The sequence below is a fragment of the Chionomys nivalis genome, chromosome 25, assembly GCF_950005125.1.
Source record: "Chionomys nivalis chromosome 25, mChiNiv1.1, whole genome shotgun sequence".
Lineage (NCBI taxonomy): Eukaryota > Metazoa > Chordata > Mammalia > Rodentia > Cricetidae > Chionomys > Chionomys nivalis.
In genome coordinates this window covers 25,540,385-25,828,742 of record NC_080110.1, presented here as the reverse complement: position 1 = coordinate 25,828,742, position 288,358 = coordinate 25,540,385, and the positions used below count along the sequence as shown (strand labels likewise).

General features: G+C 41.0%; 1 protein-coding gene across 1 annotated transcript; it reads left to right on the top strand.

Annotated features, from left to right (window-relative positions):
- Positions 1 to 159,821: 159,821 nt before the first annotated feature.
- Lgr5 (leucine rich repeat containing G protein-coupled receptor 5) lies at positions 159,822 to 287,326 on the top strand. The gene is made up of 18 exons (XM_057757861.1): positions 159,822 to 160,175; positions 220,652 to 220,723; positions 237,617 to 237,688; positions 246,350 to 246,421; positions 259,747 to 259,962; positions 262,854 to 262,925; positions 265,898 to 265,966; positions 267,237 to 267,308; positions 270,890 to 270,961; positions 271,122 to 271,190; positions 271,330 to 271,401; positions 275,817 to 275,882; positions 277,581 to 277,652; positions 280,401 to 280,472; positions 281,286 to 281,411; positions 282,571 to 282,716; positions 284,674 to 284,757; positions 285,814 to 287,326. The coding sequence occupies exons 1-18, from the start codon at positions 159,961 to 159,963 to the stop codon at positions 286,899 to 286,901; spliced, it is 2,727 nt and encodes a 908-aa protein (XP_057613844.1). The 5' UTR covers positions 159,822 to 159,960; the 3' UTR covers positions 286,902 to 287,326.
- The last annotated feature ends 1,032 nt before the right edge of the window (positions 287,327 to 288,358 follow it).

Here is a 288,358-nt window from a genome sequence, read left to right as displayed (position 1 = left end):
AAAACAAAAAACAAAACCCCACAATGAATGGAAAAAAACTGAAAGCACTTTGGACATCAAGAGCAAGTATCTACCCTTTCTGCGCTTTCCCAACAATACGCTAGACATTTTAGCCAATACAATTAGGTACTAAAAAGGAACTTTAAAATGCAAATATATAGGAAATAACAAGGCCAAAATATTCCTGTCTTCTGACAATGTGGTTGTATATGTACAACAACCTAAAGACTGTGCCAGGGGGCTGTTAGGACAGATAGATTCAGTACCATAGAGAATACAAAGTCAACAAGCAAAAACACGGTGGATTCCTGGGTAACCTCAAATAAGTTTGCTGAGAAAAAAATTGGTAAAGTAAGACTATTCACAACAGATGCGAGGAATAAAGAAAATTCCTAAAAATAAGCCCATGATTCTGAAAATCCTCTATGATGAAAATGACTCAAAATGGAGAAATCAAGGAAGACGACAGAAGCCAAAAAGTCATATATTCACAGATTGAGAAAATTAATATTGTTAGGATGGAATACTCTCAAAGGTGAATGACAGATTCAATTCAATCCCCATCAAAATACCAATAGATTTCCTCACAGAACTAGAAAATCTCCTAAAATTTAAATGGAAGTACTAAACTCCTGAACAGTCAAATCTATCCTGAGGAAAATTAGCAATGCTGGTTAGTATAACACTGTCTAACTTCAAAACATGCTGTAAAACTATCAAAACAAAACAGTATGGTACTTGCATAAAAGCAGAGACATAGATGCATAAAACAAAATGGAAAGCTCAGGGGGAAAAATAGCTGTGTGTCTCTCTTCACCTGAACAAGGGGTTAAAATCACACACTGGAGAAAGCAGAGATTCTCCAATAAACGGCAATGGTAAGAAAAGAGACCAATGAGTCAAAGACAGAAGTTTAATCCCTGCCTCTCATGTTGTATAAAACTCAAATAAAAATGGATCCAAGGCCTTAATATAAGGCTTAAACTTCTGAGACTAATAGAAAAATTACAAGGGAAATAATTTAAAATATAGGCACAGGCAACACTTTCCTGTATAAGACTTTAAAAACAAGAATTTATAAATGATATTACATCAAATTCACAAGCTTCTACACAACAGAGAAAACCATCGACAGTGGCAAAGATACAACCTATAACATAATAAATTTATATAAATAAAGACTCAATGGAATTACTCTTAAACGCCCAAAATCTTACTCCCCTGGAGACTGAAACAGGAGGATTGTCATCAGTTCAAGGATAACTTGAGACATATAATGAGTTCTTGGTCAGCCAGGCCTAGGTAGCAAGACCCAGATTAAAAGCTTTATTTTTAATTTGTAGAGAATAGGCAAATTTTTCACGCAGAGAAAAGATAAATGTATTTACACTAAACAGAATAAACTTTAATTTAAAAATTAGACAAGGTCATTGTGTAATGATAAATGAGCAAATTCACAAAATAGAATCCTTATAACTATGCATCCAAGTTATAACACAAAAGTACATAAAGCAATCACGAGCAACTATGGAGAGATAAAGAAGCAATATTAAAACAGCAGGCGACTTCAATATTCCACTTTAAATAATGGACATAACATCTAGATCAGTGGTTCTCAGCCGTCCTGATGCTTCGACCCTTGAATACAGTTCCTCGTGTTGTATGACCCCAACCATAAAATTGTTCCATTGCTACTTCATAGCTGCAATTTTGCTACTGGTATGAATAGTAATGTAAATATATGATGCACATTGTCTGTTTGACCCCCCAAAGGAGCCGTGACCCCCCCAGGTTGAGAACTGCTGATCTAGATAAATTAGCCATGTGGAAGCAGAAGGTCTAACAGTATAGATCAAATAGGCCTAACATTACATAAGCGCCCAACAAAAGCAGCATACATGCACTTTTTGAGGGCACATGCGTATTTCTCCAAGATGGAAAACACAGTAGGTCAGAAGAGTGAATAATTCTGAACACATTTTAGAAAATGAAAACACAGCATATCAAATCCTAAGTAATGTAATTTATCACCTCTTGAAGCTACAGATTTAGATGACACTAAACTCAAAACTAGCAGAAAGAGAGAGTTCTTAAAGACAAGAACAGAAATAAAGCTAAGAATAGGAAAACCACAAAACTAGGTTTGTTATTTTGAAAGGTTAGCAAGTTGTCAAACAACTAGAAAAATATGAAAAACTAGAATATTTAAATAAATAAAACCAAGTGAAAGCTACATCACAACTGAAGCTAAATGATAGAAATGATGTTAGATACTGCTGTGGATACACCACCTGGACGATCTGGAAGAAATGGATAAAATTCCCAACAACATCCAACATGCCAACACTAAATCATGAAGGAATAGAAAGTCAGGCCTATAACTAACATGGAAATTCAATCAGTAATTAAAACCCTCCCAGCAAAGAAAGCCCAAGACCAGATGGTTTCTCTGCTGAATTCCACAAACATGCAAAGAATTAATGCCAAATTCTTCTCAAACTCTTCCAAAGTCTGGAAGAGGAGGGAGCATTCCCCAACTCGTTTTCTAAGGCCAGTGTTACACTGACACTAACTCCAGGAAAAGAAATGCCAACCGCAACAGAAATAATAACCTTTGATTTCTGGTGGCTATTAATGCAAAATATCTCTATCAAATACCAAGATTCCAGCAACACATTGAGAGGATCCTGCCTCTTAACAAAATGGGATTTATCAATGAAGTTTGCAGATGTGTCAGTATTAAAATGGCCCATTAATGTATTATGCCACATTACCAGAATAAAGAGCAATACAGTAAATAATTATCTCACTTCCTTAAGAAAAAAATTGATAATATTGAAAGCTCTTTAACAATAAAAGCATTCAGCAGATGAGGAAGAGGGAACTTACCCTAAGCATAGCAAAGGCTGTGTATGAAAACACCAAAGATAACATCCTGTACAAAAATAAAACATTTAAAGCTTTTTCTTTAAGATCAGGAGCAAGATAAGGATGTCTGCTTTCAGCACTACAGCTCACCCTGGTACTGGAAATCCTAGCCTGAGCAATTAAACAGGAAAAAGAAAAAAATAAACAACAACAACAAAAAAAAACATTCAAACTGCAAAGAAGGGAGAAAATTTACCCCTATTAACAGAGAGTTAAGTTTTTATCTTGGGCTTAGCAACCATTAGGCTGCTACAACAAAACACCAGACGCTCATAAACAAAATAAATTTATTCCTCACAGCTGTGAAGTTCTGCACCTCAATCTTGGTGGCACAAAAGCAACTGTCTGGTACAGACCTGCTCTCTCATTGATGGCACTTTCTCTGTCTTCTAAGGCTACACTTCATGACCTAGTTGCTTCTCAAGGTCCCCTTTCTTTTCATATAGTTGCCTTCAGATCTAAAATGTCAACCTATGGATTTTAAAGATGCATAATACTCAGACTATATCAGTTTCATATATAAAAAACACTAAGCACCCCTTTTTAAAAGAATCTATCAAAACTAGTATTTTGATATTTCAAAAATCACAAAACATCATTTGTGTTTCTATAAACTATATGAAAAGGAAATGACCAAAACCAATCTCATTTGCAAAGACACCATAAATAATAAAATATATGGGGATAAACAAAGAAGCAAAAATATATTTTATAATATGTAAAATATTAGTGAAAGAAAATAAATACCATACAAAGAGAAAGGTGTTCTGTGTTCCTGTGGAAGAGAAAATTTAATATTGTCGAAAAATTCATCCTCAGGTTAGAGAAGACAGCTCAGTTGGTAAGGTGCTTGCTGCACAAATGTAAGGACCAGAGGTCAGACTCATAGCAGGTGTAATACCTGGAGTGGTGGCACGTGCTTGCAATCCCAGCACAGAGGAGGTGGATGGAGGCCAAAGGATCCCTGAGCTTGCTGAGCATGGAGAAGTCATTGAGAAAGGCACCTGACATAGGTTTCTGATCACATGCATGCATACTCATACACATGAATATATACCCATACATATATATATTCTCTCTCTCTCTCTCTCTCTCTCTCTCTCTCTCTCTCTCTCTCTCTCTCTCTCACACACACACACACACACACACACACATCCACTCAGCATAGTCTATAGATTCGATGGAATTCCTATCAAATCACTGGAGAGTTTTAATAGAAATGAATAAAAATTCGAAAATTCATAAAGAACCACAAAAGACTACAAACAGCAAAATCAGTCTTTAAAATAATAATAAAAGCTGTGCGTGCCACATTTCATTATTTCAAAATGTGCTGAAAAGTCACAGTAACTAACACTAATATGTTGGCACGAAAACAACCAGTGGAATAAATAGAGGCCAAAACACATCCAAAGAGCAAGAGTCAAACGATCTTTGACAAAAATACCAAGACTATACAATAGGGGAAGGGTGAGTCTCTGCTTGTGATCTCCTGGACCTGCTCTCCCTGCCCCCTATTTCCCTTGGTCCCGGGCTCATTGGGGCCACCAGGAATCCCTGCATAGGTGCTGAGAAGTCCCATCTGGATGGGTGAGTGTGTGCTATCCTGGGGCGCACTGTCCCGGTAGAGAGCACAAACGCCCCCCCCCCAGCTCCTGCTGCAAGGCTTTCTTTCCTACACACCCGCCCCCCACCCCCACCCCCAAGCCTGCCTTGTCTGCAAGGTCCTTAGCTGTGGAACAGTTTCCTGCCCTTTCACTAAGGCTACCAACCCAGAGCAGTGAGGGCCTGACTAGAGGGCAGGCCTCAAGGTCCCCGCCAGGGAAAGCGGGCCCCCGCTGCTGGGGCTGCAGTCTCTGCTGTGATCTCCTGGACCTGCTCTGCCTGCGCCCTACTTCCCTTTGTCCCTGGCTCATTGGGGCATCCAGGAGTTCCTGTGTAGGTGCCGAGTAGTTTCATCAGGACGGGTGAGTGTGTGCTATCCTGGGGCGGACGGTCCCGGTAGAGAGCACAAACGCCCCTCCCCCAGCTCCTGCTGCAGGGCTTTCTCTCCTACACACCCGCCCCCACCCCCACCCCCAAGCCTGCCTTGTCTGCAAGGTCCTTAGCTGTGGAACAGTTTCCTGCCCTTTCACTAAGGCTACCAGCCCAGACCAGTGAGTGCCTGACTAGAGGGCAGGCCTCAAGGTCCCCACCAGGGGAAGCAGGCCCCTGCTGCTGGGGTTGCAGTCTCTGCTTGTGATCTCCTGGACCTGCTCTCCCTGCCCCCTATTTCCCTTGGTCCCGGGCTCATTGGGGCCACCAGGAATCCCTGCATAGGTGCTGAGAAGTCCCATCTGGATGGGTGAGTGTGTGCTATCCTGGGGCGCACTGTCCCGGTAGAGAGCACAAACGCCCCCCCCCCCAGCTCCTGCTGCAAGGCTTTCTTTCCTACACACCCGCCCCCCACCCCCACCCCCAAGCCTGCCTTGTCTGCAAGGTCCTTAGCTGTGGAACAGTTTCCTGCCCTTTCACTAAGGCTACCAGCCCAGAGCAGTGAGTGCCTGACTAGAGGGCAGGCCTCAAGGTCCCCGCCAGGGAAAGCGGGCCCCTGCTGCTGGGGCTGCAGCCTCTGCTGTGATCTCCTGGACCTGCTCTGCCTGCGCCCTACTTCCCTTTGTCCCTGGCTCATTGTGGCATCCAGGAGTTCCTGTGTAGGTGCCGAGAAGTTTCATCGGGACGGGTGAGTGTGTACTATCCTGGGGCGGACGGTCCCTGTAGAGAGCACAAACGCCCCTACACTAAGGCTGCCCAACCAGAGCAGTGAGTGCCTGCCTAGCGGGCAGGCCTCAGCCACCCCCGAAAGGGAGTGCAGGCACCTCCAGCTTGTACTGCAGTGTCGCCTGGCCTGTGTTCTACTCGACCCCGCCCGACCCCTTGCATTCGGCCTTCTTTACGCGGGTCATTGGAATACCACGCATCCATGTTTTGGTGTTGAGGAGTTCATCTGGAAGGGAACGGTTCCTGCCCCTACACTGAGGAGATACACCTAGAGAGTTAGTCACAGCAAAGACTGGTCCAAGACATCAGGCCTCTCCTGGCTCCATTTGAAGGAAAAGATGGGCAGGCGCCAATGCAAGAATTCCCCCAACAACTTGAAAGGCAACGTGACATCACCAGGATCCAGGAATACCGAAATGAGAAGTGTACACCCTAATCCAGAAGAATTAGAAGAATTCGACTCAAAAGTGAATTTTATGAAAATAATAGAGGACCTTAAACAGGAGGTGAAAAACTGCCACAACCAATTAGAGATTACAAACAAAAAGGTAGAGGAAATGAATAAATCTCTCAATGATACCCAAGAAAACCAAGAGAAACAAGAAAAAGTAATCAAACAGGTAAGGGAAACGGTTCAAGACTTGAAGAATGAAGTGGAAGTAATAAAGAAAACACAAACCGAGGGAAGGATGGAGATGGAAAATTTGAATAAACGAACAGGAACTACAGAGACAAGTACCACCAACAGATTACAAGAGATAGAAGAAAGAATCTCAGACACTGAAGATACCATAGAGAAAATAAACACTCTCATCAAAGAAAACAGCATAACCAACAAATTCTCATCACAAAACATTCAGGAAATCTGGGACACAATAAAAAGACCAAACCTAAGAATAATAGGGATAGAAGAAGGAGAAGAAGTACAGCTCAATGGTCCAGAAAATATATTTAATAAAATTATAGAAGAAAACTTTCCCAACCTTAACAAAGATATTCCTTTGAAGGTCCAAGAAGCATACAGAACACCAAATCGACTGGATCAAAAAAAAACATCTCCTCGTCATATAATAATCAAAACACAAAACATACAGAATAAAGAAAGAATATTAAGAGCTGCAAAGGAAAAAGGTCAAGTTACCTATAAAGGTAAACCTATCAGACTTACACCTGATTTCTCTATGGAAACCATGAAAGCCAGAAGGTCCTGGATAGATATACTGCAGAAACTACGAGACCATGGATGCAAGCCCAGACTACTATACCCAGCCAAGCTTTCATTCACTATAAATGGAGAAAACAAAATTTTCCAGGATAAAAACAAATTTAAACAATACGTAGCCACAAATCCAGCCCTTCAGAAAGTAATTGAAGGAAAATCACAAACCAAGGAGTCCAACAATGCCCACAATAACTCAGACATCTAATGACCCTTCACCAGCACAACTTGAAGAAGGGAAACACACAAACTCTACTACCAAAAGAAGGAAAGAAAGAAAGAAAGGAAAAATGACCGGAGTTAACAACCACTGGTCATTAATATCACTTAATATCAATGGACTCAACTCACCTATAAAGAGGCACAGGCTAAGAGATTGGATACGAAAACAGGATCCAACATTCTGTTGCTTACAAGAAACACACCTCAACCACAAAGACAGACATCTACTCAAAGTAAAGGGCTGGGAAAAGGTTTATCAAGCAAATGGACCTAAGAAACAAGCAGGTGTGGCCATACTAATTTCTAAGAAAGTTGACTTCAAACTAAAATCAATCAAAAGAGATGGAGATGGACATTTTTTACTCATAACAGGAACAATTCACCAGGATGAAGTCTCAATCCTGAATATCTATGCCCCTAATATAAAAGCACCCACTTATGTAAAAGAAACGTTACTAAAACTCAAGGCAGTCATCAAACCACACACACTAATAGTAGGAGATTTCAACACTCCTCTCTCACCAATGGACAGGTCAATCAGACAGAAACCTAACAGAGAAATAAGAGGATTAAGGGAGGTAATGAATCAAATGGACTTAACAGACATCTATAGAACATTCCACTCAAATAAGAAAGAATATACCTTCTTCTCTGCAGCTCATGGAACCTTCTCGAAAATAGACCACATACTCGGTAACAAAGCAAACTTACACAGTTACAAAAAAATATCGGTAACCACCTGTGTCTTATCAGATCACCATGGATTAAAGTTAGAATTCAACAACAATGCTATCCCCAGAAAGCCTATGAACTCATGGAAATTGGACAGTCAACTACTGAACCACACCTGGATCAAGGAAGAAATAAAGAAAGAAATTAAAGTCTTTCTTGAATTCAATGAAAACGAAGACTCAACATACTCAAACCTATGGGACACTATGAAAGCAGTGCTTAGAGGAAAGTTCATAGCATTAAGTGCCCACATAAAGAAAACGGAGAAAGCACACATTGGAGACCTAATAGCCCACCTTAAAGCTTTAGAAAGAAAAGAAGCAGACTCACCTAGGAGAAGTAGAAGACTGGAAATAATCAAATTGAGGGCTGAAATCAACAAAATAGAAACACAGAAAACAATCCAAAGAATCAATGAAACAAAAAGCTGGTTCTTGGAGAAAATCAATAAGATTGATAAACCCCTATCCAAACTAATCAAACGGCGGAGAGAGAATACGCAAATTAACAAAATCAGAAACGAAAAGGGAGACATAACCACAGACACAGACGAAATTCAGAGAATCATTAGATCTTACTACAAAAACCTGTATGCCACAAAATTGGAAAATGTAAAAGAAATGGACACTTTTTTAGATAAGTACCATATACCAAAGTTAAACCAGGACCAGGTGAACAATCTAAATAGACCTGTTAGTCGCGAAGAATTAGAAGTTGTTATAAAAAACCTTCCCACCAAAAAAAGCCCAGGTCCAGACGGCTTTAATGCAGAATTCTACCAGAACTTCCAAGAAGACCTAATACCTATACTCCTTAATGTATTTCACAATATTGAAACAGAGAAGTCATTGCCAAATTCCTTTTATGAAGCTGAAGTTACTCTGATACCAAAACCACACAAAGACACAACCAAGAAAGAGAACTACAGGCCAATCTCACTCATGAACATCGACGCAAAAATACTCAATAAAATACTGGCAAACCGAATCCAAGAACACATTAGAAAAATTATCCATTATGATCAAGTAGGCTTCATCCCAGAGATGCAGGGCTGGTTCAACATACGAAAATCTATCAATGTAATCCATCATATAAATAATCTGAAAGAAAAAAACCATATGATCATTTCATTAGATGCGGAAAAAGCATTTGACAAAATTCAACATCCCTTTATGATAAAGGTCTTAGAGAGATTAGGAATACAAGGGTCGTTCCTAAATATAATAAAAGCAATTTATAGCAAGCCGTCAGCTAACATCAAATTAAATGGAGAGAAACTCAAAGCTATTCCACTAAAATCAGGAACACGACAAGGTTGTCCACTCTCTCCATACCTCTTTAATATAGTGCTTGAAATTCTAGCAATAGCAATAAGACAACATAAGGGGATCAAAGGGATTCAAATCGGAAAGGAAGAAGTTAAACTTTCATTATTTGCAGACGATATGATAGTGTACATAAGCGACCCCAAAAACTCCAGCAAAGAACTCCTTCAGCTGATAAACACCTTTAGTAGCGTTGCAGGATACAAGATCAATTCCAAAAAATCAGTTGCCCTCCTATACACAAAGGATAAGGAAGCAGAGATGGAAATCAGAGAAGCATCACCCTTCACGATAGCCACAAATAGCATAAAATATCTTGGGGTAACCCTAACCAAGGAAGTAAAGGATCTATTTGACAAGAACTTTAAGTCAATGAAGAAAGAAATTGAGGAGGATACCAGAAAATGGAAGGATCTCCCTTGCTCTTGGATAGGGAGGATCAACATAGTAAAAATGGCAATTCTACCAAGGGCAATTTATAGATTCAATGCAATCCCCATTAAAATCCCATCAAAATTCTTCACAGATCTTGAGAGGACAATAATCAACTTTATATGGAGAAACAAAAAACCCAGGATAGCCAAAACAATCTTATATAATAAAGGATCGTCTGGAGGCATTACCATCCCTGACCTCAAACTCTATTACAGAGCCTCAGTATTGAAAACAGCTTGGTATTGGTATAAAAACAGAGAAGTTGATCAATGGAACCGAGTAGAAGACCCTGATTTCAACCCACAAACTTATGAACACCTAATTTTTGATAAAGGAGCTAAAAGTATTCAATGGAAAAAAGAGAGCATCTTCAACAAATGGTGCTGGCAGAACTGGTTGTCAACGTGTAGAAGAATGAAAATAGATCCATATCTATCACCATGCACAAAACTCAAGTCCAAATGGATTAAAGACCTCAATATTAGTCTGAACACACTGAACCTGATAGAAGAAAAAGTTGGAAGTACTCTACAACATATGGGTACAGGAGATCACTTCCTACGTTTATCCCCAGCAGCACAGACATTAAGGGCAACATTGAATAAATGGGACCTCCTGAAACTGAGTAGCTTCTGTAAAGCAAAGGACACTGTCACTAAGACAAAAAGGCAACCCACTGACTGGGAGAAGATCTTCACCAACCCTGCAACAGACAAAGGTCTGATCACCAAAATATATAAAGAACTCAAGAAACTAAACTTTAAAATGCTAATGAACCCAATAAAAAAATGGGGCACTGATCTGAACAGAGAATTCTCAACAGAAGAAATTCAAATGGCCAAAAGACACCTAAGGTCATGCTCAACCTCCTTAGCGATAAGGGAAATGCAAATTAAAACAACTTTGAGATACCATCTTACACCTGTCAGAATGGCTAAAATCAAGAACACCAATGATAGCCTTTGCTGGAGAGGTTGTGGAGAACGAGGCACACTCATTCATTGCTGGTGGGAATGCAAACTTGTGCAACCACTTTGGAAATCAGTGTGGCGATTTCTCAGGAAATTTGGGATCAACCTACCCCAAGATCCAGTAATACCACTATTGGGAATATACCCAAGAGATGCCACATCAAATGACAAAAGTATCTGTTCAACTATGTTCATAGCAGCATTGTTTGTAATAGCCAAAACCTGGAAACAACCTAGATGCCCTTCAATGGAGGAATGGATAAAGAAAGTGTGGAATATATACATATTAGAGTACTACTCAGCAGTAAAAAACAATGACTTCTCGAATTTTGCGTGCAAATGGATGGAAATAGAAAACACTATCCTGAGTGAGGTATCCCAGACCCAAAAAGAGGAACATGGGATGTACTCACTCATAATCGGTTTCTAGCCATAAATAAAAGACATTAAGCATATAATGTGTGATCCTATAGAAGTTAAATAAGAAAGTGAACCCAAAGAAAATCATATAGTCATCCGCATGGAGAGGGGGAAGTAGACAAGATTGCAGGGCAAAAACTGGGAACTTGCGGGTGAGGTGGCATGGGGCAAAGGGGAAATGGGATGAGAAATATGAGAAGGGGAGGATGGGAGGAGCTCGGGGGATTGGGATGGTTGGGATATAGGAAGGATGGATACGGGAGCAGCGAAGTATATATCCTATCTAAGGGAGCCATCTTAGGGCTGGCAAGAGACTTGACTCTAGAGGGGTTCGCAGGTGTCCAGGAATATGTCCCCAGCTGGTACCTTGGGCAACTAAGGAGAGGGAACCTGAAATGACCCTATCCTATACTGATGAATTTCTTGCATATCACCTTAGAACCTTCATCTGGCGATGGATCGAGGTAGAGACAGATTCTCAATTTGGAGCAACGGTCTGAGCTCTTAAGGTCCAAATGAGGAGCAGAAGGAGGGAGAACAAGAGCAAAAAATCAGGACCACGAGGGATGCACCCACCCACTGTGACAGTGGAACTGATTTATTAGGAGCACACCAAGGCCAGCTGGTCTGGGACTGAATAAGCATGGGTTGATTCCGGACTCTCTGAGCATGGCGGTCAATGAAGACTGATGAGAAGCCAAGGACAATGGCACTAGGTTTCAATCCTAATACATGAACTGGCTTTGTGGGAGCTTAGCCTGTTTAGAAGCTCACCTTCCTGGACGTAGATAGAAGACCTTCGTCTTCCCGCAGGGCAGAGAATTTGGACTGCTCTTCAGTATCGAGAGGGAGGGGGAATGGTGTGGGGGGAGGAGAAGAGGAGTGGGGATAGGGGGAGGGGAGTGGGGGGAGGGGAGTGGGGGGAGGGGGCAATATTTGGGAGGAGGGGAGGGAAATGGGAAACGGGGAGCAGGTGGAAATTTTAATTAAAAAAGAATAAAAAAATAAATAAAAGCAAAAAAAAAAAAAAAAAAAAAAAAAAAAAAAAAAAAAAAAAAGAACAATAGGGGAAGGGTAATCTCTTTTCAACAAACAGTCTTGGGGGAAACTGGCATCTTAACCTATTTTCTTTTTCTTACTATAATATAATACTTAAGATAGTAACTTATAAAGAAAGTTTATAAGGATTTATCTTGTCTTCTGTTTCAGAAATCCAAGATCATAACAATGGTAACTGCTTTACTTGTACTGAAGTCTTCATAGCTGAAGTCAAAAAGCCCACAGCCAAAGAAACAAAACGTAAGGGGAAACTTTGCTTTATAACAGCCCACACTCAGAGAAACTAGTCAAGCCATATAGACAGTAACTTACTTTAGCAAGAAACGGTTCTTCCTAAGACATACAAGTAGCATCGGCACTAACCAGAGCAAAACAAATCAAAGGAAACAACCAACAGGTAAGAATATGGAGAAAGGGGGAACTTTGCACACTCTCGGTGGACCATAAAAGGCTGTTCTGTGAGAAATAGTTGAGATGCTCCTCAAAGCACTGAATAGAGCCGCATATGCTGCAGAGGTTCCGTTCCAAACAGCTATCCAAAAGAAATCATCATCTCAAATACATACTCATAGTCTTGTGTTCACAAAGCATTTCTAGCAATAACAGCTATGGGGAGCAACTGTGAAGCCCACCACTAGACGAATGGATCAAGCAAACGTGTTTTGCATACAGTGGGGTCTTTAGCTTGATGTGTAAGAGCATCTCTTCTGTAAATAGGGATACTTTTGACTCCTTCTTTCCCCATTTGTATTCCTTTATTTCCTTCAAGGTCATTGTTCTAGTACACAGAATGATGCCTATAGTAGAATAATTCACTGTATACTTAATAGTTTATTGAGTGGTATGTCTCATATTAAGTTCTCTTCTTACAGTATTTTTTTAAAAAATAACAAACATAAATATCTTCCTACACTTAGGTTCTTAGCAGACTTTTTGATAACTTCTTCTTTGGTGTTTAATTTTACCGGTATAGTAGAGACGCTATAAGAGAAAGAGCATTGTGTCTGTCTTTGTTCAAGACTATCCACAGCTCCCTGTCATGTGCTTGATAGAATGGAGGGGCTACAAATGGTGGTTAAATGAATGAATATAGCAAAGAAAGAAACAAAAAGAGAATAGAGCTAAGTGTGTGGGGGGGTAATATTTGGCATCATATAGTAACCAGGAGTGATTTATTAGGTAGGTAAAAATTCACATATCAATAAATAAGGAAAACATTCAATAGATAAATAAATTAATCAGAAAGAAAATAGTTTACAAAGGCAGTGAATAGATTCACTAATAAGTATACAGAAGCTACCTCAATCAGATGCCTTCTTTGGGAAAAGTAGTTCAGAGCATCTAATTCATTTTCTTTTTTATTTTATTATTTTTAAATAATATCAATCAAAATTCCTACTTCCTCCCTTCCTCACACTTCCCTCCCACTCCCCTCACATACCCTCCCCCCACCCCCGGTCCAGTCCTAAGAGAGGGCAAGGCACCCTGCCCTGTGGGAAGTCCAAGGCCCTCCCCACTACATCCAGGCTTATGAAGGTATGCATCCAAAGAGAATAGGATCCCAAAAAGTCAGTACATGCAGTAGAGACAAATCCCAGTGCCATTATCATTGGCCCCTTCGTCTGTGCCAACTGTCAACCACATTCAGAGTCCAGCTGGGTTTGGTGAGCTCCCATTAGCTCACGCACACTGTTTCAGTGAACCAACCCCTTATGGCCCTGACTTCCTTGCTCATATTCTCCCTCCTTCTGCTCTTCAACTGGACGTTGGGAGCTCAGTCCAGTGCTCCAATGTGGTCTCTCTCTCTGTCTCCATTCATAGCCAGATGAAGGTTCTATGGTGATATTCAAGACAGTCATCAGTCCGACTACAGGACAAGGCCAGTTCAGGCACCCTCTCCTTCACTGCCCAGGGTTTTAGCTGGGGTCATCCCGGTGGACTCCTGGGATTCCCTCCAGAGCCAAACCTCTTGCCAACCCCAAAATGGTTCCCTCAATTAAGATATCTCCTTCCCTGCTCCCATATCCGTCCTTTCTCCATCTCAACCATCCCACTCCCCCAAGCTCTCCCCAACTCTCCCCTTCTCTCCTCTCTCTCCCCCAGCCCCTTCCCTCTATCCCCCCTCGACCCCCATGCTCCCAACTTTTGCCAGGTGATCTTGTCTGCTTCCAATTTCCTAATTCATTTTCTAAACCAGGACAATGCTCACTGGTCAAGAGTTGAGGTTAAGATGCAGTCTCATAAGATCTGTGGGAAATGCAAATCAACCTGAACATGGAAAATCCGGAAAGCCACACACAGACACATCATTTTCATCAACAGAAGTTATAAACAATCCAGATGTTCAATACAAAAGACCCAATGCATTTTCTAGTTAAAGTATTATGCAAATTTATGGGACTGATTTATATATAGGCCAAGAAAGTATGTTTCTGTGTGGAAAAGTAACATAAACTTGTAAGTGCCGCTTGATTAAATATATGAAAACTATAAATTAAAAAAAGGTCTATAAATAGTTTTCTTCTACCAGGAGTCATCACTATTCGGGTAGTGTAATCTAAACAGAGCTAACGTTTGAATTATCCCTAAATGTCCCATTTATTTTGTTATGTGGGCTGCTCTAATCATTGTACCTCTGCTGTAAAGGAAAAAAGAATACTTTCCATTAACCTTGGCTTTGATATTTTGATAGGTGTTCGGGGAGGATTCCGAAGGAAGAGTACTCACAGTGACTCAAGACCATGCTATGTAAGCAGGATGCTTGCTTGTGTATTATTGTTCTTAAGAGGGTACTAATTCACATTCTTTTGGAACAGACAGAATCATAAAAGCAGCATCAAATGTGTTTCTTAAAAACCATTCCTATTATTCATAAGGAAAAAGCGTCTGGGTTGCTACATGGTCTAAAGCGGGCTATGGTTCAGCATCAAGTTAATGACCGCTACAGGTTGATAGGAAACCCAGCTACCAAATTGCAAAACCATAGAAAAATCTCACGGTGCAGTTTCAAAGGGACCCACTGCACAAGAGCAGACGCCAAGATGGGATTGGTGGGGAATGAGATTTAATGGTGGGTTTCCTGTGAGGAAAGAAAGTGACAGAATCAAAGAAACAGGACGGCCATCCACGATGATGCACGTTCTAACCAGCATGAAGAAAAGGGAGGAACAGAAGGCTACAGGAAGCTTAGATAATGAGAAGAGGGTTTAACAAGGCTGCCAGGAGTCCTTGGCCCATGTCTACCACCAAGAGTCCTTTCACTCGAGAAGCAATTTGCCCTGGCATTTTTTCCATGCTCCGGAGAGATGGAATGACCTATGAAATTGTGGAAATGCATGCTGGGATTCAGGCTGCAGCGGCCGGGACCTTCACTTCCCTCAGCCCTCTGCAGCAAAACTTCCAAGAGCTTCTCGTAGCAGTCACGGGCACCCAGAGTTCCTAAACTCTATTTTATTTTACCCTGGAAAACCCTTTTAAAAAGTTGCTCAAAGTACTAACTGTCCTTTGGAGGGGTTTTTGTTGGCTTTTTAAAAGTCCAAGAGATGTTTGTCACAACCGTAATGTCTCATGACAGCATTCCCAGGCAGGGAGTGGTGAAGTTATATTTCTGTTTTCTTTGATAGAAAAATGGATAGAAAAATTAAAGAAGCTGAAAGAGGTGCTCAAGTCAATGCTACAGGACAGAACAAGGCCATTGTTTCAGTATAAGAAGGTTCCTTCTCTTTATGGTCCTGTACATAGAAACATAACGTAAATTCTGGGAGATTAACATAGATTAAATGCAAATTTCCAGGACCTAAAGCACTTTTGCAGATTCAAAGACAAGAAACTTCAACATACAAATGCATCTATTTAGGAATGAGACCTACAGACCTGGCTGGCCTACTTTCCTGTAAGACAATAAAATTTTCAACATGTATTTCACTTCCTCACCCTGAAGATTAGACAGAAATATTAAGGTTTGAGAAAAAAAAATCTGAGATTCAAACAAAGACTAGAACTTTAACATTTGCTTATGCCAAAAGATACAAAGATTATTGATGTCTTTAACATAACCCCTAACTCAATTACTCTGCTCTGACCTACATAGGAAACAGCTTCCTGCTTTGTTTTAAGCAAAATATTGTATATTTTGTTTAAAATTTATACAATAATGTAATATATGGTTTTGAGCACTTTATATTTTAAAGACAAATTTTTGTTCCACCCAGCCATTATGAGAATAGCTTCATGTATTTCATTAAGACTATTTTATTTTATTTGAAAATGTATCTTATTTTTACTTTTGTTTTATGTGTAGGAGCATTTCACCTGCATTGATGTCTATGTACCATGAGTGTGCATTGCCCACAGAGACCAGAAGAGGGCAGCAGATGTCCTGCAACTGGATTTACAGATGGCCAAGTTACCATGTAGGTACCGAGAGTCTAACCCAGCTACTCTGCAAAAGCAGAGGCCACAGTGGGCAAAAAGAAAAGGGTGGAGCAGAGCATGGGAAAGATGTGCGAGAAGAATCAACAAGAAACTTATCTTTGAAAATGCTGTAATGAAACTAAATACTCTCTGTGATATCTCGATTAGTTTTATTATGTTTTTAGAATATGTACGTACACCAAATTCTTAACATTTCCATCCCTTCTTCTTCCCCTCCAACTCCTCCCACGTCCACCCACAATAACCCATTTCAAATTCATTACCTCTTCTTCTATAATTATTATTGTCACACACACACACACACACACACATATATATTTAATACTCATAAAACCATGATGATACATATACACATATATGAAACCTGGTTGAGTTCAATTAGTGTTGCCCACGTGTGTTTAGGACTGACCACTTAGGATTGAAACACCTAACAGGGAGCTTGTCCCTAAAGAAAACAGAATCTCCCCCCGTCAGCAGCTGTTGGCAGCTTGTAGTTCATCTAGGACCGAAGGTTTGTGAAATTTCCCCATCCCTGTTGGCATGTGAGCTGGCCTGGTCATGTGCAGGTCTGGACAGTCAATCCTATTCTTGGGAGTCCATGCTTGCAATGCTCATGTCGTGTGCAGAAAGCACTGCCTGCAACAGTTGCTCCAGTTCTTCTCTCACACCCTTGCTGCTCCCGCTTCCACGACGTTCCCTGAGCCTTAGGTGTAAGAGCTGTGTTATAGATGTACCAGCTGGGGTTGAGCATGCCACAGTCACCTACTTGTTGCATTTTGACCAGCTGCACATACCTCTACTGCTGTCCATCGGCTGCAAAAAGAAGGAGACAGCCGCACTTATTTATGGGTCTATGGATGAGTATTTAGAAAGGAGTTTGAATCTATATTAGTTAAGCAAAATGATTAAAGTAGACTCTCCTCTCATGTCTGTTGTCTTCCCAGCATGGATTCCTGACTAGCTTTACAGAGTTAGCCATGACTTTCCTCCCACCAAGTGAAACTTATGTCCAACTAGGCAGCTGTTGGCTAACCCCAAAACAGAAGTGCCACTATGGCACTGGTGGGGCATCTTGCTGGGGTGGTAGTTGTTGTCATGGTTACCAAGCTCTACAGCTGGCTAGGGCATAGTACCTTCTGACACTCTGAAAGTTAGTTCTCAAGAAGTCTTCCAGGTCAGCAACAGCCTTATTTCTCCAAGTCCTGTGATCATAGTGTGTGGTGTCTTCATCAAGGAGATATTTTCTTCCAGTTTGGGCAGGCAACCAAGATCAATGGCAACAGCCTATGTCATCTGGGGGGAGTTTTGAATCCCCCTGACTAACAGTTTGAAAGGAGGTATCCCTTTCCTGGCACTGGAGTTTTTATTGAATGACTATAGTTCATGGAGGAAGAATCATCTGCTTAAACTAAATCTATATCTACATATCAATATCTATGTAGTGTTTGATTATTATATTTTATTCATAAGAAGAACTGGTAATATTTTTAAATTGTTGAAAAGTTATTGTTCCATAGTTACAACTTCATGATACTCTATTGGGGTAAAATAATTTGCTTCTGCTCCATGAGGGTTTTATCATAGTGAAATGCACATATCACATCAAATACGTCCCATACACAATAGGAAGAAAGAATTTTGTTTTCCAATGGTCATGCGCATGGCTGACCCAATGTGGGATTGTCATTCATCTCAACAGAACCAGTTGTAGCTTACCAGCTCTCCTCTTAGTTTCTGACTTTAGGATCTGAAATTTCCCCAGGAACTTGTAAAGTGACTACTGTAGGGAAAGTTTGAGAAGGGGAGAGGCAAATATTGAAATCACCAAAAACATCCTAAGGCATTTTTGAATGCTGTCCAAGATTGGTCTGTCTTGAGTATCTTTTATTATATTGAATAATCCATGATTTCTGTCAGTTAGCTGTAAGAATTTCAAACTGGTGCATTATAACAACAATCATCGCTTAGGTAGGTACGTTAATTTTTAAGAAAACGAAACAAAATGCATTGCTATTAAAGGCTGCTCTTTTCTCAGGCTTAAACTTGGAATCCTGTATTGATTTATAACGTTGTTGCAATCCAAGCCTTAGGGACCATCATCATCACATTCTAAATTGAGCCTGAAATAGCCTACCTCAAAGGCCTCTCTTGGGTGGCTCAGTCAGTAACTTTATCTTTTTCCGCTCCAGCCATCTCCATAGCTCAAGCAGAACAAACTCACATCCTTTCCTTTGCATGTCTGACTCCACTCTCTGGGGGTAAACTCGTTCTCTGAATGAAATGGAACTGAAATGGGTATTTGTGATACTTGACTTAAAGGGAAACAGAAGACATCCTCCCTGTTCCATGTATGCAGGCTTGCTGACATTTCTGTGTTAACGATTCCAGAAAAACACAAGCACATGAGTGAGTGAAAACAAAGTAAAGTGGTGTGCAAACTAAAATTTAAAAATAAAATTTAAAAAACATTCAATGAAGTTATTCCAAAAGTTTTAAGCACAGATTTGTCTTTTTTGGAAATTATTTTTAAATGGTCATGGAATTTTGGATGGAAAAGGGGATAAGTGGCTGTCATAACTCAGATAGTTGTACATGTGTATAATAATAAAGAGCCATATTAATATCAGCTTAAGTGAAGTGAAAGCTAAATTTTCTCTCGAGTATAGAAGTAGTTGCATTGCTAGTTGGAATCTTTGTGTATGGGACCGTGGTTCTGTCATCATTGGTATGACATTTTTCTTTCCATATGGCCCAAGATGGCTCAGGGACTCATCCCTAAGTGAAGCACATCCAAAAGAAGCACCTGTTACTTCTGCATAAGTCTTGTGACTGAACCTAGACACAGAGGAGGCTGAGAGATTGACACTTCCTGTTTTTATGGTTTTTTAAAAAAGAAAACAAACTACCTTTTTCATTTTACATACCAATTCTGGTTCCCACTCCTTCCCCTCCTCCTATTCTCTCCACCTTCTCCGGACCCCACCCCCAATCCACTCCACAGAGAGGGCAGGGTACATTGCTTTGGGGAAGGTCCAAGGCCCTCCCTACTATATCTAGGCTAAGTAAATTATCCATCCTAAGAGAATGGGTTCCCCAAAAGCCAGTACTCAAGTTCAAATAGATTAAAGACCTCAATATAAATCCAACCACACTGAATCCGACAGACAAGAAAGTGGGAAGCAGCCTTCAATGCAAGGGCACAGAAGACAACTTCCTAAATATAACACCAATAGCACAGGCACTAAGAGCAACAATAAATAAATGGGACCTCCTGAAACTGAGAGCAAATGATACAGTCAACAAAACAAAAAGGCAGCCTACTGAATGGGAAAAGATCTACCAACCCCACATCAGACAGAAGACTGATCTACAAAATAGAGAAAGAACTCAAGAAATTAGACATCAAAATTCCAAACAATCCAATTAAAATATGGGATACAGAACTAAACAGAGAATTCTCAACAGAAGAGTCTCAAATGGCCAAAAGACACTTAAGAAAATGTTTAACATCCTTAGCTATCAGGGAAATGTAAATCAAAATGACTCTGAGATACCATCTTATACCAGTCAGAAAGGCTAAGATCAAAATTACCAATGATAGCTTATGCTGGAGAGGATGTGGAGTAAGGGGAACACTCCTCCATTGCTGGTGGTAATGCAAACTTGTACAACCACTCTATAAATCAGTACGACAGTTTCTCAGAAAATTGGGAATCAACCTACCTCAGGACCCAGCAACACCATTCTTGGGCATTTACCCAAAGGATGCTCAATCATACTACATGGACATCTATTCAACTATGTTCACAGCAGCATTATTCATAATAAACAGAACCTGGAAACAACCTCGATGCCCCTCAAACAAAGAATGGATAAAGAAAATGTGGTACATTTATACAATGGAGTACTACTCAGTGGGGAAAAAAATGACATCTTGAAATTTGCATGCAAATGGATGGAACTAGAAAAATCATCCCGAGTGAGGTAGCCCAGACCCAGAAAGATGAACATGGTATGTACCTAGTCCTAAGTGGATACTATCTGTAAAGCAAAGGAAAGGAGCCTATAGTCCATGATCCTAGAGAAGCTAAGTAACAAGGTGAACCCAAAGACAAACGTATGTAGATACACCTGGAATGGGGAAATAGACAAGATCACCTGACAAAATTGATGTGTCCTTTTAAAATTCAACTGATTTGGGGATGAGAGATAGCTTATGGGTTAAGGGCACTGGCTGCTCTGACAGAGGACCCAGGCTTGGTGCCCAGCCTCCATGTGCTTCTCGATCCTTTTAACTCCTGTTCTAGGGTATCTGATGCCTTCTTCTGGCCTCCTTGGGAACTAGGTATGTATGCAGTACATATACATACATGCCAGAAACTCATTTATAACTATCTAATAAAAATAAAATTCTGTTGTTTTGTAAGAAATTTTAGAGGAAAACTTAAAATTGGTGTTCCACATATCATTTTGGATTCTGAAAAAGCAATTGGACTCTGAAGAAGGGAAATGGGAAGAGGGTAGATAGTCTATCCAGGCTCGGTTTACTTCCTATGAGGTTGCTTCAATAACTAGAACACTGAAAATCACAATTAGAGAACATGGGAAATTACGATGTCCAAAGGCACTCAGCAGGAGAAGTGAATAAATGCAGCATCTTGGGGCTGTTGACTGAAGTAGGCACAAGCTAAAGAAAACATTCCCAGTTTTTCACAGTCTGGGCCCTACTGGAAATTTTAGTTTTTCAAGAGAACCTAGAAATCTATATTTTGGTGAAATCTGCTTTATCGAGTGGGTTACTAGTTAACATGTTTTGTAATGTTACAACTGGCCAAAAACACATCTACAAACCAGATTTCCTTAAATCAATCTGTCATCTTCCAGAGAATTTACTTTAATCTCTAAACAAGGAGACTCCTGGTCACAGTAGCTGGCTACATCTCGGATTTTTTGGGTCTTTTTTTTTCTATACTACTTATACTGCACAGTCATAAAACAAAAGACAAAACAAACAAACAGAAACAAAACAACTGCCAAAAGCCATGCCTATAAGGGGTCAAATTCAGAAAACAATAGTTAAGGGAATGGTTCAGGTTGACTGTGAAAATTTAAATTTTTTTCCACTCTGTATTTCAGACTCAAATCATCTTATTAGTAGACTATTCTAGATTGTCTGCAGCAATTCCAGCTTCACTGATAGGAAGCCTTGGGTACCCAATCTGCTCTCTGACCATTTTACCAGCCTTTTCTCTTCATTCCTCATTTTCTTTCATTCCTCTGTATTTACACCATGATTCTTTTTGTGAATCTATAGCTAGTGTGTTGGGTGTGCATCTGTTTATTTATTTTGGTATGTATGCATGTGTGTGTACACGTGTGGGGGGCATGCATGTGCATGTGTGAGACATGCATTTGTGTGTGCATGTGTGTGGGGTATGCATTGTGTGTGCACATGTGTGGAGTGTGCATTTGTTTATTTATTTGGGTATACATGCATGTGTATGCATGTGTGGGTATGTTCACTTGTGTGTTCGTGTGTTTGTGCACGTGTGTGAGGCATGCATGTGTATGGAATCCAGAGGCTGATGTCATTGGGCATCTTCTTCTGTAATTTTTCATTTTATTTATATATTCTCCTAATCTTCATGGGGGTACTTTAAGATTTATTTTTATTTATGCATAGACTGTATGCCATTCATGTGCGCCCCAGGATACAGCTTCTGATCCATGAGAACTGGAGCTACAGATGGCAATGACATGAGTGCTGGGAATCAAACCTATATCCTCTGGAAAAGCAGCAAGTGTTCCTATCTGTTCCTATCTGTTGAACTCTAAGCTCAACCCCCAAGCCACCTCACACCTACAGTGTATATCATGACATGGCGTCTCTCACTGAAACTGTAGCTCTCTGACTGCTTAGGGTGGCTGGCCAATGAGCTCCAGCAGTAAACACACTCGCACACCCAGGGCTATGGTTACAGATGTGTGTTCACCCAAGCATATACACACTCGCACACCCAGGGCTATGGTTACAGATGTGTGTTCACCCAAGCATATACACACTCGCACACCCAGGGCTATGGTTACAGATGTGTGTTCACCCAAGCATATACACACTCGCACACCCAGGGCTATGGTTACAGATGCGTGTTGACCCACATACACTCACTCACACACACAGGGCTATGGTTCCAGATGTGTGCCAGGGTTTTGCAGGGATGACAGGGTTCTGAACTCAGGGCCTCAAGCTTGCTCAACAGCTACTTTACCAACCAGTCCATCTCTCCAGCTCTCCCTACAACCCAGTTTAAACCTTTAATTGGCTCTCAGCATTCTGAAAAGTCCTGCTTCCTCTTACTGTAGAGCCCTTCTGAAAGATCACTACAGATGGTCTGCAAACTCTATTCTCAAAGATTTACACAATGTCTGTGCAGATGTTCAACAGGAAAATGTTGACATAAATAAAATTTTAATGTGTATCTAAGGTAACGATAGACTTTTATAAATTATACATATTTTTAAAATAATTCAGTTTTATTTTATGTACATTGGTGTGTTGCCTGCAAGTATATCCATGGGAGGATGTCAGATCCCCTGGAACTGGAGTTACAGACAGTTGTGAGCTGCCATGTGGGTTTTGAATTGAATTTGGGTCCTCTGGAAGAGCAGCCTGTGCTCTTAACCACTGAGCCATCTCTCCGGTCCCACAAATTAAGTATGGTATAGTAAATAAATAAAACAACATAAGGAATATATTATTTCCACAATATAGCAAATAATATAATATATTATTTCTATAAACATAAGGAGGCTAAAATGAAACATGCGGGAAGGCCTATAGGAGTGGGCACAGCGTATTACCCGTCAAGAACATCTACTAGTTATGGCAGAGGTGAACAGAATGATTATTCCATGGACATCAGCAACCTTCAACCTCAGTCAGCCATTTTGGCATAATGTGCATGCAAGCATGCATCAGTGGTGGCAAGAAGGACGAGTATGAACATGTATTTCCATTTTTCGAGGCTCATCTAGAGACAGTTTCCACCCAAGGATTAAACCTGGGGTAACAGAAAGTTACACCAAACACCCAACACAGTGCCATCTCCTGAAGGAACCATTGCAGTGACTACTTGACTACTTTACAGTCTTTTTGCCCTTGAACATACAGTGGATTGTCCTTAACTAGAACCACCATGCATTTCTTATGTATTTCCTGACTATGGGACCTGAGTCAACTCTGCTTCCAGATGCCTGCAGAATGTTTGATTTGATTCATTGACATTGGATCCCACATGGTATCTGAGAGAGGAACCCACTCAAAAACAAAAGGAGTTAGGCAGTGGGTATATGACCATAAGCGTAGCACAAATAATAAAAACCCAGAGACAGATATTGGGGATCAAGCTGAAGATCAGAAAAGCAAAACAGCCAAGCCACTAGAAAAGCCTTGCCTCTACCAAGGCTGAGTGACTGCAGACTGAGCCTTGAGCCTTTGTCTCTTCCTATTTTATATTTCCCATTTATTGCTGGGATTAAAGGCATGTGACTCCCTAGGTATGGGATTAAAGATGTGAGCTGCCACCATCTGGATTTGTTTCTGCATTGATCTCGTGTAGCCCAGGGTGGCCTTGAACTCACAGAGACCCATCTGCCTCTGTCTCCCAAATCCTGGGATTAAAGATGTGTGACACCACTGCCTGGCCTCTAGTGGCTTAGTTTTACCCTCTGACCTTCAGGCAAGCTTTATTTATTAAAACATAAATAAAATATCACTCTACATAAGATCCTTCAATTTTATCACATATTAGAGCCACCAGCCTGACGGATAAGGACAAGAGCCTTTTGAACGAAAGCATGACAATAATGCCACACAAGGAAGAAGCAGCCAAAGATGAGAAGGAAATCCAACTGCAAAGCTCAAAATATTACTATCTGTCCTTCACAGAACTGACCTGAGGACCTGGTTAGCAGAGATGCTTTCACTAGGGGATACAGCATTGTTTCCAAAAATGCTGAGTTGCGGCTGTATCAGTACTTGGAGCAACTTGTAAAAAGAGACCAGTACACAATGAGAACAGTAACCACCCATTGCACCAAAGGAACACGGGGGGGGGGGGGGATCATCACCCAAGTCTTTTAGTAATGTGTCATTTGGGAATCTGTATCTTTATATGGACAGGATGTTGTATGTATGTATATGGACTGGATGCTGTATGTATATATATGGATAGGATGCTGTATATATGTATATATGGACAGGATGCTGTATGTATGTATATGGACAGGATGCTGTATGTATATATATATGGACAGGATGCTGTATGTATGTATATGGACAGGATGCTGTATGTATATATATACGGACAAGATGCTGTATGTATGTATATGGACAGGATGCTGTATGTATATATATATGGACAAGATGCTGTATGTATGTATATGGACAGGATGCTGTATGTATATATATGGATAGGATACTGTATGTATGTGTGTGTGTATATATATATGTATATATATATGGACAGGATGCTGTATGTATATATATATGGACAGGATGCTGTATGTATATATATATGGACAGGATACTATATGTGTATATATATGGACAGGATGATGTATGTATATATATGGATAGGATACTGTATGTATGTGTGTGTGTATATATGTGTATATATATATATATATATATATGGACAGGATGCTGTATGTATGTATATGGACTGGATGCTGTATGTATATATATGGACTGGATGCTGTATGTATATATATGGACAGGATGCTGAATGTATGTACACATACAGCAGCCAGGACCTAGACAGATCACTGTGACGAAGTCTCAAACACCCCCTTGAGATGAGGATCTAGGTTATACCACCTATGCCAGCAACTAAACAAAAAACTCCTGGCAGAGTCCAGAATGGATAATAGAAGAAAGAGATGATGACTGGGAGACTGACTTCAAGAGAAATGGCTGGGTTAGCATGCTGTTAATCTTCCTCTTACAGTCTATCTTGAGCCGGATGTGGTGGGGCGCACCTTTAATACCAGCACTTGGGAGGCAGAGGCAGGCAGAGCTCTGTGAGTCTGAGGTCAACTTGATCTATATAGTGAGTTCCGGGATAGTCATATAAATGCACAGTGAAACCCTGTCTCAAGAAAGAAAGAAAAGAAGAAAAGAAGGAAGGAAGGGAGGGAGGGGGGAGGGAGGGAGGGAGAGAGGGAAGGGAGAGAGGGAGGGAGGGAAAGGAGGGAGGGAGGGAGGGATGGAGGGAGGGAGGGAGGGAGGGAGGGAGGGAGGGAGGGAAGGAAGGAAGGAAGGAAGGAAGGAAGGAAGGAAGGAAGGAAGGAAGGAAGGAAGGAAGGAAGGAAGAAAAGTATGTAAGTATGTTCTGGAAATTATCCAGAACTAATTTCCCATTGGATACATTCATATGACAAAACACATACCAAGCACACAAAGACAGCATACTAGAGGGCATCACTACATACTGCTTACACATCAGGGTCAATGTTGTTATTGTCTTCGGAAATGTCCATTATCTAGATTTCCACAATGGCCTTACGGCTATCCCTTTTTAATTTCTTTTCTTTTCATTTTATTGCTGATGATTGAACCCAAGGCCTCCCGAATGCTAGACAGGTGCTGTATCACTGAGCTGTGTTCCCAGGCCTAATTTCCCAAAGATAAAAGGAAAGGAAACAACTTTATAGATTTTTACATTTTTTTCAGTATAATTACATCCAAAAATGCACCAATTTTGAGTGTATGATTTTATTTGTTTTAACAAATTTCTATAGCCCTATAAGATATGGGTTATAATCTACTTTAGGATATTCTGTTATAAATAAAAATTATATTTGAGTATTCTTTTAGGTTAGTAAGCACTTTGGGGGTTTCATGTTTGGCTTTTGGGTGTTTGATTAATCTATCAAATTAGAGCAATGCTGAGCAAATTCTTCTTCTCCTCATGATCTACTGCTGCATCAACAGAAACAGACAAAAAAGGGCTGAAAGAGCAGATCTTTCGATCATTTGTACCTAACACAGTAGCATTCCTTGTTATCAGAATGAGAGTTTCTTGGGCAGTCAATACATAACAGATATTTCCTTTCCTTTTTTATTTTGGGGTGTGCATGGATGAATCTGTGTGAGCATACGTGCAGCTATATGTGGGTGTGCATATAGCTCACCCACATGAGAGAGATGTTGTCAGATCATCAGAGATAGAGTCAAAGGCATCTGTGAGATTCCTGGATTGTTATGTGGGCCCTTACGATTGTGCAACAAGCCTTTGATCCACTGGGCCATCGCTCCAGCGCCAAGAGTCATACTTCAAAAAACAAAGATAATATGGTTTCAGCACAAATGCCAGAACTCTAACTGAAACTCCCTGGATCGAAATCTCAGATCCATCACCCACTTACTACCTGAGCGGCTGGAGTAAGTTACAGCTCCTCTCCTACTGTCTTCTCATATAAAGCGAGAAGTGGTAAGGTAGCACACTTTGACAGAGCGGCTGTAAGGAACGCGTGATCTGGTGAAGACATGATCATTTCCTGGAGGCTCCTGTAATACGGAGGATAATCAATGGCTAGCTTTAATGAAGAAATTGAGACTATCAAAGCATGTTTTACTTATGGCATTACACAAAAGTCTGTGTGTCCATGAGACACAAAAATATGCTGAGAACATAAGAGAAAGTAACAGAAACTTAATTGTTTTGATTAGTTGTCTCATGTTAACTCAGCTCCAGGAGGAAAAATAAATGGCTTTCTACTGTTAAAAATAGAAATGCCTAAAAATAAAGATGCTAAAATATTTTGCCAGGCATTGGACTGCAACACACCACTATATCAGACACAACTTTCCCCAGCATTTTCTCCCATTCTTCCAGCTTTCTAAATCTGATCGCCGAGTGTTTTTACCCGGGATTTTCATTCTCCTGTTTGGACAGTTCTCGCGTCTGTTTTTTGTTAATCGGTCCTCTTTTCTTTTCATATCTCAATCTGACTTTCACAAAACTTTTGTCTCATGATATAAACAATACAGTTTTAAGAGTCCATATCTCAACATGATGGTGCCCACTGAATTTAGTTAGAGGCCGTGCCTTTGGGGGCTGGCTCTGAGAGTAGCTGAAACTTTAAAAGAATCGAAAGCCTGCTAGGAGAGAGATAGTACCACCTAGCAAGTCGGCTGTTTCAAAGCAAAGCAGGTTGATCATACTTGAGATTCTCTGCCTGTGTTGTGTAAGTCCCCTGAACAACTCTTCTCTTTCATAAAAAGAAAATACTTTCCTTTGAAGAGATTTATATCTATTTTGGCAAAATATCAGCAAGATCAAATGTGGTTACCTTTGATTTTTTTTTCTGTCTTTCACTTATTCATTTTCTATTTGTGTGTGAAAAGTCTCCTCCTGAAGAGTAAGATTTTGATCCCTGGGTTGGATGCGATTTTCCTAATATTGTAACCATGTGAACACCAGTCAAGCAGCAACTCAGTGTCCCAAATTCGCTTATAAGGGCAGGTTCAGCGCTGACTTGTCTCTGCTCTGAGGAAAGAATTCTCTGCATCTGGTTTCTCCTAGAGGCCTCTCCTATGCCTTTTAACCATGTTTCCATTGCCATAATCTATTTTACTCAGCCAGCTTAGAAGATCACAGTGCCTCTTTCCCCGACCCTTCATCTCCTCATTTCTGTAACACACGCTTTTTTCTCTTAATAAAATCTTGGCATATTTGACTGTATTCCTGGAACATCAAGCCAGAAGTTCTTGTTATTTTTTCCAGTTATTTCTTCCAAAATATATCACACGTTACTTTATCCTTGGAGCTTACATCATCCTCTTTTATCTCTAGCAAGGAATGACTGCAAATATGTCTCTTGGACTAATTTTTAGTTATTTAATAATCAAAATTCCCACAGTGGAATTCCCAGGAACCTACGCTGATTTATCTTTTTCATCTTGTCTGACAATAGAACATTACTGAAACAATTATATGATGTCTGTATTTCATGGCTTCAAATAGAATTTCCCTTCCTTTCTTCCTTCAGACTTCTAGTCTTTACTTAGATCTCAGGTCTGAGGAAGGACTTGAAAGAACATAATACTTTGTATCCCCATAGCAGAAAACCATAAACTACTCTTCATCCATTCTTGGCCTTATTCTTTCCTTTGTTCTCTTTGTCCAAGCATCATTTTCTCTTCTCCCAGGTTGTTTCAGCTGAAGTGAAGTCTTCCCTAACTAAGGCCCCATGAGATCTCCCTGGACTTTGATGTTCTTCCCCATTTACATCTAAAACATGGAGAGTTTTGCTGTTTACTATAACAATATTGCTACATTTCTCTCTCCCTGTGTCTCTCTGTGTCTCTTTGTCTCTGCCACCATCTCTCCCTGACTGTGTCTATTTGCCTCTGTGTGTCGATCTCTGTGTGTCTCCATTAGATTACCAAGGTGAGTCTGTGGGTCATTAATCTTGATTAATGATTGGTGTAAGGAGGCCGAGATCATTGTGGGTAATACCACCTCAGGGCAGGTGGTTCTGAATTATATACAAAAGCAAGCTGATGAATACATGAGGAGCAAGACAGTAAGTAGCATTCTTCCAGGGTTCCTGCTCCAGTGCCTACCTCTGGTTTCCACCTGGAGTTCCTGCCTTGTCTCTCTTTGATGTGGACTGCGTTGTGGAAGTATAAACCAAATAAACCCCTTCTTCCCCAGCTTGCTTTTGGTTGTGGTGTTTATCACAGCAGCAGGTGGGGTAACTGCTAGACTAACTATGCTACCTGCTAGATATACAGAGATCAAACAAGTACCCCAGCTCCCTACAGTCTTCAGTTCAAGGAGGGAACAGATGAATCAAGGAAGCAGGTAGCTACCAGATGAAATATAGTGTCTTCCAGGTGTGGTAGCTCACACCTTTATCCCAGCACTCAAGAGGTAGAGGCGGGCAGATCTCTGTGAATTATGGCCAGCCTGGTCTACAGAGTGAGGTCCTCGACATCCAGGACTATCTAGTGAGACTCTATCTCAAAATAAATGCATAAAGTCCATAAGAGGGCATGCAGTTATAAAAGAAGAGACCCTAAATTAATAAAAAAAAAATGGGGGAGGAAGGAGAGCGTGGAAAAAGGAAGATCTGTAGAAGGAAACAGGGAGATGACAGGGAAGATGTAGCACCCTGGCAGGACACCAAGAGAAGAAAGAGTGGCAGGGGTACTGAGAGTTGATGGAAGGGTTGGATGGATGCCATTCCACAAGGTCAACAGAAGAGGGTGGGGAAAGGGTGAGGGCTGAAGCCACGAAGATGGCAAGAAACACACAGCACACACAGGACCATTTATCACCTGTTGAAGATGTGCCCTTTGTTCTGCCTCACGATCAGTCAATGGCTTGAGTCACTAGACCTGTGGGTAGCTCTGAGAAAGCGGTAAGAGCCCTTGTTTGCACATCAGCCTTCTGCTTCCCTCTGAGTTCAGAGTGTACTCTCGGGATCACATCCACCTCTTAAAACCATCCCGAGTACCACCACCAGATGCTTCCAATTCTAGGGTTTTCTCTCAACACATCTGTGCTTTTATACTATTCTGTGTTCAGTTACCTATTAAATCCAGAGGGAATTTGCATCGTCTAACCTCAATGAATCACTTTTCTCCCTTAGGCTACTGCTTATGTCCCCTGGCCTCTCCCTGTCCTTGCTTCAGTGATTCCTGTCACAATGTTCTAATCATGTCCCATCTGTCCCCATTCTTCCAGACGTGCCCCTAATGTTAACATAACTCCTTAGAACCAGCGATGTATTTTGTTTCCATTGCCTTTCACCTTAAATGTTCTCAACTCAGCAATTTTACATATTTATTACAATCAGCTGACAAAAAAATGCTTGCTTCTCATTGCTCAGAGCCCTGTCCTGACCACCTGCAGAAGTTCCACAGACACATTAAAACTGACACACTAAATTCATAACTATTAAAAAATAAAGCCCAACCAGTCACCTCCTTGCTTCCTGAATTATCATAGAACTTCCTTAACCACCTTAAGCTACTATGTTGCATTATTTTTAAGGAAAGCAAAGATTGATCATTTAGTTCTATTTTATAGGACTAGATGGTTGAGTATTAGTTTAAAGACAAACTCTTAGTTTTAGAGAACTTTTTTCTAAGATATTGATACCAATTAAGTGTTCTTTAAACTGTGCTGAAATCTAACCATCTTTTCCTTGAAGAGAATAGCAAGAAAGCTTAAATATATATTTTAAAAATTATCTTTAGTGATAATATCAATTCTTGTTAAAATGCCAATAAAGGTTTCTGTGGTTTTAAATTTTATAATTTAGAGAAACAAAGGCTTGAAGAGAAGTGACTCAGCCAGTTTGAAGTGGGCAAGGTTGCCTTGGGCTTCTTCGCATTTATTTCTTAAAAATTAACTTATTAAATGCCATTTTGCAACATAACAAATGCCCACCCACCCACCCTAAAAGAACATTTACAATATCACAAGGATATGCTAAGCTTTTCCTAGGTCTAAATAGGCATTGCATGCCCCGTTCTGATCCCATTCAAGTTGACTGAGAGTTTTCCTTTTCAAAAGTAGAAACTGGGAAAGAAAACATATATTATCCCTCCAAATCCAATCACTTTGTGGGGCTAGTTTTTATATAAAATAAACTTGACTTTGCAAGAGATTTCTGTGGTTGATAGCGTATACTTTCAGTAAGAATTTTAATCATTTTTAACCAGTTGTTCTTTTCATTTTGCAAGAACCCAAGGCTCAGCCAGAAACCAGAGCTTCTAAAGTTATACAGCAGGGCTTCTGGTCATCGTACTGTTTCTCAGATACCTCCCTGCAGATATGGTGACCCTAAGATGACCTGCTTTCCTGACCAGCAGGAAGGAACAGTCTTACCATGACTGATGTCTAAGATTCTTCTCCGATGTCAGAGGCCCTGGAGTACCCAACAATTCTCACCTGCATGAGTTGTTGTCAAGACAAGTCTCCATTCTGACCCAGGCTTATTCTGCTTTCTGGGACTTAATTGCTCATTATTAAGATTTTATGTGAAATCTGATTAATAATATTCTGTTTTATAAACAGCTTATTGTGCTATCACAGTCCTTTTTTCCCCATCTTATAGCTTTGCAAAGGGCAGATCTGACTTCTCTGCAAATTCCAAACATCCTTTCGGCCCTTGTCCTTCATAGGCCTCTCTACGTGAGGAAAATCCAGTCTTGAATATTAAACGTCTAGATTTTCAAACCCTCTAAAATGTAGTCTTAATGGAATTCTGAAACAGAAGTTCTGTGGAAATGAAAGAGACTTTGTGGTGGCTATCACTACGCCCCAGTTCCTACCGCTCTACCTGGCAACAGTCATCCCCAGTCTCAACCGTGTGTGTGGAGCAAAAGTTACTCCATTAAAGTGTGATGCTGGGGCCGAGAATCAGTTCAGTGGTAGAGTGCTTTTTAGCATGCATGAGGTCATAGGCCCAACCTTGAAATGCTGTCAGAGCAATGATTTTGTATGGGTTTTCTATTTCTGTTCATTATTCATATTGTCACATTCTCTTTAAGCCCTGGAGCACACAGTCTAGACCTTATATATGACAGTAGCATTTAAATTTTATTGTGACTTTTTTTTTCATTCATAGTAGTTTCAGGGAAAACAAATTTACTTGGGTATGTATGTGTTCTTGAGTTTAAGTTGTACAGTTCTGACTTTTCTGTTCCCTCCAAAAACTGCAGAACTCACAGGGAAACTCAAGCAGCTGTTGTGAACGTGAGGATTGTTTTGGGCTGCCTTCCATCTAAGCGTCTTTGGGATGATGTGAAGACTCAGCCCACACCACCCTCTAGAGGTTCCTTGAGTGTGCTGAATGGTCTAAGCTTCTTGACATGAAATGACCAGAGGCCCTGACCTTTGTGGGACTCTGAGGGACAGAATTTAAACCCAGACAGCAATTGAGATTCAGAACTACACAGAAAGATTCTGTAGACTCGGGGTTCCCTAAACAATACCAGACAGGAGGAAGAGACAGTCAATCAGTGAAAGAAAACATGCCTACATAGAGACAGACCCCGGTGGAGTAGACACAATGAGGGTATGTTCCATCAATGGGACAGAGCCTGGCTAGGTGGCTAGGTGGAGCGGACCAGAGGTTCCAGACACTGACAGCAACCATGTAGTAAGGTTAGCAGATCATCAATGGCACTCTTTGAGAAATGGTACATGGAGCAAAGTATACAAGAAGAGCGCATCTGATGAGAGGCAGCGGCTCTAGTTATGTGTGAGACCCTCCTGTGTCTTCTACAAACTCAAAGAGGTGATAGAGAACAATGCTCAGCACATTGATCCCCACCCTTGTCTTCTAGACACAATACAAGTTGCAGGAAGAAAGAGTGGGCCAATAAATGGGAAGCTCATTTAATTCATTTAATGGGCTTTTGAACTTTTAATACTGACATGCAATAGTTGTAGCTATCATAGATGCAATGTGGTATTCTGACATGTGTGGAAAGAAAGGGTCAAAACTTTCTGTGGGCACAAGGGATGAAAAATAATAACAACTATTGGATACAGTCTGCACAGCTTCTGCATTTGCTCATTACAAATTTGTTCTTCACAATAGTCCTATGGTTCATATTTCACTCCATTTTATAGATGAGAGAATTGAGGCACAAAGAAAAACCTCAATAATTTGCTCTTAGATATATAAGTTAGAAAAATCAGAGCAGAGACTTAACCCTCAATGGATGAACTTTGTCCTCACCCCTCTGAGATGAGGTTTCCCCAGTACTTCTCAGTCCCAAGTGTCCTGCCCAGCACTTTCCAATACGTGCAAAGTTGAAATTTAAAACAAGAACAAGAGAAGATAAACTTTGCCTATGTTCTTATGAAACTCAATTTAAAAATAATTGAGATTTACTAATCTCTAATCTTGTTCCATGAACTTGGTAAAGGAATCAGCTAGCATAAAAATGCCATGACTGCAATAAAGAATATGTTTTTTCTATAAATCAAGGGTTGTAATGTTAAAATAGTAAGTGGATTTGTATCATTAACTCATAGAATACTCTTTTTTTTATTATGTATACAATATTCTGTCTGTGTGTATGCCTGCAGGCCAGAAGAGGGCACCAGACCCCATTACAGATGGTTGTGAGCCACCATGTGGTTGCTGGGAATTGAACTCAGGACCTTTGGTAGAGCAGGCAATGCTCTTAACCTCTGAGCCATCTCTCCAGCCCCTCATAGAATACTCTATAGATGAAAAAGAAATAGAGCTAGATCAACCTGAGTATAACCTCATAAATGAAACTAAATACTAAAGAGATAAAGTAGCAAGAAATTTTGAAACAATCGTATCTAAGAATTTCTTCTAAATTAATTTCTTACACCAAACCATAGTTCCCAGGTGCTTGGCAAGCACTGGTCATAATAAATACTAAGACAAAAAAAAACTGCACTTCATCTGCACATATCTGTCAGTAATATTATCATATTCTAAGCCCGTTAACAACACAACAAAGTTGAAAGATGAGGATTCGATATCAAACAACGTCCATCCCCATTCCACAATGAAATCTAACTAGATATCAATAAAAAAAAAACAGTTTGAAATCTTAAACTACTATTTCTTCAATTTTTAATTTTGCAACATTTTAATTTTCCAACAATTTTAATCTATGCACCATTAGACTGGCCTAGAAGTTCCTGTGTAGTCAAAGATGACCATCAACTACTGATTCTCCTGCCTCTGCCTCCCAAGTGATGGAATTATGGGAATTATGCTGGCATGTCCAATTTCAAAATACTTATAAAGTTAAACAACACACTTCTAAGTAACACATAGAACAAAGAAAAATTCTTGGCAGAATTTTAAAATGATATAAAGGAAAAGGTGTAGTAGGGGCTGTGGGCCTCTTCCCACAGCCCGGCTCATGGCTGCCTGGCTAGCTTATGCCCCAAAATAATGACACACAAACTCTATTCTTTTAAACACTGCTTGGCCCATTTCTGTTCATGTATGTAGCACCCCAAGGTGCGCTTACCGGGAAGATTCTAGCCTACGTCCATCCTGGGTCAGAGCTTCATCGTGTCTGCTCTGGAGAGGAGAGCATGTCGTCTGTCTCTCAGAGGGGCTGCCCTGCATCTGAGCTCACTTCCTCTTCCTCCCAGCATTCTATTCTGTTTACTCCACCCACCTATGTTTTAACCTATGAGGGCCAAGCAGTTTCTTTATTACTTAACCAATGAAATCAACAGATTGATATGACACTCCCACATCACTTCCCCTTTTTCTGTTTAAACAAAAAAAAAAAAGGAAGGCTTTAACTTTAACATAGCAAAATTACATATAACACAACAGTTATATCTATTTTATCTTTTATCATAACAATGGAAAACTATAACTATCTATCTATTCTTCAACTCCATCAAAGACGCCAGAAGAATACAATATTACCTAAGCAAACAAAAAGTAAGCAATTTTCAAAACTCTAGAAATGACAGAGACATCTCGCTGCCTGGACAGTCACCCAAAGTTTCTCTGTACCGTTGGGGCATCCATCTTCGGCCTACAGGCCCATAGTATCTAGAGACTTTTCCATAAAGCAGGAAATTTCAAAGGCAGTTCAGTCACTATCATAAATCAGGAACCCTGAAAGATCATCTCACCTTTAGGCAAGTTCAGCAGTCCTCTCTCTGCGGGTTCTTTGTGTCCAGTTTATGCAACAGTCCAGGCAAGAGCAGTTTCTTGCCCAAATGGCTATCAAACTCCATAAGGAGCCTCTTTGATGCCCATCTTCCTCTTGAAGTAGATTGGTGCTGCCAGGAGCAGACGTGTCTCATTGTCATGAAAAACCCTAAGTTATCAAAACACTTAAAATGCCATATTTTATAATCTTTGAAAGATATGAAGAATGTCTATCTAAAATATATCCATGCACATCTAGAAAATCTAACTAACATGACTACAAACTTGACTATTATTAATAATTATCCATTAGCAACCTATATACATTACATTTTTAAATGAACTACACAATCACAATACCTTAATCAAGATCAGAAATACATATACATATAACAAAATTGACCTTAAATCTAAATCACTAAAGCAAAATCCATATCAATGCAAATTATTCACACCTATATCATAACCCCCTTTAAATGTAAAAGAACATTTATAAACAATATTTGGGAATATGGGCGCAGTTATTTCTCTCCAAACTGCTTCCTGCTGAATGGGGGCGCTGTTAATCAGGTCTTTCATGGTATAACCTGTGTGCTAGGTTCCTCTCAGTCGGCAGTTGAGCAAAGTAATTTTTTGAAGGTGTTCAAGCAACCCTTCAGGAGGGCGTGGTCTATCATGCCATATTGAAATAGAAGCAATCCAAAGAGTCTCATCCTCTGTGAAAACAAAAGAAGAAACTCTTTTCCAAAGTATTATATCTTTAGATCCAAATTCTGAAGTCAAGGTATTTTGAAAATATCTATCTTGGATTAGTTCAGCAGCATTTATAAACAAATATCTTTTAGCATCTGTTGCTCCTTCCTCAGCATTGAAACAATTCAAAGAGAGCATAATAGCATACAGTATCAAGATTCTCTGTGTATTTTCCATCTTTGTGCAGCTTTATTTTAACTCTATTTTGTTTACTTTTACTTTTGTTTTATATTCTCTGTATATATTTGTCCTGGAATAACTCTGTAGACCAGACTGTCCTTGAACTCTCAGAGATCCTTCTGTCTCTGCCTTCCAGGCATTGGGATTAAAGGCGTGTGCTACCACACCTTGAAGTCACAGAGGTAAATTTCTCTCTGCCTCCCAAGTGTTGGGATTAAAGGTGTGTACTACCACACCCAACTACTCTCTTTCTTCCTTATTTTACTTTTAAGAACTTTAATTTTCAGCCTGTATATATTTTTAAACACACAGTAAATCATTTAAAGTTTTCTTTGTCTTTGAATCTCTCTTTACTGTATATCTCTTTTTTTTCTGACCACATGAGTCTTTAATTTACCAAGCAATATCAGTAGGATGAAAGCCGTGGCTTTGACAGCTGGATCCAGCCATTCCTTAGCTTTCCAGCCTCATGGTGGAGATACCAGCTGTAGCCGTGTTTGTCACCACAACTCTGTGGCGTTTCAAGGTCTTTGCCAACAAGCAAACTGCAGCATTACGTCCACAGACAACAATCAAGTCCTCTCTCTGTAGTCAGCCCTCCTGCCTCAAACAGTCAGAGTTTGCCCTGGCAGGATGGACCAGAATGCCAGCATTTTAAAGCAGCACAACTTTTTTTTTTTTTTTTTTTTTTGCTACGGCCGAAAACAAACAAGCATTCAGTCAGCTTTTATCAATACCATTTAAGTGTTTCGTGGCAGGACCTCTTAATGAGCTGCAGGGTTTTGCAGCTAAAGCTGAGTCAGGAAGCCTCTCTTAGATGAGAGCGCTTGCTTGCCACTAGCAAGCAGAGCAGACCCGAGAAATTGTTGCTACCAAGAAAACATGCTTTACTCTATTCTTTCCCAAGCTTTCTCAGGCTTTCTGTAGATTTAGTGCCCCATGTCTGGGCGCCATCTGTAGTAGGGGCTGTGGGCCTCTTCCCACAGCCCGGCTCATGGCTGCCTGGCTAGCTTATGCCCCAAAATAATGACACACAAACTCTATTCTTTTAAACACTGCTTGGCCCATTTCTGTTCATGTATGTAGCACCCCAAGGTGCGCTTACCGGGAAGATTCTAGCCTACGTCCATCCTGGGTCAGAGCTTCATCGTGTCTGCTCTGGAGAGGAGAGCATGTCGTCTGTCTCTCAGAGGGGCTGCCCTGCATCTGAGCTCACTTCCTCTTCCTCCCAGCATTCTATTCTGTTTACTCCACCCACCTATGTTTTAACCTATGAGGGCCAAGCAGTTTCTTTATTACTTAACCAATGAAATCAACAGATTGATATGACACTCCCACATCAAAAAGGCACAACAAATCAAATTGTGAGACATACAGAAGAAACAGGATTTATGGGAAAATTTTGTCACTGCACTTACATCCTTAAAAGAAGGTAATATCTCAAATAAATCATCAAATCGTCTACCTTAGGGAACACATTTTTATCTCAACAGCCAACTCCACTATTTGGCCAACAGCAACACTCTCTGATTTATTGCTTGATGTTCATTAACTTTGTTCTCGGTGAACATCAGTTGGGCATCATTCTCCATGGGAAGAAACCTACTCCCAGGCTGCCCATAGAGAAAGATATTTAGGCCTCCATGTTAGGCCTGCATCAGTGTGACCAGAAACTGCATTTCCCACTTTGGTAAAATAATTCACTGGAAAGCATTAGTTTTACAAATGGACCAAGCTTACAAAGAAAAATCACACCAAACTGTTACCATTTACCAAAACTTGTCTGTACGTCAGGAAGTGTAGAAAGCACCAATACCCAACACTGATTTCTCTTAGACAAGATAGTTTCCAAAAACCCCAATATCTACTCTTCTGCATTTTATACAATGAAAATTCACTCTTTGTTTCTAGAGGATTCTTTTAAAAAGTCTAACTAATGGGACAACAGGCAAACATGGTGGTTGATAGTATAGTGTTTGGAACCAGACTTCCCAGATGTGTGATTGTATCAAAACATAGACTCATCTCAAAATGGTGGTGGAATTGATTTCCAATTCCATTGCATTGCTGCAAAGATTCTATGAGTAATATGTTAAGGACTGGGCATAGAGTTTTTTTTATCTTAAAAACCAAAATGTGGACTACCTTTCCATGAACAACAACTGTCTAGAGCAATGGTTCTCAAGCTTCCTGATGCTGTGACCCTTTAATACAGTTCCTCATGTTATGGTGATTCCCAAGTGTAAAACTGTCTTCGTTGCCACCTCATAACTGCAATTTCGTTTTCCGATGGTCTTAGGTTACCCCCCCCCCACACACACACACACCCATGAAGGGATCACAACTTACAAATTAGGAACCGCTGGTCCAGGGCATAGTAAGTTCTTCATATAGCTACTCATAGTATCACTCTTTACTCAGATGAAATTCATAATTACAGCTTATTACTAGTGTCGTTCAAAATCTAAAGTGCGTGCTCCACTCGTTGCAACTCAAATCTGTGGCAGAAGTTTACGCCCCAGCTACCTGTGAGCACCCTTCCTACTGCCGCTTAAAGGCAGACCCATGTCAGCTTCCATGTGTTCATCTAAGGGATGGTTTCAAGACAGCCTGACAGGAGATGAGCGAATTGTCCTCCAAAATGAAGTTTTCTTCTTTAAAGAATCAAACTTCTAATCTGCAACTCAGGGAAGAAATAATTGTTATCTCTGCAGTCATCAGTAAGCTTTATTTCTTTGGGCCCCAGTGGGTGTCCCGCTTGTCTTTCTGGACGCGTTTAAATGACAAAGTTGTAAAATTAAAATGAAGTAACAGTGATGGCAAAAGAAAGGAAAAGGGGGAAACTCTTGCCAGAGAGCGGAAAGAGCAAGAAAGTCATCAATTTAAAATGTCAAAACTGGGCAATCAAAGGAAAAGCAGTACCGCTGAATGTAATCCAGGCCCGAAGGAGCCTTGCAGGAAGGAGGGCAAAGATAAACCCACAGGCAGGCTCGGAGCATGTGTTAGCCCTTACCTCGGGCTGATGTGTTTACAAGAAACGCACGAGTCTGCATTAGTTCCTAATTAGGTTAGGATGGCTGCCAAAGCAAGTAGTAGTTTTTAAAATGCAAGGTTATGCTTACAAATGGATATCAAAGCCTTGACACTAAAGTGGCCATAGCAAGAGCTGCCAAACGAAGCTACGTAATTGGTCCCCTAAGATTGAAGCGGTGACTCGAATTTCCACTCTCTGGGGTTCCCTCTGTCCCTTCCCCACGGCATGTAGCAAGCGGTACAACGGCAACTCAAGAAATTTGTTGACACTGTTCATGTGGCTTGTAATGAAGGCTAAACGTAATGTTTTAAGAGAATTATGGATGTGATTATGCTGTTTACTTCTAGCGCTTACCTACTAAGAGTGTCCTTTGATAGGAGCCAATCTCCGTTGTTTACCTAGGAGAAAAAGCAATTCATTACAATTGCACAGAGTATAGCCCATTTCCCCCCACACAAGCTACTTCGAGAAATAAAATTATCGATTCGGTTCTCCGTATCAAATTGTTCTTTTCATATTGTTTGCTCTGATCAACTGGTTGAATAAACAATTCCAGAACAGTTGGTATTGTCATCAGTGGTGAACGGCACAGATGGAATCCTTACAGGTCACAAATCTAAAGTCAATGTGTTCTGTAGTCCAGCAGCATGTCATCGAAAGACTCAAAGAGTCCATTTTTACACGGTGCTGCCAAGGGGACAACAAGAAGGACTCAAAGTGTCTGGAAAATAGGAAAATCCTCTTGAAACACTGTGGCCAATTAGCACATTCATTTTATGTGAGTGTCGCTTTTCTAATAGTTGATTTTCATAGCACCGTGCTTTTTATTTAATGATCGCTAAGAATATTTGTTGAAAACGCCACTTACTATTCATGAAAATTCCTTCTCATCTGCAGAATGCTGAACTGGATCAAACAGAGCAACTATAATAGCACACAAATGTAGCCCGCCAAACTCAGTACCCCAGAATTCTCTCAAGGACCCACCTCACCGTACCTGTTTCCAAGGTCACCTTGTCAACTGCATAAAAACATTAACCTTGTGTCTAAGGAAGACATCTGTTTAAATTATACAAAGATCCAGCCAGAGCCAAGGCTTTGTCTCTGAGTTCAATTTCACAATTCCCAAGAAGAAAGAGAACTGTGTAGTGCTGGGAATGAAGAAAATGAATTATGATTGTTTTTCAGCCGAGAATAATGGTTGCCAGTTAGGGGTTATTTGCACCTCCAAGAAACATTTGACATTCTCTAAAGACATCATTAGTCGTCACAACTGGGGTAAAAGGTGCCACTGGCCCCGAGAATGTTGCTGAACTGTGCACTGCACAATCTGCCATCACCTCAAAGGAAAACACAAAAACAAAGATAAAAATGATTTGATCCAATAGGTGAGTAACAGACAGGCATGGTGAGAAACATCGTAGAACTAAGGCTATAGAATAGGAGACTCTGGTGGTTTCCACTTTATACACATCTCTACTGCCATCCAAATCTCTGAAGCATTAATCTAGCACTCATCATTAAGTAGTTCCCACATGCCAAAAAGGTCTTTCTATGGCCCCTTGTTCTGAGCATTTCCTGTATACTCCGTCATACCCCAGCTTTCCAGTCAGGAAGAAACTGGCATCACCCCTTCAGAGTCTGGGACACTGGTAAAAAGGAAGGTTAAGACACAAACATAGAAAGAGGGGTGCAAGCCTGAGTCATCAGACTTTAGAATGAGACCCACGATGCACCTCTTCTCCAGGTTTGCAACACCAGATGGGAAGCCGAAGAGAATATTTAGATGCCAAAGGTGGGGGACACGATTTTTCAATGAGCTATAAAAAGGAGCACATTTCCCCCTCATTTCTTCCTGGTTGAATTGGCCTATTTGGGGAGGGGGGGCACACCTTGTCTTGATCCTCAGAAAGAGATCAGCCTCTCTTGTTCTGAGCACATGCTCTAACTAGCAGCAACCCAAGCTGCATGGAGCGAACGAACCCAATCTCTATTTCTCCAACCTCATTTTACAGTACAAAACTCTGTTTTTAAATTAATTCAGAACTCACTCGTGGCTATGAAATAACTAATGCTTTCCATACAATCCCAAAGCAAGGGCTTGGGGGCCCCATTGATGATGAGTCGGTAGGGCAAGCGGAGACTAACCTGCTTCTTCAATCTTATGGCTTTGTGTGAAGGGTCAGACTTGAAGGATTCTAAACAAGCTTCGGCACTGTGACCCAGCATAGGCTGAGCAGGACCTTGGGGTGGGGTGACAGCAGCGCCGGCATCTGAAGAACACATACCAACGTGACTGCGATTTGAAACGAACACAGAGCTAATTGCTGCCATCTGTGACTGGAGTACCTTCACACATGGTTCGGAGGCAGAACGGGGCAAGTCGGAAACTGTAGATAATACGGGAGAAGAGGAAAGAGTCAGGGCTGGAGAAACGGTTCCGCGGTTAAAAACGCAGACTGCTCTTACAGAGGACCCGAGTTCAGTTCCCAGAACCCACTCCAGGCAACTTCAAACCACCTGTAACTCCAACTCCAGGGGATCTGATACTGTCTTCTAGCTTCTATGGACACTCACGCACACACACACATACCCACACATATACAAATAATTAAAAATGAAGCACATCTCTTTCTTTTTTATTGATTTTTATTGAGCTTTATATTTTTCTCTGCTGCCCCCTGCCTCTCCCCTCCCCTTTAAACCCTCCCCCAAGGTCCCCATGCTCCCAATTTACTCAGGAGATCTCTTTCTAAAGGGTAAAAGCTATTTTTCATGAAGAAGCAGTACCTCGATGTCCAGAGCAGGCTGGTAGAAAGATAAACAGTCCTATACCATAGCATGACCCACTCTTTAATGCTTTTTAATGAAGAGAGAGAGAGAGAGAGAGAGAGAGAGAGGGAGGGAGAGGGAGAGAACCACAGTGGTGGTAAATTTGGATGTTACATAAGAGTAATGTACAAAAAAAATACTTCTAAGATTGGAAATACATAAGAGAAGTGTTTCTAAACCATGACAGTCTGCCTGTGTTCAAACTGGTTCGCATCCTTCCATGTTATTTTGAAAAGCCTTGACCCCTCCATTGTCCCTCGTGCATTCTTCTAGGACAGCCTGCACTGCACAGGAGCACGTTTGTCTCTTAATTTGTTAGCCTTCTTCATTCGTGTCTGAATCCCTTGAGAGCGTGCTGGATGATGCTCACATTTTTATCCCCAGGGTATAGTGGTCCATTTGATACATAACAGGTGCCTTGGAGCTTGCAAAAAACAAATGGTTTGTTGTAACAAATGGCGTGATGTGCTGTTGAAAAGATATTCAAGGAAATACACACCTAACACTTCTATTACTTCCATTACTTCAAAATTGTCTAGTAATGGCTTAAATGGGAGTATATATAGGTTTGGTAATAGTTTTAAATGGCACCAAGATGAAAAAGTTAACCAAATAAGTTGTGTAATAACTAAAATTTCTGCTAGCCAAAACTAACAAACTTCAATTCACCAGAAATAAATACAAAACGCCCCATTTAAGTTCAAACACTCAGTGGCCTAAAATATGCCAAATTTTCTTAATTTGGTGGTATTTTATGTGATAAAATGTCAGAGATTTTATTGATAGAAAATTTAGTATGTGCCAAGGGCATGATTTGGCTACTAGGAAGCTAATGTGGTCTTAAGCTACCTCAGCTGGAGTTTCTGATGATATGCTACCCACCTAATTAGAAGATGATTTGAGGTAGTGGTCAAACCATAAAGCAATAGTAGAGGACCTGACGCAGTCCACGGCACCACGCCGTATCTGTACCTGGTGCATATCTCTGGATACTGTGTTTTAAGGTAGATATTGACAAACTAGAACATCTGAGCAAGTTGTCTTCCCACTGAAGAAGGCTCCAGAAACCAAATATGTGTTCCTATGCTGAACAGATTAAAACCCTAGGGATGGAGACTGAAAAAGAAAATAAAAAAAAAGACCCTCTTTGACTATTTTGATAACTGAATGAGGAAGCATCCACATCTGCCTCAAAATATCCATGCCTAGGACCACCCAGACACTACTTTTATCTGATCACCAAGTATTTCCGATAGCTACTATATAAAACCATGAATCCTATCCCCCAACTGAGAGAAAGAACCCTGATTTGGGAAGTCAGTGGTACAGAATAGATGGTGACCTCCCACTGGCATTGAGTACATTCCTGTGACTACCCACGCCCCACTCCAGCATGTTCTTGTTTAGCATGCTCTGTCCTCTCCCCTATGATGTTATCATCAACCTGTCCTCTGACCTAGATTCCTGTGTGTACATCCTTTGCAGGCTCCTCGTCACTACCCCAAGACAGACATCGCCTTGGGGCCTCCTCCCCGGGACATTGTTCATCCTACAGACTGTGTTCCAACTTGTTCTTTCTACCGTCTAAGCTCTCATGTCCCCTCCGTGCATTTCTCATTGTCTTCCTAATTGTGTGGTTCTGATGGTGTGAGAGATGGCACAGTTAGCAAAATGCTTGTCACATAAGCATGAGGACTTGAATGTGATCCACGGCACTCATGTCAAAACTCCAGGCATAGAGGTATATAAGTATATATGTATGTACATATATGTATATACATGTATATTTGTGTATGTGTATATGTACATGTATGTATATATGTGTGTGTGTGTAAGAGAGAGAGAGACAGGGAGATCCCTGGTGCTAAGCAAATTGATAACGTTCAGACCCAGTTGCGAGAAGGGGAGGGAGGAAGAGGAAAGGAAAGGAAAGGAAAGGAAAGGAAAGGAAAGGAAAGGAAAGGAAAGGAAAGGAAAGGAAAGGAAAGGAAAGGAAAGGAAAGGAAAGGAAAGGAAAGGATCTTGGAAAATCCAGTGAAGAAGCAATATAGGGAAGGAAACATCACATCACGTCAGCCTCAGATTCCACCGCTGCACAGATATGCATCAACATGCATACACTCACACATGCATGCGCACACACAATTAGCCAAAGATCATTTTGTCACTCAGTTACATGGAAGATGTTTCCAATCATCTCCATTTTAAAAGTAAACAGGCAATAAGCTGCCTTATAATAAGGGTCTTTCACATCCACCATTACCTCACAGGGAGCCTGGAAAGAAACTGCTTTAAAATGATGGGGGGGGGGGCAAAACTTCTGTGTTCTTAGTGAATTAGACTCGAATGATTCTAAGGTAGTTTTGGAAGACTAGAAGTTGGAGAGGGGCCATGACAAGGTAATAAGACGACCAGCTTCTTCCTCGCCCCTCCTGACCTGGAATGAGCCTGGAAGCTTAATACAAAGAGCTTTCATCTCATGCCAGCAGGCTCCCGCTGATGAACCAACTCAACAAGTTCAAGGCTGGATCAGGACACATTACACAACACTTGTGGGCAATCAACCATCTTCTTTCTCTTTCTTCAAACTGACCGACCCTAAATTAAGGGATGAAAACTCTTCAGAGATTTTAAAAAAGAAACAAACAAACAAAAACTCCCCGTGAGAAAAGTCTGGGTTTTTTATTTCAGAGTGCTGCTCCCTCTGCTTTTAGAGAGGGTCTTTTTCTCTGTGTGTCTGCTCTGTATGCTTCCTTGCCCCCAATAAACACCGTCCTTCAACTGCTGAGTCTGTCTGCTGCTGTTTGCGGTGTTCAAGATTTCTCCACTGCTACCTGTGGTGTCTGAGGCTTTTTCCTACCCTTTAATTCTTTAATTGGCACTGAAAACGAAGCCGATCAAGATCTCTAGATTGCATCAATTTTAGTGTGCCAATATTCAGCCAGGCTGTGTGGGGAGCTGAAGAAAACAAAGGCTGGGAAAGGGTAGTGACATTAACAAAAGCCCCCGCCCAGAAAGTGGAAGGGTCAAATGTGAACACAGCTTCTTTCTGTCCCTGAGCTAAGGTTCTTGCCATTACTCCACAGTATCTACCCTGTGGCTAAAACCTAGAATGACTTGCTGACCACATGGAAAATTTTCCTTATTCAAGTAAACATACATGATTTAGAAACAAAGGTAAAACAAGAACGGAATGCAAGATGGAATCGTTCTTGTATAAAGACCCGCCACCCACGAAGACGGAAAAAGTCTAGCTCTTACTAAACATTCATTTGCTTGTCACACAGCTATGGTCTGAGAGACCTACTTCGCAACTGACATCCCAAGAAAGACCAAAACAAAGCAAAAACAAAAACTGTAAAAGCAACTGGGCGGTGAGGAAAATGACTTTGATATAAGGCAAAATTTACTCGATTGGCATAGAAGGCTTTGGAGATAGGCAACCTTATGTTTGAGACTTGCCCTCACCACTTCATGTCAGTTCCTCCTTGACATCTCTGAAATTCCCCTTTTTTCCCCATTGATAGAATGGGGGGCGGGAAGTACCTACCATGCAGAGTATGAAGATCAAAATAATCTTCCTTAGCCCTAGCCCCGCTATCTTCACCTAAAAAGATGTTCAGGGACAGTGGCTGAGCCTCCAAACGTGCCTGAACAGGGAAACACCGTGTTCCTTCAAGTGAGCAGGTAATTTGTAAGCAAGGTACATTGGAGAAGAATTTTCAGGATGCTGGTATAAAGAGAAACGGTGGTGACAAGATGGTGCTCACAACTATCCAACAGCACGCCTTTTAGGGAGGAATTTGCATAGTTTATTATGATTCTGTCAAATAAGGAGATTTCTTTGTAAAAGTCCTTAGAATTACTGTCTTTCACTTAAGGAAATGCTCAACATCCTTAGTCATCAGAGAAATGCAAATCAAAACAACTCTGAGATTCCATCTTACACCTATAAGAATGGCTAAGATCAAAAACACTGATGACAACTTATGCTGGAGAGGATGTAGGTTGAAGGGAACACTTCTGCATTGCTGGTAGAAGTGCAAGCTGGTACAACCCCTTGGATTTCAGTATGGCAATTTCTCAGAAAATTAGGGAACAACCTACCTCGAGACCCTGCAATACCACTTTTGGTTATATATCCAAAGGATGCTCAATCATGCCACAAGGACATGTGCTCAACTATGTTCATAAGAGCATTATTTGTCATAGCCAGAACCTGGAAACAATCTAAATTCCCTCAACTGAAGAATGGATAAGGAAAATGTGGTACATTTACAAAATGGAGTACTTACTACACAGCAGAAAAAAATGATGACATCTTGAATTTTTCAGGCAAATAGATGGAGCTAAAAAAATCATAGTGAGTGAGGTAACTCAGACCCAGAAAGACAAATATCATATGTACTCACTCATAAATGGTCTTAAATATAAAACAATGGAAACCAGCCTACAATTCACAATCCCAAAGAACCCAGACAACAATGAGGATCCTAAGAGAGACATACATGGATCTAATCTACATGGGAAGTAGAAAAAGACAAGATCTTCTGAATAAATTGGGAGCATGAGGACCCTGGGAGAGGGCTACAGGGGAGGAGAGAGGCAGGGAGGGAAGCAAAGAAAAATGTAGAGCTCAATAAAATCAATTTTAAAAACAGAATTGCTGTCTTAATACCATTCAATCTTTTCATATAATATCCTATAGGAGAAAGAACTTGTATACATCTCTATCCCTAACCCTGGATCGATGTCATCACTTTATAATGGCTTTATTGAATACATCACTTCACAGGTGAATAAATGAACCAATGTTAAGAAGTACATTATGAAAAATAATACCTATACAACTCTTCATTGAAAATAGACTAAAAGACTTCTCTAGTCCAAGGGTCAGGGACCACTTTCCGTAAAGGGGGAGTAAATATTTTAGGTTTCAAGAGGTAGCAGTCTTGTGTCTAAAACACTCTTCCCACAAAATGGAAACAGCATATTTCCTGATAAATATTTATTTGCTATGACATAACCATAACCTAAGAGTCTTTTCTAAAAATTGACATCTCAGGAATAAACAAAACACAGCACTGTGAGGAGAATTTGGCTTTAAAGCAAGTACAAGACTATACACCCATGATATTATAATATTTGCCCATATATGTGTATTATGCATGCATGTGAGCTCAACTTGATCACTCCTGCAGGAAGGCAACCATGAACAAGCACATAGATGCGCAGACACCTGAGACTTAATAGGTCACTGTGACCTGAGAATGGAGAAATTCCGATTTCCTATCATTTCAATGTGTCATAAGTATTGGTTTTGTATGTTTTTTTCAACTATTTGAAAAGCATGGAAACTATTCTCTGCTTCCGATGCAAACAAAACAGACAGGTTATCGCTCGGGAACACCTAAACTGCAGGCCACACAGGCAGCCTCAAACGTGTTCCCATGCAAGGCCACTTCAAATTGCTTCTGTCCATAGTGCATGGAAAGCCAGGTCTCTAAAATCCCCAAGTCTCCTTTTGTACAGGGCTAATTACAATATATGTGGGAAGGGTAACTTGTTTTCAACCTCCCATAGTGATCCTGATAGGCCTGCAACATGGCACATGCGCAAAAGGCATTATTGCCGGTACGACTGGGAGAACGCCCTCTGTTTAAGTATCTATTTCCTTACACATTCTGTTTAGTCCTCTAAGTGGTCTTTGACTTGAAAAAAAATCAATGTTTATTCCATAAATATGAGTCATTATGTACATACGGGTACTTTCTTAAGAAAGACTGATGTTTAGCACATGCTATTGTTCTTGTTACATTCATGACTAGCACCAACGTGAACTGAGTTTATAATTTTCAGAGCTCAGATAAGCGTACAAGTTGTTGTTTACAGTTGCATCCTCTTTCCTCTGGCTCTGCTCCTATATAACTTCAGGGCAGGAATAAACAGCATAGGATTTTTGTGAGATACAAATCTCTCTAATCTAGCCAGTTTATCCAAACTGAAAACAAAACTACAAGAATGAGAAAAATATTTAAGTATAGTATTTTTAAAAGCAAAGGAACACAATCTTTATCACATGTTCAGTCTAATTTTGAAAACAGCATTGTTTCTGGCTTGCTACGGGGAAAGACACACTCACAGGGGCTAGCCTTGGGAAGGCACGTTCTCAGGGGCTAACCTCAGGAAGGTACACTCTCAGGGGCTAACCTCAGAAAGGCACATTTATCAAGGCTAGCCTCAGGAAGGCACACTCACAGGGGCTAGCCTTGGGAAGGCACGTTCTCAGGTACTAACCTCAGGAAGACACACTCTCAGGGGCTAGCTTCAGGAAGGCACACTCTCAGAGGCTAACCTCGGGAAAGCACATTCACCAGGGCTAGCCTCAGGAAGGCACACTCACAGGGGCTGTCCTCACTGCCTAAGATAAAGAAGCAACAGATGAAAAGTCCCAGAAATGGAGGTTGTCTGGGGCCCATCTCAGCATCGCCACTGACACACCTGAACTTGGACAAGTTAGAACTCCCTGAGTCGGTTTCCTCTCCTTTTGGCTCTGTACTGATAACTCAGAGAAGACCCCATTGTCACAATAGCATGCTGGATGAAAGCCAAGAAAAAAAAGTCTCGGTGGCCAGAAATTGTGTTGTTGACCTGGTTCGGTGCTTGCAATTAAATAAAGATCACTGTAGAACCCTAAGCACTGATTTATGAGGGCAGATGTGATGGTGAAGAACTGTTATTTTTGGGATATCTATTTTTCAGACACTGCATTTTTAATTAAAATACTAGAAGAAGCAGAATCAAAAGAGAAAAGAAAAAATACAATAAAGTTCTTCATCAGAAGTGCCAAAGTCTGGGGAGCTGAGTAATGTCCCGAGTTTGATTCTAGCACCCATTTAACACCTGGATGAACATCTGTATTCTTGTACTCCTACAGGAGATGGAAAGTGGAGACAGGAGAGCCGCCTGGAAGCTTGAGGACGGACTAACCTGGAGTGAGCACGACAGTGGCAGAAGCAAAAGACCCTGCTTCAAAAACAAAAGAGAGAAGACGTTTTGAGTTATCCTCAGATCCCCACCACCACGCTGTGCTTATGGTGTGTTAAAGCACACATGAGCAGACACACAATGTTTATTTTTAATATAATTTTATTTTTTAGATGAGATTGGGTGCATTCAGGGTGGTATGACTGCAGGTAAAATTTTATTTTCTATTGAGAATAAAGCTATTCTCATATACTACATTTTGATTACAGTTTCCCCTCCCTCATCTCCTCCTAGACCCTCCCTGTCTCCCCACCTTTCCGATTCCACCCCTTCTCTCTCTCTCTCTCTCTCTCTCTCTCTCTCTCTCTCTCTCTCTCTTGCTGTGCACCGTGCCCCTAGTCTACGCTCTATGCACTAGAATCCAGTTTGCCAGCTTCGGGCAAGGGGCTGGAGGTTGAGAATACACACGCAGAAACAGACCGACACATAGACCTTCCAACACTGGTATCAAAAAGCCCCTCTTTAATAGCACCATGGAGACTTAAAATACCCTGCAGTCAATGGCCAACAGGTGAAAATCCCATCCTCTGATACTCTAGGTAAGGCACAGCTTCTAGTAACTTCAATTAGAAGGCTCTAGACAGGGAAGAGCAGCTGAAGGCCAGGACTTAATTGGTCCCAACACTCTCTAAGAAAACAAACAGGCAAATAAAAAGGACTAACAAAGATACAACAAAATGAAAAACCTAACCAAAAAAAAAAAAAGAAGAAGAAGAAGAAATAAAGTACAAAAGAAACGCATTCATACAAAGACACACACCACAATCAAAATCGGAAACCTAGAAAAGACCAGTGAAGTAAAAATAAATAAATAAAATGCCAAAGCAAAACAAATAGGAAACCATAACTCTCCAAAAATACGTTGCAGTTCATTTTGTGCTGACCATCTCCTATTTGGTATGTGGCCTGCTCTGGAGTGGTTTGTATAGTCAGTGAGACCCCCTTGGTAAACATAATTTTCATCTGTGGGTTGTTGTTAGTTGGAGATAGCTTCTTAGTTGAGAGTGGGAACTCTTGTCTACTTACTTCTCCCAGCTCTGGGACTCTTTCTAATTTGCATCTATGTAGGCCTTATGCATGCATTTCGTTTGCATCTACGCAGGCCTTATGCATGCATCTCGTTTGCATCTACGCAGGCCTTATGCATGCTGCCATGCTTGCCTATGTGCATCTGCGCTGTGTGGACACACAATTTTCAAAAAGTTTTCAACTTCATGTTTCATAGTAAACAGCAAGAGACTGAAGTTATTTACACCAAAAGTGAAACGAAGCACAACATACCCAGGTATTGCATCAATAAACAATATTTTGAAGTTTCTTTATAAAAATAATACATTAAAAGTGGTGTAAATGTTAAAAAAGATAAATATCTTAACATATCATACATATAATACAACTGATTCAGTTAAAAGAACAAAGTTTAGAAAAGGAATAGCTATCAGTAAAAAAAAAATTGCTATTCTTTTCATTAGCAATCAGATTGGAAGTAATGTGCTTAGGAAAAAGTTTAAAGTTTCAGAATATTTAAAGACCAAGCTATGGGGCTACTGAGTTATTTCAGATTAATTAAGAGACATTCTCTATTCCCAGGCTGATAGTGTTACATTATGAGAGCATCAGTCATTCAAACGTAATAGAGATTATATAACTAGTAACAGTTATATACTACTTTATATGTAGCATATATATGCTACATTTATAATTACATATAAATTATATATAACTATATACTATATATAATATTCTACCAGAATGTTCATCTTCATTATGACTGTGTGTGTATAGAAAATCATACGCATGTAACGTAGGTATTCAGTTGTTAACACATTTTCATACATTTTAAATTGAAATAACTTCATTATAAGGACAATCCAAGCCAGAAATTGTTCTCCCACCATGTAGACAAGGCATGGACTTAACTACATTTTCCAGGACGAATCAGCTTGCAGCATTGTTTGGAAGCCACCCATCCATTCCTCCTCCCTGCTGCTTACTACCTGATATTAGGCAGCCATTGAAGATGCTTCCTTTCCCCACCTCTTGGATGGAAATAATCATTTCTCTCCACAGAGGGCAATTATTAAAATCGAGTAGGATCAAACAGAACAAAGTATGCAAAACTACTTTGTAAACCGTTGAAAGATATTTATAAACACATTTTTTTTCCAGCATACATACATCAAGAGTTCACAACATGCTTAAAAATAAGACCAAAAGAGATCAACAAAATATACAGTGAGGTTTGCTCTGAGGCAGCCTAGAAAATAAAATGCACAGCCACTCCATGCCAACAGTGAAATAAAATTAGCAGCATGGGTTCAAGAACTCCAAGACAATTCGCACCAGGACAGTTTGTTTCTCTAGATAGACAGGAACTATAAACTCATTTCATAAATCTCTTCAAGCAGGATTTTGGGTGCTGTTGTTTCCAGGTTTTTGTTTTGTTTTTTGTTTGTTTGTTTGTGTGTGTGTGTGCGTGCTTGGTTTGGTTTTGTTTTCTCATGTTTTTACTCCATCTCATTCTTTTCAAACTTATTATCATCAAATATACCATTATCTAACCCACTCTGCCAAATTCCACGATGTGTGTCTCGGTTTCCCCTGCATGTTTTTGTAGTTAGGTTTGTGTCTACATCAGCACTTCTTCATCCATTTGTATTTTAGGAGTTTAAAGCCCATCCATAAAAATTAACTAAGGCTGAAACTTGGCAGGCAGCTTACAAGCACATTTTGTTTTTACCAACCTTCAAGAAATTCCATATGGCTATTTCTAAATCCCTGAATACCAAGCTTAAATAAGAAAATTCCAGGCCAACATGAGACACTTATTTAAGCTAATTCCACTTGAACACAGAGACTTTGTTTAAGTTTGATGCCATTATTCCATGACCGGTCCTCATCTCTCCTCCAAGTCTCTTCAGCCGCCTTTGGGTGGATGCCTGGTCACTCTGGTGGCTGGCCTGGATGACACCTGCAGTCTGGAGCTTCTGGCTTTGAGATGCATACCTAATGCTTAATGCTGTCACTGGACTGTGGATGCTCTGAGAGCTGTCAATGGAATCTTCACACTAAAGGCCTCCAAGGCTCAGCCACACTCTTTCTCTTGACTCACCTGACAACACACCCTTTTCAGTCTGCTGGTTACATCCCTAAGGACCAGAAGAGACTTAGAGGAGAGCCGGTCCCTGCTCACCTGTGTTAGCAGAGCTGTCCCCACTTTAAAGTCTCAGACTACTGCTTCGAGCTGTTGCAAATGGATGCTCCACAGGTGGTCCATGCTCCTGCACATCTTACACTTGAAGCAATAACTGCTCGATATCCAAACTTCCTTTTGTACAGTCAATAGCCTCAGATGACAAAGATGGTGGCTCCTCCTGATGCGGGCCCCGGACCCTCACCAGGCATAATAAAGACCATCTCGTTTCCAAACAAAGGGTGGAATGCTTACTCCTCGCGTTAAAGACAGCAAAGTCTCCATCCTATGTATGAACTCATCGTCTGTCCCCTTCCCACTCATGCGGCAGGAAGTTGTCCATGCGGTAAGGCTGCCTCACTAACTGTCATCCTGTGAACAAACTACCCTTCATCCCTAATCCAGGGCTCTTGAATGTCATAGCCGCCTTCAGAATGCCATGGCAGGCTCTGCCATCAGGTGAAACCGTGGCAGGCTCTGCCATTGGGTGAAATGCCACCCTTCCCAGCTCCTGTCATGAATGTCAACTCCTTGGAAACTGATACTCTCTACTTTGTCATTTTTCTACTTTATTCAACGTTTGAACCCATGGTCCCCAGCACAAAGACCATTGTCCACTGAACCATGGCCAATAAACATTCTTAAAGAAGGTGTGGGGCGCAAACATGAATTCAGGGCAGGAAATGGCAGTTTCAGGGGCTCCCCGAGGATGAGGATAAAGGAAGGAAGTGAGATGCTAGCTGAACTCTAATTCCCCTGCATCCAATCTGCCCTTTGCTTTGCTGTGGGATTTCAAAATATCATCCACAGACAAAGGCTCTCCGATGACTGCTAGTGAAACCACACGGCTCGTCTTTACTGCTTTCTGTAAAAATGTGGGGAGCGGAAGAATGTGGCCACAGCGAGCCTGTGGCCTCTAAATTGGTTATGAGTGTGGGATTTTCCTTTTTCTAACAATCCACACTTCGTAAATGTGTCTTCTCTCTGGAAGAGAGATCAAAAGAGGGGCTAATCATTTACACCACACCTGAAAAACCTGTCTGTCACCTCCTCGTATTTAAAATCCTGAAAAGTATGCCTTCTGGGTTACTCTCCAATTTAGCGTGATTCTGTGGCCTACTTTCATGACTGCGTGTGATTTAGAACAGCACTTCAGAGGAAGATCTGAAATTCCTACAGAGAATTTAGGAGTTTTGGGGCTAATTTGGAGGCCCTTTCAAGATGAAATGGGCCATGTGCTGTGTTCAAGAGCTGTGGCCAAACTGGTCAGAGGCACGAGAGAATGAGGGGTTGATGATAGCCAAGTGAGAGAGGCCCAGCCTGGACTTGGTACCCTGCAGCAGTAGCTAAGCCCATGTGGAAACTATCTGCCTCAGATCTCCAACGGCGCTGGATCCAGGAGCCTTGAAGCACTAATGATGTAGAAAGATCAGAACTTGTCAACATGTTTCAGGCCCTCCTTCTGCTCTCAGATGGAAAATCTTAAACACCCACACCTCACGTCAAACTTACAGCAAAGATGACACTATATCTACATGCAGCTGGGGTCCCGTGAATACGCTCGCGAGATGGGGAAAAAAAAGTTTTCACCAATGGGCCCCATCCCATTCTGGAGTCAGGCTCATGTTTAAACCCTTTGCAGATTCTGACCTTTGAAGAGAAGATATCTCCTGAAGTGGTGCTAAGTTAAAACAGAGAAGCCTTGAGGATTTAGTGTTCATGACAGAAGGATTAATAGTGCTTGGCCTAAAGGAAACACAAGCCCAGGCAGGCGGTGGGCACACTCATCCCAGCAGAGACAACACACCTCAGCTAGGCCTGTTAGAGATGTTTCTAATGAGGCTAAGTAGGAACAAGAATGAATTAAGTCATTTTCTTTTCCTTGTGGACAAAGAAAATCTAAATTGTAAAGTTAGTTCTCCAGAGGCAAAGGGTGTTTATGCCCTTACCAGCTGCTACCTCTGTGACCTTCACAGGGCCTCATCATGCGGCCATACACGAAGCACCGTTAAAAGTGATGCCAGCAGTTCCCTTGAAAATGGTTTTTCATTCTGGGCCGTGGAGCAGTCTCTGGGTATGACATCATATCTGAGATTTAACAAGCTATGGCTGATGCGAAGGGGCCGCAGCGTTTGTTTAGCTTCCTTTGGTGTCCTAGAGCTCATTACATGGGTCCTAAAACTATTACTTGGCACACAATCACATTTACTCATGTGCGTCATTAAGAGTATTGATATAGACGGGTTCTTTTTAAAGCCTATGTGTTCATAACATGGAATTATTTCATTGTAATTAATATGAGGAAGCCTTTCTCTCTGCCCCAAAGCAGATATGTTCGAAAGGGCTACCTCTGGTGTTCCCAATGCCTTTAAAAGTCCATGCCTGTCTCACACGGAGCCAAGGTTGCAGGTCTGTGTGTTAGGTCCCCTAAAGACAACGCTTGAAGCACCCTTCAGCAGGAGGCTTCACCCATTCACTTCTCAGTTAAACACATTAGGGAGCACGCCAACCCTCCCATGGGGAGTCAGGGAACTCAATATTTTCTCAGGGGGTGAGGAGAGGGCGAGGATGAGGGAGCTGAGTCTTAGCATTAGTGTTCTGCTTAACGGAGGCAAAACCTTTCCCCTAGGACATTCGTCGTTCTGGTTGCCAAGACTTCAGCAGAGGCTGACCTGCTTCCTTATCATCCAGGTCTGTACCTCTGGCAAGAGATAAAGAGAGAACAAAAGAAAGAATAATGGGGGTGGGGGCTAGAGGAAGAGGGACACTAGACCGGGCAGAGCTGAGAACCAGTTTCAGAGTGCCTGCAGGGGCTGACGCATGCAACAGGCACGCTTGTTAAAGCCGAAGACCACACGGTGACGAAACTGAGCAGTCTATCTGCTAAAAACTAGAGATGCTCCCCGAGTCCTTTTGGTATTCACTTGTTGCTTTAATAGTAGTAAGAGGGACATTTGAGAAGTCATTGGGCTGAGCCCTCCTGGGACAAATCACTGCTGTTACAAAGAGCAAGTATGACCTTTATTGCTTCTTTGTCTTCCACCCTGTGCTACATAAAGTGAAGCCGGCTTCTCTCTACATGGTACAGCATTCAAGGCATTACCATGGAATCAGTCATCGGAGCTGCTGTGACCTTAGTATTGGCATCCTGCTCCACCAATGACTAGGTGAGCAATAGCATGGAAACACCAGAAATATGCTGAACCTGGTACAGTCTCTTGATGGAGGTGGGTCTTGTATCTATCTGTTGCTTTCATTGGTTAATTAATAAAGAAACTGCTTGGCCTTTAATAGGACAGAAAATTAGGTAGGCGGAGTAAACCGAACAAAATGCTAGAAAAAAAAAAAAAGCCGAGTCAGTCGCCATGATTCTCCCACTCCAGACAGACACAGGTTAAGATCTTTCCTGGTAAGCCAGCTCGTGGTGCTACACAGAATATTAGAAATGGGTTAGATCAATATGTAAGAGCTAGCCAATAAGAGGCTGGAACTAATGGGCCAGACAGTGTTCAAAAAAATACAGTTTCCATGTAATTATTCCGGGTAAAGCTAACCAGGTGGCGGGACACAGCCTCGCAGCTCCACCAACAGTCTCTCCAGACACAACTGTTCTCAGGAAAGGGCTGTGGCGATCTGAGGGATGAAGCAGGAAACTGTGGGGATGGGTGGATAGAGTCTACCCAGTGCAGATGTAAATGCAGAAGGACCTCAGAAAGTCTGACCCAGGCACAACAGACAGAAGGCTGGAGGCTTCATGGAAGGCTGTGTCTCATATGGAATCTCCTCTCAATCAAAGAGGACATGCTGATCTCACAAGTATTACTGAACACAGAAGATAGTTCTCTACCTGCAAAACAACAATGGGGTGGGGGAAGAGAGAGGGAGGAAGAAAGAGAGAGAGAGAGAGAGAGAGAGAGAGAGAGAGAGAGAGAGAGAACATTTATCCAAACTAGGAAAAAGCAGGAAGACATGTATGTTGTTTCATTAGCTTCCTGATTTATTTGCACTTTTGCATTTTACTTTAGCCCACATCTCACTGACTAAATGATTTCGACTGTTCTCTCTTTTCCTGTGGCGGCTTCTATGGCAGTCAGTGAGGAGGTCTCTAAGTCAACACACAACAGAGATACGTGTACATCTGTGTTCATTGCTGTCTTATTCACAACAGCTAGAAATGAAACTAGCCTAGAGAGGTCTGCCAGCCTGTGACTAGATAAAGAAAACATAGTCCATGTGCACAGTAGAATTCCATCCAGCTAGAAAGACAAAATGAACCAGACATCGCTATTGTTAGTGAAACAAACCAGACCCAGAAAGTAAGACTTTAATTGGGGAGGGGGATGCGATATTTTGAGACAGGATTTCTCTCTGTAGCCCTGGCTGCCCTGGAATTCACTCTGTAGACCAGGCTGGCCTCAAACTCAGGGATCCACATGACTCTGCCTCCTGAGTGCTGGGCTTAAAGGTGTGTGTCATCACTCCCAACCTAATGCTGCATTTTTTGTCACACTCAGAACTTAGATTTAATTCTGTGGTTATGATGATGATGATGGTGACAACGATGTTGATAAAATTGGAAAGGGAACCATAAGAGGGGAAGAAGAGAGCATAAGGAGGAAAGGAAAAGGGGAATGATGGAATATGTAGCGATGAAAGCCAAAGAGCTGGGTGGGTGGGGGAGGGGGGGAGGTCAATAGGAAGATAGCCCATGGCTGTGTAGAAGGGCAGGAGGCAAGGAGACCAATTCTGCATGCTAACTCGAAAATACTGAATAAAAGATGTGGAGCACGCACACAAAAGGACGTTTAAAGAAGAATCAAATCTTGAATTTTCAAAAAAAAATTGGATAAAACTGGAAATCATTATGGGATGCAAACTAAGCCAGACTCAGAAACATAAACACTCCATTTTTCTCCCACATGCGGAATCTCTCCTCTTAACTAGTTTCAAGCACGGATCAGAAGGCAATGTCAACATGGACGTGAGGCTGTAAAGGCAATCAATGAAGGGGCTACAGATTAGAACTGGAGAGGAGAGAATGAATAAGAAGCACAATGAAGCAGAATAAGCACAAATTAACTAAAAACAACAGCCAAATGAAGAAGCATATGGTTTGATGTGTTTGTGGGCAACAAACACAAAGCCAGACCCAAGAATGGTCCAAAGAGGTTTTTTTCCTGATGCGGAAAGACTCCAAATATGATGCAAGGCCCCAGACAAGGTCTTGATTATTTTCATAATATCTTTTAATTATTATGTGTACTCTTTTAATTCACACTTTGCCTTCTTCATACAATAGTGTTTTATAGAAGTTACCTGATGTGTGAAATATCTCCACAGATCACATACAGAGACATAAGTGATAATTTGCTGTCATGTATTAATTAATTCATAAATTCTGCTAAAGAGTTTTATTGTAAAAAATGAGGAATAGTGCCGGTCTTCGACCATTGAAATTTTTTAAAACTGATTTTCAACAATAACTTATTTTGACTTTTAAATTAATGAATACGAAAATGTATAATGTTTCAAGTTTAAATTTTAAAGTAATAAATGATGATAAATTAGGGAAAAAATCTTTAGGATCTTCAATAGCTTCTAAGAATGCTGAAGTTTCATTAGCAAGAAGACAGAATAAGGTGCTCCAGTCCATGCATCCACCTAGAACACTAATTCTGGTAACCACCCATGGGCAAGAAGACCCTTGTGGGAATTCTTGGGTTTACATAAGTGGTTCTAACAATCCAATAGAGGGAGGAAGTCCTAGAGAGTTCACTCTGAAGAAAACCAGAGTACTTTTGCCCATCCTAAGGCAACACGGCTTAGTGCTGAGAGACATTCCCAAAGCTGAGGTCTAGTTTCCGTAACCTTGCAAGACGCTGACTGATGGGCCCATTCTGTGGCATCATCCAGAGCCCTGAGGGGATGGAGACATCAGAAATATCTATATTTAAGTAAGCGGAGGAAGAAGGAGCTGACGTGTACAGGGATTAGGATATCATTCTCAGTATCCAGCAGCACATCCTGCTAAGTAGCTCATGGACTACTCAAAAGGCCGGTCAATGAAGAAACATTCAAATGTGCATTTAACTAGGTTTGGTAAATGCACAGCTGGAACCCCAGGAGGTTGAGACAGAAGGATCAGAAGTTCAGGCCAGACTACACTACATAGCAAGACCCTGTCTCCAAGAAACCAAAAGTACCTAAAAGTTAGATTCAAAAAAGAAAAGGCAACCTATAAGAAGTGATAAAATGTTTGCAGATCATAATTTAGGGAGTCTTAATATATAAGAAATTCAAAATAACATAAGAAACAAATAACCCAATTTAAATGATGACAGAGGCACTGGATGAATGCATCTCCCAAAGGATGTGCAGGGGCTGGAAGGATACTTGGTCAGTAAAGGCTGCTATGGAAACACAAGCCCCCAGAACCCATGAAAAACCTGGGCATGACACTTCATGCCTTTGGTTCCAGCCTTATGACAGGGGATGCTGACAGGGACGTAGAGCTCATTGGTTAGTGACATGCCCGGTCTTAAAAAAATAAAACTGGAGAACCACCAGAGAAAGAAACATGCTGTCAACTGTTGACCTTGACATACACCCACGAGTTCACATGCACACACCACACGCTAAACAGAGACGCACAAATAAAAAAACACGTGGCCAAAAAGGTACATTAAAAGGTACCCAGAATGATGAATCATCTGGAAAGATGGAATCAAAACCATCTGGAACATCACTTCAGGTATGTCAAGATGTCTGTAATCAAAAAGAAAAGATGTTGTGTGGTTATGGAGAAAGGGAACACTTGCATTTCTTTGGTGGAAAAGACACCGGTATTTACTTGGAAAACAGTAAGAAGGTCAGTCTGAAATATTTAAACTAGACCTAACATTGCCTTAGCAATCCCAACTTTGGGCGCTATAGATAAAGTAATTCAATGTGTATCTTAAGGAGATATTTGCATTTCCATATTCGTTGCAGCATCATTCATAAGAGCAAAGATATGAAAGTGACCTGAATGTCCATGGGTTGATGAATGGGTAAGCCCATTCTGAAATATACAGACAATAGAACATTATTCAGGCATTTGTCAAAACACGGATTACATGGAGGTTATGGTGGTCAGTGAAACAAGCCAGATAGAGAAAAACAACATTGAACGAGCCTACAAAGCCACACTCACAGTTTCAGAAGGTAGAAGGGTGAGTGTGAGGGCTGAAGGAGGGGAAATGAGGTGGGATGGCTAAAGGCTATAGTTTCAACCAGGCAAAATAGGTTTCTGTCAATATCATGATTATAATTAACAATACTGTGCTACACACTGAGAATCTGCTCAGAGGGCAGCGGTTGTGATAAGTACTTTTGCCAAAAAGGAAAACAAAACTAAGAGGAATAAGAAAAGGGAAACTCTGGGAATGGTGGATATGTTGTGGCCTTGATTCAGACGGTACCATGCTATGTGCTTATCTGCAAATGCACCTACATATATATACTGTATACACACAGCTACTCTTGTATGTCACATCTCCAAAGAGCAAACCAAGAAGTAAACAATAACTGCAACTTTAAGAGCTCCTGCGACCACAAGGATTTGTCTGAACAGCAGGTGAGAACAAAGAAAAGAAAATCTGCTTTCCCATCTGTCTGCATCTGTGTTATTTTTATAACAGTGACTTTTTAAACGCATATGCAAACAGGAAAGTGGACATTGTAATTTAGATAAGAGGACATCGTGAAAGGTGATGCTTCTCTGATTTCCCTCTCTGCTTCCTTAACCTTAGTGTATAGGAAGGCAACTGATTTTTTTGGAGTTGATCTTGTATCCTGCCACATTACCAAAGGTGTTTATCAGCTGTAGGAGTTCTTTGATAGAGTTTTTGGGGTCGCTTATGTATACTATCATATCATCTGCAAATAACGAAAGCTTAACTTCTTCCTTTCCGATACAAATCCCCTTGATCCCCTTATGTTGTCTTATTGCTATTGCTAGAACTTCAAGCACTGTATTGAAGAGGTATGGAGAGAGTGGACATCCTTGTCGTGTTCCTGATTTTAGTTGGATGGCTTTGAGTTTTTCTCCATTTAATTTAATGTTAGCTGTCGGCTTGCTGTAAATAGCTTTTATTATATTTAGGTATGACCCTTGTATCCCTAATCTCTCCAAGACCTTTATCATAAAGGGGTGTTGAATTTTGTCAAATGCTTTTTCAGCATCTAATGAAATGATCATATGGTTTTTTTTTTATTCAGTTTATTTATATGGTGGATTACATTGATAGATTTGCGTATGTTGAACCAGCCCTGCATCTCTGGGATGAAACCTATTTGATCATAATGGATAATTTTTCTAATGTGTTCTTGGATTCGGTTTGCCAGTATTTTATTGAGAATTTTTGCGTCGATGTTCATGAGTGATATAGGCCTGTAATTCTCTTTCTTGGTTGGGTCTGGAGGACACAAAACACAGTGACTGCAGAAACCGAGGACCAAAAGAGAGCTAGAGATTCCAGGAGAGAAAGCAACCTTCCCAGGTAAGGCTTTTGCACATGAGGTTAGGCAGCAGGTGGGGCCTGTGGAGGGCCTTTCCTGAAGCCAGATGAACAAGCTGTCTGTGTCCTTTGACGCCAAGGCTGACAGGGTTTAGCCAGGAACCTGGTGAATTTCATGGAAGCTCCAAGATATAGTGTTCTTCGGAGTGCAAACTCCTATCCCAACCTCATGCAGCGAATTCTTAAATTGTAAACTATTTTAGAGAATGCCGCTGATGATATATAAACGGACAGGAGTGGTGTGTTTGCAATGACAGCTTGCAGTCACAATGCTATGCCTGCCTGGTGGGCATCAGCTTGCAGTCACGATGCTCTAACTGCCTGGTGAACTCAGCTCATTCCAGTTTCTTACTCAAACATTACATTCATCCAGAGGCGCAATAAAGATAGTCTTCTTCCATGATTAATGCATTATCTCCCTCTCTCCCCTTCCCTCCTTTTCCCTCCCTCCTCTCTTTCCTGTTTTTCCCTCACTCCTTTTTTTCCCTCTCTTCACCTTCTCCCTAGAAGCTATAAAAAGAAAACCCTTGGTTCTCTTGAAAATGTCCAGATTTCCTGAGTAAGATCTATTATATCATTCATTGCCAAAATTGATTGCAGCTTTACCTCTGGCTTTAAGATAACCATAAAGTCAGTGCCATATTTTAGAGATTTACAATAATTTAGCTTTAATTGGTCAAAAAGAAAGTAAAAAGAGTTGGTCATGATGCTGCACACCATAAATTCCAGCACTTGGGAGGCAGATGCAGACAGATTTCTGCCACCCTATTCTACATATCAAGTTCCAGAACAGCCAGGGCTACACAGTGAGACCCTGTCTCAAACAAACAAACAAATAAAAACGAGAAAATTATTGGGGTCCAGCCTCAACAGGTTTGTATGTTTCAGGTTAGGGGCGTGTGGATCAGAAATGTTAGGTAGGGCCGGGCGATGGTGGCGCACACCTTTAATCCCAGCACTCGGGAGGCAGAGGCAGGCGGATCTCTGTAAGTTCGAGGCCAGCCTGGTCTACAAAGGGAGTTCCAGGAAAGGCTCCAAAGCTACAGAGAAACCCTGTCTCGAAAAACCAAAAAAAAAAAGAAATGTTAGGTAGGAAAAAAACAGAGATAAAAAGAAAAAGACATAGACATAGAATAGAGCTGGGAGGGCAACTCAGTGAATACTGAATTCGCCCACATTTATTTTCCATATGCTTTATATACCTTGATCCAAAGTGGGGGAAAGAAGGAAAAAAGACTGCTTTGCCATGATGTAAAGAACAAGCAGTGTAGTGACCTCTTCAACACCTGAACATCAAGTCTTTATAAATGATAACAGATTATGTAAGTTTTCTTATGGTGTCCTTGACCCCTCTGGCTCCTACAAACCTTCCTCTCTCTCTCTTGGACAGGATTCCCTGAGCCCTGCCTAATGTTTGGCTGTGGATCTGCATCTGCTTCCATCAGTAACTGGATGAAGCTTCTCTGTTGACAATTGGGTACATATCAATCTGTGAGTATAGCTAATTGTATGCCACTAATTATTTAGAATGGCAACTTTACTCTGACCCTAAGACATGCAATATGATCTCCTTCCAAGGAACATGTGTTGTCTCCTCCTGGAAGAACACTGTAGGAGGCGGAAGTTGTAGACAGGAAGTTGGTTATTCAGATTAGAGTTTGTAGTCTAGTGAAAGAAAAGTCATTCTAACACAAGGTGAAATTAAAAAAAGAAAAGGAGAAAGAAGCATGAGCTATTGCAGTTAAGAGGGACTCCATAGCAAACATTAAAATTGGAGCACAATATAATCTTAACTCTGATTTCAGTTAAGGCCCATTCCATGAGATAGAGCCCAATCCCTATCCAATTCATGGGTAGCCAAGAATCTGAAACTAGATAGTCCAGGGTCCTAGGGGAAAATCAAATACTACTGCTCTGCTACAGGAACATAGCAATAAAATGACTCCTAATAGCATTCTGCTACATCATAGATCAATGCCTTGTTCAGCCAGCATCAAAGAATCTTTCTTTCTCCACAGCAGATGAGAAGAAATACAGAGACCCACAGCCAGACACTATGTAGAGAGTAAGAGACCATAGAACACTCATGGTGTAGGAGGTCCTTCTTTCTATGTGTTTCTTGTATTGGTTAATGAATAAAGAAACTGCCTTGGCCTGTTGGTAGGGCAGAACTTAGGTAGGCAGGAAACTGAATGCTGGGAGAAAGAAGGATGCAGTGGGAGGAACGCCATGAGCCACTGCCAGATTAATAGAAATGGGTTAAATCAAGATGTGAGAGTTAACCAATAAGAGGCTTAGAGCTAATGGGCCAAGCAGTGATTTAATGAATACAATTTCTGTGTGGTTATTTCGGGGCTAAGCTAGCTGGGCAGCTGGGACTTATAATCCGGCCCTCTCCTTGCAACACACTCAGCCCTAAATAGAATTTCTCCATCAAATCCCTCCCACCAGGGCTCAAGTATTCCACACAAAAAAAGAGAGTAGAAAGAGTGTAAAAGCCATAAGCGATGGAGGACACCAAGATAAAAAAAAAAGGGGGAGTCCTTCTAAACACAAGAATGTTAGTACACATGAACTCACAGAGATTGTGGCAGCATGCACAGGGCCTGCACTGGTCTGCACCAGATGGAGCCCGAGAGGCAGAAGAGCAATGAACATACCCCCATCACTAGCCAGATGCTGTCTCCAGTCGATAGTCACGTTCTCCAAGCTAGTCTCACTGGAGAAACAAACCACTCTTAAGGGTGGGCCCTAGGCCAAGCAGTAGACAGCAATAGAAAATAATCTCAACAGCATCTTTGGAGTCTCTGTCTCATAATGTTATCAGGATGGATTTTTTTTTTTACCTTACAGGTCATTTGTGTATATATTATAGGTTCTGGTTTGGGGTTTGTTTTGTTTTTGTTTGGTTTTTGCTTTTGGTTTTTGGTTGTTTTGCCAAAACAACTTTATTCATCAACTTAAAAGCAACATATATACAGAAGGACATTCCCCCATTATCTCCCCTTTTCTGTCTAACTTAAAAGGAAGGTTTTAATTTTCACATAATAAAATTACATAAATAAAACAGTTATCAAACAAGAATTATAGTTACAATACTTAGTCCACTTACATTTAGCAAATTAAGGTAGTCTATCATCTCTCCTATCTTTGTGATTCTAAACTTTTATATTTAATTTATCTTTTATCATAACTAAGGAAAACTGTAACTATCTAGTCTTCTGCTCCATCAAAGAACCCAGAAGGATATAATATTACCTAAGTAAACAGAAAGTGCATTATAAGCAACTTCCAGAGTTCTAGAAATGACAGAGTCATCTCACTACCTGGGCAATTAGTTACCCAAAGTTCTTTTGTAATGTTGGGGCATTCATCTTCAGCCTGGGGGCCAAGAGTATCTAGCAGACTTTTCAGTGATGCTGGAAATGTGAAGATCTGTTCTGCCTTGAGCTGGCAAAGTTCATCAGTTGTTTTCTTCTGTGTCCTTCAGAATGTCTGGCAGTCTCTTCTGTGAAACAGGAACCCTGAAGGACCATTCTGTCTTTTGGAAAGTTCAGCAATCACTTTCCTGTGGGTCCTGCATGTCACACAGAATAACATCAAGCAATCCAGGCAAGAGCAATTTCTTGCCCAAATGGCTAGCCTTATCACATTGAAGGCAAATTCCATAAAATTGTTTGGGGTTTTTAATGGCATTCCTGAGTGTAGGAACATGTGTGTTTCTGCATCTCTATGGGGGTTTTGTGCTTTATCTTTGGCTCTTTTTCTTATTTGGTTGGGTTTTTTTCATCTCTTGATTTTTTTTTATTTATTTTCATTATTATTCCTTAGATGCCTGTTTGTTTTCTAAGGAGAGAAGGGGGATGGGTCTGGATGGGAGGGCAGCTGGAGAGGAACTGGGGGAGGAGAATACATAATCAGAATATATTGTATAAAAATATCTATTTAAAGAAACTAAAATGGTCAATAGGGTTTATTACTAGGAAGACTCAAGAAAATCTCATACACAGAAAGCATAGACTTATTCCAGGAACAGGGGAGAGGTGTGGGGAGGATCTATTGAAAAAAAAAAGTCTAATGGGGCTGGGGTGGAGAGACACCAACCAAAGAGAGAAAAGTACAAACTCCACTGAGGATAAAAATGCAGAGTGGACCTGGTTATTAAGATTCAGACACAGGAAAAAGAAGTACAGAAAGAATCAATTCAGAGAAAAAAGTTGGATGCAGCTGAATGTAGAAAGCAAGAGGGGCAATGAGCTACAAAATACTTGTAGGTTAGATTTCAGAACTTTTATACCTTCAAAGGAAATTCAAAATTTCTTCAGGTGAAAAAAAACAATATATTTTCAGTAGACAGAAATAAATCAATACAAACACAGAAAGAAGGCACTCCAGTTTTTCAAGTAGTCAATGAGGAAAATGATGAAAGTCTGAATTAGCAGTGATTGAAAGGATGGAGGGTAATCAGAAGGTAGCCTGTAAGGTATAGAATATAAGGTAAAAGATAATCCTGTAGATAGTTAGAAACTAAAAGGGGTAAAGACATTAGGAGAAATGATAGACTTGACTTAGTTTGAGAGGTGATACTTTTGAGGTGCTGATGGAAGGTGTATACTAAAAAGCCTAGTCACCCTTAGCAACTCAGGACTAAAAAATGGGAGAAAGGTCAGTGTTAAAAACATGTGCTAAAATATCACCATAAGCACAAAGACGAAAGTGGATTTGCCATATAGAAGATGAGTAAGAGCAAGGCAGAGAGTAGAATTCTAAGCGACTTTAGTTTCTAAGGGTGTGGCCAAGAGAAGCCAGCAAGGGAAACAGAGCAAATGAGTGAATGGCAAGAGATGCATTTAAAGAACAAGATGGTGAGATATTCTCAAGGATTAACACATTGAATGAGCCATGTGCTTTTAGATAATTAATAAGGTCAAAAAGATACTTCAACTGCACGCACTACCTCATGCTTCTTTGTTACTTGCTTGTACCCTCAAAGAAGAGGAGCGTTTCACTGAGTAGTAGTCATGTGTGCACCTGGAGACAAGGTTAAGGTTGATTCAGAAAAAGAAAAAACACCACTCTGTTTCTGACTGATCTCTTAGATTAGGATGGGACTTGCTTTTCTTATCCTCAGGACTTTATTCCCACAAAATTCACCGCCAAATGTCTCTTGTAAGCGTTGGTAATTTTTTCACTTGACATTGGCATATATTTTGAGAGGGAAGGAGGAGCTTTTCACTTAAATAATAAGTAACTCCTTATAATAAAAGTCCTATATAACAGCCTGTTCGGCTTGACTCTGACTTCTGTTGTTCATTCACCACCAGGCGTGTGTCAAATACCTGGTATATACGAAACCGTCATAAACTGGAAAAATTCCCCTACATGAACTTAAATTCTAGAGATGAGGACAAATGAAACATTAATGAATCAAAACCCATGTAGGATCTCCGACCTACGTGATAAGCGCTCTGCTGTGAACACCAAAGCAAATAGTGTGATCTGTAATAATAATAATTTTTAAAAAAATTAAAAAGTCTCTCAGAGGAAAAGACATCCGAGCTGGGGCTGGAATGAAGGACGGAAAGGAGGCAGGCTGGGCTTTGGGGAAGGAATAGTCCTGGCGGAAAGAGCTACAAATGTGAATCCTGGAGGCTTAGCACGGGATCTTGGCGATTTCAAAGAACAGCGAGTTCTCCCCTTACTTCAAAGATAAGGGGAAGTCATGAAGACATCAGGGTGCAGTCACAAAGCACAGCAACACTGCAACTCCTTCCCCGGTTAGTGTCTGTGAACTTCACAGGGAGGGCCAGTTCCTCAGATTCTCTTCCTCACCAGAAACTGGGGAAACTTGGGATGCTTAAGCTCCTCGTATTTGATTCACCCGCTGAATTAAGTATAATCAAAGGCTGGGGGTCCCCTCCTCTGGGAGCCATGGGGACCATGTATTTCTTTTGATTTAGTATTAAAGACTTGTACAAAACTGATACTGTTGCAATCTGCTTTCAAACAGTATGCTGGTGAAAATACCCTCAATCAGAGCGACGATATTAATGTATTGCCTCTTAGCCTTAGCCTACACTGGCCTAGCTTTAAAGTCTGATATCTCTGGAACTGAGCATTTGGTCGTGAGCACTTAGCTACCCAAATTTTATATTCACAACTTTCTAAACACTGACTGGACTTCTTGGGTGGTTCCATTTGAAAAATTTCAGACAGGTGGGAATGAATACTTTAACACAAATTGTGACTGAGACACAATTTGATGGAAATAAACTCTGAAGATGTACTATTTCTGAACAAAGATAATATGTGATTTCCATTGTTTAGAGTGTAGACAATGTGCTACTCGCTCTTTAGGGCTATAAACCATTTTAAAGAAAGCTAGTAACCATTTTAAAAATAAAATGTCTTAAGAACAATAGTTAGGAATTAAAATTCACTTTCCCTGATTTCCCTGTCACCGTCTGAGAAGGACACCGATAAATTTGCTCTTTCAAAGTTAAAAATATTTCTTGCATAGCTTTCAGGCATTTATTTTAAAGCCCAAGTGAGCTATTGAAGTAGAGAAACAAAGTTTATCCACTGCAGTCCTGTTGCATGAAACCGATTCTTTGGAACTTTAAAAGATGGACAACTCAACCAGTGTTTAGGAACTTGAGTGTTCGCCTAGGATTGATTATCCAAGCTCAAGGTCTTCAGGAATCCAATAGGTGTTCTTGCTCCACGTAATATATTTTGCTAAAACAAATGCTAAGACATGCAATGTTTGGATAGTCCAAGGTCTTGGGGCTTTGGAATACTGCATCTCATGAGAGGAAGTAAATCATTTCCAAGAGAAAGCCAATACGCATCATGCCTGTTTTACAAGCCACATCCCTGGGAAAATAAAAAGGGGTAAGACGTGTTGACAAGATATTTATTTTTCAAGGCATGTAAAACCTGGGCTTTGGATCCTCAGCAAAAGCTTGCATAGGGAACTTCAAAATCACTCTTCTCAAATTCACAGAAAAGTGGAAACATGTTTAGTGACCCCTAGAAGTAAGCATCACAACACAGAAAGCAAGCAAATGAAAAACAAACCATCTTAAAATGCATTTGTCCTGTTCTATTTACAAGGGATCAACTCCAGAATCCTTCAGAGATACCGACTTCTATGGATGCTCATGTGCCATCATAGTATCTACATATAGACAACACACATTCTCTTGCATGCTTTAAGTCTTCTCTATATTATTTATAATATCTAATACAATGGGAGTATTATAGAAATAGTTGTTATGATATACTGCTTACAAAATGAAAATTGTACATGCTCATTACAGACATAAAATTTTATTTATTATTTTATATTTTTACTCCAAAGCTGGTTAATTGGTTAATTACACAGATACGGCACCCTGGGGTATGAAAGGTCAAATGCATCCCTAAGTGAGATTCTTGATATGTAATGTCTTCAGTCTTGCTGAACTGTTGGGAGCAGTGAGACCCCAGATCCTGAATTTCTTGTAATCCCCTTATCTGAGTGCCTATAGCTGCTCTGAGCACGAGACCTTCAGGAGTTCCTGATGGCAGGAGAGTGGTTTCTGATGGGTTTGGCTGGGGTGTGGCTATCTCTATATAATCTGCCCCTGAACACAATAAAGGGGGCATTCTTGGGGAATTCAAGGATGACCCGTGTCGCTGTCTCTCTGTCTGTGTGTGTTTGTGTATTTTAACCTCCAGCCCCCTTGCCCGAAGCTCAGTAGATGGGTGCCAGCGCACACAGCGAAGTCACGGGGTCGCGGTGCGCAGCACTGAACCAAGACTACAATAAATTCTATGATTTAGAGGCAGTATAATCCACTATTATCTGCAATAAGTGGGTAATCTTTAACACCATTGTCTTTTGAAAGAAAGATCAATAACGAAATAGTCAATATTTCAATCAACAAACTCAGTCCTAACTACTAGAACTTTTAAGCTCTTCTAGGTGCATGCATTTAATAAGTTATGGTGTTGGTGGGCTAGGAATTTTCCATACAAGTTTAGTAAATTTTAGAGCCAACAGTATAATCAATTGTTCCAAACCCTTAATACTAGGCAAATAGGGGTGGTTGTTTACCTACAGCTAAAAAATCTGTCTTGTAGACTCCCTATATGATCTATGCAATAGCTTTCCTCAGACTCTATAAGACACAGTTAATGACTGAAATGTCCTCCTGGCAGATAAGTAGGCTGGAGGTGAGACTGAATAACAAACCGGTCTAGGTAGACAATAATTAAAGGTAGACTTGGAGAAGATGGAGAAAAAGAATGAACACAAAGGAAATCAAATGTCTACATAAGCATTCTTTCCATCTGCATTCATAAACTATATTTTAAACTAAGAGACTGTTAGCCCCAGATTCTCTAGTTCAGGAATCACTAGTTTTAATAGTATGCAAAAAATAATGAAAGCATGGAAATTTCCACAGAAATTCAGATTTTCCTGCATTATATTGATTTATTGAGATGCTTAACAATGGACTTCTAAAATCTATTCTAACCACAGGCTAGTCCCTAAAGGGAATTACTTAGAGATCAAGGTTATCCATTTTAAGTGAATTTGACAGTAATAAACTGTTTAGTAGTTTTATGGTTAACATCGAAAATAATTTCCAGAGAATTTTTGGACCCTATGCTAACAAGCATAGCCAATTTTTTTTGAGAAATCTAAATAATGAGCAGCCCCTTCAGTACCTGATGCCAGCAAATCTATTATTTTTCAGTTTAAAGTCTTTTCAGTATCTGCTTTTCATTTAAGCTCAGGCGAAAACATTTTGTTTCTGGAATACTTTCTTGGAAAAGGAAATCAGTCCCTTGACTGATCAGCGCATGACCAAACTCAGAAGACATCCCTCCCTCTTAGCTGCTGCACCATGTATTGCTACCTGGAAATACACAGATACATGACTCTGTTATTTGGCAATACAAGTATTCAATCCAGCTGTGATCAAAGATAAATGTTTGAAAGAAACCATCTATTTGATTTTACCACTAATACTTAGAGTCCAAATGAACTCAAACATGTACCGTATATATAATGTATGTAATATACTATAATATATTCTGTATTGTTTAGATATATTTATAATATATTATATAATGTATAATTTTATAGACATATAAGCACATTACATATACAATGTGGAGAGTATATAAACATGCACACACACATATAATTCTCAGCATTCAGAACACATGCTATTCAAGTACTTTTCCACATGAGAATGTTGTAGGGTATCTAACAGAGAAGACTACTCAGAAACAGGTTCGAGTCAATAGAAATTCAGGAACTACACTGGGTATTTGGGACCCCAGTATAACCCCAAGCCTTCCTGGAGGTGAGCTTTTCAGCACAAAAATCACATCCTGGTTTGACATACTTCAGTTAACAAGAGCAGTTAGCCAGAATCAGAACTACAGAAACCAAAAAGCAAGGCTAGTGCATTTAGAGAGTTTCTCAGAACTATGGATTTTGATGGATTAGGTCTTTGTTTTCATTTTGGCAAGGGGTACTGTCTACATGTTGAATTTTACGGCCTGAATGGTACTTCCATCATGGAGTCAGTTGTGCTAAGTCTGAGGATTATCTACTAATGTCTGGGGAGTTGTTGTAAGATGTTTATGCCACTGAAAGTAAGGAACCCTTTCTCATACAGGATGGGGATTAATGCAAAAGACACTAACCTGGTTTTGATAATCAATACATTGTTCATTCTAAGACAGACATGACAAAATTTGGAAAAGATGGAAAAAGACTTCTAAGTTTTAATACTGTTTTTCATGAATAATTGAAAATACTATCAAGTATTTCCAGGTGCTTCTGCAGTTCCTTATGTTCTTCTTTCAAATACTTAATGAACCTCTTTCAGTGTAGCTATTTGGGGAGCTAAGCAAGGATAAGGAGATAAAGTTTACTAAATGGCATCTTCTCATTTTCCAAGTAGAAGAAACACATGAATCAGTTTTATCACCTCTACAGAATATAAAGCCTGTACCAAACCCCAAAACTAAGGTTAATAAATATTTTTAAATATAGTCTATCAGTTACAAGTGTGGGCAAATACAAAAATCACAAGCTTAATTGAAATATTATGAGATTTTTTTCTTTAGTGATCCTTTTTTTTTCAGTTCAGTTGCGTAGTTCTCAAGTATAAACTTCATGGGTAAAAATGTTATGTATTAATATCAAGAGTTTGGCCATAGGAAAGGGTTACCCTTAATTGAGTTCTTGGCCAAAGAGGTCCCGTGGAAACCCCCAAACAACTCAGGCTGTTGCCAGGGCTATTGGTTGCTCATAACAAACTGAGGGCGTCCCGTGGGCAGCTGGTTCAATTCTGCAGCCGAGTCCACAGAGGGACCCCACAGCTGGCACCCAACGTGGGGCTGATCAGGACAGGGTAAGTGAAACCCTCAGTATGGGTAATGCAACTTCTAATAAAAGTGCCCCAGCCCTTTAGGCACATGCTTGCAGTCAAGGGGGCTAGAGATGCCCAACAGTAATGCTATTAAGACATGGGAGGCTATTGTGTTTCTTGCCCCCTGGGTACCCAGCGCTAACCTCTTTTCCCATATAACTTGGTAGAGGATCAAGCGTCTGGCAATGGAAAGGGAAAATTATTTTGGTGTACCTCTGCCTGTGGGTTTTCACTCCACCATCTCAGCACTCAAAGCATCCTTTCATCCTACGGCCCTGCCTGCCCCTGCTAAGGGGGAGGGTGAAGTGGGTAGATCCGAGAACCCTTAAAGGAAAGGGAGAAACTGTTGAGAGAGAAGAAAAAAAATTGATAAGAGTTTGATAGAGAAAGGGCAGAATGCATGGTTGAGCGCACAGTGGAGGTTAAAACCAAAGTAAAAGTCATTGATTCTGAGGACAATGAGAAAGAAGGCACCCGAGCTCCACCTTACTGCCTTAGCACCGGCATGGTTGAGGGATATAAGGGGTCAGAGGGAGTCTCTGAGCCCTATACTGCCCTGATAAGGCAGTTACGAGACCTGGACCAGCAGGGAGAGGCTGCTTATGCTGAGGCACACACAGTTAAGGTCATCCTGCCTAGGGGAGAGAGAGAGGTGGGGAGGAAGGACACTTGGGCTTTTCCAGTAAATCTTGTCCCCAGCCCTGGAAGAACACTAGAACGGTACCCCTGTGCTGTGGGAGAATGGTCTCTATTCTGTCAATTATATTTTAAATAAATGCTGATTTGCCAGTAGTCAGGCAGGAAGTAGAGGTGGGTCAGTGAGAACAGGAGAATTCTGGGAAGGAGGAAGCCCATTCCTCCCCAGTCCCAGCCCAGACACAGAAGAAGCAAGATGTAACTGCCTCACTGAAAAAGGTACCTAGCCATGTGGCTAACATATACTAGAATAATGGGCTAATATATGTTATAAGAGTTAATAAGAAGCCTGAGTTAATGGGCCAATCAGTTTATAATTAATGTAGACCTCTGTGTGATTTCTTTGGGACTTAACAATTGTGGAACCGGGCAAGGCAGAAACCCCAACAACACCTCTGGGAGGCTAAAGGACATCAAGAACCTGCGGAAAACAATAATGGAAGACAGGCCCAATTCTCCCTGGGCCCTAACTTTGCTGCAGGAGGTTACATACCACCCCTGTGTCCCAAAGGACTGAATGGATCTGGCCAAGACAGTACTGTCTAGCACTTTATACATTCAATGATGTGTATTCTACAAGGAGGAGTGCCATGTCTGGGCTGAGTCTTATCAGGGAGCCTGCCCCACCATTTTCATCATGTAGGTATGCTGGCAGGTATCACCGAGGCATTCTCCACTGGTATCCAACAGGCAGCAGCAATAGCTGACCCCTACCAGGACCAGGATAAAAATGCAGGTCTTACAGCCTGGTACAAGCTGGATGAGGGAACCCACCAAGTCCCCAATAGCAGGGGTGCAACAGAAACCTGCTAAGTCCTTGACTGAATTTATAGATGAAATCCGGTGGAGTATCAACCACAAATTAGGCACTGGGGCCTTGAGGGACCAGTTCGTCACATTGCCCACCGTGTGGTTCGCACAGGGTCAAAGGAAGTCTCCATGAGTAGGTGGATAATAGCTAGCCAGGACATTGGGATCATCCACAAACAGACACAGGCTCTGACCGTGGCACTACAGGCCCAGACTGAGTCAATCACTGAGGCTCTTTCCAGGGCCCTGATGGTTCCAGATTGGGATGATCCTACAACAGGAGGAAGAGGGGCCTGTTTCAGATGCATAAAGAAGGGTCCCTTTAAGAGGGACTGTCCTCAACAACCCTCCATGCCCTCAGTGGAGGGTAAAGCCAGAGCTCATGGGGAGAAATCCCCCACTACCCCTTGTCCCAGATGCAGGAAGAGATACCATTGGAGGAATGACTGTAGATCAAAATTCTATCAGGAAAGGAGGCATCTGGGCCCTTTAAACTAACTATGGGGCACCCTCCAGCCTGGTTAGTCCAAGGAGGAGATCCACTGAGAAGGGAGACATGCTCTAGGCATGCACCCTAAATATTCCAAAAAGAAAATTTTCAGTTTGATGAACTAGTTTGACAAAGTGGCAGGATTAAAAAAAAATTACCAGGGCTGGAGAGATGGCTCAGAGGTTAAGAGCACTGACTGCTCTTTCAGAGGTCCTGAGTTCAATTCCCAGCAACCACATGGTGGCTTACAGCCATCTATAATGAGACCTGGCGCCCCCTTCTGGCTTGCAGGCACACGTGGAAGGAATGCTATACACATAATATAATAAATAAATAAAAAAAATACCATACAGATATCACACTAACAGTGAGCATACTGAGAAAAAAGTCAAGAAAATAATCTTATTCACAATAGCCTCAAAAAAATAATGCCTAAAAATATACCAAGCCAAAGAAGAAATTAATAACTAGACACAAAATGCACAAACTTAAATACCAAAAATATGTAACCAATAAATGGACAAGTAAGTCGAGGAGAAAGTTCTAGAAAGAAATATAAGTGATTGATAAATACATAAAAAATGCTTAGCAGCTTTATCTTTAAAGGAAATTTAAACCAAATTTTTTGCTGAATGTGTCTCACGGCCATCAGAATGACTGTCATCAAGGAAATAACAAATGCTGTCAATGATGCAAAAGAAAAAAGTCAAGCCTCACACACTGTTTGAGAGAATAAAAGCTAGGACAGCCACTGTGGAAATCATTGCCTAGGTGTGGGCAGAATCGAGCAAGAGCATATAGGAGGCTGGAGAGGCCAAGTTAGCGCAAAAATGTGACGGAAAAATGCACAATTGGCCCCAAAAGTGTAAGAGCTCCACCAAAAGCATGACAGCTATGCCAAAAACTGTTAGAAAAGGGCGCAAAATTCAAAAATAGTAACATCAAAAAGCCCATGAAGAATACTCCCAGCCAAGATGGCACTGAAGGGGAGCAAGGGGGAAGGAGATCTGACTTATTTATAAGAAGATAGTTGGAGTTAGAGACGGGGTAAGATGACGTGAAATGCCTGATGCCCTCGTGATTCCCATTAGGGGCTATAGGAGCTGGGCGGCTCTTGCAGACATAACTGCTGATGTGATTGGTTAATTCCCTTCCGCTTCTTCTGGGATTCAAGCTTTATAAGTTGCTTGCTGTAAGGAAATAAACAAGCTCCTGCTTGACAGGACCCCAGGGACTCAGTGAACAGTGGAGTACTTCCCCTCCTCAGCCAGAACCAGTCATGGGCAGCTGGCTCAATTCTTTGGTGGGGGCTGGGACATGGGAGTGGGGGTCTACAGAGGGATCCTGCACTTAGGTTTCCTAAAACCCAAAATGAAACTGCCATATGATCCAGCTACACCTGTACACTGTGCTCATTGCATCTGTACTCACAAGTGCATTATGGGCCAACCCCAATGCCTGTCATCAGTAGATAAATGGGTTAAGAAAATGTGTCTACTTAGAGTTTCATAAGACAAAAATAAGAATGAAGTCATATCATTTGCAAGAAAATGGTTGGAACTGGGGATCATCACGTTAAGCAGAATAAGCCAGACGCAGAAAGACAAATGTGTGGGTTTTTTCTCATATAGAATCTAGGTTGTTGTTGTTTTTTTTTTTTTTTTAAGACATGAGCATAGACGGGGTAGGAAGCCAATACAAGGGGAGTAAGGAAGAGAGAGCAAGGTGTCTGAATATAATCAGAGATATAAATGTTTGAAAATGTCATAAAGACTCTCATTGTCTTGCACAATGAATATCTATTAACAAAAGAACAATACAACCCCATATAAAGTATGACATCTTAACACAGAAAAGATTCAATGTCTTTAAAAGCTTCATTTAAGAGCTAGGCAGTAATGGCACACTCCTTTAATCCCAGCATTTGGGAGGCAGAGGCAGGCAGATCTCTGTGAGTTCAAGGCCAGCCTGGTCTACAGAATGAGTACCAAGACAGTCTCCAAAGCTACACAGAGAAACCCTGTCTCAAAAACAAACAAACAAAAACAAAGCATCACTGAGAACTATCAAAACCACACCTGACAGTTTCAAGGGATTTGTAGTGAACACTGGTTTGTAGCTTTGTCATATATCAAGAAATTTGCTCGACTATTTCCCAAACTTCTTTCACAGTAAATAACACTATACCACTGCTAATGTTAATAAATATTAGTTTAAAAGGAAGATTTTCAAATTATAATGATAAAGTTTGAGTCTCAGTTCTTCCAGCATATTAAAGATAATAGAATGTAGGTACAACACGTTAGTCCCAAATTTTCAATATTTGCCTCTCACAGTCAATTGATAGATTAGAAGATTTGAAGGATACAAGTCAACTGTAGTCTATATAGTCATTTCTGCATTCAATTGCAGGTCAGCCACCTCCATCATGCGGTTCCCAGGATTTCCTGCATATCAGCATCCAGCTGGCCCATCTGGGAAAATAAAAGTAGGGAAAATTTAGTGGTTTTTATGGGTCCAGTGACCCATTCACATTCCATTGTCCAGAATTTTGTCTTATGCCAAATCTAATTATGAGGGAAATTGGACAATGTTGACCCAGCCATGCACAGAATGAATAAAAAGTTGATTTTCTCAGTAATTAACCATCAAATGTCATGACCAGTCTTTAGTTGCATGATCTACAAGAAACAAATCAAACTCCTCAGTTGTCTGCATATAATTGTAATGTTATCTCTCCTTGCACCAAAAAATCAGTTTTTGCACAGTGCTGTTATTTCAGGTACCATAGTACAGTCAATTAAATTTAATGCAATGCAACATCAATTGCAAGAGATATGTTAGTTCAGCAACATTAAAACATGTGTTGAGAGAAGGCTGTGACTTTGATTTTAAGAACTATGGAGCTATCTGCACCCTCATATTTAAGACTGAATAATATGCTAAATAATAGATCATACTGCAACATCCCCCATAACAGAAAAAAATAGTTACATACCAAGTGAAATTATATGACCACACACGAGAGAGAGAGAGAGAGAGAGAGAGAGAGAGAGAGAGAGAGAGAGAGAGAGAGAGAGAGCGTGTCTTGGCTTGGAAATGCAAAGAAGGTATTGAGACATTTTTGTATCTTTCAAGAAGATGACGACATCAGACGGCAATGTTTCCAAGTGATGACTGCAGAGAGACTCCCTGGAACTGACATGGATCTTCCAAAGTCCTGCTATGACGCTGGCCAGTAACTCTGCTTGCTTATGCAACGTTGGCACTGGTGAACGGAGAGCAAATATTTGAGGAAGTATCCTGTGAAGCTGTTACCCAAACAGAATTGCAGGTCCTCCAAATTATTTGACTTCCTGAATCCCCATCCTCATTTGTGGAACAAAGAAGGAGGTGGTACCCGTCTCCCGGTGTTATTGTAAAGGTTAAATGAGACAATGCTTGAGAGAGCTTGACGAATACAGCAGTTGTTAGGGTCGGTGTTTTTCTCCCTGTTCTCCTGTGCCTTTCAGTTCTATAATGTCTCTCACTGACCAGCAGGAATAACATTGGTTTGCGAAGAGCCATGAGAAACAAAGACTTTTCAAAAACTTTCCCTCTCACTTCTCTCTGAACCCAGAAACTAGAACCTAGCCACATGGTGGTTATTGGATCTAACATGGCCTTTCCCCTAGACTTTTAGGAAAGAGATTATCTTATCCCTATGATGTGAGATCCCCTTCTGTATGCTGTGAATACCATCGGTTAATAAAGAAACTGCTATGAGTCTATAGCAGTGCAGGGAAGAACAGAGCTGGGAGTGGTGGGAGAAAGAAGGCAGAGTCAGGGAGAAGTCATGGAGTCGCTGCCAGAGACAGACATACTGGAACCTTGCCGGTAGGCCACAAACCTCGTGGTAAAATACAAACTAATGGAAATAAGTTAAATTAAGATGTAAAAGCTAGCCAGTAGGAAATTAGACTAATAGGCTAAGCAGTGATTTAAGTAATACAGTTTCTGTGTGGTTATTTTGGGAGTCTTGGCAGCCAGCAAACAAACAAGCGGTTTCCTACTACATCCCTAGACTTTTAGGATGAAGACTGTCTTAGTCAGTGTTCTATTGTTGTGAAGAAACACCATGATCATGGACTCTTATAAAAGAAAGCCTTTAATTGGGACCGGCTTACAGCTTCAGAGCTTTGGTCCATTGTCATCATGGCAGGAAGCATGGCAGCATGCAGGCAGACATAGTGCCAGAAAAGTACTTTGAGAGTTCAATATCTAAACCCACAGGCAGCAGGAAGAGGGAGACACTGCCCCTGGCTTGAAGCCCACTGCCAGTGACACACTTCCTTCACCAAGGCCACACCCACTCCAGCCACGTTATATCTCCTAATCCCAGTCTTTAATGACCACACATTTAAAGACATTAACCCCTGGGGGTCATTTCTAGTCAAACCAACACAGAGATCTTGTGTTCCTTTTCCCCCCTTTCATTTATAGTCTAAAAAATCATTCCTAAGCTCAAAATAAAGGTAAAAACATAAAAATGGGGTTATGGGTAAATCAGAAGAATTGTATGGCTTTCCACTTCAAAACTATCATTGAAACCATTCATAAACAGGAGAAACAGATGCATAAACACATATTACACCTGGATGTCATATAAGGACACTACACTCGATCTAAAAAGACCATCATCCACCAACTAAAACCATAATTATATGTTCAGATTATATATATAATATGTGTATATACAATATGTGTGTAAATATATATATATATATATATATATATATATATATATATAGAGAGAGAGAGAGAGAGAGAGAGAGAGAGAGAGAGAGGTAGGAACCCACTGATCAGCAGGTGGAATTTAGGAAGAAAGAAATCATAGAAATATTAGTTCTGTTGACCAATATTGTCAAACACATACCCTCACAGAATACAAACAGTATTCTGTATACAAACAGTTCCTATATGGATTGCCTGATAAGACAAATTCTATACCTGAGGACACCAACTATTTGTTTACTGACTAATCTATCTGTGTCTTCCTTGTAATTAACCTCACAAATAATGTCATCTTTTTCCTAATTCATTAAAGGTGTGAATCTCCCTTTGGCTAAAGCAAAACACCACCAGAAATCCATTGATCAGTGATAATTCATATTCCTCTGGTGATTGTTCAATACACAAAAGTTTACTAATTTGGCACAAGCAATATAATGCTACAAAGGTATTTTCGTCTGAAGTGGACTACCTGGGCATCTTCTTTCCCTAAACAAAGTTACAACACCTGGGCATCTTCTTTCCCTAAACAAATTTGCAAAAAGTTGCCAGTAGTTCATTAATCGTGAACCTACCACCAAAGAAGTATTTCTTCAAAAAACAGTAGTGTTCTATTACAAGCATTCTATCTCAATTTTTTCTGATGATTAAAGGGGATTTTAATTATACGATCAATGAAAAAATAGATAGAAACCATCTGGACATTCCACAGCTTTCTGCCAAAGAATTTTCTTTTGTTTTACATATCAATGACTTAAGCTAACAAAGGAATCTCAGTGCCAGTCATTTGTCCTTGGCAGAACTGGAGCCTTTTAAGTTATGAAAGATCTTTTAAATTTACTGATTGAGAGTCAAATTATCCCACATGGTCAGGGAATTAACCTCAACATTTTCCTACACATAAAAGTAAGAACAAAGAGTAATTTTAATTACTTGATCTTTAAAGCATACAAAATGTAAGTCCTTTTGTGCTGTAATGTTTTTCCTAATCAGGGTGGTCAAAGCTCAAAAACACTTTCTCTTTTTGAAGCACTGGTGGGAAATGCCTAGCCAGTGAGATACTAAAAAGAAACCGAGAAAGATTTCTAGGTGTTAGAAGTCATATTACTACATCTTGAGAAGCTAGCCTGTTTGAATTAAGCCTTTAGAAACCTCCCGCAGAGAAGGAAATGACTGCCCTGTGACTTGCTCAAAAAAGTAAATTCAATTGTAGGACCCAAACCAATGGTCAGAACAGAAACCAACCTCTATTTCTATTAATTACCTACAATAGAAGAAACATTAGTCATAGACTCTGCCTAGAATGATGCGTACTTCTCTGCTGAGCATCATAAGTTAGACTTTAAAACGTGGGCCTGTTTCTCATACCCTTCCTTATAAGGAACATGAACTGTAGGAAGTGGCTCTTTCCAGGAAGGTAAAGATGCAACAGGGTTCTTCAGCATTCCATAGATGATGGTATCATGGAATCTGCAGGATTCATTGACTTAACAGTTGAATTTAGAAATTTAGCTGCCAAAGAATACTAATTAAAAATGAGATTATCTTTTACCATATAGAAAAATCTCATTTGGTTTTAAAAAGTTTGATTAAATGAAATATGTTTTAAACTTTGATGAACCTCCATATTGATTTTCATATCAGCTGGGTGAATTTATAGATTCTTATGGTACTGAATAAGCTTTTCTCCCCAGTCCCATACTTCTGGGATTTGTTACTTGTTTTTGTTGTTGTTGTTTTGTTGGTTTTTTTTTTTTTGCGGTTTTATTTTGTTTGTTTTGGTGGTAACAATTCTGACTGGGGAAAGATACAACCCATTCAACTTTTGGTTAGAGGGGGGGATTGTTATTCAGATAGGCTTTCACCTAATGGTTTTAAACACATTATGTAGCCAAACATGTCCTCAAATTCTTAATCTTCCTGTCTTTACCTGGTATTACAGGCATGCATGTGTTATCAGGTTCAGTTCCTCAGTATTAGTTTTGATTTTTATTTCCCCCATGGTTAAAGATGGTGAACACTTTCTCACACAGGAGTTAGTAACTTGTTTTTCTTCCTTTGGAACGTGTGCTCTCATTACCAATACTCATTTGTCAATAGATGAATTGATAAAGAAAACATACTGCCTATGTACAGTGCTGTTTTACAGACAAAAATAAGAACAAGATGACAGCATCTGCAGGAAAGTGGATGGAACACTTGAAGGTCATTATGCTAAGGGAAACAGGTCAGTCATACAAAACAATCAGTAGATATTTTCCCTCCTGTGCAGAAGCTATAACAGAGACAGAAGAGAGAGAGCAAGAAAGAATGAGGCTGGGATACACGAAACTATACAGGGAACAGAAGACTAACAACTGGACGTGCGGAACAGGAGGGGCTAGGAAGAGAAGAGAGACAAATAACAGACAGGATAAATATTATTAAAACGCATTACATGCATATATAGAAATATTGTCATGAAGCCTCATATTCTATGAGTTGTGTGTGCATACGTGTGCACATGTGTGTGTGTGTTACTTATGAGACTAAACCACAAAAGGTTTTCAAAGTTAGTAGAGCTTAGAAAAAAAATCACCAAACTGCCACCAGCCCTGTAGGATCCAGAGAAATAATTTGACCAGGAAACATTATTTTGCTTTGGCACAAAAAAAAAAAAAATAAAAATAAAAAAGCAACTATGTTTCTTTTTAGGAAATACTGAAGTTGCAGAGGAATAAATGACCAAAGAAAGAAAAATAACTTTCTGTTACTAAGTTGAGATGACCTTATTAGCCTTGAAAAAAACACGTCCCAATTTGCTAATCATGAAATTTATTATGGTATTATTGCTTTGAAAAAGCCTTAAGTAAATAGTAGAAGTTCAAAGAGAGAACCAATCTTAACTTTTTATGTGAGGTCCTTAGAAACTGGTTCCCATTCAAGGATATTTATTATATTATAAAGCGTTTTGATGAGGAGATTTTAAATTAAATTAAGGGCTCCTTATACACATGATGAAATGATTTTGTCCTCACCTTAACATACAGATTCTTGATGACTGCCAGATTCTAGTTGTACAGGTCCGTACAAATTGAACAACGTATATTAAAGGGCTTTTCAAATAAAATAAACATCTGACCCAAAAGCTAGATGATGAGTCATATTTTACAAATGTATACTGAAAGAATCCTATAAATGGTAATGTTGTTAGAAACGAAATAGAAAAGATTCAATGGGGCCGCGAGGGATAGAGCTCCGTGCGAGAGGACCACAGTCTTAGAACCACATTGCTTTGCTCAAAACACCTGGCCTGACCATGTCATTTTAAAGTTGTTCCATGAACCTCAGGCTTCTTCCTCTCCTTAAACCTATTTTGAGGACTAAATGGGATTATACAGGTGATACACCTGCCACAGCGTCAAGCACATGATCGATACTTGGTATAAATGTGAATCCTCGGTGCCCTGCCTGGTACCAGGAGAAACAAAGGAAATGAATGGTGGAAGATGTAAGGGAATCGATGGTTAACTTTACCAAATGCTGGGAAGTTTCTTCACCCAGAGCCCCACAGAGACCAACAGCTGTCTGCTAAGGGTCCAGAGAAGAACGCCTCTTAGGAACGGCTCTTGATGAAGTATATGTATCATCTTTCCCAAAGTGAACATACCTCTCCCAAAATGAATGCATCTCTCTCAAATGAACGTATCTTTCTCAAAGTGAATGAATCCTTAACAAATGAACCTATCTCTCTCAAAGTGAATGTATCTCTCCCATAGTGAATGTATCTCTCTCAAAATGAATGTGTCTCTCTTAGAGTAAACAAATTTCTCACAAATGAATGCATTTCTCTCAGAGTGAATACATCTCCCTCAAGATGAACACATCTCTCTCAAAGTAAACAAATCTCTCACAAATAACCATATCTCTCTCAAAGTAAAGGTATCTCTCTCAGTCATATTTTCTCCCAGAAGGCTCTGTGATTCTGACCTTACATATGTCACAATCGTAAGCTCAGGAAGACTAACAGGACCAGCAAGACCAGCTGAGACTTAGCTTGTGAATGTGTAGCAAGTCATTTTCTCCCGCTGCCTGAACTGCTTCCTTTCTACTTCATGGGTGTTAAGAATACTCCCCCAGAGCAGGCACAGGGTAAAAAGCCTGTAATCCCTACACTTGAGAAGTGGAAGAAGTGAAATAAGCAGTTTAAAACCATCCTAGGTCAGCCCACGGTGTGTGTGTGTGTGTGTGTGTGTGTGTGTGTGTGTGTGTGTGTGTGTGTGTGTGTATTCCAGGAATGGGGTATCATAGCCCTGCCTGTGAGTCTACTATTCAGAGGTACAAGAATCACCATGAGGCTGGACGGTGGTGGTGCATGCCTTAAATCCCTGCACTTGGGAGGCAGAGGCAGGCAGATCTCTGTGAGTCTGAGGTCAGTTTGGTCTACAGAACAAGTTCTAGGACAGCCAGGGCTACACATAGAAATCCTGTCTCAAAAACAGAAGAAAAACAAAAAGACTCACCATGAGTTTAGGTCCTGCCTGGACTACATAGTTGGTCCCAGATGAGTCTGTCCTGTATAAAGAGAAACTGTCTAAAACAACAACAAAAACAAAACCCTCCCTCAAAAACTACTTGAATAATGCAATTTCTATCTCATAATTTATTTTACCAGGAGCTGAAGAGGAGAGGATGGGGTGTAAGCATAAAAAGCGGGGGGGGGGGGGGACATTACAGAACTATAAATAACTTTAGAGTTTATACAAAGTTGTTTGGACAATTTGGCCTTTTTCTTCCATGTGAGGTTATCTCCACCGGCCAGATGAAAAGACTCAGTGATTCCCATTCTCTCAAGGAGGCTGCAAGCTCAAAGCTGAGATTCCCAGCCAAAATAATTCATCACCGAAGCCTGAGGCTTTCCATAACTCAATGCTTTATCTTGACCTTGAAGGAAAACCAAGTCAAGATGCAGTGGAGAGAAAGGCAAAAGAAACAGGGGCTCTGGCTGTCCTGCTAACCTCCTAGGTTAACTCTAGTTAATGAGACTCAGCCTGCACTTCCTTGTGCCCTCAGTTTGGATTTTTAACTCAAAGCGGCTGCTCATTTCCATAAGACCATTCTTTGGAACTGTCTCTATATGTTCCTTTCTATTTATCTAAATATATGTTAGAAGAAGGTAATATTTAATTATTGAAAATAAAATAACTTGGGTGTAACACATACACCTATAACTGCAGCCTCCTGGGAGGCTGGGGAAGGAGGATTTGCAAGTTTGAGCCTTCGCAAGTTAGCAAGAGCCCGAGAGTAAAGAGCTGAAGACGTAGCTCAGCGACAGAGAACTTTCATGCTGTCTGCAAGGCTCTGGGTTCAAGTTCTAGCACCACAAAAGCCTGAAATGAAATGAAATGAAATGAAATGGCATAGGCTTTGGAGTTTAAAAGTTTAAAAGGCTTTTGAGCTTAAAAATGCAAGCTGCATTTTAATGTGAGATCTGCCATTTTTCTGCTTTATGGTTTCATAAAAACTTTTGGACTTCATGTAGCCTCTATTTGGCCATCTGACCTGATGCCACAGCAGCCATCTCCTATGGTTGTTGTGTGAAATTCATTCAGGGTAACCTACTTAGTATGTACACAGGATACTGCACCATCACGCATGCTCAACCGTGTCCTCATTCTTCATAGAGAGCTCTGTGGGGGTACTGCTCCATTGTCTTCAAGTCACATTGTAATACTATGCAAATAATTTGCCTTCCCTGCCCCCCATCAGGATCCCCTTTAATATTCCTACTCCAATTCATGAGATAATGCCCTCTTCTCCGGGTCTTATCTTCATGTCTCTTACCTGGGACCTGGGTGTACATCATCTAAGCCACATGTCCTTAACAAAAAGGCCCATCATATCCAGGGCACTTCTCACTCCAAAAACAGGCTAGATCCAGAGTTGAATACTTAGAATCTCATACTGAGTATTCAGCTCTTGAGTCTGGTTTTCAGCAGGAGGCACATTCCCTCAAGCTATCATCACTTTATTACACGTGGGACTTTGAATTCTGATGCTCAGTGTCTACCTACTACTAAACTGGGAAAGCTCTGCCAAGAGCTTTGCTTGAGTGATGCTGTTTAGTCCTCGTGAGAAACCTAGTTAAGTATTATAATAATCTCTGCTGTGTCTATACGCATGCGCGTGTGTTTATGTATGTGTGTGCACGCGCATGTGTTTGTATATGTGTGTGTGTGCACATGCGCACGTGTGTGCATGTGTGCCTGCGTACACATGTGCGTGTGTGCGTGCGTGAGTGTGTGTGTGTGTGTGTGATTCTGGGACAGATACAAAGTCAGGACCGTGTCAGCTGTCTACTCAGTGAAGGTATATGACAGGGAGCTGACAGACGGTCTTATGTGGACACAGTAATATCATTGAGCTATCGTCAAGGAAAGCAAGTGAATTTCTCCGAATCCTGGCTGCTTGTTCAAGTGAAAGAAAACCAGAAATTCTAACTACACTATAGCCAGTCAGGATATTTTGTGTTTTCCTAAACAGACAAAAAGCTGTAAAACGAAGGCAAACATTTCTTGAGATAAAGTGAAGTCGGGGTCCTAGAGTGATGAACACCACAGCCAAAACACCCAGATGGAAGGAAGGTCAAAGCCCTGAAACCAGAGACCCGCCTAATCCACTCGACTCTCTTATTTTCTAAGAAAGTCGCTCTACTGGGATGTCAGTTCTCTCTTCGCCGTATTGACTTTATTTTTCCTGGATCAAATAAAGTTATTTGCTTGAATTGGTCACCCCTATTCCAGGCAATTTATGTTTCACCAAGTTCGATATCATAAATCCTACTATGAACAAGTGAAACTGATTTAATTAAAGAAATGAGGTCACGCATCTTTTAAGGATTTAATGAAATTAGAGTGTTCATTTTCACTGGACTGAGCTCCCCAAGTCCAGTGGAAGAGTGCAAAGAATGAGTGTATGAGCAAAGAGGTCAAGACCATGATGGGTTCACCCACTGAAACAGTTTATCTGAGCTAATGGGAGCTCTCCAACTCCAGCCTGACTGGGAAGAAACAAGCATAGGACCAGACTGGTCCCTCTGAATGAAGTATTTTCACTGAAGCCTTTTTCCCCAGCATCTTTTTTTTTATTTTTTATTAAAAATTTCTGCCTCCTCCCCGCCTCCGCCTCCCATTTCCCTCCCCTTCCACCCCCGCCCCCGCTCCCATCCTCCTCTCTCTCCAGCCCGAAGAGCAGTCAGGGTTCCCTGCCCTGTGGGAAGTCCAAGGTCCTCCCCCCTCTATCCAGGTCTAGGAAGGTGAGCATCCAAACAGCCTAGGCTCCCACAAAGCCAGTACATGCAGTAGGATCAAAACCCAATGCCATTGTTCTCGGCTTCTCAGCAGCTCTCATTGTCCGCCATGTTCAGAAAGTCCCGTTTTATTCCCTGCTTTTTTAGACCCAGTCCAGCTGGCCTTGGTGAGTTCCCAATAGATCAGCTCCATTGTCTCAGTGGGTGGGTGCACCTCTCGCGGTCCTGACTTTCTTGCTCATGTTCTCCCTCCTTCTGCTCTTCATTTGGACCTTGGAAGCTCAGTCCGGTGCTCCAATGTGGATCTCTGTCTCTATCTCCTTCCATCACCAGATGAAGGTTCTATAATGATATGCAAGATATTTATCAGTATGACTATAGGATAGGGCCATTTCAGGCTCCCTCTCCTCAACTGCCCAAGGAACTAGCTAGTGACATCTCCCTGGCCACCTGGGAACCCCTCTAGGGTCAAGTCTCTTGCCAACTCTAAAATTGGCTCCCTTAATTAAGACCCAAAAAGATGAACATGGGATATACTCACTCATAATTGGTTTCTAGCCATAAATAAAGGACATTGAGCCTATAATTCATGATCCTAGAGAAGCTAAATAAGAAGGTGAACCCAAAGAAAAACATATAGTTATCCTCCTGGATATTGTAAATAGACAAGATTACCAGGCAAAAACTGGGAACTGGGGGTGGGTGGGTGGGGGAAAGGGGAGATGGGGAGAGAAAAGTGAGAAGGGGAGGATAGGAAGAACTTGGGGGAATGGGATGGTTGGGATAAAAGAAGGGTAGAGATGGGAGCAGGGAAGTATATTTCCCCAGCATCTTAAAAACTAGTTGAAAGATATCTTTCACACACAGCACCATCTATGACATGAAGAGTGCACTCATGTCTTTGTAGGTACTTGAACATGATTTTGAAAAGCTAGACACCTCCTTAATGCCCTTTCAGGAAGGTGAGTTTCTACAGACACAGTCAGGAAAGCTGGTAGCATGGGAAAAGGTGGGGATGGACCTACTATAATTAAGCAAACTATAAATTCACCTGAAGCCCCACACTCCTTACAGCCCCAAATTAGACACGAGGCCTCCCCAGATGATTCAGAGTTACAAAGGCAACACTGGAGGTTCTTGAATTGGAAATTCATTGACACAGTGACGGTATTATGCCTTCTATCCCTGAATTCTATCTCACAAGATAAAAATCTCCAGTTCTCCCAGATAACTGGTTTTTAAGGGGATAGTTGTCTAGTTGTTATATCCATCAAACTCCTTGGCCAGAAAAAATTAGAGATTCTTCCAGGTTAGCTATCGTATCTCTCTTATCTGTGATTCTTCTTTTTCAGTATTGGTTTCTTGGTATAACCCCCAAAAGACATTCTGATCCCATCATTAGAAAGTGGTATACTTCATTATTTATTCTGCCATGTTGATTAAGACATTATTAAGACACATTCTTTCAGCCTATTCCCCAAATAAACACCTTAAATTACCTTTTATCAAGCACATACCTTTAGAATTAAGAAGGTTTATAGTGATTTGAGCAGACACTGAATTTTGTTAGGATCTGAGCCAGCTATTTTGGTGTTTCTTTCCTATTCCCATCTTAGATTTACTGACTCAGAAAGAAGCTAGACCAAAGCCAGTCACCTTGTGTTGCTGTAGAGACACCATGATTATGACAACTCTTATAAAGAAAAACATCTAACTGAGATGGCAACTTACAGTTTAGAGGGTCAGTCTATTGTCATCATGGTAGGACATAGCAACATGCAGGTCAATATGGTGCTGGAAGAGGGGCTGAGTGTGGTAAGGAGGCCACTAGTTAATTTCTAGCTGCTCAGTCCCAAAATAACCACACAGAAACTGTATTAATTAAATCACTGCTTGGCCCATTCACTCTAGCTATTTATTGGCTAACTCTTACAGCTTAATTTAACCCATTTCTATTAATCTGTGTACCACCTCAAGGCTGTGGCTTACTGGGTAAAGTTCTGGCATCTGTCTCCCATGGGGCTACATGGCTTCTCACTGACTCCGCCTCCTTTCTCCCAGCATTCAGTTTAGTTTTCCCCACCTACCTATACTCTGCCCTGTGCAGACCTAAGACAGCTTTTTATTAACCAATGGTATTCACAGCATACAGAGGGGAATCCCACATCAACTGAGACCTCTACATCTTATGTCAGCAGCAGGAAATTGATCTGACTCCCTGGGCATGGCTTAAGCATATATGAAACCTCAAAGGTCACCTCCACAATGACACAATGACACACTTCCTCCAACGGGACCACACCTACTCCAACAAGGTCACACCTCCTAGTATCGTCATTCCCTTTGGGGGCCATTTTCTTTCTAACTATCACACCAGTGGATTTGTTTCTGTGAAAGATCAAATAGTAAGTGTTTTTAAGCTTTCAGAATATGCTGATTGCTCTTCATTGTTGGCCTGATAGAATTTATTTTTTTTAATTTTGTTTTTGTTTTTGTTTTTTTGTTTTGTTTATTTTTAATTATTTATTTATTTGTTAAAGATTTCTGCCTCTTCCCCGCCCCCGCCTCCCATTTCCCTCCCCCTCCCCCAATCAAGTCTTCCTCCCTCGTCAGCCCAAAGAGCAATCAGGGTTCCCTGCCCTGTGGGAGGTCCAAGGATCACCTACCTCTATCCAGGTCTAGTAAGGTGAGCATCCAAATTGCCTAGGCTCCCACAAAGCCAGTACGTGCAATAGGATCAAAAACCCATTGCCATTGTTCTTGAGTTCTCAGTAGTCCTCATTGTCTGTTATGTTCAGCGGCAGACTAGCAGAACTCAAATTTATTACCTACACCAACTTCAATATCTTTTATTCGTGATTTCTCTCTAGATGACCTTTGGGGAGTTCGTTATAGCTACAAGACCTCACTATGAGGTCTGACTGTGGCCCTGTGTGTGTTTGTTCTGCTAGAGATGCTCCACGTGGAAGCAGGCACATGGAGGAGCTGCATCTTTGCGAGTGCTTCCTCTTGCATCTTGTCTTAATCTTCCATTCTCATCAAGGAAGGTAGGGTGCCATCTGGGTTAGTCTTGACAGCTCTTGTTGTTTTAGCTGAGACTTTGGCAGTTGATTTCTTTTAATTAAGCCAACCAATGTTTTCACAAAATATGACCCTCTTTCCCTAGAGAAATTATTGGCTCATTAGAACTTGCTAGCCAACTATTCTAGGAAAGGATTCATACCTTCCCTTTTGGGAATTCTCCTATTCTCTTTCAGTGAACTGCCACAGATGATAGCTACTAGGAAAAAAAAGATTTTTTAAAACTTTCCATATAAAATAAACAGCTCAGCCTTGCAAATGAGCCTCCGGAAGCAGTAAGCAGAACACTTTCAAAGGCTCGTTCATTGCAATCTCTTTCATAAAAGGCCATGCTATTGATAAGATAGAGGAAATCAAAACTGTAGTCACCCAAGATTGCCTTTTTTCTGGTTCAAAAAGAAAAGTTGGTTTTGAAAGGATCATTGCCAAAATGTGTCCTATAGAGACCAAACGTGACTATTAGAAACTATAGTCTCATCTGGAAAGAACTGGGGGAGGAGAAGAATATAATCAAAATACATTTAAATCTAAGACTTGTTTTAAATAATAGAAATAGAACCAAAAAACTGTAATCTCTTAGCCGTACAAAGCATCAGAGGAGAAAATGCACTGCACTGAATTCTTTCTCTAACACATCTTTTTAACATCATTTCCTGTGAGATCTCGAACAGTGGTTCTCAGCCTTCCTAACACTGCAACCCTTTAAAATAGTCCCTCGGGGTGTGCTGACTCCCACCACAAAATTATTTCATTGCTACTTCATAATTGTAATTTTCCTACTGTCCTGAGTTATAATATAAACATCTGATACGCAACCCCAAAGGGGCCTCAATCCACAGGTTGAGGACCACTGTTCTAGACTCACCCAGGAAACAAGCCTCTGGGCATGTCTATGGGGGATGTTCTAGAGTACATTCATGGGGGTGGGAAGGCCCACTCTACATGTATACAGTACCATCCCATGGCCTGGGCCATACAGAAGCAAGAGAGCAAGCTAGGTACCAGCATTTACCACACTCTTTCCTGACTGTGGACCAAATTTGACCAATGGCCTCACTAACCTGCCCTCAGCCCCACGACGAACCACACCTTTGAACCATGGGCCAAAATAAACCTTTTTTTTCCTCAAGTTTATAAGTCAGGTATTTTGTGATAATATAGCCAATATATTACCATAATGTGTTTTCTTTAAGATATTTTATCCAGAGGCTTCAAAAGGAAAATTATTACTATCCTGAAAATCTAAGACTTTTCGCTATCTTATCCTGCATTGGAGCTTTGGTGGACTATTGAAATCACCTCGTCCACTTAAAGACTATCCATGACTAAGCCAATAACAGGGTAGGGCTAGACCTCTGTGTAACTTGAGAGGGCACCATCTCTGGGTGTCCCTGTGGCATTTCGGATTTTGGAACCCTTGAACTAGATTACTCTTTCCTCAGAAAAACATCCTGACGACACTTTAATGACAATCACAGAGGCTCCAAATTCCTTTCCTCACTAGTGCACAGACTCTCTTTCCACCCTTTTGATCTTCATCAGAAAGTGAGGTGCCAGCCACAGCATCCTGTTCACTCCTGCCATAAGCCGAGCAGCTGTCCAGGAACCGCGGGACTCCCAAGCTTTGAAAACGGGGTCTGATGCTCACACACAGAAATGTACTTCTCACAGAGCCACAAAACAAAGCAACTGTTCTGGTTTCGAAGTAACGAAAAACCATGTGTCAGCTAGGCATCGAATGCCTCATTACATACAGCAGAACGTGAAAGCGTTTCTAGACTGTGACATTCCCCGTAACAGTGGTGGTTCCACGGCACCACATACTGCTGGATGATCACCTGTGATTAAAATGAGAGAGCATAACAACTCCTGTTTACCGAGCATCTGTGTGCCCGAGGCATAGAGGAGATAAACAGATAAACGAAACCTTTTATTAGTTTTTATTTCCTTTGGTTTTTCAAGACAGGGTTTCTATGTGTATCTCTGATTGTCTTGAAATTCACTCTGTAGACCAGGCTGGCCTCAAACTCACAGAGATCTGCCTGCCTCGGAAAGCCTTCTCTCTCTCTCTCTCTCTCTCTCTCTCTCTCTCTCTCTCTCTCTCTCTCAAGTTTTTTCTGTGTAACAGTCCTAGCTTTCCTGGTACTAGCTCTTATAGACCAGCTTGGCTCTAACTCACAGAGATCTGCCTGCCTCTGCCTCCCGACTGCTGGGATTAAAGGTATGTACTACCACCACCCAACACCTTTTATTTCTTGAATAGAATTTTCATAAGGAATTTCAGTGTCACTTGAATTTCCTAATGAGTTGATAGGCTCTCCCAAGGAAGAAATAGTTAGCAAACCAGCATGTGGCAAAGATCAACTTCTGTTTTCCATACTGCAGAAATTTTAAAGACTTCTTTTTCCTGGCAGTGGTGACGCACGCCTTTAATCCCAGCACTCAGGAGGCAGAGGCAGGCGGATCTCTGTGAGTTCGAGACCAGCCTGGTCTACAAGAGCTAGTTCCAGGACAGGCTCCAAAACCACAGAGAAACCCTGTCTCGAAAAAAAAAAAAAGACTTCTTTTTCATTCTTGCAGATTCAACAGCCCTGTGGTGTGTTTTAGCCTACACAGAGGATCTAATACGCTTTGGATAGGTAAATTGAGTCTCTAACAAGACTCCTTTTCTCTCCAGAAGTCTAAGAACATGTGTTCTGCTTTCCCGCAGGTTTCCAGGCTCAGGGTATGGAAGCACTTCCGTCCAGAGAGATCAGAGCACGGATGCAACTTTCCTGGAGCAGTTGACTGAGGCGGCAAGGGTGGTTGCAGCAGTGAGGAAGGGGCAGGGAGTTGATAGAGAACGTCTTTTTGGAATAAGACTTACCAAAATTTCTTCAAATTGGCACTCGGGAGAGTTTGTAATGCTCTATCTGTAGGAACTGTGTAAGAACAGCTTATGTAATGGAGACAAGGGGAAAGGATGCTACCTCAGGCTCGGATGTTGCCCCATGGGTAACTGGACATGAGGAAGAAAATGACACCTCTGGTTGAAATCTCGAAAGTCCACAATGCGGTGGTTACTGTCGATTTCTTTCATATTTGTTTTTCATGTCATGCATGAGTGGTGTCTTTACATCACTTCCACTCCACAGTCTCCCGTGTTATGCACATATGAATATATGAATATAACCTGCTGAGTCTATTTGGTACCACTCAGACGTGTATGTGTTGGGGCTGACCACTGAACAAATGATTTTTCAACTGTAAAGGTAAATACAAGGTATGCAGCCACGTTCCTGCAGACGACCTACCTACCTACTGTGTACTGGTCAATGAAGCTCCAGAGCCAATGGCTAGATGGCCCGGTGGCTTTAAATGAGAGGCTTGGTTTGTCACTGTCGCACGTCTGGCTTATTTGGGAGTTCTTGTTTGTTGGTTTGACTTGGTTTAGAACAGTGTCTCCCTACGTAGCCCTAGCTTCTTTAGAACTTGCTAGGTAGACCAGGTTGATTTTGAACTTGCAGTGATCCCTCTGCCTCTGCTTCCCATGTGTTGGAACTACAGATATGTAGTGCCATGCCTTGATAGGCATTTCTATAGTTCAATTTCAATATGCTGCAAGTGACTGACTGTTTCCTTTGTTCTCAACTAGGTATACTAATGCTTCCGGGCTCCGGAAGAAGGGGATCTTGTTGGCTTTGCTGATCTCTGCTGAGTAAAGAATTGGCTAACAACCACTGTGTAGACTCGATACTTTCCCTGTTTCTCAGTCTCCCGCAGGCTCTCTCAAGGCAGTGGCAAAGTTGAGTGAGGAAGCATGAAAGCTCCAAGTATCTTTGGAGGCTGGGCACCACTTTCTCTTTTCACAGATTCAACCATTCTGAATCAGAAGCCCACTAGGGTTTGAAGCTGTATGGGATGTTAGTGGCTATGATCTCACATCCTTTCACTGAACAGAACACAGAGCAGAAATGGAGATAGATAAAAACACAGTTTCCTCCAAGCTGGGCACAGTACACACCTTTAATCCTAGCACCTGCGAGGCAGAGGCTGGCCCCAACTCATAGAAATCCACCTGCCTGAAGACAGCAGGTTGATCAAATTCTTCTTCTCTGAACAGCCATCAGGGAGCTGGGAACCTGCCAGTACCTGACCCACCTTCTCCTTAAACCATAGATACAGTTATTATGCATCCCTAGTTCTCTAAAAACGTTAGAGCTGCTCCTAACCCTTCACTGTCCTAGCATCCAAGAGCATGAAGCTCTGGGGAGGCACCCACTAGCTACAGCTGTGTGTCCCTGCAGAGTGACAGACACACTGGGAAGAGAGTTCCTCTGGTTTGCCTATCCTACTGCTGCGGCTGCTGTCCACTCTCTCAGCACACTTAGGAACAAGGCCAGCTGAAGCTCTACTCTGGTCACCTCCCAGGATGACCTGCAGAACCTGCCCGGAACCTGCCCGGAACCTGCCCAGCACACAGAATGCAAACCTAAGTGTAGCCAGCAGAGGACCCTGGCACTCAAAAAAAAAAAAAATAGTGGAAAACTGCCACTGAGAGTACAGCAGAGATGGACATCAGACCCTTGTCCAGTACAGACTTGTCAACATGAAAGCCATAGGAAAGAAGAGCCCATCAGGCTAACTGACATCCACCCCTGCTCATACTGGGCTTTCTGTGTTCAATGACCCCAAAGGACTCTGTTCCAATACATCCTTTGTGTTCTGCCCCACCCACCATGTGTGTGCGGGGCTTGTACTGTATTGTATTTTTTTCTGTATTGTATATTTAATGGTTTCATTAGCTCTTCCCATCACAAACCCATTGAATTCCGCTTGTGCTTTCTTCTGAATTGAAGGAAAGTATTTTTTCTTTTCCTTTGTCATTTTTCCTTTCACTCATCTTTTGTTGAATCCTGCATTTCTTCCTCGCCCTATTTCTACAATTGATAGTAGTTTTACTTTACTGTGTTTCTCTTCAATACTCTGCCTTTTTTATATTGTATTTCTTTTCTTACATTCGTCTGATTTCGGTTTTTCACTTTTCCGCTATGTGAAATAGTGGGGATTTTTGTCTAATCTTGTTCTCTTTTCCCCTTTCCTCCAGGGCCCTCTTCTTCACTTCACTGCTCCTCCTCCTCTCACGTATTTAACCTTAGCTCCTCACTGCCCCTGCCCCTTTCCCATCCTCTCCTCCATTGATCTCACTCACTCACTGCTTCCATGTTTTCCCTAAATAATTTCCAACTCCATAGCACCTTCTCCTCTAACTTTGCAATTTTTAGTTTTAAGGTCGTTTGATGACTGTATTAGTGAACTGTAATTTATTTTAAGTGAATGTCTGTGGTTTTTTTTGTGTGTGTGTGGTTGATTGAAGGACACTTAAAAGAAATCCCACACTACAGAACTGAGAAATAGATGGTTATTTATTTAGGGGTAGACTCACAAATCAGAATTCTCTGCTGGAGTGGAGATCAGAAACTGAATCCCGCAGCTGGAAAAGAAGCGCGGACGAATGCTCTACATCTGAATAAAAAGTATAAGAGGCCACGCCCCAGTGGGCGGGTAAGCACCGACTGTAGGACTTCCTACAGCAGTTGATATTGCTGCTGCTATAGCAGTTTGTTTTCTCCTGGCCAAGTGAACTTGAGAATGAGAATGGATCTTCAGGTACGATGCTCAATAAGAAACCAGCCCCCCCCCCAAAAAAAAAACAGAGATAGGCAATAACTAACAGCCAACAAAGAAGCAGAACTTCAGAATTTAACCTCAACATAGATCGACGGACTTAGCAGACATACAGAATACTCCTTCCAACAGAAACTGTGTACCCATTATACTGAGAAGTCAAAGGAACCACCTCCAAAATAAACCACATTCTAGGACACAAATCAAGTCTTATCAACTATAAGATTTGAAGCAATCTTTTGTAACTTGACTGATTATATTGCAATAAAAGAAGACAATGGGAAGAAAAACGTCACATGATACAAATACATAGAGAATAAGTGATACACTATGGATACTGAAGAAATCGAGGAGGAAATTTATAATTCCCTAAATTCAAGGAAAAATGGAAGCATCACCTAGCAAAACATTTGGAATGCAGTTAAGTCAATTTGAAGAGGAACGTTTATGTCTATGAGTGCTCACACTAAGAGCATGAAAACTGTCAATCTAATGATACATCTCAAAAAACCAGAAAAGCAAGAACAGCCTGACTAAAAAAGAGTTAGCAAGAAATACAAAAGATCAGGGAAAGAATTGATGAAATAGAGACAAATGGACAATACACAAAAGTGATCAAAGAGTTGGTTCTTTGAAAACAATAAAGATTGACAAACCTCTAGCCAAACTAACCAAACAAAGAGAAAAACCAAATTATTAAACTTAGAGCTAAAAGTGTGGATGTTATTACATATTCCAATGAAATCTAGGGATCATTGGGGTGTACTTTGAAAACTTTTATTCAAAAGAAGAAGAAAGAAAATCTAGAAGAAACAGCCACATCTGACCTACCAAAATTAAATTAAAGAGATATAAACAAGTTAAACTTATTCATAACAATCAGTGAGGTTAAGACACTAATGAAAGTCTGCCAGCAAAAAAACAGAACCAGATGAATTCCTTGCCAAATCCTGCCAAACCCTGTAAGAGCTAGCGCCAACACTCCTCAAACTATTCCGTAAAATGGAAGGGGACGGAACACCGCCACACTTGTCATGTGAAACAAGCACCACCGTGATGCCAAAACCAGATAAAGACACAGCAAAAAAACTCTAGACCAACTTCCCTGAAGAACATAGATGCAAAATTTTTCATTAAGAATTTCTTCTAAAATCTGGAATAAAACAAGGGAACCATTTTCGGTTCTTATCCAATATAGTACTCAAAACCTTAGCCATAAATAAGAGGGATCCACAGTAGGAAGAAAAGATTGGCTTATCTGCATTAGCAGTTAACAAGACCCCGTACTTGCAAGATCCTACAGAGTCCAGAAAAAAAACTCTTAGAACTTATAAAAAATTTTGCAACAAAGTAACAAGATGGAAATATCAGCGTACAAAAGTCAATAGCTTGTTTATATATCAATACAGAACTTGAAATTTAAAAAAAAATCAGGAGAAAATGATTCTGTCTAATATCTGACAAGAATAAACTTTAAAGCAAATCTAGTTCAATGAGATAAAGAGGGTGATTTCATACTGACTAAGGAAACAATCCATCAAAGGGGACATTTTCATTCTAAATATATACACACCAAATACACATACTTACACAATTTCATGAAAACAAACGTGACTAGACAGAAGTCACAGATTAATTGCAACAAGGCAATAACTGACAACTCCAATGCACAGTTTCATTGAGCAAACAGGAAATAAACAGAGAAACACTGGAATTAAATGTCACCATAGATCAAATGGACCTAACAAGGATCTACAGAGCACTCCCCTCAAACACTCCAAGACCACCACATTCTTCTCAGAAGCCCAAGAAACTGTGTCTGAAGTAGAACACATATTAGGAGACAAAATAAGGGTCAACAAATACAGAAAAATTGAAATATTTCCCTGTGTCATATCTGACCACAACAGAATAAATCAATAGCAAAGAAATTAGAAAACATATAAACATATTAATCTATATACTTTTGAATGCAGTATAAGCTAGTGAATTCTTCAAGAAGGAAATTTTTTAAAAATACTAGAATTGAATGAAAATGAAGACATAACATACCAAAACCTATAGGATACAATGAAGGCAGTCCCAAAACAGAAATTTATAGCTCTAAATAGTACAGAAAATGAAACTGTCTCAAAACAGCAGCACAGCCATTCATATGAAGTTCTTAAGAAACAATAACAAACCAAACCCCAAATCAGAGGATGGGAATAAATAATATGATCAGGTCAGAAATCAATGCAATGAAACAAATGACAAATGTTGGTTCTTTGAAAAGATAATAAATAAATTAATAAATAAAAGAAAGATAAAAGGTAATAAGATAAATAAATATAAATAAGATAAAAGATAATCAATCAATAAATAAAGATAAATTATTTTGTATTGGAAAATTCTTAGCCAACTTAGTCAAAAGAATGGGAGATAACACCCAAATTGAGAATATTAAAGATGAAGTGGGAAATTACAACAGGTACCAATAAAACCCATAAAATAGTGTGTATATACCTTTAAATCTTATACTTTGCTATACTGGAAAAGAGAAAAGAAATGGATGAATTTTGAGATGCATATGATCTGCCAAAGTTAAAATAAGATTAAATAAATAAATAGTCCTATAACAAGCGATGAGATTTAAAGCACTAATTACATAACACACCAAATAAATTATATACCATGATCAAGTTGGCTTCATTCTATATTCATTCATTCATATCCGATATGGTTAAACAGATATGAATCAGAAAATATAATTCATCACATGAATGGTCTCAAAGGCAGAGGTCACAGTATTTTTAAGAGACGTGAAAGGCCTTTGACAAAATCCACCATCTTTTATCAAAGAAGTCCTGGAGATAACTAAATCTCAATTTAACAAAGGCTATGCATGACAAACATATCGCCAATATCATCCCAAATGGAAAACAGACTGGTGCATTCCCACTAAGATCAGGAAAAAAGACAAGGCGCCCACTCTCCTCATCCCTAGTCAATGTGGCGTTTGAGGTCTTAGAAAAACATGACAAGAGAAGGAAATAAAAGGGATGTAAATTAGAAAGGAAAAAGTATTCCTATTTATAGATACACAATAAAACATGAAGACCCCATCAGAAAACTTCTAGATCTTATAGACACTTCAAATAAAGTAGCAGGTTACAAAATCAGCACACAAAAACTAGCAGCCTCTCTACACATCAGTGGCAATCTACTTAAAAATAAGTCAATTACATTCACAACAACCTCAAAAGAAAACACACACAAATGAGAATGACCCTAACAAAGACTCCTAGTAAAGGGAGGTGTATAGCCTAAACCAGTCATTTTCTGTAACCAGGCAAGACTTCCAGGAGAGGGACTGGGACATTAACCAAGTCACAAACCTTCAACCTACAATTTGTCCTGCCTACATGATGTGCTGGAGTGAAAGTGGCACAGAACCTGTGGGAGTGGCCAATCAGTGACTAGTCCAACTTGAGACCTGTGCCTTGAGAGGAAATTCACCCCTGATGCTGCCTGGAGGGCTGGGAACCAGAGTCTGGATAGACCAGAGACCTAGGATAGAAACAAACATAACAGGCAAAAAAAAAAAAAAAAATCAAGAAAAGAAAGAAGGAAAGAAAGAAGAAAAAGAAACAAAGGAAGGAAGGAAGAAATAAAGAAAGAAGAAAGAAGGAAGGAGAGAGAGAGAGAGAGAGAGAGAGAGAGAGAGAGCCAATGAAATGATTCATAATGCTACTCTGCAATACTTGTAGATTGGAACTTACCAGTGTCATCAGAGAATTTTACCCAGCAACCAATAGCACTTCGGAAATCCTGTGGAAAAGGGCAAAAAAGAATTGTAGGAGCCAAAGGATCCAAGGATTCCACAAGAAAATGGCCCATAGAATCAACTAATCTGGGATCATAGGGGTTCACAGCAATTGAAACAACACTCAGGGAGTGAGTCTGTCCTAGGTCCTCTACACATATGTTACAGTTGTGTAACTTGGTCTTCCTGTGGGACTCCTAACAGTGGGAGTGAGGGCTGTCTCTGACTCTTTCGCCTGCTCTTGGAACCCTTTTCTTCCTACCAGGTTGCCTTGTCCAACCTCGATAATGAGGGTCTGTTTCTAGTCTTACTGTAACTTGTTTTTCCATGTTTGGTTGACATCCCTAGGAGGCCTGCCCTTTCCAAAAGGGAAAGGAAGAGGAGTGGATCTGAGGGAAAGAGGGGTAGGGAGAATGAACTGGAGAGAGAAGAGGGAGAGGAGCTGGAGGATGAAACATATGAGAGAATAATTTAAAAAATGATACTTTGGAACATACTCGCTACAGAAATGAAAGACCTCTGCAATGAAAACGTTAACACACTGAAGAAAGAGATTGAAGAATTCACTAAGAGACTGAAAGATCTCCTATGCCCATGGACTGACAGGGTTACTATTGTGAAAGTGCCATCCTACCAAAAGCAATCCATGGGTGCAACATAATCCCAATGAAAATACCAACTTAATCTTTCAGAGAACTATAAAACTGTTAAATTCAAATAAAAACACAAAAGACCTTAGATAGTCAAAATAATCTCGAACAATAAGAATGCTCTAGAAGAATCACAATATCAGATTTCCAGTTATACTACAGGCCATAGTAATAAAAACACCATGGTACTGACACAAAAATAGACACCTATCAAAGCAATTGTAGCCACTTGAATTTTTACAAAACAGCTAAAATCATATATTGGGGGAAAGACAGCATCCTCAACAAATGGTTCTGGAAAAACCAGACATTTACATTTAGGAGAATGAAAATTGATTCTTGTTGCTCACTCACTCTTAGGAGTGGGGAAGACAGAGTCTGCAATAAATGAGTCTGGGAAATCTGGATCTCCACGTGGAGAAGAATGAAACTAGATCCAATTCAATTGTCCTGCACAAAAGTCAATGCAAAATGGATGAAAGATATGAATATAAAACCTGAAACTTTTAAAGTGTATACAACAGAGGTAAAACTCTTCAAGATGATAAGGATAATCAAAAACTTCCTGAGAATCACTCCAATAGCAGAGGACATACTACGTCTCCCCCAAGGATTTGGAATCATATAAAATTTAAAAACTCTGCTCACTAGCCCTCAACAGCCTACTGTGTTGAGAAAACTTAGCCAACTACTCATTAGACAGGGGATTAATATATAGGATATATAAAGATCTGAAAAAATTAAGCAATAAAAATAAAACCAACCAGAAAAAAACCAATTCATCCAGTGATAAATGTCTACTGAACTGAGTGGATAGTTCTTTGAAGAGGAAATAAAAATGGTTAATGAATCCCTGGAAAAGCATCAGTCACTCTCAGCTATCAGAGAAATGCAAATTAAAACTATTACGCATCAGCTTCTTACTAGTCAGAATGATTATCATCATTATCACACATACTGGTCCTCAAGGATGCAGGAAAGAGGACCCATTACTCATTATTAGTGATAATAATCTATACTTTATAGCCCTATAGAAATCAGTAATGAATGGCATTATTCAAAAGACTGAAAATTGAACTATATCATCCAGCCACTCCAGGCAACACACTACAAAGGTACTTGCAGAACCATGTTTATCACTGGGTATTTTTTGTAATACCCAGCAAATCGAACTATCCTAAATGTCCATTAGTAGATAAATATGGAACATATAAACAGTAGAATTTTATGCAACCTTAAAAAATAAAATAACAACATTTATAAGAAAACAGATGCAACTGGAAATCATTATCATAGGCAAAATAAGCCAAACTCAGAAAGACAAATTTCACACGGCTTCTCTTATACATAGAATTTAGATTTAAAATTATATATTTTGTGTCTATATGTGTGTACTTATGTGTGTTGGTATGTAGGCCATGAAACCAGACAAGGGATCATGAGAGGTGAAGAAGAGATATTAAGAAGGAGGAAATATAGAGGATGACAGGAGCCAAGAAATAGCTCAGCCAATAAAGTGCTTGCACAAAAGTATGAAGACTCAAGTTTGACCTCAGTACCCATGTTAAAAAAAAAATAGTCACGATGGCATGTACTTGTAATCCCAGTGTTGGAGAAGAAGAGGCAGGCAGATTCCTGGGGCTCTTGGGCACCTAGCATAGCCCATTTGACAAGTTTCAAGCCAGTGAAAAATACTGTCTCAGAAAACAGGTAGATGGCCCTGAAAAATGATACCCAAGGATGTCTTTTGGTCTCCATATACATATGCACATGTATGCATACGCAAAAAGACATGAACTGGAACACACATACACACACATGTGCAACTTACAACAAAATGGAAGCAGAGTGTAGATGAACTAGGTGGAAATAGAGCCATCTGGAGGAGAGAGGGCATGAGTGAGAACTTGAGGGAGAGAAGTGAGCAAGAATAAAACTTAATGGCACAGGTACACAAAGCTGTCACAGTGAACCCTATAATTTAATGTGATAACCTAATTTGTTTTCATTATTTAAACCTAAGCTCAGATTCTAAGAAATAATTAACAGGACATATCACAATGAGTCGTTGTGGATTTTAGACTTGATACCCAAGACATGAAAGTGTTTAGACTACCCAGCATGGCCAAGCATGAACTGCACAGAAGCAGACAGGTGACAGTGTATGGGGTTGAACAAACTGGGAAAGAAGGAAACAGGCTTCACAGTCATTCTAGATGCAGATGTAATGACATCCTAAGATCAACATAATGACTCAAGACAGGGGCTAGATGGGTGACGGTAGCCCTATTGGGACAAGAAGTGACTAGGAAATGATGGGGGGATAAAGAAAGCAGAAGTTTTATTTCTCGTGTTTTGAGTTTAATATAGCTAAATTTTATAGAAGTTGATCTGTGTGTAATAGACATATCTTAACCACAGGCAATTAAATGTAGCTAAAATGCAGGTCTTAGACTACCCAGCATGGCCAAGCATGAACTGCACAGAAGCAGACATTTTTCAAGTCTGTTTTCTTACGTGATAGGCAAGACAAAAAGGGAAAGTATAAAAGATAGATAACGAGAACTAGAGTTGTCAGCTTTTTGTGATGCCAGGTTTGGTGAGAGTTATTCCTTTTCAGAGATGCTAACTGCATGGTGCAGGATAGGACAATGTTTAATAATCAAGTCACCTGCCTTGATCTCTGTTCAAGTTCTGAAGCTGCATCAGACGTTTTTCAAACAGTTGCTGAAAGGCATGCTATCGTTTAGGAGCTTCATGCTCTTTAAAGCCAAGACAAAGAAAATGAAAGTGTTGAGCTAAAGAAAGACTGGCTTGGTTTTAGTTCCGGTGTGAAGACCACCAAGATAGTGGTTCTGTCCTGCTTAATATTCTGGTGTTTGCACTCCAATCTAATCAGGCCTGATAGAGACAAGAGGAGACACTACCTCACAGCTCTTTCTTTTGCCCTCTCCCAGAGCCCCAAGGAGTTAACTGTCTCATTCTGAGAGAGGTAAAGAGAAGCGTGATGGAGCTGAGTGGTTACCATGCTGGCAGTTTAATACTAGTTTAATATACAGTTGTGTCTAGTTTATACAGAGATTCTAATTCAAACTAATTTGTCTAAAATAATGAAGCCAGAGTTGAAACCCAGCTCTTCTTTGAACCCAAAATACAGGCTGTATATTCGCAAGGGAAGACCACAGCACTGATGTTTACTTGTGAATTTTGTGAAACCAAGGCATTCTGGACATGATATGAGTGGTTTCCTATTATGTCTTGTAGTTGGCAACATATTGAGAAGTGGTTTTCAGAAATACCATTGAAAAACTTGTTCAGAACAAGCCATATGGTTTGTGAATTGCCTATAGTGACCCATTTTGAATGTATTTGAAATTCATTTTGAGTGTATCTCAATGAGAACAGAAGTACTTGATTGGCATGCATTTTCATATTGAATAGATTTAATTAAAATATTCATGTAACCTTAAATATAATTATTATCCTTCTCTCTGGGTTAATATATAAAAAAAGAGAAGAAGTATTCTTAGGAAAAACTATTGCAAATCTTGATGTTTAAATTTATCAAAACAGGTCTGCATTTTGTTATTGAGAAAATAAAGGGTAGTATGCTAAGAGTCATTAACACAGTGCCTGGCAGGTTACAGATGGCCAAAGAATAGTAAAGATTTTCACCATAAAAACCCAACAAAATTCAAACATTAAGAAAATGAAAGGCACCACTGATAACAGATTTGCTACGGAAAGTGTTTTTATAATATTGCAAATAACTGAAAATGTAGGTTCTAACTATTTCATAATAGCAAAGTGGTACTTTTGTAACTTATGTTTACATGGAATTGTTTACATTTTATTGCCTATGTCATTAAGGCAATAATAGTCATTAATCACTATATCATTGATTAAGCAGATTCCAAAAGGTAATTGACAATAATTGTTACTGATTTTGACAGAAAAATATGGCATAGTTTTCTGCATTAAAAAAAAAAAAAAACATGTTCTTTCCAGAACTTGAAAAACATCTTTGTACTGTCTTTTTTGCTCTCTGTCTCTGTGTTTACAAAAGATGCTGGTTAAAAAGTTGAAGCTCTAGACATGTTTGTAAGCAAGCAGTCTTGTAATGTGATCATTCAAACCCTAAGATCTACAGTGACCACACACATCCATCAAAACCATGGTGGTTTGTGGGCTGTTTAAACCATTGTTGAAGAGAAGAGAAGAAAACAAGATTCTGTTGCATTTGTGACCTCTAGAGGCCAACACGAATGTGATATATTTTCCTCTTTCAACACTGCCCCCGAGCACAGTCTTTAGGGGGTTAGGATTTATAGATGTTTTTTAAAAAATGAGTAAATTTAACAGAATAAAAAGGTTTCCATTTTAGCTGGCTACGTTGCCTTTGCTAACAACCACAAACCACAAATTGAAGTTTTAAATAATAATTTGAAAAGACTCAGAAATTTGGAAAACCATCATGGAAAATGAAAACCTTGTCTGCTTCTCAGTGGAGATGTCCAGAGTGATTACTTATGGGGAGAAATCTTCAAATTGAGGATGAACATAGTGAAATGCACACTAGACCCCGGAGTCAAAAGCCATTTCTAATGTTTCTTCATTATGTGTATTCCAAAGTAAAAGTGGTCACCGATTTCAGCTACTATAAATCTGTGCATCTAGTAGTTTAGTAGGCAGAAAATCTACCTTGCCATATTGATGATGGTAGATTAAAAGAAATAAAACAGCCAGGCGGTGGTGGCGCACACCTTTAATCCCAGAATTCGGGAGGCAGAGACAGGTGGATCTCTGTGAATTTGAGGCTAACGTAGTCTACAGAGAAAGTTTCAGGACAGGCTTCAAAGCTCCAGAGAAACCCTGTCTCGGGGGGGGGGAGGGAGGGAGGGAGGGAGGGAGGGAGGGAGGGAGGGAGGGAGGGAGGGAGGGAGACTAATTTCACCATGATTGCATTTGTACAGGCATATCCTTTTATCTATAAAGTATACTTTTTTCCACCACACTGATAAAACCAAAACAAACTTTGACCCAAAGACTTCTGCAAGTTAAAAGGAATTTTGAGGCAGGGTTTGTTACATTCTCCTTGCTCTGCTTTTTCGTATCAGTCTGAGTAACACTTTGAGTTAGATTTCAAGCTCTTTGCCTTAAAGATGAGAATTGTGATATGGTCTGTGAAATATTAGAGCATTTCTTCTGTTCTCCACATATCTGTCAGTGATAACCACCCACCTCTCCTCACACACAGCACCCTTCCAAAGTGACCTTATTTTGCAGTAGAAGCTTAGTCTGTCTTGTTTCAACTTGGACATTCATACAGTTCATCTATACAGTTCATCATACAGTTCATATGATAAAGGTCTAATAGAAAGTAACTAAATTGTTGCTATAAATCTCCCTTTCTCTTTCTCTACTCCCCCAAAGCAGAGGTCTAATCAGGCATGCCTCTGATGTGAGCCATAGAATACATATGACTGCTATAATTATGTTGTCTATAACCTCAATGCCACTGTCAAATCCTTGATTTCAGTTCCTTCTCAATTCACACAAGAACGTGTTCGCTAAATCTTTGCTATTCACCTCAAACCTATTCTGCTATTCTTAACCTCTGATTCAACTCTTGTTTTACAAGGAAAATCAACATCTTACAGTAGGAATTCTACAATATTCTATTTGCCACAGCATCTGTATCCACAACCATTATTTCGTTCTTCTCTCCCGTCTCAAAGGATTAGACTGTCTTTTGCATGAACTGAAACTAAACGCCAAACTATGTCATATGTCCCGGCATCTACCCGTGTTTCAGACACAATGAAGTTTAGATAAAGTGAAAGAAAACACAAAATGGTAGTACCTGAAACAGAGTAGAAATTATTTCTCATTTGCAAAAATTAAAAGCTTACATGATTAAACAGACTAACCTAATTAATCCACCAAGCTGGGATACATGCGCCTTCTCTACTATTAACACGGGGTCCAAGATAACTAGTGATGCTACAAACAGCATGTGTGCATTCACAGAAATAGCGTCTTTGCCAAGGTAGTCAAATAAAGATGGGGTCATACTGCACTGCCCTAAATTTAGCGACTGTGTTCTTCATAAGGCTGTGTGAAAAGACAGGGAAACAAAAACATACAGATAATGTCCTATATATGACAATGAATGATGGTTTCTGAAGATAAAGAGTGCCGCTCACCACGCCCCCATGTCTGCGCTCAGTGTGCTGGCACCCAGTTACCAAGCTTCAGGCAAGGGAGCTGGAGGTTAAAATATACAAACACACACAGACAGAGAGACAGCGACACGGGTCATCCTTGAATTCCCCAAGAATGTCCCTTTTATTGTGTTCAGGGGCAGATTATATAGAGATAGCCACGCCCCGGCCAAACCCACCAGAAACCACTCTCCTGCCATCAAGAACTCCTGAAGGTCTCATGCTCAGAGCAGCTGTAGGCACTCAGATCGATCAGGGTATTACAAGAAATTCAGGATCTGGGGTCTCACTGCTCCCAACAAAAGAGAATCAAAGATTCCCAGCAAACACCAGAGGGTAGGATAGAGACAAGGCAGGCTCCTCCTGCAGAACTTTTTTATAAAGCATACCTGATACCTTATTCTCATACTTCTGCCCTCTAAGACTGACTGAAAGAGAGTAAACTTCTTACTTTACTTTTTTGTTTTTGTACCATTGAGTTTGTAACTCTTATTGTGGCTCTAGGGAACTAATACAGCCCTGGCCACTGCACCGAAGGAGCCCTTTGTGGTGCCGCATGGTCTCTTCATGGCTAACTGGAGGACACAGGAAGACTTTCATACTCTCTACAGTATTTAACAAAAACATTCATTCTCTGCCCTTGGCTTTTGGACACCACTTGGCTGGTTTCTTAGCTCTCAGGTGAGTCCATCTTGGTTTTCTTTCTTAATCGTCTCCTTTAGTTTATAACCTAAATGTTCTTGTTACTGTCTTCCAAGCTAACATATTAACTGACGTAAGATAAGCCAGTTTGCATCCTCAGTGGAGTGTGAGAAATGGCACTTAACTTAGGAAAACACAACAATTTTGTGAGAAACAAGGACCACTCTGAAGCAGCGCACAAACATTTTATCTAATATAGACTTTTTGAAAGAAACGGGAGGAGAGATTACAGAATGTCTTATCTGGATTCTAAGCAAGAACTGAAAATACACTTAATCTATGACACAACAATAATCTACATTATAAGTGGGTAACAGAAAGTTTAAAGACCTGAGTTCAGGTCCCCAGAACCCATTTAAAATCTGGGTCTGTAAAGTCAGTAATAGGGAGAGGGTCAGAGGCAGGAGGATTTTCAGAGCTCACTGGTCAGGCAGCATGGTGAACTCCAGATTCAGCGACAGACCTATCTCAAAAATTGAAGAACAATAAAGATGGTCACCACTGACTACTGACTTCTACTTACATATAGACACCTGTCCGCATAGACATCAAAAACTTCTATTACTAGAAAGCAATACAGTTTATAATAGGCTACTATAAAAAACTAAATTCTCATATTTGTTTTATAAATGATACAAGGATTGAATGTGTGAAGAATAAATCAAGAAACACAATCTTATGCAGAAATTAAACATATAAAAATAAAGCAACAAACTAGAAATTTTATTTTTCTTCTTCTTTTTATTATTTTATTACTTTAAAAAAATACCAAGCAAAATTCCCACTCCGTCCACTTTTCCCCACCACTGTCCAGGTAACTACCGTTTCCCTTCCCTTTGGAGCTCTGAGCTTCATTCCAGAAGGACAAGTAGTATCGTTAAATAGAGAGCGGTCACACAGAGAGCCTGAGGCTCCACCAACCAACCTGAGCCTCAGAGGAGCCCTGCCCTAGGCTCATTCAACTGAGAACACAAAAGACACCCTGATGACTGCCCACATGTGCGCAGTCAAAATGGTGGCAGAGAAGTTTGCTGTTCAATGACAGTAAATTGAGGGCTCTTTCTTACATATCAATCCCAAATCAGTAATTTAACGAAATACTTGCCGGATTGCAATCAGCATTGCAATAAGCTGTCCAAATATTTTAAAGAGTTGAGATATTTGATGAAGGATCTTTAAAATGTGGGAATAATATTCAGGATCTAAAAGCTCAGATTGTCGACAGCTCCAAAGCAAGTGGCGACAGAATATGGAATTAAAAGTATAATGCACACACTCCTCAATGTTTAAGAAGAAATAAAAAAATTACTTTTTGCTTTTTTTTTTTTATAACAAGCTTTCTTGTTAGGCTTCCTTGGGCCACCAACCCGCAAATAATGGCATGTAAATTTATTAATTATGAAAGATTGGCCTTTAGCTTAGACTTGTCCCAACTAGTTTTGTTTTTTGGGGTTTTGTTTTGTTTTTTGCTTTTTATTTTTTTTGTTTTGTTGTTTTGTTTTGTTTTGTTTTTTGTTTTTTGTTTTTTGTTTTTTTGAGACAGGGTTTCTCTGTAGCTGTACAGCCTGTCCTGGAACTAGCTCTTGTAGAGCAAGCTAGACTTGAACTTACAGAGATCCACCTGCCTCTGCCTCCTGAGTGCAGAGATTAAAGGCATGCGCCACCATCATCTGGCCCAACTATCTCTTATAACTAAAATTAAACTGCTTCTTTTAATCTGCATTCTATCATGTGGCTTTTAGCTTTCCTCAGTACAACATGTCCAACGTGTTCGGCTTGTAAAATCCCCATGCCTACATTCCTCCTCTTCCTCTCTCTCCCCAGAAGTCCCACCTATCCTCTCCTGCCTAGCTATTAGCCATTCATCTCTTACTAAAGCAATCAGAAGGACCCTGGAAAACACACATCTTCACGGTAGAAAAGATTCTTTCACAACCCCACAACAGTTTTTTTGAGACATTAAGTATCTCATGTGGCTCAAACTGGCCTTGAATTCATGCGGCCAATGATGGACTCAGACTCTTGGTCCCCCTGCCTGTGACTCATGAGTTCTAGAATTACTGTAAGCACTACAACTCCTGGAAATAGTTCATTTTTGACATTGAAAAAAAATCACATCTGATTCATTTTCAAAAGGATAATTATTTTATTGTCTTTCTTATTAAAATTAAGTAGATATTAATTATGAGTTAATTACAGAAAGGGGCAAAAAGTAAATACCATTGGCAGGCTCATCTTTAAGAACACTACCAGTAGTACCAATAGTCATTCATTCTTAGTTTGTGTGGGACTGTTAACTAAGACCCTGCTTCATGTGGCATGAAATGATATACTTTAAATGACTCTACAGCCGTTCTCAACCTGTGGATCGCAACCTCTTTGAGAGTCACATATCACATAATGAGTCATAAGAGTAACAAAAATACATTTATGAAGTGGCAATAAAGTAATTTAATGGTTCAGGGTCACCACACTATGAGGAACTATATTAAAGGTTCACAGCATTGTGACGGTTCAGAACCAATGCTCTTCAGTAATGTTGGAAGTTCCAATTTGATAGGTTTATTTCTAGAACAACTTCATCCATAACAAGGAATATCCCTTTATTCTCTAGCCACCAAATGAGATCCTCATTATACCAGACACAGCATATATACCTAGTAATTCCCCAACTAGGACTCTCATTTGATATGGATTAAATGCATCCCAGCTCCAAAGCACTTTTATGAAGAATATAGTATGTCTTATTAAACAGGTCACATGCTATCATAAGCTGCTTTGTTTTCATTGTTTACTGCATGTGCAAGACATATCCATATGCATATGCCCATGCACACCATCATGGGACCAGATGTCAATAAGGTATGCCTTCCACTATCAGTCTCCAAGTTAATTTTTTGAGAAAGCTTCTCTCACTGATGCTGGAGCTCACCATTGCTTCTCAACTGGTTGGCCAGCAAGCAGGAATCTCTGTCTTTGCCTCCTTTGCACTTAGAACGTTGTGAATTCTGATCATGCAAATTCCCACACTATGCTGTAAACACTTCATCCACTGAGTCATCTCCCTAGCTCCACTTTCAAATTTTTAATTGATATATTATAGTTGTACAAATGCGCAGAGTGTGATATAGCATTGTAGTGCATGTATACTTTGTGTTATATAGGTTAGACTCAGTCATTATCCATGTTATTGTTTGAGCGATGGTTTCTCACTGAATCTGGGGTTAACTGATTGTACTAGTTTAATTTCTATTGCTATGAGATCTACTGGGGAAGAAAAGGGTTTGTTCAGCTTATAGTTCTAGGTTTAAGTCCACAATTTCTGATGCCTAGTCACATCACATGATAATGAAGAGCAGAAAGACATGAATGTGTGCATGCTCACTTGACTGGGTGTGCTCGTCTCAATATATCCATTTTTTAGACAGTTTAGGACCCCTGCTGCCTATACTGGGGTAGCTCATTGGGGGCCAACTCAATTTAGACAGTCGCTGATTGAGAGTCTCTTCACATGTAATTCTTGGTTTAGTTGAGAATTTTAAAGCAAACTGTAACATGATTAAGCTGGTCTCAATGTACAGTGAGCTCTAGGCATCTTCCTGTCACTACCTCTCTTGTGTTGGGATGACAAGCACACACCACCATCATGGCTTTTTATGTGGGTACCAGAAATCTGAAGTTGGGGTTCAGATGCTTGTGTGCCACATGCTTTACCAACTGAGCCATCCCCCCAAGTTCCATTTCACACATTTTGTCATCTTATTCAGGACATCCATTCCCTATCATACTGTTTAAGAGGTATTCTTCAAGATTCTTTTTAATATCTGTCTTATAGCTTTTGTCTTTCACTTTTAGATCTTTATTCCAATGGGACAATATTTTAATATATGCTATGAGTGTAAAGCCTCTGTTTTATTTCTACAAATATTTTGTCAATTTTAACAGTTGAATGATATACTCTTCTTCAATGTTCTACCATTTCATCAAGTTCTCATATAAACAGGGAATTGTTTTAAATATGATTCTACTTATACCCCCATTGGAATACCTACTTGTTATTTTCAGTGTCTGTACCACACTGAGCTTGGTAATATATTGACAGCCAACCCAGACACTGAGCTATCTAGGAAGATATTTCCCCGTTTTGGTCATCATTTCAAGAATTGTCTTAGCTATTTATAGAATCACCTGCTCCCAGTGCATTTCTCTTGGACATTTTGCTTTAATTACGTTGAACTTATCTTTAAAATGTATAAATTACACATCTTTACAATGTGAATCTTTCCTTCACCTGCAGGAATTTCTCTCACTTTAAGCAGGTTTTCTTTGGTGTTTTAAATAACATTTTGAAATGTTTTCCACAGTACCCTGTGTAAATCCTATATACTGTATACTGTATATACTATATACTTGTCATTTAGCTATGACCTGTTTTATATATATATATATATATATATATATATATATATACACATACATACATACATAAATATATAAGCTACTGGTTATATATCATTTTATTACTGCTTTAAAATAATTCTATTGACTTTTCATGTGTTGATTTGTGCTCAGCAAGCAGACGAAACTCTTTTGAGCTTTACCGGTTTGTCTGTTGATTCTCTTGTATCTTCTATGCACTAATTTAGAGCCTCTGGACACATTGATAGCTCTGTTTCTTCACCAGACTCTTACCCCTCATTTCCTTTACTTATCAAATGTCAATGACGTTACCATTTTGTCACCTGTCAATCAAAGGAGATTATTTTAGACATCCTCGTTCATTACTGACCTTAGAGAGAAGCTTCTAGAGTTTCTCCACTCAGAATGATGTTTGAACAGTTTTACCAGATCTACCTCTTAGACAGTTCCATGTCAAACGCTGTGTTTATTAATAAATGAAATTGAAAACCTCAAGTCTGAGAATCAGAATTTCTTGCCAATATAGCATTGAGCTCCAAACTAAACTGAAACTCTGAACACATTTTCCTTTCTTAAAATACCTCTGATTTTTTACCTCCTGGGTTGTCTCATTTCCTCTTGCAGAATTTTGACCCCGGGAGTAGAACATAACAATACTGGTAGCCATCTGCAGAGGGAACTGTGAGAATTTACAATTCCAGCTGCTGATACACACATTCTACTATAGGAAGTACAGCAGGAAGAGAGCAGGCGATTAGCTTAACGAGCTCTGGCCAGTGCATACGGCTTTAACGCTCTGTTCTTCAGAGAAGGTTGCTGTTTGAGTCCTATCTGCACTCAAGAACTCCCTGGTTGGGTGATTTTAGACAGATCCTGTTTAGTCACATTCTCTGCCGTGTATATTGGCTCACGAAGTTGCGGAATGGGTCTGTGGTAGTTTGAATGTAATTGGCTCCATGAGCTACAGGAAGTGGCACTCTTAGAAGGTGTGGCTTTTTTGGAGTAAGTATGGCTGCTCCCTTCTACTACAAAGAGTAGAGACTCCTCTTCCAGAGGTCCTGAGTCCAATTCCCAGCAACCTCGTGGTGGCACACTGAGATCTGATGCCCCCAACTGGTGTGCAGGCATACATGCAGGCAGAACACTATATACAAAATAAATAAATCTTTAAAAAAAAAAGTCACATTTAAGTGGCTTAACAATGACTATAATGCAATTCTGTTTCTTTCTGAGCTGTTTTCTTCAAAGGGCTTAATAACAAAGGTATAACGATTAAGCAAGACTTAAAGTTTGAAAGTAAATTCAAAGAGGGGAGCTTCTCTGATTAGGGCTCAGTAGCATTTGTCTCTGCATGTAAGCATAAATGTTTTGTGGGCCACTTGATACTATGTCAATTTACTGAATAACTAACTGTATTCAACTCCCCCACCCCCAAGCTTATAATTTCCCTCTCCGTGGGCTTTTGGTCAGTCAGGTTTACGTTATCAGGTACAGATTCTCTAGTGTAGAAAGGGTTGCAAGTGCATCAAAGACCTCTTGCGGGTCCCCACTATAACAGCAGCGCTGCTATCGCACAAGGGCACTTTCTGGCCTGGCAGGTTGACCTCCTAGATCTGAAGATTCTCAGCCGCCTCCCCTCTCCCCCCCAACACACACACCCAGAAGACTGCATAGCACCTTACAGGACTGCAACCTACCAGCAGGGAGGAAACTTCCAGGCCAGTTTCAGATTAATTTCTCTATATCATGTATTCAAACTGTGTTATGGCTTCCTCAAGAAGGTTTTACCATCTAGTTCTGGTGGGCAACCAAGATAAATGGTGAGGGTCTATATTGTTTGCAGGAGGGGGTGCCTCTTGACCCTCCCTCACCAACATCCAACCCCTGACACAGTAGAGGGTTTTTCTTCAATAATCCTGACTTCTGGAAGAAACTTTGAGGCATGCAGGGTAGAACCCTCGAAGATCTTTTTTATAAAATAAATTATATATGTTTTAATTTGGTCGCAAATAGTAGTATTCTAAATGATCTTTTTATCCCACTGAGTTTTGATTATGACCTTCATGTGTCCTCTCTGCTTAGACATGTCCCCTCCCCACTTTCATCCTACCTGCATTCTGCCATCCCCACTCCCTCAAGGGATCCCTCCCAGCGGCCTCTTTCCACTTTCCTGCCCAACCGGTACTCCGAGTTGGACACACAAAATAAGAGATTCCAAGCTAGAATCCACGTAGGAGGGAGAAGGAGCAGCATCTGTTACTCTGTGCCTATGTTGCCTCACGCATTGTGATTTTTTTCTGTTTCCTTCATTTACCTGCAAATTTAATGTTTCTTCGCAGCAGATTAAAAAAATCTATTGTGTGGATCAATAGCCTTTTGAGTCTCTATGAGCCAGGCAGGGCCTATGAGAACATATACTTTTAGTCGTAGTACAATTAAGGAAGAAAAATTAAATTCAGAGATAAGAGAGTAGCCAGTGAGTAAGTAGTAGAACTTGTTTTGTTTCTTTTAAAATTACGTTTACTTATTTATTCATTGGGGGTGGGCAGGAGGGCACCTGACACAGCATGCATGTGAAAACAGAAAACAATTTGGAGGAGTCAGTTTTCTCCTGCCATGTGAGCTCCAGGGATCGAACTCAGCTCGGAAAGATTTACCCGCTAAGCTTCTGGCTGGCCCTAGTGGTACATTCTTAAAATGTTAAAATGGTTCTCCTAGATAGTGTTAATACCAACTGCCTGAATACCCTCAATACCACTTCTTCACCTTCCCTGGAACCCATAAAGTCCCTTCACGATGCCACAAAGGTCTAACTACCTATTAGCAAGAGCTAGAGACAGCATGGTTGGTGAGCATGGGTTCCAGGTTCCAACTGTGCTGCGTGTGTCTTCAGTTCATATTCTCATTCTCCTCTCTGCCCACTATGAGTTGAGCAGCCTCTTCTCCTAAATGCTCCTGCAGGGTTCTACACCATGGAGCCAAGGGCCATGGACTGAATCTCTGAAACCAGGAGCCCAAATAAGCAATTTCTCCACTTCGATAGCCTTCTCAGGTGTCTTGGTCACAGCTGCACAATATAAACTCATAAAAAAACATTTAAATCTTTGCATTTAATTTTCAAATATTCAAAACCTATTTCTAGGTGACCTTGAATTTTGGAGTCCAAACATCCATAAAGTCCTAACTAGGAACTTCAAATAGATTATCTTGTAATATTTCTCCTACTTTATTCACTAGTTTATTGAATTCACATCACCTTCTAGTCGACATTATCCATATTTTTAAGTCAAGCAGTGGGTCATACTCAAAAGACCTAACATACATCCATGGTAGACATCAACTACAAAATAAACGGATGGATGGGTTAATTGACAACCTAGCAAAAAGAAGTTGAATAATGATAATATTTCTAGACCCGTCTGATTCAATTCCTCAATCAAGATCAATAAACTCAATGAATCTTATACTCATGCCCAAGTAATTTGTCTTTATAAAAGTAAAAAATCTTACACAGTAACAATCAGAATCTAGTAAGAATTTATGGTTGTTTTTTTTTTGTTGTTGTTTTGTTTTTTTGTTTTTTTTTTTTATCAGGGGCATTATTAGTTTTCAGTGAACCTTAAAAGGAGAAACACATGCTCCCTTGTGAAGTCTTTGTTACTTAAGATTTGTGCAAAGGAAGCAGCTTTCTACATCTCTAAAACTGCTTCAGAAAACACACTCCAGAAGCTAAGGAGAAGTATGGGAAATAAGACAGCTACTTGTGAATTACATTAAATTCAGTGCTGCTTAGAAGACAGCCAAGATGTTTGTTTCTCATCAGCTTTACTCTCCTGAACAAATATTTCTAGCCTGTAGGTTTTTAGGGGTTTTGTTTGATTCTTTTGATTTTAAATAAGAGGTAAAGCAGTTACAGGAAATTTAACGCCTTCTAACCTACATTCAAAATTCGTTGAAAATAATGGACATTTGCCTCTCTCCAACCAGGAACTGTTAAGTAGGGCCAAAGAGTCACATGATCAGCCATCTGCAACAATGCTGACATCTTCCGTTAGCACAGGTCACGTGTCACAATCCAAGCCACCAGTCAATCTATAGAGCTATTTTCCGTACAACTTCCCTGGGTGTGGAGGGCACGCAGTATCACTGCATTAAACAGCTTCTGGGGACCCTGACAAGCGGCGAAGATGGAGGGAACGACAGGGTGTATTGTTTCGAATCGGCGAGTTGAGTTTTGCACTATCAGATGAGCCCACCTGGTTTTCTCATCATTAGCACCAAATGTTCTAGCGATGTATCATAAGTAATCCAAGGCTATGTAGTCACATCAAAGAGGAATTCTATAATAGCTGTGGAGTTCCAGAAGCCAGTTTTTCTCATTAAAACGTCAAAGCCAGCAGGTAAGTGCAGAGTTGAACAGGGCTGGCAATCACTGATTGGGAGAAACAGCATCAGAGCGTTATTGCTGGGCTAACTACTAGTGGCTGTCTGATAGGAATTAGCCTTACCTTGGCTCATCAGCTCATCCAGTGGAACGTATCACCCACTAAAGCATCAAGTTTAGTTGACATTTAAAGACAAACCCGCTGCTCTCTTTAAAAGTTGAAGGATGTCCGCACATGTGAATTGTTGGCTCATGTGGAATGACAAGATTTCTTTTCAACGTCGATTGGGTGCCGTGTGGGTTAGAGATGTTTTTCTTGGGTCTTGAGTTCTGCAATCTGTTTCCTGAGAAACTTGCTCCTGGCTGGTGCTCTTATGAGAAAAGCTCAGCTTTGGGGATTAACAAAGCCCAAAACATCGACTTTAAATCCAAAGTAAGCAGCCATCCTAGAAGAGTAGTGATTAATAGATCCTCTGTCATTTTGAAATGTTTAGTGATAGAATTTTTGACCAATTTTATAAGAGCTACCAGTTCACTACATGCACTACTGAAAGTTATTATTAGTTTTAGAAATCATAATTATTTTTATATTTCACTAAGTTGAATGCATGGTGAATACATACCCTAATATTATGTTAGCTAGAATTTCAAAATGAATCTCTGGAGTAGCATATTCTCCTGGCTCTTCTAGCTCCCAAATTATTCCTTCTCTTTTCCATCATTTTTGCTGCTGGTTCTATTTCTATTTCCTCATGAACACTATGGGGTGTTACAGGACTCTATCTTTAAACTTTCTGTCTGTATAATTATCATTTAATCTTTTGTTTTCTTTTCATTTGAGACAGGGTCTCATGTATCCCAGGCTGACTTTGAACTTATGATGCAGCCAAGAATGATCTGGTCTTCCTGCCCCCATCTCCTGAGTGCTGGGATTAAAGATGTATATCACCAGGCCCAATAATGCAGTGCAGGAATCAAACCCGAGTCTTTAAGAATGCTAGGCAAGAATGCTGCCAGCTAAGCTATTTGCCCAGTCCTATATTCTCTGGTCATTTATTATTGGATGATATTATATATCATCTAATATCTTGGATGATATTAAAGTGCTGAAGATTGAACCAGGTCCTCTGGAAGAATATTGAGTGCTCCTAATTTCCGTGCCCTACAATGTGTTTTTTATAGTTTTCATAAATTATGAATATATGGAAACCACACTATCCTCATCTGCATGGCATCCCAATTATTGATTTCACAAATATTTTATCTTTATAAACTCTAGATTTAAATGATAAAAAATTTTAGAGCAAACTTCAAGTGGATCATTTTATTCTGAGAATATAAACACTAGAATAACTACTTGAGAATTCTCTTCCACCAGACTGGCCCAGTCTCAAGACTTGGCAAAGAATAACTATTGTCCCTCAACTATGGAGACCCTCACATCTTCACTCTCTGGGTGAGACATACAGCCTCCCTCTCTCCTGGTACCCTGCAAGTAAGCACAGAGATAGGAACTCTCTAAGAGTCATTAAATCTGATACCTAGAAAACTTTTATGCAGCTGATTTATAATGTGCCTTGTTTAATTTCATATGATCAACTTTATCAAGTAGTATTTTGTTTGTGTATTTATTCCAACCCTAAGTATAAAAATCAATTTGTCTTTAGAAACTGACCTCAACATGAACAAAGTTATATTTAATAGAGCAACAACACAGGGCAATACTGAATTTTTTCCTAATACCTCACAAGCAGGATCAGAGAAATGAGTCAAAATAAAATGGGAAGATGGTAAATGTGGGTCAGCAGGTAAATACTTGTATCACACGAGTCATGAGAACCTGAGTCTGGAGCTGTAGCACTCATGAAAATCCCAGCACGATAGGGCACATCCATAACCCAAGCACTTGGTAATGAAGACAGGTAGGTCTCCAGTGTTCAAGGAGGGACTGTCTCAAAAGGTAGAGGAAGATCAATAGAACATGACATCTGACATTAACCTCTAGTCTCTACACATACACACACACACACACACACACCAGAAACACACAAACCAACGTATGCAACATAAATGAATTTCTTAGTGTTCTGTTACTGTGAAGACACAACATGGAAACTCTTAAAAAAGAAAACATTCCTTTGGGAGCTTGTTTATAGTTTTTAGAGGCTTAGTCCATGATCATCATGGGGGGCTAGCAGACAGGCATGGCACTGGGGCAGCATCTGAGAGCTTTAAATCCTGACCCACAGGCAGCAGACAGGAAGAGAGACACTGGACCTGGTGTGAGCTTTTAAAACATTAGAGCCTATCCCTAGTCACACCCTTCCTCCAACAGGGCTACAACTCCCAATCCTTCTCAAATAGTCCCATTCCCTGGTGACTAAGCACCCAAATATATGAGCCTAAAGGGGCCATTCTCATTCAAAGTACCATAATAAACACAATTCAATTTAATTACATTTAGATGAGGCATTCACCTGAAACAGATGAGCCCAATGGAGAATGGGGTGCATTTAGCATCATTGAAGAGCATAATCTTTGGGAAATTATTCACAGGATAAATCTCTTAGGCAAAAAGAGGAAGCCCTTGGAGACTGAGGAACCCATACTGAGATATAAAAGCAGTTCCAAGAGGAGAGGTACCCTGAAACACAAGTGCCAAAACTGGCCACAAGAAACTAAGGCACATAGCTTCAGCAGCAGTTATGTGGCCCTGTTCTCTATGGCCATAAAACATGATACCATGGTCTGAAGAGTCAAGCCCAGTCGAGGTACTTGCTTTGTCATGAGGCTATTGGGCCCACAATTATCCGCTAGTGGCCAAAAATCTTTCCCTGTATTCTAAAAATATAACTCCCTTGGTGTAGGAGGTCCTTTCTATGTATTGCTCATACTGGTTAATGAATAAAGAAACTGCCTTGGCCTAATAGGGCAGAACTTAGGTAGGTGGAGAAGACCAAATTGAATTCTGGGAGGAAGAAAGCAGAGTCAGGAGAGAGCCACCATGGAGCCGCCAGAGTCAGACATGCTGAATCTTTCCCAGTAAGCCACTGCCATGTGACGATATACAGATTAATAGAAACGGGTTAAATCAAGATGTGAGAGTTAGCCAATAAGAGGCTAGAGCTAATGGGCCAGGTAGTAATTTAATTGATACAGTTTCTGTGTAGTTATTTCGGGGCTAAGCTTTCCGGGTGGCTGGGACAAAGAAGCGGGCCCTCCTCCTTGCAACACCTCCTTCCCTTTCTAAAACCAAATCTCTGGGCCAGGTGTGCAGCAACTCATGCCTATAAGCTCAGGAGTTTGAGGCTAACCTGACCAACATACAAAGCTCCTAGATATCTAGGGCTATGCAGAGAGACCCTCTCTGGAAACAAATAATCACAGTATGATTCTGTTTTTAAAGTTTTCTGCCTGGCATTTTGTTCCGCTTAACTGCAGCTCACAAAGCATCGTGACTACTAAAAGCATACTGACTTAGTGCTTAAAAGGAGTGATGGAGACCAACAAGGACAAGCCTGCTCTAGGTCAGACAGCCTGGGAGAGTAATACCCAACTGCATCATTTACTGGCTTTGACCCTGGGTGAATTAGCATGCCTACTTCTCAGTTGACACGTCCCTAAAGTGCAGATAATACTTTTATTACTTCATAGGATAAGCTCCATAGTAATAAAAAACGTCAACCCAACTTGGAGCCACTTAACTCAGACTCTTTGGTTCAAGCCATCTTAGGTGTGTGTTTTCTACTGTTCCTTACAGCAACTGTCATTGTACTATTTTACTAACTACTATAAATGTTTTTTTTTAAATCACATTGCATAGTCTGAATTTTGTAAATTAGAAGTCCTTCTATTATAGAGATGGTCCCAGTCAATAAGTATGCATCTGCCTCTGCCCCCCGAGTGCTAGGAAGGTGTGTGCCACCCCTGCCTGGCCCCTATGACTAACTAGCAGCTTAGCTCTGCACGTCGATGTTCAGGCAAGTTTTATTTGTTAAAGCACAAACAAAATATCACCACAGATGATCCACACCCAAATATCTTACCTGTGTGTAAAACCCTGCAGTCCCACATAGCTCTAACTTTATCTTCTCCCATCCAGTTTCTCTCCCATTTTCAACTCTTGCTCCTCCACCACCCGAAGCGCCTTCTTGTCTACGGCTGGAATTATATTCACATGGGAGGTCTGTCTGCGTTTATTCAGTTCCCACCAGAATGTCACCTCACACAGTTGGAATGTGTCCCTGAAGAGGTTGTGTATGAAAACACAATCCCTGGTGTGAGATGTTAAATGAGTGAAACCGTAATTTAATTATGATGTCCACAAATGGGGATCCTTGCAGTTAGCCAAGATCATCAGGGTACTGCTCCTGTAAAAGAATCCTGATGGCTCTCTATGAGTATAGATGAGATGAACCACACTCACCTGCTTTCTTGCCTCTTGATATGCAATGTCCTGTGACACCTAGAGACAATTCCAGCAAGCATCACCAGATGTGGCCCCTCAACCATGGACCTCCAGATCTGTGACCTTTGTAAGTTTTGTTTTTCATAAAGTTCTTCAGCTTCAAGTGAATTCTCCATATATGTAAGCGGAAGGCTGCCCATGCTCCCCCAGTCAGTTCCGGCACCCAGATTAGAACACAGGCATTTTTCCACTTTCCACTCTACTCTGCCTTCCCTGGGGTTATGTTTTGGAGTATTGTAAGTTGTAAAACTTGCCCTTCACTATACCTATGGTGATATCTGTACATAAGATTTACACTGACATTGTACTTCACTTTAAAATCCTCGTTTTGATTGCAACGTTATGTTTTTGTTTCTATGCCAATTAAATTTAATTACTCATTTCTGCTAGCATACAACTTAGCTGCATTTCTTTTTATTTCTTTTTATTGTATTTTATGTATAGGAGTGTTTTGCTTCAGTGTGTGTATGTGCACCACGTATGTGCTTGCAGTAACTATAAAAGCCAGAAGAGGAAAACTGGTCCCCTGCAAATGGAATTGTGAATGACTATAAACCATCATGAAGGTGTGGGGAACCCAACCCAGGTCCTGAGTAGCAAGTGCTCTTGGCTGAGCTAACTCAACAGTCAACAATTTTGGGTCTTTCTTTCTTTCTTTTTCTTTATTTCTTTCTTTCTTTTTTTTGTTTTTTGTTTTGATTTTTGGGGAGTTTTGTTTTGTTTTTTGTTTTTCAAGACAGGGTTTCTCTGTAGCTTTAAAGCCTGTCTTGGAACTAGCTCTTGCAGAGCAGGCTGAGCTCAAACTCATAAAGATCCCCCTGCCTCTGCCTCCCAGTGCTGGGATTAAAGGTGGGCACCACCACCATCCTGCGGTATTTCATTTTTTGAAGTAAGCTTACCTAGCTTTTTTGTCTGACTCTCCACCTGGTTCATTAACTGTTTGAAGGTATGAGTTATGTATGATTTCTGTCATTTCTCACAAGGCACATCATATTTCCCTGAACATGGAACTTGTTGAGCAAATTCTTCTGAACTCAATTATATTCTTTTGCACAACAAGGGCTGTGTTGGTTTGCAGATATATAGGGCTGTCATGGTAGAATAAAAATCTCTCCAGAAAGCAAAATAGCACGCTTATTGATAATAATAATACTTCCAGGCAATTTATTAGGATGACTAAAGTTCAAGGCAATACTCCACACATTCTAGAAGAAATTCCATAGAGGATAAATTGCATATCACTGACTCAGAACCTATAAATATTTTTCAAGTAATATTGACACAGGATGTTGAATTCCAAAAACTTTTGAAAACCACTAATCATTCACATTCCTTCCAAAGTGTCACACAGTGTAAAATTGATGGGTCTTTTGTGACCTGATGACATTTGTCTCCATTCCTGAAAGTATTATAATGGAAATGCGGCCTTCTGTCATCCTTCTTCAGATGGTACAAATCCACTGGATAGTTTCAAAATATATTTTGGGAACACACAGTCATGCGAACCAATGTCTGCCCGTCCCAGCAGGGGATAGGAAGAGACTTTACAAGGACCAGATGGGATTTAACAGTGTTTCTCAAACATGAAGTGCTCCAAGAGTGCTAAGTCATTCTGTGAACAACTCAAAGCAAATATACTTGTTTCCAGTATGCATACTTCTCTCTCTTAAAAAAAAAAATCCTAAAATTTTCCAGAAAATGTTTTAGCATAGACTTTTGACATCATTTCTCTTAAAATTAAACTACTGACTATTTACATTTTGGAAACTAATTATTATCATTTGTGTCTATGTTAAAAAAAAACCTTTCTGCCATTACCACAAGTTTATAAGCTACCAAATTCTAAAGGAATACTAACCATAATTTCAGTGTTAAGTGCCTGCTCCACTAGGAAATCTAAGTAGCCATATTTCTTCCAATCGATTCTTTATTTTACGTGGTTAACTTTAATCCGGTAACTAGGCAGATGTTGACATTATGATGAATACTTTATAAAATAGTCACAGGTACTCAATAAAATGTTACCTGAAAGCACACTATTATATAATTTCATTTCAAGATGGTTTTCTTGAACTCTTCTGGAAATATAGATGATGATGGTCATGAAATCAGGCTTCTATTCAGAGTCGACAGAAGGACAAGCCACTCTTAAAAGAACAGATCACAAGCACAGTTGATTTTACTGCATGCTTTTGCTCAGCTACCATGCTACTAGAAGCGAGCACAATAAAGTGACATGTATTCATTACTACTGTTTTATTGAGGTTAACATTAGAAAATGATTCTCTTTGCTTCAGTACTGCACACAGAGCTCACAACAAATGGTTGCAGTCCAGCAGAAGCAGTTGCAAGTCAACCTATTATATTTTAGCTGCATTTAATATGTTGTCATGATTTCTTCCCCAGTTGTTATTATTAAAAAAAAATCTACAACAAAACCAACTTAGGCTAAACGGGTTTGTTTTAGCTTGCGATTCCAGGTTATGTCCATCACTGCAGGGAAACTGAGGCTGAAGGAAGCGAATACTCACACCCCTTACCAAGTCAAGAGTTCAGAGATGTTTTCATTCTTGTGTCAAGCTAATTTTCCTCCTTTCCATTAAGCCATAACCTCCACCCAGGTTATGGTACCACACACCTTTAAGCTGGGTCTTCACACATTAATTGGCGTAGTAACGATGAATCCCCCCAGACATGCCCGTGTGCAGCCCACTCTATTTCTCATTGAGACTGTGTCTTCTCTGGTGACTATAGACTGTGTCAAGTTGACAATTAAAACTAATGATGACACATGTTAAGTACACAATCCACAAACAAAAATACAGCAACTGACAGAGATGAGAATCCATGTGTCCCAGCCATGCCTGTGAGGAGATAGGCCGCTTCTCTGTCCACTGAACCACATCAATTACCTTAGACAGAGACAGTTCACACCTAGATAAGGTGAAAACAGAACAAGCCATCGCTGGATGACAGTCCTCAAGCAAAAGAATTCAAGGTCTTGAATTTGCTTACGCAGGGGATCAAGAAAGAGCTAAAAGATAATGTCAATGTCCCTATAAGAGCAGCCATCACAACAAACAAGTTACATCACTCTCCTACACACATTCTTGAATGGTTCCCTCTGTCCCCAAATAAAGTTGCAGCTCTCTAAATGTTAACCAAAGGCCTTTATATGAGCTGGACTGACTTAGAACTCTACCTTTGTCTCTTACCCTGGCCTCTGCCCCTTGATACTGTGCAATGGCATTCAAAACTGCTTCTCTGTCAAACCTCAACAGTACCCTCACCTACTTTCTCCTAGATTATATTAACCCATAACTGAAGTTGCCACTCAGAGACACTCCTCCAAAAAACTCTGTACTTTCAGAGTCTGAGGAAAACAGAAAGTCCTCCTGCAAGCTGTTCCTAGCACCCTGAATCTGGGAGTGGAATTGTCTCTGATACTAACCTGCATTTCTTTCTCCCCAAACCCAGTGACTTAGATCTTATGACATTTTTTTCCCATTAAGGAACAAGGAAGGAGAGAAAAAAATCACTTGAGGTGGGTTAGCTCATTAGTGACTATTGTATAACATTAGTGGCCTTTGTACAACAGTGTCCTCTGAGATTGAAACATTCCATGCAGGAGGGAAGCTCCTTAAGCAGGAAGGAAAACACCTCAAAACAGGAAGTTCCTGAAACAGACCAAATTCTCTAGGACCCTCCCTGCCAGAGTAAACAAGAAAAGCTGAGAGTCCCTCTCAAATGGAAGAAAATTTAGCTGCAAAGAAGACCCTGAGATGGGACCAGCTGCCTGGAAGAAGGAGAAACCCGCTGGAGGAGGTCACCTGAAAAGGACACTCTGCAACCTGTTTAGTGGCCTGCAAGCTGTGTAGTGTGGTCCAGGTTCCCAGCTTTTGTGAGCTGTCACCTGTGCTGGAGTGGGCTCTAGCGATGCAGCTGTCTTTGAACCATTTCTACTCCTGTAAGTAGCCCCTCACCCATACTCCTGTAGTTAATCCTATTGAAACTCAGTTGTTCAACCAAGTTGGTCCTGATGTTATCTGTACTCTGGACTGTCATGGGCTCCCTATGTAGCGTGAGTATACATGTGTGGTGTGTCTTCCCAAGAAAAGTTTTGTCACACTGCAGTGGCACAAGGAAATCTACAACCTCATACCTTCATTTCTATCAAATTATATCAACATCTGGGGTGCATCATTAATCCAAACCATACTGAATTTTTATTACATTGTTTTATGTGCATGGTATATCATATATGTTCATGTATGCACATACTCATTTACTTAATGCTGAGCTTAAATCTTATAAGACATACTTTGTGCTCAGTAAATATCAGTCATTGTCAACATCATTATTAGCATTAGCATCATCTCAATTTGGTCAGAGTGCTTGTCTTTCAAGAGAAAACTCCAGGCAACTGGCCAAAGCCAGGACCTTTCTGAATGACAAGATTAGTTAGACATTATAGCCTTTTCAAACCATTTCCCCTCTTTTCTTTCCCCAGGAATCTTTAATACTAATCTGTATTGTGCCTCTGAAACAGACAAAACAGGATTTCTCCCAAAGGAAATACCTTTTCTCGTTCATTCACCAGCAAATAATCCTTGGTTACTGAGGGCTTCATTGACGTCTAAAGAGCACATGTGTTTGGTGTCCTTATTCTGTCACCGCTTAAGTGTGATACTCATCTCGATCCATTTGGCTAGACTTCGGCCTATTATATGCGAGGCCAAGGTAGAGTGAATTCGTACAAAACTATTTCTGAGGGGATGTGAAACTGAATCTTCTCCCAATGGCAGCAGCATCGATTTAACTCTGATTTTGCAGGAACTTAAGTGGAAAACAATGAAAACAGGAACTATCTGCTATTAAATATGCTTCCTGTAACCTGAGCTCCGTAAATTAAGTCTCGTGGTTTTCCTCTTGTTCCACCTCGGGGACCGTGTTTAAATCAGCAGGGTTTTGTGAGCGCAGGTCAATGGCAGGTTTGTGGGTTTCGCAGAGAAACAAGGACTCAGCCAATGGCCGGCACATACACGGTCTTCATCTCCAATACACGCAGCACTTGAAGAACCATGTCAGCATGCTGAGTCTGGGATCCATCCCTCCACGCTGAAAACTTAAGTGCTCAGTTTAACATACTTGGCAGTTTTCTCCTCAAAGGCGGTCCAAACTTCGAAATGCATCTTACAATGCAGGTTCAAAGAGACTTCATCAGAAAGTGAAATAAAGCATCCAGCTCTCATTATCTTCACATTAGCAGACTTAAGTTGTGATTTATAATTTTATTTAGAGCGTAGATGGACATGGTTGTACATTCCTGTAATCTTTGCACTAGTAAGCTGAGGCAGGGGGATTGTGACTCTCAAGCTGATCTGGGCTACATAGTAAGTTCAAAACCAGCTTGGGTTACAATGTGAGACCCTGTCTCAGAAAACAAAAATAATAACAGTTATTATATATATAAATTCATATGTACATATGTACTCAAGAATTAACAGTTGGCAGCATCTATAAAGTGTGACATGAAACATTGAACTCAATTAGCCCTGTTATATGTGACACTTCCTCGTCAAAGGACTAGAAGGCAAACAGAAAGGAACTGAACAGTTACTGGAATTGAGATGTTTCCTGAAAACAAAGAAAATAAAAATTTTTAGGCGAAAATAATATCAGAGTTTATAAAGTAGAAACTACATAGAGAATCTTCTAGTCTAAGACATGGATTTTTAGGACAGTTCAATGGACTCCCATGATCGACAGTGTATCAGTATATATCCACACTGGGAGTTTATGGAAACCTGGGGTTTATACACATAAGACTTTATGTAGATGTCTTTGTTTTTATATGATTTAAAGTATTGCAGGTATTCCTTAGAAAGTTTTAGACTTCTTAGGTTAGTAAGTTAATTTTTATTTCAGTCTATTTAAAGTTGTTTAACATAACCAAATTTTTGGTAACGTTCAGTGCCTTGCTTCTGAAAATAAAGATATAGATGTGATATTCTGCACTTGCAGACATAAAGACGGTAGTTGTCATTTTAGTTGCATGCAAATTACATGTGTGTGATATATAAATCACATTAATATATATGATATATATGGAGAGAGATATCACATAGATTATGGATAAACAAGGAAATAAGACACCACTAAAAAAATACTCTACAGTTAGTTAAACCTAAAGCAATAGAATACTCAAAAGTTGTCTGGCAAAGAATTCAAAATCATCGAAAACTTAATGAAATCAGGAGAACAATAAATGAACAAGATGACAGTCCAGTTAGATAGAAAGATCTTAAAAAGACCACACAAATTCCATGGCAAAGAAGATACCAAGTTTAAAAACCTTTCACGAGGTGGAAGTGGACATAATCAGGTGGGAGAGTCGCTGAGTTCAGAAAGGTGTATGCACTTAAAATCCTTCAGTCAGAGGAACAGAAAAGAAAGGGATGGAGTGAGGGACCCTAGAGGATTTGTGAGACATCGCTAGACCTTTAAAAGAAGCAATGGAGTTCTTTATGTTTAAGCGAGAAGATACTGATTAACAACATTAAATTATTCAGATGCGTAAGTTTGCTAACCAGGTTGGCCCGCAGTCAGCTCTGCCTGTGAATGAAGAGAATGTGCTCGGTGCTGAGTGCTGGATTGTAGATCCCCTCTTGCTCTACCATAAAAATTAACACTTAAAAGACAAAAAAGATACAGGTTTACAGTTTTAAAATAACTGTATGTACCAAGAATTTAAGGAAATCCACAATAAATAAAAGTCAGGAATTTAAAGTGTGAGATCAGTAGTAATACAGAAAGTTGAAGGAGAGGTTAATTTTTTTAATGCAGATAATTTGTTACCAGTTTAAAATATGTTGTCATAGCTATGAGATTATTTTATGTAAGCGGCGTGTGCATTACAAGGTGGGGGTGTGTAGCAGAAAGGAAAAAAGATAAGTAAGAGACAAAGAGATGTCTTAATGGGTAGAAGTGTTTGCTCTACAACCACGGGGACCTGAGTTTTAAAGGAAAACAGAAAAAAAAAAAAAAGAACTATGCCAAGAGAAAAAAGAAGCCACCATACAATGATAAGTTAACCATTTTATTAAGGTGACCTAGCAATTATGGAGACATCTAATCATTTAAGGCAGATATTAGTAGATTTGGAGAGAGAAGTAGAAAAACAAAAAAGTAATAGAAAGGAATGTAGGGCTTCCTGTGGATGATGGAGCAGAGAGACAGAAATCAGTAAAGAAACAGGAAACCTTAACAGTTCTGTTGAGCCAATATACCTAACAGACATACAAGAACATTCTAGCCAGCAACAATAAAATGCTCTTCCCCAAGTGCACTGGGAACATTCTCCAGGACAGACATAGCTTAGGCCATGACTCAACGATTTTAAAGAGATGGGAGAGATATCAAATAGCACGTCCAACCATAATGGTAGGAACCTAGAATTCAATAACAGGAGGGAAATTGGATTTTCACAAATATGTGGAAATTAAACAGCATGGGCCTGAATGAGTAATGGGTCAGGGAAAAAAATTGAAAGAAAAGTTAAAAATACCATGAGACAAATGAAAATAGAAACATAACCTACCAAAACAGACAGGGTAGGAAAGGAGGTATAAGAAACAAGAAGTCAATGTCTACACTGAGGAAAAAAGGAAGACCTCAAATAAAGAGTGTAACTTTAGAACTCAAAAGACTAGAAAAACATGCTAAACCTGAAGTTACCAGAAGAAAATAAAACATAAGGATCCATGCAGAATACAAGTAAAATGAAGACAGGGAAAATAATAGTAAACTGAGATCTGTTTTGTGAAAAAATAAAATGGATAAGCCTTTAACCAGGATAACTAAATTTAGACAGGCTCTAAATCGTGAAGCTTACAAATGAAAGACTTCTCTAAGAATGGAAAAGGTGTGTGAAGGATGCCCATCCTCCTGCTACCCAACTCAGTGCTGTGAGCCCTAACTAGGGCAGTGAGGACAGAAAAAGGTTTCCTCACTAGAAACGAGAAAGTTAAATAATCTCTGTATCACAATGGCATGTATGTCGAAAATCTTCAAGACTCAAAAAATAAATAAATAAATAAAAATGAAAACCCTGTTAGAACTAATTGATGAATATAGTGAAGTTACAGAACAAAACCAATGTTCAAGATACTAACAAACTGGAAAAAAAAAAAACAATAAAAGCTCAATCCCATCAGAAAAATAATATGTTTGGAAATGAATGAGACAATGAGGTAAAAGATAAAGCCATTGAACATGCTGTTAAAATGTATTTACTGCCCAAAGCAATCTATAGATTTGATATTTCTGTCAAAATTCCAATGATATTGATCATAGAGATAGACACAATGTCTTCTCGATCATGTGGAAATGCAGAAAACTTGAATAGCTCTGGCGAGTCTAAGGAAACCTTTGTAAAACTGAAGTCGTCACGCCCCATAATTTCAACAGAATCTAACTGATATTCTGCAAAGGTGTGAACACTGAACCACGGGAATCATGATTATTAGGGCTCAGAAAAAGAACACTTAGGCGAATAAACGAAATTGGCTCATCTCACACCCTTGAAAGTTAACTTGAAATGAATAAAACAAACCTTAAGTGTTGAGACCGGAAAATATAAAACTACCAGAAACAAAATACAGATGGAGAGCCCTTTTGCTTTGAGTACAGACAATAGTTTTTAGCGTATAAACCCTAAAATACAGACAAGAAAACTAAAAATGATAATATGGTGTTACATCAAACTAAAAAGTCTACAAAGCGAAGGAAGTAACCGAGTCAAGAGGCTTGGGAATAAAATATCTGTAAACTTAATGCTGAACAAGGAGCTTCCTAGTTTCGTTTTGGTTGCAATGATGAATATTATGGCCAAAAGCAATTCGGGGTGGGAAAGGGTTTATTTGACTTACAAGTTCTAGTCCATTGTCAAGGAAAGTAGGAAGTCAGACAAACAAACAAAGGTAATCAGGAGTGAAACGGGGGGGAAAGAAGGGCAATAGAGAGTTTAAAATGATGACAATGCATTTACATACATGCATGAAATTGTCAAAAATAAAAAGATGGAAAAATACCTTTAGTAAAAAGGTAGATAGGCATCTAGATAGATAGATAGATAGATAGATAGATAGATAGATAGATGATAGACAGACGATAGATAGATAGATAGATAGATAGATAGATAGATAGATGATAGATAGAGAGAGAGAGAGAGAGAGAGAGAGAGAGAGAGAGATCTCTATTAAAAACCAAAACAGGAAGAGATTAGTGACTTTCAGGAGCTGATAGCAGAAGACAAAGATTATAGTGATAATTCACACTCTGTTAATATAGTAAGCACCACATTGAACACTTGAAGTGAACGAGCTTTACAATGTGTAGATTGTATCTCAATGAAACTCTTTAAAATACTTTAAGAAGCGCATGTATTCTCCTTACCTGGACCCAGGGGAGTGCAGCTTTTTTTTAACGCTCAAAGGAATTTCATCCTTATCCTTCCAGCCTCCCGCAAACACATCACTTCTGACCAGCAGAGGGAGCTAAAATGACAGCTTTAGCCCATGTAGGCTACCCATGACAGGGCGGTGAAAGAATGCCAAATTTAAAGATAACAGGGTTGTTGGCTGAGTTTTGTCTGTATTTATTCTTATCAAAAGTACTGAAAGTTGATATAAATATTCATCTTCTTTGAAAGCCCACAAGTTTACACATTTCGATTTTTTTCTTTTATTGAAAATAGATTTTTTTTTTTAGGTTCACCTTCTTAATTAGCTTCTCTAGGATCACGCATAATAGGCTCAACATCCCCTATTCATGGCTAGAAACCAAATATGAGTGAGTACATCCCATGTTCCTCTTTTTGGGTCTGGCTCACCTCACTCAGGATAGTGTTTTCTATTTCCGTCCATTTGCCTGCAAAATTCAGGAAGTCATTGTTTTTTACTGCTGAGTAGTACTCTAATGTGTATATATTCCATACTTTCTTCATCCATTCTTCCATTGAAGGGCATCTAGGTTGTTTCCAGGTTCTGGCTATTACAAACAATGCTGCTGCGAACATAGTTGAGCATATACTTTTGTTGTATGATCCTGCCATATATTCTGATTACAATTCCCCTTCCCTCCACTCCTCCCAGTTCTTCCCTACCTCCCCTTCCATCCAGATCCATCCCCTTTGTGTCTCATTAGGAAACAAAAATACTTTGAAGGAATAACAATGAAATAATATATAATAAGATAAAATAAGAAATACCACACAAGAATAGGATTTAAAAAAACAGAAGGAAATGAATCCAGGGAAAGGCACAAGAAGCAGCTATAGATGCAGAGACTGACTTGTTCACACACTCAGGAATCCCATAAAAATCCAAAACTGGAGGCAGGCAGATCTCTGTGAGTTCCAGGACAGGCTCCAAAACCACAGAGAAACCCTGTCTCGAAAAACAAAAAAAAAAACAAAAACAAAAAAAATCCAAAACTGGAAGCTATGGTATATACATAAAGGGCCTGTAGAAGGGGGAAGGAGAGGAGGAAGAATAAATAGATAAAAATTTAAATTAAAATAAGAAAAAGCCTTAACATGACATTATGACACAAGGAACCTTCAAAGAGGTCTTTGCGTTCATTTTCTGTTGGTGGTCTTTGCTGGCCATGAGGCCTACCCTTAAGAGTAATTTTTTCTCTGGGTCGAGACTCCCTTGGGGAAAACAAAATATTCATTCGCAAGTGGTTATCAACTGGAGATAGCTTCTAGGGTAGGGACCCCATCTGTGCAGACTGTGCAGGCCGTCTGTGAGTTCATGTGTGTGCCCGCCCCGTTGTGTTCTACAGACCTTGTTTCTGGGTATCTTCCATTTCCTCTGCCTCTTATGTTCTCTCACCTCCTCATCTGCAGAGTTCCCTGAGCCCTGAGGGGAGGGATTTGATGGAGACATCCTGTTTAGAGTTGGGCGGTCCAAGATTTCCCACTCTCTGCACATTGTCTGGCCCTGGGTCTCAGCATTTGTTTCCATCTGGTGCAGGAGGAAGCTTCTCTGATGATGGTGGAGCAAGGCACTGATCTGTGAAAATCACAGAATGTCGTTAAGAGTATTTTTATTGCTGTGTTCCGTTAGCAGAACAGTAATATTTGGCTTTCCTCGAGGTCTCTGGGCTATTTAGTCTCAAGTTCTCCATCACCCCAAGCAGCATCGCAGATGGGCTCCATCTCATGCAGTGGGCTGTAACATGAGGGCTGGCTTATTTGTTGTTGAGGTTTTCTGTCCTACCCGGTACCCCACAACTGTTTAGCCCCAAAGAAAATCACACATAAGTCTCCATAAATTATAAGCTAATTGGCCCATTAGCTCTAGCCTCTCACTGACTAACTCTCACATCTTGATTAACCCATTTTTCTGATCTATGTTAGCCATGTGGCTCAGTACCTATTTCAGTGGGACAGATCACATCCTGCTGCCTCGGTGGTCTGGGCAAGAGTGAGAGGAATCAGCTTCCTCCTTCCCAGAATTCTCCTGTTCTCATTGTATCATTTCTATTTCCTGTTTGGTTTTCCCACCTATACTTCCTACCTGACCAATCAGCATTTATTTATAATATGATTGACAGAATACAGACAATTCTCCCACACCAGTGGGCCTTAAGTTAAATCCGATATTGGCTGACTATGTTTACAGTCTTTGTGCCTCTGTTGCACTGGTATATCTGTCGAGACACAGTTGTAGATAAAAAGGTTTGTATCTTGGCTGGTGTTTGCATTTCTCCTTAGGTAGCATGTAGAGTACTTTCCTCTACCAAGAACGCCAGCCTCTAGGTGTGAAGGCTCTAGGTAGACACCAGCTCAACCTCTGTGTTCAGAGTTCTATGGGTATTGTCTTCAGCAATAGGGCCTTGCCTTCAGTTTGTGTAAAGCAACCTATAGCCAGCCTGCATTGTTTGCACATTCCCATGAGATCCCTTTAACCACTCAATTAGATATAACCTATTCCTGGTACTAGAAGCTTCATTTGATGACAAGAGATGTCTGGTTTGAAAAGAGTGTCTATCTCCACTGTTATCTGGTGATTGTCATTTGGACAGTTGAGGAAACTTCCACTGTATTGTGTGTTGTGGGATATTTGTTTAACTAGGCAAAAATGCGCTGCATTTGTTCATGCTGCTTTTGTTAACTATGTAAAGATATGTCGCACTGACATTAAATAAAATTAACCTGGGCTCCAAGAGCGAGGTTAACAACTGGTTGACAAGATGTAGTAGGGAGGAGCATAGCATGGTTTTTTTTTTTGTAGTGGGGGCAGTTGTAGAATGGACTCCAGCAAAGAGAGACAGTTAGCTAGCTGCTTCTCTAAGCCTAGCTTTGAGTCTCGAGTTTTATTGGAACTATAGAGAATTCGGTAGAAACACCTTCAGCTGCAGCAACACAGCCATTGTCTGGGGAAACAGAAAGTGCAGCCATTGTGATAAAGGTAAAACAATTGGGTCTCCAAATGATCTTTATTTTAGCTGTCTCTTCTCACCTTCTCTCCCTGATGCTTCGTCCTCCCGTTCCAGTCCGCTCCTTCTCCATTCCTAACTATCTATTCTATTTCCTTTTCCTGGGAGATGTCTGTCCCCCTCTAGTCTCTTACTCAACGCCTAACTCCTTGGTTCTACAGACTGTAGCTTGGTTTTCATTGTCTTAACAGCAAATATTCATATAAGTGAACACATACCATATTTGTCTTTTTAGGTCAGGTATACCTCGTTCAGGATAATTTTTTTCTCTTCCATTTATCTGTGAATTTCATGATTTCATTTTCTTTAAGGTTGATTAATAGTCTATTAGGTAAATGTACCACATTTTCTTTATTCATTCATCTGTCGAGGGACATCTAAATTGTTTTCAATTTCTGACTATTCTGAATGGAGCAGAAATGAATATGGTTGAGGAAGTGTTTTTGTGGTAAAACGTCCTTTGGATATATGACCCAAAGTGGTATAGCTGGGTCTTGAGGTCGATCGATTTTCATCTTCCTGAGGAACCACCACACTGATTTCCATAGTGACTGTATAAGTTTTTACTCTCACCAGCAATCGGTGTGTGTTCCCCTTACTCATTGCCAGCATGAGCTCTCATTTGTTTATCGATCTTAACCACTCTGACAGCTATAAGATGAAATCTCAAAGTAGCTTTGATTTGCATTTCCCCGATGACTGAGGATGTTGATCATTTCCTTAAATGTTTCCTAGTCATTTGAGTTTTCTCTACTAAGAATTCTATTTTGATCTGTACTCCATTTTTAACTGGGTTATTTGTTTCCTGATACCCAGGGTTTTGGGTGGGGGGTTCTTTATATATATTTGATATTATCCCTTTATCAGGTATGTAGTTGATAAATATCTTTTCCCATTTTGCAGGCTGCCACTTTATCTGAATGATAGTGTCCTTTGCCATGAAGCTTTTCAGTTTCTTTTTTTTTATTTATTTTTTTATTAGCTTTTCAGTTTCACGTGGTCCCATTTATTAATTGTTGATCTTAGTAACTGTGCTAATGGTGTCTTGCTCATAGAGTCTTCTGTTTGGGCAATGTTTTACTCTTTCGGTTTTTGGGGCATCCATCACCCAGCTCCCAAATAAATCACACACAGAGGCTTATTCTTAGTTAGGAATGGCAGCCTTAGTTTGGCTTGTTTCTTGCCAGCTTTTCTTAAATTATCCTAACTACCTTTTGCTTCTGGGCTTTTTTCTTTCTCTATTTCTATATACCTTTCTTTACTTCTTTCTCCGTGGCTTGCTGTGTAACTGGATAGCTGACCCCTGAGTCCTCCTCATCTTGATCTCTTGCTCCTCCTCTTCCTCGTTCCTCCTGCTATTTACACTCTCTGTCTGCCCTTCCCCGATATCCTTGGTCCTGCCTTGCTATTGGCCATTCAGCTCTTTATTAGAGCATCAGGTGTTTTAGACAGGTGAAGAATTACAGCTTCACAGAGTTAAACAAATGCAGAATAAACAAAAGCAACACACCTTAAAATAACATGCCCCAACAGACTTCTCCTGTGCCAATGAGCTCAAGCCTATTTCTCACTTTCTATTCTGTCAGGTTCAGTGTGTCTGGTCTTAAGTCGAGGTATTTGATCCATTTGGAGTTGAATTTTGTTCACGGTCATAAGTACGGATTTATTTGGGTTCTTCCACACACAACCATCGAGTTTGACTAGCACCATTTGTTAAAGATGCTGGCTTTTTTCCAGTGTGTATTTCTGGCTCTTTTTTTTTTTTTAACAACAAAAAATCAGGTGTCCACGGGTGTGTGGATTTATGTCTGGATCTTTGCTTTAATTCCATTGATCAATATGGTTTTTGGTGTGTGTCAATACTATGTCTTTATTACCAAAGCTTTGTAATACAAGTTGGTATGAGAGATGGTGATGCCTCTTGCAGTTCTTTTATTATCAGAACTGTTTTAGCTATTCTGGGTTTTTGTATTTCTACACAAAGCTAAAATTGTTCTTTTAAGATCGGGGCAGAATTGTGTTGGAGTTTTGATAGGGATTTCATTGAATCTGTAGATTGTTTTTGATAGGATGGCTATTTTTACTATGTTAATCTTACCAGTCCATGAGCATGGGAGATCTCTCCTCCAATTTCTTTCTTTGGTGTCTTAAAGTTTTTATCATACAAGTCTTTCACTTGCTTGGTCAGAGTTACCCTGAGATATTTTGAATTTTTGTTTTTGAAACTACTGTGAAAGGTGATGGCTTCCTGATTTCTTTCTCAGTTTACTTGTCATTTATATAGAGGAGGGTGTGGTAGGATATTATTTTAACTGTGTAAAGATGTGCTACATTTGTTTCTTCTGCCTTTGTTAATGATGCAAAAATGTGTTACAAATGTTTATTAAATAAAATTAACCTTGGATCAGGAGGCTGAGTCAGCAACTAGCTGAAGGAAGTGATAGGGTGGAACCATGTACAGGGGAGGGGTTTTTTTTGGGTTTTTTTTTTTTTTTTTTTTTTGGAGACTGGGCAGAAGGAGGACCCTTTTTCAGGAGATACCAGCAAGGAGAGAAGATTATTCAGTCTCTCTGAGCTTCACCTAAGCCTTTGAATCCTGAGTTCTATAGAGGAATGGAGATTTAAAGTTTCCTTGTGACTTTGTTAGAGCCAGGGTCTGAGGGAACAGAATTCTTACCTGGCTGCTGTCTGTGCAGCCTAGCCGCTGTGGGTAGCTGTGGAGTTGGCCATTGCCAGTTGGGACAGCAGTTGCTTAGGGTGTAGCCACTGTATTGAATGCAAAACAACAGAAGGGCTAGTGCTTTTTGTGAGTTAATTTTGTACTCAGCTGCTTTGTTGGAAGTGTTTATCAGCTGTAGGAATTTCCCAGTGGAATTTTTAGGGTCATTCATGTGTACTATCATATCACCTACAAAGAAAGATACTTTGACATTTTCCTTTCCAATTTGTATTCCCTTAAATCCCCTTTGGTTGCCTTATTGCTCTGCTAAACCTTCCAGTGCTATATTCGATAAGTATGGGGAGAGCGTGCAACGTGTCTACTTCTGATTTTAGTGAAATCGCTTTGAGTTTCTCTTCATTTAAGTTGATGTTGGCTAAAGGCTTGCTGTAAACTTTTTATTACATTGAGGTGTGTTCCTTGTATCCCTCATCTTCCCAGACTTTTATAATAAAGTAGAGTTAGATTTTTACCAAGGACCTTTTTTAATCTAATGAGATGATCATGTGGTTTTTGTCTTTATATGGTGGATTACGTTTATTGATTTACTTACACTGAACCATCCCTGCATCTCTGTGTTGTTGGTTGTTTTTTTTGTTTTTGTTTTTGTTTTGTTTTTTTTTTTTTACTCCTTTGCTCTTTTGGAGATCCCGCCACCCAGTTACCAAATAAATCACACAGAGTTTTTCTTTCTTACAAAAGCCCGGCCCTAGCGTGGCTTGTTTCTAGCCAGCTGTTTCTTAAATTATCCCATCTATCTTTTGCCTCTGAACTTTTTCCTTTCTCTATTCTATATACCTTTCTTTACTTCCGACTCTGTGGCTGGCTGTGTAGCTGGGTGGCTGGCCCCTTGGGTCCTCCTCTCCTTCTCTTCTTGCTCCTTGAACCTCCTGTTTATTCCCCCTGCCTGCCAGCCCCACCTATCCTTTCTTTGCCCAGCTATTGGTCATTCAGCTCTTTATTAGACCAAGCATGTGTATTAGACAAGCAAAGTAACAAAGCTTCACAGAGTTAAACAAATGCAACATAAAAGAATGCAACACATGTTTGCGTCATTAAACAAATGTTCTACAGTGTAAACAAATGTAACATATTTTAAAATAATATTCCACAACATCTCTGGGTCATCTTGATCATGGTGGGTGATTTTTTTTTTTAATGTATTCTTGGATTCTGTTTGCAAGCGTTGAATGAGAATTTCTGCATCTATGGTCATAAGGGAAATTGTTCTGTAACTTTCTTTCTTTGAGGAGTCTTTAGGTGATTTAGGTATCAGTGTAACTGTGCTCAGAGAAAATGAATTAGGCATTGTTTTTTCTCTTTCTATTTTGTGGAATAATTTTATTTGTTTATTTATTTATTTAGGGTTTTTTTTTTTTTTTTTTTTTTTTTTTGAGACAGGATTTCTCTGTGTATCCCTGACTGACCTGGAACTCGCTCTAGACAAGACTGGCTTTGAACTCACAGAAATCTGCCTGCCTCTGATCTCTGACTGCTGGGATTAAAGGTGCATGCCACCACCATCTGACAATTTTGAGGAATAATTTAAGGAATTAACTCCTCTTTGAAAGTCTAGTATAGTTCTGCACTAAAACCATCTGGCCATGGGCTCTTTTGGTTGGTAGAATTTTAATTACTGTTTCTACTTCTGTAGGCCTTATATGTCTGTTTAAATTGCTTATCTGATCAGGATTTAACTTTAGTGGATAGTATGTATTGAGAATATTATCCATTTATTTGGATTTTCCAATTTAGTAGAGTACAGATTTTTAAAGTATACCCTTACGAATCTCATTTCCTCAGTGGTTGTTGCTATGTCCCGCTTTTCATTTTTTTTAATCTCTCTAAATCTTTTAGTTAATTTGGCTAAGAGTATATCAATCTTACTGATTTTCCCTAAGAACCAACTCTTTGTTTGACTGACTCTTTATATTTGTTTATCTGTTTGGTTCTGTTTTTTCGATTGCAGCCCTGAGTTCTCACTGTCTACTCCTTTTCCATGATTTTTTTCTTTATGTTCTAAGCTTTCTGGCATATTGTGAAATCACTAGAATGAGATCTCTCCAATTTTTAATATAGGCAATTAGGTTAGGAACATGCCTCTTAAAATCACCTTCATTGTGTCCCATAAGTTTGGATAAGTTGCATGTACATTTCCATTCAACTCTAAAAGTTTTTAATTTCTGTCATGACCTATTTTTTTTCATTCAGTAGTGACTTGTTCAGTTTCCATTAGTTTGTAAGGTTTCTGTTATTTCTGGATTTGTTTTTATACAGTTTTGATCCATGATGATTAGATAGGATTCAGGGTATTATTTCAATTTTCTTGTATCCGTTGAGATTTGTTTTGTTTCTGAATATATGGTTAATTTTGGGAAAAGTTCCAAGAGTTGCTGAGAAGGTATATTCTTTGTATTTGGATGAAACAGTCTGTATATATCTGTTAAATCTATTTGGTTTATAATATTAGTTATCTCCAGCATTTCTCCATTTAGGTTTTTTTCTGAGTGACGTGTTTATTCACAAGAGTGGTTTATTGACGTCACCCACTATCAGTGTGTGAAGGTCAATATGTAATTTAAGCTGTAGTGGTGTTTCTTTTATTAACTTGGGTTCCCTTGTGTTTGGTGCATAGATACTAAAAATTGCAATATCCTCCTGGTAGATTTTTCTTTGTTGAGTATATAGTATCCTTCCCCATCTCTTCTGATTGGTTTTGGTTTGATTCTATTTTGACAGATACTAAAATGTCTACACAAGCTTGTTCCTTAGATTCATTTGATTGGAATATCTTTTTTTCTATCCTTTTACCATGAGGCAATGTCTATCCTTGATGTTAAGGTGTGTTTCCTTGAGTGCAGCAGAAGGGTGGGTCTTATTTTTTTTACCCATCCTGTTAGTCTGTTTCTTTTTATTGGGGAATTGAGACCTTTGATATTGTGAGATATTAATGAGCAGTGTTTGTTGATTCCTGCTTCTGTTTTTGTTGTCACGGTGGTGGTGTATGTGTGCGTGTTCCCCTCTTTTGATTTGCTCGTCTGGGATTATTTATTCCTTGTGTAACCCCTTCAGGTTACAGTTTTTCTTTAGTATCTTCTGTTGGGCTGGATATCCAACCAGATACAGCTTAAATTTGTTTTTTTCATGAAATATCTTCCTTTTCCATCTATTGTGATTGGCATTTTTGCTGTGTATAGTCTGGACTGGTATCTGTGATCTCGTAGAGTTTGTAAAATATCTGTCCAGGTTCTTCTGACTTTTAGTGTCTCTATTGAAAAGTCAGGTGTAATTCTAATAGGTCTGTCCTTATACGTTACTTAGTGTTTTCCCTTAGCAGCTTTTAATAGTCTTTCTCTGTTCTGTACATTTAGTGTTGTGGTTTGTAAGTGCCAAGAAAAATATCTGTTCTGGTTCAGTCTTTGTGGTGTTCTGTATGCTCCTCATACCTTGATAGGCACGTCCTTCTTTAGGTTGGGGAAGTTTTCTTCTATGATTTTGTTGAAAATATTTTCTGTGCCTTTGACCTGGGTTTTTTTCCCTTCTTATGTGTTTTTTCATGATGTCCCAGTTTTCTTGGATGATTTATGCCTGGAGTTTTTTAAATTTAACATTCTTAGACGGAGGGATCCATTTCTTCTACCATGTCTTCAATGCCTGAGAGTCTCTCTTCCTTCTTTTGCATGCTGTATTAAGGCTTGCTTCTGAGGATCCTGTTTGAGTTCCTAAATTTATCATTTCCAGATTTCTCTCAGTTTGAATTTTCTTTATTGATTCTATTTCCACCTTCAGGTCTTGAACTGCTTTTGTTAATTTCCTTCCACTCCTTGTTTGTGTTTTCATAGATTTTAAGAGATTTCCTCTTTAAAGATCTCTATCATCCTCATAACAGGTATTTTAAGATTCTTGTCTAATATTTCAACTATATTGTATTTCTCAGAGTCTACTGTAGTAGGGTTTCTGGGCTCTAGTAGAGACATATTGTCCTGGCTGTTTTGATCCTGTTTTTATGCTGGCATTTAGGCATCTGAGTTTGAGATGACTCTAGGTCTAGGTGCTAATATCTGGCAGCTCTTGTCCTTGTTGGGTGAGTGTTTTGTTCCTTGGTCTTGCCCTCTCCAGTTCTTAGGAGAGTGCCATGAGCTGGATGTTGGCTGGTAAGAAATTCTTCTGGGATCCTGCCAGATATAGCCACTGAGGATTCTGGTTAGAATGTGTTTCTAGGTATTGGGAGCTGATAGGAATGGGGATAGGCTAGAAGGCTTGGGAGCTTCACAGGAGGGAGAAAAGCAGGGTGTTCCACCCAAGAACCTGCTTACTCCCCTAGTAATGGGGGCAGAGAGTGTGGAGAGGCCACAGAGAAAGTCTGCCACAGAGCTGGGGAGGAGACTGGGAGGGGGTGTAATTTGGAGGAGTGGGGGAAAGGATCTGCAGTTAGCCTCCCTGCCTCCCTGGCTGGCTTGGCCAGAGTTTCCAGAGAATGCCTGCTGGAGTTGGGGGAGGGAAGATTGGAGGAGATCTGTTTGATCCACTGGAAATGGGGGTAGTGGGAAGGGGAGGCCACAGCAGGTGGTCTGATATGGAGCTGAAAGTGAGATAGGGGAACTGGACTGGAGGAGAGGAGGGAGAGTGGAAGTCTGTGATTCCATATCTCCAGTTTCTTGATCGTAGATGGTGAATGTACATTGTAGCATGGCTAGCCTTTATTTTACAGCTAATATCCACTTATGAATGAGTACATACTGTTTTTGTCTTTCTTGGTCTGGGTTACCTCACTCAGGATGGTTTACTCTAGTGCCATCCATTCGCCTTCAAATTTTCTGGTGTCCTTGTTTTTAACAGCTGAGTAATACTCCATTGTGTAAATATACCACATCTTCTTTATCCATCCCTCAGCTGAGGGACATCTAGGCTGTTTCCAGGTTCTGGCTATTACAAATAAAGCTACTATGAACATAGTTGAGTAAGTCTCCTTGTGGTTTGATTAAACATCCTTTGGAATATGCCCAAGAGAGGCATAGCTGGGTATTGTGATAAATTGAGTCCCAGTTTTCTGAGAAATCACCACACTGACTTTCAAAGCAATTGTACAAACTAGCACTTCCCCCAGCAATGGAGAAGTGTTCCCCTTGCTCTGTATCCTCTCCAGCATGAGCTGTTGCTTTTGATTTTGATTTTTAGCCATTCTGACAGGTGTGAGATGGAATCTCAGAGTTGTTTGGATTTGAATTTCCCTGATGGCTAAGGATGATGGCTTAAGTGTTTCTTGGCCATTTGAGATTCTTCTGTTGAGAAGTCTTTGTTTAGATCTGTACCCCATTTTTAATTGGATTATTTGGTTTGTTGATATCTAGTTTCTTGAGTTCTTTATATATTTTGGAAACAAGCCCTCGGTTGGTTGTGGGGTTGATGAAGATCTTTTCCCATTCTGTAGACTGTTGTTTTGTCCTATTGATGGTGTCCTTTGCCTTATAGAAACTTTTCAATTTCAAGAGGTTCCATTTATTGTCATTTTTAGTGCCTATGTTATTGGTGTTCTGTTCAGGAAGCTGTCTCCTGTGCCAATACATTCAAGATTATTTCCCAATTTCTCTTCTATCAGGATCTGCATATCTGGATTTATGTTGAGTCTTTAATCCACTTGGATTTGAGTTTTGTGCAAGGTGATAGATATGGATCAATTTGCATTCTTCTACGTGCAGATATTCAGTTAGGTTAGCACCATTTGTTGAAGATGCTTTCTTTTTTTGTTGTATAATTTTGGTTGAAAATCAGGTGTCCATACATATGTGGATTTATGACTGGGTCTTTGATTCAATTCCATTGATCCACCTGTCTGTTTTTATGCCAATACCATACCCTTTTTTTATTACTATTACTAGGTGGTAGAGCTTGAAAACAGGGGAAGTGATACCTATGGAAGTTCTTTTATTGCACAAGATTGTTTTAGCTATCCTGGATTTTTGTTTTTTCCGTGTGAAGTTGAATATTGTCCTTTCAAGGTCTATAAAGAATTGTATTGGGATTTTTTTTAATGAGGACTGCATTGAATCTGTAGATTTCTTTTGACGGGATTGCCATTTTTACTATATTAATCTTACCAGTCCATGAGCATGGGAGATCTTTCCATATTCTGATATCTTCTTCAGTTTCTTCCTTCAAAGACTTGAAGTTTTGTAATACTAATCTTTCATTTGCTTGCTTAGAGTTCCACCAAGATATTTTATGTTATTTGAGGCTATTGTAGTAAAGGTGTTGAATCTCTGGTTTCTTTCTCAGCCTATTTATCATTTGTGTATAGGAGGGCTGTACAGTTGTATGCCTTGGTCCTCTTGTGGGACTCCTGACGGTGGGGACGGGGCTGTCTTTGACTCTTTTATAGGCTTTTGGGATGCTACCCCTCATGCTTGGTTGCCTTGCCCAGTCTTGGTGCATGAGGAGGTGGTTGGTCTTACTGCAATTTGGTAAGCCATGTTTTGGTGTTACTCATGGAGACCTGCACTTTTTTTTTGTTTGTTTTGTTTTCGAGACAGGGTTTCTCTGTGGTTTTGGAGCCTGTCCTGGAACTAGCTCTTGTAGACCAGGTTGGTCTCAAACTCACAGAGATCCGCCTGCCTCTGCCTCCCGAGTGCTGGGGTTAAAGGTATGTGCCACCACCGCCCGGCTAGACCTGCACTTTTCAGAGACAGAAGAGGAGTGGGCTGGGGAAAACGGAGAGTTACTGGAAGAGGAAAAAGGCTGTGGTCAGGATTTAAAGTAAATAAATAAATTTATCTTTTAAAAAAAAGTTGAATGTAGTATCTAACCCAAATCTTTTGATACTCTTTCCCTCTAGATTAAATGCCTTTAAGGTAGTCAGTGAACTGTAACAGAAGATCAGACAGGTGGCATCTGTCCCAGGAGCATCCTGTTGTATCCATGCCAATTATGCACACCTCCTCTCTGCCACCCACTGATTTTTTTGATGCCATCACAGTGCTGAAGGTGACGGTCCAAACTAAACATCAGGCAGTTTTGGTATACCTCACGCTGAGAACAGAGTTTTCAAAATGGCATTCATTTATTCTAGATGTTGTTGGACGTCTGTTTTATGTCAGGCAGTGGTAGCTCAAAATTGAAATTGTACCAGGGTGGCTTACATGTGTGCCAGGATAGGTGATGTAAAGTAAACTTACAAACAAAACGTAACTCCTAAATGTAATGACTACTTTTTTTTTTTTTTTTTTTTTTGATTTTTCGAGACAGGGTTTCTCCGTAGCTTTTGGTTCCTGTCCTGGAACTAGCTCTTGTAGACCAGGCTGGCCTCGAACTCACAGAGATCCGCCTGCCTCTGCCTCCCGAGTGCTGGGATTAAAGGTGTGTGCCACCACCGCCCGGCCTTGTAATGACTACTTTTAAAGAAACTGTGCAAAATCATAGAGGGGCCCACTTTAGATTGGGTTGTCAGGAAGATCTCTGCAGAGGTTGCACACTGAAGTGGAGAAGAGAATGTTCTAGAAAAGGAACTGGAAGTGTGTGAGCCTCTATAGAAGTGGAAGACTTCAAGGGACACCAAGGCATGGTGAGTTGCAACAAAGCCAAAGATGTGCTGGTTGGCAGAGAATGGGAGGGAGTTGAGTCATGCTGGGTCCTGCGGGTGGTATTCCAGGCTTGGCGTTGTATTTTCATGGAAGGGGTAGCTATTAAGGAATTTTAGACACATGACTGGGTTATCATAATTGCATTCTGTATGTGTATATGCATGTGTTTGTGTGGGTACAAGAGCATGTGTTGACGTAGATGTCCGTGATTGTGTGTACAAAAGCACATGAAAGCCAGAGGAAAACCTTAAATGTCATTTCTTGGCAGCCATTGTCCTTCTTCTTCTTTTTTTTTTTTTCTTAAAACTAGAACTCACCAAGTAGGCTATGCCAGCTGGCCAGAGAACCCCAGGAATCCACCTGTCTCTACCTCCCCAGTGCTAGAATGACAAGCATGCACCATCCACATCCAACTTTAAAAGAATGTATGAATTATCAAGGTGGCAGTGGTGCACACCTTTAATCCCTGCACTCAGGAGTCAGAGACAGGTGGATCTCTGTGAGTTCAAGGCCAACCTGGTCTGCAGAGTGAGTTCCTGGACAGCCAGAACTACACAGAGAAATTTCATCTCAGAAAACCAAAACAAAAAATATTAATTATCTGAGGATTTAGTATAATGTAGGGTGATCCTATTCATGCTTTGCCCAGTTCTTCCCCACCTCCCTACCCACCCAACTTCACGTTCTACACCCAGCTTCTTTTCTGGGGACCAAACTCACGTCCTGTGCTTTCAAGGCAAGCACTTCACAGATTTAGCTATCTCCCCAGCCCCTATATTTGCATTTTTAATCAACCATAGGGCTTGGCCAAGAGTAAACGTGACAGTGCATACTAGTAGAAAGAAATCAATAAATATATTGTGGATAGAATCTGAAATCAAGGTCCAGTGGAAAGGTCTAAAAGTCATTCTTGAAAAACAATGACACATTCCCAAGCCCAAGTCACAGCAAACTCCAGAAGTCTCTGTCCCCATCCGTATTCACTGCAGTTCACCAACAGCGTCAGACCTAGCTACGTCCCCAAAAGAGAGAGAACTGTGAAAGGCACAACCAAATATGCAGCAAGCCTGCCTTTCCTTCTGCTGTGTTACATAAAATCTTAATAAAGGAAAAATTCAACTCATGTGGCTTCCCAGCGAAACAAGTCTAATTAAAACATGCATGCATACGTGCTTCCGAAAATCATGGCCCCCATGGCACCAGCTGTCAGAGTTATAATGGTGCATCAAATAAGAGGAATCAATTTTACACAGATGAGTAGAGATATAAGATTTCAAGCTGAGCCTGGGAATTAACTAAATTTACATGCATGTTGTAGTGGAAAGAGCATGGAATGTAATTTCAGAGGACATGGGGTCAATTCTTAGAATCCCTGCAACTTTAAGCAGTTTATGCGACTTCACTAAACCCAACTCTCACATCCATCCATATGTAAAATTGGGATAAAAGTAATATCTACCTCACAGGAACATTGTGAACATGAACATATTGAGGCCTATGGCTTTTCAGTGCCATTTTTAAGAATAGACATCAAAGGAACATACGCGAGTTTCTTCCAAACTCCTATTGCAACCAGAAATGAGAGGCTGAGAAGGTGGTTCAGTGGGTAGAGTACTTGCGTGCAAGCTTAGGAACCTGAGCTTTGGTGCTATCTCTGCACTGGAGGGCTGGACACAGCCTGATCCCAGCCCCTCCTGATCTAGCCCCAGGCCATAGAGAGATCCTATCTCAAAAAAAAAACAAAGAGGTAGCAGTGGCCAGGGTTGACCTCTGGCCTCCATATGCAATACACCTGCATGTGCAGACAAACACACAGGCACACACATAGACACCAAAACCAAAAGTCATTTTACAAAATTACACTTTTAATTTTCAATTATTAAGAGTTATTTCCAAAGAGCAACTAACAAAATGATTAGTCAGATTAGAAGCTTAGCAAGTGCCCCCCACTCCTCATCTCTATCACGTATCTGCAGGATCATAAAAATCTATATACTTCCATTTTCTCACTTATACAATTGAGATCATGTAATAATTTATATTTATAATGTGAAGAGTCAAATAAGATCATACCTGTAAAGTACTTTAGCACATGCCTGACACAGGTAAGGACTGAAATGCCAGCCACGGGCCATGCTGTTTCTGCCTCAATATTCAAAATATGTTTTATGTCTTTTGCTTAGAGAATATGTGGGGTGTCTGTCTCACACATTTCCAAACAGGTTATAATAATCCGGCCCTGGTACAATCTAATCCTATGACTCTATCTAAACTGCTCCTATTCAAGGTCACCAAACTACGGGGAAAATGCTTCATTTTTGACCAGTCTTTTCCCACGTTTCTTCCCCCAAATTCCAGACAGTGAGTGGTATCTCCTCATGTTCCTCCTTCACTGGACACTGCCTCTCAATCTCCGTTCCTGAGGTTAAGGACACCATCCTTTATGTTGGTCTCTATATCACAGGATAGCCTTCAGGGTTTCCCGGCTCTCTCTTGTCCTATCTTCTGCTTACTCTGGGAGTGACCTCAAGAATACTTTGTTTTCAATACAGCCTACATTCCATTTCCAGCCTGGAGTTTTCAGAAGGCAGGCTGTCTGTAACCAAGTACGCGTCTAATGTTTTCAATTGGAAATATAATATGCTTCCAAAGTCAACACGTCCAGTTTCATCCTTGCGTTCTCCCTAACCCGTCCCTTCCCACAGTCTTTCCCATCCCAGTTCGTGTCAGCGTTATCCTTCCAGTTGCTCGGGTCAAAAACCTCGAATTCTTCTTTCTTGATTCCTCCCTCCCACTCGCAAAGCCCACATCCAATCCATCAGCAAATTCTGTCAGCTCTGTTTTCAGAAAATAGCCAGAATTTGATCCCTGCTCCAGCCGCTTGTTGTTTCCACGGAGAATCCCTCAGCGTAAACTGTGACCCCAGCTTAAGAACCTCACTCTTCTCCCGCTTCTGTTTGCCCATCATCCTCTCCGTGCCAGATGCGGTCAACCACCTGCATGTAATTTAGTCAAGAGGCTCTCACTCAGTCCTTCCCCTGGATCCCCATCGGACCGAAGGTAAAAGCTGGCACCGTCGTGAAGCCTTTCTCCTTTCTCTACATTCCAGCCGCCATGCCAGTCTCTCTCTCCTTCAGACGCTGGGGCCTGCAGCTGCATGCACAGGGGCATGCGTTCCCTGTGTCTTCCACTTGATGGCTGTGAGGTTCCTGAATTTGTCACTTTTAGCACCACTGTGAGGAAATAAATAGCTGGGAAAACAAATTTAAGAAAGGAAGTGTTCCTTGTGGCTTATAGTTTACGGATACAGGCTATACTGGCCATTAGGGACGAGAAGGCAGCAGAAGACTGGGTACCCGGTCGCATCGCATCGCAGCAGAGATGCTCTCAGCTCACTTTCTCATTTTCATTCAATCCAGGCCCCTGCCATCCGAATGGTACTTCATATTTAGGGAAAATCTCTATACACCATTTAGTCTAATCTACATAGCCCCTCATGGACATGCCCAGTCTCTTCACTGAGTCTCAGTACTGTCAAGTTCATAATCACTATTCAACCACACATCCCTCTCATGTCCTACAGGGCTTTTACTCTGACATCACCCATACCACTTCTTCAGCCCTTCCCAGCCATTCCACTTAAAACTAGCAATTGACCCTCCCTGCCTGGTTTTAGTAGCTTGTTTGTTTTATCTGGTTGCTATTTACTCTGTATATTTTCGTTATCCGTTTTGTTGTTGTTGTTTGTTTGTTTTTTTAATTGTCAGTCTCTAGAATAGAATGTAAAGATTCAAGATCACAGAGGGGTTTTTTTGTTTGCTTTTTTTTTTTTTTTTTTGCCTTGTTGCATTTGCTTGCTAAGTCTTGAGAACCAAGAATAGTAAGCATCCAATAAATACTTGTCAACTAAGTAGAAATAATGAAAGAATATATTTCCTATGCTGGGAAGGGTCATTAATTGACTTCCTAACTACAATAGAAGCATTAAGAATTATGGCAAAAGTATAGCAATTCTGAATTTGAAATATGTGCTTATAAAACAAGATCCATTACAATGCAATACATATGATGGTTAGATCCTTAGCATACACTGATATATACATAGATATGGATATAGATATATAGATACACACACACATATACATGTAACCCAGTGACAAGCATATTCTTCTTACAGTGCCTCATCAGCTTTAGTTTATATTTGTCACTTGAACTTAAATCCCAGCAACACACTTCCCTTTCAAACCATCCTATACTGACTGCCTAAGGAACTGTTTTCTCTTTTGGTAGCCTATCACTGTAGCTAATTATTATTATTATTATTATTATTATTATTATTATTATTATTATTTCATCAATAAAAGTACCAACTAGGCCTAACCCTATCAGCCCCTGAGGTCAAATAAATATTATTACAATTTACTTTGTCTTATTCATATTATTATACTATTTACTTTGTCTTATTCATTCTTATTCATTTATATTCATATAAAATACATTTTTTACCTCTTAAATAACTTTAGTTGACTATCTCTCTAGCTGCTAAGGATTAATACTGATTTGGGTTATTACGCTAGGTATATGTTTTCCATTTACACCTGAGGATAAACTAAGTTTATGCTTTTTCTTTCTAAAATAGCATCTTTCTTGGAGATCTCTTTCTTGGAGATCTTTTTTTCCTCCATATCCAAAAAATTGTGCAGTCGGCTTTTTCTTATCACACAAACTCTTGTTTGTTCCTCCTTAAAGGGCCTGCCAGAGTCTCGCTGAGCCATGGGTTCAGTGCTGAGCCATGAGCACAGGTCTCAGTGTGAAGCATGAAAAACATTTGCGTATGGAAATAAAACAAAAAGCACATGGCCAAACATTTTGAATTACAGGGGAAAGTACAATCCCTTTTGACATTTCATACGTAGATAAATCAACAGTATAGAGTGAATGACCACAGTAGTCTACCTCTGGAGTGGCCACTCGAAAGATTGTAGGTGTTTTGTTTGTTTTTGGATTCTTGCTTTGTTTTCTGTTTTTTGTTTGCTTGCTTGTTTTTATTATCACTCTGTTGAAGACACTGATGGAGCTTGTCTAGGAGGTGTGGCCTTGCTGGAGGAGGTGTGGCGTAACACTGGGGATGGGCTTTGACTTTTCAAAAGCCTATTCTGTCCCATGGAGCACCAGACTTCAACCCCAAGGTCCAAAACAGGAGCAGAAGGAGAGAGAGCACGAGCAAGGAACTTAGGGCCATGAGGGGTGCACCCACATACTGAGACAATGGGGATGTTCTTTCAGGAACTCACCAAGGCCAGCTGGACTGGGTCTGAAAAAGCATGGGATAATACCGGACTCACTGAACATAGCGGACAATGAGGACTGCTGAGAAGTCAAGAACAATGGCACTGGGTTTTGATCCTACTGCACATACTGGCTTTGTGGGAGCCTAGGCTGTTTGGATGTTCACCTTAATAGACCTGGAAGGAGGTGGGAGGTCCTTGGACTCCCCACAGGGCAGGGAACCCTGACTGCTCTTAGGGGTGATGAGAGAGGGGGACTTGATTGGGGGACAGGGAGGGATATGGGAGGCGGTGGCGGGGAAGAGACAGAAATCTTTAATAAATAAATAAATTAATAAAAAAAAACAAACAAACATATTCTGTCTCTCCCTCTTCCTCCAACTTACAGCTAAGATGGGGGCCCTCAGCTACTGCCCTGGCACCATACCTGCCTACCTGATGGATGCCGTCCTTTGCCATGGTCATCATGGACTGTAACCCTCTGAAACTGTAAGCAAGCCTCCAATAAACTCTTTCTTTTATAATTTGCCTTGGTCATGGTGTTCCGTCAGAGCAAGAGAAAAGTAACCAAGACGCAATGCTTTGGCCAGCTAGCTGTCATTTCTCATAGATTCCTAGACTCCTTTCCTTTTTCAGTTGACCACGAGGATGAGCCTACCCCCAACAAGCTCCTGCCAGTTAGAAAGACTCACACACAATAGGAAGCCAGAGAAATGCCTAAAGAAAACACCGAAAGGAAAGTAAAACCACATCTCACCATGGCAAGGATGACTGCTGTGAGGAGGAGCCGATTGTGTTCTGTCACCCTGCTAGCTTAACCCCTGAAATAACCACACAGAAATTGTATTAATTAAATCACTACCTGGCCCATTATTTCTAGCCTCTTATTGGCTAACTCTCGCATAGTTTAACCCATCTCCATTAACGTATATCGCCACTTGACTGTGGCTTACCAGCATGAGTCTAACTAGCGTCTGTCTTGGGCAGGAGAACCATGGCATCTACCACACTGCTCTTCTTCCCAGCATTTTGTTTTGTCTACTCCACCCACCTAAGTTCCGCCCTATCAAAAGGCCAGGGCAGTTTTTTATTCAACCAATGAAAGCAACACATAGACAGAAGAACCTCCCACACCAGATGACTGTCTGGACTAATGCTGCTTCATCCGTCTCTGGAATAAAAGATTACTAAACAGACTGATCTGATCTGATCTTCAGAAATATCGCTCATTTTTACAGGTCATGTCATTTTTATTTCCTGATGGAAATAAGTAAGTGTTGGCGCTGTGCAGTTTGTAAGCGTGTATCTCTGTGTGCATGCACACATATTCAGTGCTTGAGGTGCTTTCCAGACTGTGCATGTGAAGGCGTCTGGGACTGTCTGTTGTGTTCATTGGTGTGTCATTAGTGCCAAACAAGTGCCTAGCCCAGAGTCAGAGCTCAAGAAAGACCAATGGCATGAGGGTTACTAGCAATAAGTGGTGGCTCCGGGTTTTCCAACTTAGCTCACGTGCTTATTTCTGGTCAGCTCCACAGAGATGGATCTAATGCATGAATACTTTTAGAGAAATAAAACTGCCATTCAAATGTAGAAATAAGAAATACCCAATGGATAAATAATTATCCACTAAAGTCATCGAGTCTAGTATAATTCAACTCAGTATGGTAGCTGCTAACAAATCCTTGTTGAATTGTTTAAGATAATTGTATTAAGGAACATGGTTAGAAATTGCTTATTAAGTACATTAGTAAAATAATGTTAAGTTATTTATAATTAGTCCTTTAAATGTGATTATTTTAAACTATTTCAATAATAAACAATGGTGATATACTTTTCAGTCAACACATGATGATGTTTGAAACGAGGCTGCCCTTCCTTTTGCATCTTCCCAGTGCCCTTTGCTAACTATCCCCTTTAGCTAACTTCTAAGTATGAAGTTTGTGACATACTAACATCTGTTCCCAAAATCTCTCTTAAGTTTTGATATTTCCCTGGCGTGTCTCCCAACCCTAGAAGCTACATAAAGCTGTGTAGTGGTGTTTGGGGGTCGAGCTCACAGCATGAGTTTGAAATCAGTCTGTTTATAGCCAAATCCCAAACGTAAAACATTTTTGGATATATGATGTTGGGTCATTACTTCCTCATGTATTCAGTGAGTTACCTGCTCACTGGAAATGTTGCTAGGACCTAACTCACAAGTTGTTTTTGTGTGTGTGTGTGTGAAGATTAAATAAAATGATAACTGTAAGTTTCTTGAAGAGTAACCAGTGTGTAGGTGGTGCTTGGGAAATGTTATCACGTTAGGGAAATAACCCAGTGTGTTCAGTGCTTGCTGTATAAGCGTGAGGGCCTGGGTTCAGATCCCCAGAGTAGAGTAAAAGCTACTCAGGGTGATGTGTGTCGATAACCTCAGAATTGTAGAGAGAGGACTGCAGGATCTTGGGCTTGCTAGCTTGCTACTGTAGCTGAAACAGCAAGCACTGGGTTTAATAGAGAGCCTATCTCACTAAATAATAATAATAACAGTAATAATAATGTAGAAAAGTGATTGAGGAAAAATATCTCAACCTCAGCCTGCTCTGGCCTTCACATGAACCTGCATATGCAAATGTACACACAAGCGCACACACATACATATAGGTACACATATGTACACACATGTACATGGGCATGTACACACAGGCACACGTCCATTTGCACACACATGACGTAGGCATGTACACATAAGCACGCATACATACACATGCACAACCAAAAGAAAAATAAAAAGAAACACTGGATATCCATCTACAATCGATTCCCTGAATTCTTGCACTACATCCATCACATCAGAATATCCATACCAGCTGTGACCATCTCATCAGTCCTGATTTGGGACTTTGTTCAAGTTCTCCTAGCCCCAAAGTCCTCAGCTCTACTGTAGGGAGAAAAAATACTCACAAAGACAGAGACGCCCATACTTATAAAGATGTTTGATGTTGAGAGAATTTGCTTTCCCATTTTGAGAAGACTATGACCACAGCTAGGTAGAAATGTGTGAATACCAAAAGACCAAAAGGAAATAGATAAAATCTTACCTGAAATTAATGCCAAGTGGTGAGCCTACAGAGAGTTATTTTGTCCCGTGCTTGTTTATTTTTCCAGTGTTTCTATAATAAGCTTGCACTCGTTCATCAGGTTCGTGACTCATCAAGCAAACACTGGTAGAATGCCTTCAGAAACTATACTGTGGTCTGATGACACAAAAAGATTAAGACCAAGACAGTGTATAAAAAGAGCAAATTCTTAAAATCAGTAGGGCAAAAATGTGTCACTCGCCACAGAAAAGAAAAGAGGGGGAACATGCTTCTGCCTTCAAAAGGCATCAAACTTCAACTCATAATGTGATGGGAAAGGCTTAAGTAGAACAAGGAAACTTAAAAATCATCTGCCAGGAGTATTTGCCATAGAAGTGATTAGGATAGGATGTTAATGAGGATCCCAGATCCCAGATTTTATAGCCAGATAGCAGGTTGAACACTTGACAGGAAGCAGCAAACACTAATCGCACTGTAAGTCCATGAACTCAAATCTGAGTCTGACTCAAACTGAGTAGCCCACTTCAAGAGATGTTTGAAGATACAAAGGTTGTGGTCAGCCCCATTTCAGAGACTTTTCTGACAATTCCCAAAGCTGCTGCTGTTATCATGTCATCATGTCATCATCGTTGTCTTCTTCTTCTTCTTCTTCTTCTTCTTCTTCTTCTTCTTCTTCTTCTTCTTCTTCTTCTTCTTCTTCTTCTTCTTCCTCTTCCTCTTCCTCTTCCTCTTCTTCCTCCTCCTTTTCCTCCTCCTCCTCTTCTTCCTCCTCCTTTTCCTCCTCCTCCTCTTCTTCCTCCTCTTCCTCCTCCTCTTCCTCCTCCTCTTCCTCCTCCTCTTCCTCCTCCTCCTTCTTCCTCCTCTTCCTCCTCCTTCTTCTCTTCTCTTTCTCCTCCTTCTTCCTCTTCTCTTCCTCCTCCTCTTTCTTCTTCTTCCTCCTCCTCCCTCACCTCTTCCTTTTCCTCTCCCTCCTCCTCTTCCTCCCTTCCTCCTCCTCTTGTTCTTTTTTCTCAAATCTCACACCCCTTCCAGGATTTAAAAGTTGGGTGTTGGAATGAGATAGACAAAAGACTAATGTCAAATGTATGATGTGTTGATAGAGTACTTTGAAAAATTTCTTAATAAATGAGTCATGGTTTTCTTATTTATACATATCCTACAGCACTGGAAATAAACAAGGACACAAAAATAGTACCTGCCACACTGAATAATCCCCATGTGCCCAATCTCCCAGGTTAGAACAAAAGACACCTTATGTCCACCCTGACCCCTGTAGATACCTCCGTCACTAAGTTCTACCGATTCTGATCCTGAAGTATCTCGAGACTCTACCACCTGGCTCCTCCCCGTGGCTTCTGCTTCAGACTGATTGTAGTGCCCCTCACTTCTTGCTGGCCTAGTAATAACTCCTACCCCTCCTCCTCCTCCCATCCATCTCCAGTATCTCCACCTACTCAGAATATTCTCCTCAAAGAAATAAAATACAGCTATGCCATGACGTTGTGTAGAGATGCCCTGGCTTCCTGTGTCTGGGACTAAATAATCCCTTAAAAAACACAGGTTAGGACACCCTTTGAAAAATCTCTTTCCATCTTTACATTATGCCCATCTCGCAGACTGCACACATGTTCCCTGTTCTGAAGCCTAGATAATGCCTAAAAATGATGCTCTGTTTCCATCCAGTCCCTTCGATTCCTCTTCACTCAGCAAATTCTCCTTGAGAATTTAGGAACCTTCTCCAAACACTTCCTTCCCTATGAAGCTGTTCCGTTTCTCCTCCTTTTGACTCCAACAGAATGCTTTTCATCCCTGATACTGTCTTGCATTTTAATTTTCTGTTACTCATGTTTCTTCTCATCTCAATGGTAAATTAACCCGAAAGCAAGCTCCATTCACATTTATCCCCACTTCCCAGACCTTGGCATCTTGTAGATGGACACAGTTTTCCATTCCTCCAGTCTTGGCACTGTTAAACTCCTATGGCAGCTGAGGAACTTGTGTGTCTTTCATGAGCTCAGAGCAGCTGCAGTTACCAACGCAAGATCCAGACCAGTTAAAGAGAGCGGTTCTGTCCCCTAGCTGAGGAGCTGTTGGCAGTTCAAGCCTGATGGGAAAGGGAACATAACCACTTTAGGATCCCCATTCCCCAGTGCATGAACGCATGCTTATGTGCATATGGGAAGCACTTAAGATGTATGTATGTATGTATGTATGTATGTATGGATGGATGGATGGATGGATAGATGATAGATAGATAGATAGATAGATAGATAGATAGATAGATAGATAGATAGATTAACCTTGGGAATTAACAAATAGGACCGTGTGAAATTGAAAAAGTTTCTACACAACAAAGAAAACTACCAGCAGAATAAACAAACAGCCTACAGAATTGGGGAAAACCTTGACCAACTATATTTCAGATGGGGTCAATATCTAAAATATTTTATAATTGTAAAAGCTAAATGCACATACCAATAAAAAGATAAGCTAATGCAATGAACACAAAGCTCTCAGAAAAAGAAATAAAAATAACTAATATTTTAAAGTGTTCAGCATTGGTAGCCATGAGAGGAATGTAAATTAAAACTATTTTGGGACTTTAACTCTCTCCAATCAGAAAATAAAAAGCAACAAATGATGAAAAGGATTGAGGAATGGGAACCCCTTTTTCACTGATGGTCATGGAAGCAGGCACTGTGGAAATCAGTCCGAAAGTTGCATAAAGAATTAAACTAGAAATACCCTATGACCCAGCTGCACCACTCCGTGTCCTATCACAGAGATGCTTGCACATCTACGGTTATAGCTACGTTATTCCCAGTACAATGATGGAAATGTCCATCAACCGATGAGTGGAGTTAAAATGTGTGTATATACAATGGAACTTTATTCAGCTGTAAAGAAAAATAAATTGTAAAGTTTTCAGGAATATGAGAGGATCTGTAAAGCACTGTAGTAATTAAATAACCCAGACTCAGAAAGACAAAAGGCACATGTTCCTGCTCATGCAGATTCTAGCTTCCTGTTTTTGTGTATGTGTATAGGTGGGGTGAGTTTAGTAACTAGAAATGGAATCACCCAGTGCATAAAAAGATGATGCACACCTTTGATTCCAGCACTCGGGAGACAGAGGCAGACAAATCTCTGAGTTCGAAGTCAGCCTGGTCTACAGAGCGAATTTCAGGACAGTCAGGGCTATGCAGAGAAGAAACCCTATCTCAGAAAAAAAAAAAAAAAGGAATGAGTGAATAAAAATGTGTTTGAAAATCAACAATGAGATCTAATACCATGTGTGCTAATTGCAATTTTTAAATTAACAAATGAAAATTTTTAATGGGTCTCCAAAGAACTATTTCAAGTCACACAGCCTGTCAGTGACTAATCAGAGATTTGAACTCTGGTTCATGGGGATCCAAGATTTGTACTGGGTTGCTGAGGCATGATATTATTCTCATCAGTGACTGAGCTCTTGACCCTCATACCACCTACCCATGCTCAGTAAGCCTGGTGGAAAGGTGGGGAGGACACACAAGAATGAGATAGTCTGTAATGATGGCATGAAACTTAAAATTCAAAATGTTGTCTCTTGTTAAAGACCAGTGAAAACAAACAGGCTGGGTTTATTAAGCCACAAACCTAATAACACTAAACAAAAGGTTTCTGTAAAATTTAATAGCTGTAATCTGGACAGTGTTTCACCCTGACTTCAGCAACAATGTTTGTGCAATATGTTTTCCCCAGCTTTATGAGACTGCAGTTGCAGAAAAATGCTACTATGCTCGCTCAATTAAAATGCACCAGACGCATCCAAATGCGAGATTTTGGGAAACAGGCTGCTCCAAGCTGTTTGTTTTAGGTTATGAATCGTGCTCATCCTTGGAATTAAATCTTTAGGTAGACACTTACATTTCTTCTTATTTTTACAATTCCAGGCCCATAGCTCTGTCTTTGCCTTTGCCTAAGTATACTTACTCTCTGGTATTCTCTACTGTTTGAGAGCATTGACTCCTAACATACAGAATGTTTTCTACTACTTTTTCTTAAAAGTTTGTCAAGAACCTGAGTACAGGAGAAAGTTCTCTGTAAAGGGGACTTTGTCCACCAGTGGTCACACATCACCTAAGCTGACTACTGACTCATTTTCTCTCCTCTCTAGGCTATGTTCTTTCTGTGTGTGTATACCTGTATTTCTGTTTTTCATGTCCATGTGTGTGCACGTGTATAGAGGCCAGGAGTTGACACTGAATGTCTTCCTTGATCACTTATTTCTTTTGAGACATAGTCGCTCACAGCTTTGGGTTGACTGGTTGACTGACTACTGAGTCTCCCCAGCCCTAAAATTACAGGAATGTGCCTACATGGTTGCTGGGAGGCAAATCCAGGCCCTCATATATGAGAAGCACATTACTGACGAAACCATCTCCCTTGCTCCGGGCTTTGATCTTGATTAGATCACCCACTCTTTCCTTATCCAAAAAGACATCTTTTCTGCCTTGATCTTTTTCTTCTGAAAATAGATATTCCTCATTGTGCGGATGTTGACATGTCCACAGTCCTTCAGCCAAAAAATGTCAAAATCATAGATGTTACAAAATGCGGACTTTTGAAGAGTTTTTTAAAAATTCGTTTATGTTTAGAATGTTGTGTCCTATGTTTGTACAAAATCCTCAGTCGGCTCTGGTGAGGCGCCCTGTAGACAAACATAGCTGTACTCCTGCAGAATTGGAATAGTTACACGGGGCAAAGACTACAAAGAGACCATAGCTTCATTCGAAATCGGCTACCACATATTTCTCACAAAAGCTCTCCCCACCTGGTGTGGAGATTTTATATTTTCAGATGAAGGATTAAGATACTGTTGAACGTAGCTCCAGGGCATGTCAGGGAAGCAGCTGTAAAGGGGGCTCTTGGTGCTTCATCATTTTGGAACACAGCCCAAGTTTGGCCAGAGTCCTGCCGTTTAAGGGCGAGCATGTGAACAGCGGGCATATGGAAGGGTTTGTCTGGATACTAGGGCAGTATGTGGAAGAATTAAAGAAATCACAAGAATGGGCAGGACCATCACTTAATTCCAAGTGTTTGCTATTTTATTTTTCTCGTTAGTTTTATTCTTAGTTTGAAAAGAAAATCTCTCTCTGGTTTCCATGTGAGTTGGATTGGACACATGTTCACAGGAAGCAGGCAGCATGGCAGTGGGAGGGGGGGTTCATTATCAGACACGAATTAGACAAGAGGCTCAAAATGAACTGAAGATTTGATAGTATCGGTCACCATTGTCCTTTCCTTTGGAACATATGGATGCAGTTAGAGGTTGCCTTTATGTTTGATAAAATCAAAGGCAGATCCAATTGATTTTACATAATGGCCTATTTCAAAGTAATGAATTAACTGAACTAATGTTTTCTCACAAAACAAATAATTCCCAAAGAAAATAGATCTTTATTCTTAAATCCTCTTCCTCCCTTCTCAATTAATTAGACGTCGTGGGTCAAAGGAAGTGAAGAAATTCAGCATTAGCCTGATTATATCATGAATGTAAAATGAGGCGGGCAAATAATGGGCTCTATAGTCTTCCGAACAAGTTAAATAAGTCCGTAATAGCCCACCAGTTGTGTAAACACTATTTCACTATTCTTGTAAAAGAAATATTGACTTACCTGTTAGCTAAAATTATCCCAGCACGCTTCGGCTAAGCTTGTTAGTAATTCTCGTGGCACATGTGAGCACTCTGAGTTGTGGACTTCCACTGAAGATTAAAGAATTGGGGAAGCATTCATTTAACAAACCCAGAAAGCAAGACATGTTCCAGACGATACCTCACTGGCATCAAGGAACTTGAAATAAAGGGTTATTTTAAAACAACAAAAAAAGGGAGAGGTTTTTCCATTCTGGCATGAGATAGTCCATCGCTCAGTAGCTTCTTAATATCGACATACTTTGCAAAATCATAAAGAAAAAAAAATCAAACAAAAAGTATCAAATGAGTCTAGCTTCACCCTGCTAACCTTATTATCATATTGAAAGAGGGGTGCCTTTCTCTGACTCCAGTATGTAATTAGTTGTTGAGAAAAACCAGAAAAGTGGCCGGGCGATGGTGGTGCATGCCTTTAATCCCAGCACTTGGGAGCAGAGGCAGGCGGATCTCCGTGAGTTCGAGACCAGCCTGGTCTACAAGAGCTAGTTCCAGGACAGGCTCCAAAACCACAGAGAAACCTTGTCTCAAAAAACCAAAAAAAAAAAAAAAAAAAAAAACAGAAAAGAAATATATGTATATATACATATATTATAATGTATTATATTATTGTTAACATTATCAATACATTACTATACTATATTAATATTATTATAATATGAAATTATAATAAACCCAATGTTCTATCCAGGTTCTAAAGTTACAAGGAAAAGGGCACAGGACTTAATAGCAAAGGGTTAGAATTTCAGCTCCCACTCCCCAACATACTGGCCACCACTGGGAAAAATTCTCACATTTCCCATCCTTAAATGGTCAAATGAGAATTGACAACCTCTCTTCTCAGAGCCTAGTACGTGCCTGTCACTATTAGGGCTGGAGCCAATGTTATTGGTCATTATCAGTCACTATGACATTTTATAAATTAGGTGGTATTTTCTAGAAAACAAATCATTATTCACATGTCTTATTGAAACTTTTGCTGCGGAGGGGGGGTGAAAGTTAGCTGTATTTTCATCCTTATTGGTAAAGCATAAGTAATTAACATACATTCATTCAAGAAACAAAATCCTATCAGCTGTAGCATTCTTATCTTCCAACTGCATGGTCCTCTTTTCCAGGGTTGTCAAGAACCTGAAGAACCATTTGCCCCTTGATGGTCCCCATGCTTTCAGGTTTCCCACTGAGCTGGATTGAAAATTGACTGTGGATGGATTCTCACTCACTGGGTCAAGCAATTAGACAAAACACTGTGTTCATCCACTTGGAAGTGGATGATAGGGAGCCAATGGCTTTAGATCCAGGTGTCTAGAAGGTAACCTTGGGAATTCACATCTCTCCTTGCTGATAGTAATGCTATGTTTATTACCCATGAGATTACTCCCCAAGGCAGAAGCAGCACCTTCCCTGAACTTGGGGGTTCTCGTCCTAGAACTTATGAGGTTACCATGAGGATGCTCTGATTCCAGGAACCATAAGAGTCCTCCAGACAGACCCATGCCATTCTCCTGGAGTCACATTTCCATCCCAGGACAAGAAGGCGGAGCCATAAGGCCAGCCAATACGGTTTGGGAGGCAGCTACCGAAGGAGAATTATGGAGTAATCTTACCAAAGGAAGATAAATGTTGAGTATGAAAAAGGAAGGAAGGGAGAAAAGGAAGAAGAGAGGAAAAGAGGGAGAGAGGAAGAAAGAAGAAGAAAAAAAGAAAGATAGAAGGAAGAGGTAGTTGATGTGGATTCCCCTGCTCCATTTGCTACATCTGTCTTCCCTGTTTCACCCAATCAGAAACCTTCCTGCCCCACCTGCATTTGCTGACACATCCCTCTCCCCACAAAGAGGAAATCACTGTCAGTGTGAAGATTTGGTATAGGCCAAGTTCTAGACACTGTGACATGTAGAAATACTCAAAAAAAAAACGGTAAATAATATCCCACCTCTTTGCTGGGAAGGTAACTGAGAGTTGGCTCATTTGGGCTCTGTGATGAAGCAAGTTGAAATTGGAAGAATATAGATGCACAGGCAGTTCTGCCTGATCCATTCCACAACGACAAGACTCTACTCCTTTAGGTAGCATTGACATCATCAAAGGACTCCGTTTGGATAGTGGGCACAGCCGTTTCTGCACACATGTTGATAAATCAATAGTCCCTTGGTTAAACAAAACATTTGTTTGTTCAAGACAACCTGGAGGAAAACTATGCTGACCATCACTGTTGGAATTTGCATCCCGAGTATGTTAGTACTTTAGATGCGCCATGCGTGAGCAAGGATAACTTAGCCCTAGAAGGCTGCGGGCTTCCCAGTTGTCGACAGATATCTGTGGACAATTCACAGAAAGACTAAGTCTCTGAATCTATTCATGAAACAATCAGGAGCTAGATTTTTTTCTAATGGAAGGAAGATAGGTGATGAGTGGGCATTCTCCAAGTTTGGAGTTTGGAGGGAATAACTGAGAGAGACAGAACAAACAAACAAACAAACCATGAGAATGGGCAGAAGACAGGAGTGATGGATATTTTATGAATTGAGAAGATGAGGGAAAAGAACAAAATGGGGCAAAAGCGTTGATTTTCCAGAAGCCAAGGCTAACTTGTGGCATGGTCCTCGTTGGTATTAATTAGTTCTTTCCAGATCCTGGGCCATTATTTGATGTCTCATTATTTGATAAATGAGAAAGGTGAGAAAGAACAGGCCTATGATCTCTTTCTCCTTCTCCCCCATCTCTGTGCATCAGTCTACTGACCACTGAACTCATCCAAGAAAAGTCCATGTGAGATGACACGTTCAAATAAAAGAATATATATTCATATATATGCATATCAGGTGAAAATATATTCTTATCTATGTATCAGAGGAATGAATGGGCAAGTTTGGCAATCACTCTAATCTGTTAAACGCACCACATGCATAAAAAAAGGTCTTCCTGCTTATAAAGTTCAATTTGTAGAATAAATCCCATTGGACACAGGCTAAGAAGCAAATTTAGGCGGACTTCAAAGTGGCGAGCGTTCCCTGCCCTCCTGTGGTCCAGAGTGAAAACTCCATTGTTGAGAGTTGGCATGGTAAGTAGGCTTGGCCTGACATCTACGGCTGTTCACTCAGGTGCGAGAGAGGTCAACTTTTACCTCACTGAGGGCTAGTCTAGGAAGAAGAAGAAGAAGGAGGAGGAGGAGGAGGAGGAGGAGGAGGAGGAGGAGGAGGAGGAGGAGGAGGAGGAGAAGAAAGAAAGAAAGAAAGAAAGAAAGAAAGAAAGAAAGAAAGAAAGAAAGAAAGAAAGAAAGAAAGAAAGAAAGAAAGAAAGAAAAAGAAAAGAAAAAGGGGAAGGAGGGGAGGAGAAAGAATCTGGAATCTTCCACAAAATGAACAGCCTGGGTCTGTTCAGCAGCCCTTCATTAGAGGTCATTGCCGTGAAAATATCGCCCCCACCCCCAGGCCGCTGCCTTTTAAAAAGTCACTTTGGCCGGCCTCCCTGTGCAGGGATGAATTGGGAAGACCCTGGAGTGCCGGCTTACTCGTTTTATTTGTTCAGCGATATCTTCAGAAAGGCTTTGATTTTGAAACAAGAGCGAGCCAGACAGCGCCTTGACGGGACGATCAAAAAGGCCACCCATCTTCCCGGGGGAGTCTTGCTCTCATTCCTTGATGACTATCTTTCTGATTAGACTTTGGTCTTTTTTAGAAGCATTGTGTGCATCCCTCCGGTTATCTGACATGGACTTGGAGGAAGCCTGCGTTATCCGTCTTTCGGCCCCTAAGTGTCTGCTTATGTTGTTCTGAAACTGGACCCCTCATTTTTCAGCTCTCTGTTGCGGGTACCCAAGAACTGTAGAGGGTGGGTGCAGGTAGGGGTCCCCTGCCCGGTCTGTGACTCTTGAGTGCTGGAACCCACCCCTCGGAGGCGTACGTAGTTGGAGCGCCCAGCATTCGTCAATACTTAGGGCTGCCAGCCGCGGCGCAGCCGGGTCCAGGGAAAGGAGACGGGGTGGGAGGGAGGAGGGAAAGCGAGGCCGGGCTCAGGGGGTGCCTGGAAAGCTGGGCTGTGCTGACGTCACTGGGCGCGCAATTTGGCTGGAGCGCTTTAAAAAAGGAGCGTGCGAGCGGAGATGCTGCTGCGCACAGCTCAGACCGCCTGCAGCAGCAACACCCGCTCACCGCCACTGCGGCGACTGCAGCGAGGGGGGCTCCCGAGGCTGGTGTGGCCACAGCGCGCGGCACGGTCCCCACGGAGCTACTACCCGGCAGACGCCCGCCTGGCTGCAGACCCCCGGTGAGCTGCAGAAACCACTGGGGTTGCAGACGCCCGATCAACTGCAGAAGCCCGTGAAGAGGCGCCCGGAGCGTCTAGGTCTGCATCAGCCCCGGCTCTGCCCTCTACAGGCTTCCGGCTCGCAGCTCTCAGCCTCGGGCACCATGGACACCTCCCGCGTCCGCAGCATGCTCCTGTCCTTGCCCGCGCTGCTGCAGCTGGTAGCCGCCGGCAGCCAGCCGAGGCCGGACACGATGCCGCGGGGTTGCCCGTCACACTGTCAGTGTGACCTGGATGGCAGGATGCTGCTCAAGGTGGACTGCTCGGACCTGGGGCTCTCGGAGCTGCCCTCCAACCTCAGCGTCTTCACCTCGTACCTGTAAGTGTACCCCTCTCTGCGGACAGGGGACTTGGGGGAATGGGGGAAACCATGTCTGGGGTTTCCGGGTGCACGCCTGCTCTAAAGGGGCCGAGTGAGTTTGCCAAGGGCATCCTGACCGAACCTGTTCCGGCCTCCAGAGAAAAGCACGTGTCTCTGACAGAGCCTCTCCTGGCTTTCTGTACCCCAGGAGAAGTCGCTGGAAGCGCACCCGGGTCAAAAGCTGGTGCACAAGCAGCTTCCCATTGCAGCACCTGGCAGGTCGCAGGACCAGTCCCTCCTAATGTGGCCATTTGTGTGCAGAGTGAGGGGTTTGTGCTCAGGAAACCTGGAACCCGAGGGCAGGCTGCCCTACTGACTGGTCACGGGCGCGAACTCTGCATCAGGGCTGTAAAACTTTCCCTGCTAGAGAAACCCAACTTCTCCAAGCCCGGAGGGGGGGGGGGTTGCTTTGCTTTCCCGCACCGGAGTGTGATGTAACCTTTTTCTTTTCTTCTTTTTTCTTTTTTCTTTTTCTTTTTTTCTTTTTTTAAACAAAGTGATTAAAATGTGGCAACCACAAACCCCGATTAGAGCTGCCAGAACGTTATCTTTACCTTTGGCTGGCCGAACCGCCCTTTGAAGTGCCGGCGGCCACATTGTAATCTTTAACCATCTCCTCCCCCGCGGCAGCAAAGGGGAAGTGGGCTGAAGGCAGCCGGACTGGTAAACAGGGGCGCCGCAGACATCCAAAGGGGGTCCTGGAGCTATCTATCAGCCCTTGGGGGTTCTCCCAGCTTTCCTGCCCCTGCTACTGCGTCCAAATCCCCGATCATGGAAACAAGGCTTAGACTCCTTTATAAGGTGGTCTCTGAGAAGCCCAGGCAGGAGGGTAACAGGTGGTGGGGTAGATGAGGTGACTCAGAAGAAACCCAGGTCTGTGGGACCAAGATAAGTACTCCTCCCAACTCTCCCCTTCTAATCTGAAGCTCGGTTCCTTGGGGCCCAGAGACCAGATATCGAGGCTACCTTGGGGGTAACCCTATCTCTTGCACTACGAAGTGAAATTTGTGGGCTTTAATTTTTTTTTTTTTAAATCAAGACATTTCGCTGAGCCCATCCCAAATCCTGTATTGCCAGTTTCGGCTTTCTCTGATGTACCTTGGCAGGGGCTGACTGAGATGTTTGTGAGTTCCTTTTTCCCTCTGGTTAGTCGTTTGGAGGAAAGAAACACGAGGCTTGCACAATGTTCCCCCCGTTAGGCACCGAGTGCTTTTCTCGAGACAATGAACGACAGAAAATATTGTTCAACCTGTTTTAATATTGCGTCTCAAGAAAAAGACCAGCCTCCTAGGTTTCCGTCTTTTGGTGCATAGCAGACACCTTCGTGTTTCAGGAAACCGTTCGGGTCATTTTTCTTCACCTGGGTAGGATATAAAATGCCCCCCCCCAATACCCCGACAGATTTCCCTTCAACTGAACTCATTACATGTAGTGGTGTGTGTGTATGTGTGTGTGTGTGTGTGTGTGTGTGTGTGTATATATATATATATATATATATATATATATATATATGGGATGGACTTCTGCTCTGGGAAACAATCATCCTCTCATAATTTACTTTTCCTTCCGAACAGCTGGTTTACCGCAGAGTTCAGCATGCTTCCCTTCCCCCAGCTTTCCTAGTTTAACCACTATTCGAGGATAATGTGTTCTCCAGTATAGCTCGTTTCTGAGGTCAGTTTGGAGATTGCTTTTTAGAGACTAGACTATTCTTCCCCCCCCCCCGCGCCCCTAAGGAAACTGGGCTATAGGCATGTGCAATGAGCACCCCCTCGTACACATTTCAAGTATATGCATCCATGATAAAATATGCAAGCAAGTTGATAAAATGTCAGGTTCCTTTTTTTCTCCCACTTGAAGGAATGAACATTTGTTGGACTTATGTTACGAAAAGCCTAAAAATCTTTTTTATGCTATTTCCCATATACTTCCAATGTATTTAATTACCTCCTTCTCATCTCAAAGTGACAGCCACCTACTGCCCTCTGTCCCTCACTATAGACAACCTCTGCGAGTCAGGATGCTATTAGGAAGCCTGTTGTCATTGTACTCTTGTGCTATTTGTCGACAATCTGCACCCCGATGTAAGGAAACGGGCTGTCTGTGCCTTCTGAAACATTTAACTCCTAGTGTCTGTAAACAGTGGTAGACCTGTCTCTCACGTTGTGTTTCTGGAGCGGTGAGTACTGAACATAGCAAGTCGTCCTAACTGTGAAGAACCTGCCTATTCTTGTTGGTTTCTTTTTTTCTCCTGGGCACAAAATGCCAGCAGCAGCGGCATGCCCTTCACCCTGGGTTGAAGGTTGGGGTTTTCTGTTTGACAACTCAAGGGTCTTCTGTACAGACTTGGGAGTAAATGATGCCCTCTTTTGGTTCCCCCTAGTATTACCTGAACATTTCTGACGGCTGTAGATTCCCAATTCAGTGGTTCTCAGTCTTCCTCATGGCGTGGTGACCCCCCCCCCAGCCATAAAATTATTTTCATTGCTACCTCATAACAGTAATTTACTACTTTTAGGAACCGTAATGTAAATACTTTTGGAGATAAAAGGTTTATTAACAGGGTTGTGACCTATAGATTGAGAGCCACTGTAAAGGGGGTATTTTTTATTTATTGGTATTCAAGTAAATAAGCCTGTGGTTTCTTGATTTTTTATTTTGAAAAATTAAAATTTTGAAATATTTGAACGGGAGCGTTAAAATAATGATCTCACTGCCCTGGTACACAATAGTAATTAGTGACCCAGATATTTAGGTGGCATAGAAGGCTGTCTCTTACTGTTTGCAGTACGGTATCACTGTTTATTTAGTCAAAATGTTATCTCCCAGTAAAGAACAAGCGTTTTGTTTCCTTCAAACAGACTAGCTGGCAAGTTCCAGCTATAAACATTTGCCAGCTAGATTGGCCATAATCTGATAGCTGACAAAAAAAAAAAATCTGTACAGGTAAAAGTTTCCTAGTTCTCTTTATACAAGGCACAAGTGATTTATGCACCATTTTATGACCTCCCTTCCCAGAGAATGTAAATCCTAAGGCAGCCTCTACCATCACACTAAGTCTGCATTCCCAGTAGCTGGACCACTGAACATCACTGGAAACTGAACATTTCTCCTTCGGCTCTTTCCTCTCTTTCCCTCTTCTCCATCGGCCTGTTCCCCCCTCATCTACTCCCATTTGCATATGGGTCAGGAAGGTATACTCTGCAGAAAATAAGACACATGGAGAAGCTAAAACATAAAGTAGACAATAATTGTGTACAATGCTTAGTTCATCTCATCGGCGATCAGTCAGAAGCAAAGCGGTCCAAGCTAGCATCTCATCTTCTTGTGTCGAGTCATTGTAGAACATCAGATGTGGTAGTTTTCCGAGCAGGGTCATAAACGTAAACTTCTGCGTGCTAGTTTACCTGTCCTTCATCTAGTTACTGTGGCACCCAGGTAGAACGAAGGCTCAGTAAGCAGCTTTACTAGAGTTAGCAGCCTTTCCTCGCTAGTCCCCAGCCGCTCTTTCACTTTTAAAAGAAAGCTAACCCTTCCCTTAGTTGATGCTGAACAGCGTGAGCACATGGGCCACAAACAAATGTATGCTGTAGGGATAAAATGAATCAAGAGAACATTTATAGTTCATGCAGTTTGGTTGTTTCTATGTATAATTAATAAAACTGGTCTTACTAAGAGCTAATCAGAAAAATCTCAACTATATCGTGTATGACTCTAGGTTTTTACTCTAGGTTTTTACATGGCTGAACACTTAAGATACAGTTTCAAAATCTTCTTCAAAAAATTGTGTGATGTATCTCTCTGGTTCTCCTCGGACAAAGACAAAGATTTTTTTTAAGCGAAAGAAAATGTTTGTCCTTTAGAAATGGTTCCAGAGGGTTTCAGGTATGTCTTCCAATTTAGATCAAATGCAAAATGCATACCGTTTGCAGTGGCACGTGCAGGTGTTTACATCTGTCTAAAGGAGAGTAGCCATACCGTCCCTGCATTGTAATAAAGTTCTCTCTTTCCCAAGATCGGGGGCTGCAAATCCAGGAGAGATTTTGTTAATTTTCTTATGGCAGCAATTATGGATGCTAAGTGACTGGATTAATCTAAATAGTTTTTAAATGGCAAGTTATAAAACAATTTTATAACACAAATTCACAACAAACACCTTACAGATCGTGTCCAGGATGGACGTGACAGAGTTGGTGAAGCCTTGATGTGTATATAGACTAGCCAGATCGTCAGGGCCTTTCCTTCGGGCTGTATTTTCTTCTAAGTAAAGGCTGCTGAAGATGTAGCCATATTAGGAGACATGAATGAAGAAATAAGGTCCCAATGGCAGCATTCGCCCTGGAATACGCCTAAGGACGTTTAAAAACACAAACTTGTCTGTGACGTCTCATAAATCAGTTTTTAATTTGAGCTGATCGTTTTTTATGAAAATAACATTGAGCAAGTAATCCCATAAAAGCAGCAACATTAAATATGTTACAGTATATTTAGTTTTGAGCTGATACCGAATTTTGATTTTCCTTAATAAATCCTTCCTATTCTATCAAACTGAAGTATTTGACTAATTTTAACAATAAATTTAAATATGCTTGCAGTTAGCCTAAAGCACGTGCCATGGTACATAAATGAAACACTACAGTAAGCCCTACCTTGAGCAACTTTGTTAAGTCTTATTTTGTTCAAATAGTCACATAAATTTAGAATAAGTCTAAAAGTGGCATGTTTCCATGTAAACATCTCCTCCTATTGATGTTTTTGATAAATGGAAGTCTTCACAAGCAGGCAAATTCCTCCAGTATTCAGTCTGCTCACAGCCACTGCACTGTTTTCCCTGTAGAGCCTTGTTTGGTAGCTGAGAGACGTGACGCACACAAGGACTAAAGCCACACTGCTGCTGACCTCATACTCTCGCCGTTTGGTAGATTTGGTGGAATTACACTGGAGCTTGCATCTGCCTGGGAGTTCCTCCCCGCCCCCCACTCTTTCACCCCCGGTGGCTGCTTCAACTCCCTCTCTTATTTCTTATTTCACGTTATTTTCACAAACTGGATGCCCAGTAGCTGTGGAAAAGGAGAGTCCATGAGTTACAATGGAAAACTAGTTATGAAAATTTTATAATTCAACATTAATTTTGTTAGCCATAAGTTATGTGGTGGGAAGTGGGTCATTCCTATCTTAAAAATGTATTTTCTCCCATCTCTCCCAGCTGAACTTTTCTGCTACCGTGATTGAGCCCATTAGGGAGGCCTTATCTGAAAGTAGAGGAAAGAACAAGAATTGTCAGATTTCTGAAATGGAATGACATTGCCTACTGAGCACAGTGAAAGACTCTCAACGGGGTTAATATTAATGGAGGTATTATTTAAAAGATGCTTCCTCTGCAGGAATCTTTCTTCATACCCCATATATTCTATCCCCAATGAGTATACTTGAAATGGAAGACACTAAAGTGTACTCTGATATACACAATGGAGCCCATCCATGATGGCAAGATCATCCCCTTTTGGCTAAGGGGAATACTCCAGACGCAATTGCATGATGTCTGCCCTGTGCTATACGCTCTTCATTTGGCTGCAAGCTCCTGCAGGGAAGGAAGTTTTCTACTACCTGTCATGTCAGTGCTTGGCTTTTAATCAATACTCAACAAATATTTGTAGTGTCCAACTTAGCATAATCGGCTGCATTAGCTGCTGGAATCCTAGTGGCAAAAATGGACCAGAAAAAGAGAGGAGCAGTTTACAAGTATGCATGACCATTGCCTGGTCCCAACTAAAATAGAGTGAAATTAAAGTCAGCTCACATGACGCAGCAAACTATTTCAGAATGCATGAGAATGAACATATTCAGATTAAGTTGTTGCTTTAATAAAGATAATTGAAACTTACCCTGCATGCTAACACGTTGTGATGAGTGCCTGATTTTTATACTCCATAACATCTTTATCATGTAGGTACCGTTCACGACAGGAAGGTCTGCAAGTTTATTCCGAGGATGTTTCCATTGATCAAAATAGATTTATGTTTTTGGGAAACCGTCATCACGGCCAGTCTCTCAACAACACAAGAAAAACAATACTTCTAATTTCTAGTTCCGTCTCATGCTGACTGTGCACACTGTTCTTTCCAGAAGGGCAATTAATGAAGCCCTAGTAGCAAAAGTATCCCTCAAGGACTTCCAGAGCAAAGTGCAGTTTTGATTCCCCCTAAAACGAGCATTCTGGCTCATAGTATAGAGCCAGCTATCAATTTTGTAGGTACATGTCCTCTTTCTCACTACCTCAGGGGGATTGTTCTTGTCTCTGAATCTGAGTAGCTGCAGTAGTTTAAGACTATAGCAAAGACTGACAAGCTGATGAGTTAGCTTCCAGGCAAGATTCCCGTGTTTGTTTGTTTCTGTGGCTGGATCTATGGGTTGAATCAAGTCGCTGCCTTCCTTGAAATTATCTCTCAGGTGAGCATTATGAACCCCCTGAACAGGTGAATCTTTTATCCTCAGAATGAACACGATGAGTGCGTGTCACAAAAGTACCAGGATGGCTTCCTATGGTTCCGAACAGGGAGCTATTTCTCAACATAGATGACAAATAGTGTCATTACCCAGTTTAACACGAAGATCAATGTGATGTGGTCTTGTGAACCAGCTAGAAGCCCATTACATTAGAGACAACCTTCTCCTTAAGACAAAGAGCCTTGCCTGAAGTGCGTGTTTGGCTTCCTGAGGCTTTCAATTCATTTGCTATTGCAAACCTGACATACATTAATAATGGGTGACTATAACAGCAACATGATGAACCAGTGGGTGAAAATTTCACTATACATTATAGTCAGTATAAAAGTCCCCCCACTAAATAAGCACCTGTATTTGGAAAATATCGGATTCATTGGGGTACAGCCTCTAGGGTCCCTTAGAATGCTACTCCTTTGCCCTAAATTTGCAATTAACTTAATATTAAGCGTTCTTTAAACTTATAGAGCAATTACTAATTTTCAAGTATTTCACTTCTTATTCACGCATATCTGTTGTATTCCTCTTACCTTCAGAGGGAATTTTGCTTCATCTGCAGACAAGGACTGTCACCACAAGGAAGGAAAGTGATCTCATGCACACACCACACACCCCCTCACATACCCATACGAAGCGCTTCCCTTTGTGCTCCTTGCTTGGCGGAAATGATACGTACGGTCATTGGCAGGGCATGGCAGTGGAGGGACAACCCTTTGAGGGGAGGGACAGGGATGCTGCCTGTCTGAAGGAACCTGCAGTTCAGTTCAGAGGCTGAAATGCAGAAGACAGTTGTCCTGGCAAAGGGAGCCTAACTCCAGCTGAGAAGGCGCACTCCAAGCTGACCTCCCAGTCAGCCTGCCAACCAAGATTAAGCTTCCCTCAAGTGGATCCTTGTTAGCCCAGCCTTTTCCCCACTGTGGCTCATCTTTCACAACTGGAAGCCAAGTGTTGCAAACTGTTACTCAATTTTGCAGCCAAATTCCTTTGTTTCCTCCCTCCCAACACACCCCCACACACACACATATACACATTTCATGGTGACTAACATGAACGCATCTTCTTTCTAAATCCACACTGAATAGAGACTCTAAGAATTTTTACATTAAAAAAAAACTACATACACTTGTTTCCCCATCCCAAAACCTTAGTCAAATAGAGCAGGGTGTCTATTTGCTTTGCTCAAAAAGCCACAAGAGTATGCTTCTCAGGAAAGTAGAAAACCACTCATGATCTCAAGTGGAAAAAATATAAAGAATTTGCTGAATTTTTAACCTTAGTACATAACAAAGATATTATTTTAAAGTTGGTTGGTTACTGTGGCCTGTGTTAGGACATTCATTGTGTTGTGTTTGGGTTTACTCGATGTTATTTTAATGAGTTTATTGGTTCGGCACACAAAACGCCACATGGTGCTTGAAATTTTTAGGTAATAAATTTTTCTTATGAGGCATTTGCTTGAAGGAATTCTGTTATGTGATCGTAAGCTCCACAGACACAAAAGTAACTGTCCTGTTTCTATATACATAGTAGTAAGGAGCATTTGATTATGAAAGCCAAATACAACTTTCTGTGGACAGAACTGCATTGTTCAGTCATCTTTTATTAATAGACATCACAGTAAACATCAACTTCACAGTATCTGATTAATTTTCAGAATAAACTTGGAGTCATCTAGTAAAGTCTGAGATGAGAAATCTTCATTTTGTCTTCATATTTCCTGTCATAATGTGTCCCTTAGCCAACATGCCTGCAGTTGGCAGCAGGCCTCTTCTATGGTTGTTACACTGTCGACTGCCCCACAGAATAAACCAAGCAAAAGTTGACCAGAGAGGAGAAAGGGCCAGCTAAGGAAATAGGCTATGAAAGCTGGCAAAACTAAGAGACACCATGAGTGGATTCCACCAGACAACTGTCTTTGCGTGGTACATCCCGTTATTCTTCCCCATCCCTTGTGGTTGGTGACAGAGGAGGACAAAAAGGCTACATCTTCCTTATCTCTGACACTTGCCCTTCACCTCTGGCCTTCAGACTCTTAAGTGCAGAAAGAAATCTCCTAATATCAACTCTACGTGCACCAGAATTGGAGTCGTTGATTCCACCTTGGCGAAGCTACATCCATCGCTCTCCCTGATGTGATCTCAGCTTCCACAGCCTCTGTGCCCAGCAGCTGCTCTTCTCTGGGACTCTGCACAAAAGAACACAGGGGAAAGTTCAAGTTTTTTTTTTTTTCCCAGTCTTCAAGCTCGGATAGCAAAAGGAAATCCCGGTTAAGCCCGATTCTCCCAGGATGTAAGCGTATCTCGTTTGGAGAACTCAAAAGGTTTAGCCATATGATTAACTGACAGCAAGTAACCCACTTCCACCTTACAGCTGCTGGCCTTCTAGCAAAACATCCATTTCCCTAGGGTCTTAACCACTGTGAGAAGGGCTAGGTCTGGTCCCAGATGACTATGATGTAGTAATTTGATGCCATTTGCCTTAGCTGCAGAAATATCCCAGGACAAAAATACTGGGAAGGAGCAGCTCACATTGGTAGAGTTATGTGAATTATTAAGAAAAACCAATGCAGAGCTCAGAGGAATAGCCAACTATATTTATGAAAAATTTTATAAAGAATTAAAAGGGGAGGTGACAAGATGGATGAGCTTGTCGCAAAGCCTGACGACCTGAGTTTCATGCCCGGGACCCACATGGCGGAAGGAAAGAATTGGCTCTCCACAGGTGTACTGCACAGCCCCTTCCCCAAATAAATAAGTATAAAAATGAAGATAAAAATTTAAAGCTTAAAGTACTGAACAAAATATTTTATCCACAAATCGCCAGGCTGACACGCTGTGGTCAAATCACATGGCGCAGAGTTGAAATGAGAGCGTTTTATTAGAATGTTACCTTTTCTCTCCAGGTAGATTGAATTAAAATCACTGTGATGGGTTGTAGAGGTTTTTGATGAGGCAAAAGCCATGTTGACCCCTGGAATTTAGAATCAGAAAGATGTAGAAAACCAGAGAATCCAACTAACACTGTTGTCTCACAAGTGACACACATCTGTGTTCAGAAGAAGCAAGTTGTGTTCCTCAAAGTATACAGCTGGCAAAAATGGACCCAGAATCCAGGTCTCCGGAAAACCTCACACCAATGTCCCCTTTCTGGGCCATTTTGTTCCAATTTTCAAATGAAATCTGAACTCTTGGTTTCCTAGGTGATGCCAAGTATCATGTTGCTTACATCCTATGACACGGGTTTGTGTCTAAGCATGTGCCTGAATTTTAACATTGTTAAAGGTAGAAGCAGCTAGAATATCCCTACATGATGTTTTAAAAATCTGTAAGGCAAAGCAAAAAAAAAAAAAAAAAAAAAAAAACAAACATAAATCCCTCAGATTTAGCCTAAAGTACATGGATCTCCAAACTTTCTGCTCACTTTGGTTAAATATGTTTGTTGTTATTCACAGTATGTTTATGACCTTAACCTGACCAGATGGCTCTTGTCATCGACCCTGTCTCTCCCTTCGCTCTGACATCGGATCCCTTTCCAGTCTTCTCGCTTTTTGCTTCCGAACTCACTGGCTTTATTTCATCAGCCCTGAGCCATTTTTCTTTGCTGGGTCAATGGGAGCCACAGTCAAGGCTCTCAGCGACCCATCCTTCTTTGCTGCACCCTCTGCCTTATGCCAACCTTGATGCTTGTCTCGGTGCCCATGTGTAGCCTGTGGTATGCCTTCACCTTGGAAACTGTGAGATACTGTCTTTTCTGTAGCAGACGCGCCCTGATGGTCCCGATATATGATGTATGATCATCCCTGTATCATATTAGAAGCTACATTTGAGAAACACCACCTTGCTCATGTATGCCTGTTCCTGGGTTACTTCAAAGAACATGTCACTTGGTGACACAAAAGGGAGAGAGAGCTTGGCTTTCTTTCGGGCGGCCAGGTCCTGTTCCGAAACCAGTGGTTCGTCCTACCCTCATTGCGGCGACCCCCAATCATAAAGTTATTTTCGTTGGTATTTTGTAACTGTAATTTTGCTACTGTGAGGGATTGTCTATGTTTTCTGATGGTCTTAGGGGACTCTTGTCAAAAGGTTGTGCCCAAAGGAGTCGTGACCTATAGGCTGAGAACCACTGACCTAACCACTATACAAGACTTATACTTTGTCCTTTCTTAAGTATAAGGTGCCTTTTACTTTTTTTTTTAAACCACAAAATAAATGTATAAAAGAGAAAGAACTTGCCAAAAGAATATCTGCTGCAACCTTAAGCTGGATTGGCAAGGAGGGTCTTCCCTCGACACTTTGTAGACTGCCTTGTTGGTAAACGACTAACACAGAGAGGAAAAGACACTCCAAAGGTATTGTTCATACACGTATTCCTAGCTTCTCAAGTGATTTCCCAACAACGGTAGAGTAATTGTTATTATTCCCATCCTAGCGGTAAGATGATAAGACTTCTTGAGATTTCTTGAGTATGATCGCAGGCCTATGTTAAGCAACTTTGACAAGTGACTTTATGTTTCAACCTTTCATCTGAAAACTGAGCATCATAATACCTACCTTTTGGGGTTGTTCTTGAGATTTGCAGAGTAATTCACACCCCTCACTGAAGCTGCCTTAGATTCATGGTTTCCAACCTATGGGTGGCAACCCCCACGATGTCAGAGATTTGCATTGTGGTTCGCAACAGTAGCAAAATTGTAGTTAGGAGTAGCAAGGAAAGAATTTAATAGTTGGGGGTCTCTGCAACATGAGGAGCTGAATTAAAAGGTCACAGCATTAGGAAGGTTGAGAGCCTTCCTGATTTAGATGCTGGATGCTAGTTTTTGTTGCTGATATTACAGTGATCACACCGCCTTACCTCTTCTTTTTGCTACCTAAAATAGTTAAGTAATTTGACCTGAAACTTTTTTATACAAATGCAATTTTTACTGGATAAAAAGTTGACAGTGTTCAAAGAGAGAGAGAATAGCAGAGTCCCTAGTAGGTCTAGAAGAGAAAGGAAAAGAAGCAAAAGGGAACAATTTCCAGTGGTCTGGTTATCGCCAGCATTTGTTAGAAATGAAAACATCCTTTTATCTCTTATCCTTTGGATCAAACAGATAGAAGCCTCTCTGTTTTGAATGGTGTTTTATTTTGGCAGGTAGCTGTAGAGGGGTGCAAAACATCTCCAGGATTGGTGACAGCTAAGTGAGCATTTTACCTCAGAGAGCGGACTGATGGCCCAGTATTCCAGATTCTCCCCGGATTTAATGAATGCCTTTTTAACAGGATCCTGGATCCCTCTACAGAAAAGATGAGCCTCTGCTGGGCCAGTCAGCAGGTCTAAAATGAAGAGGGGAAATCATATATCTTCCTACATGTAAAAAGATAATTCTTGACTCCTAAGTAGCTGAAGAAGTAAGTTGTATAGCAGAAGGTGCATATATTTTTCAAAGCCCGAAGGAGAACTTAGCCACACCTCTAATACTCGTTAGCCAGAAGTACAGATTGAAGAAGGGGATTCTGCTGGCCTAGCTTTTTAAAACTCAGCGTAAATCGTCACCAGAGCAAAGAAGAGCAGAAGATAGCAAAATCCAAGTGATTTCAAGTTAGAAGGATAGCTACTAGACTAAGAAAAATTCCCAGGTGAAGAGGAGGGGTAAGAAGAAAGTGACAGAGGAAATGGTGACAGATTTAAAGAGTGATGGGAATTCCAAGATGTGGTCAAGTTCAAGACAGGGAGAGTGACCCTGGTGTACAGAACTGGCTGGAGAACTTAGACCCAAGCAATTCCCTCCTCTATGGAGTTGCTTAACTCTACGGGGAGAGTCCCTAGACATCAGTCAAAATCTCAATCTCTCTGTCTCTCTCTCTGTCTCTGTCTCTCTCTCTCTCTGTCTGTCTGTCTCTCTCTCTCCCTCTCTCACATACACACAGACACGGGGGGGGGGGGGACAGATACAAAGAAAGATTCATTTACACATGGAACAAAAACCAGAGAAATGCTCATTTAGGAAGAAAACAATTTCAAAATAAATGAAGTTGCTCCTTGTATAGGATGCTAAAGCCATTGGCATGCTCCACGGTGCTGGAAAATAACACCATGGTGCATCAAGACTCCAAAGAAATGAGGAGAGCAGTATGTTAAATACCCTGGTCTGTGGTCCCCAGCTTACTAGCTCTACCTAGAAACTAATATGGCAGTCTCAAAGCTCAGACTCTACAATAAGTAAACTAAATCATAATCTTGGGGAAAGGGTGGAGAAGTGAAACAGCAAAATGTTTCACTTGACGAATTCAAGCTGTCAGTCAAATTTAAAGACCTCCGGTCTAGTCTGGGTGTAGTAGTTACTCACACTTAGAATCTTAGCATTTGGTGCAGGGGAGCTAAGGCAGGATTCCAAGTTCAAGTCCAGTTTAGTTCCGTAATGAGCACGGCCTCAAAAAACAGAAGCAAACAAAAATCAAAAATAACCATGTCTGTGCAGTTCACCCAACTTATCCCATGAGTTTGTTTCAGCCCAGTGAGGTGCTGGGTATTCAGTTTAGAAAGCAAACTTCAGTCAGTTTATCTTTGGTTTTTTGAGACAGGGTTTCTCTGTAGCTTTTGGAGCCTGTCCTGGAACTAGCTCTTGTAGACCAGGCTGTCCAGCTTATCTTATAAAAGACATTTTCCTTGGGAATCGCCATATCCAAAAAATAAAGAGAGTATTTATTTTATAGAAACAAAGGAATGGGTTAAAAGGGGAAAAAGAATCATGGCTCCAGATCTGGCTGGTCCCTACACAACCGCAGAACCTCTAGCACAGAGACTTCCTTCATCTCAGGTTTTGCATCTGTGCCATAAGAGAAGCAGGCACTGCCCTGAAGGCTCTTCGTTCCCAGCATCAGTCAGCCTGACGTTTGTGGGGATTGTGGCAGGGCAGGTGTAGCCGGATTACAGAAAACTGGAGGTTTCTCCACACTCACACCCCTCCTTTTGGTTTCTCCAGCTCAGCCAGAAGCAGGGGCTCCTCTCCAGCAAGGAGCACTACTTAAAATGTCTTTGTTTTACAGTTTAGAGGGGGCTCCCCATAGGTAGCCTCAGGAGCCCCTTCATTTCATTAACATTAAATCAACAAGACCTTCTTTCTGCTTCTCTGTAGCAGGATTAATGGATTTGGGGATGATTTGGGCATCTCTGAGCTAAAGCTCTTGCTGAGAAAGCTAGCAGGCTTGACTAATTCCCAGAACTGCTAACTTCATAAACTCACTTTAGGCTTTTAACTTTGACCTGAAGATAAAAGATAACGGCTTCACACTGCTACATGTGACAGCGTGCTGTTCATGATGCATCAAAAAATTATATCAAAAATGACACACTATTTGATAAAAATCACACTGTAGGCGGCATATGATTTTTTTATGCTTGGGAAAATACCCAGTTCTGTGCATGTCAAAAGGCACCCTCCTAAAAACTGAGCGCGAAATATATCTATAAAATAATCCTGACAGTTCTGTATGTACATGTTAAGCAGGAAGATGCATGTTTTCGTTACCATAGATAGGCTAATAGGAGATGCAGCGATGTGAAGCTATGGCATAAATGCTGAATGTAATGTTTCTCCTAATAAGCAAATCTGCCGACTATATAAGACCAGATACTGTCCCTAAAGAATTTCCCTACATAACCATTCATACTTTTAAAATTCCAAGCAACCTTAAATTGGATTCAGAGAACTCTGAATAAAGGAGAAAAGGGGGAAAAAATACAATATTTCCAGACCATCTGACAAGACTCCATGAAAAGCTTTTGATCAAAGGGTCTTAAGTACACTCTACTGGTGTGACAAACAACATTTTTATCCCTTTATGAGATTTATTTTTTTCTTCTGAAAACTGCAGTGACCAGGGTATGGTTCGTGAAAGAAAGCTGGCAGGCTTGTGTTCTTTGATTCCTAATTAACACCTTCGGTCTCAAAAGAGAACCAACAGAATACCATAAAATGTTGCAGCTGCATTGTGATTCCGCTTGGTTGGTTTGTTAAAAGTTGGCTGCGCATTGGCAACTGCAATAAAGGAAAAGCTCAATGGATGTTTTGTATTGTGCCCGCTGAAGTGGAAGAAGGCAACCATTTTAGTTTTCAAATGGGCAGCTGCAGAGGGAGGTTTAAATGGAGCTAAGTGCAAGATTTACTGTTAATTTATAGTAAATAAATGGTGAAAATTAAAATAACTTTCCAGTCTTTACAGCCACATCGCAGAAAGGTTGGGGGGAAATTATTAAGGACAATAATTTTGAAACTTCTTAGCAACTGGTTTGCAGAATTCGTCAACAAGGAATAGCATTCATTTTTTTTAAAAAAAAAAATCAAAATAGGCTTTTTTGAAAGGGACAAGAAAGCCAAAGCCTTAGAAACTAGCCATTCCCCTTTAAAAGGTAAAGATATATCTTTCCTGTCCTTGGTAATAGAACTCCCTTGTTCCATTTTGCGGAATCCCTAAAATTTGTTCAGGTGGGAACTGAATAAGATTCCGTGCACCCCCATCTCGCTTATTTTAGAGAGCATGGAGTTGAATTTTGCCTTGGGTAAGGGAATAAAGGAGGCATTTAACTCTAGTCAGATAAATCTCACTCACTTTCAAAAATGCAATTAAGGAAATATGTAAATCTAGATGTTTCATCAGCGCTAGCTAAGGGGTTACTAGTTTTTTCCGAGCACAATGGCTGAACTAAAGGACTTCGGTGTCTATGTAAGAACCATTGTCCAAGCTACAGACCCTGCTGGAAACAGAGTCTGGTCTGGCCGTGGGAAATACCTACATATTTAACACAGGCCCTAGTTCTGAGAGAAATGGGATGGAAGAGAAAGTATGGAGATTTGACTCTTGCATCCTAATCAACCATGATCTGCCTAATTTGCTTTGATCAAAAAGTAAACTAATTTTTCTGTGAGCTAGCTAAAAATAATGAGTGGGGTGCGGCTTTCGTGCTGTTTCAAAGGGCCTGAAGGGGACCGGAAATTGAAATGGTGGGGTTTACGTGCATCTTTTCAGCTCATCTGAGAGCGTTGCTCATTCAAAATAGGATATTAACACAGAAGAAAAACCCCCAAGTCCAAACTGCTTCACCAAGAGTAAAACAATCACAGACCCAGTGATCTGCCATGTTCTATAACAAGGCAAAAGTATTAAAGGGGATTTATAATGGTGTAGTCCTGTTCTTTCCTGAGGACGCCTTTACCCTTGCGTGAAAAGGTTCGGCTTGATGGTAGTCTGAAAACCGTGTTGGTGGTTCTTGCAGAGCAAGCTTTCCTCCGCGGGACGGTTGGCTTTGTTGATTTGAACCCTAAGCTGTCGTCTCTAAATCACACAGGTGCAGCTGGCTTGAGTTTGCGCAGTCGTGGGCTTGCTAGGGTAGGATCTGAGATCAAACTGTTGAACTCATCAGGAATCTGACTCCACAGATACTTCCATTTCGCAGCCTGGCTTGTCATGTCTGCCCCAGCATTTTCAACCTCAGCCCTCCTGCTTCCTCCTCTCCTGCTTCTCAGAACCCCAGACACAAGTAGTTGTTAGATAAGAAGGAAAGGGGTCTGGAGGATGGAATTCTATTCTGTTTCTTTTCAGAGAAAGCTACCATGTAGCGTTCCTTCTTTTCTTGTTGATATGACCTCTATGTTACTCCATTAACCAAACTGTTGTACTAGATATGGTATCTGTAACCCTGCTGTAAATTTAATTGCCCCTCCGCCCCCCGCTAATCTCCTTTGCTAAGGTTCTTAAATACCAAAGAGTTCATTTCAGGTTGCGGTGTAATATGTCTAATAAAATGAATGGATCTTTTAAAAGAAAGATTGGAGTTCATTAGGTTGCAACGCTGTTTTCGCTCTTCCAGTGAAATACAGCTACAGAAACCACTACTTCAGAATAATTCCAGAGGAAGCTTTAAGCTGGAGGTTCAAGAACACTGTTCTACCTTGCTTTTTGTTTTGTTTTGCTATTATTACAATTTGGTTAACATTTACTAGTGTATTTCTCCTTTTAAAAAGAAATTTGTAGTCAACAAAAATCTTAACTCCTTTATCATTGTTCTAAAAGTTCTTAGTAATAGTTTTATTTTTAATGCAGACAAGACTGTTTTTACTTTCTTGCTAACATTCCTAGTTCTAAAGATGATGACAACCAGTTCGAATAAAAAAGCCAACACAAGGCTTTGAGAAAGACCTTTAATGTCGTTGTCATCCCGTTCCTGCACCTTCCTTCCTTCATTCCCTCATAGAATGATACTTTCTTTTGTCTGTAGAGTACCAGATGCTAAGCATGTAACAGTGTGCAATATGGATCCAATTTGTAGGGAAAACCAACGTTAAGCAACTTCCTTAAAATTTTAAGATTGTGATGGTGAACTGGAGGACCATAAAAGAGAACTTGGCCTGGTCCTGGTGGTGCTGAAGAGGAGTTCCCTCAGAAGGTTTAATCTAGAACCTGGGGCATAAGTTGGAGAGAGTATTGAGGGCCGAGGTTCCTACAGAGTCATCCTAGCTCCGTTCTCACCTGTCTCTGCAGTAGGCAGCGTGGAGGTCAGAACCAGCAAGCACCCCGCACTAGGGAGGTCTTAAACACAGCTAGTCCTCGGGATGGGCTCCTCCTGTATGACCTGACCTCTCATCACCATGAGCCCCGCCACACAAATATTTTTAAATGAGTTTTAAAGCAGAGGGCTCCTCAGTTATGCGCTAATCTCATCAACGTGCCTTCTGCCTTACTGCATTGTAAGCTAAGCACACCTCAGTCTTTCCAGTACTCCTGAGACAAAATTGTGAATTCATTTCTTTGTTTCTATAGCCTGAAAGGAAGAGAGGTCATGATGTCTGAGCTTCTATGCATTTTTGCTGCCTTAGGTAGGAACAGAAAACACAGGGAGCTAGAATCCTACTGTGGTGTGGAGATGGATGGCAAGATGTTACCTCTGTCTCCCCTGTAACTCCAAGGAAATCCTTCAGGTTCTTTTGTTGGCTTATTTGTTTGTGTGTTTGATTGTGGAAAACCTAAGGAAGGGTACACAGTTATCCATTGGTCCAATTACTCAACTAAGATTTATGTTTCACTAGCAACCAGACGGGTTCTAGAGTCAGAACGAACAGCAATGATGCATAAAAAGAGAAGGCCTCTGATCCGACAGCTCAGTTGTTAACGGAGTAAGATGCCGAAAGTGGATCATAGTGGTTGAGAATGTGTTTGTGGTCAGCCATGTGCCATGTGTTCAGTCTGGAATTGAGGATTTCCCACACAGGCTCATTCATGGTTTTGAATGTGTGGCTCACAGCTGACAGTGCTACTTTTAGAGCTTTAAGACGTGGGGGCTGAGGGTCTGAAGAGATGGCTCAGCCATTAAGAGCACTGACTGCCCTTCCAGAGGACCCAGGTTCAATTTCCAGCACCCACATGTCAGTTCACAACTGTCTATAACTCTAAGATCTAAGATTTGACACCCTTACACAAATAGACATGCAGCCAGTGTACATAAAATAAGAATAAATTATTTTTATTATTTTTAATTGATTTTTATTAAGCTCTACATTTTTCTCTGTTCCCCTTCCTGTCTCTCTACTCCCCTTCAACCCTCTCCCAAGGTCCCCATGCTCCCAACTGACTAAGGTGATCTTATCTTTTTCTACTTCCCACGTAGATTAGATCTATGTAAGTCTCTCTTAGGATCCTCATTGTTGTCTAGGTTCTCTGGGATTGTGATTTGTGGGTTGGTTTTCTTTGCTTTATGTTTAAAAACCATTTATGAATGAGTACATGTGATAATTGTCATTCTGAGTCTGTGTTACCTCACTTAAAATGATGTTTTCGAGCTCCATTCATTTGCCTGCAAAATTCAAATGTTATTTTTTTCTGCTATATAGTATTTTATTGTGTGAATGTACTACATTTTCCTTATCTATTCTTCGGTCAAAGGATATTTAGGGTATTTCCAGGTTCTGGCTATGACAAACAATGCTGCTATGAGCACATGTCCTTGTGGCACAATTGAGCATCCTTTGGATATATACCCCAAAGTGGTATTATTTTTAAAAAGAAGTGGGGACTAGTTGGTGAAATGCGTGACTAGGAAAGGGCCTCTGCCTCAATGATTCCTCTGCTATGAACTAGGCTGCCCCTCACATACCTTTCTTGACAAGATGGATTCCAACCTTCTGAGACTGTGAGCTGAAATATATTTTTTCTCCCTTTGCTATATCTAGTATTTCATTATAATGAAGGAAAGGTAATACTAAAAAATGTCACCAGGAAGAGGGATTGGTGTGGGTTAATGGTCTGTATTCTGTCAATTATATTTTAAATAAATGCTGATTGGCCAGTAGCCATGCAGGAAGTATAGGAAGTAGAGGTGGGTCAATGAGAACAGGAAAATTCCTGGAAGAAGGAAGTCTTAGTCTGCAGTCGTGACCCAGCCCCAGAAGCAGCAAGATGTGACTGCCTCGCGGAATAAGGTACCGAGCCACGTGGCTAACATAAACAAGAACAATGGGCTAATATATGCTATAAGAGTTAATAAGAAGTCTGAGCTACTAGGACAATCAGTTTATAACTAATGTAGACCTCTGTGTGATTTCTTTGGGACTTAATGACTGCAGGAACTGGGCAGGACAGAAAACCTCGGACAACAAGAGATCCCTGCTGTGACTAAACCTCTGTGCCTCTTAAGTCTTTAGACCTGGTTTACGAAAGAGGAACGTGGAAGCATTTGGAGATGCAAGCTAGACAAGACCTAGGATGCTGTAAGAAGAGCTCACCAGTTGTAGTCGGAGTGTTGAAGACCAGAATGCTGATAGAAATGTCAGTGGTGAAGAGGGCATCAAATTTCACATGGAGGAGTTACTATTGGGAACGGGACAAGAGGCATCCTTCCCTATCCCTCCCTGCTGCATTCTGGTGAAGAATTTGTCGACCTTCTGCCCGCATCCTGAAAATTCAGCCGAGAGATTTTTCAAGACAGCCTAGTCCACAGGCAGCGGCACAGAGGTGCGGCGTGCTTCAGCCAGCTTTATAGTGCGAATGGGGAGCAATGAGGAGGGGTGAGCAGCAGGATGTGAAAGATTGCGGGTGGGCTTGCAGCTGTAGGCAAAGCGTGAGCAGACAGTGCTGTGGGGATTGTTACCACGGCTAACAGCATTGCAGTGAAGCTTTTGCGCTCTGCACTGGAACAATAGCAAACGTGTTTGGACAGCGAGCTTGCCTGTTGAAGCGCTGAAAGGTGTAAAAACTAGAAATTCATTTAAAAGAGTTGTTTTTTGGTTTTTTTGTTTTTTTTTTTGAAAGAAAGTTCTTTCAAAAAAAAAAAAAACGAAAGAATGCTAGCTGGGCATTGGTGGTGCACACTTTTAATCCCAGTACTTGGGAGGCAGAGGCAAGCAGATCTCTGATGAGTTCGAGGCCAACCTTGTTTACAGAGCGAGTTCAAGGACAGCCTGGGCTACACAGAGAAACCCTGTCTTGAAAGACAGAAAGAGAGTGAGAGAGAGAGAGAGAGAGAGAGAGAGAATGAAGGAATGCAAAAAAACAAAAAAAAAAACTCTGTTGACAAAAGTCTACCTAGGGAATTGTTTTCCTGACTTAGACACTCAAAAGGCCCCCATAGCCATGATCCAAAGGGACCTGGTTTCTTCTCAAGATAGTCGAGGAACTAGCATCATCCACATGGTGCTCCTTTTATAGGTATGCATACTGCAAGAATTACAAGGTCATAGAGTTTTATATCAAGTTTTTGAGAGAAAAGCCTACAGTGCCAGGAAATGTATCTTGGGGTCAGAGTTCCTGGTTCCCTGAAGAGAGAGCAGGCAGGCTATGTGTCAAAATTTGCGGGGAGCGCTTCTGCGCTAGAAGTTGAAATGCTTCCCAGAAGATCATGTGTATTAGCCAGTTTTTGTCACTGACAGAAAATACCACCGTAGACAGCTTGAATGGAGGAAAGATGAAATTGACCCATACTTTGAGATGTTTCAGTTCAAGCTTGCTGTGTTGTCTTTGGACCATTGATGGGCAGGACCAGATGGTGGAAAGGCATGCTGGGGAAGAGTTTTTTTTTCTTGTCTTAGCACAATCAGGAGGAAGAGAGAAGAGGCCAGGAACAAGGTATATCTTTCTAAAGCATGCCCAGTGACCTACTTAATCCAGTTGGATTCCATCTCCTTGCTTCTGCCACATCCCAGCAGTGCCGTCAGGTTAAGAATTCATCAAGGGATTAATCTATTGATTCCATTCAAATCCTCAGTATCCTGTCACTTCCCACAAACCTGTCAGTCAAGCCTGCAACACATGAGCCAGGTGGGAACATTCAGATCACACAGTCTGCTACTGGAGGATAGCATATGAGGGGCGTGTCATCCAGACGGCTCGATCCACATCAGTAAAGATATAGGAAGGACTTTTCTCTGTGCAGAAATATTTTCAGATTTGCTGAATAAAGCAAAAATGGCTTGAAATGAAGCTTGCCAATGTCCCCTCACACACGCGCACACACACTCACACACACCTTCTCCTTCTCCTGAAAAGAAAACTGCAAACCAGGTGGTGGTGATGCATACCTTTAATCTCAGCACTCAGGAGGCAGAGGCAGGTGGATCTCTGTGAGTTCAAGGCAGCCTGATCTACAAGAGCTAGTTCTAGGACAGGCTCCAAAGCTGCAAAGAAACCCAGTCTCAAAGAAACAAACAAAACAGAAAAATGGAAAGAAAACTGCAAGCTTAGAGGATAATTTGGCTAAACATAATAATGCTTAGTACCAGTCACAACTTCTCCCACTAAAGAGAGTTTTCAGGTCCTTATTCAGCCTTTTCTGAATAATGGGACCTTCGCAGCTCTCCAAGACTTACGCACTCCTGTCTTCAGTAGCCACTGGTAAATTATATGCTTAAGAGGTACCATTTACCCCTTCTGATCTGTCATCTGTAAATGAGAAAATGTATCCCATGCCCATTTTAGTACAAACATTGGCCTGTATTAATAATAAGGCAACTTAACCTGTGCATGATTGCTCAGGCATGCTTAACACAGAGATGTTGCATGCCCCTGAGCCAGTGGAAAGGGGGAACCCCAACTGGCTTCCTCGCTCACACTCACCTACCTCCAATTCTCCCATCTCCCTTGCACAGTGACCTTATTTTCCGTCATCCTTACGCCCCTCCATCTCCTACAAATGTAGCGTTGGTTTCCTGAGCAGTAACTATAGTGGAGTCTATAGATCACTTCCTTCAGATAGAGATTGCTGGGCTTCCAGGGACCTCTGAGCCCACCCTCCCTCTTCTCTCAGGTCTCAAAACTAACATGCCCTACCTCTTTCCAAATCCGATCTTGAATTCGCCATCCCATCTCCCCTTTAGTTTCTGGGATCCATAGCTTTGATCTTTTGCCAATTTTTACTGCGCCTGTGCCGTTTGCGGTGCCACGGGAGGACACAAACGACGGTATTACCGATCCTCTTCTAGAAGCCTGAGGTGAAAAATGTTGGCGTCATTCCAACAGTATTAAACTTAGTAACTTGCCATGCTGTCCTCAAGGACAATATCGCCGTGCTCCTATACTTCCTCGGCGTCTCCTGTTTACCGTCACATCTCTCGGTGCCAAGCACAGTGCCTGACACATTCGGGTCGCAGATAAACATCTATAAAATGAAATGGCAGATTCCTCAGTCCAGCAGTCAAACGCTGTCCCTCTGCTCAGCAGCTTCCTCCAACTCCTTCTCTTTGGTCTCCTTCCTCTGTCTGCCGCCGTCCTTGAAAGGGAGGCTGGATTCTTTGCCACTGACTCCTTACCACCCACGCACTCTTCCATCCCCTTTGAAACCAGCCTGCCACCCCCGCCAGCCACTCAGCTGACATCACCTTCCTCAAAGGCCGCCAATGGTTCCCAATCGCCATATCCAGATGGCCTTCTTTCGGCCCCCAGGCTTCCTGGCTGTGAGACCTCAGACTCTGCTGCCCATCTCTTCTTCCCCGTCCTGAGCAGAGTGAGTGGAGGGTTCCAGCTTCAGATAGTACACGTTTTGGAATGTGTCAGGTCTGGGTATGGCCACAGTCCAAAGTTCAGTCTCCTTATCTGTAAAATGGGGTTAATAAAGTATGTCATTTGTGTCTGGCACACGACTGATTTGCCTTCTGATCCTCTCTTTGCCTCCCTCTCATTCTGCACAGATTCTGCCGCCAGACTAATCTTTCTAGAGTGGATGAGTTTACATCACTCACCCAGGGGCTAGAAACAGCAAAGGCAGAGGCCTGCTTTCAAGACCTCCGAAGTCAGCTCAGAGCATGCCCAACTGTAACCCAGCAACAGCCCCCTGTATCCCTTGGTCCTTAACTAGCTGTCATTTAAGTAACCATTTAGCCAGAGTCTTAGTATAGCTTCTTCATCAAAAGAATGAAATATTGGTTTCATCTAAAGCCAAAGCGCTTAGCTCTAAAATGGTAATGATGGTTACCTTTCTAACCCAATTTTTCCTCGTGTTCCCATTCAAGTTTCCCATACTGTTCGTGGAAACTGGGCTGGACCCCATTTCCACTTAACTGTCAGTCCTCCTTCCTCCAGTCCTCTGGCCGAAGTGGCTCCATTCCCACCTCTATGCAGGAAACTCTGCCAGACTCCCCTCGAGTGCCCTCTCATCTCCGTGGCTGGGGAAATGGTCCTACCACTGACGTCAGATATTCCCTTTGGGACCACTAAAATTTTCTCCTCTCTCTTCCATGCCCCCCTGGCTGAACCTCTGCACATCAGCCAGTCTGTCTTCCTCTGGCCAACCTTGGCCGAGCTGTACCTTATTAAAGATAGGCCTGCCTAAAAATGGTTTTCTCAAACTCAACATGCCTATCCAGGGCTTCACAGTGCTTCATCCAGATGTTCCGGATTATGTTAGCTCTCCCATCCACCAGCCAGTCTACAGCACAAATTCCTGCCAAAGAGGCTGAAGCTGTATGGGACGCAAACTCCTTAATACTAATTGTATTATTAACCAGATAACGACTTTATATGTTAACCTTAAATGAACAAACAAAACAAAACAACAACAACAAAAAAAACCAACAACAACAAAAAACCCTCAACTGTTTTATGTGACTGCACATTTTATCACTTAACTTAATCAACTTTGCATAAGTATTTGAATATATTTGCATATTGCATGCCAGCCCACTGGTTCATAATGGTACCAGAAAAGGGGGTATAGATGTTGTTGATCTGGTAGCTCTGGAAATAAACCCAAGCACCTGTTCTGAGGTGGTGACCCAGGTACCCAGGATTGCTGATTGCACAGTCTTTGTTGTTGTTGTTTTTAACAACATGTGAATTGTTCGTTTTTGTGATTAAGTTAGTTCTTGGATAATTTAATACATGCATTTAATGTCATATGGGGCCTCACTTATGTAGCCTTGGCTGATGGAGAACTCACTATGTAAACCGGACAAGCCTCTCATTATAAAGATCACTGCTTCTGCCTCAAGTGCTGGGACCACAGGCATTTGCCACCATGGCCAGCTGGGCCAACCATGTGACCGTCAGATTGGGAGTATCCATTGGAGCTTAGTGGAGTCACTAGTGTGCACATGACTGAAGACAAGGACTGAGGGCAGCGACTCCCCCTTTTGTTGAATCTGTGATCACGCGGTAGTTCAGCAGTGAGAGATAATGACCCCTGAGTTCCTCCATCTTTGACTGGCTATTGATGGACCATTTTGCATAGTCTCTGAATTGTGCAGGGTGCAACTGAACAGCTGTAGGAAGCCACCCAGAGTAGATTCTGATGACACATATCCTTACCTAGGTTTTAATGTCACTTAAAAACGTTTGAGTTGGAGGGCACCAGACTGACCCAGAGAAAAATTGAAAGAGAGAAAAATCACGACGGGCTTAAGAAAATCAGAATCATACCACCATATACTCCAATTATGAGTCTAGAGTACACAGAACTGGAATGAATCCCAAGTTCAAGGTAAAGTGAATTTTAATAGGCTAGAGGTCAGGAGGACATTGTGTGCTACTTGAACAAGTGCATCCAATGTCGTATCGTTTAGATCGATTTCAGCAAGATTTAATTTGAAAAGTCTTTGAACTTTCATTTTTAGTTTTCCCTTGATTTTTATGTTTGAATGTCAAAGTTGGGGGTGTATCTCAGTTGGTGGCATGCTTGGTTGGCAGGGACAAAGCCCTGAGACCCACAATAGCACTATATAAATTTACTGTAATACTCCAGAAGTAGAGGGAGGATGATGGAGACTTCTGGTGATCCTCCAGGATATAGCAAGTGCGAGGTCAGCCTGGAATCCATGAGACCTTGTCCTTTATAAATAAATAAATAAGACAGAAGTGAAGGTTAGAAAAGAAACCCTCCCTGGAAACAGGTTTGGATTTGGAAATTTGAAGACAGAAAAATTTTCATGTGTAGGAGGATTCGCATGGAGGAAGGATTGGATAGGAGGTGCCATTGAACTGAGTGAGGTCATCGAGATCCTACGGAGAATACTGAGCTCGGGGTGGCCCTCAAAAGTCTCCCTCCATAATCTCAGGCTGACTGAGCCCCTCTCTCTCCTCAGAGTATGGCCTTGAGCAACGAGAACGGCACCAACCAGTCTCTGGGGGCTCTAGCTGCGGGATGAAAAACTGAGTCTGAAGGATGCGGCTGGGGGGTGGGGCATTAGCATCACTTCTTCCTCTGGTCTAGGAGAGCGAGGGGACAGGCATCAGAGTTCACATCTCAAGGGAGTCAGAGCTACGCTAAAAATGTTCTACCATCAGCAGTATCCTGGGACCGTTTCACATCTTTTTTTTTTGTTGTTGTTGTTTTTTTGTTTTGTTTGTTTGTTTGTTTGTTTTTGGTTTTTCGAGACAAGGTTTCTCTGTGGCTTTGGAGCCTGTCCTGGAACTAGCTCTTGTAGACCAGGCTGGTCTCGAACTCAGAGATCCGCCTGCCTCTGCCTCCTGAGTGCTGGGATTAAAGGCGTGCGCCACCACCGACCGGCCCATTTCACATCTTAATCCTCCTTCTCCTCTGTTTGTTTAACAGACTCTTTAAACCTCATAACTGGTGCCCTTCCATCTTCATCACATGAATACATTTGTGCCTCTCCACTTTCCCAAAGGATAACTAATGTCCCTTGGCTTCCTTCCAATGCTTAAAGAAAAAAAGATTACTATATCCCAGAGTTCCTCAGCAGGTCAGAGGATATAGCCCCAGAATACTACCACAGTAGCTCACCCCCATCTCCCATTCAGCTGTGTCAACTTCCTCTCTCCCTGCGTTTATATCCTCTTTGTCTGCCAGGTAAGTCCCTGTGATTTAACACCTGGAAAAGCACGCTGCTTAATTCCAAGTGTTAGAAACTCGGAACACCCTCTTCGGGTAACATAAACTGATTAACTGGAAGTGGGAAAACAAGCAGCCGCTAGTAACCCACGGCGGAGAGGTTATCAAATGGCCACTTCCTGACAGCCCCTGAAAACCGAAATAAAAATAATTCCGTGCGTCGGCAGCAGCAAGGGATGCTTTGTTGGGCTTCAGTTATGAAGTCTTAAAAAGCGGGGCTTGCACCTGCCCTGTGCGCCTTTCCATTGCACAATGTCTAGCACACGGTTACAACTCAATAGAATGAGATAATTTTTTTTTTTTTTTAGCCAGTACTGCACCTGGGGAGGCTGGCAGGCTGCCACCAACTAGAAGGCTGGTGTTCGTCACTGATTCCTGTGCCTTTATGTGGCCGTAGAAAGTCATGAATTACAGCATCCAGACAGACTGCCATGAGGATTATCCCTTGAATAGAACAGTTTTTCCTGTTTGTTTGTTTGTTTTTTAATGAGGATGGAATATACCACCAGTATAATCCTACTTTGAGATTCAACAAGGGAATTGAAGGAGCAGGGAGACCATGGAGCTGTGTTACTCCTCTATCTTCAACCCTGAAAGGGCTTAGCACTCCCTTGTTTCGTTTTAGCGAAGATTTGTCTCGGTTAAATGGAGTTCAGAAACGTTTTTACTAAACTGGAAATCATTTCTGACGCCTTGTAAATATTGGATGGTGCAGACCTGAGGGTGCTGGGGTTGGGGAGGAGCCATCTTGTGTTCACGCTTTTAAATCAGATGCAAACAAGATGGAGAGATGGATGGTGGGTGTGGCAGATGAACCCTAACAGCCATCAACGTGTGGAGACTGAGAAGGTAACAGGAAATGGTGTTCTGCACTTGAGTCTTTGTGAAGACACTAATTTGCTGTTGGGAGGGCGGTGTCTGCAAAATGAGAAAAGAGATTCTACCTTTGATATCTAATTTTCCATCTGTCTTGGGTTTTATGGGTTGTATCTAAAAGAGATCTGGCAAATTATAATGAATTGGAAAGTTGAGATACTTTTCTTCGTTCCTAAGGTCTGGTTGTCATTCGTAGGTATTCCAAGTTGAACGAAACTCGAGTTAGGAACATGGTTTTGGCTCTTTTTAGAGCTATTTATTTAGTGAAGCCAGTACCGCGCTGTCCTTGAAAGCAGGAAGATTGCAGCGGACTTTAAACTAGATCTCGAGAGATAGGGAGACGTACCAAGACATTCATTGGAGGTAGGGGTTGAATACTTGAGGGGGTGAAGGCCAAAAGGTAAATAATGTGTATTTAGCTTTGAAAATGAAAATGGCCATTTGTGATGTGCCAGACTTCACATATGTTAACTTATTTATTCCTGACAGCAAACCCGCAGGGTTTGCTTCTGGTCCATCAATAATGAAATCAGAGAGTTGAGGAATTTTCCAGGGTTTCCAGTGTAATGAATAGGGAAGAAGCAGCTGGTTAGAGAGCTAATTCTAAAGCGATGCCCAAAATTCCATGAAGACTTTCCAAATGTCAACTTGGTCTTCATATCAACTAGGATGGCCATTTTTACTGTCCTTTGGAAATTTTACAGTTACATTAAATGCAGTAGGGGCAATTGTACATTTGAAAAAGTCTTATTCGCCATTTACATGAAGAACTAGGGAAACAATAAATGTCGTAGGACTTAGTCCTAGAGCTATGGCCTTGCTTGCTATTTGTGTGTGTCTGTGAAATGTGTAATGATGTTGGAGTTGAAGCCCGTTGACAACATTCCTCAGGCACCTTAAACCTGTAGGTTGAGACAGGGTCTTTCGGTGGTCTGATACTCACCAAATAGGCTAGTCTGCCTAACCAGTAAGCCCCAGTTCTCCTTTCTCAACCTTCTCGACACTGGCATTACAAACAGAAGCCACCAGAAGGCTTTTTACACGGGTTCTAGGGATAAAGCTCAGGCCCCCAGGCTTACAAAGCAGGTGCTTTACCTTCCTCACAGCTCTTTGATGTCACTTTTAACATCTGCATCAGGGATGACTGGCTGTCATTTCATCCGTGTCTCTATTGTCACAACCTTTCTCTATGGAAGTCAAAGCATTCTGGCTTGACTGTCCAGTGCTGTCTGTTAACTGCACATAATAGCAGAGATAAATGGCTATTATATTCCAAAAATATCTTAAAATTATATTTTTATGATATGATTAAAGCTGGTATTTAAATTCATTAAAGTTTAGCAAGGCCCCATGACGACAGCGTGGACAGTAATTTTAGTTGTCACGATCCTGAATATTGTGCCCAGAAGCTACCTTTTCTTTCGTGAGAATTCCCTAAATGGGTATACTTTAGCCTCCGGAGGTTCCAGAGTTTTGTTTGGTGAACCCACAATTGACGCCAGAGATTTCACAGAGATTAACCTGAACTCTTATTAATTCTCTTAGGATTTCTGAAAACTCGAGAGAGATACTTTTAAACACGTTACATAGAACAAAGGACATTAGGTGATAATAATATATGGCAGGCTAAACACTGAGGGAGAGGTTGAAAATTGTTCATTCAGTGGTTTTTTTCATATTTTCATCTTCATTTATTTTAATTTGCTTCTGTGTTGATTGGTAGAAACTGTCCTGTAAATAAGAAGCTAGTAAATAAGACAATACCCAGACAGGTACCTGTACTTGAGCAAAAGTATTGAAACACTTGAAAAATAAAATAAGTCGTATGTTTTTATTGTGACAGTTATATAATTTTCAGCACAAGGCTTCACTCTGAATTGATAGGAAAAATAGAAAGCTGTTGAAAATAGGCGAGATTTGAATAATGCACTAAAGAATGCCCCCACTGTATGCTTTGGAGAGAGAGAGAGAGAGAGAGAGAGAGAGAGAGAGAGAGAGAGAGAGAGAGAGAGAGAAGAAGAGGAGAGGAGAGGAGAGAGAGAGAGAGAGAGAGAGAGAGAGAGAGAGAGAGAGAGAGAGAGAGAAAGAGGGAGGGAAGGAAGGAAGGAAGGAAGGAAGGAAGGAAGGAAGGAAGGAAGGAAGGAAGGAAGGAGAGTAAAGAAAAGAAAGTCTTGCTCTGCACACAATTGCAGAGTTGTAACAGCCTTGAATACGATGGAGAAATGGCTCTGTACCCAAGGTGAATGCTAGTCTCCTCTCTTGAATGAACCTTCTAATGAAGGCATTGTCTAATCTCTGAAAAAGTTTTCAGTGATCCTCCCCAAAGACGAATGGGAAAAGCCGAAACTCTGAGTTGGCCCATTTGCTGAGACAATTTTCAAGATTTACTGATGATTGACAAATGCCATTTAAGCTTTCGGAGCCAGCCTTATGTTTTGGGAGGGACTTAAAGGAAATCCTCCTCCTAGAGATGATGCTGGCCAAGTATCCCTGTGATGGCCTTTGGTTGGGAGGTGCCTGCCTTTGGGTGGGTTCTGTATTTCCTGCCTGTTTCTTTATTGAGATTGCTTCGCTGAATTCCAAAAACGCAAGGCTCTAAAAGAAGATAGTGGGCCTTTCTCTAATATACCCCTATCTTGAGACAGGACTTACATGGCATGATTTGTCAGTTAGGATTATAACTCTTGTCAGACAACTGCATAGAAATAGGATATTTTTGTCCAGTATCTTGCTGTTAATATAGGAGTTGTAATAGTGCCCCTCTACCAGTATTGAAGCTATGATGTAACATTGTCCAAACAAAGAATCTGAACCCTTTAAAGATGTTTTTCCCCTTCCCAGCTTTGATAATTTAGTCTGGTGTTAATTTTGGTTTAGTTTTGGCATGTAAATTATTTTAGATTTCTACTATATCATTACCAATTACATATGTGTTACTAATCCTCTTTGTGTTTGGTTGGAATTTTTGTTGGTTTCTTTGCTTCATGTTGATGTAGCGGTAGGAGCCCAACCAAGGCTCGTGGCCATGGTAACCGCGTTCTCTACCACTGAGCAACATCTCCACCCTGTGAATCAGATGTTAGTTAGGAAAGGCGGCGTTTTTCTTCCCACTTTCATGATTATGTGTATTTTGGGTTTGGGTTTGGGTGTGTGGGGAAGTGCTCGGTCTATAAAGTAACAAATTCCCGGAGACTATATCAAACTGTTGCTTCATAGAATAAAAGTCTAAGGAGGCCTAAGATGAGTCTCTTTGTGCTGGGCGGACCTGTCATTCCCCGCCGCCCTGTCACTGCCCCAGGCCCTATGAGAATTGTGGGGTTCTAGAGCCCTGTCCTCCATTGCCCATTTCCCTAGGCTGGTGACAATGATGTGACAGGAAGTGACAACGGCCACAAAGCAGCAGGAGAGGTAAGAGATGGGAGTGAGGCTCGGGCAGAGAAACTGAGAAAAGTCAGTGGACTGGAAGCTAAAAGGATAAACACATGAAGGCTTAGAGCCGCCTCTCAGCCTTCGTCTGTCAGCCACTCCTCCCCCAAACCCTGGAAGAAATGCTCCCCTTAGCTGCCTTGGTAACAATTAAAGATCCAGTGCCACCCAAGAAGGCAGGGTTTTTGCAAGGCGCCACAAGCCCCAGCACATCAGCCCGGTTTTGCTCCCCCTTTCTCACCTGGATTATTGGCAAGGCTCCCTGTGGGTGGCCTGCCCTCCAGTTCATCTTCCAGGCTACCACCAGGGGTGATGTTGAAACCCTAACTCATTCTCTGGGGGTACCCACAATACTAGCAGCATCCACAGAGATCTTAGGACCCCGTCGTGAAATTTGAAACATCACGGTACAGTTCCGTTCCGATTCCCTTTCAGCCCTTCTGGCTTCATCAATGTGAAAGTCTCCAATGAGGCAAATTTGGCCTTCATTGACTCTGTCAGACACAGCAACATCTCTTTTCACAGGGAGAACCAGCTTCAGGCTTAGCTTGATTCAGCATATCTACCTAGAAATCGGAGAAGGACTTAATGACAATGTTTGATCTCTCACCATTGTAGATAATTCTGTTTCCCCCTGTTTATGACAGAAAACCCTGGTGTACTATTTACAGGTAATGACGGAAGTTTCTCATTTTATTCGACCTTGCTAGGTGCTCTGAATTATTAGATATCTATATATCACAAAGTGTTGGTAAGATTTTGTTGAAGTGAGGAGACAATGATTTATTTTGACTCACAACTTTAGAGGTCTCTGGCCAACGTCTCTTGGCTTCTTTGCTTCTGGGAGGTGCGGTATCATGGTTCAAGGTACATGGTGGGGCCACAAACACAGAGCAGGAAGCCAGTTCAGAGGGGGCTGGAGAACAAGGTCTGTCTTTGCATAGACTACCCCAGTGGTCCACTTCCTCTAATTAAGCCCCACCATCTAGTTATCTGTCACCTCCCAGTGAGGTTACGTTATAAATCCATCGGGAGATCAATCTATTAGTGAAGGCACAGCGCTATGATCAAATCACTTAGCAGCTGGATATTAGGCCTGCAACACGTGAGCCTTGGAGAGCCATTTATTTCTCAACAATAGCATGCACACATGTTTACATGCATGTACACTCTTATACATGCAGTGTGTGTGTGTGTGTGTGTGTGTGTTTGTGTTCCCACCTTGCATTGGGCCTGCTAAGCAAACATTCTATCACTGAACTACATCCACACACTTTGCTTTGCTAAGACAGGGTTTCACTATGTAACTCAGGCTGTCCTTCTACTATCAATTCTCCTGCTTCTACTTTTAAATACTAGGATTATAGCTATGTGCCAAAAAAATACATTTTTAACACAAAATAACCAAATACTGCTCTTCTGTAGTGAAATAAGGAGTGGAAAGGCACCAAACAATGAACGAAAATCCACTCTTCTTACACGGTTTATAAATCCTGACAAAACCTTGTTCCTACCCCAACTCCCTGCTCTGTGACTCCCAGCACAGACTGGGCTCCCAATGGATCAGACGTTCTCCCTGCTGCCAGCCTGTCTTTTGCTGTTGTCCATGTAAGTCATTCCTCTTCATCCACTAAGAGTCAGAGCAAGGGCCACCCCTCGACCTAGCCAGAGTGACTCATAAATTTACCAACCCTACCCACGCCACCCTTAGTAGGGCCGTCACTGCTCATTCACTGAGTTCATGCAGTATCTTGACTGTGTCTTGGTTAGAGCTCTCGCCTCTTCTGTGGCTTTCCAATCACATTTTCCCTGCTATTCTGTAAACTCTACATGGACAGGAAATCAGGTCAGATCTCTAACACACCTGCCTGGCATGTAGTTTTCAGTAAATGGTGGGTTAACAAGTTTTTCTATTTTGTTTTTATTTTCAATCAGGGAGACAAATGATCAGAGATGTCAGGGTGTAAACATTTAGCATTGGTATAGTAAATGATTTATAAATAATTCCGTTTCCCTTCATTGATAAGAATGAGGGCTCTGCCAAAAAAAAAAAAAAAAAAAATGCGAACAATGAGCTCAGATGTCCACGAGCTGATGGATGGGTGACCGCAGCTGTCATACAACCATGCAATGGGATGCTATTCTGCAACAAAAAGGACTTAAGCGGATATGGCATTGCCCCAGACTTTTCTTCTGGGCCACCAACCAGCTTGCAAATCCTGACACGGAGACTTATTATTAGTTATGAATACTCAGTCTACATTAGGCTCATTTCTAGTTAGCTCTTTTAACTTAAATTAACCTGTTTCTCCTTATCTACCTTTTGCCTTGGGGCTTTTTTCTTTTCTTTCCTTCTGTATATCTTACTTTGACTGTTGCTCATATTTGGCTGGCTGGCGACTGCTTGGCTGGCCGGGGGGCCTCTCCCTCTTTCTCCTCAATCTCCCCTCCTTCCTTCTTCTTCATTCTGCTTTCGGGCCTAGGTTTCTTCTCTTATTTTTTCCCTCTGCTTGCCAGACCTGCCTATCCCTCTCCTGCCTAGCTATTGGCTGTTCAGCTTTTTAATTAGACCAATGAGGGGCCTTAGACAGGCAAGGTGAAACAAGTGCAACACATCTTTACAGAATTAAACACACACCCTTACATCGTTAAACAAATGCAGCGTGAGCAAAAGTAACACACGTTACACACTTCGAGTAATATTCCACACCATGAACAAATACTCCACAACAGTACATCCAATATAAATGAATGTTATGTGTGATCCTATTTACACAACGTGTAGAGAACAGGCAGATGTATAGATCAGGAACTATATTCCTTCTTAAGATTAGGGATTGGAGGAGGGACAGTATTAGTGATACAATGTACACTGAGTTCTATTTTGGGGTAAGGATTCTGTACTGTTAGATTTTTATATTGACCAAACAAGTCTGTACCTATGATAAACCAAAGATTTTTATACTTCAAATAGGTGAATAAGTCATGTCTGTTCATGGTTTCTCAATAAAACCTTTTTCTATTAAAAAGTAAGGCATCCAGGCAATTGGTTTTGAATATTTTATAATTCACTATTTAGCGGTTATGCATAAGATAATTAATTTCATTGTGATTCAGTTTCCCTTCTATTAAAAATAAAAAAGAGATGAGGCTAGTTCCAACATAATGGGATATTATGAAAACTGACTGTGGCCAACACATTGCTGGTGAAATACTAGAACTCAAAAAACCTTGGTTGTTACTAATGCTAAACGATTATGTTGTATATTATGCATCATGGGGGGAAATATATATATCCTAATATATTGTGTCAGAGTTCTTTCAAAAATGGTGGCATGGTCAGTATTCTGACACACTCCTGAAATCTCACTGCTCAGGAGGCTTGTGAATTTAAAGCCAACCAGATCTACAGAGCAAGACCCAGCCTCAGGAAAGTAAATGAATGAAAATGTCATGGGGACCTTGGGGGAGGGCTGAAGAAGAGGAAAGAGGCAGGGAGGGGAGCAGAGAAAAATGTAGAGCTCAATAAAAATTAATAAAAAAATAAAAAAAGAAGAAAAAGAAAATGTCAATCTACCTATAGCATATATAACAGCTATAAGAGCTATCCTGTGCAAACTATATATAACACATAATAAAATGCATACATATGTACAATGTTTACACAGCCAGCATGATGCCATTAATCCTCAGCATCAATTTATGAGTAGATTATATTAAATCTATCTCAACACAATCCTCCGGGAGTAGTGCTAGCACTACTTTATAGAAAATAACTTGCTCACGTTTCCATGTTTAATGAATAGCAGAACTGAGACCATCTGATCCCCCAGGTCAGTTCCCTCTTCTGTCCACTGGGCTGTCTCTGTGTAAGTGTGGCACATACACGCTCAACAAATACCGACACATACACAGAGAACCACCTGAGGCTATGATGGGCTCCACAATGCTTCCCTTATTAAAACACGTTTCCTATATCCCTCCTGTCTTGTCTGCGATTTTACAATAAGAAATATTCTTTTGAAATGGAAACTAGCCGAGCCTTTGTCTGAAGAGCGCTCTTAAAAACAACTGAGAAAAGATAATCCTGGGAGGTCTGTACCACAAGGTGTGATCCTCCTCTCTCAACACTGGCATTATAGCAACCTTTAAAAAAAAAATACTGCTGAAGAAAAGCCCACTGCATCTGACTTCAATCACTTCAGTCAGGAGGGGAAAAATACAGTGCACACGGCACGTGCATACCACAGCACGAGCCGATGACGGGAAGCGTATCTTATGATCAAAACAGGCAGTGCGAACGTAATCCGCGGTGAGCAGCTGAGCTCACTTGGAACATCTGGGTGCTCGCTTTCCAGCTTCCGGTGAAAGGCTCTCACGAGTATCTTGTGAACTGGAGATCAACCCTATCTCGTATGTCATAAATAATTCATAGATGGATACAGTCATAGTTTAGGGTTTCATTCTCGCTAAGTCTCCCCTCTCAAAGAGATTATCATCTAGTCTGAAGGAATTGAACAGTAACGTGGTTTTTTACTGTCGCTTGTTTGCCCAGTGTTTATCATGTCTGACACATGAAAGGTTCTAATAACGTTAGTTAAGCAAACAAGTCAACGGAGTGACTTATGGCAAAGTCACAAAGCATGTTTATATGCTTTCCGACTCTACAAAAACGTTCATTATTAATTTGCTGAGTGGGGTAAAAAGGCCTTCAATGAGTTAGCACGGCAATCTAAATTTTCAGAAAGAGGCTGGGGAATGAATATGGTTTTTTTTTTCCCATTAATTTCTACTCTCCCTTCTGAATAATTCATTTTAGTACATAGTTAGAATTTAGTTATGATAAAAGGACAATATTTGATGAGATGGTTCAGCAGGTAAAGGAAACTGCCAACATCCTGACAGCCTGAGTTTGATCCCCAGGACCTTCATGGTTAGGTAAAAGAAAAGAGTCAATACCAGCAAGTGTGCATGCAGGCGCATGCGCACACACACACATACACACACATGCACACACACATAATAGTAATTTTTTTTTCAAATATTTATTTATTTATTATGTATACAATATTCTGTCTGCATGTATTCCTGCAGGCCAGAAGAGGGCACCAGACGTCATTACAGGTGGTTGTGAGCCACCATGTGGTTGCCGGGAATTGAACTCAGGACCTTTGGAAGAGCAGGCAATGCTCTTAACCGCTGAGCTATCTCTCCAGCCCCAATAGTAATTTTTTAAAGAAAAAATTTGGAGTGATACCTTAATTCATACTTACTTATAAAACATGACAAGTCTGCTAACCAGATTGTCTTGTTATTATATATGAAATAAATGAATTGTAAAACAATTGCCTATGTGCCATTGGAACCCGAAGTAATATATCTTATGTTCAGTTGCAATCATTAAAACGTGAGAGTCAATTTGCTGATGTGCAGAACAGCCAAATACAGATTAAATATAAAGAAAAACATCTTTCAATTTGCCCTGGTAGCTGCAAGACTTACAAGAGAAGCAGAGAAAGAATTTCACATAGTCAGCAAACCATCACACAAAACTTCCTGGGCGTGTGAACAAAAATCCTGCAAATATCTCTTAGTCATTCTGAATGGTCCAGAGCAGGTCCCCATTGATGTCTGTGTGATGATGACCATGAATGAGCAAGAGAATTTTAAATTCTTTTTTAGAAGAAAGTAAATACTAGTATAAAATTTAGAAGTGTTTTATGTGAAATATTAATGTTGAAAGTATTTAGACATTTTGAAAGGTAAGCTTCAGTTTGGGTGGAAAATCTATACCTACAGACAGACCTCTGTCTTAACCCAGTGAATAAATTACATAATTGTTTGCATTGGTGGTTAAGGTTTATAAATGGGCAGTTAGTCATTTGGGGGGAAATCTTTTAAAATATTATCATGAATTAAAAGTAATACAACAAAACGTGCTAATGTACTCCAGAGTATGCCCTTGTCTGTATAAAATTTCACAAGACAAAATAAGGGAAACTCAGTTTACTTAACTCTAAGCTATGTAGGATTTTGTTCTGTTTTTTCCAGAGGACGTTAAAAAAGAATATTAGCAACATGGCATCTGATCATCTACAGGAACAAAGCTGATAAAATGTGACTTGCGTAATGCTTGATCTTGGAAAGTGAAGAAAAGTTTATCCTAGCCCAGAGTTGCTTTAAATATTTAACATTGACTAGAGGAGACTGAATTGCCCTTGGGGTGTTTGATGCAAAAGACCCTATGGATGTCTCAAAGCCTGAGAGACAGGAGGTATTAGGAAAGAGAATATTTGGGGCTTCTGTTTTAATTTATCCACATCAATGTTCTGATATATGACTGATTGAACTTGAAGGTATGGTTCTAGAAGTTTCTTACAGCTACTCTGAGGATACACATTTAAGTCCCCTAAGAATGCATCTAGAAAGATTGCTCAACCACAAAAAGAAAAGACATGTGAAGAATTGTTCTCTTTGAAGAACAATTGTGTCTAACTCAAACCTAATGTCCAGTGTGCACAAAAATGACTAGAAACCCCAAAATGCTCACTATCAAGAAAGAGAATCACCTAAAAATAAATATAATTTCCCAAAATCAAAACATCACTCCTTTAAGAAACAGAGGGAGGGAAAGAAGGAGGGAGGGAAGGAAGGAGGGAGGGAAGGAGGAGGGGAAAGAAAAAGGAAAGAAAGAAAGAAAGAAAGAAAGAAAGAAAGAAAGAAAGAAAGAAAGAAAGAAAGAAAGAAAGAGAAAAGAAAAAAGAAAAGAAAGCTTCCAAAGTGTTTACTACATCCAAAGATGATGTCATTTCCCTACTTAATGTCCCACAAAGGCTCCAAGACCCTCCAGGAGCTCCTGAGCACTGCACCATGACAAGGAAGGCCAGCTTGGGCTAGCCCTGACCCTTGAAGTTTTGGGGGGGGGCTCACAACGGGTCATTTTGCAACAAAAGAACTTCCACTCAACTCTGCCAACTGATCTGCAGTTTCTGGAAAGCAGCCTGTTCTCATATGCTTCAGTACCCTTGTGCACGCTGTTCTCCTCACAGAAGTGCCTCTCCCATTTTGCTCCTCCCTTCATCCCAGCCAACACAGCTCAGCAAGACTCAGCTCAAGTGTCGGTGCCTCTCAGAACTCTAACGGTAGGAACATGGTGATGAATTGTTTCATACAAGTGGAAAGAAACTTGTTAGCAAGTTGGATGGACGAAGAGATTAATTCCCAACAAGCTAAGACCTGTGAGACACTTTATGTGATGTTTTATGGGACGGCAGACTCTGCGGGACTAAAGGCATTTTCAGCAGCATTACCTGACTTAGAAAATTGAAGAGCTTTATTCTGTACATCTCGTTTCTTCCTTGAACGTTTTATTCCCTAAAATGTTCAGCTTCTGACAGCTGCTGTAGAGATTCTAATAGGATAGAAAATTTACCATTGTGTTATAGAACAATATCCATGCTTTCTTTAGTGAGAGGGGCTTTACTCTTTTTACTTGTTCTGAAATTGTATCACTATTGTGTATGTTTGTGCATGGCATGGCAGTCACCTGTGCACGGCACTCACATGCCTGTCAGAAGATGACTTTACGGAGTTGGTTTCTCCTTATCTTGACATGGGTTCTGGCGATCCAAATCAGGTTAAGATAATTAGACACTATCAAGCCAGCCAGACCAGTCTGGGCTGGAGAAGGGTTGGCAAAGGTGCCCAGACACTCTGTAAAATCCCACCTTCCCTTCCTAGTCTCCTTGTAAAGCTACTAAAATATGCCATCTCTTTAAAATTAAAAAAAAAAAAAAAAAAAAAACTTTCCCCAACCAATGATGTACTGACAGTTTTATGGACACGAATTAAAGACATGTTCTTCAGTCTCATGTGTAAGATCATCCTGGGTAAATCTTTAACCCCCTCTTCTGTCCCCCAAGTTGTGTCTACTGTACAACTCAAGCTGGAACAAAGAAGGGCTTATTTACATGGAGTGACCCTGTGGGCTTCTGTGTAGTTTACTGAAGAAGTTATGGTCAAGGGGAAGTCCTGACATTGATCATGGAGATACCAATTGAACCCTGTATTCTTCTTGGTCTCTACTGGAAAGGGCCTAAGTGTCTAGAATAGTTGACTGACAGATGGGTCATAATAGCTTCATGTTCATCATCACAAATCAGGGCAGGAAAGAGGATACAGAGCACACAGCACTGTGGTCAAAAGAACTAGTTCTTCACACGTAGATAAGTCCTCCTGGCCAAGGCCGGAGCTTGCAGAGTGATTTGGGAAAGGAATTCTGTTGGAAATTGAAGTTCCTAAGTATAAATAGGGGTAAAGCCATAGAATAAATATACTGTGGCTATTTTCAATCAAGCTGGCATGGATTGGGAAAATAAAACATTATACCTAAAATGAGATACTTGAATGACTGGCATGTGGTTCCAGCTTAAGAAATATAGCAGAAAAAAATATAACAGATGTGTCTCGAGTGGCAGGGAAAAAAAAAGCTAAAAGCATAAACGAACACAAAGAGAATGGAACAGAAAATTAGAACAGACAGGATGTATTAGCAAATTTGTAAAATGGCTTAGCAGGGGAAAATGGCCTGGAGTCAGTCATCAAACAGTCCCGTTCCTTCTGTGAAACCCTAGACAGTATCCTTTGTGGGACAAGTGTTCCATTAGGAAGGCATTGAAAGTAAGTGATGAGCTCATCCTTTAGCTCACATAGCCAGGCAACCGGCTCCTCTCTAGTCACACATCACGCACACACAGTTATCCTGGTAGGAGACTACCCCCAAGGGCAAAGAGGTAAAACTGGTTGCCTCCTCCCAGTGGGAATCAGAGGAATAAGTATGACATGGAGACTAATTTTTGTTTTTGATATTTTAATATAAAGCTTGTAATTCCTTTTTAATATTAATTTATCATTTAATATACATACCATCACATTACTATAATATATATCATATATGTATATCATTTTATATGTGTAATAATATAATTATATATCAATATTTGTACCATTTTAAACTAAAATAAAGTTTTATTTTAAAGAAATAAAGGGTACAGTGAGATGGTTCCGTGGGTAAAGGATCTAGGTATATAGGCCTGATGTCCTGAGTTCAAAACCAAGACAGTGGTGTGGCAGGAAGAGGAAGGACTCCCCAAGAGAGTTGCCCTCTGTCCTCTGACCTCTACAAACCCATTGTGGCATCTGTGCACATATGTACAGACACACACACAAACACACGATTTTTAAAACAGGAAATAAAAGAACAGTCGTTTCCTATTACTAGCTCACACATTTAAAATTACAGCCTGGAACAGCCATGGCTAACCATCTTGCCGCCCTTGACAGTGCACTCCACTAGCAGCTCTGGGAGCGCCACAGACAGCTGCACAGCTGTGCACACCCCCGCAGCTGTGCACACCCCCGCAGCTGTGCACACCCCCGCAGCTGTGCACACCCCAACTCTAGAGCAACTGGAGGTGGCAAACAGCCAATAACGGTGCTTTGTCGTGAGTGGGCACAGCTTCTTGCTTCTCACCGTTTCGTCTGGAATGAACTGTGAGCCTGACTTCTAGGGCATCAACACCTTGTCTTTTCAGGTGTTTTAGCTTAGTCGTTAGTATGCATGATTGGTGAATCCCACATTAGCCCCTTTAGTGACATTTGCTATGAAGAGCTGAGTGTTCCCTTCTTCCAGACCTTCTCTCGGCTAACAATTAATTACACAGTTGATGTAGCTCGCGTTGACATTTTAAAGTTCTGATTATATATCTAGTCAGACTTTCCTAAAAAGAGTTTAAATATTGTAATTTAGATTGTCTTAAAACTAGTAATTTATTGAACCAATAATGACAAGTAATGTCTTTGGATTCCTTTTCTTAGCTACACCAGTGTCTTCCTAGCTCTTGAGACAGCTGTCGGTATAAAAGTGAACATTACTAGCAGATGGTTAAGAAAAGGGAGATGATTGTTTTTGTGACAGCAATGCTTCGGAAAGAGTGAGTAAGGCACGTTATTGGTGGCTAACAAGAAGCCTCATAGGCCGCATCAATGAACTTATTTGAGCTTTTTGCCGCATATCTGAGTTTTAGAAATCTCTACTTGCTGATTCTGCTCCCTCTGCTGGAAACTCATTTAAACAAAATAGGAAAAGAAAATGCTTTGTGAATTCGAATAGCCCGAATCTATCAGTCCCAGACTGAAAAGAGGACAAGCATTAAGCTTGGAACTTCTTCCCGTGGCCTTCCTACAAAGCACCACTATGGCAGGAGAAAGTCTGATCTCCCCTCTTTTGAGATAATAACAGTTTCCACGGGTTCTTTCAGCTCAGAGAAAAGAAGGCTTAACCCCAGAGCTTTGGTAGTTGAATATAATTCAAGGCTCATCTTGCAGCATTTTGTTCTTCTGGAGAACTACATCTCTCAGTTCCTGCATGACTTGAGTGTAAAATCCTTGAAACATCATAGAAACATCCTCATTAAGTATATCCTGAACACTTCAAAAAAAAAAAGTCCGGACTGTACATTATAAATATTGCGCTCACATTTCTCATACTGTTGAGGCGAGAATCATAAAATTCTTTCACTTATTATACAACAAAATCCCTATTTAGGGAAATTGTTGCCTACTATTCCAGGCTGACATACTATTCAACAGCAAAACTAAGGCTGGACTCTGTGTCCTGCCAGCTTGAAATACAACTGTATTTTCATATCTTCTATACTCAGTAGGGAATTAACTCAGAAAATAGGCAGTAAACTTTATGGGGTCTTTTTTGATCAGATTCTTTAGAATCATTTTGATTAATAGAGCAGAATGTATAACAAATGCAAAAAGTGTCTTTGAGCTAATATGACACAGAAACACAGGGCAGTACCAATATCCTCTACTGTAGCTACTGCATTATCTTGACTTACAAAACATAGTGGCACAAAACAGTCTCCCTAGAAACAATGAAAAAACAATAGGAAAGGAGGGTACAGCACTCATTTCACTGTCAGTCACTCAAGAGCATGTATTGAGCATTAGCTGTGTATTGGAAGCCATGCTAAAGGGTGGTGGTTTGGTACCAGCACCCGCCTCGCTCTCCTGATATTTAAGAAAGGAATACAGGAAGTAAAGAAAGGTGTGCCATGTCCACAAACTACTATAAATGAGAATAATCAGAGAGAGGGTGTGAAGGCAAACAGAGGCAGGAAGCAGAATCTGGAACGGAAAAAGCAACCTATTTTTAGACTAGAAGACAAAAGGACTTATCTTGGATAATGAAATTTAAGAAGGGGATGTCACCTGGTGGTGGTGGCGCACGCCTTTAATTCCAGCACTCGGGAGGCAGAGGCAGGCGGATCTCTGTGAGTTCGAGGCCAGCCTGGTCTACAGAGAAGGTTCCAGGACAGTTATATTGAGAAATCCTGTCCTGAAAATTCAAAGAAGAAGAAGAGGAGGAGGAGGAAAGAAGAGAGAGAAAGAGAGGGAGGGAGGGAGGGAGGGAGGGAGGGAGGGAGGGAGGGAGGGAGGGAGGGAGGGAAGGAAGGAAGGAAGGAAGGAAGGAAGGAAGGAAGGAAGGAAGGAAGGAAGGAAGGAAGGAAGGAAAGTGGTCTCTTGGTTTGTTCTGTTGTTGTGAAAAGATGTCATGACCAGGGCAACTCTTCTAACAGAAAGCTTTCAGTTGGGACTGGTTTACAGTTTCCGAGGTTTAGTCCGTGATCATCATGGCAGGGAGAATGGCAGTATGCAGGCAGGTGCTGGGGTAGTACAGCTACGGAGTTACACCCTGTATTGTGTGTGACCAGAGAACGATGGTCTTGTATGTACACCCTCATGGTGATGAACCTCAGGGTCTCAAATCTACTTTCTGTTTTGCCTTTGTTACTCAGTGGAAGAATAAAAGGCAGTCTGCTGGGCCTGGAATATAGATAGACAGCATGGAAAAGTTCAGAGGGAGAAAAATCTAACCCAGAAACTAGGGCTGGACCCTGGAGGAGACTCCAACCCACGGGTGAGAAGAGTCCTTCAGGCCCCAGGCCCTGTGCTAAGGGCTCACACGCTACCTCATGTATCCTCACCACCATAAAGTAAGAAATTCAGACCCAGAGGCACAAAAGTGGCCGGGGTCTAACAATGGCTTGGTGTCTGCACTGTCATTGAAGACCTTGGTCTCTTTCTCAGATCTGATCTCCATTTTTTTTTTCATCATAAAATAGCTAGATTTCAGCGTCCAAGCCCCAGTAAAAACCCTGAGAGGAAGTAGGAGGATGTAAACCAAATCTACTTTTTTAAAAAAGTCATGGTTCTGTTTTGAAGCATGTGTAAAGTTATACAAACAGTCTGAACATCCATTCATTTTAATGTAGCTTTTTCCTCTTGTTTTTAAGATTGTTTTTCTCCCCCCTTGGAAGCTCTACCTGCATCATATGTATGTATATACTCACCAGCTGCCACTCTCCCACCACAAACCCGCATTATATTTAGGACGGAGATCAGTAATTCATAGGTAGTCTATATCTATTATCTCCTGCCTTGCAGTGGTAGAATCCCTATCATTTTGGCACATTTGGTCAGTGTGGAAACTACGTAATCCAAGATCCTATACCACGAAATATGCTATGTTTTAGACAAGAGGATATAGTGAGAGGTAACGTGTAATTCTGTTTTGCTTGACTCTTTGGGGGCCCCCCATCCAGCTCCAAAATAAAGACACAATGACTTTTTCTTGCATATAAATGCCTGACCATAGCTTGGCTTGTTTCTAGCCAGCTTTTCTAACTTAAATTATCACTTTTTTATTTAAGAAAAAAACTGTTTTGCCAATGGACTTTTTACCTTTTTTAATTCTATATATTTTTCTTTCCTTCTTACTCCATGGCTGGCTGTGTGGCTGGGTGCCTGGCCTCTGGCACCCTTTTTTCCTTTTCTCACGCTTCCCCTTCCCTTTTCCCTAGGTTTCTCCTCCTATTTATTCTCTCTGTCTTGCAACCCCACCTGTTTCTCTCTCCTGCCTTGCTATTGGCTGTCTAGGTCTTTATTAGACCAATCAGGTGTTTTAGACGGGCAAAGTGACACAGCTTCACAGAGTTAAACAAATGCAGCATAAAAGAATGCAGCACATTTTTGCATCATTAAACAAATGTCCCACAGCATAAATGAATGCAAAGCATCTTAAATTGATATTCCATGACAGTATTGTGGAACTTCCTGTTCTCTGAAACATATAATTTCTTGCCTTGGACCTCTTTCTCCTTGCCTATTGAAGGGAAAGCATCAACAAATGGCTTAGTCCTAAAGATATTGGTGGAGTGACTTAGAAACCTGAAGATCCCTGGAGGTCCTCATTCAGCCAAGTAGACTGTTTACTCACTAGTCCACTCCTTGTAAACATGGGCCTATCAGCTGAAAGAAAACAAGCTACCTTCTTTAAGCTACTGTGCTTGGGGATACTTTTTATGCAGAAACTTAAATCTTCTATGCACTCTTTCTGAATTTTTATGGGATTGTAGATCAAATCCAGGCAGTAACACTTACTAGACAGGAGGTCCACTCTTTTTAAATAAGATAAATAAGAGGCTTTCCCTGTGGTTCAGAATGTCAAATGGACTATGGGGAAAACAAAAAGATTTCACCCCATTGACCTGGAAGGACCCCATAGTCATGGACCCCATCTCATAGTTATGGCCTGTGAGATATTACAGCACCGTAGTTATTGCTTGGGATAGGAAATACAATGAGAAATTCTGTTTGAATGAAATAAAATGGGTCTTTAAATTAACACTGAATACTTTTGGAAGATTTTCTTCAGTGTTTCTAGGGCAGTGTTTTCTGTTCAAATATTATAGTCATTAGGTATAAACACAAGCCCAGAATTACCCAACAGAGACTCAATGGCACAGCCCCAAAGTCACTCCAAGATTATGTATACATCATATCTTTATAGCCTTATCTATATCTTTATGGCCTTTTGCACTGCTTTTTATTTTATATTTTTGTTATCTAATTATAAAGTGATGAAATTATCTTTGGAAAGGATTTATGATGTGAAAAAGAAATAGAGAAGATTCTCTATATATTTCCCGTATCATAAAAAAAGAACTATTTAGAAACTCGGCTTTTTAGTCCTGGAAAAGGCAGAATTAATAGCTCCCCATATATGATGCGTGTCTTCTCGTTCAGTGATTCTTAGTCAATGGTGGCTTGGCCCCTTGGGGATACTAGCAATGTCTGTCGTTCCTCCAGGGCTGCTGTAGCAAAGTGTCGTGGGCTGGGTGGTTTATGAAACAGGTTGATTGCATCGCACTTGGGAGGTTAGATGTTCAAGATCCATGTCCACAGAGTCTCTTTCTTTTGAAGACCTGACTTCCATTGTTATCTTCTGTGACTTAACAAGATCCTCGTCTGCAATGTTTTCCCATTGATGACAAATGACAGTTGTAATGAGTTAGAGCCCAATAACTTCATTTTAACCAAATTGTGTTTTGAAGATCCCGATTCCGATTACAGTCACATTCTGAGTTACTCAGAGCTGGAATTTCAGGATGTAAATAGTAGGTGGACGCCATTCAACGCACAGCCATCTAGGAAAATGCTGGGTTTTCGTAATTGGAAAGGCAGTCACAGTTATACAGAACAAGCAGTATTGCTAAACACTTTACAATGCAAAGTGTACCTGCCTCACAACAAAGAAACTTTCAGTATCAATTGTAGTGTAAAGGTTCAAAATCCTTTCCCAGTTCCAAAATTGGTTATTTGATCATTTTTCTAAGCATCAAGCACATATTACACCTAAGGTTGGTATTAGCATTATGAATTACAACACAATCTTTGTCAGGACTTAGATATCCATTTTCAAGTATTACATAGACAAGCTGTCTTTTACAATAAGCTTCAAAGATACTTCTTGGGAATGTGAGACCAACTATGTCCTGACATTACATCACCCCTAAAGTCAAATTTGCAATAATCAATAAACATGATATGAGTACATTATATGCCTTAAATTTCTAGTTAAATAAATTATAAGAAAAAGAAGTCTATCGTGTAGTATTAGTTCACTTATCTCCTGTGGGGGTATTAAACTAAGTTCAACTAGACCAGGGAGAGGGGGAAAATGACAACGAGGATGTGGTGTGAGACTTAGTGTTTGCTTTTCATCTCAGATAAGCAGGTAGGTCAAGGTTCCAACTACAGTTCCAGAATCTGGAATGGACATGGGCCAGGGGATGCGAATTGTGTTCAAAAAGAACCCAAGCCACCAGTGATGGTGCACACCTGTAACTGAAGCACCCAGAAAACTGAGGCTGGAGGATTGTGACTTTGAGACCAAGCAATATTATATATAGTGAGTATAAGCTGTCCTGTCTATATAAGGAGATCCTGTCTCAATAGAATATAAAAGAAGAGGCCGAGACAAAGAATGATGACCCAAGGCTGAGTGGAAGAAAAATAGATGGTCTCATAGTAGGGATCTAAATAAGAATTCAGTCCAAAGGTGCTGACAAAGAAACCAGATCATCCAGAAATGCCCCAAGTCAGGAACAGATTCAGAAATCAGAGAGAGACTTTTCCTAAAGCCGCCCCAACTTTCACAGAGCTTCTTAGAGTGATGACAGTCGTGCAAATATGTAGATCTAAGTTTGAGTTACAGTAAGAAGTGAAAATGAATTCCAGTGCAAAGGGCCAATTAGCTTAGAAAACTACTTAAGCTGTACATGCCTGTTTCTTCACCTGTGTGAAGGATCCTTGTCCAGAGAGTATGTGTGTGTATGGGTGTATATATGTGTGTTCATGTGTGTATGTGAAGTGCTTGGCTGTTATTAAATGTTGGATATTATCATTCTGGAAACATGTCAGAGATACAATCGATAGAGCAGATGACCGTTTAAATCAGAGTGAACAAAGCCTGAAAATACAAGCCTGAGGTTGATTGAGAGAATATGGATACATCAGTCATGCCAAGGAAACAAAGAGAAACAGGTTTGAAGGAAAAAAGGAAACACTAAGTTCTACTTAAAACTGTTGAGTTTTGGTGGCTGGTTTGTTAGCCACACAGAGAGAAATTAAAAAAAAAAAGCTACTGGAAGAAAAATCTGCATATCAGGCAAAAAGCCAAGGCTAACGATTGCCCCCAGTGTTAATTCCATGTCGCTAGGCATGGTGGTCGGAATATGAATGGCCTCCAGTGGCTCATATATTTGAATGCTTAGTCACCGAGAAGTGAAACCATTTGAAAGGATTAGAAGAACTAGGAGGGGTGGCGTTATTGGAGTAGGTGAAGTCTTGTGGGAGAAAGTGTATCACTGCGGATGGGCTTTGAGTTTTCAAAAGCCCAAGTCAGGTCCAGTCTCCCTTCTTCTCGGCTTGAAGATCAGGATGTAGCTCTCAGCTATTGCTCTAGCATCGTCTTCTATGATGATAATGGACTAAGCCTCTGAAATTGTAAGCAAGTCTCCAAGTATGAGAGTTGCCTTGGTCATGATGTCTTGTCATACCAACAGAACAGTGGCTAAACCACAGGATGAGACTGCTGAAGAAAACTGTGGATGATGAGGAAGGCAAGGAAACGAAGCATCTCTATTCTAGACCATGGTTCTCATGGGTCATGACCCCCTTGGGTTTAATTACCCTTTCACAGGAATTACCTAAGACCATCATAAATATCAGATACTTATATTATGATTCATAATAGTAGAAAAATTACAGTTATTGAAGTAGCAATAAAAATAATTTTCTGGTTGGGAGTCACCACAAAACTGTATTAGAAGTCACAGCATTGGGCAATTGAGAACTCCTGCTCTGGAAGCTTTCATCCTTGTAATATGCTCAGTGTCACAGTAGTTACAGAATCTATCAACACTACGCTTGCTTCAGGTAATACACATGCACCCTTGAGAAATTTGATTCTCAAAACTTAAGGACAAGTGTTCTACAGAACAAACAAGTTGACTATTTGGTAATTACTATGCCAAATGGTTACCATGTGTGTGGAGAATCTCACTACATGGCCCACAGCGTCCTCAAACTCATGATGTTCCTGCCTTACCTCAGCCTCCTGAGTGCTAGAATGACCACTCAACTTCATGTTTAGTATCATTTTTGTTGCTGTTTTATTGTTTCATACTTGCTTTTGTATGTATTCGCTAGTGCTGCAGAATGTGACCACCATTGGTAATTTGCTGGCATGGATTTGGAGAAACAAAAACGCACATCACAATTGCCCAAGCAAATATTACCCTTCTAGCTAAGGCCTTCCTCTGAGGAAAGTATATTTATACCTGACTGTGGCCTTCTGGTTCTGGATTGAGGAAAGGCTTGTTTTGCTGTTGGTTGTCTGTTTGTATTTTCTTTGGTTTGGTCTTATTTTCTGTTTACTTACTTCCATATTTTGTAGATTCAATCTGAATACATGAGATTTCTAGAAAAATTATCTCCCACATGCAATTATCAGTACCCAACCCTTCTCTCATTATACATAAGACAGATTAGTAATCAGTCGCATTAACTACCTCTACACCTTATCATTAGAATGATGATATAAAATTTTTCAAGTGTCCTTTGGCTTCAAACTCAGTCTTTTTGAAGTTCCCACTAAAAATAATGTCAAGATAGGCAATTATTAAGATACCAGTAAAGTACAAGGCAAATGACTCTAAGTCTTAGAAAATTACCTCATAATTGTAAAGATGGCTCAAGAGAACTATAAATATTAATGAACTCTTATTGTTTTACACTTGTTGTATCAGTACAGGCAAAAGACACAATTTTAAAGATCTCTAAGAGATTCCTCTATAAGGGTTGAAGGCATAGCTCCCTGGTGAAGAGCAAGTATTGCTGCAGAGAAGGACCTGAGTCCAGTACCCAGCATCTACATCAGGCAATTCACAACCACCTAGAACTCCATCTCTGAAGATCTAATACCTTTGGCCTCCACAGGCAACTTCTCCAGTGCATATACCCACACAAAGACACAAAATACAAAAGAAAAAACTAATCTTAGAAAAGAGATCCTGTTTTACAATATGTGCAAAATATGTGATGCTTACAATGTGCCAAGCTGTGCTTGAGGCAATTTACATAGGGTGGTAGAATCGTTTCTCACGACAACTTAGTGAAATAGCTACTGTCATGTTCCTCATTGGTGATAAAGGGGAGCGAACTGTAGTGTGAAGACGGCAAATGACTTGCTTAGGATTGTTCAGGTCTCCAATAGCCAATCAAGACTCTTCACCGGCACACTGTCAACTTGAAAACCAAGAGATGGGGCATTGGACAAGAGAGAAGCACTCCCCTCATTCACAACCCAGTGTGTTCTTACTCGTAACAAGTGTGTTTCGCCTCCAGTTCGAAAGTCGTCAAATAAGATAAACTATTGCGCTGGAACTTTGAAAACCTAGGATGTTGACAGTCAAATCAAGAATGACTAAGTCTCCTAGGGAAATATGAATTAAAATTGCAGTGAGATATTGTAGACCTATCTAAATGATGAAAGCAGAAAAGAGAAAGCATATCGATTTTGTGACAACAGATAGATGCCATTAGCAGTGAAATATTTGGTGTGGTGTGTGTGTGTGTGTGTGTGTGTGTGTGTGTGAGTGTGTATTTGGTTTCTCAAAACTGGGTTTTTCTGTATATCCCTGGCTGTCCTGGAATTCCCTCTATAGTCCAGGGTGGCCTCGAACTCAGAGATCCACCCACCTCTGCTTCTCTAGTGCTGGGACTAAAAGCATGTGCCATCACCACCTGATTCGTAAATATATATATATATATATATATATATATATATATATATATATATATTAAAGGACAAGTTCAAAATGTTTATAGTATTACTGTTCACAGTATCATGGACTAAAAACAACTCCTGTCTTCAACGGCTGAATAGACAACTATATTGTGGTATAATGACAAAATGAAATATTACATTGTGTTGAAAATGAATAAGTTATTGCTACATGTAGCACAAAGATAAATTTATTTTTTAAAAAAAATTATGAGCAGAAAAACTTATGCGCACAAAACTGTGCACTCCGGAATTCCAGAATGTTAGTGAAGTTGAATGGGGTGGCTCCTGGGACTCTGACCGTGGTCTTTCTTCTTGTTGTGTTTGTTCTGTTTATGAGGCTTGCTAACACTGTGAAAATCCATCCCACTGATTAGGGACTTACGTGTTTTGCTGTATGTGCTACACTTCAATAAGAATATTTTAGGATGCATCTCTTTTTGTAGTTAAAAAAAATATACTGTAGGAAAAACACCCACAAGTATCACTACTTGGGCTGTTAGAAAATGCTACAAAAGCATTATTTTGAATTTATTATTTTGAATTTCATTGGACAGCTTTTCCCTGGAAGCTTATCTGAAAAACTGATCCATTAAAACCATTAAAAAAGTGCTGGATCAACCCCAGCCTGAATTCATTGTCAGCAAAGGTATCTGGCAGACAGTTAAATGATACTGAATCAAAGCCAAAATCAAAGTCCATAAAAGCCAAAGTCATGGAAATCATACTGCATTGCCGAGGAAGAAAATAAGAAAATTTAAAAAAAAAAAAAAATCCCATCTGTCATTGTTATCCTTGGTTTTTTTTTGTTTGTTTGTTTGTTTTTGTTTTTGTTTTTTATGTGTTTAACAGTTACGCTTCTAAGACAACTAACGTTGCCAATCAATTGTGAATCTTGAAGGGTGAATGAAAATCAAAATCAATAGTCAGGTTGGTAAAGGATGGAGATGTCTCATATGAGCTCATATGCAATACTAAGAAGTGCAGGTGCCTTTTGTAAAATTTGAAAAGAACTAATGAAGAGGTTTAAGCAGAGTGGGAATTTGGGTAATTCTGTGCTCCCAGATCTTTCCAGGTGTCACTTGGAGGGTGGCCTAAAATGAAATGACTGACAGCAGACAGTATATACCAGGGAGGGCCAGAAAGAGGGTATATAAATAGAAGAGGGGTTAGTTTATAGCTGCATTGGGGCTGTTGCTGACAGGAAGATGCTAAGGACTTGAGTTCAGATCCCCCCGAATCAATTGGAAAACTGAGTGTATAGAGGCACAGACTTTATAATCCAGCACTCGGGGCGGGGTGGACACAAGAGGATTGCTGGTGCTTGCTGGCCAGCCAATTGTAGCAGGCTTTCTTTTTTACTTTTTGGGGGGGCACCAATCAGCCCCCAAATCATGACCCGGAGACTTATTGTTAGTTATGAATGCTCAGCCTAGCTTAGGCTCAATTTCTGACTAGCTCTTACAACTTAACCTGGTCCTCTTCCTCTGCATTTTGCCCTGGGCGTTTTACCTTTCTTTCCTTTTCTGTACCTTACTTTCACTGCTTGCCACGGTCTGGCTGGCTGACTGCTGCCTGACTTCTGGCCCCTGGTGTATTCCTGCCTTTCTCCCTTGTTCTCTCCTCTTCTTTCTTGAGCCTACATTTCTCCTGGAAATCTATGCACAGAAGAGGGATAGGCAGGGCTAGCAGGCAGACAGAATAAATCATTTCTCCTCCTATTTATTCTGTCTGCCTGCTAGCCCTGCCTGTCCCTCTTCTGTGTAGCTATTGGCTGTCCAACTTTTTATTAGACCTCAGGTACCTTAGAGAGGCAAGGTGAAATATAAACAAATCTTTACATAATTATACAAATACAGTATAAACAAATGCAGCACATCTTTGCATCATTAACAAAGGCAGCATAAAAAAAGATAAAACATCTTTACACATTAAATATTCCAGTATAGCCAAATTAGTGAGCTTCTGGTTCAATGAGAGACCTTGTCTCAAAAAAATAATGTGGAAAACAACTGATCTCAGTCTCTGACCTCCATATGCACACATACACACACACACACATGAACATACACATTCACAGAATGAAAGAGAGGGAGAGGATACTGGATAGAGTATTTGCTAAGGGTAAAAACTCCAGAAAAGAGTGACATTTACACAGTAGGTAGAAGAAAATTTCACAAATGAGTTCCCAGACACACGGGGAAAATACTAAGAGATTGCTGGCTTCAAAAATAATGGTGCTTTCATTAAGGGCATATCTCGTGCAAGAGATCCAATGAGTCACATGCTTATGAAATTTGATATGGAGATGGCCAGTCGTTGGCAAGGACAGTTTCACTCACTCCGTGGGAGGGATGGGTGACCGCAGCCTCTGGACTATAGATGGAATGAGAGTCAGGCTGCAACCACAAACCAGAAACCAAGAGTGGTGTTCCCAAGAGATGACAAGACCCCACTGTTCTTCCATTGTAACAATGGAAGAGACCTGCCCAGGCTCACACAGTGAAAGAGAAGATGATGCTACAAACACATAACATTGAAATGTTCCTGGAGGGTCTTAGCTCTAGCTGCTACACCAATTCATGATAGAAGAGATGGCTTTATCAGCAAATGTTTATTTCTCCCAACTGTAGACGGTAGGAAATCCAAGATCCAGGACTTGTTGATTGAGATTTCCTCAGTTCTGAGATGGTCACCATTCCTCACATGGTAAGCAACAGAGACCACTGAGGGATGTTCTCATCGGGACATCAACCCCATAAGGAGGACACCACCTTCATGCCCCGATTACCTCCAAAATGCCCCATCTATAAGTACTATCCTTGAAGATTAGGGGTTTAACTGCCTTGGGGTGGGGGTTGCAAACCTTCCATTTATAGTGTAAAGTGTCTCTGTGTGTAGCACACTAAGTATGTGAGACTCTTAAGGAAAGGCAAGCAAGGAGGGAAGTATGGCGGCAGTAGCAGGAGACAAAGGAGAATTAGAATTTGGCCTATTTCATCCTTGGTGGTCCGAAGAATTCTAGTTATTTCCATGAAGTAAGAGGGAAGATATCCCCAGGGCACGACGCAAGAGGTTGTTGATTAAGAGGTGTGCAGCAACTCGTAAAGTGAGAAACGGTTCCCAGAGGAGAGAGCTGGGCAGTAACAAAACACAGGATTGTGTAGCGCAGTTGGAAACTCCCAAAGACCAGTAGTTTATACACACTGCTCTGTATATTTGTGGGTTTATCTTTCCTCGTAGGGCTCAGTACCCTGGAATAATCACAGAGAAAACAAATTCTGGTGTTTTTTCCAGAGATGGGGTTTTGCTAGGAGACTGAAGAAAAGGATGAGAGATAAGGAATTCAGAGCATCCGGTAGACAGTGAACCAGGTGATAGGAGCCACATGGTTCAACAGGAGCATGGATTTGACCCTTCAAGCATCCAAGAACTGGCCGAGAAATAGAGAATTAACTTTGAAAGACGGAAGTTTGTGTCAGAAACGTGAGGGTCTGTTGAATGGTTTCTCGAGTGGTGAAAAACCGTGTAAGAGAAAACTAATTCAGAAATGGAGACAAGAACATAGGTTAAAGCAGATCTAAAGAGTCTGAAGCGCTTAACTCTCAAAGAGTTCAGAAGCCCCCAGATGCTCTGAGTCGGGAGTCAGAGCCTTCCCACGCATCCTATTTTGCTGTTGATGCAGGCTGGGTCCTGCAAAGAAAGGTTCCTCCTCAGGCCCTCGGCTCTGGGCCAAACCACATTTGCCAAGCCATTCGTCCTTTTCCACGGTGACCACAGAGGAAGAGCTCTTGTTTTTTAAGTCAGCAAGCAAGGTAACATATTCACTCTGCCATATGTATACATGCGTGCCATTTTGAATTGCTCCTATTGCTTCCCTCCCCCATCCTCTGCAACGCCCCCTTGCTGACCACCTGCCTCTCCCCACATCTGCTTTCAGGTCCCATGTATTCCACTACCCCCACACACCTTAAAATCTCCTCCCCTCTCATGATGGCCTGTGCTGCATATGCGCATGCACGCACGTGCGCGCACACACACACACGTGCGCGCGCATGTACATACATATATGCATATCTATAAACTTACATCCAATAGACATATGAGAGAAACTTGTGGTATTTTTTTCCTAAACTGGTTATTCTGTTGAACATAACATTCTCCAGTTGAACGCCATGATTTCTCTTTTCTCTACGGCTGAGTAAAATCTCACTGCGTGCGTGTCCCACATTTCTTCAATTCACTCATCTGAGAGACATCTAAGCTGATTCCGTTTCTTACCGCAAACAGATCTTCAGGGGGCTCTGTGGTTTGTGGATGTGAGGTCCTTTGGGTATATACTTGGAAGTGGGAATGCTGGGTCTTATGGTGAAGAACTTCCGTGCTAACTTCCGTAGTGTCTGCGCCTGTTGACATTGCCGTCCACCATACATAAAGGCCCCTCTTTTCTTCATGTGGGCATTTGTTTTCTTGATGCCCATTTCGACTAAGGGGAGGTAGAGTCTTCAATCCGTGTTCTTAATAGGCGATCTTTTATTTACCCTTTGACAGTAACGTGTATGTGAGCAATACATCTTGAGTCAATCCACCCCACCGCCTCCTTCCCATTCTCCAAGGTGCCAGCCCTGAAACAGATCCTCCTCCATGTTTCATGTCCTCTCCAGTTTTTCCTTTGAGTTAGTGCTGTCTGCTAGATGTTGCTGATATTGCGGGCCTGATAGCTAGCATGTGAGTCCCGTGTCAGTTAGCATCGTTGCAGTGAGCTTAGGAGCACGGTGGCCATGTCCTGTCCAAAAGACAGCATTTTATAGCGCTCCTTCTACCCTCCAGCTCTTACTTTCCTGTTTTCTCTTCTGAGTTAATGTAGTATTAATTTGCTTTTTCTTGATAACTAAGGCTATTGAACACTTTTTCAAATATTCATTTGTTACTTGTATTTCTTCTTTTGGGAACTGTCCTTCTCAGCTCATTTCCCCAGTTGTCAGTTGATTCAAATAGTTGTATTTTAACTTTCACAATTCTTTGTATGCTTTAGATATTAACTTGCACACATGTGCACATGCACGTATACACACACACACACACGACAAAGAATTTTTCCCATTCTGTAGGTTGTCTCTTTAACTCTATTGATTGTTTCCTTTGCAAGACAAGAGCTTTTTAATTTCATGTAATCCCATCGTCAAGTTTTGGTATTAATTTCTGCACTGTTAAGAGTTACTTTTCGGAAAGCTTTTGCCTATGCCCATGTTTTGAAGTGTGTTCTGTGTTTTCCTTCATCGGTTTCAAAGTTTGAGGTTCTACATTTAAACCTCGGAGCCATTCTGAATTAACTTTTATGCAGGGCAAGAGACAGAGGTCGAGTTTGATTCTTTTACCAGTGAGGATCTAGTTTTCCCAGCCCATTTGTTCACAAGACTGTCCCTTTTTTCTCCAAATTTATATTTTCACCTTAGTCAAAATTTAGACGGCTGTCACTGACTGAGTTTATTTCTGTGGACCTTTTTTGTTGTTCTTTGTTTATTGTTTGACATTATTATAAATACAATTGTTTCTTTTCTTTTTTCTTAATAACTTCATTAGTGCTGTGTAAATGGGCTCCTGGTTTCTGTGTGTTGGTTTTGTATCTTATTACACTGTAAAAATTGTTAATAAGATATAAAAGATTTCTGGTGGATTCATTAAGGTCTTTTAGGAACAAGATTATATTATCTGTAAATGGGGATACGTTGACTTCTTTTCCTACTTTTAATGCTTTCCTTTCTTGCTCCTGTGTTGACCTAGATGACACTTTAAGCACTGTTGAATATGAGCAGCGAGAGTGGGCACCCTTGTGAATTTGGAGACATGTTTTCAGGTTCTTCCCACTTAATGTAACACTGGCTTTAGGTTAATTGTGCATAGACCTTTATGATGCACAGCTGCATTCCCTCTATTCCGAGATGCTTCAAGGCTTATTGGTAAGAGATGTTGAACATTGTTGAAGATCTTTTTGGCCATGAAATGATCATATGTTTTTTGTCCTCAGCCTATGTGCAGAACTAACTTATTGGTTTATATATGGAAAACCAACTTTTCATCCCTCGAATGAAACCCACTTTGTCATAGTGTAGAATCTTACTATATTCTTGAAAACAATTTCAAGGTTTTCATTGCTATGTGACAAGTTTTGAGTCCCTGGTTACTGAATGTCCACTGATGTAATAAGTCAATCAAACAAAATTAATAAATCCAGGTTTAATGAACAGAGCAATCACTCTGCTCAGGAGGGTGGGAGAGAACTCATAGCAAATATGGCAGCCAGGTCTTAGGTAGCCTATAGGTGTGGTCTTGAGCAGCCCCCAGGGGAGGAGCTAACCCTTGGTGGACTTTCTGAGGGCAGGGGCTGCTGCTTGGTGGACTTTTTGAGAGGGCAGGGCTTGGAACAGGAGGAGTAAGACCTGAGCGCGGAATGGGGCCCCAAGCTGTAGATCCCCAACATCCCAACATTTTGGGGAATATGGATGCCAGTAGGGCTTCCGCCTAAACATTATGGTTTAAATGTATATTCATCAGGGAAATTGGTCTATAGTTTTCTTTTTGTTTCATCCTTATCTGGTTTGGGGTCAGGATAACACAGCTGTCTAGAGTAAGTATTCCACCCATTTCTCTTTTATGGAGCAGTAGGAGTATTTGATACAATTCAATAGTGAATACATCTGGTCCTAAGTTTTTCTTTGTGAGGATAATTTTATTATTGCGTCAATTCCACTGATTGTTGTAAATCTATTTAAATTATTAGTATCTTCTTAATTTTATAAGTCAGATGTGTCTAGGAATTTACCCATTTTTTTTCTAGATTTCCCAGTTCTTAAGAATACATTTTCAAAGCATTCCCTAATGGTTCTCTGAATTTCATGGGAATTTTTTTTTTTTTTTGCAATATCCACTCTGATTAGAGTGCTAATTTGTTTCTTCTCTGTTTCTCTTTTAGTTAGTTTAGCTAAGAGTTTATCACTGATTTGGGGGGAAAAAAAACTTGCTTTGATTAATTGGATTGCTCCTTTAGTTCCTATTTTATTAGTTTTCATCCCAATCTTTACTGTTTCTTCCTACTTATGCATTTGGGTTTAGCTTGTCCTTATTTTTTTAAAAATCCCGAATTGCATCATTAGGTTATTTACTTGAGCGCTCACTCTCTCTGTATCTCTGTCTCTGTCTCTGTCTGTGTCTCTGAGTTTCACGTAAATGCTCAACAGTATATCAAGAAGATAAAAAAAAATTAATTTTTATATTTGCACCAAATCTTGGAGTTCCCAGTTTTGTAAACAACACTAATGGATGTAAAGTTGCGATAGTTCTGATATGCTCTTTGAACTGGCATCTCTAAAACTGCTGGGGCCTCTGCTACAACTGGGCTACACTTTCACCAATAGTCTTAGGCTCTCTTCTTGGTGCCAAGCCTCAACTTCTCTTCATGATCCCTTCATTTCTGGGTCTTCAACTGCTCCTGACACTGTACCTTCACTAATGTTCTCTCCTGGACTCTCCCAGGTCCAAGCCTCAGCTACTCCCCATAACCCTTTCATGCCTTCAAAATCCATACCACCCGAGTGAACTCTTACACATGACCAAGTCAGGCTGCCAGCACAAGACACACACAACCTTGGCCACCTCTGGAACCCAGCTTCTAGGTACTGACTCGCAGGAGACATGTCAGTGGTACTGGCCTTCTCTTTTTTATTGTTGTTGTTTTGGCTTTTTGTTTTGTTTAGAGACAAGGTTTCTCAGCATGACACCCTACTGTCCTAGAGCTTGCTGTGTAGACCAGGCTGGCCTCAAACTCACAGAGATTCACCTACCTGCTTCCCATGTGCTGGGATTAAAGGCATGCCCAGCTTACTGATCTCTCCTTGATCACCTCTAAATTCTCAGCTCCAGCTGAGCAGCATCAATTGGCCCAGTAAAGCAAAGGTTGCGCTTTAATGGTTCTGGGATCTTGTTAATCACAGCTGATTCTTCAGCCCCAGCTAGCCAGAACCACAGAAGCTTAGATCAAGATAGAAAATGATGCTAACAGAGCCTTTGGTCTTCCCTCTGAAACTTCACAAGCCAGGCCTTCATCTTCTGTACTGCTCTCAACATTCCTATCTTCCAAGCTCACAGAACAGTCCACTGAGCTCTCAATACTCCATGGCTTTTTTAGCCTAATGTTCCAAAGTCCTTCCACAATCCTTCCAAAACTATGGTCAGGCCTGTCACTACAATATCTCACTCCTGGGTTGTCTTAGTAGGGGTTTCTATTGCTGCAACCAAACACCATGACCAAAAAATTAGTTGAGGAGGAAAGGGTTTATTCAGCTTATACTTCCGTGTTGCTGCTCCTCACTGAAGAAAATCAGGACAGGAACTCAAACAGGGCAGGTATAAATGGAAGTTTCTTGTCCAAATCGCCTGTTTCCTGCCCTAGTAACTGCTTCCAAATTACCATACAGAGACTTAATATTATTTATAAATTCTTGGCCAATTAGCTCAGGCTTACTACTAACTAGATCTTATATTTGAGCTTAATACATATTCCTTATTTATTCTCTGCTATGTAGGAGTACCTTTATTAGCATGGCACATTCATCTCCTCCTCCTTCTGTGTCTGGCTGGTGATTCCTGACCCCACCCTTCTCTTTCCCATCATCCTTAGTTTGGTCACCCCGCCTACACTTCCTGCCTGGCTACTGGCCAATCAGCATTTTATTAAACCAACTCGAGTAACAAATCTTTACAGTGTACAAGGGGATTATTCCACAGCAGACAGGAGGCTGGAGGCAGGAGCAGATGCAGAGACCATAGAGGGGGGCACTTCTTAACCGACTTGCTTCCCCTGGCTTGCTCAGCCTACTTTCTTGTAGAACCCAGAGCCACCAGCCCAGGGATGGCACCACCCACAGTGGACTGGGCTCTCCTGCACTGATCACTAATTGAGAAAATGACTTAAAGTTAGATCTCATGGAGACATTTCCTCAACTGAGGCTCCTTCCTCTCTGATGACTAGCTTGTGTCACAAAGCCAGTGAGCACAGGTACTAAATGCTACTTAAATTTGGATGTTCACTTCTTTCTTTAGATTTGGAAAATTTATTAAATAATTTTAGGTTTTGTACCCTAAAATGCAATCTATTTTTAGACATAGTTCCCTGTACTTCTGAAAAGAACTTGTATTCACATTCTTGATGACATATTAACCACATCAATATCTACAAGGTCTGTTTGATCTATGGTATAGTCTAAAACTGGCATTTCCTTATTGATTTTTCCATTGGAATTGCCTATCTAGGTAAGAGAATGCTGTGGTGTTTGAATGAGAATGGCCCCCATAGGCTCATGTATTTAAATACTTGGTCCACAGTTGGTAGATATGTTTGGCAAGGATTAGGAGGTATGGACTTGTTGGGAGAAGTGTGTCACTGGGGGTGGCCTCTGAGGTTTCAAAAGCCCACACTCTTGCCAGTTAGCTCTCTCTGCCACATGTTTGTGGATGAAGAAAGCTCCTGCTCCAGCACCATAGCTGTCTGCCTGTTGCCATGCTCTCTGCCATGACAGTCGTAAACTGTAATCCTGGAACTGTAAGGAAGGTCCCAGATTAAACGCATGAACTGCCTTGGGGTGGGTGTTTCATCACAACATTATAAGAGTAAGTGTTTCTTTAATTTTCTCCTCAGCTCCTTCTGTCCTGTAGATTCTTAGGTTTGGTCTCAGAATTATATTCCAGAGTTTGGAGATATTTGATTTTCTTTCTGTCACTGGTATTTTCATGTCGTATTTTCTTAACCTTTTCCCCAATCCCTGATATTGTCTCTCCTGCCATGTCTAGTCTATTGGTGATATATTCCTTTGTGTGTTTAATTTGGCCCATTGAGTTTTCCAAAAAAAAGAAAAAGTACAGACATACTTTACTCTACATTTTTGTCATTGTTTAGTTTTAAAGTGAAAATGTAGCACGTATTTGGCTATATTGTTGTACACTAGTAGATATCAGAATTAACAGTAGTTCCAAAGTTTCCACACTCTCAGATTTAGCAAAACATTGTGTCTCCCTTAAACATACTTGTTACTCCTTTTTTGCATATATAAGTGTGTGTACTGTACATGAATGTGTATGCGTATTTACATGTGGGGCATACATGTATGTGCACAAGCAAATGTGTATGCATGTGCACATATGTGCTCATATGTGTGGAGACCTGATATGTGGAGACATTGGGTATCTTCCTCCATCACTCTTCATTCTGCTAAGGCAGGGTATATTGGCAAACCTTGAGATCCCTGATTCCAACTTATCTAGTTAGCCAGTCTACCCTGGGTATCCCTTGTCTCAAAGCCTCCAGAGTTCTAGAAGTGACTGCCATACCTGCCTGGCTTCTACATTTGGGTACCGGGGATTTGAACTCTCGTCCTCATGTTTACATGACCAATACTTTGTCCACTGAGCTATCTCCCCAACCCCATGTAGGCTAATTTAAAAATAACTCTTCACTTTATAACATCGCTGAGTTATTGCTGGCATCTGATAAAACAGCTTCATGATCAATATCTACTCACCCTAGTAATTGCAATGGGTGTGTGCATTTTCACAACAGGAAAAATTCAGATTGTAAAGAAAGTTAGAGTCTTAAGATGAGCTTTAAGTAGGGAATCCAGATCTGATGTTAAGACAACACTGGTTCTCAGGATAGGGCAACGGGTCCCTTCCTACCCAAACCTGCAACAACTGTAGGAAGTCTGAGGTGGTCTTGGTGACAGACTGCCCGCTGTCACCCTTTGGGTTTCTGCGATACAGATAGATTAAACTAGTGATGCTGTACATGTGAGAAACAGTAAAGAAATAGAGAGATAAAAAAAAAAAAACAGAATAAAATCTAATTACACACACTTTCACTTAACACGAAAATTGATTGAGTTCTGCCCAAAGTGGCCCGTTGTTTCCTGTACCAGGAACTACTGTGCGGCCCAGCAGGAAGTGCGCGACAGAACAGGATCACCTTACACCCTCGTTTTATGGTTCATTTCACTTACTTAATGCAGTCTGAGAAGCTGCAAAAGGAGCAAGTTTGAAGAGGGACGAGGCTTTTTGTCTTGCTTTGTTTTAAGTTCCTTTCAATCCAAACATGTGTTTTTGCAAGGTGCCTAAAATCCCAGGGAAACGGGGCTTCTAGAGTTGCCAGGTGAGGACGTTGCTCTTTGTCACACAGCGAAAAGCAAGACGCAAAGTTGAGTTACGTCTGCTTCCTTTTCTGTCCTACTCGACAGCGTTTTAAACGTGAAGAATGACAGCTATGCCCATGAATGGGCTAAGTAATCTTGAGTTCCATAAAAGCACCTCCAGGAGTATTTAATTCGAGACGGAGGCCCTGACATTGGCGGGTTATAGATTTAAGATGGAAAATGACCATTCATTTGTCAAACAGAGGAACGAGTTTATTTTACTGTCTCGCTTTTAAATGTGTGAACCGAACAGCTGGATCTCCTTGCAGTGGCGTACCCCTCTCCTCACACGCTGTCTGTCTTCCCCCCCCCTCCAGGGACCTCAGTATGAACAACATCAGTCAGCTGCCCCCAAGTCTCCTCCACAGCCTCCGCTTCCTAGAAGAGCTGTAAGTACCGCTGCTGTCTGGCTGCATCCAGTCACTGCTGAACACATTCCCGCATTTGTCTCTCGTACTTGCTGTGGGAACCAGATGAAACGAGTTGGGGAAGCTGTCAGCACCAACAAGTGCGGCACATGAGGAAACACTTAGGAGGTGGGGCTGGGGGAAGAACGGCTGTGATTCTGGAAATCAAGTTATAAAAGAGTTTACCATGAGGCTACAACTTTCTAAGGTGAGACTGAGCCAAACAAATTAAAATTTTTAAAGCGAAGGCTTTTGTTTTAAAAAAAAAAAAAAAAAAAAAAAAAAAAAGAGCTGGATGGCTCTCTGGAAACAGTTAAACAGCAGGGTATTAAAAGTTTGAATACTGGCTCATGTTTATTAAAATAGCGAGTAAAGTTATAATGAAAACCAAAAACTGCTGCTTGGTTCGGCTTGGGACCGGGAGGACTAAGTCCGCATTGCGCCGACACTTCTTATCCTAATCACTTTTAATTACTATTTCCCTCCTTTTAAATTTAGCTGCCCTCAAGGCTTCAGCAGAGAAAACACAAAAGTCAGAAAACTTAAGAATGGAGTCCTCTAAACTCGCTATTTAAAAAAAAAATCTTTAAGGAGAAAGATAAAATTAGTTAATGATACCCAGAGGAACTTGATTAAGTCCAGCGATCACTTTCCAGAAGATGAAAAAGAGTTGTATAAACCAAAAATCTGCATTTACAAACTCATTTGATCCTCTTCCCCTGTTGAGTGATGGAAGCTCTGTGCCATCGTGGTCCCTGCGAAGGCTGCTTGGCACCATCAGTTGGGTAAATCCTCTGACTGTTGATTAAAGGGATTGTTTCGGCAGTGACCCCTTTTGAAACTACGTCCTTTATAAACCCTGAAGCCGGGGTCCAATTTGAGGAGTAATTTGACTCTTCGGTGCCCCACATGATCCACCATGGGAGGTGGAATGTTCTGTCAGAACCAAGTTGTATAACATTGATCATTTCTTCAAGAGGATAGCGTTCCCGAATTTTCCATTGCTAGAGCTTTATCTACTTCTTTTTGATGGTGCTGTAGTTGAAAGAACAATTGTGTTCTTATTGCTAGAAAGAGTTGAATGTAACCAATTGGTTGTCAAGTGGTGTGAGGAATCCAAATATTAATTCATATAGCAAGGCTTTTGTCATTTAGAGAATCTATTCAGTCTGTATACAGACTCCTCTTTCAGCCTTTCTGTGCTCTAGCAAGTTCACTTCCGTGGTTGCAGCTTAGCCTTCAAAAGAAAAGCTAAGAACATGGCTGTCCTAGTCATGACCTGTGCATAATAAATGATAAAGTGTTGAAAAATGACCAAGCGAAACACTTAAGAGGAACTTCTTATATATAATAGCATTATCTGTTATGGCAGATATACATGCCTGTAATGATTACTGTTAGTAAATTTCAAACATTGGAACTATTTGCTTAACTACAACTGTCTTATTCTCCTTCCCCTGTATGATTCTCCTTCCCCTGTATGATTCTCCTTCCCCTGTATGATTCTCCTTCCCCTGTATGATTCTCCTTCCCCTGTATGATTCTCCTTCCCCTGTATGATTCTCCTTCCCCTGTATGATTCTCCTTCCCCTGTATGATTCTCCTTCCCCTGTATGATTCTCCTTCCCCTGTACAATTAAGTTGCCAAATTTAGCTCTCTGTGTCTTCATATTTCTAAGATAAGAATTATGTATCGTTTCCTCTTTTTAATATCACAAGGCACAATGCTTCCTTTCTTCCCCAACACATACCTCAATTTTAGAACACAAACTGAATCAATAAATAATTCACCTCCCCAAGGACTTTTAATAGAGCTTCCCCACTGGTGACTTAGCTCATTCAAAAGAGCTCCTCTTTCTTCTTGAGGTAAATGTTAATTCTGTTTCAAGGGCAGTTTGTCAAAAGATAATTGATGGGGATAAAAATCAAACTAAGGGAAGAGGGAGAGAAAAGAACCATTCTAAAATGCGGCTTTTTATGGATATTTATCTCTCTGCGGGCTCAGTCAAATACCTTGGTCATAGAACCACAGAATTCCATAATTAAAGGTGACTCTTTAAGAACTATTCCACCCTCTTTGTCTCTTCTGGAATGTCATCTTCTGAGCTGACTGAATGACAGAATTTAAGGTTAAGACTTGAACCCCATGAGATGGTTCAGTGGGGGAAAACATTTGCCACCAATCCAATCCCCAGCCCCCATATGGTGGAAGACGAGAACCAACTCCACCAAAATGTCCTCTGACTTTCAGACACAAGCATATGAGTACACACACACAAACATATAAGTACACACACACACAAGCATATGAGTAACACACAAGCATATGAGTACACACACACAAGCATATGAGTACACACACGTAACACACACAAGCATATGAGTACACACACAGGCATATGAGTACACACACACAAGCATATGAGTACACACACATACAAGCATATGAGTACACACACATATAAGCATATGAGTACACACACACAAGCATATGAGTACACACATACAAGCATATGAGTACACACACGCAAGCATGTGAGTACACACACACAAGCATATGAGTACACACACACACAAGCATATGAGTACACACACACAAGCATATGAGTACACACACACAAGCATATGAGTACACACACAAGCATATGAGTACACACGCACATGCACACACACTCACACACACAAGGACGGGGTATACAAAGATGAGTAGGTAGATGGGAAGAATCTAGGAAAAGTTGGGGGAGGGTTAAACATGATCAAAATATATTGTATGAAACAAATTTCATTAAAGTTTTTAAGATAAAAAAAAGGCGCAACAAAGGCTGCAGATAACTCAGGGGTTGAGAACTTATTCTGCTGTTGCAAAAGACACAAGTCTGGTTCCCAACACGTACATCCGTATCCACCTATAACTCCAGCTCCAGGGGACCCAATACCTTCCTCTGGCCTCCACAGGCACCTGCATTTACATGCACACATCCCGACACAGACACATACACGCCCAAAATTAAAATAAAATAAAGGTTTTTTAATAATAAAAGCTTTTAATAAAAATGTTTAATAGTAAAACATTTAATAATAAAAAATGTTTTAATAATAAAATTAAGAATAGAAAAAACAAAAAAGGGAAGGAATGCAACAGCAAATGCTGGTGGGGATGCAGACAGAAAGGAACACTTACACACCGCTGATACGCAGGTGGACCGGTCCACTCCGTGAACACCAATAAAGATGTTTCTTAAAAAGCAGAACTAGATTTGGCATATGACCCAATTCTACCACTTCTGGGTATTCGTCCACAGATTTTAGGTCAGTGTAACACAGGGATAGTTGCACATCCGTGTTATTTTGCAACAGACTTTTCATGATGGTCATGTAACAGAAGCAATGCAGGTGCCAACACCTGAGAGAGGTGGCTAAGGAAAATGTGCAAATGGACACAATGGCATGGTTTGTAGCCACCAAGAAAAGGGAAGTTTACATTTTGTTTACATTATGTCATTTACAAGAAAATGGATACAACCTTAGATAATCATATTCAGCAAATTAAGCCAGTCTCAGAGAGACAAATATGTTCTCTCATTTGGGGGTCCTAGATTTTAAATAGTCACAAACAACCATGAATGTATACATAGCATATGTATATAAAATGATGGCAGAAGTAAAATTGTCCACAGGAACAAAAGGGACAAGGGGGAGTGGGGAGGGATGATCAGAGAGAGGGTTTGAGGGGGGTATGCTTAACATAAAATGTATGCCTGTATGAAAATAATAAATTAAATTAAATTTTAAGAATAATACTCTTAAAGCAAAAACGGTAGCTTTCAACCAGTCAATGCTCTTCTTATAAATGTTCCTACTCCATCCTCTTAACTCATAAAGATAGAAAGTATCAATCCTGGCTAGCGGAAGAGACAAGTTGGTCCTCAGAGCTAAGAGCTTGGCTCTGGTCCCAGCTGAGATTCGCAGTGACTTTTCAGAGCTGTGCTTAGAAGGGAAAAGGACTCGGGAGCTATGTGTGCACGGCTCACCTGGGCTCTTCTCATTACGTAAGGTCACCAAGTGCAGGCAGGACTTTGCACGATCGAATACCTTTAACTCAGTGAAGGGGAACGTAGACTATCTATGCTGGGTATGCATCTGTGGGCCATGCCTGTGTCGCTCTGTGTGGGGGAATGGGAAGGAATGCACGAAAAGGCAAGAACTGTAGATCCAGGAGCTAGGGGTTCCGGTTAATTCCCTGTGCATTGCCTCTGAGAAAGGCACCGTCACAGTCTGGAAGAGTAAAGTCTGACATGGTCCGACAGGCCCAGAACTTTTACTAATCCCATTATATGTTAAAATACATCCTAAACACCGTGTTAATAAACTGCCATCTATGCAGGCTGACACGGGTGTTATGAAGTCAGTATGTACGTAGTTTTAGGACAGCAAAGATATCACTGATGAGACAGCAGTCTCCCAGCCAGCTTACTTAGCTCAGTGTTGTCTCTCTGTAGCCAAACAGATTGCTGTAGATAGCATCAATAAGAAAATCCCATCACAAACGTTTTTAAAAATCACTGCTATTGAAGCCACGTCAACATCCTTCCCCTTTACTCTAACTACCCAGCACATCGCTTCCCTAGTTGACGTCACTTAAGAGTTATAGACAGTTCGCTATGCAGACAGCTGGGCTTTGCCCCTCATCCATCACTGAAGCTTAATAAAGCTGCCAAAGTTGACAACGTAGAGATACTTACTTGTGGTGTTAAATTTTTTTTAAGTGTACCTCTAGGTAAAGTATTTCCCTGAGGCAAACATTTCAGAAAGAAAAAAAAAAAAAAAACACGCTAACATGGGAAATGGTATCCCTCTCTCTCATTCTTGACATGCAGGGGCATTGAAGATGCCACTCGCATTGGCACATCCAGCCCTTTGTTTGTTGATTTATGCTAGCGACTTGGTACACACGGGGCCAGTCATTCACTCAGAGCGCTATGCTAGCACTGAAGAGTAGGAGGAAAAAAAGAGCCTTTTCCTGAATGTACGGAGTCTGTTTCCTGGAGAGAGGTGCACAGTGCCTACATACAGAAGCCCAGGACACCCTGACCTGGCTGTGCCTTCGATGCCAGTGCTGAAACCACTCTACCCATCTTCCAGGACGTTCCTGGAAACCAGATGACATGATGTTGAAAGGATTCGGGCAATCGACAGCTTGCATTTTGAGTTGTCATGAATGCAAACATCATTTTAGCCCTTTCTTGTTTCATGGGCCCGATTTTGCAGGAAACCCGGGCACCTGGGATCAGTGGAGAAAGGGCTTTAGCTGTTTCCTGCTTTAATAGCCACCGAATTCTAAGAGCCTGAGGACTTCGCTGCATTTGGCACCAACACGCCTGCCTTCCTCCAGCTCTGCTCCCTCTGTCCTGCTGAGGACTTCATGTTCTTCCTTTGTGGGCAAACAAAAGATTCTGCTGCATTTGGCTCTCCAAGCAGGGCTCAGACCTCAGGAGCTAATGGCAGATGGTGTCTGTCGCTGGCGTCCACACATTAGAGTAAACTTAGATTGGAATTCTGATTATACCGGGCAGTTGTTTCCATTTGAAATATTCTGGAGTTAAGTCTTTATTTCCAACTTGCATCTTAAAATCTTCCCAGCTTTTAGTGCTATTGGAATCCAACAGTCGACTCGCAGAGAAACATGAGCGGCTCTGGGGAGGTCTGCTTTTAAGTAACCATTGTTCCTTGGAACCATTTGCTTGTATTATGGTTGGCTTTGAAGATCTCTACATAAATAGTAGATATCTATTATTACAGATGAAATTTGGAATGAGCAATACCACCAAGAATTCTGAAGTGTGATCCACGCTTGCTATTTTTACTCGCTCACCTCATTACTGAAAATGGTGAGAACTGTCCTGCCTGTCTTTTGAGATTTCTTTTTTTTAAAGGAAGAACCATAGTAAACTATAATACCCGCAAAGTTTTGCTTGCCAAGTGAAAACGCCACCATGCTCATCATCACGTTCTTCAGTCTTATCCCAGTCCCTTGTGCACATAGAGCTGACAATTGTTTTTAAATCTCACACCTAGAACCTAAACCCATGTAGCTGGATATATATAATTAGATATTTTACATTTATTGGCAATTAGAACACTATCTAAAAAGTTTTCCCTCTGCCTTTTCTTCCGTATTGCTGTAACATTCCTTTATCCTCCCTCAACTCCCATGATATATACAGATGTCCAAATTTCTCTACTTAATTTTATTGTTTCTTTTCTTTTTTATTTCTTTTTTTGTTCTTTTCTCTCTTTTTTTGCTTTTGTTTTTGTATTTTCGAGACAGGGTATATCTGTGTAATAGTCCTAGCTGTCCTGGAACTAGCTCTTGTAGACCAGGCTAGCCTTGAACTCAGAGAACTCCACCTACCTCTGCCTCCCGAGTGCTGGGATTAAAGGTGTGCACCACCACCGCCCAGTTTTCATTTTTTTTCTTAGTGTTTTTGCATCCACCACTCAACATGTGGAGTATGTGTGTATTGGGGAGAGGGAGATGGCTACTGGGAGCCACAGAAGGAGACATTAGACTTGTTATGAGCTATTCAAGTCTATACCCTTGAGGAATTTAAATTGATCAGGGAAGCTGATACCTCCCAAATTGTGTCAAGGACAGTAAAGACCACATACATAATTTAGATAAAAAGTAACAAGGGGTGGTAAAGAAAGTCTCTGTAAGGAGGCAACCTCTAGAACAGGCAAATGTTCCAGCCATCAAAAGCACAGGCTGCTCTTGCAGGGGACTTGGTTTGGTTGCCAGCACCCACATGAAGGTTCACATCCACCTGTAACTCCAGAGTTCCAGGGGATCTGGCACCCTCTTCTGGCCTCCATGGGTTCTGCATACACATGGTACACTTATATACATACAGGCAAAACACTCACATTCAGAAAATAAAAAATACACAGAAAGGGAGATCTCGTAAGGCCCTGCTAGAGAAAACACGCTAGGCAGCTAAAGAATTCTGAGACCAGGAGAATCATCAACAGGGACAAACCCCTTAATCATCATCTAATACCAAGTGGTAATCCCTGAAATCATAGACCTACAAGCAACGCCAAATGAACTCAAAAGGGTATTTATATATCTCTGTGACTATATACAAAATAATAACAAAGAAAAACAATCTGAGAGAGAGATGGGGAAATTTGAGAGGGACTGGAAAGAGAAAAGGGAATGAGCGAAACAATATAATTATAATTTAATTTTAAAAATAAGTAAGTAAATTTAAAACATAAAGGTGGCATCCAAACTAATATCAGACATTGGGGAGAGTTGATCCTACAGCTGAGATAGAGAATTTGAAATTACAGAGCAGTGACAGCCGAGACCCTGATAAGTCAAAGGGTGCAACGTGTTTGTGGAAGCAGGACAGAGAGCAACAATGAGATATGGGAGAAAAGCAAAGGCCAGATCCTGCAGGACCCGTCAGGCCATATGTGGATTCAGTATGAGCAGTGTGAAGCCGTGGGGAGATACACGCATGTAGCTAGTGAAACAATATTATTTTTATTTTAAAAGATGTATCTGATTTCTGTGTGGAAACTGGACTGAAGAATTATGGAAGCAGAGAGACTCATTAGGACACCAATAAAATAGGGGGGCAGGAGAGTTCAAGAATAGTTCCTATGTGTACAGTTATCACCCAAATTACTTGGCCAGATTTTTGTGGTGGTGTTTTTTGATTGACAGGTTCTCCATATGGTTCTCAGTATGTGCTCCCTGGATAGCAGCATCTGAGTCATCTTACAATGTACTCCTCATCTAAATTTATCCTTTGTGCTTTGGGAAATGCAAAATCATGTGCCCTCCCCAGCCAGTAAATCAGAAACTCTCGAGACTCAGCTCAGGAAATTGTCTACAATACACTCTTGCGGTGATTCTGATGTCCGGCAAGTTTGAAGACTTCTACTGTATAGGTCAGGATTTCTAGTGACATCAGAATTACCCAGAGTTCATCATACACTCTGGGCTCCATCACAGAAGGCCTTCAGGTAGATGGTGAATAGGAGGAGAAAATCAAGAACGTGTATATAGGAAATTCCCAGGTAATGAGTATACTGCTTAACTTAGGGCTCACTGTGGTAAGCCCCAACTAGCACGTATTTAAATGCCACCTCCCCCTACTGCCTTCTCAGTGCAGTAATATGTTCAGAACCAGAAAAATCCACAACCACATTTCCGGCCAGCTTTCTTCTGCCCTATGTTCTTTTGCCCAGCACTGGCATTATCTAAACTTCTCTTCGGCTCAGTTTACCATCTGTAAAGGAAGATAAATGGTGTCTTTTGTCTAATTATAACAATTAAATTGCTTCATAAATGCCTACCCTTTGTGAATTGCTTAGTAAAAAAAAATGATAGTATATGTTCACAATGCATTGTATGCAGCTTACTGGAAGGATTCATGATTTTTGAATTTCAATGTTATTTGTAATACAAAGGGAATATCCTTCTATTGTTTCTAATCTAGCTACATAATAGCTAACTATCTTGGAATCATTGTGCCAGATATGAGGTAGCTATTGCCAGTTATCAGTTATCTTGATTGGTTGGTTGTTAATAATAAATACCTTTGAGTTCCCGGTTCTGTGTGGGCAATAAGATTCTTGACCTTAAGAGTCGGCCATCTAATCAGATCAACTACACATCAAAGGGCAGAAGATGAAGCTTTCCAGGCAGTGCTGTGTAGAACCTATCTGCGGACCGAAGTGGTTAAGGCAGATTTCACAGAGGAGTTGAAACTGAACTTCATGAGTCTGTGGTTGAGAAACCACAGTCCTGTGCATTAAAGTCACCCTGGGAGAGTTTCAGCTATCCAGTCCAGAGGTCTCATTAGCCTTCAACAGTTCTTTTTGCCCTTGAACCCAGAAATACGAACATTCTTTATCCTTCTTAATAATGAAAGTAAGTCCACATTTTGTGAATACATGGTCCTTAGACCTTTAGGGCTGGTTTTGAGAGCCGTTTGGCTGGTTTTGACCAATTGAATGTGCTTAGCTCTCTGAGTTGGAGAAGTGATGGAGTGGCTATCACAGCTTTTAGGCATCATGATTGATTAAGGCATACTTGGAAAGACGTTTTATTCTTTACTGGCAAGAGAATCGACTGAGACTGTTTTGTCATCTTTATAAGTAATATGACCGAGCAGCAAATGTGACCAAAGATGCACCCAGAAGCATCGGTAGAAACTTCACACCTAAATGATACTTTGACAGTGATTATTCAGATAAGTTACAACCCAGAAGAATAAAAATAAAATCAGCATAGAAAAATCCTAAAGAAGAAAACGGTGGCAGACAACTGGAGGTTGTTGCGAGTCGTCCAGACATTCAGGGTGGGAAATACTTAACCCTGGAAGAACCCTGTTTTCTTTTCCTCGCCCTTTCCCCTTAATGAAGGAAGGGAAGCCAAAGAAGTGAGTGATTCTCAAAGAAAAGTGTTTTCACAGCAAGTTAGTGAGAGGAAGGACAACCAAGAAGGGAAGGAGGGAAAAGAAGCTGAGTAACCCAGAAGTCAGAAGTTCATGTAAGAGCCAGCCAGCCACCTTCCTCGCTTAGCTCTCGAAACACTGTGTGTGGTTCAGTGGCCCGGCCCTAGCAGTGGTTCCCAGCACAGACATTTCCAGAGGGACCACGCAGAGAGCAGAGTCAGATGTCCCGTCCACCCTCAGATCTCAGCCTGTGCAGTATTCACAACTGTCCCTGTCTCGTGAGGCCAGTGTGCAGGGCAGGAAAGAAATCAAACCTCAAAATAAAAACATCCCCTATTACAAAGATCTCTGTTACTTTAAATTTTCAAGTTACAAAAATACTTATACATTCTCAAAGATGTTTCAGGTTGCTGTTACAATAGCAAATCATCTGTATTTGGCAGAAGAGTAGGGAACCAATAATGGTCTTTTGCAATTTAATGTTCTTTTTATCTTTCTGTGGAAGTTAAGTAAAGAAAACAATGATATAATGGTACATTTACACATGGTGCAGTGTCATTTGGGATAATTTGGGGGTTTGTTTGTTTGTTTTGATTTTCGAGACAGGGTTTCTCTGTGTAGCTTTGGAGCCTGTACTAGAACTCACTCTGTAGACCAGGCTGACCTCGAACTCCCAGAGATCCTCCTGCCTCTGCCTCCCAAGTGCTGGGATTAAAGGTATGGGCCACCACCACCCAGTTTGAGATCATTTTTATATCATATTAAAAGATAAGAAAAAATTTCTCTTTAAGTTCTGTGTTATTTTAGAATCTAAGCAGGAATTAAGAAAGAGATTTTTTTTCCCATAAAATCCTAATCCCAGAGACAGAGTTTTAAAGACCAACTTTCAGTCAAATGGCTTGTGGGTCTCTAGGATTGGAATCCAGTCCAGTCATCACAGGGAAGGAAAGATTTGCGTTGCATATGACTTTCACTATTCATAGACTGTACACACAGTCTGAGGGTTTTTTTCCCCCTATAGTTTAGAGGTATTTAAAGTTTTTAAAGTTTTTTTAAAAAGTTTTAAAGTTACTGAAATTATGCCCCCCACACACATACATATACGATAAAGAACAATAAAAGACTTATTCCCTTAAATTGCTAATTTCTTTTTTGTCAAAAGGACAGACCCACCTTCAAGCTAGTCCAGAAAACAGCTGGTGGCGCATCATAAATTCTTTTGTTGTAAGGCAGACTGCCCTGAAAACACAGGTCAGTTGATCACAGATTAGTACCCATTACAGACTTAGAAGCATCTGAAATCTCTATACAGAGGAGAAGAAAAAAAATATGTGATGTTTCAGGAAACACAAATAAAAAGTATTTACCCTGATACAGACTTAGAAGCATCTGAAATCTCTATACAGAGGAGAAGAAAAAAAATATGTGATGTTTCAGGAAACACAAATAAAAAGTATTTACCCTGATAAATGAAGCTGACTGAAATATAACTTTTTATTTTTTTATATATTATAATCTGATCACAGTTTCCCCTACCTCATCTCCACCCAACTACCCCACCCACCCAAATGCTCTCCTCTCTCTCTCTCTTTCTCTCTCTCTCTCTCCCCCCCCGCAAAAAAAGAGGCAAAAAAATAAAATGAAGCAAACAGACAAAAAAATTAAAGCACCAAGAAACAGAAGCATGGAGAGAGAGAACATAAAAACACAAAATTGAAAGCCATAATAGATAAGCAAAAAACAAGTAAAGTTAAAAAAATTCCCAAACAAAACGTTACGAGACAAAAACATCTCCAAAAATGCCACTGAGTTCATTTTGTGCTGGCCATCTAAAACTGGGTATAGGGCACCTTAAGTGTGGATTGTGTACCTAGTGAGACTCTGTGGAAGAAAATGTTTTCTTTACCAGCAGTTGTCAATTGGAGATAGATTCTGGGTTAGAGGAATGGAGATTCACGTTTGGCTCTCTTCTCAGTTCCGGGACCCCGTCTGACTTGGAGCTGCACAGGCCCTGTGCCTGCTGCCTCAGTGTCTGAGTTCATATGTAGCCCCATTCTGCTGGGTTTAGAAGACCTGCTTTCTTTGGTGTCTCCTCCGTCCCCTCTGCCTAATGCAGTCTTTCCACCTCCTCTTCCTCATGGTCCCTGAGACCCGAGGGAAGAGGTTTGATGAAGACATCTCCTCTGGGACTGCGTGTTGTTCCAGGGCTCTCACTCTCTGCACATGGTCCAGTTGTGGGTCTTTGTGTTCGTTCCCATCTACAACAGGAGGAAACTTCTCTGATGTTGGATGAGTGAGATTCTGACCTCTGGCTATAGCAGAATGCCATTGGGAGTCGTTTTATCATTGTGTTCCCTTAGCAGAATGATAGTATTTGCTTTTCCCTTAGGTTCATGGGCTATGCTGTATCAGGTTCTTGGCTGCCTGAATGGTGCTAGGAATGTACAACCAGATAATGGTTAGTTACACCCACAACTTTTGTGCCACTATTGCACAAGCATATTGTGCAGGCAGGTCACCACTGTTGATTAAAGGGTTTGTGGCTAGGCTAGAAGACTGCGCTTTACATTTTCTTTTTCATTTCCAAAGTCAATGTCTCAAAAGTCATCAGCCTACCTAACAATACTATAGCACTGGAATTAGTAAACACAAAACTGAAAACTGTACTGACTATGGCTGTGAATAGAGAGAGGTGCATTCTGCCTGAAGGGACAATTGTTGATCAGTTCAGTCCGGTCCATGAAGTCATCGGTAGTGGCCAACCAGCTCTGGGCACCTTGATTCAGTAAACTCCTTAGTGCTATATACAACTCATTCCGTATCTGCATACTCTTCCTCAGAGTTATACACAGTACTCTGGGTCACTAATCGAGGTCAGGTGGGCAGTGCATAGTAACCTCATTGCTACACAATGTTGCTTTTCCTGTTTTAACCACATACATTACACCTTGACTCTACTGATGGATTCATGGTAACAGTTTAGAGTTTTTTCCTTCTACACCAAGTCCTGCCTCCTCCACTCTTGCTCCATTATCCACTACACCACTACATATGGTCGGAATAGCCTAATTGCCCCTGTGCTTTCACTCCTGGCCCTTTAAGATAGTCCCATCAGAAGGATCCATTCCAAATACAGGCTTGTTCACACCACTCTTTGACTCAGGCCAACCATATGAGGTCCTCCAAAGCCCTGGGCAGCTCCTGGCCCCACTCCGTGGCATTCTCTTCATTGACCATTCTCCAGACTCATCTTTTAGAAGAATCTAGACCACAGCAGGTATAGACCATCCTAATCTCCACTTCAAGTATGGCTCAGAGCTCGGTTGAAACGCCCTCGTAAGAGAAAGCCTCCCTGTGCCATTGTATCTAAAATAAGCACCCTGCACAACCACAACCTTCAGTTCTATCTCTTTACTGTTGTTTTTCTTTCCTCCGAGAACTTTCATGTTATACTGCTGGTTATTGGTCCCAATGGCTACTTTTCACATTAGAATGTAAACTTGGTGAGTTTGGACCCTTCTGAGTCTCGTGTTCACTATTGCATCACCAAAGCAATTCCCCAGACCGGACAAGCCCTCGGCAAGAAGCTGCTCTGAAGGAGATAATAAAGTGCGTGTTCTTTTCCCAACTCCGGATGACTGTTAGGAGCACAGAAGCCCACGGCACTGTGCTAGCTCAGGTGTGCCAACCGCAAGTTAACAGTGCAGAGATGAAAGGGAGAGAAAGCAAAGACAGTGCGTGTTGACGATTGGAACAGCTTTGTAAACATGATTCCCTGAGGCCCACACTCAGGCAGGTGTGATACTTCCTTGCCAGCTAAATAAGCCTTCAGTCATCCGCTTGTTTGCAGAAGATAACCCAGGTCCATACTGATCTGGTTACTCATCCAAGAGAGACCGCAAGGCTGTGGGACAGTTTGGATTCACAAAGACACAAAGGCATCCAGGGACCAGGTCACTTCCCTCTTTGGGGGGAAAGGGTGCTTTTGAGTGTGCGTGTGTGTGTGTGTGTGTGTGAGAGAGAGAGAGAGAGAGAGAGAGAGAGAGAGAGAGAGAGAGAATCTGAGAGAGAGAGAATCTGAGAGAGAGAGAATCTGAGAGAGAGAGAGAGAGAGAGAGAGAGAGAGAGAGAGAGAGAGAGAGAGAATGTATGCACATTCACATACTACTGCTTACACGTGGAAGGTGGGAACAATCTCTGATGTCATCTTGTTTGAGATGGAGGTCTCCTTATTATTTGCTGATTAATCACACTTCAGGGATACTCTAGACTCTGTCTCCCAGCTTCTGGCATTCCAAGTGTGCACTATTGCACCTGGCTTTAAGTCACCCCTGGAGATTAAACTTAGGTCCTCACACCCTTGTGTCAAGCACTTTACCTACTGAACCCTCTCCCTAGTCCGCTTCTCTCCTTTCCGTCCTTCCCATTTCACCTTTCATGGAATGTTCTTCACATCCGCATCAGCGATGCCGTTTCAACAGCCTCCGCTGCAGGAAAGGGGAAATAGAGGACGTTGGAAACAAGCAACATCCTTTTAGGAGGTGACAGAAAAGCTACATATAGCATTTTCATATAGTCTGACGTAGTCATGTAAGCACGGGAAGATGCAAACAAGGCTACAAATGTGAGACTAGGTGAGTGTTCACGTTTAGAGTTTACACTCTAAACTCCATGTAAGGGAAATTGCCTTGGAAAGGAGGAGGGATGAATACCTGGGGACAGTTATTGATTTTACTCTAACTGAATAGTTAAATGCCATGTGGGCACCTCTCTATGCCCACAACACTATCTGAGGACACTAGAATAGACACAAAGGTAAGCTCCAGGTTTATGTATTATGCGACAAGCACGAAGCAGATTTTATAACCCAGAATCCAGACACAAACTACTACTAAAGGAGTTCAAAGTTGAGAAATTAAAAATCTCAGAAATTAGGTTTCTTTGAGAGACAGGATGGGAGCAGAAAGAGATGATTCTGGATGAAGCCAAATAAATATGAGGGCTAGCCACGAGGTCTGGTTCGGCTTCAGTGTAAAGGAGTTTGTGGGAGGGGCTGAAGGCTCATGTCTTCCAGGTGTGAACACTGACAAGAGCGTGTCATGGCCACTAATACAGCCAGAGCTGAGCACAGAAAGACCATCAGTAACACAGAGCAACTGAGAGCAGTGAGGGGATGAATTGAGGATGAGGCAGAGGAGGATCACAAAGTTTCTCATAAAACAATTTTATAGGAAAATTTTTAAACCCTCTGGAATCACCTTGGTCAAATATTAAGCTGAATTACATATGATTAACACATATTTTCTGAATTCCTGCTATGGTTAGGTTAGTGGATCTCATTTTTTTTCACTGTATATATTTAGAAAGAAATATTTTTTCCCTTAAAACTTTTCCGGAAACATATTTAGTACAAAACAGCATTCATCCAAACCATTGTGGGGTTTTTGGCATTTTTTTGTTTTGCATTTTAATTATTAATGTCAGAAAGAGATCCTAAATGTATTTACTGTTTGAAAAGCACTTTCTCAGACCATGACAAACATGGAGAGAGTACAGAATGCGAGCTATCTAAATCTTACAGATTGCATCTGTCAAGGGAAGAAAGAACAGGCGCAAGTCACCACAAGACAAAAGAGTGGAGTCATGGGCCTGGAAGGGACCCGAGATGACATCTTATCTGAACATTTCATGTTGTTAGTGAAATGCAGAAGAATAGGGATATTTACTGACTTAACACTTTAGAGCACATTAGTACATACATGAGAGTGATAGGCACAGCTCTTCTGAGAAAGTCCAAATCCCTTGTGCTATTAAATTCCTTCTTAAAATCAGGATTACAAATAACGTAGTATATGTGACTTCAATTGGACAAATACTTATTGCTTTCTTGTTAGTGTTATTATTTCTGTGTTGGTGTTATTATTGCTGCTTTTGTTGGTTTGGGATTTGGGACAGGATCTTGTTTAGTCCATCCTGGGAGGAAACTTGAGATCCTCCTGCCTCTGTCTCCAAAATACTAACATTCATGCCTGAACCATCACACCTGGCTTCAAATGTGTTTTGTTTTGTTTTGTTTTGTTTTGGGGTGTGTATGTGAGTGTGAGTGAGTGTGTGTGTGTGTGTGTGTGAGAGAGAGAGAGAGAGAGAGAGAGAGAGAGAGAGAGAGAGAGAGGTGTAAGTACCAGAGGAGACCAGGAGAGTGTGTCTGTCTCCTGCAGCTATCCGCACTCCACATGGGTGCTGGGTACTGAACTCAGGTCCTATAGATACTTGTAATCCTAATACTATTTATTCTATTCACAAGATAATTGCATTATTTATTTAAATATGTATGGCCTAATGTCAGCAGTATGGACTAGCAAGTGGATGCATATTTAAAGTTGTATGGTGACTGGCTTATTTCAGTCAGGTCATTAGCTCTCCGTGACTGAATTGTCTCCCTATGAACACAATATCAAGAGGATGTATTTGAGACCATCAGACCCTTCAGGAAAAGGGTTCTAGCCAGGTGAACCAACTCTACCCTTGCCCCTAACCTCCATCTTCATCAATGAAGGATGAGTCTGTCTTAGCTTAGAGGTGTTCTGGCCCCAGGATGTGATGAAGTCCTCAGGAGATTCTGTGGTCCTCGACTCACTCTTGTTCTAGGTTCTTCTGCTTGATAGATAGCACCACTGTACATCTCAGGCTACGGTTTTGATGTGGCCGCTAATTAGTACAGAACCAAATGCTGGGGCTCCATACCTCGTTAACCTATTCACATATAAAAAATATTGTAAAGACACAATGTTTCAAATGTTACTAGGAAAGGATGTCAAAAGTTGCCACAAAGTCATTTATGTTAACATGTTCAAGCCTAAGTTCTGTGCTTCCATTTAAGGTATTAATCAATCAGGGTATGTTAAATTAAGCTTCTCTATCTTTTCTTGTGGCTTACAGGAAAGGTGGCTGTGATAATATACATTCTTATTTTACACTAATGGGTATATTCTCATTTAATTACATTGAAAATATTCTTATGTGATGATTTCATTTTATAATGATAGTGGTAAAACTTTTGTCACATTTTGACTTCACAAGTTTGTTTCAAATTATTATGTGGTGGTAGTTTTTATTTAAAAAGTTAAAGCACAGGAATAGATACATATGTAGTAGAATCTAGTAAATAATTTATTATAAAGTAATTTATTTCATTTTTTTTCTTAAGCACCTCTTCTGCCAACATCTTTTTTGGAAATTTAAAGTGTTTGCAACATATAAGACAACAAGGTTCCTTAAAGTTGCTCATGTGATGTGAACATAGTTTCATTGCATGTTTCAACAGTGAATCGAATTCCACTTGGAGAAAGTTATGCTGATTCTTTTTCTCTCTCTCCCTCTCTCCCCTCTCCACTGAAATCCACAGGCGTCTCGCTGGAAATGCTTTGACACACATTCCCAAGGGAGCATTCGCAGGCCTTCACAGTCTTAAAGTTCTGTAAGTAAATCAAGTCTGATTTTCATGCCAAATGACTGTTGATTAATTTGCAAATATCATGTGCAATTCGGATCTTCAAGGTGACTCATTTAAGTCCCTCTCTGCTTCACTGGCATCGTAAAACTATGTTATATTTGGCTATAACCTGTGTGTGACAATTCCTCTCTCCTTCTCTAACATCGTATCTAAAGTTGTTTGCCTCTAAATAACCCACTTACCTATTTGCACTTGCAAGAATGTTTTCCCCCTATATCATGCAGTTGGGGAGCCTGTCGCTAAAGATTTTGGTCACTGAGTGAATAATTCACTGTAACGCCAGCATAATGAGATCACAGCTTCAAACTTGCTTTAGATTGTGTTTCCTTACGATACACTGGTAAGGACTCTAACATACTAAGTTTGTGTATATGAGTAGGTATACGAAACCTGGTATACAGCCTAGCAAAGTGGACAGCTGTTCTTTACAAAATGTTGGGTTAGAGATGTAGCTCAATTGTTACAAGGAGCCGCTTGTTCGTTCCTGCCGCCCAGAACTGAAATAATCACACAAAAACTGTATTAATTAAAACACTGCTTGGCCATTAGCTCTAGCTTTTTGTTGGCTAACTCTTATATCTTAATTTAACCCATCTCCATTAATCTGCGTGTCACCACAAGGTTGTGACCTACCAGCAAAGTTTCAGCGTGTCTATCTCTGGTGGCAGATTCATGGTGGTCCCTCACTCTGCCTTCTTCCTCCCAGCATTCAATCCAGTTCCTCTCCCCCTCTCCCTCACTGCCTACCTAAGTTCTGCCCTATCAACAGAACTTAGGCTAGGGCAGTTTCTTTATCCATTAGTGATAATCACAGCACTCAGAGGGGACTCCCACATCACTCAGTGGCACATTGGCCAGCTATACCATAAGCTCTGGATTCTACACAGGGGAGAGAGTGGAGGAGAAGGAGAAGATTTAATTGAGTTATTTTTTTTAAAAAAATAAATGTTTTTTTAGCATCCATTGTCCAACTTCCATATCTGTTGTCATAAAATTCAGTTCTACTGAAAACTGTCTTAGGGTTACTATTGCTGTACTAAACCACAATGACCAAAAGCAACTTGGGGAGGAAAGGGTTTGTCTTTCATATCCTGAATTACAGTAAACTGAGAGAAGCCAAAGCAGAAATTCAAGCAGGGCAGGAACCTGGAGGCAGGATATTGAGACTATGGAAGGGTGCTGCTTACTGGCTTGCTCTTCACGGCTTGCTCAGTCTGCTTTCTTCTAGCACCCAGGACCACCATCCCAGAGGTGGCACCACCCACAGTTAGCTAAGCCCTCCCACATCAATCACTGATTAAGGAAATTACCTACAAGCTTGTTTGCAACCTGATCTTGTGGAGGAATTTTCTTAATTGAAATTCCCTCCTCTTGGTTGACATAAAACTAACCAGCACAAACACCTTCTTCTTCTAGCACCCACCACCAAATTTCATTCCTGTGTGTTCTGGCTTGGAACATCTAAGTAGAGAAAATACTAAAAATTGCAAACCATTCTAAATTTTATGTACAAAACAATATCTTGATTTTATTTTATTTTTTGTCCATTTAGATAAAAATTAACTCCAAAGAAAGCATTTCATTTATTTATGCCTAATGAAAGCTGCATTTCAGTAGCCTAAGATACATATAGGTTTTAAAAAGTTTAATTATATTTAATATTTTATTAAAAATTAAATTCTAGGGGATCGGGGAAAGGGATTAGAGGATTTAAAATAAATAAATGAATAAAAATTTAAATTCTATAGCAGAACCCTTGTTTGGTCTTCTTAGATGACTGGTTTAGCTTGCCTTCTATTTGGGACATTTATGCTATTAGCAGAAATATTTTAGTTGATATTGCCAACCCTAATGCTAACTTATATGCATCAGCACCAGGTACAGTTAACTTATATTTCAGCGTACCCAGCAAGATATTTGAACCATTCAAAATGCATCATGAGATTCAAGTTTAAATAAGATGACTAAAATGATTTCCCATGTCGAGTTATATATTGAAAACATTTGAATGCTGTTAAATAAATTGTATTGTAGAGCCAAGAGAGATGATCCAGTAGTTAAGAGCACTAGCTGCTCTTAAAGAGAACCCAGAATTTAACTTCAGCACCCACATGGCAGCTCATAACCACCTGTAACTCCAGCTGCTAGGGACCCATCGCCCCTTCTTGCCTCCACAGTCACCTGTAGACTTAAACATATTGACAAGCACACATTCACATAGGATTAATTAAAAATAAATAAAATTTAAAATAATAAAAAATATACTATAATCAACCTCTTCAATTCACTCAGCAAACTGTATATTGAGTATATGAGATAAAGTGTGTATATGTGTGTGTACAAATGTATCTCAAACCATCGTGTTTATTTGAAGTACAAGTATCTAGTATGAAGACAAATTATATGATGTGAAGTATATATGACTTATTATAATTATATGGAAATTTAATTTCAAATTCCTAAATTTGTAATTAAGTTTGAACTACTCAAGTTTTGTACGTTTTTTTTCCACCACACTATTTACATTTTCTGATTTTATCATTGTATAATTCTAATTACACTATATTCCCGTTGAGTGTTTCCCATAATGCACTCCATGTCCAGCAAATCAAAGACAAACTAAGTCTTGGTCATTGGCATATTTCAGTCCTTTGAAAAGTACCTGACTACTCACAGTATATTCTCAGTAAACATTTGTGGAAAGATGGTTCTGATCCATGATGCAGAGAAAACCCAGACTCTCTAGACATCAATGTTTTCTTAATTTTGCATGATGGGAACCAACTGTTTCAAGTTAACTTATCGAATAATTATGGAGCACTCAGCAAAAGAGGTGTCTCTGTCTGATATGGGTTTCTGCCTGCAAACACATTTCATGTGCCCAGAATGGTTTTGCACATGCTCTGTGCCTCGTTTTGCCTGCCCTAGATAGCACTGACCTTAGCTGACTTTTTAAATGAGTCTTAAGCTATAGTTCAGAGATGTTCAAGTTTGTTTCCGAAGCATTCTTGGCCCCTGGATCCCATCAGCTTCCTAATGGGACATATTGCTATTCTGCCTGTTCCTTCCATTGCAATGTCACCATTCTTGTGGCCCTCACTAGAATCTGAATAGATGATGCTGCGTGATCTTGGACTTTGAACCTCTAAAACTGTAAACTAAATATACCTATTTGCTTCATAAAGTTCCCATCCTCAGGCTTTCTTGTCATATTATAGCAACAGAAATGAGCTGAGGTTATAGGCTATCTCTGAGACTTTTTTCTACCAGGAAAAAAAAATGACTGAATTACATATTTGTCATTAAGAGTCTCTTTTCATCTATTCCTAACTAACCAATGTTTCCTGTCTTCTAAGTCAAGGATTCAACAAAGCTTGATGCTTGTGATGTCCAAAGAGTCATTAAATAAATTAGTGTTAGGAACTACTTCTAAATCAATGAATATGGGTCATGAACTTGAGGATTTTATAATCAAGTGACATGTTAACTGTGAGATCAAGATAGACTAGCATATCACCTCTGCTTCTTGGACAAAGTATATTTAGAGATATGATCAACTGTACCACTCTAAAGTCTGAGGAACATACAGTCCAGTCTGGGGTTCAGCCCTAGCTTCCTATGAAAAAGACTTTCCTGCACAAACAAAACAAACAAATAAACAAACAAAACAGAAGCAGAGGGTCCTCAAGAGTTTACCAGCAGCAAAAGGTTACCTTGAATATTCCTTGTTGGCCTACATTCATTAGTCAAATGCCTATCTTTGCCACACCTTTGGCATAATCCCGAAGAGAGAAAAATTCTGAATGGATTATTCTTAGAAAAAATATTGTTTCTAGGAGTGCCCTGTCCGCAGTCCCTTTTTTGCCTTGTTTGCCACGATTATAACATTTGACATTTTGATTTTTCCTCAAACCTCTGGAAATCACCTCTTCTATCCATGCATCATCATGTTCATGAGCTTCAATATTAATGGTATCTTGAACCCATTCCTACAGTGGTGCTGACTTTGCCTTTAACAGCCTAATTATCAAAAGCCAGATATTCAATTGTTATTCACCTAGCTTCTGAACTTGATATTATTCTGTTTACTACTGATGTCAATCTTTATAAGAAATCTGTGAAGGCTTTTTGGGCCCTGTATGACTTTAGTAAATGATTCAGTCTTCTTTCCTACTTCTTCAGTTCTGTTCCAAGCATTCAAAACGGCTGCGCAACATAAAGTCAGGATGTGACCATCATACAGAGACTGCCTTTCTACAGTAACATAATTTTCCTTTCCAAGAATTTGATCTTGGAGAATTTCCATGCCTCTAGCTTTACTCTCTAGTCCAGTAGTCTTAGCCTCTTCTTTGAACCAGGTACCCCACTGTAATTGTGAATCAGGCTTTAAAACAGCTTTAACCAAATCTATCCAGTTGTTAGGGATAATTCTATTACAAACTGACTGCGAGTTTAACATTTGCTTTACAAAAGTTGAATGCATGCCATATGAGACTATTGCTTCCTTGAATCTCCTTACATCTAACATTGGCACAGGAGTCCATTCAGCTCTTACTCTATCATTTGGCAAATGCTGTAATGTTACTGGACATATTAAGGTTGGTTATTTGAAAACCTTAGGCTGTTCCTCTCTGTTCTTATAACACAATGCTGAAATTGGTTCTCCATTAAATTCCTCTGCCTGGATGTGAATGTCTCTGTGATCTGTTTTACTAAGTTTTTCTAAGGCCTGTATCTTAGCACTCAGATTAACCATTTTTTTTAGTGATACAACAAAAAAATGATAACTGATAATGTTTACAATTGAAGTTACATAAATCCCATCTAAATTAGATATCCTCTCATTTAATCATTCCATTTTCAAACTGTTCAGTGTATTATCATACAGAGACACAAATCCCTCCTACGTAATAGTGTTTCCCATTTTTTAATGTGGGAAAAACTCTCTCTTTTAACTAATTCCCCCCTTTAAGAATTCCCAATTGTCTTACCACCTCTACTGCTGATATTGATGGAGATGTGAGGCTGATTGCTGCTGTGTAGAACAATAAAAGCCTGACTGGATTTCAAGGCAGCTACCTAGTTTGGCAGCAGTCTGAGAAGGGGGTTCAGGAAGACCCTACAACTCATAATGGAGAGAGAGAGAGAGAGAGAGAGAGAGAGAGAGAGAGAGAGAGAGAGAGAGAAGAAAACTGTACGAAATGCACAGGACTTTGTTTAGGAAAAGCACCTATGGCAGGGGCACTGCCTGAAGGCAGGCAGTCTAGGGCCAGTGAGTCCTGAGTCATTTAAAGGCCAAGTACTTCTGAAATTTGGGTGGCAGTTAAAGACTGATGCAGAGAGGCTACAACAGGAAAATCCCAAACTTTCTTGGAGGCTTGGGGGAAAAAAGAAAAGAAAACCTAGCTGGGCCGGGCGGTGGTGGCGCACGCCTTTAATCCCAGCACTCGGGAGGCAGAGGCAGGCGGATCTCTGTGATTTCAAGGCCAGCCTGGTCTATAAGAGCTAGTTCCAGGACTGGAAGCAAAAAGCTACGGAGAAACCTTGTCTCGAAAAATCAAAAAAAAAAAAAAAAGAAAGAAAAGAAAGCCTAGCTGGGTGGGGCTGGAGCCCCACATGCAGCTCCAGCCTGTGCTGGTGCCTAAAAAGCCATAGGCAAATTGCTTTTTTATGAATTTGTACCCCAAACGTAGATGTAAAATAAAAACCCAGAGGTTCACCCTGAAGATCAGAAAAGCAAAGCTGACAAGCCACTAGAGAGCTCTTTTTTTTTTTTTTTTTTTTTTGGTTTTTCGAGACAGGGTTTCTCTGGGCTTTGGAGCCTGTCCTGGAGCTAGCTCTGTAGACCAGGCTGGTCTCAAATTCACAGAGATCCGCCTGCCTCTGCCTCCCGAGTGCTGGGATTAAAGGCGTGCGCCACCACCGCCCGAGAGCTCTTACCTCTATGAAATCTTCAGACTGATAGAGAATGAGTTCCTGTCTCATCCCACCTTATATTCCTCTCTAGTGCTAGGATTAAAGGTGTGCAACGCCACTGCCCAGCCTCTGTGGCTAACTAGTGTGGTTACTGGGATTAAAGTTGTGTGCCACCACTGCCTTGCCTGTATGGCTGACTAGTGTGGTTGTTTTGCATTCTGGTCTTTAGGCAAGATTTATTTATTAAAATAAAAATGAAATACCACTACATGGTGGGACATGGCAACTAAGAATATGGTGACGGTGCAGGCAGATATGGTGCTGGAGAAGGAGCTAAGAGTTCCGTATCTTGATCCACAGGCAACAGAAAGTGAATTTAACTAGGTGTAGCTTCAGCATAGTAGACTTCAAAGCCCATCCCCACAGTGACACACTTCCTCCAACCAAGCCACATCTACTTCAATAAGGCCACACCTCCTAATAGTGCCACTTCCTCTGAGCTAATGGGGGCCAATTACATTCAGACTACCACAGATTGTCACATGTAATATCATGAATTTATTAAGACATAAATAATTTTACTATCAGTTACTTTTCCATAGTTCTCCTTTGTGATACTATTAGGTAAATATTGATCCAATGAAGTTGAAAGCCATACCACAAGCAGCAAAACCCTGAGCAGAATATCCTCATAGATATTGTCACTATTCTCATAGAAACTCTCAAACGTTTCATAAAGTTCAAAAGTGGCCACAAAGATAGTATAAAGGTCATGTTCATTTGGAGTCATGATTTGCATAAGGTGGATAGGTAGAGATTATGGTAAAACGAGAGAAAAGTACTGATGATCCAGTTAACTAAGATAAAGAACAAAGGTGACATCAGCGTTTGTTGGCTAGTGCTGTTTTAAATATGGAATCTCATTGTGATCTCTTACCTCTAACATTTAACATTATTGTCCCTGAACACATTGATCCTAAGATAAATAGGCTGTGTGGTTCTGTACCACAAAATACTTAACCCAATGAAATGCTGCATGAAGCGATCCTCAACCAAAATTCATTTTCTGGTATTTTTCTGGTATTTTTCTGGTATAAGCCCTTCAGTCAAGGAAAGAGGCCATCCTCTTCCCACCTGCCACCAAACCAAAACCGTGAGGTGACAGGCAAAGGTACAGAGAGGCATCATTCCCCTGTCCAACGCTGACCTACAATCCAGCATTGGTAGATGACGTAATGTCTATACCTAGGACACTTCAGCAGAAAGAACATCTGAGAATTAGGTCATTAGTTGTCACTCCAACAAATTGACAGAGCTGTTCTGCCCCCTGCTTCATCTTATCTGTTCTTACTTAGCCTTGCTAACCAAAAAGTCAAAGGGAAAGAAAAAGAGAGTATAAGCAAAGTTGTATACTTAGAGAAGCCTGAAGATGCTGTATGAAATAATGACTATTTTAAATATACCCAGGAAAGAAACTATATATATATAAATCACACCTTGTCTCTAGTAAAAGCAGTCCATGTTCTTTGTGTTCCCTTATGCAAACAATACAATGCACTTATGTGTCTACACTCTCTACTTGGGACATGTTCGACTCTGTTCATATTCCGAGTCTTCAGTAAGAAGGGTTTGCAAAATAAATCAACGGCCGTGTGCGAGTTTTCAATTTTAGTTGCACTCTCTAGTATAAACCCTTTAGCTGTTTTGTCTCCCATCGAAATATCTCGAACAAAAACAGAAATTTCTAATTAACTACTTAGGAACATAAGATAACCTGCTCTTGTTCTCTCATTCAAAGGTAACTAAACTTAATTGGTAATTGGGTTTTTAGGATATATTTTTTTTCTTCATATTTTTATTTTGAAAATTACTGTTCATTTTACATATGAACCCCAGTTCCCCCTCCCTCCCCTTCTCCTGTCCCCCCACATCTCCCTTTTTCATCCTCCAGTCACTCCTCACAAAGGGAGTAAGGTCTGGCATATCAACTTGAGGCAGGACCAAGCCCCCCACCCCCGTGTATCAAGGCTGAGCAAGGTAGCCCATCACAGGGAATGGGTTTTAAAGATCCAGTTCATGAACCTGGGATGGGTCCTGGAGTGACTGCCAGCCCCCCACGCCACAATAGATCAGGCTACATTAACTGTCACCCACGTTCAGTGGATGTAGGCTCAGTTCCATGCAGGTTCCCCAGCTGTCGGCCCATTGTCCATGGGCTCCCACTAACTCAAGTCAGCTGTCTCTGTGGTTTTCCCCATCATGCTCGTGATCTGCCTTGTTAATATGATCCCTCCTCCATCTCTTCACCTGATCTCCAGGAGCTCAGCCGAGTGCTGGCAGTGGGTCACGAAGTTCTAGCTAGAACAATAAAACAACAAAAGGAGATCAAGGGAATTGGAAAGGAAGAAGTCAAACTTTACTATTTGCAGATGATATGATATGATAGGTGACCCAAAAAACTCTACCAGGGAACTCCTACAACTGATAAATACCTTCAGTAACGTGATAGGATGCAAGATTAACTCAAAAACATCAGTAACCCTCCTTATTTATTTCTTATTAGCACTCCCTTGTGAATTTAACCTCCCTAAAACTTTGATTGACGTCCGATGTTTTTAAGGCACCTGGAACAGTGTCTGATGCTTCTGTGTTTGGGTTGTCTCTTGTTGATTTTCTCTAATGTCTCTCTTCATTTGTTTCAATGGGCAGCATGCTGCAGAATAATCAGCTGAGACAGGTCCCCTCGGAAGCTCTGCAGAACTTGCGAAGTCTCCAATCCCTGTAAGTACAATTGTAACTACAAAACACAGATCTCAGTTCGCGAAGGAACACTTAGATGTCCCGTGGACCACTTTGTTTCATCCACCAGTTGATGACTTGTGTGGGCTTGAGGTCCAAGCCCTAGAGTTGGAGGGTTACAGATAGATGCTTAGTCATACCCACAATCAAAAGTTTCCTATGTGTGTCTCAGGATCAAACATCTACCTGCATAATCTTCTCTACAGTCCCATTAATATTTTTTTTCTAAATTCAAGTTGGAAATGATGCTTAGTTTTTCACCTAGAAAACTGGATAGGACCATCTGATACTTTGGCATCCTTTATTTGTTTTATCTTTAAACTGTCAGGGCTTCTTTGTAATCTAATTTTGCGGAGTCAAATAAAGATGAGAGTTTTGAACTCTACACGTCTGTCAAGGACCCTCAAATTATCTAATCAAGACCTACCATGTGTACTGAAACAAGGCTATTGCACTAACCACGGGCTGCCCACCACTGCCCACACGTAGATAATCACAAACAATCCCACAGTGCCCATATACATCAACACACAGACCTCACAGAGACACACACCATTACATACCCACCCCCATGCACACACGCACACACACCCATGCACTCTGCAGGAGTGCTGATGTCTTTTGCTCTGAATACACACCTTTCCATCAGGTGTTTCCCTGCCAGCACCCACATAAACAAATAAGTAATTCCTCCCATGAGGCACATTCGTGCCAGCTCGATGCTTGGGAACTTGGGTTAGAAGTAATTGTTCTCGATTGCACCTTGGCAAGGCTCTGCCTCAACTGTTGTGTTAGTGAATCACCTTCTCATCAGGACGTATGAGCGGCTGCAATACGTTGCAGGATTTCCGATATACGTGTGAGTCATGTCCTCTCTAATTGTACTTCTCCTGGAGGTCCTCATCTGTCAAACAAAGCACGGCTTTCTAGTCTTGACTGATGCGGGAGATAAATATATGAGCAAAGTAAGAGAATCTGGCGGGCGCTAGTCGAAAAATCTTCGTACGGAATCCATCAGTTAATAATTACATACGGTTTGCTTCATGCTTTTGACTGCGGTGACTTGAGAGGAGAGGATGTGAGAGCTGAGGATGAGACCTCCGTCCTTTGATCTTGCTTTCTAATGAAAGAAAATCTGGGCTCGAGATCATTCCAGGCTTTTTATTCTAGTCAAACAAAGTAACTTCCTAGGTTTTCAGCAGCCTATAGATAAACAAGCCCACAAGGGCCCCTTTGTGGCTGGGGAGGGGCCCCCGGTGCCTTTCCAACCACTCCTTAATGACAGGACACTATCGCTCTGCTTTTGTTGAGCTAGCTTTACCTGAAGGGAACAAGCAGAGGGAAGCCAGCTGCCTCCAGTGGGGGCTGTCAGGGCATGGGGATCTCGTGGCTAAATTGAAATGGAGATAAAGGCAGTACCCAATAGGAACTTTGAACAGCGGCAAGGCAGGCTGTAGATAGAGGGATAAGGGGCTGTAACCAAAATCCCCTATTGGCTGAGAGATCACAAACAGAAGTGAACTCTTTGAGAAAGAGAAAACCATGAACCTTTTGTTCGCTTGAACTGGGTGGTGACTCTCTGATAAAGGTGTTCAGATTTTGTTTCTGACCGGCTAGGTATTTACTGTTCACCAGGTGTCTCCTGGCTTCTGGTTCACAAAGTAACTACTCTCTGCAGCCTTATAAATATATAAATACGTGCTCCTTGTGACAAGGTCAAGGGTTAATTTGCCAGGATGACATCACATCCGAAATGAATGTATCTAGACAGGTTCTCAGCCCCTGGCTCACAGTGCATTGTGTCAACTGGATTAGGCTATGTTGGTCACAAGGTCCCTTTGCCCAGAGCACACTCAGTGTGAGAGTAGTTTGTGCTAGTGTGCTCCTTCTTCTCACTGCTCTTGTTTGTGTTGCTTTGGTGAAACAAATAGAGTTTGTTCACAAGTGACCCATAAGCACAGTCAACACGAACCCTACAGACCATGTTGGACCCACTGAAGGTGCCCCCTGCCCTGGTTTGGAGGTCTGGGGAAGAACGAACCCCCATTCTAATTGTATTGTTATCTTGTGCTTAAAGCACTAAATTGCCTTTCTCCTACTTGTATGAAACAGCTCCAAAATGGAAACACTAGTGCAGGACTAGCAGCCGTCACGGTCCTTATCTGTTCCCATGCTGATTCCAGACAGTCCACCTGGAACGCAAGGTGCTGCTTCGATATCAATAAGAGCAGAAATGGGGAGTGAGAGGGTCCCCCTCTCTTCCACTGTGCCAATACCAGGAAGTTTCTCTACCAAGTCACTCTCCTCTTGGGCTTGAGTCAACACGTAGATCCTCACTTAGCCCCATTGATAGATGGTGGCTCTTTCAACCTAGTCTTTTAAATCCACCCCAGTTCCCCCAACACACACACACCAGGGCTTGACTACACAGAGGAAGAAAGGAAGGGAGAGAGAGAGAGACACTACAGAGAGAAAAAGGGAGGGAGGGAAGGAGAGAGAGGAGGAAAGAGAGATTTTCTTTGCGTTGGCACACCGCTGGACCCTACATTGTACATGCCTTTCCACTTCAGTATTGGTGATATATAATCATCCAGAGAGTTCCAACTATTAAAAGGTGCATTACAATCATTTAACTATTTAAAGGTGCATTACATTCATTTGTGCTGCATTTGTCTAACAATGTAATGATGTATTGCTGTATTACCTTGCCTATTTAAGGCACCTGAGTGGTCTAATGAAAAGCTGAATGGCCAGTAGCTAGACAACAGAAGGATAGGTAGGGTGGAAGTGGCAGTCGGAAAGACTAGGAGGAGGAATCTAGGTTCAAGAGGGGAGGAAGGAGGAGAGGGACAAGAGAATGATGGGAAAAAAGAGGAAGGCTGGGGCCAGGCAGGCAGGCAGTTGCCAGACAGACAGACATGGAGTAGGATGTACAGAATGAAAAAAAGGGCTGAAAAGCCCTGAGACAAAACATAAATGAAAAGAAATAGGTTAATTTAAGTTGTAAGAGCTAGTGGGACAAGCATAAGATACAGTCAAGCATTCATAACTAATAATAAGTCTCTGTGTCATGATTTGTGAACTGGCTGGTGGCCCAAGAGCAAGCCTAATACAGGGATCCATGAATTGGTGTTTTCTAATAGCTTTCTTGAATGTATAAGCATTTATTAAAATAGATGGAAAATTGCATGTTCTGCAGGTGATATTCCCTCGGGAGATACGACAAACTGTTCTGAATTCTTTTCAAACCTGAAAAAAAAAAATAACTAAGTCTATACTTTGTCTTGGGTTTTATTGAGAACAGTTCACTTCTGTCTGTCAATTCTACTGGCTACCTTGAATAGATAAAAGTTAGGAAGGCCACATGTTGCCTGCCCAGATATTCAATTGTGATGTCTGCATCAGCCACATTAACAACACCTGAGCTATGCAAAACCTCAGGGCCCAGCTCAGTCTGGCTTAATAAGAGTCTTTATTTCAACAAAACTCTAGATGATCTGTATAACAAAATACACATGAGGACTGCAAGTGTTCAGTGTTTTAATATGCTACCAAGCGATCAACACACGTGAAAGGTTGAGAAGGAGCAAGCCGGCAGCTCATCTGCTCTGCCCCGCCATCTACACTTGGCTCCTTGGAGGGAATTTAAGAAACTTGATCTATTGCAACTGGTAACATTGTTGTGAGGACCAGACAAATTGTTCTCAAGTTTCAAGGGCTAGAGTTCTCCACTTGTTCCCCATAAACAAAAACTGCTTTGTTCCTCGTGAAAGGACATAGGTACGTTTGTGCTCTTTTAACTGCCTCCTGATGCTTACATACAGCTCAGCTGAAGCGAAGGGGCTAGAGGCCCGCAGCACCAAACATACTCCTGCGTACCATGTGCGTTGACTTCTGCCATGGCCGTGACTGCCCAGACACCGAATGGATTTTTGTAATGTAATCAAACGTAACTTAATTTCCTCTCTGTATTTTTGGAAGGGAAGAGAAATGTAATCAGAATTCACAGCGAGTTGTATTCCAATCAGAAACTTTTGGCCTTGGAGACAGAAGAGGACTAGGGTCAGGTTACCGTCATAGGATGGTAACTCAAAACCTAACTCTCCCATGCCTCTCACCTTTATTAGTTAAGAAATCAGCCTATGAGCAGTGACCGCCTCGTTTGCCATGACCAGTAATAGATTTCAAATATCTCAGAGACACACATGAAATTTAAGCTGACCAAGGAAAATTAGACATTCATATTTGTCCAAGGAGTAAAAGGATTATTTGAAACGTTGATTTACTTTTCCGTTCCAAATCTTCACTAGCAAAGCTAATTGTATAAAATATGTATCACAGAAACGACGGGTTGCCAAGTAGAAAAGGAAAGAAGAATCAAGTATATCTTTGTTATTGTCTCTGTTTTCCCATTAGCTAATATTCCTCTGCAGGGTACGGGAGCCTATTTAAAACCCAATCTGAATGTACAATTCCTGCCTGAAGACCACCTGCCTACACACATCATTTCCAGGGCTACAAATTCTACCCCAGGACCATGTGAAACACCTGTCAATCACTTCATCCAGACGCTTCCTGGTTTGTTTCTGTTTGCAGTTGTTGAAAAACACAAAAGACAGTGATCTAGAAGACCCAGAGAGGACAAAGAGGTGGGCACAGCTCTGAGCAGAGTTAGGGCAAGCCTGGGACAGCAGCATTTTCTCCTGTTCATGTCCATGAGCCAATTAGGTTTCAGACCCTGGATGTAGAATGGGAAGGAAGTAACAAAATAACAAAAGACAAGGAAGTGTAAGCCAACAAAGGAAAAGAAGATAAAACCAGGAGGGTGATACAGAATGGAAGGAGCGTGGTTTCTGTATCGGTGACAGTATTCGCTCCACTAAAAGAGGTGGAGAAATCACACGCTTACACAACAACAAAAATACTGGTTCTCCCCACTCAAAGGTGCCAATATCCTGGGATAGAGATTGACATGGAATCCCTAGAGATAAGAGACTCTGTCTATTGATCTGTCAAGGTTCAATTCAGAGAGCCATGTGCGAGCAAATCGGCAGATTCTTACAGAAAAGAAAAGGTGTTTCCCTTCTTTCCCCAGTTTAAACATGAGGGGGAAGTTGTTTTTAGCGGAAAGGTTCTTTCTACACAAAGTTTACAAAAAGAAAAGCTACGATGGGCGGGCGGGTCCTTGTGTATAAGAAATAAGGCGAGTTGATTATTTTTAAAAGGCCGTGTATGAACGATTGTTAGGCCTGATCATCTGCGATGCTTGGATACATGCATTCATGGCTGTCCCATCAGACAGGCAAGGGGAACGTGGGTGTTGGGAAATTAGAAGTCAATAAAACTTTTTAAAGCTTGGGAGGGCTCTCTACAAAATCGAATGGGCTAACACTTTGGGGAGGCAACCCGGGAGTGGATCGAAATGTTTTAGGAAGAGGGGAATCTGTGAGGAATGAAAAGTAGTGCCCAGGAAAACAGGAGAAAATGGGGACAGGAAAGAGACAGAAATTAGAGTGCAGAACTCCCCACTGTGGTGGTGAGAGAGGGCAATGTTTATGTAACACTTTCGTCCCCACCCTGCTCATCCCCACCTCATGGTTTTATCCCTTTCTTAGTGAGGAGAAAGCAAAACTGTCAGACTGTTGACCTTCCCAGAGTCAGGATGGAGGTATGTTTGAGAGAAGTGTAGTCTGTCAGAACCCCCTAATCTGCCCATTTCACTACCCTCAGTCTTTTTCCTCCCTCTGAGAACAACCTGAGGAGAATGGGCACTGGCAAGAGAAAGGGAGGGCTTGGTAGAAACACACAGTCCAGTGATGTAGCTGTGAACTTTCACACAGAGAAAGGAAAGACATAAGTGAACTGCAGAAGAGAAGAGGACCATATTAAAGTATGACCTGATAGCCTTTGTTAGGGTTTCTCTAAGCAGTTGGTTATCTGATCCTTTGTGCCCGTGAGGCAGCAATATTTTCTACTCTCCAAGCGAGAAGACTCTGTGTGAGAGTCTTGCCTTCATTGCCAAGGTAGGAATCAAGGAGATAAAGGCTAGACAAGGAAGTTCCAGATAGCATGGGCTATGCAGCTACTTATTGGAGGGTGAAGGAGACCTATAAGATCAACAGAACAAAGCAATGGCTGAAGCAAGATCCCTATGGAAGAGCTAAGGATCAGGACAACCTTGAAAGGCATGTTGGGGGTCAGAATCTATGAAAGTCACGTGGGGTACATGAAGGATAATATCAGGCTTATTGCAAGATGGAAGCCCACAGGAAGGTCTTAGCAGGAAGGAATCTGACAGATCTTCTCTGCCGATGGAGTCAGAGTAGATGAAGGAAGCTTTTGTCAGAGTGGGGGCTGAAGATTAAAAGAAGGAAGATGGATTTGAAACACACAGAGGGTGAAGTTTCCAGTGTTTGAAGTGTTCAACAAAGAATGAAGGGTGTGGTGGCATATGCCTTTAATCCCAGCACCTGGGAGGCATATCTCATATCTCTGTGAGTTCGAGGACATCCTGGTGTACACAATAAGTTCCAGGACAGCCAAGGACACATAGTGAGACCCCGTTGAAGAAGGAAGGAGAAAGATGAGGAGGAGGGAGAAGGGGACAGTATCATGAACGATCTCCAAGTTTCTAGTTTGTCCACAGTGTAGCTGATGAGGCAGTGGCTTGGAGAAGTACCACTGGTAGAGAACCACATGAAGACAGGACAGATGAGGATTTCGGTTTGTGCTTTAGGAGAAAGAACTAAACTAGGTGTGGCTTGATGTTTGAATTCTGTACTTTGAAGGAGTTGGTGCGATGCCTAGCTTAGTTAGGACCCACCACCATGCATGTCTTCCCCTAACACTTCACGATAAGAATTTGCTTATCACTACCATTTCTGAAATGTTCCATGAATGTTAAAGTCATGCCTGCCTGGTTTCGTGCTGTATTTCCAGCATGAGATACAAAAGACAACCAACGTCTGGCATTATTTATTGAAATGAACCGAAGATTCAGACTCTGAGATGTATTGTAGACATCTGGGTTGTAACTGCTCTGGATTCCCTACTTTGGCTGTAGCCTGCATCTCCTGGCTCCAAGTTCTAATCTATATGGACCCTGTTTGGGATTCCCTACTTTGTCTGTAGCCTGCATTTACTCATCACCCTGACTCCAGGTATAATCCATGTATGGCTGCTTTCCACATGACTTACCTGGACTAAGTTGAATACAGTGGTTTCCGCAGAGATATTGGAGTTGACCTATTTACCAGAATTAGTTTTCCCATTCAGTGAGGTAAGGACTCCCCATTTCAAGAGAAGGTATGTGGGAAGAGCCTGCTGATTGGGAGATTTGTAAAATGGGACAGGCATGGAGAAGCTTCTAAACACAAGAGATGATCATGAACACAAAGCCTAGAATTACTGTGGGAAAGAGGAAGAAAAAATATTTGACTAGATCAGAGAAATAAGAGAAAGGTTTGAACAGATACAGTGGAGAGAAGGCCTTGAATGGGGGTTTTAGCTTTGAAAAGAATGGTAATTTGGGAGAATATAGATTCCTACCAAGGGAATGGCATAGCGGACAATTTCAGAGAGATTAATCTGGCAGCAGCCTTCACGATTAATTGAAGAGATAAGAGATCAAAGGCAAAAGGGCCAGCTCAGAAGCTGGGGCAGTAATGCAGGTGTGAAGAGATAAGGGACTTAGCCAGGCAGTCATCTCAGAGATGAAGATAAATGGAGAGAACCCACTGAATAATTGGCTGCAATGGGAGATCCAAACGTAGACTCTAGGTTTCAAGTCCCCATGGTTGGTACCTAGGAGACTGACATGTCACTGACAAAAAGAATCTTTGTTTCTCTGTAGAGAAAAAAAAATGAAACAGAAGAAGTTACTGCCCTACTTATTTTTGCTGTAGCCGTCTTCTTGTTACCAAGTTCATTTGGTGACATTTGGTGATGTTCCTAAAAATGATCAACATGGTGAACCTTGATCTGAAAAATCTATTCTTCTTTGGGGATGGGGCTCAGCTCAGCAGGGAGTCCCAGCCGTCACCAGGTGGGAGGCTTGAGCTCTGTCTTTGGCAAAGCTGGAAACAATGCCAGAGAAGTAGAGGCTTAGAGCTTCCCGCTACTTTCTATCCAGCTCCTGAGGCAGTTGACACAACTCTAAATCATGGCATTTCAGTGAACTCACAGACTCTCTTTTGGAAGAAAGGTGGAAAAAAAAAAGAGTTTCAGACAAAACTAACGTGATTCCTGTTTCAGACAAACTCTAACGTGATGATTCTCTTCCTGGGGTCCACAGTAGTGTTACAAGGTTAGGTGAAGAAGGAGACACAGAAGCGGAAGCTTCCCATCTAAGCAATTGCAGCGTTTCTGTGAACCAGCATGCTTGTCTTTGTAGGATGTAGGAAATGTCGCATCCTTGCGGGACATAAATTAAAAGATGAAATCCGACATTATGGTCATGCCATACAGATATAAAATAGAAACAACAACAGCAAAAACAAGTCTAATAATATGCAGAACTCATTTAAATCCACATCGATCTATTAAAATTCATATAGATAAACTTCTGTCCTGAGAGCACTGCTATAAGGACCTTGTGCCAAATTCAACTGTAGTCATCCAGTGATTTCAGGACAAAAGGTTCAAAACAGTAAAATTTTACTGTAGCAGAGAATGTGTGTGTTCTATTGAACTGTATTTTAAAATGAGTTTAGAGCCAGGTGCTTTTTGTTTTATTAGTAAAGTAAAGTAATAATTGAGAATGCTTTCATTTCTCAGAGTTTATCAGTGAGCCAGGCAGAGCACTGTGGTTCCCTAACTACCCACGGGTTCCCAAAATGGTCTCACAAAATGTAAACATGTACCTACCAGACAAGAGCGCTGGGTCATATCTTTTAAATTGAAGGGAGGAAGGGGCTATTCTGCAAAAGCCAATCATGAGAATGCCGCGCTCCATAACTCTGTTTGTTATCAAGTCCCCGCAAGCTATATAATACAGCTGCAACTGTCTTCACACGTGGGCCCGTCGTTCCTCTCAGCCGTGTTAATAATTGACACCATTATGGTCATCTTGGTGTGGAATTAGCCAAGATCAATGGCTTATCTTTTGACTAACGCTTTCTTCCTTGTAGTTAATGGCTCATCAAAGACATTCTCAAACAAAGATACAAGCTTATATGATATGTTGGCAAGGTGTCATGTGGAAGATAGATAAAGGACCATTTTCAAGACTAACAACAGCAACAGTGATCTCATGGCGTCTCTAATCCCTACCGTAATGCTACTTATAAATCAAGGGCTCCTTTCAGAAGAATAGAACAGATTCACAAAATGTTTCTCTTAAAGAGAGGAAATTTGAGCAGTTAATGCCTTATGCATAAAAGCATGAAGATTAAAACTTCACACAGGAAGTAAAAGAGTGTTTTTGCTGTTGCTGGTAAGGAAAGACAAACATTTTGCTTGATACCATGTAGCTTTGCTACCTAGAACACAAGCTATTCCAGAATTTCACTCACACTTAATTCTATTTTGTTTTTATTTTACGTAAAACAGAGTGGCATTCATCCATGCTGTCATGTGATCTCTGTCAACCCAGTTGTCCTGATGAGAAAGCTGAAACACCGTAACTTTCTTGCTTCCCCTCCTAGCTACACTGATGAATCACCAAGTCCTACAGGGTAGTTAACAACCTGTTAGCGCTCCCTATTTCTCCTACACATTGCTGTCAGAGTGGACACTCGACAGTACAGCCCCATCTGAGGGCTGAAGATAGAGAGGATAAGATATTTCTCACAGGCAGATGGTCCAGAAGTCTTCTGAAAGTTAAGCTATGCAGACTCAAAGTGCTTGAAACCCACCAGGGTGACCTGGATGATCTTGACCAAGTGGGAGTGGGGAAAGGTACCACAAATCCCACAAGAGGCAGTCTTAAACTTGTTCTGTAAGGACCACCTGTGAAGTGAGTAGATAATTAATTCCATACTCTAGCCTTGGGGTAGTTTAAAATTAGATCAGATATCAAGAAGAGAGCAAAATGATGGTTGTCAGGGACCTGGAGGTTGATGGGAAGAATGGGAAAAGGCTGGGTAAAAGACAAAGGGTCTTGGCGCGAGTAAGTTATGGCGACATAGTCTACTGTATGGTGACTACAATTAATAATAATGTATACTTGGAAACTGCTAAGGAATTACATCCTAAATGTGCTTACCACAAAAGAAAAGGAAGTATGGAAAAAATATGTTAATAAGTTTTCTTACTTTACATTATATACTTGTAATAAAACATTACAATGACCCCTGTAAATATATACAACTTTTGTTTGTCTATTATACTTTAATAATGCAGGAAAGGGAAAACTAAATCAAACAATACCCTGGAGTATAAAACAATAAACTCTTATCTGGATTAAGCTGGAATTTCTGAGGCCAGGCAGATACGAATTCTGAAACACTACATTTAGGAACATTGTTTGGGGGAAATTTCCTTTTCTATGTATTTTATTTGTATATATTGATTTATAAAATAATGGGTTTATTATGACACTTTCATGCATGCGTAGAAAGTACCTCTGTCATCTCCATGCCACTACCCAATGACACTCTTTTATGGGGAGTTTCTTAGAGGATGGAACGGTGTCATAGAACAGCATTCCAGCGCTGTGCCCGGGACACCTAAAATCAGTGTCAAGAGCTAGTAGGTCTGTGGGTGTTCATTGATATTGAGAATATGAAGACACTAAGTATTTGGACTCGTTCATTTCAGACAGAAAACTGTATAATGGTGTGGCCAGATTTTAATATTCCTGGGAGGGGAAAAAGATGCTTCTCAGAAGATCCCTGCCCCCAAGGAATGTATTCATGTGTACGTATAGGAATTTGTCCATATACAGTGGGTGTATTCACATAGGGAACTGATATCAGGCCACTCCCTGCTGGTCGCAACTTCAGATATGCAAGAAGAGAAGCCCATGATTCCACTGCTGAAAAACCCTTTTCTACGATTCCCCAACATCACACTGAACTTTGAGGTCTGGTATTTTCAAGGCTCTTAGGAGCTACTTGCAATGTCAACGCCTTTGCAACAAGGATGATACACTTACCAAGACAAAGAAGCCTACACTATATGGAGGGGTACAATTGAAGAGCTACAGTTAGGACATTAGTTACACCTGGTATAAACAAGGGCTTTACTTCTAGCCAAATAGAGCTGATTACCTCCTCGTCCTGGAATAGTAGTTTGAGATGTGTTACATTGTTTATGCTGTGGATCATTTGTTGTAAGGATGCAAAGATGTCTTTCTTCTTTTATGTTGCATCTGTTTTACTCTGCGAACCTGTGTTACTTTGCCTGTCTAAAACACCTGATTGGTCTAATAAAGAGCTGAATATCCAATAGTGAGGCAGGAGAAAGGAGAGGCAGAGCTGGTGGGCAGAGAGAATAAATAGAAGAAAAAGAGAAAAAAGAGAGATCAAGAAGCAAGAAGGAGCCGGGCGGTGGTGGCGCACGCCTTTAATCCCAGCACTCGGGAGGCAGAGGCAGGCGGATCTCTGTGAGTTCGAAGCCAGCCTGGTCTACAAGAGCTAGTTCCAGGACAGGCTCGAAAACCACAGAGCCACAGAGAAACCCTGTCTCGAAAAACCAAAAAAAAAAAAAAAGAAGCAAGAAGGATAAGGAAGACACCGGGGGTCAGTCATGGAGTAAGGGAAAAGTAAGATATACAGAACAGAGAAAGATAAAAGCCCAGAGGCAAAAGGTAGATGGGGATATCTTAAGTTTTTTAAAAAGCTGGCTAGAGATAAGCTAAGACCAGGCATTCATAAGTAATAATAAAACTCTGTGTGTGATTTATTTGGGAGCTGGGTGGCAGACCCCCAAGGAGTAAAAATGCCAAAACAGGACCCTATGACGGACACATGGCTGAAGAAAGACAGTGATGACTTCTCAAGGTTTCCGGTTCATTTGTGGACAGAACCCTGCCGTGTTGGGAGACCTTGCTTCTGCCCTTACAATCATGGCCGGTCTACTAGAAAAGCGAGGGAGTGTTAGCAAAGACAGCCAACTCCTACATTTGTTCCAAGTGACCTTACCTCAATTATTACCGCAACTTGGCTCAAGGCCCATCAGGGGTCACTTGCTCCCATTCATGGGATAGAAGTAGGAACTGGGGGATGACTAGAATGATGTATGTGGCCAAAAGTGAGGAAGCCGCCTTCCAGAGAGATTGACTTTCTACCGCAGAGGGATTTCTCTATTTCTGAACTCTTTAAATTTGGTTTGCAGGGGATTATTTTTTTTTCTTTTTTTTTTTGCGATTCTCATGTTCTTCCTGCATCTGCTTAGTCTTAAATGCTTCCAAAACATTTTTTAATCCTATCACGATTTTCCAATCCTTCATAAAATGCTAGCCTTCAGGTTTTGTTTTGTTTTGTTAATTCTAGTTTTGAAACTGCAAGCAAATGCAAGTCTTTAAAAAAAATGAGTGAAGGCTGTTTTGGAAGCATAACCGATTGATAGTAGTTCCACTGTTCATGGGCCTCACCAAAAAAAAAAAAAAATTGGGAAATACCTCAAAACACTAGGCCACTTTAATTACAGCTACCGTTTATCTTGAATTATGACAAAACAGTAGTACTGTGCTCCTGCTGGCTCAGAGGCAACAGCAGCTTATTAATTTGACCTATTTTTAGAACTGTTTCCCCATTTTAAAAAAAAGAAACTAAAAGAAAGTGGAAAAAGGAAACAAGAGTTAGACAGCTGCTAATTTTATTATTCATCTTAAAATGTCAGAAAAACAAGTATCTGCCCAAGGCAAGTGGTTAGGTTTAGCCAGACAGCCAGCAGTTTTGACTCTTCCCAGAGGCATAGCTAACAGTCTTTCAAACTTAACTGATTCTCTTCAAACACTGAAGCAATCTTTTCCTGGTGTTTAAGAACAAACTAAGCGATTACTGCTTACTAAGTTCCAAACAGTCTGGGATCACAGAGTCGTTCATTTGGCTTGAGGTGGGAACGAGGTTAGAGAATGTCTGCCTCGTAAGTGTCCGAACCGGATGAAATTTTACACCTCAGAGAGGCCCTTCCATGCGTGAAAGCAGGCTGCCCGCAAGCTGGATGAGAGTGAGAGCACCTTAAGGCTTAAGGCTCTAACTAGAATGAAGAGGACTGATCAAAAGAGGGAACCGGTCCAGTTTGTCTGGGGTCTGGAGCTCCCCTGACTGCTTCGCTGTGGCTGAGTGCTCCCAAGGTCTTCCGGTGAAGGCCATTGCTCTGCCTGGCTTCGCTGTTTCCCATTCTGGCTTGCTTTCTTCCAGACGTCTGGATGCCAACCACATCAGCTACGTGCCGCCCAGCTGTTTCAGCGGCCTGCACTCCCTGAGGCACTTGTGGCTCGATGACAACGCTCTGACGGAAGTCCCCGTCCAGGCTTTCAGAAGTTTGTCGGCGCTACAAGCCATGACCTTGGCCCTGAACAAAATACACCACATACCAGACCTGGCCTTTGGAAACCTCTCCAGTCTGGTGGTGCTGTGAGTTTTTATTGATTTTGCTCTCTGTTTTGACGGTTTCTAAATTCCCTCTGAGATCTTAAAGTGTTGGACCTCAAAATTTGAATGGAGGCATTTTAAGGTGGAAAAAACTGAGACTCTCTCTTGAGACCCTGTCTAAAATGACTTATGAATTTTCCGTGTGAATGAATGACTTACAACATTTATCAAATAGTGATAAACATTGCTGGGCATGCAGAGATCAAATAGCACCTCTACCTTAAACGCATTGTACATTTTCAAAGAAATCATCACAAAGATAATGAAAAAATTTTATTGAAAGATAATTTGGTTATTAACAATATACATATTAATAGGATTTTTTTTTGCAGTTCTAGGGGTGGAACCAGGCGTCACAAATGCTTCCTAAACAAGTATTAATACTTGATCAGTGAGCAACACTTGCTGTCTTGACAAGTACTTTGTTGTTGTTGTTGTTGTTGTTAAAGAAAACGCAGACAGCCAGGCGGTGGTGGCGCACGCCTTTAATCCCAGCACTTGGGAGGCAGAGGCAGGCGGATCTCTGTGAGTTCGAGCCCAGCCTGGTCTACAAGAGCTAGTTCCAGGACAGGCTCCAAAGCCACAGAGAAACCCTGTCTTGAAAAAATAAAAAAAATAAAAAATAAAAAAAAAAAAAAAAAAGAAAACGAAGACAGATCATTCCCAAACTGGGGATATATCCCAGTGGCAGGGTGTCTAGCATCAACCAGTACCTGGGTTTGAGCCCTAATACTGATGAAAAAAGGAAGAAAAAGACAGGAGGAGAAAAGAAAAGGAAATAAAAGGAGAGAAGAGAGAGAGGAACATTGCCTCTTGACAGCAAGGCTGCACTTTTTAGCTTTTTTTCCTCTTTGAGATCCAGATTTCTTTGGGTTTGGTTTTGATTTTTGAAACCTGGTTTCAGGAAGACTGGCCTTGAACATCTTGTGCTGTGGAGGACGAACTTACAGTCCCGATCCTCCTGCCTCCACACACACACACACACTGCCCCCACAAGCTAGGCTCCTAGGCGTGTACCACTGTGGCTGCCTCCCTCCCATCTCATCCTTTCAGCAAATCAAAGTGATCCTCATGGAACAGTTTGGAAATGAATCAGTCTTTGACAGTAAAACAGTATGCCCCCATGTGCCCATATGTGTCATGGAAGAACCGGCGTTTATCCAAGGCTGACATTCGAAGGCACTTGTTGCTTGAAGGATTGCAAGAACAACTTGCTTGCCGTGAGTCAGGGTTCTGTCCCCAGGACAGATGCTGGAGATAAAGTTGGGCCTGGTGACTCACCCCTGTATTCCTAGGGTTTAGAAAGCTGAGAGGCAAGAAGGTTGCAGTGAGTTTGAAAGCCAATCAAAGCTGTATAGGTCAAGCTGTGTGGCCTACTAAGTAAGATCCTGTTGAGGGAAGAAAGGACAGGAGGGAAGGGAGAACGGAGGGAGGGAGGAGGAAGGAAAGAAGAAAGGAAGGAAGGAAAAGATTAGCTACTTGAAGGAAAGGCACTTTGAACTTAGAGTTTCAGCGACTTCAGTCCCCAGTTCCCTTGCTTTGGGCCTGCAGTGAAGCAGAGCATTGTGACTGGTTGTACCTGGTAGACCAAAGTTGCTCAGTTCACAGCAGCTAGGAGCATACAATGAGACAGGAAGTGCTGGGGATCTCATAGGTTCAGAGGCCTAGCTTCCTTCCACTAGGTCCTACCTCTCATAGGTCCCACTGCCATCGGCTGTAACACCACAGGCTGGGCAGGCATTTATGACACAAACCTTACTGAGGAGCACAGAGAAGAGCTTCTTTTGCACACACACACACACACACACACACACACGCACGCACGCACGCACACACGCGCGCCGCCCACTGACTCTCTTCTACCTTCACCAGCCCACTTCATCACTGTGGTTGATTACCTGTCTCTTCTTTTATAGCATGTATTGCTATGAGGGCTCTTATTTATCTTTTTTATTTTTAAATTCTTTCCATCCCCTCTCTCGTCTACTGCATATAAAAAAGACCCTGACAAGATGTCACAGATATCTCACCTGAAACCCAAATTGTATTTATGGGGAGAAAAGAAATTTAACAGGATGTCAACAAATTTCCTCTCTGAATTCCACACATAAATATGATGTCGCTGATCCTGAAGAAGCTGGCTATGGCCTTTGTTTTTTGTTTGCTTGTTTGTTTTGGTTTTTTTTTTCTTCCACTATTTTTTTTTTAAACTTTGTCTCCCTTAAACCCATTTTCCAAAACCTCTTTGGGAGTTAGTCTGCTTTTCAGTGGCGTACACAACCGCTCTCATTGACTCTGGCAGACCTGCTTCATCAATTAAGCCTAAGATGATCATTGCACACGCTAATAGTTTGTCCAAATTACTAATCTTGGGCAGCAGTGAAAGTCCAATCACTAGTCCCTTTCTTCACGAGCCTGTGGCCCAATCCTGGAAATGGAATCATCTCAGAACATGCTTAGTCCACATGTGACCCCTCGCTCTATCCCATCACCTCCCTCAGTGATGCTCGGTAACTCTGTTGAGCACTCTGTGTCCCCTAAGTCACAACGAGCAAACCACGCTGGAAAACAGAACAACCACAAAATGAATCACACTTGCCGTCACACACACAAAAACACACGCGTGCGCGCACACACACACACACACACACACACACACACGGAAGTTAATCTTACATTCTACACCATAGAAGCATTTACAGAATGAGTGAAGGCAGCAGAGGGGCTTTCTAAAAAATGTTCATTTCTTATCATTAGTGCGTTCTTCGCCTTTCTTTGGATTTAAGCATTCCTGAATGTTCTTCCTGGATTTTCTCTGTGCAGTCCGCCTTCAGGAACGACTGTTCCTGACTGCGGGTAACACTCTCTTGCAGGCATCTCCATAACAATAGAATCCACTCCCTGGGAAAGAAGTGCTTTGATGGACTCCACAGCCTGGAGACTTTGTGAGTTGGCCTTTCATTTGTTTCCTTTTTCCAGCGTTTTCATGAATATTCTGAAGGAATCCAAACAGCCTTAAAGGCAAACTTGATGTTTGGTTTGGTTAATTGCCCGGGCTTTAAGCAGATATTTACAGAGGTTTTATCTTACACACACATACACACACACACACACATACACACACACACACACACACACACACACTCCCCACAGAGCTAAACAATAAAACTGAGATTCTATTTTAATCTCTTGAGGGTGGCAAATTAGTGAAAATAATTAAAGCTAAAGGAGCTCTTCTTAGGAAGCAGTGACTGTTTGCTTAGGAACGTGTATTCTCCACTTGTCAGATGCACTAATCATGACTTGTGTGTGAGTTTGGTCCTCTTCAGAAAGAGAAAACAAAGACGCTGAGATCCAGGCCCTTCATAAGGAACGTGGTTCCTACTGAAGCAACGCAAGGGATGACATCACACTTATAGACCTTGTTCAAATAATTTTGACAAATATCCTGTTGAGCAGCTAACTTCTCTTAGGCTCCACTGGGTTGCTTTATCAAGGCTATGTATTTAGCCTGTAGCCTATTTGGGGATTCCTTCTTTCTCTAGTCTGATTCTGAAATCTATGATTATCTCCAGATACTGCTTTCAAAGAATGGGTTAGAGGTTCCCCTGGACACAGTGACAGGCATATATGGTCTCAGTCTATTTGTAAGACTGAGGTAGAGTATCACTCGAGCCCAGGAGTCTGAGTCTAGCATGGGTCAACATAGCAAGACCCCCATCTCAAAAACAAACAAACAAAAACTAGCTCAGGTTTTCATTGGTACTTTTGATAAAAATGAGTCCAGTCAACTGATCGTGTCCTAGATCCCGGAGCCAAGGCAGAGGATCTCACTATCCACCTAGGCACAAGCCTCCTCCTGGTTGAGAACAAACTCTTCAAAACCCTGTTCAGTCACTGAAGTGCAGTATGGATGGATAGCAGACAGCAAAAGTTCTGAGTGTAGAAAGTGGAGCAGGGGACAACTGAGGGGAATATCCTCAAGTCACTTGACATAGCTAATACTGGAATACAATAAACTACGCAAGGCCTTGTGATGACAAAACCGAGTCTTCTAGGACCTAGGGAACATTGTCCGTTTGCACGCAGACCAACAATTTACCCATAGTCAGTTTAGTTTCTAACCAGTTCTGGATCAACCTGCCTCCTGAGAGACCATGTGTCCTGGGTCTTCTCCTAACCAATGAACACCCACCCATGACTCTCCTCGCAGAGCACCATCACCCCACTTCTCCATGGATGTCAAAGAGGAACTCATTCAGGCAGATCCTTGACGCCATGGCAAAATAGTTTCTGTCAGCCACTAGGAAAAAGTTAGAACGTCTCTCTCGTTAAGTGACACTTTCTCATCCCTTTTAACAGAACAATTGGAGCAGCAACAACATAAAAATCAGCTTTACTGGGTGTTTCCATAAGTGCTTTTCCTGTCCCTAGTCCTGGATAAGGAACCAGACCTACAGAAAAATACATACAAATACCACAAAGTAAAACATTTCAGGACAAAAATCTGTGAATCTTATTGTCTGGCCCCACTTTGCCCAGGGCTACAGAGGATCAGTAAATTGGTTGTTTCCAGCCTCTTCCTTTCCCTGACTAGAAAACCAAGTAATTTATAAGGGTCCAGTCCTCGTTTAATCAAAACAGAGCATCTGGAGAGATTTACACACAGGAAGAAAATCTATGTCCACAAAAGACATGAGTTTCCTGCCTGCAGAATAGCTTAAGGATGGCTGTGCCAGACAAGTAGGAATCTTGATTCATGTCTAACTCGGTCAAATTATCTTTCTCTTAAAATTAAATGGCAATTCTTTTCTACTGAGGAGGATCTAACCACATCTGATTGCCTTACCAAAAGAGTTTTCTGTGTCATTTGGGAAATCTACCATTCCCGGGGACCAGACAGCAATTCTTTTTCATCTGAAGCTGTAGGTATAAGGAGTAAGCCTATAAAACATCTGTGAGTAATGGCCTTGAAAAGCCATTTGTGTCATTACAGATAGAGAAATTAATGATTTGAGTTTCTCCGACCCTTCCATCTCTCTGTATGAGGGATAACACAGAGCTCTGCCTCACAGACCAAGACAAACACAGGACTTGAGTTGATCATGTACAACCCTGGGGAAGCTCCAGTCTATATGTCCTTGCTAAGAGTCCTGTGTATCACATAAACCTTTCCAAAGACATTTTGCCCTGATCTTCAGGCTGGGTGGACACAGGCTCTCCATGGGAACCAGGGACAGGGCAGTTTTCATGTCCCATGTCCTAAATGGGAACAAGGAAACAAGAAAGGCGATGCGTCCCAGGACTGAAGAGTGGAAACACCAGCTGGCAATTCTGTGAACCAGGATCCAAGGAAGAACTCCACCAGGACTTGGTCAGAACCACCAAGCAAACATCACCCCTCCTTGGAGGTTAAAGCGGACGCAGGTCCCTCCCTGTTTTAAATGACCCGCTACCCTTGATCCTTAGCTTGAAATGTCTGTTAGTTGGTGTCATGATTATTCTAATGCAGATAGATGTTTTCAGGTTATTGGTGGTCAAAGCCCTAGAGATGGTTCAGCAGGTTAAAGCACTTGTAGCTCAGTCTGATTAGCTGAGTTCCATCGCTGGAACCTACCAATGAAAGGAGAAAACTAGCTCTCCAAAATTATTCTATTACTTCTGCAAGCCTGCTTGGCGCTCATACATACAAACACACATGCATGGAAATGTATGTGTGCTCCACACATGCACACATGCTAAATACAGTAAATTGTTTGTAAAGTATTAGCTGGCAGCCAGCCAATAAACGATGTCTTGAAAGAGAAAGCAAAAGAGCTTCCATCTATGACATGGGTCCATTGGAATACTTAACTTGTACACTGAGGAAATAGAAGTTTTAGATGAAATGCTGAAAACACCATTTACTCATTTCTAGAGACTTAAATTATAATAACCTCGATGAATTCCCCACTGCAATCAAGACACTCTCCAACCTTAAAGAACTGTAAGTATTAAAACAAGTTTAATAAATGAACTTTTACTCTTTGTAAATTTATTTTAAAATTGACATAATTATTCATATAACGGCTGAAATTTTTGTTTATATAAGTAATGACTTAGCACACTTGAAGTATGTTTAATTGATTTCCAGAACCAAAAAAACAATCATACTTTTTGAATTTATAAATGACCTCTCTTGTTTATATGTAAAAACACATCATTTATATCTATATAACCCATATGCTTTCATTTTCCCTAAGTGATATATATTCTAGCACCTCTTTCATTCTTTGTATATTTGTAATACAACTGTAATAGAATTTAGCTATTTGTTAATTCTATGAATCTAGAAATTTCTGAGCTGCATAAATATAGAATCGTATGAATAAAATTTTGTCCCTTGATAGCAATAGATGTCATCACATATATTTTTATTACATGCATTTTTAATGCTGGATGAACCTTACTTAATTTTCTAAGCACAATTTCACTAAAGAAACACGAATTTTCAACTGTTGGTTGATTATATTATGTTTTAGATGATAAATTTTAATTAACTTTTCCTTTTTAATCTAAAAAGACAAATATCTAGCTCTTGAAAGAAAACACACAAGCCTGGGATGTTTTTTCCACAAAGCAGATAGACAGAGTAGTGTGTTTATGAGGAAAAAGCCTCTGCGGGTTCCGCCTCAGAGAATTCCATGTGTATCAGCCGAGTAGATATTGACTGGAAAAGGCATTCCTAACTTCCATGTACCCCATACAACCACAGTCAAACAAAACCCAAAGATCCTTGACTCTGCCTCTCTGTCATTCAGATTGTATTGGCCCCGGCAGGGGTAATCGATTTATTATCACGACCCACTAAACATTTCCCTTGTAAGGAGCTTCCTTAAATCTCTGCATCACGGCAGCTTAAATCAGTTTTCCTTCCTCTGGCTTCAAACAGAGTCACCTTAATCCTCTCTCCAAAGATAGCTCACTCTCAAGCTGTTGTGCCGCAGTCCTCTACTGGATAACAACAAAAGGATTTTCCTTTTATAACGTAACATCCTGTTTCCATAAAGCACCGTTAGGAGATAAGAGCATGTGATTTTCTTTGCTCCTCTGTAGTAAATGAGGACACACACACACGTTTCACCATGTAGGGAGGTGTTAACATGTACTCTGGTTACTAGAGATGCTGATTATAGTTCCTGGTAGGGCAAAGAGAGCTATTAAGTAATCCTCCCCCACACATGTGACTTTCTATAATTATTCTTCTCTTCTTCTAGAGGATTCCACAGCAACAACATCAGGTCAATACCTGAGAAAGCATTCGTAGGCAACCCTTCTCTTATCACAATGTAAGTGGCCATTGTACTCCTTTTCCTTCTTGCTGACACTGAACAGTTTTAAATATGTTGCGCATTTAAATATAATGCAAATTAATGCTAACTAATTTGCCTTGGTTTTGTCTCAGTCAGTGCAAAAATCTGTACAGAAGTGCTTTATTTCATCAGATTTTATTGATATCGCTCATCAGGTTTCAAGTAAACACTGAAATATGCTAAATATATTCATCTTTCACGATCTGAGGTATCTGTTGGCTTGCAGTCTCCATCTTTAGAAGCCAAGCCACGCAGCTAGTCTTCCGAGTGTTTTTGATTACCCATATTTTGCAAGGAATAAAGCTGATTTTAGAGCATCAATGGCAGACCACTTAGTCATTCAGGAATTCAACCCCAGGACTCTAGAAAAGATAGCATATTATATACAAAAAGGGGGGGGGGGTTCTTTGCAACCAATTTACCTCTAATTTAAACTGCTGGATGTGAGAGTTGAATGGAAAGAATTTATGTTCTCTATTTGTGAACAAGCCCCAGCCTTGAGCCACATTTATACAAAACTGGAGTGTAATTCTAGAAAGGTGCATGTATTCTAGAATGGGAATTCCAAGTACTTCATTTATTATAAAAAAAAATAAAACAAATTTATAATCGCAAAGTACCAATAATTGTGTTTCACATTTAATACAACATTAATAGAACATTTATTATGCATCAACATTAAGAAAATGAAAATGTGTAATTATTAGGTTGGGTTTTTTTAGATAATAGATACCTGTCCAGGTAGGCTTAGAGAATTATATTGACCTTAGTGATGAGTCTCAGATCTCTCTTAGAGAGGGTGACTAAAGGCAACCATTGAATCTGACCCTAAGGCGTTCTTCCTGTACTAACTTAAAGAGAGACTGCCTGAAACCTTGTGGCGTTTGTCACAACTGAGCTAGAGCCCCAATTAGCCTTGACAACTGGGGGTGGGGGAGCAGCTAATACACGGACAAACAAAACCATTCATCACCTCTGAAATGTCCTGGCAATGTTTTGGCAAACCAAAGGCTTTGAATTCTATTGCCGGATAAACATCAGTCCTCATTAGAGATCATTTACATATTAAAAGATTAGTGAATTGCATTGGCTTTGAGACTCTTGCAGCCCGAGGACTGGTTCTTAATCGCTCTTTTGGCATGTTAATGCACTTGAGTGACAGCCCTTGCGATCCTTGGAGACCTCTCCACTTTCCACGGTGCCGCCAACTTTCTCTTCACCCTCCTGCTTTCCTCGCACATGGGTTTCTGGGTTTCCGTCTCTCATCACCACCAGCCTTTCCAACACAGTAATCTCCACGTATGTTTTGCTCCAAGCCCCATTAGCTGATGACCCAACCCTCATTTCTACCACTGCAATCTCCAACCCAGTACCCTCTTTTTACTTCCCCTTCCCCAGCTCCTCTGTTAGCCATTACTTCTCTTCTGTTAGCCATTTAGTCATTTACTAGTGCAGATGAGGCAGGTCTCTCTGTCTCTCCACGGTGACGGAGATGGAAGCAGACATCCAGACTACCAGTTTAGGTTGAATACAAACTCCTTACCTGACATTCACAGTCTTCCACAGCCAACTTCCTATTTCCCAAAAACTCTTCGCAACAATGCCATAACCCAGCTACCTAAGCTGTGTTTGTAAAGCACAAAGATCCCATCCCTGCACTATGATGATTGGAATTCTTTCATATGTATTTCTAACGACATTCCATAGTTTTTTTTTTTTTTACCCTTCCCCCCAATAAATGAGAGGACTGCCCCCAGAGAACTCCAGAGTCTTGTATTTGTAGTTGGGATATTTCTGCCTTCACATGCAAGCACACACATTCATCCCTGCTCAGTGTATGTATATTTGCACATGTGTACGAGTGTCATTATGTGCCGATAAGTATATGATAGAGTCAAGGAAGGCGTGCCGTGAGGAAAGCTCCATTTTAAGCCATGTATTTCTGTTGTTACTTTTTAAATTCTTTCACTGATTCTTTCAAAAAAAATCCATGAACATATATAATGTATTTTGATCAAGGCCAAGCAAGATTCCCCCGCCTCCATTACGGTTCTTTTAATGAATGTCTAATCCTAAGGGAAAAGAGGGGATAGGATCCCAAAGTGTGTAGGTGTGCTACGTCACCAGCTGTGTGAGATGTTGCACTGCCTTAGCGTTTGCGGTTGTTGCACAAACCCTACGACCGAACTCATTATTGTCTTAGCTTAAATGGAGGATCTGGGTGATAGCGAGCTTTCCCGGGTATGTGAGCCTCCATTTCCTCACCTGAGCATGAAGAAAATAGTACCTCCACCCTAGATCCAGGTTGTGCAGATCAGTTACTTTGTTAAATAGAAGGCCATGTGCTGCCTCTTCTTGCCTTATGCCCACCAGATTCTAAGCTCCTCTAGGCGGGAATATTTTATCATTCCATTCCTCTTCAACTTCTAGCATTTAGAATAATTTCCAATGGCGGCTTCTCTAATGAGCAAATCTTTAAATCTCTGCAATGTCTACTTCACAGTTTTTCTGCATAGTAGACACTGGTTAAGGATTTATTGTATTTACCTGAACTATCCCAGTGCCTCAGCTAAGAAATATGTGTTGGGCGCCATTAATAAAGCAGTTCAAATGCATTCTGATTGCGTTAGAAAGTTTATAACACAAAATGTTCTTTAAGTTTTAATAATGTCTCACCTTTTAGAGCCATGATGAATTCAATAAATTTCTTACATTAGATAAACTCCAGAGTATATCACTTCTTCTCAACAATGTAAAAAGTCCTTTGTAGATGTTATGGTTATTATATTCAAACAGCAGATAGAATCTTCCATAAACATAGAGAGATAATGGATAGATAGATAGACAGATAGATAGACAGACAGACAGACAGACAGATAGATAGATGGATGGATAGACGGATAGACAGATAGATGGATGACTGAACTGCAACTTGAGTTATGCTTTGTTACTGAGTATTCAGTGGTCAGGCAAACAAAATCTGTAAGTACAGTTAGTCAGTTCATGTGCTTTCCTACTTAGTAACTATCATTCATACCAGCCCTGATGTCCAAACTTTTTTTTTCTTTTTGATTAATCTTGTAGGTTAGCATACACAGGATGGGTTTTGCCACGATATCTTCACACCTTGTCGTTCTATTTTATTCTAAATCCTCCTCTACCCGCCCCCCCCCAAGTCTCTTCCCTTTAGATTGTATCGATTCCTTACCCCAGATCTCCTAAAACTAGTTAATGAGATGCTCCAGTGGGTTCAGTCTTACAACTTGAGTTTGACGTTGGGAATTCACACCCACGGCTTATCCTCTAACCGCCATGTAAGAACGCACTTCCAGGGGTCGTCCTCCTACCCCCACACAGACACCATAGCATGCACATCAAATAAACAAAGAAACCAGTAAAGATAACAACAATCTTAAAATGAGAGATGTTCACTTGAAACTGAGTGATAGGGATGTTAAGTAATTAGTAAAAGCAACAAATGCACTTAGAATATTTGTTGAAACATATTCTCTTGGCCATCGGCTTTATTATAACACATTGGTGTTTGGATTTTTCAGACATTTCTATGACAATCCCATCCAATTTGTTGGAATATCTGCTTTTCAACATTTACCTGAACTAAGAACACTGTAAGTGTCTGTTTCTCTTAAATGTCGCCACCACCCAACCTGTAGTATTGCTGCAAAGACCAAATGAATGGTAGAGCTTAAGATACTTTAAAAAAAAAAAATAGTCAAAATGACCCCTTTCTAGAACCGTCTCCAAATAACACTCATGTATTTCTCCTAGGACTCTGAATGGAGCCTCTCAAATTACTGAATTTCCTGACTTAACCGGAACTGGCAACCTGGAGAGCCTGTGAGTATCTGAGCAGACCCTAACTTCGCCCGGAACATGCATTCACTTTGGGACTGATCAACCTCAACATCCGTGAATCAAAACATGTCATTGCATGATGCGGGAACGAAAGAATTATGTCTGGCTTGTGTTTTAACAGGACTTTAACTGGAGCAAAGATCTCATCTCTTCCCCAGACCGTCTGTGATCAGTTACCTAATCTCCAAGTGCTGTGCGTATCAGTAAGGCAATAATGTTGTATAAACAGGCAACTTCCATTTAGGGGGAAAATGGCAGACGGTATCTCAACAGTCTTTGGAAATGGGAGTCCTTTGCTTGCAGGTCTCCAGGAGGTCATAGCTCCTCCTTTGCCTCCTTTGGGCCAGGCTCTCAGTCATAACCTTGGTACCGTGATAGCGTATCTTTGTTTTCCACTGCACACAGCTGCCTGTTTGAGTTGTAGTTGGCTTGCATTTCCCTTCAGAAAATGAATGTAAACACGCCAAGAGAAAAAAAAACTGCATTTCCTCTTCTAAAGGGTTTTGTAGGGTAGAACAAAATTGCATAATGGATCAACAGCCCAATATTAATGTCAAAAATAAAATTATCAAACAGGCACTGACCCTGATAGGAAGACTAAACATTCTTTGGTGCAGTTATGGATAGTGTGTTCTAATGTTCCATCCGGTAGTCAATCAGCTTGAATGCTATTTCTGTTGACTCAGATCTCATCTTGCTTCTGCCTTTCCCATGTTTCATAAAAAGTAGTTTAGAGCGATCTGAATAGCCTTGTGTTGGCATTCTGCTTTCGTGTTACCAGTTACTCCACTCAACCCTCTAGTACTCTTGAGCATCGAAGGGACTGTTATTAAAAAGAGCCTCACTCCCTTATAAAACTGTTCTCTTGTGGAATGCACACCATCACAGTCAGCTGCCTGCCATTTCAGCATAGGCTCTTCTTAGTAGCAGAACCAGCATATAATGTCGATGTAGTATGGGATTCTCTGCTGAATGGTCCCCAGGCTACCCTGTCCCGGAAGATGCCCAGTGACATGGTGTGCAGCAGAAACACACAGGACATTCTGTCACTCACACGTGTCTGAAGCAAGCCTCATCCTTACACCCACGTTTCCCTATAGAGTGTAGCTACAGACAAAGGAAATTGGGAATTGGGGACATATTTATTAAAGTCTCACTGCAAGAAAGCATCACAGTTTTTTGTTTACTTTTATCTTGTATGAGCATATTCACATGAATAAGTGTTGGCGGACGAATGTCCCAGCACATGTATGTTGGGGTCAGATGACAACCTCAGGTATTGGTCCTCACCAAGAGCAGCAGCTATTCTTGACCACTGAATCATCTCTCCAGTCCTACATTTCCATTTCTTAATGAAACTAGTAGAGGGTACATGAAAACATCTGTTGTCTTCTGCTTACTGATTTTCATGGCTAACATGGATCAATACCGTGAGAGGGATTTCGCAGACTGTAGGGAGTAAGTAGGGGAGCCAGGGTTTTAATCAGGTCCATCTTTTCTGTGCTACATGGGGAACAGACAGTCAACAGCCAGGTCCAGAACTCTGTAGATGAATGAAAGCCACTTGGGAATCCAGTTAGGAGCAAGGGCTCCGGAGCACGGTTTCCTGGTTCAACTCCAAGTTCCCCAAAAAGTAGTACATTATCTCCAGCAAGTTCTTTTTCCTTCTGGGGTTCAGTTTCCCAGTCTATAAAACGAGTGAGCCACTTCCTTCGGACAGTAATCCTAAGGATTAAATGACTACATATCAAGCCCATAGAACAGAGTTTAGGATGTGGTATGTGCTTGCTTGGTCAGTGTTAACTCTTCCATACTTTTCATATGTCATTATTCTTCCTGAAAAATAGTTTCTTTGGGGTGTGTGGCGTTTGCATGTGTACATGTGTGTATACACACATAAACATGCATAGAGATGCCGAGGTCAACAGGTGTTTCCCTCAGTCCCTCCCCATCTTATATTTTTAATTTTTTTATATTTATGTATTTGTGTACACATGTGTGCGGTGCCACCGAGTTTGTATATATAAAGAGGAAAGGACAACTTGTAACAGGCAAGTCTCTCTGAGGTGCATTCAGAGCACAACTACCTTTCCCCACTGAGACAACTTGCCAACCCTGCCATCTTAGTTTATTGAGACAAGGTCTCCTCACGAAACGAGACTCATTGGCTAGCAAAGCCCAGGAATTCTCCTGCCTTGCTTCTGTGTCACAATTACGTTGATGAACCATCTTTCTAGCCCCTACATAGGACTTTTTAAGCCAGCCATGGTAGCACATGCCTATAGCCCCAGCGTTAAGGAAAGACATTTAAAAAGACCATCAGTTGGAGGCAAATTGGGGCTGCAGAGAAGTTCCAAAGCAGTCTGGCCTATGTAATAAGTTTGTCTCAAGCAAGTTAACAAGCAGAAAAGACACTATTCCTTCTTGTTGGGACTTGAATTATGTGTACATACATAAATGTATTAATTATAGTATCTTGCCATTTTCAATGATCCACCCGTAATATTCATCTGTTCTTCATGGCATTCCTGAAAAATAGATAAGGCAGGTAACTTCTAAGAAGAAAACCAAAAAGAAAAAGAAAATCAGTCAGTGCTCAGGCCACCGTATTAACCAAGAGGAACTCATTAAGTTTAGTACTAGAACCCAGGACCTTGATCTCTACTGTGGGGTCTTTTGGAAGCATTGGTGTGAGAGCTATCATCCTGGGTTTTGTTCAATTAGCATATGAGATTTCATTGTGAATGTTTATTGCCACTACCTTACTTCATAGAAATACCCTAGTCCACTGTTCAGGCTAGATGTGTGTTCTCCACTTATAGCTGATAATCTTATGTAAGCCATTCATTTCTGAATGAGGACACCCACAGTGTCACTGTTATAAGGTTGTCATAGGATAAAGTTTAAGTAAAGCTATAAACACGGTACCTCTGCACATGAGATGCTTGATCCACAGCAACCCTGAAATCGTTAAGTTAAAGGTGGATGAAATGCAATACTATATCCTTGTGTAGAAGGTTTTATATACTTCGTACTCAAATATATGTGAGAATGAGAAGCGGCTGGGGATGCTGATGGTTCAACCTGTAATCCCAGTGCCCAGGGAGGCCGAGGCAGGAAGAACCCAAGTTCAACACCTGCCTAAGCTGCACAATATAAACATAAGAAATGACAGGTGCCGGGCGGTGGTGGTGCACACCTTGAATCCCAGCACTCAGGAAGCAGAGGCAGGCAGATTTTTGGGAGTTCGAGGCCAGCCTGGTATACAAGAGCTAGTTCCAGGACAGGCTCCAAAGCTTCAGAGAAACCCTGTCTTAAAGGAAAAAACAAAAGGACAGGCTCCCTGAGCATCCTGGAGAAATGAATGGATCAAATCATTATCATCTTTGATAATATATATGTCCATTTTCATATAGTCACTACTTTTCAAAATTACATGGCATATTGTTAAACAGGCATGTTTTGCATAAATGTATAGGTTTTTCAATTGTTCACTTTAGTAAGTTTATTTCTTGTTTGTTTAGTGGAAAGGGTGTTTAGTCCTTGCACTCACAGACAGCTTCATTTTGAATCATTTATATGCCATAATGGAACTCTTCCTATCTAAAACCCATTCATTCAAGAAATGAAGGATAAATTGGTCAATTATAAGGATAGAATAATTGAAAAGCCTGTTAGAAAATACTACCGGTTTTTCCCCAGTTGTTTTGATGGTTTTAAGAATTAGAATCAAGCATGAAAATGCTTAGTTGATTAGTTGATAACTTTTAAAACATGAGACGAGATTTTTTTTTACCTTTATGTTTCTCTATCTACTAGTTTTCTTTCTTTTTTTTTTTTAAACTTTCTGCAAATTACCATGGCTTGTTTTTGATTAGTTATATTATAGTATAAATATGTCCAGATGTTTTTGTTATTCTGTAATTTGTTGAGTTTTGGCTGAAACCTCTCTTAGATCCCCCCCCCGCCCCCCGCGCTCGTGGTGATTGATTTCAAAGTTAGTGCTATGTTTTGAATGGTTTGGTTTGGTTTTAAGTTGATTAGGAAAGAACCAGCAATGACTTGTGTTAGCTGTAGAGAAAGAGCAGCTTCCAGAGACGGGGTACGGTTATTTAATTTAATCTGTGCTCATTCCAGTAAGAAAGGAGCTGGAACACTGCAGCTCGCCACTAACAAAATAAATAAATTCATTAAGTAAATTATTTAAATCAATTAAAGAAGTGTACCAGTTACATTTCAGTAAATATTTGAACCTTTTGCCTAATCCAATAATGCTTGGGTCTACCTGCCGCATGTCAGGTCTGTGGAATTGTCCAGAGTCTGTCTCGGAGGGGCATACCATCTTGAGGGGAAAGGAGAGGAAGATGTGTTTCCTTAAGACTGATGCGTGCCGGGCGGTGGTGGCGCACGCCTTTAATCCCAGCACTTGGGAGGCAGAGGCAGGCGGATCTCTGTGAGTTCGAGACCAGCCTGGTCTACAGAGCTAGTTCCAGGACAGGCTCCAAAGCCACAGAGAAACCCTGTCTCGAAAAACCAAAAAAAAAAGAAAGAAAGAAAGAAAAAAAAAGACTGATGCGTAACAGATTTTTCTCTTTCTCACCTTTTCAGAGATTTATCTTACAACCTGCTTGAAGACTTACCCAGTTTGTCCGGCTGCCAAAAACTTCAGAAAATGTACGTCTCTGAAAGTCTCTGAGTCACTCAACAAAATCAAAAGCCCAAACTCGCCTTTTTTAGGGTCATGGGTTACTCTACCCTATGACTCGCTGGCAGGACGTTGGCATTTCTCCTTCTTGCACACACGCAGTGTGAGGGCAGAGAGTACCCAGAGAGGTGGGAAATGGTGCTTTGCTCACCCAAGGATGTGGTATGGACAAAGGGGTCGCTAGACATCTGCTTTTCTCCTTGGTTTTTCCCAGCTCAAGTGTAATGGGGAAATGGGTGAGTCTGAGTCTGAGAAGGTTTCCTTTTTCGTGCAGACAAGGTCTCCCGTAGCCCAGGCTGGCCTTGATTGCCTCCTGTGCCTTTCTACCTCTGCCTCCCAGGGCTGGGATTACAGGTGTGTGCCATGCGGGCTAAGTTCTCTCTTTTACACGTACGACAAAACTCATCCTTCCAATGGACGGTGCTACTTTTGAATACGGCAGGACTTGGATATGTTTCATGATGACACGTTTGTCACTTGAGGTGCTGTGGACACTTCTTATGCCCTTTGGAGTTCTTCTTTTAAAACTACTTCCTCCACAAAACATTAGCCACGTTGCTTTGTGGCCACACTTCCGTTTATCAACCACCCTTGGTTTCATACTTAGTCTTCCTCTCGCTGCCGTTAGGTGATGAGGGAAGAAAACATACATCCCTTTTCTAACATGTAAAGCTTTGAGGGGCTGGAGAGATGACTCCGCAGGTAAGAGCACCTAGTACTCTTTCAGAGAAGCAGAGTTTGGTCTCCAGCACCCACACCGGGCAGCTCTCAACCACTTATGACTCCAGCCCAAGGGGTTGGCAACACTCAGATGCACATACCCATACAGATATGTAATTAAAAATAAATTTGACACTTCTGAAGACCTTTATTGAACACAACAAGGGCTCCGGGAGAGACAGTGTCCTGAAAAGCTTCTTTGTATTGTTGGTTTTGGGTTTCATCTGGTTTGGTGTGTGTGTGTGTGAGTGAGAGAGAGACAGACAGACACACACACACACAGAGACACAGAGAGAGAAGCATGGGAGAGAGGACAGGTGTACACATACAAGGCCACACATGTAGAAATCAACAACCGACTTTGTGCAGTGAGTTTTCTCCTGCCACGTTTCTTTGTATCCCGGGGGTTGGGACACTCAAGCACAATTCGATAGGCTTATATGGCAAGCACTTTTACAGACAGATTCTTTCCAAGGGGTCCTGTTGTTTTGTCTTTTGAGAAAGGGTCACACGTATTCCAGGCTGGCTTCATAGCCAAGGATGACCTTGAATTTACGATCTTCCTTTTTCCACTTCCTGGGGACTAGAAATTGCAGGCACACACTATCACACTTGGTTTGTGCAGTGCTGGGAACAGAACCCAGGCCTTCATGCGTGCTAAACCATTGAACGATGATGGTGTACTTGGATATTGCTTTATACTCTTTTGAGGGAACCAGCTTCCTGACTGAGAATCAGTACTTATTTGAATGTAAAAAATTGCAGTGTTATTTAGTAAACAAAAAAAAAAATGGTGTCGTGATTGAGAGAGAGACACACTTCCTATGAGATGGACACACTTCCTCTCCGCCTTTGATTAAGGGCACGCTATCCTGGGGTAAAGAGTTCTCTGAAGTCTATTGGAAGCATTAACGCTGATGTCAGTCTTTGGAACGCTCTCTTTTCAGCGACCTGCGGTATAACGAAATCTATGAAGTTAAAGGTGGCACTTTTGAGCAGCTGTTTAACCTCCGATCTCTGTGAGTACCACCTCCCGTACCCCACAGCCCTGAGGAGTTCTCTCTGTTGAACCTCCATGATTTTTTACTTCACTCTGTGCTCTTACTGTTAGGCCACTGTAGACTTATTTTCTATTTTTTAAAAATACAAATACTTTGCTTCTCATAATTTCCAGGAAAAAATTAGAAGTAGTGAATTTGTATCCAGCCATAGTGTGTACATCTTTAATCAAAGTATGTGTAAGACAGGCAAGTAGATCTTTGTAAGTCTGAGAGTAGTCTGGTCTGCATCTATGTAATAAGACCCTCTCAGAATATAAGTTCTAAAAAATTAAAAGTCAAAGTAGTAAATTTGTGATTATGCTCTCAACCAGTCCTCTAAAATGTACTCCTGATGCAAAAGAAAAGAGGCTAACCTGCTCAAAGACTGGGTAATGCTCCTGTCTGCAGCCTAAGAGTTAACACACACACACAAATGGAATGAGCACATACAATCCCGCTGCCTGTTTTGGGGGACAAGGTGTTTTGTTTTGCGTTGGTTTGGGTTTTAGTTTTTTGATTGGAGTTTGGTTTCTGTTTGGTATGGTGTTTGTTTTGTTTAGTTGATTGTGTGTGTGTGTTTGTACGTGTGTGTGTGTACGTGTGAAAACATTTAAAGACCATCTGGGTTTGACAGTGAACTATGTTAACTCCAGGTCCTCATCTGTCTGCAGAGAAGAGCCTGGGAATCTATTTTAGCAAATCTTCTATGGTTTCAGTCCAAATCTTCTATGGTTTCAGTCCTAGACACTGCTTCGGTTTCCCTGGCAATCAATATGCAATTATTTAATTTGATTTGATGATTTAAAATGCTGTATTTCAGTCTGTAAAGTGTTTGCCAGGCAGGCATGAGGACCGAAGTTCAATTCCTAGACCCGTTGAAGACACACATACACACACACATACACACACATATACACATACATACACACATACACACACATATACACACACACATACATACACACACACACATACACACACATATACACACACATACACACACACACATACACACACATACATACACACACACACATACACATACACATACACACACACACACACACGTTACCCCAGTGTGGAGGATGGGACAGGTGGAGGGAGCCTGGGGCTCGCTACTCAGCCAACTTAGCCTAGTGAAATAAGCTCAAGGTCAGATAGAGACCCTGTCTCAAAAAACGTGGTGGACAGCATTTGTGGAAAGATACCTGAGATCATGCACTGACCTCCACATTCCTGTGAAAGGAGGAAGATTCCCTTTAAAAACCCTTTCCAATGAGAACATAAGTGTTCTTGAATTCAGTTCACTTGAATAGCTCAGAGCACAGTGTCGTACGCTTATCTGAACCTGAGAGACATCGACTCTTATCAGTTTCAATTTTCTCAGATGCCCACTTCTTTTTTTTTTCTTTTAAAGATTTTATTTATTTATTATGTATACAACATTCTGCCTCCATGTATGCCTACAGGCCAGAAGAGGGTGCCATATCTCATTACAGATGGTTGTGAGCCACCATGTGGTTGCTGGGAATTGAACTCAGGACCTTTGGAAGAGCAGGCAATGCTCTTAACCACTGAGCCATCTCTCCAGCCCCCAGATGCCCACTTCTTACTTGCCTTAATAGGCATTTAAAAAATAAAATGCCAGTAGAACCCTTTCAGACATTTAGAAGGCTCTTGCTTTGGTCCCCAGTAGCAAGGAAGGAAGAAAGGAAGGGAGAGAGGAAGTGGCAGGGGGAGTCTTAAATTCATTGTTCATTTTTTAAAAATGAACTTGTCTCGGATAATCCATCAGTTCTTGTCTCTGGTGAATTATCTGGAGAAGTTTCTGCTAGTGATTTTATTCCTTCTAAATTATCTTCACTTTGTCAGTTATGTACGGCAGTAGATTTCATTCTCTATAAAATATTTTCCCCTGCTTTGAAGGACTTCATTTCTAACGTTTTCTCCTATTTTACTTAGGCTTTTTTTTATTTTGTTTTGTTTTGTTTTTGTTTTTTTGTTTTTCGAGACAGGGTTTCTCTGTTTCTCTGTGGTTTTGGAGCCTGTCCTGGAACTAGCTCTTGTAGACCAGGCTGGTCTCGAACTCACAGAGATCCGCCTGCCTCTGCCTCCCGAGTGCTGGGATTAAAGGCGTGCGCCACCACCGCCCGGCCTCTCCTATTTTACTTAGATCCCAGTCAGCTACTTACTTGTCGGCATCTTATTCTGAGAATTTTCTTGCAAGCACCTCTGTTTATTCCAGAATTTGCCACATATAATAGGTGATGGGCACAGATTGTCGGCTGAGTTGCACTGTGTGTCCAGGATCATTTCATAATTTACAGTACTCTTTCCTGTCAGTCAGAGGAACAGACTCTGATGTTTGCCTCTTCTTAGTCCTCTGTCTTCACTCATTTTAGAAAAACCATAATAAAATTCTAGATCCGTGATAAAGTCAACCATGTTAGCAAGAAGAGAATGAAAACTAAAATATCTACCTGATTACTTCAAATAGGATTGATTGAAAGTTCTGTCTTTCATCGTCTTATGCCCACTGCATCTTTATCTGAAGGAGAATTTATCTGTCCCATTCTCCACACTGGGATAACGTGTGTGTGTGTGTGTGTGTGTGTGTGTATGTGATTGGAATAGAATGGTAATTGAATTTGGATAGAAACTGGATACATACAATAAAATGTCATGTGTTCTTTTAAACATAATCTTCTCTCTTTTTAAAAAAAACAGGAACTTGGCTTGGAATAAAATTGCCATTATTCACCCCAATGCATTCTCTACGTTGCCGTCTCTAATAAAGCTGTGAGTGTTGCATTTCTCGTTTATGGGATGTCTTTCAGTAATTCGTGACCATCTATCTGTTAGTGAAGATGTTGGCTTTTTGAAGTCACTCCCAATGCACAGCCAGCACTCTGTGTTCTCCACTCCTAGATGTACGCCCTGGCCAGGGAAGATGCCCAGCTTCTCCGGGGCCATGTGAGCCCTTATGTGGATGACAGAAGGAAGACCTGAGTTATAGCTGGGGCTGCTTGTTCAAATGGAATTTTTCATTTTTGCTGAGAAATCAGACAGAATGGAATAAGTTGACAAAGCATTTATTCTGACAAAAGAGGGGAGAAGGAAGGAAAGAAACTCCTAAACTTTGCACTGGTCATTCCTATCACTTTTCGCATAAATACATATTTCCCCTTGATTTTAGTTGTCCCCACTAAATTTGAGGCCAAATATAGAACATTTTTTTTTTGATTTTTCAGGACAGGATTTCTTTGTGTAGCCCTGGCTGTACTAGAACTCACCCCATAGACCAGGCTGGCCTCAAACATACAGAGATCTGTCTGCCTCTGCCTCACAAGTGCTGGGATTAAAGGTGTGAGCCACCACTGCCCAGCCGAATACAGAACAATTTTAATGCCTTTAAAATGTGTCATCTTCCAGCTGTGATTATAAATAGAAAAGCTATCAGAAGCTGGAATCTGAATGGCGAGTTTTACCGTTAAGAGTAAGAACTCTTTTTTATTGAGAAGTTTCAGTTTAAGCATCCTTAGACTGCTTTTGTAAACAGAGACATTTTATGCTAATGTAGGCACTAAAAGCCGATTGTTTGATGTTTTCCAGGGACCTCTCCTCCAACCTCCTGACGTCTTTCCCTGTAACTGGGTTACATGGTTTAACTCACTTAAAATTAACAGGAAACCGTGCCTTACGGAGCCTGATACCATCTGCAAACTTCCCAGAGCTCAAGTGAGTTTGTCATTGAAACTAATGAGATACATTTGTGGTCATGCGGAATAATAGACATGTTATAGCGGTTGCTAAATTTATGAGGTCATGAGACCCTCTTGAATTGCATTTCATGCCCTGAGTCCCCACCCCTGGAACGCTGTTAGGACAAGCCGGAAGTGGGAGCCTGTCTTCCTGAGCATATTTTCTTTCAGAGATGCCTCCTGGAATCAGAGTTCATGGAAAGAACCTGAAAAGCATTGATCCTCAGGATATACACTAGGGCGTGTAATTAAATAACATTGTAACATTATTGCACTCCTGTTGACAATTTTTAATTCATCTAGCATGCATATGTTGTAATAAAATGTACTCAATTAATGCGCATTTGAGGAAGCAGTGCTCTTTAAAACCTGCTGTGCTTACTAGCAACAAAGGAGTGTTTTAAAGATTCTGTGTATACATATATATGTCTTAAGCCACAATACTGTCTGCCTGGTTTTTTTTTGTTTTTTGTGCTTTTTTTTTGGTTTTTCGAGACAGAGTTTCTCTGTGGTTTTGGAGCCTGTCCTGGAACTAGCTCTTGTAGACCAGGCTGGTCTCGAACTCACAGAGATCCGCCTGCCTCTGCCTCCCAAGTGCTGGGATTAAAGGCATGCGCCACCACCGCCCGGCGCTGTCTGCCTGTTTTTAAAGCCAAAAAAGTAATAAAGCCCCAGAAGATAGTATGGAAGAGAGAAAAGTATATTTCAAAATGCCATCTTAAACAACATCTTTGTGTTGTTTATTTCTGGGCTATGTTTCACATCACCTAAGTTATTAGAATCTATATATGCATAAAAATTTACGATATATTTTGGTTACTTGACATAACGTTGCCATAATTTTCCTCCCATTCATGTTTAAAACCATTTCATTATGGAAATTTTCCATCATTTAAATCACATCACTCAACTTCCACCATTATAAACATTTCATGACGGTAAATTTTAATGACTGCAGTTATAAGTATCCCTGGAATGAACACTTTTATTCAAATAACGTATATTTCGGATTATTTATTTAGGCTAAACTCCAAAAGGAGAATCATTGCATGAAAAGATAAACATTATATTTCATGACCCATCTTTTTTAAGTGTATGGTTTTTTTTTTTTCTTGTTTTGCCTCCTTTCTTTAAAGGATTATTGAAATGCCTTACGCTTACCAGTGCTGTGCGTTTGGAGCATGTGAGAATGTCCATAAAGTTTCTAATCAGTGGAGTAAAACTGGTAACAGCAGTGTGGATGACCTTCCTAAGAAAGATGCCGGGCTGTTGCAAGTTCCAGGTAAGAGCTGATGAGGTGAGGGAATTGCAGCCAGAAAGGTCTTGAAGTTATTAAACAGACCATCGAAAGTTCAGGAATCCGCGTGTGAGCACCCAGCAAATGCAGAGTCGGTGCTATTTGTAAAGACTCAAAAAGACAGAAAGAATTGCCATCTATTCTGTGGACGAATTCCTGGCCTTTTTATTATAAGTAGACCTCCCTTAGCATACACAGTCCTCAAAGGTGATTACTATATCAGTATTTCCATACTTTTTTTTAGAGGATCCTATCCTTTTTCAAATATCCTTCTGTACTTCTTTCTCTAAAAGAGAAAAAAATCCACGCTTATTTTCCTAACCTGGAAAGAGTGGGGGGTGGGGTGGGGTGGGGTGGGTAGACAGACATTTTTAATTCCTCCATATTCGAACAGAAGGACCTAAGAATTCAGCTTCTCCACCAACTAATTCTAATTCGTGTTCTCCTAGTCCCCCACAGGGGTATCTGTCAGGAGGGTGAGGTGAGATCATGTCTGTAAAGCTTCGGCTTTCCTCGCAGGAAGACGTTACTTAAACAGAAAGCAATCTCTCTCCCCCACACCTGTGGGGGATGAAGCGGCGCCTTGGGCAGCATCCCCTCCGTTCCCTGCCAACCTTGCGAGTTTGCACAAGGTCTAACAGAATAGCTTCTCATTCTTAGGGCCTTAGTGATTTGTTGATTCCAACGTGTAATCCAACCTGTCTGCAAGTTCCCTTAACCTTGCCCCTTCCTATCAGTTGAGGAGCTAAGAGCCTTGTTTGTTTGCTTTAGATCACCCAGCATGCCTCTTGCTCTTCTCCTTCCTTTAGTTTTGGCTCTTCCTGCCCCATCAACTCTAATCTCACCTATGCTTCTTCATTAAAAATTAAACATTTAAAAATAGAGAGTCCATTATGTTCCAGACACTACATCAGCCCTGGGACTACATAATAGTGCTAATGTCCTTCGTGGAATTTGTTTTCAAGATCAGTGAATCTTAGCTGTGAGCCGTGTATCGGAATAACAGCAAAGGGTTTGAAAACATAGTGATGCCCGAACTCGGGGGGGGGTGGGGGGTTGCTGAGTGAGTAAAGGGTTCGGTGCACAAGCATGAGGATCTGAGTTCAGATTCTTCAACGCCCACATTTTAAAGAGTGGGACGTGTCAGCGAGTACCTGTAATCTTAGTGAGAGACCCTGTCTCAGAAGGTAACAAAACGAAGGTATTGAGCATCCCAACACTGACCTACGACATCCATATGTGTCCCTTTGAGTGATCACATGCTCACGCGTGCACACACACACACACACTCATGCCCAAGTGGCATACAAGTCACACACAAAACCAAGAAACCGTGCATCTTTAGGAAAAGCGTTTAAACCACAAAACCTTTTTAAAAGATAGTTTTCTAAACCAAGCATCTCATTACTTTGTCTCTCGTTATACAGAACTCCCCCAAAGAACACAGAAACTGATTTTCCATCTTGTGGTCAGAGGAAGCAGCCGGGACGTTTGTACTGTAGCTATATTTGTGTTAGAGATCTGCTCTCTCTTCTGGTTTGCCTTAAAGGAATTCCTGAGAGTGCTGGAGAGCAAACCTCGGGCCTCGAGCATGCAAAGCAAACATTCTACCTCTGAGCAACATCCCCGATGCTTAGAAAACTGGATAAAATGTGGTCCCTACCCTGGGTTTAGGTCTGGGAAACTTAGGACCATCACAGACTCAAGGGAACCGTGGACTCAGAGGGCTTGGGTCTTTTATCCAGAGTATGGGACCATTCTTCCTCACCCTCAGTTGTGCGGGAATACTGCCAGAGCAGGTTGAATCGAATGTCAACAAGGGACTTTCTAAGGGACCTCCAGCAAAGTCTTGCCCTCATTTCTCTGTGTGACAGTTCATGAGGACACCCGAAGTCTCTCCTCATGAGAGAACTAACCACTCCACGTCCTCTGATCCCTGCAGATGAGCGGGACCTTGAAGATTTCCTCCTTGACTTCGAGGAAGACCTGAAAGCTCTTCATTCGCTGCAGTGTTCCCCTTCTCCAGGTGAGAGAGACATCAACACTGCATTGGTATCAAGGACCATGTGGACTCTGAGGCTTTAGACAACTGTGGCTAAACTTCAGAAACCAAATCTCTGCCACCTGGGGGGGGGTCACACTGTCCCTGACAACCGGAACTTCATTCACTAGTAGAACTTTCTGGGGAACGTGATTCAGGCTAATAAAAACTAAAGCGTTGGTGCATACTCAAAAGCACATATGATTCAGAAGGCAATATGGCTGTTTAGCATGGAATACCCCATAGTCTTGCTCTGTATAATCTATAAATTGTTTTTTTTTTAATAATTTAGATCTTTTCTCTGAATAATCATGAGTCTGGGAATGTAGCCCAACAAGAATGGGTTTATTTAACATGTTCAAGCTCTGGTTTTGCCAGGTATGGTGGCACACACCTTTAGTCCCTACCGAACACTTGGGTGGCAGAGGCAGGTGACTATCATTGAGCTCAAGGTCAGCCTAGTCAACACAGTTTCGGGACAGCCAGGGCTATGTCGAGAGGTTATGGCTTTAAAAAAATATATATATATGATAACAAATAACATATAGATGAGTTTTCAAAATATTGAATTCATTAAATTGACCTATTCCTTTAAAAAGAAAAGGCAGATAATTTAGTGGGAGAAAGGCAATTAATGATGCTCTATTTCCAATCAACAAGCATTCCTACCCACACTGTGTCTCACATGAACTGTTTCCCTAAGAGTCTCTTTCTTGGACTCTGGACCCCTCGAAACTATCTGAAGGTCTTAGTGAGACATCCAGGTGGTCTGGCTTTTCACATTATCCACACTGCCTTGCCTTAGGACTGAAGCTTCCCATTTTTATTTTTCTGTATCTCCTCTGGGAACACAAAAACCTCGGGCATCAATGGGTCAGTGCTATGGAAACTCCAAGGCGGTCCTCACACTAGTTTGAGAAACAGGAGCAAGCCATGTGGGCACCATAGTTACGGTGGCTGTTACTGACCTCCGTTTCTTGGCAGGTTTGCTCCATCTGCTGACCCAGTCTGATACTGTCTTTCTCTTCCTCCCACACTCAGGTCCCTTCAAGCCTTGTGACCATCTGTTTGGGAGCTGGCTGATCAGAATCGGAGTGTGGACCATAGCAGTGCTGGCGCTTTCCTGCAACGCCTTGGTGACGTCAGCAGTGTTCAGAACCACTCTGTACATCTCCTCCATAAAACTGTTGATCGGGGTGATTGCCGTGGTGAACATGCTCATGGGGGTCTCCAGTGCGGTACTGGCTGTTGTGGACACGTTCACTTTTGGTAGTTTTGCGCAACACGGCGCCTGGTGGGAAGATGGAATTGGTTGCCAAATCGTTGGCTTCTTGTCCATTTTTGCTTCAGAATCGTCCGTTTTCCTGCTCACTCTGGCAGCCCTGGAACGCAGTTTTTCTGTCAAATGTTCTTCAAAGTTTGAAATGAAAACACCCCTGTCTAGCCTAAAGGTGATCATTTTACTGTGTGTCCTGTTGGCCCTGACCATCGCCACCGTCCCCTTGCTGGGTAGCAGTAAGTACAATGCCTCACCGCTCTGCCTGCCCTTGCCGTTCGGGGAGCCCAGCACCACGGGCTATATGGTGGCTCTCGTCTTGCTCAACTCCCTCTGTTTCCTCATAATGACCATTGCCTATACCAAGCTCTACTGCAATTTGGAGAAAGGAGACCTGGAGAATCTCTGGGACTGTTCTATGGTGAAACACATTGCCTTGCTGCTCTTCACCGACTGTGTCCTTTACTGCCCCGTGGCTTTCTTATCCTTCTCCTCTTTGCTAAACCTCACATTTATCAGTCCAGAGGTAATTAAGTTTATCCTTCTAGTGATCGTCCCGCTTCCTGCCTGTCTCAATCCCCTTCTCTACATTGTCTTCAACCCCCATTTTAAGGAGGATTTGGGCAGCCTAGGAAAGCAAACCCATTTCTGGACAAGATCAAAGCACCCAAGTCTGCTGTCCATTAACTCCGACGATGTTGAAAAACGGTCCTGTGACTCAACCCAAGCCTTGGTAGCCTTTACGCATGCCAGCATAGCCTATGACTTGCCTTCCGATTCTGGGTCGTCGCCAGCTTACCCAGTGACGGAAAGCTGCCACCTTTCTTCAGTAGCCTTTGTCCCATGCCTCTAGGTAATATGGGAGAGGGTTGTTTTCCAAAGTGGCAAACCTGCAAGAAGATTTATATCAGAACACTAGCTAAGAAGAGTTGAGCTGAAACCCGGCTTACAACACAAGTAGACGTCTATAAGTTAGTATGGAAAAGCTAATGACCTTACTGATACTGGAGGGTGAGGTATAAGTCTAAACACTGCTTCTATAATTTGTTCAGCTATTCATCACGTCACTTAGATGAGCCTAGATCTGAAAAGCAGACGAAATGCTCTTCAAAGAAACAAAGTCTCTAGTTGCCATTGCATTCTCTTCACACTCACCAGCGTAAACCACTGGTAGTGGGGGGATTCGTGGAGTGATGTAATGGGTGTGTTTAAATTGACAAATTCCTTAGAAGAGGGTTAACATTATAAGGCAATATATGGATTTTTTTTTTAAAAAAAAAAAAAAAAGGAAAAAAAAGGGCTACATTGCCCACAGGGTTTCTTTTTTTTTTTTTTTTTTTTTTTTTTTTGGTTTTTCGAGACAGAGTTTCTCTGTGGTTTTGGAGCCTGTCCTGGAACTAGCTCTTGTAGACCAGGCTGGTCTCGAACTCACAGAGATCCGCCTGCCTCTGCCTCCTGAGTGCTGGGATTAAAGGCGTGCGCCACCACCGCCCAGCTCACAGGGTTTCATTTTACTGACCACGTGAAGATGTTTTTGTCCTTTGGTCAGAATAGGTCCTTCCTAGACACCAGTCTCCTGGATAAATAATGTGAGACATTTTTAAGTCATTCATACATCAATTTAAGATACTGGGTTTTATAAGTAAGCACTCGGTGCATCCTCCCCTGATAAAATAAAACTGGCAACAAGTTTTTTTGAAAGGAAAAATTAAATTTTTCCTAAAGCAGTTATGTATAGGTAGAAATTTGACTTAACTGATTCATTTTTAAATCTCTAGTATCCAAAGCTCACAAAGTTCATTGCCCACAGTGGGCCTACCTAGTAAGCGATTGTGGGATTTGTATTTGTTTCTGAGTGGGAGCATGCTTTGGGGAAGATGTTTTATCGTTGCCTCAGATGGTTGTGCATTGTAAGACACTCAGAGGCAGGCAGGACATACGTCCATAAGACTGCTGAGAAGTAGCTCGGGCAACAGTGCCTCCTTGACACTTGGAACTCAACAGAAACTGGGCAAAGTATTTCTCTTTCTACTTAGTTTGGTTTTATCTGTCCTTTTTGGATCAACCACCAGATATAAAGAACATGACTCCTCTGTTTCTTCCATATTAACATGGGTGTTAGATGTTTTGATCCAAATTATTAAATTTGAAAAGTGAAAGGGTTTATTCTTAACTTCTGTGATCCTACATTTAGCTTCATTGCACCCAAACCAAAAGGCTGTTAGCTGGATTTATTTTTATATAAGCATGTTTTATTTTGATCAGATGTTTTAATGTGGAATTTTTTAAAAAAAATACATTTATGAGATG

What these genes read in the sequence shown, in the direction of transcription:
- Lgr5 (XM_057757861.1), top strand. Translation starts at nt 159,961, where the DNA reads ATGGACACCTCCCGCGTCCGCAGCATGCTCCTGTCCTTGCCCGCGCTG. An exon ending in CTCCACAGCCTGGAGACTTT is followed by an intron (nt 262,926 to 265,897) that starts GTGAGTTGGCCT and finishes ACTCATTTCTAG; the next exon opens with AGACTTAAATTATAATAACC. An exon ending in TTACCTGAACTAAGAACACT is followed by an intron (nt 270,962 to 271,121) that starts GTAAGTGTCTGT and finishes TATTTCTCCTAG; the next exon opens with GACTCTGAATGGAGCCTCTC.